The sequence below is a fragment of the Miniopterus schreibersii genome, assembly GCF_964146895.1.
Source record: "Miniopterus schreibersii genome assembly, chromosome: 1".
Classification (NCBI taxonomy): Eukaryota; Metazoa; Chordata; class Mammalia; order Chiroptera; family Miniopteridae; genus Miniopterus; species Miniopterus schreibersii.
Genome location: NC_138101.1, coordinates 69,838,502 through 70,082,294, shown reverse-complemented (window position 1 = coordinate 70,082,294; position 243,793 = coordinate 69,838,502). Strand labels below are relative to the sequence as shown.

At 38.6% G+C, this 243,793-nt stretch overlaps 2 protein-coding genes and 1 pseudogene across 15 annotated transcripts in view; all 3 read right to left on the bottom strand.

Annotated features, from left to right (window-relative positions):
• Positions 1 to 12,903: 12,903 nt before the first annotated feature.
• ZMYND11 (zinc finger MYND-type containing 11) lies at positions 12,904 to 136,673 on the bottom strand. 13 transcript variants are annotated; one of them, XM_081129611.1, is made up of 16 exons: positions 136,545 to 136,565; positions 85,758 to 85,892; positions 61,428 to 61,587; positions 54,870 to 54,914; positions 52,061 to 52,222; positions 37,051 to 37,128; positions 36,504 to 36,596; positions 33,987 to 34,074; positions 33,402 to 33,457; positions 32,227 to 32,304; positions 31,046 to 31,164; positions 26,491 to 26,698; positions 26,020 to 26,088; positions 24,929 to 25,201; positions 24,468 to 24,653; positions 12,904 to 15,166 (listed from the first exon to the last, which is right to left on the bottom strand). In XM_081129611.1, exons 2-16 carry the CDS (start codon positions 85,871 to 85,873, stop codon positions 15,044 to 15,046), a joined length of 1,854 nt encoding a protein of 617 aa, XP_080985737.1. In that variant the 5' UTR covers positions 85,874 to 85,892; positions 136,545 to 136,565; the 3' UTR covers positions 12,904 to 15,043. The 13 variants fall into 13 exon arrangements, with proteins under 13 accessions (XP_080985737.1, XP_080985736.1, XP_080985735.1 ...); XM_081129610.1 differs by lacking the exon at positions 136,545 to 136,565 and adding an exon at positions 136,244 to 136,411; XM_081129609.1 differs by lacking the exon at positions 136,545 to 136,565 and adding an exon at positions 136,001 to 136,220.
• Positions 136,674 to 176,276: 39,603 nt separating this feature from the next.
• FAM241A (family with sequence similarity 241 member A) lies at positions 176,277 to 195,146 on the bottom strand. The gene is made up of 2 exons (XM_081124110.1): positions 194,870 to 195,146; positions 176,277 to 178,503 (listed from the first exon to the last, which is right to left on the bottom strand). The coding sequence occupies exons 1-2, from the start codon at positions 195,044 to 195,046 to the stop codon at positions 178,258 to 178,260; spliced, it is 423 nt and encodes a 140-aa protein (XP_080980236.1). The 5' UTR covers positions 195,047 to 195,146; the 3' UTR covers positions 176,277 to 178,257.
• A 29,224-nt stretch (positions 195,147 to 224,370) lies between these two features.
• The window catches only part of LOC308566086 (proline-rich protein 11 pseudogene), a 24,927-nt pseudogene continuing 5,504 nt past the window's right edge, over positions 224,371 to 243,793 (bottom strand). The window contains exon 2 of the transcript in view: positions 224,371 to 225,207. The product of the transcript in view is annotated as a proline-rich protein 11 pseudogene (transcript). The remainder of the gene's footprint in view (positions 225,208 to 243,793) is intronic.

Below are 243,793 nucleotides of genomic sequence, written 5' to 3'. Positions count from 1 at the left end.
TGCATTAACTATCTCTTCACCCGTTAGCTTCCCTGCAGGAGAACAGGGTGTGTTTTTTGTGCCTACCTGGGCACCTGGCGCAGAGCAGGCATTCAGTAAACACTTGCTGAATGGGGGACCTCCTCACAGGTAAGTGGCACCAGGGCCACTGTGACCAGAGGGCTCACTGACCCCCCAAGATATGGATGAGAAAACAGGCAGATGCTAGGATTCTCCGGGAGTGTGATAAACATAACCCAGAAGACACCAGTGCATCCTGACAGCGACCCAGGCCTGTGACCAGAGGGGTTCATTTTAATAACCCACCTTGGGGCCCAAATATCCCTGCCATTGGACAGGTGACTGGAAACACCAGAGAGAGGGGAAAGGAGAAGGGGAGGGGTTAGAAGTAATGGATGTGGTTCGTGAGCAGAGAGCCGAGCCTGCCTGTGCGTCGCCCATCCTGTGCTCAGGACAGGGCAGGGGAGGGAACGTGATGGCCACCTGGAGTGATGGACCCAGGCACCTCTGCCGCAGCCGAACCTCAGGAGAACGGCATGGGAACCAGAACTTCAGCAGGTCCCGGTGACTGCCCTGGGCCTCACCTGGCTGCCCAGGGGCAGCTGAGCAGCTGAAGACTGAGAAGGAAGGAACACGTGATGCGGCGGCAACGATAGGCCAGAGCTGCACCCACTCACCTTGCTGAGCGATCATCGGTGAGTCCCTGACCCATGTCTCTGCTGCTTTTCCTCAGACCCCCTGCGCAATGGCCAATGACACCCACCCTGGCCTTTATCGGGCCAGCTTTTCTGCTGAGGACTCAGGTGTAGGTAGCATCAGGATGTTTCAAGACAGAACCCAAAGTGCCTGGCCTGTGGAGTCTCTGAGGAGTGCTAAAAAGCATGAATTCTCGAGGACAGGTTTCCTTGTCGTCAAGAGCAGCTCCCAGCTGCTGAGGGTGGATCAAGGGCCACAGGAGGTCAGCATAGCCTAGACCATCGTCCCCGGGCTCAGAGAACAGGTGAGAGTGTGCGGCCAGCCCCAGGGTTCCTGAAGGTAGGGCTGTGGAGAAACACTGAGAAGAAGCGATTTAAAGAGATGCTATGATCCTTTGTAACCTGAATAACTAAACCCTCCATTTGGTCTTACTAAAGTTCAAGTTGATATGCAGGTATTACCATGTTAAATATTTTGTTTAGTTGTGTAAAAGGGTGACCTGTGGGGTTAGTTTTCTCTCTTTTTTTTAATTTAATCCTCTCCCGAGGGTGTTTTTTCCATTGCTTTTTAGAGAGAGTGGAAGGGAGAGGGAGAGAAACACTGATGTGAGAGAGACACGCCGGCTGGCTGCCTCCCGCACACACCCCACCCAGGGCTGGGGGTCAAGCCTGCAACCAAGGCATGTGCCCTTGGCCAGAATCGAGCTTGAGGCCCTTCAGTCCGCAGGCCAACGCTCTAACCACTGAGCCAAACTGGCCAGGGCCTGTGGGGCTAATTTTCTTCAGCAAGCACCTCTCCATCACCACCTCTGTTGTATAAAATCCTACCCCAACCCAGCCATGGGCATGACACACCCACGGTCAGGTAAGAAGTCGGCCTCAGGGCATTTAGGACTTGTGTGTTTATAGCACTAACCTGGGGACCAGGAATGTGCCAGGAGGTACAGAATTGTGGGAGACGACGACCCAGGTAAGGAAATAAAGCCTGAAAGCAGGACATAGACTGGCGGTTATGTGTGAAGGCGTCTAGACCTCTCAGAAAAGTACCCCTGTGAGCTGCCTGGCCTGCTAGGAAAACCCAAATCGCCATTTCAGAAAAAGGTGTAGTGGTTTGAGTAGGTAATCCAATCCCATGGTCCAAATGTGGAAACTATATAAAGAGGTGTTCGTGGTAAAGTCAAGTTCCCAACCTTGTCCCTGTCCCCACTACCCCAGAGCCCTCAACAGGTAATAATCCATGCTAATTTCTTTACAGGAATACAAGCCAACTATGAATCTGTACTCCTGCCATCCCCTCATTCCAATCCAAAAGGTGGGATACTGTATACTCTATTCTGTACCTTGTTTTCTTTATGTTTACCTTAGAGATCTGTGTGTCTTTAAGGCCGCATGGCCCCACCTCTGGGTCCACTGCAGCTCCTGTCGTTGAACACTGAGTGTTTTCCAGTGTTTTGCTATTAACAGTCAATTTTTATTATGACAAATAACAGTTCATTTCATATGTGGGCCAGTGTTTCTGGTGGGTGGATTTCTGGCCATGGGGGTGTGGAATCTGGGTAGATGCCACTGTGATTTGGACAGATGCTGCCAGGAGGTTTCACTTTGCCGTTTCACTTCAAATAGCATTAACTTATCAACAGAAAGTATTCATATTAATTTGCATTTCTCTTATAAGTAAGGTTGAGTATTTAAAAAGTATTTTAGAAAGCCATTTGTATTTCTCTTTCTGTGAACTGTTCATGTCCCTTCAACTGCTGGGTGGTTCAGCTTGTCAGGAAATACTGTGAACGATTTTTTTTTTCAATCCTCACCCGAGGATACTTTTTCCATTGCTTTTCGGAGAGAGAAGAAGGGAGAGAGAGAAAGAGAGACATCGATGTGAAAGATATCAATTGGTTGCCTCCCATACGCACCCTGATCGGAGCCGGGGATCAAGCCTGCAACTGAGGTACGTGCCCCCTTGATTTGAATTGAAGCCGGGACCCTTCGATCTGCAGTCTGATGCTCTAACCACTGAGCAAAACCGCCTAGAATGTGAACGAATTTTAAATGGTCAAAAAAGATTATTGGATGTCCTGTCCAGCTCACCTATCCAGGTCCTCTCTGCCTTTTATTGTCTTTGAGCTACTGTACAGTTTTTAAATTGTAAAAAATGGATAATACTAATTATTTTTGTCCCATGAACACAACTGATTGCTGCCTTGTGGATAGACTTGTTTCACATCTTTTCATAAATCCGTTTCAGAATCCCATGTTTTCCGTATGTGTGGTGTTCCTGGAATCCTTCTTTGAACCGATTGTAGCATCTTACTTGCTTCCTCATTAGTGAGCTAAGTGAAATCTGTGATCGTGTGTATGTCGTATCTGTGAGGGTGTCGTGTTCATAGCTCTTTAACATTGTCCTTTTAAAAGTGTTTCTTCATTGCTGTGAGCTCTGTCCGTTAGGGAGATCAGCCTGTTATCTGTGATGAGTTGAAAATGTTTTCTTCCCACCCTGTCTGGTGTGGCTAAGTTGGTTGAGTGTCATCCTGCGCACCGAAGGGTCACAGGTTTGATTCCCTGTCAGGGCATGTGCCCAAGTTGCGGGTTTGATCCCTGGTCGGGGCACAAATGGGAGGCAGCCAGTCAATGTTTCTCTCTCACATCACTGTTTCTCTCTCTCTCCCTCTCCCTCCCTCTCTCCCTAAAATCAATTTTTTAAAAAAAATTCTGTTTGAGAGCATAATATGAGAGGTGACACGGTTGGAACATGGCTCCTGACCTGAAGGAACTAGCAAATTTCACCAAGTAAGAGTGTGTGTGCATCAAGACAGCACCCCATTGCTGCAGATAAAGGAACCTGTCGTAATTGCTACATCAGTCCAGGGGGAGAGGATGAATTTGCAATATGGGATCCGAGTTGGATGTTTTAAAAAAAAGCTGGTTTGGACAGATAGGGCTAGGAGACATCCATCACACCTAGAGCTGCACTTTGGATTTCAGATCAACTAGCTTCAGTTTCCGTTGTTTCAAGAGACAGGGATAACTGGTGCAAAGACAGACTTGAGGAAAAGATCACTTCTAAGCCCGGAAGCACCGAGGATACATTCTCACTGCAGGCACTTTTCCAGTGGGCTCAGCTGGCAGGAACAGCAGTGAGACTTACCTTACACATTGCACCTTCTTCCTTGAAATGCGGTGTTTCTGAAAGTTCAAATGAGATGGCGTCTGCCAAGTTTTTTTTAGTTTTTTGTTTTTAATGTATCTTTATTGTTGAAAGGATTACAAATGTCCCTTTCCCCCATTGATCCCCTCCACCTTGTACCCCTCCCCCTAGGCCTTCACCACACTATTGTCTATGCCCATGGGTTATGCATATAAGTTCTTAGGTTAATCTCTTCCCACCCACCCCTGCCTTCCCTCTGAGATTCGTCAGTCTGTCCTATGTTTCTGTGTCTCTGGATCTATTTTATCAGTTTATTTTGTTCCTTAGATTCCACATATGAGTAAGATCATGTGATACTTGTCTTTCTCTGACTGGCTTATTTCACTTAGCATAATACTCTCCAGGTCCCACCATGATGTCTCCTAGGGTAAGGGATCTTTCTTTTTTACAGCTGCATAGTATTCCATGGTGTAAATATCCAAGAAGATGCTTGATATGATTTCAGTCTTCTTGAGCTTGGAGAGACTTGTTTTGTGTCCTAACATGTGGTCTATCTTTAAGAATGTTCCATGTGCACTTGAGAATGCATATTCTGCAGCTTTGGGGTGAAATGTTCTATAAATGTCAATTAAATCTATCTGATCTAGTGTGTAATTTAGAGTCACCGCTTCCTTGTTGATTTTCTGTCTGGAAGATCTATCCAGTAAAGTCAGTGGGGTATTAAAGTCCCCTACTATGACTGCTGCTGTCGATCTCTCAAAGTCCTCCAGGAGTTTGTTTGTTTGTTTGTAGTTTGTTGTTTGTTTCCAGCTTGTGTGAGTCTTTTGTTCTGAGGGGGGGCTCTTGTAGACAGCATATATTTGGATCTTGTTTTCTTATCCATTCAGCTACCCCATCTCCTTTTATTGGGACATTTAATCCATTTATATTTAAGTTTCTTATTGAGAGGTATTCATCTATTGCCATTTTTTCTCTTTATGCCTATGTTTCTCATTCTATTTCAACTTCTTATTACAACAGTCCCTTTAACATTTCTTGCAGTGCTGGTTTGGTGGTGATAAATTCCCTTAGCCTTTTTTTGTCTGGGAAGCTCTTTATTTCACCATCTATTTTGAATGATAGCCTTGCTGGATATCGTAGTCTTGGTTTCAGATCCTTATTTTGCATTACCTTGAATACTTCATGCCATTGCCTTCTGGCCTGTAGTGTTTCTGATGAGAAATCAGCTGAGAGCCTTATGGGAGCTCCTTTGTAGGTAACGAATTGATTTTCTCTTGCTGCCTTTAAGATTCTCTCTCTTTGTCTTGAATTTTTGGCATTTTAATTGTGATGTGTCTGGGTGTGGGCCTCTTTGGGTTCTTCTTGCTTGGGACTCTCTGTGCCTCCTGAACTTGTGTGACTTTTTTTCTTGACCAAGTTAGGGAAGTTTTCTGCCATTATTCAGGTTCTCTACCCTTTGCTTACTTTCTAAATTTTCTGGCACTCCCATGATGCAAATATTGTTACATTTCATGTTGTCCCACAGCTCCCTTAATCTGTCCTCCTGTTTTTTAATTGTTTTTTTTTCTCTTCGGTCCTCTGATTTTTTTTTTCTACAGTCTTTTAATTTGCTGTTCCAATCCTCAGCTTCCACTAATCTGCTGTTTATTCCTTCCAACGTTTGTTTTGTTTTTAATTATTTCTACTATGTCATTCTTAATTTCCTTCATAGTTTCCTTTTCTTTTTTTTTCATGCTGTTGAGCATCCTCATGATCAGTATTCTGAAATCTACATCTGATACATTGCTTACCTCCATTTCATTTAGCTCTTTTTCTGGACAATTCTTTTGTTCTTTCATTGGGGGCTTGTTTTTTTGTCTCCCCATTTTGGCTGCCTATTTGGGCTTGTTTCTGTGTATTAAGTAGGTCTGCTAGGACACCCAGTCTTTTGGATGATCTCTGGTGTGGGCCAATGTCAGATGCTGTTTGTGACTGGCCTTGAGTACCCTGTTTGAAGTTTCTCAATCCACAGTTTGTGGTTCCCTCTGTGGGCTAGGTGTGTTTGGAAAGGAGCAAGATGCACACCAATGTCTGCTTTTCCAAGCCCTGGGTCCAGAAGCAAATCAGGCAAAGACTCAAAACACCCAGAGGCTATTAGTCAGTCTCTTAATGAGCTTTGGGCTGTAGAAACTCCACAGGGTGGGGGTGAGAGGTTTTCCAGCAGGGTGGGACAGTTGCTTCCCTCCCAGGCAAAAGCTTTTTGGAAAGTTAATGTCTGCCTGAGAAAGATGTCCTCTGAGGTATGGGGGAATGACTCAGCACAAGGATCCAGATGGCTGCCCTCTGAGCTCTGTTCCCCCAGCCAGCACCCCTAGATTCTCCTCACACAGCTCTAGTCCACTCTGCCTTCCCTCTGCCAGAGCCCAAGGTGAGTGGCTGCACACAAACCTTTGTGCATTGGCCCTTTAAGAGGGTGCCTGCATTTCCTGTGGTCTCTCTCTGGCTGACAGAAACCCCGCTGCTTTTCACAGACAGATGTTATGTGGGCTCCTTTCTCAGTTCTGGTGCTCTTGGCTGGGAAGCCCAGCTTGGGGCTTAGACCCCAGAGTCCTCAGTCGGAACCCCCCACAGCTGAGACCTTTCTCCAGACCTTCAGCTGCTGCCTGTGGGAGCCCAGCCAGCCCTCTCGGGCCTCCGCACTTCCTCCCAGCCTCTATGTGGTCTCCACTTTTCCTCCTTGGTCATGAGGGTGCCCCCCAGCTAGTCTTATGTTGCAGTTGATTATTCAGGATGGTTTTTCTATATTTTATTTATTTATTATTTTTTTTATCCTCACCCAAGGATATTTTTTCCATTGCTTTTCAGAGAGGGTGGAAGGGGGAAGAGAGATTGAGAGAGAGAGAGCAGTATAAATGTGAGAGAAGCACATCTATTGGTTGCTTCCCTCTCTTACGCTGACCAGAGCAGAGATTAAGTCTGCAGCCGAGTGTATGTGCACTTGGCCAGAATAGAACCTGGGACCCTTCAGTCCTTAGGCCAATGCTCTGACCACTGAGCAAAACCAGTGAGAGGTGGTTTTTCTATATTTTAGTTGTAATTCCAGTTCGGCTCTGGGAGAGTATCAGTGTAGCTGCCACTAAATCTGCTACCATCTTGGAATCCTCTTCTGCCAGGTTACTGCACGTCTCCCACCTCCCTACTCCTTCCCTCATCCTGTCTTTTGAACTCTTTTTAATTTTCTGTTTTACTATTCAGGTCCAGGCTCAGGGAAGCCAAGGATAAGGAGAGTGCGAACCCCTCCAGGCAGTTGTGGAGGTGTCACAGCCCCTCTCCAGGAAGGCACCTGTTGGGGGGCCCTTGGTTCAGTGCCTAAGACCATTTTTTGTGCCTCTGACCAACTTCCTGAAAACCCTTGTAAGATCCAAATTAAAATGCTTGGAAGTGATTTATTTGTAAGTAGAGCTCCCACTCATTGGGCTAAAGATCAACAACAGGAAGAAATTAAACACAAATCACAAGACTTATACTGGAGACAAATAAAAAACGTGAGTCCAGGGTCATATCTGTGTGACCCTCCTATTAGCAGATACTCAGTTTCCAGAATTACTAAAAGGTTATAAGAATTATAGCTTAATATTTCCTAGTCTTCATGATTCTATTTAAAATGAGCTAGAACAGACTGGCTTGCCATTCTTTTTTAAGCAGAGAAAATACAATTTATTTGTTTTGTCCAAATCTAATTTGCCTGCTACCTGGGACCCACTCACTGAACAGAGCTATTCTGAAGGAGAGCTTGGTCTGAACCCATTACTGAAACAGTCCCTTTAGGTCATGTGCAGTCTCTCAGGTAAGAATCCTGGGTCTTTGAGCTTGCCTCTCCCCTCCTACTCCCCTGAACAGTGTTTAGGTTGTGGGGGAGAAGGGTGTCTTCTGCCACTGGATCAGATAGATAAAGGTGAGGAGTCTTTAGCTCCATGCAGTGACCTTTGTTCTGTCCGCTGGTTTCTAAGCAATGGCCCTTGTCACCTGGTCTCTGGACATCCACCCAGCATCAAAGTTAAAGTTTTGAGCTACTGGAACCCAGAGTCTGTTCCTCGGGCATTGCTCCCTGTCTGACGTGACTGGTGCTGGGCTCAGCTGCAGTTCATAATGCTCACTCTTACAGGGATATCCACCTAATCTCTCTGCTCCTCCTGGCTGAAGGGAGTGCCTGTCACAATCAGCTTCCGCCCCTCTCCAGGCTGAGCCCTGCTGTGTGCTCCCGGGTGCAGGGCTGCATCCATGGCCCATCTGAGCCCTTCTCCCTACTTGCCTCCCCAGTTTGTTTCCCACTTGCCCATTTTTAGATGCTTCAATGCACAGATCTCTCAGGCATGTTTGTGTGTTGAGCAGGGAATCCTTTGTTGAGCTATAGCTGTTCAAATTGTTCAAACTTCCAGGGGAAAGAAGGGAATCTCTCATGCTACCGTTTCTCTGACGTCCTCTAAGTTTGGATGCTTTTGAAGAGTCGCAATAAAGTGATAGGTTTTCCCTTTTCCTGGTAGAGGTGGAAGGCAGAAGAAAGCAAAAAATCCTGGACAGCGTCCGTGCATTGACAAGACCATGGATTTTGCTGCTGTTGGATGGCATGCCTACAAATGTCTGTTAGGTCCATTTGGTCTAATGTATGGTTTAAGTCCAATGTTTCCTGGTTGATTTTCTGCCTGGGTGATCTATCAGTTGCTGCAAGGGAGGTATTGAATCCCCCTACTATTGTTGTATTTTCTGTTTTTCCCTTTAGATCTGTTACTATTTTCTTAATATATTCAGATGCTCTGATGTTGGGTGTATATATATTTACAGTTGTTTTATCTTCTTGATTAATTGACCCATTTATCATTACTTATTGACCTTCTTTGTCTCTTAACATTTTTGGCTTAAAGTCTATTTTGTCTGATACACAGTTGACACTTGAACAATGTGGGGGTTAGAGGGACTCACCTCCTGCATGGTTGAAAATCAAGTATAACTACAGTCAGCCCCCTGCATATAGGGCTTCCCAGCCATAAAGTTGACCCTCGAACAACACTGGCTCGAGCTGCACAGGTTGTATAAGTAGACCCACACAGTTCAAACCTGTGTTGTTCAAGAGTCAACCGTATAGTTATCCCTGCTCTCTTGATTTCCAGATACATGGAATATCTTCTCCATCCCTTCACTTTGAGCCTGTGAGTGTCTTTAAAGCTGAAGTGAGTCTCTTGGCAGCATGTGGTTGGGTCTTATTTTTTAATTCATCTAGGCATTGGGTACCTTTGGATTGATGAACTCATTTACCTTTAGAGTTATCATCGATATGTAAGAACTTATTGATGCTTATTGTTTGCTGGGTATTTCCATGGTTTCTTTTTCCCTCTATTTTTACCTACTATTATAAATTTGTCATTTTCCATGGTGGTATTCTCAGTTGGCTTTATCTTTGTGCATCTACTCTTGGTGTTTGTTTTGTGGTTACCATGAGGCTTGCATATGACACCTCATAGATAAAAGTTCCCTTACAGCCGTTAGCAACTTAACTTTGATCATCTATAAAAGCTTCACTTTTTTTACCCCCCCTTTTAAATTTTTTGTCATTATTTACCTCTTTTATAATTATTTTTGATACTCTTTTCCTTGATCTTTATAATATAGTTAAGAGGCTAATACACCATTCTATTACAGAATTAGTTTTCTAAGTCTGACTGTATATTTGCCTTTATTAGTGTGATGTGTATTTTCATATGTCTTCATGTCACTGATTGTCATCTTTTCATTTCAGCTTGAAGAATTACTTTCAGCCTTTTGGATAGATGATCGGCCCCATGTACTCTTTCCTTGGGGGAAGGGGGACTCAGAAAGTTCTTCTTACAATGTCTGCTACATCCATCTCTTTCCCCCCAGTGGCACGCCGGAATCTCCACCAGGGAAGGCTGGGTTTCTGCACCTTCTCTGTCTTCTGTGGGTATCCACCCGGGACAACTCTCTCCAGGTTTTTCCTGACTGGCGAGAGGGGTTGAGGCAGGCTCACTGCTCCACTGGTTCCACAGCCCATATCGAGGTGTCTGCCTATTGCCAAGTGCACAGGTGAGAGACGCCCCTTGGGTCCCATGGCATGTGGGGCTGGATCCCAGAGCAACCACCAAGGCACTTTGGCTTGTGAATGGATGTCTCATTCGCTGTTTGAAAAACAGGACGAGGAACATCTTTTGCCGCCATGCTGCTGATGCCACTCGTGTGTCCCACTTGTCCTAAACATAATTTCCCTTAGTCTGGTTTTTTGTCCCGTTCAGTAACAAACTTCTCCAGTTGTCTTCTCTGACCTTCGCTTCTGCATCATTTGCCTTCGGCAGTCACTTGTGCGTGCCTGTTATCCCCGTGGCATCACCCCCATCCCCTCTTCCCATCTGCTGGCTTCCTTAACCTTGTCAGATCTCATTACTTGCAAAAAATTTACTTTCCTATAACCCTTAGCCCTGTCGATTTCTCTCACCCGAGGATGTTTTTATTGGTTTTAGAGAGAGAGGGAGGGAGAGAGGGAGGGAGGGAAGCATCAATGTGAGAGAGAAACATTGATCGATTGCTTCCTGTATGCTCCCAGAGCGGGGATCGAACCTACAACCTAAGTATGTGCCCTGACCAGGAATCTAATCCATAACCTTTTTGGTGTATGGGGCGAAGCTCCAACCGAGCCACCTGTCCAGGGCAAGACTTATTTTTCTGTTTTTCTTTTTTTAAAAAATATATCTTTATTGACTTCAGAGAGAGGAAAGGAGAGGGAGAGATAGAAACATCAATGATGAGAGAGTCACTGATCGGCTGCCTCCTGCACGCCCTCGACTGGGAACCGAGCCCGGAGCCCGGGCATGTGCCCCGACCGGGAATCGAACCCCGATCGCCTGGATCCTAGGTCGAAGCTCAACCACTGAGCCACGCTCGGCCAAGAAAGACTTATTTTTCTAACTTTGTTTCCTGATTTTAAAAGTAATGTTCATAGTACAAATATGGAGAAAAGTGGGTCACCCCAGATCAATACTGGGCCCTCAGGTGCCATTCTCCTCCAGCTAACTCCTGCTCACCTTTCAAGGTTGGGTTTGCATGTAATTTTTTAAGCCTTCCCCAATTCCTTCCCCTTCTCGTGTTGTCCTTTCTCTGTCTCCTGTAGTTCTGTGTGTGTTCTTGCTTGCGCCTAGCTCTGGTTTGTGAGTAGAATGTTTTTATTTGATTGATGCCCTCACTCGGATGTGAGCTGCACAGGGACAGGCAGTGTCTGTTCTGCTGTCATGTAATCAGCGTCACACACAGATGCTCTCGGAGCTCGTGTGTGTTAAATGAGTGGTGTCTGCAGCCTCCTGGATTTCCTTAGCGTTCTACACCTTCAGCTACACTCTGCCCTATTTCTAGACAGTAGGAGGTTTTTCATCTTTGCATCTTGCAGCCTTCAAGTGGCTGTAGAAGAGACGTTAGGAACGTGGATGTTGACTCCGAGTGGCTCTGGGTCTCAGCTTTCTCTCCAGTGTGAGGTTAAGAAGTTGGACTAAAGGTTTTCAAACTGCCCTGTAGAGTCACAGGGAACCTTAGGATGCTTTTCCGGGGCTGCCTAATTGAAATGTCAACTTAGAACTTGTTGACTGGATTGCTAACTTCTCAGATCTGACTCTGAAACACCACTCATGAGCTGATCCCCGGAGCTTGGATCTTGATTTTTTTTTTTTTTTTTTTACCAGCTCCCAGGTATCAAGCAGGCCCTCTAATGCACATTTGCTGATTGAGTATTGACTACAAAGAAGGTGCTGATGAGGGCAGACACTCGGTAAGACAAAGCTGTTGTTTTCAGGTTGCACTGTCCAATACGGGGTGGCGACAGCCACAAATGGAAAATGGCTAGTCCAAATAGAGGTGCTGGGAGCCTAAGACACAATGGGTTTTGAAGACTTAGTGCAGAACAAGAATGTAAACTATTTCATTCATCGTTAATATTAAATAGTGAAATGGTTTTAGATTATTAAACTTTTCACCCTTCTCAGTTATTTAGAATTATACAGGTGTCCCATATTACATATTCTCATTTGACAACAGTTTCATGCAGTTTATAATTCAGGTTGACCTTTTGTGAAGGTACATACCCTTTAACACCTTGCCTCTCAAGTGTGATCTGCGGCCAGCAGAGTCACTGTCACTTGGAGGCTTGAGAAAGAGCAGAATCACCACCTCCACCAACCCCAGGCCTGCTCCGATTCTGTACTTTAACGAGAGGCTGTGACCTGGAGCACAGAAACAGGACTCCATGTGTTTCCCTAAACATAGGGGTCATGGATTAACCTGAGGGACCAGAGTGCTCCTGGGGGTGATGAGTCTACAGATGAGCCCTAGGAATCTGTAATGTACTAAATTTTGTGCAACATGTTTTGTGCACGTATGTGCACGTGCATGTGGATTTTTGACGAAATGGCCCATTGTTTTTATTTTCCTGAGTTACAGCAGTGTTATGAAAGGATGGTCCCCCATCAGCAACACTGGGAACTTGTTGGCAATGCAAATGCAGGGGTCAGGCCAGCAGTGTTTAACAAGCTCTCCTGTGGTCGGATGTCGGAAGTTTGAGAACCACTGAATTAGATACTGAAGGCAAAAAGAGGGCCAGGTCGCTCCTTGCATGAGCAGGAGGGCGATGCTGACCTGAACTGAGACTGGTTCACGTAAACTGGTTAGAGGAGTGGAGTGACACTGGGAGCGATGACAGGTTTGATTCTGGATGTACTAAGATTGATGATACTGACAAACTTCCATGGAATAATTTTCTATTTGTATGATCAGCCTAGTCTAGTGTAAGGGTTAAGAAAACAGGTTTTGAGGTCAAACAAACCTGACTTTTTTTTGAATTGGTAAAGGTATTTTGAGTCTTTTTGAAAGCTGGGAAAAGTACGTTCAATGTAAGTGTTTAAGTGAATAGTTTTTCACACAGTTTTTATATGAAGTTAAACAGTCACCAGCGGATAACCCACTGTGTGATCACCATGCGATATAGCTGTGTTTAGTTTGGGATAGTGGAACGGACTAAGTCAACAATGTATTAAAGCCAGTTTTTTTAAATACATTTATTAACCAATGTTAACACATTAAATGAATCTATATATTGCTAGTCAGAGCAGCTTACAAAATGCCAGAATGCATCATAGAACTGGACAGCCACAATGAGTAATTACAATGTGCATAGTGGCTAAGCTCAACATCTTGATATAGCTTTATGATTCGCAGAAATTTTTTAATAATGATTCCTAAAACAATCAATTGTAATTTTACCTAAAACTTTTACAAAACCAGGCCACAATCTTTTTTTAATTTTGTTTTTTTTTTTTTTAAACACACAGTTTTCACGCTGTAGTAACTTGGAAATGTGCAACCGTGTCAACGGAGACAAAAAAGCCAAAGTAACACGAATCTTACGTTCATGCAGCTATCAGTAAATAGTACACACTCTGGAATGATTTTACACTGAAAGTACTTCCACAGTAACTTGCTCTCATAGGGGTGGATCGAAGTTTTAAAACTTGAGAAACGATCAAGAGAAGGTAAGTGTTCTCGGTTACGATGCCTCAACCAGACCACAGCAACACTGATCACACAGCAACGAGGAGGGACCGAGATGGAGTCACTGCGCAATTCAGGGACAGTGGTGACGGCGCTACGCGCAGCTCCTGCAAGCCGCTGGGCACCGCTGGGCAGCAGCTTGTCGATTAACTCGTGTCACCGCCATCTGCAACAGCACCAGGACTGGGTAGATGATTATTTCACAGAAGACTTGGTTACATTTTTAACTTTAGAGTGACCCTGACAAACCTAGAGAAAACTTTTTAAAAGGTTTTTCTCCTGATTCTTTCACTTCCATTGTGTGTAATTGCTTTAATAAATATCAAAGGTCTAAATAAATATTTACAAATTATTTCTCTAACCTTAAAAAATAACTAAATGATAAATGGGAATTTGACTTGGTCTAAGATCATTCTTTGAAAAAAGATTTTTCTTTAAAAAAAAAGTAATTTCAGTTTTTCTGGCTGTATTTTATATATCTATGTATAAAAAACTCATTATTCAACTATCGATCCATTCCTATTGGTAATGCTTCTTCAGACATTCCGCAAAATACAGACTTTTTACAAACCACGGCATCTTTAATACAAGAAAATTAACATGCATTATTCTTCATTCTGTACAGCGATGGGGTCATTAGTAGGCAACGACCCCATTACCACAAACATAACGGCTTCTGTGAAACTTAAGTGCTTTCTTTCCTTTTAGCATTAACTTATAATATACGAGGTGACACCAGATAATAGGCAATCGATATTTGGGGAGGGAAGGGAAGCATTAAATAAATTTGTATGCCCCATCTATAATTTCATGTACGGATTAAGGTAGTTTTTGGCTTAGTTTATTTTTGTTGTTTATTTTGTTACAAGCACTCATGTTAGGACAAAGATGAAATGTGCAAACTTTAAAATTTAAATATTCATTTTCTCTAAGATCCAGCTCAGTAAAAGATTACCCCCCGTTCCCTGCAATTTTAAACTACAAGATCAAAGCTAATAATTTGTTATAAAAGTTATATATTGAAAAGAAATAATGAAAAACACAATTGGGAAATATTTAAGAAAAAATATGCAGGACTAGCACCTGCTGTGTCAACCCTGTTCCCTAAATTCAATCATATACCCACTGGCATAACCAATAGATAATGCCTTTAAACAGTAAATTAAGCTGAACAAAACCAGCTCAACAAGGTTAAGAAATAAATTTCACATCAAGGTAGTATGTTTTATTTCTGAAACAGTTCTGTAGTTCTTACATTCAGACCTATTTTAAATGTTTGTTAAACTCACTTGTGTACACCTGTTGTTTTTTAAAGATCTGTTGTTTAAAGGTTAAAATCTCTGTAAAACCTAAAAATGTTTTAAAATTTGCTGTAAATGCAACAAATTCTCAATTAAATTTTATTTAAAATAATACCCTCCACTGATGTTACTTTTACCCCCGAAAAACTCCAGAGGGACATTAACAAAAGATTTAAACTACTGTGCAAAATCTCTTCACGAAAAGTGTTTAAAGGCTGGTGCAAAATGGGAAGCAAATTCTAAACAATTTTGGCTTCTTGGAAACAAAAACCGTTGTGTCTGAGAAGAGCAATCATCGGTGACTCTCCAGCAAGAACCCGCCTTCATCTTTTCCGGCGACAGGTGCGCTTGTGCTCGGCGTGCCAGTGCTCCTGCTGGCACTTAATGGAGCAGTAGGACGTGTTCCAGCAGCAGTGGTACATGGCCTCCTCCTCACAGTTGTAGCACTAGAGGAGAAATCATGACCAGTGTTTAAACTTGGGGTTGAATGCGTAGGAAACTGGTTAATATTGTAGACCTCTGAAGTTGTGATTTTAAAGATCTTTTTGGCTCAACCATAAACATCATCATGAACATCATCAGAATATGTTGTGTGTACTGAGCGGAATGGCTGAGGCTGCAGCATGTAGTCAGGCATCAGCGAATTCAAGCTTACCCGGCACAACCTGTTTATGTTTGTGTGTTGATGGTAATGACCCAGTAGAAATAAAACACTTTCTATTTCCTTAAAAAGATCTTGAGAGGACTCTGGGCTGATGACAGAACAGGAGCCTGTCTGGAGTGACTATTTGGAACGCTGGAGTCTACTGAAGGCTCGCAACTTACCGGGGAGACGTGGACAGTAAGTTGTGGTTAATTTTGGTCAATTTCAGCAGAGTAGCAGCTGCCCACCACCAGGGAGGCAGCTTGCCCCTGTACCTGCATGTGCGAGCCAGGGTTGACCAAAAGTGCCCTGTCCTCCAGACAGGGGGGGTGGCCGGTGATGTTTTGTTGTCAAAAGCCCCTTCTCTCCAGCTGAAGTGATTTCCAAGTTAAAGGGCCAGAAATTTAAGACATTCAAAACCAACCACATATACAGGGAATATTAGTGAATGAGCATGCCCTGGGAAAGGCTCAGAAAAGGCCTAGAAGACATTGCGTTTACACCGCAGGCTAATTCTTGGCACAGCCAACAACAAACCCTGGGGGGAAGGGGGTTCTAGAGTTATCATATTGTTAGATTCAAATGTCCAGTGTTCAATAATAATTTAAAAATCACAGGGCATACAAAGAAACAGAAATGTATGACCATTCAAAGGGAAAAAAAGCAATAGAAACTGACCCTAAAAAGGCCCTAATGAGGTATATTAAACAAAGACTTTAAAACAACTACTGAAGATGCTCAAAGAACTAAAGGAAGTTATACAGAAAGTCAAGATGTGTGAACAAAATGGAGGTCAATAAAAACAAAATCTGGAGCTGAAAAGTCCATGAACTGAAGTGAAAAATTCACTAGAGGGATTCAAAAGCAGATCTGAGCAGGCACAAGACAGAACATGGAAATTAACAAGTATAAGGACCAAAGAGTGGAGGAAAGCAAAAAGAGCTGATGGGACCTGTGGGGCACAACTCAGGACACCAAGATGCATATATTTGGATTCCCAGAAAGAAAAGGGCAGGGAAAATATCTGAAGAAATAATGGCCGAGAACTTCTCAATCTGATGAAAAATACAAACATTCAAGCAGCTCAATGAACTCCAAGAGACCCCCATCAAGACACATTAGAGCCAAAGTTAAAAGAGAATCATGAAATAGCTGGCAGGGTAGCTCAATTGGTGAGAGCATCATCCCGATATGCCAAGGTTGCAGGCTTGATCCACAGTCAGGCATACACAAGAATCAACCAATGAATGCATAAACAAGTAGAACAACAATCGATGTTTCTCTCTCAAATAAAAAAATTTAAAAAAGGAATCATGAAAGCAGCAAGAGAGAAGCAAACTATCACATACAAAGGATCACCAATATATCATCAGATTTCTCATCGGAAACTTCGTAGGCCAGAAAATAGTGGACTGTAAAGTGCTAAAAGAAAAAACTATAAACAGAGAATCCTATATTCAGCGAAACAGTCCTTCAAAAGTAAAATAAATTTAAAAATTCCCATAAACAAAAGCTGAGGGAGTTCCAAAGATCTCTGTGAGGGTTAATCCTGGGCAAGTGTAAAAGTTGGTGCTATTGTAACTAATGGCTTATAACTACATTTTGTTTCCTAGGTGATTAAGAAACATACATTTTTTAAAATGTTTTTAGTATCAAAGCTATTATTACTGTAAAGTTTGTTTGTAACTCCAAATCTTGTTTCCTACGTAATTTGGAAGATTAATTTATGTTTTGGGGCACACAGTGTAGAGATATAATTCTGTGACATCAACAACCCAAAAGGAGTGGGAACAGGCATAAAGGAGTTTTTGTGTGTTACTGAAATTAAGCTGATATAAATTAATATTACAGAGTTATAACTTTAGGATGTTAAATGTAATCCCCACAGCAACCACAAAGAGCAATTGAATATACACAAAGGAAAGAAATTTAAACATTAAAAAATAAAAATCTAAACACAAGACAGGAATTCAGGAAATGAGGGACAAAAGGTATAGGGTGCATTGAAAACAAACACAATGACAGACACCCCCGTACCAGTAATCATTTTAAATTACATGGATTAACTCTCTAGTCAAAAGGCACAGATTGCCAGAATGGATAAAAACACATGATCCAACTCTGCTGTCTAAAGGAGTCTTGGTTGGACACAAACAGGCTGAAAGTGAAAGGATGGGAAAAGACGTTCCATGCAAACAGTAATGAAAAAGGTATGGAATACCAACAGACTTTAAATTTTAAAAAAGCTTATAAAACAGATAGATACTATATAATTGTTATATTTTCTTGCTGTATTGAACCTTTATTAATATAAATATTTATGTACCTAATGAAAGATCATCAAAATATATGAAGCAAAAACAGAACTGAAGGGAGAACACCAATGTATCAAAGAAGAAATCACAAGGGAAATTAGAAAACACAACATACCAAAATTTAAGAGACGCAGCAAGGCAGAGCTCAGAAGGCAATTATTAGTTGCAAACACCTACCATAAGAAAAGAAAGATCTGAAATAAGTAACCTAAAAGTCCACTTTAAGGAATTAGGAAAAACAAACTTAACCCAAAGCTAGCAGCAGGAAAGAAATCATGATTAGAGCAGAACCAAAGTAGGCAATAGAAAGAGAGAGGAAAAAAGTCAAACTGAAAGATGGTTCTTTAAAAAGGTCAACAAAACTGACAAACCTATAGCTAGATGGACTAATAAAGGAGGGCTCAAATTAAGAAAATCAGAAAATCAGAAATGAAAGTAGGGACCTTACTACTGAGGCCATCAAAAAGGATTATAATAATGCACTATTAACAATTATACACGCCAAATTGGATAACCTAGGTAAAATGGACAAATTCCGAAACAAAACCTACCAAGACCAAATCACAAAGAATCAGGAAATCTGAGGAAACTGTAACTAGTAAGGAGATTGAATTATTAATTAAAAATCTCCCAATAAAACAGAGCTCTATACCTGATTTCTTCTCTAGTAAATTCTACCAAATTCTTAGTTGAAGAAAAACTAATACCAATTCTTCTCAAACTTTTCCAAAAAAAAAATCACAAATGGTTCAAATGAAAATCAACTAATGTAATATACCACATCAACATAATTAAGGAAAAAAACAGCACGTAATCATCTCAATTGATGATCAAAAGAAAAAGCATCTGACAAAATTCAACACCTTTCGTGATAAAAACACTAGGCAAAACATGAATAGAAGGAAACTATTTACACGTAATAAATAAAAGCCACATATGAAAATCCACTGCAAGCATCATACTCCTCATCAATGGTGAGAGGCAAAGTTGTCCTCTAGATCAGGGACAAGACAAGGATGCCCGCTTTTCACCTCTATTCAACAGGGTACAGAACATTCTAACCAGAGCAATTCGGCAACCAAGAAATAAAAACTACACAAATTGAAAAGGAGAAGGTAAAATTATCTGTTTGCCTATGATATGCTCTAGGGTATAGAAAACCCTAAAGATTCCAGAACACAACCGTTAGATCTAATAAATGAATTCAGCAAAGTAGCAGGATACTAAGTGAATTCACTAAAATCGGTTACATTTCTATACAGGAACAATGAAAATCTCATAAGGAAAATTATGAAAACAATTCTATTTAAGATCCCTCAACGTAAGAATAAAATACTTAGAAATTAACTAAGGAGGTGAAAGACGTGTACAATGAAAACCAAAACATATTGCTGAAATGAAAGAAGACATTAATAAATGGAAACACATCCCATGTTCATAGATTAAAAGACTTAAAATGTTAAAATGTCAATACTATTGAGAGTCATCTATATAATTCAATGCCAATTCCTATCAAAATCCCATGACAGCCTGCTGGCTTGGCTCAGTGGTTGAGCATCGACCTATGAACCTGGAGGTCACAGTTCCATTCCTGGTCAGGGCACATGCCCCGGTTGCCGGCTCAATCCCCAGTAGGGGGGCGTGCCGGAGGCAGCTGATCAGTGACTCATCATTGATGTTTCTCTCACTCTCCCTTCATTTCTCTGGAGAGACAGAGAGAGAGAGAGAGAGAGAGTGTGTGTGTGTGTGTGTGTGTCTATATATATATATATATATATATATATTAAAAATTCCCAATGACATTTTTAGTAGAAACAGAAAAGCCCACCCTAATTTTCATGTGGAATCTCAAGGGACCTTGCATAGCCAAAACAATCATGAAAAAAGAACAACAAATCTGGAGGCTCCCACTTCCTGACTTCAATACTTATTACAAAGTTACTTGAATCAAAATTGTGTGGTACTGCCCTAGAGATAGACACAGACCAGTGGAATATAATTGAGAGCACAGAAATAAACCCTTGCATTTTTGGGCAAATGATTTTTGACAAGGGTGCCAAGACCATTTAATGGGGATCAATCTTTTAATAAATAGTGCTGGAAGGAAACTGAATCCTTATCTAATACCATAAAAAAAAAAAAATTAACTCAAAATGGATCAAGGAGCCTGGCCGGGCGTGGCTCAGAGGTTGAGTATCGACCTAGGATCCAGGCGATCAGGGTTCGATTCCCGTTCAGGGCACATGCCTGGGTTGTGGGCTCGATCAATGACTCTCTCATCATTGATGTTCCTGTCTCTCTCTCTTCCTCTCTCTGAAATCAATAAAGACATAAAAAAAATAAATAAATAAATAAATGGATCAAGGATATTATAAAAGTAAGACCTAAGATAATAAAACTCTTGGAAGAAAACATAGAACAGAAGCTTCACAATACTGGATTTGGCAATGATTTCTTGGATATGACACTAAAGGCACAGTTAACAAAAAGAGAAAACAGACAAATCAGATTTTATGAAAAAAACCCCACAGAATGGGAGGAAATATTTGAAAATCATATATCTGATAAGAAATATCTAGAATACATAGAGAACTCATAAAACTCAACAACAAAAACCTTGATTCAAAAATGGGCAAGGGACTTGAATAGACACTTACCAAAAAAGATACTAGAATGCCTATAAGCACATGAAAAGATGTTCAACATAACTAATCACCAGGGAAATGCAAATCAAAACTACAATGAGATAATACCTTCTACCCATTTGGATGGCTACCATCAAAGTTAAAAAACAAATGTTGGGAATGTAAAATGGTGCAGCTCCTGTGGAAACAGTATGGAGATCCCTCAGAAAATTAAAGACAGAATTACCATATGAACCAACAAATCCCACCTAAAAGAATTAGAAGCAGGATATCAAAGAGGTATTTGTATATCCACGTTTATAGCAGGATTGTTCGCAATAGTGAACGCTGACATGCGAATGAATATCCAAAGCATTACATATAAATGATATATTTTCAAGCCTTAAAAAGGAGGAAAATTCTGTAATATGCTACAACACGGATGTTCCTTAAGGACATTATGCTACATAAAAAAGGACAATTATGATAAGATTACACTTCACCACTGAATATGCTATTATCAAGATCATTTATGACCCAAAACCAGTGGTCAATTCTCAGCCCTCATCTTACTTGGCAACGTTGGGAGACTTTTTGATTGTCTCAACTTTGCAGGGCAAAGGGGAAGAGGTGCTACTGGCATCCAATGGGTAGGGGCCTAGGATGCAGTCAAACATCCTACAATGTACAGGAGAGCCCTCCCATGAATGTTATCAGTACTGAGGTTGAAAACAGGTCTGAACAAAGGGGAAGAATCTATGTAATTTAGACTGTTTGGACCTGGGAGAAGAAAATGGCGCGCAAGTAAAAACTAAGATTTCAAGTTGAGCTGGTAGAAGGATGGTGGCATCATTAATAGACACCCACAGGGAGACGAACAGGCAATGGGAAGATGAGGACGGGTTTTGGAAATAGATACTTGAAAGTGCATCCATACAGACATGTGAGCTCTTACAGAGACAGCCGGACCAACTATATACACACTGATATAGGCAGACCTACAAATATAGGTTTGACAGGTGACAGTAAGAGTCCTAAGGTAGGACCCAGGGAGAATAGCCTACATTTGGTACCTAAAATTGTACACTCTGATATTCTTCATTGCTTATTCTATGCTTTCTTATTATTAAAATTAATCTTTTGAGGTATTTTGTGATCTGATTATGTCAGCATTGCAACTTCAATATAGTTACCATTAGAAAAACGTGGAGAGCCCGTTCTAATTTTTGGAAACAGTTGTAATGAGTCAGATCTGTGTTTGAATCTTGGGACTGTGTTACTCATGTGAGTTTGGAACCAAGTTTATTTAACTTCTATCTTAGTTTCCCCAACTTTAAATAGTATTTTAAACAGCACCATCCTTTCTCCCAACTACCCTATTACCTTATTTACACATTCACTCATTTTATATCTCTCCCTTTCTTTGTGGATATATTTAAAAGATGTATCTTTCTAACTATATTTCTCTTTTTTATGTATCATTTTAACATCCATTTTTTGGAATCTGACATACCTACATAATTTTTGTCCTACAATATTATAGTATTTCTTACAATAATGTCATTTAATTATAATACAATAACAATTCTAAATATTTTACCAGTCTACCTGAAATGATATGATGAGCAGAAGCAGCTTAGAAGGGTGAGTTCCCGCTCTACCAACCAGGTTTTTACTGTTTAAGCTCATAAGCCTCAAATTCCTCACCTAAAAAAATGGGTATAAATCAAAGCAGTACGGTATTGGCATAACAGACACATAGATCAATGGGACAGAATCAAGAGCCCAGAAATAAACCCATACACACATGGTCAATTAATTTACAACAAAGAAGCCAAGAATATACAATGAGGAAAGGATAGCCTCTTCAATAAAAAGCATTAGGAAAACTGGGCAGCCACATGCAAAAAAATGAAATTGGACCACTATCTTATACCATATACAAAAATGAACTCAAAATGGGTTAAAGATTTGAATGTAAGACCTGAAACCATAAACTTCATAGAGGGAAAGAGGGTGTGTAGTTATCAGTCTTGATGATTTTTTTTAATTTGACACCAAAGCAAACAAAAGCAAAGATAAACAAGTTGGGCATATTAAAACCCTTCTGTACAGTGAACAAAATCATCAACAAAATGAAAAGGCAACCTGTGGAATGAAAAAAAATATTTGCAAATCATGTATCTGTTAAGGGATTAATATCCAAAAGAAAGAAAGAAATACAACTCAACAGGAAAAAAAAATAACCACAAACACACCAAATAACCCAATTTAAAAATGGGGAAAGGACTTGAATTAACATTTCTCCAAAGTAAAGACATACTGATGGCCAACAGGTACATGAAAACATGGTCCACATCTCTAATAGGGAAATCCTAATCAAAACCATAGAGATGATCACCTCACATCTCTTAGAATGGCTATTATCAAAAGAGGTAAGTGTGCCGAGAATGTGGAGAAAGGGAACACTTGGTGCACTGCTGGTGGGAATGTAAACTGGTGCAGCCACTGTGGAAAACAGTATGGAGGCTCCTCAAAAAGTTTCAAACAGAACTGCCATATGACCCAGCAATCCCACTTCTGGGTACTTATCCAAAAGGAAATGAAAACAGGATACAGAAAAGATATATGCACCCCACGTTCACTGCAACATACTCACTACAGACAAGATATTGACACAACCTAAGTGTCAATGGATGAATGAATAAAGAGGATGCTACACACACACACAATATGCAGGATTATTCAGCTGCAAGAAGGAAGGAAATCCTGCCATTTGGCACAGCATGGATGGACCTTAAGGGCATTATGCTAAGTAAAATGAGTCAGAAAGACAAATATTGCACGGAATTACTTATATGTGGAATCAAATACATACGTGTAACAGGATCAACTTCACAAATATAAGTGCTATAAAAGGCAGTATTATAATTCATTATTACAGCCGCCTCTTCCCATGTCCTTGATTGTTAAGTAAACTTATGGGGGTTTATTAAGTCTAGTGTCCCCTTTCTGGCTTTCTCTTGAATTTACATGATGGTAGAATTACAGACATGGTGTTAGGGTACTGTGCTTGTTTTATCTTGGGCGCACTTTAATTTCCATCTAGTGATATTTATTTCATTATTCATCTGTTTTTCCTACAACTTATTTACATAGATTCTTCTAAATTATATGCAACTTTCCCCTTCTTGCCCAATCTTTATGATGTTTACTTCCCTCATGAAACATTTACTTGACATGTATATTTAAAGACTTTTCAGAACATAGCCTGGATCAAATGAAGAATCACTAAACTGCCTACAATAATTCATTAAAATTAAAACCAAGTTATGAGCTTTTGGGAGCAAAACTTTCCCCCCAGCCAATTACCTGAGATCTGTGGAGAAATGTGTGTGCTCAGAAGCTTCTAATATAGGTAGGAAACAAGAGTCACAAACACTTTTCATTTAATGAAAAATGAACTATTTCTCAGATTCTAACTAGAGTTAGAGACTAGTGAGATATTACTATTATAAAGTAAAAGTAATCAATTTCTTTAATAGATCTAATGTATAAATGTAAGTCCAGTAAATTCTGAAAATCCTTAATTTGCTATTGTGATTCTTACTTTTATACTTTCATCACAATTTAGATATTACCTATCAGGATTGGCAAAAGGCCAGCCAATGTATCCAAATAAAATACTTGCATACATGGAGAAGTTATATAAATTAATTGTACTAAATGTGTTATGCATTAAAGTATCATAATCTCAATTTAACAAAATAATTCTAAGCAATACTCAGTACTGTGGGTTCTGGAGTTGAGAAATTATAGGACTTCTAATAAAATTTTAAAAGTTAATTAGCCCTGGCCAGGTGGCTCAGTTGACTGGAGCATCGTTCCATCGTTCCTACAAAAGGCTGCAGGTTTGATTCCCGGTCGGGGCGTATATGGGAGGCAACCAGTTGATGTTTATCTCTCTTTCTCTCTGTAAAAATCAATTTAAAAAAATCATATCCTTGGTGAGGCTTAAGAAATTAACTAAAGCTGACAGTTTCATACTTGATCTTATTTCATGGATAATATCTGCATATGCCACATGTATCTTTCTAAATTGATTTCCATCATACCTATGGTACATTTTCAACAATCGGATTCGTAAGAATATATTGATATTTACCCACTGCTTCTTCTTGGTCTGAGAAATTAGTTGTTTGTGCTGTGTTGCTAGCTTCTTGATTTCCTCTACAAACTCTTCTTTACACTTTTCCTTTACTTGTTTACATTTTCTGTCCATCTCACCCTGCATATTGGCGACAGCTTTATTTACAGCTTGTCTTTTTTCTTCTTCCATCTCAGAACGCAGCTGAAATGAAAAAGAAGTTAACCCACAATATGTCAGCTCACAATTTACAAAGACCTTAATACAGCTTCCCTTCATTTAAGAGCTGTGAATATTTAGGTGCGAAAAGTATTGTTGATTATAAAAGATACTTTATTACATTCCTAGTTTTAGTGTATTTCTAGTTTTAAAAAGCAGCTGCCTGGTTGATGCATGAGTGAAAGAAGCTAAACTGCTATAGGAAAGGAATCACCATGTCCAGAGGTGAGAGGGGAGCATATACTGTGGGGGCTCCTTACCTTTTCTAGAGCTTCTCGTACAACTCTTTCAGTTTCTCGCTTGTGATCAGACTTCATTCGATCTTTAAAGTCATTGAAAATTTTGGTGTATTTGTCGTGGCACATGCTTTGACACACTCCGTCACTGGTGGTCTGGGTGCTTCGATGCAGCATTCTTGGTGAAGAGGCACTTAACTTCTTTGTCTGAGTTGACACTGAAACTTTTTCAATTGGCTGAGGCATTGTGGGGATTTCCTGGCTGGAACTGACTGCTTCAGTTTCAGGCTCTGGTTCCTAAAGGGTAAGGAAAGTGCTTCAATGTAAAACAAAACCATTAACTCACTAGTTTAAGAATAAGCTCTATCAGGATAAAACAGTGATACACACAAAATAGTCATATAAGAAACTATTAAAAAACAACACACATGCAATTAAGATAGTAAATTCTATTAGGTATATTCTACCACAATTTAAAAAAAAAAAAAGAAAAAAGCCATGCAATTAATAGCTACAATGATTCTAAACAATAACTTCATCTACAACTTCATTACATGTTAATACTAGTGTTTTATTTTAAAAGACCAATCAAAAAAATTTTATCATATTAAATTATTATCAATTTATAGTCACTTTTGGGGCTAGATTCATTAACAAATTTCCTAAAATCCTAAACCATTTTTCACTGAATATGAGTTTGGCATACACCCAGATTTACACCTGGATTTAAAACATGCATGGATTATACACTTTAAAAGGCTGAGCTTAACTCTAATTTCCTTGTTTTAAAATGTTGGCCTAACTGATTTGCTACTAGCTGAACGCTTTGTGTTTAGTAATGCTGAGAACATATCACTTCCAGAAAATGCCACAAAGTACACTCCCACTTAGCCAGACTTGGTCAGTGGTTGCTTGACTGAGGGCACGTGTGCGTTTTCCCAGTGATAGCACATATTGACAGAAAGGTCAGAAGAGTGGGTTTAAACTTGGTTGATATTATCTGACTGATGGCAATGCATTTCACAAGTACACATCACGAGCAATCGTCTTGACCATAACTTTGAAAACATTTCCTGTGCCAATGCCACCTGGAAATTGCAAGGTGCACAACTTACTTCTTTTTTGGGTTCCACACTTTGATTACGTCGCCCTTTCTTTGCTCTTGGTTCCTGAGTGACCTTTAGCTGTGGGCATCATAAAAGTAACAGCATATTATTCCAGACACTGAAACACTTCTCTGCTGAAAATACTAGCTATGGACCCACAGGTAAGAAGTAACTTATTCCATTTCACAAAGTCACCTCTTACTCATTACTGCTCTGATGTGCACGGCATGAGCAAGCTACTGTGCCTTCGGAAGAGCAGCAGTGCACTTACTCTCTTCAAACAGGCAGAGGCAGGTCAGGGCTGTGGGTGGCTTAGCTGTTTGAATTGGATTCACTCTCTTTTGCAGAACACTTTACAAATGTTTACATGAAAGGAAGGAGGAATGTCAGAATCTGCTCTTTAGAGCAAGGAGTGTGCACTAACAATGTTCACATTTAAAATAACACCTGATGGGTGGTTTCGATGGGGATCCCGCTCACCTGCTCATTGCTGGTGGAGGAGATGCTGGACTCCGCCTCCTCCTCCCCACGGTCCTCGTTCTTAGACTTCCAAAACCTTCCTTCACGAAGGAAACGCTGGTGCAGTTCCAGCTCATCACAAGCCTTTTTCCAGCCCATACTGCGCTTAACGTGCAGCCGATGGACGTTGACTGTGATGTCCTGTATGTTTTCAGAAGGAATCCAAGCCCTAGCAACATTGAAAGGTATAGTTAGAAATTTCCAAAATGGTGGTGGACACCACCCACTGTAAAGAATGATTTGTGGAAATTCCAATTCACTGAGGCTATTAGTTATGGCTTGAATAAAAACTCTTACCAAGTAGAAAACAGGAGAGGTAACTGTTGTTTTTAGTCATCAAAGCAAAGTTCGGAACTGAAGTGATTCAAGTGTCTCAGAACTGTTCCCTGTTTTAACAGCTTAAGTTTGCCATGGTTTATATATATATTCTGCACAAGTCCTTTTAAAACTGTTACCTCTTGTTGATCTAAATACTGTAAGTTACTTAAAATCTAGCTATTTGCAGATGAGAACTACAGAATCACTTGAAATTGCCCAGAAATTTTCATGAGATTCATACATACACAATATGAGGATTCCAAAACTATTACCTAGTGAGTTATATTTATATCAAGTCCCTACTCATTAGATGAACCATGATTAATGAATAGAATAGTGTCTGAATCATTTGGCAACCAAGTTTACAGCTATGAAAACAATTTAAAGTGTCTCTGAATTATGTGTAATATTGATCTAAAACTACAGGATGAAAAACTGTATCTGACTGTATTGGGAAAAGTGCTGAAAATTCAAGAAAAATTTCCAGGGCACCAATGATTAGACTGGACTGAAATTAGTGCCTATTGAGAATGCTGTTTACTATGTGCCGCTGGAAGGCACTGCAAAGCATACAGCAGTGAGGCCTACCTGAGGCTGAATGTTACTGCCACCAATAAAGGTATTTTAGTTCACTTTTTAAAAGCAGTGGGTTTTTAAAGAGATTACTGTTACGAACAGTGCTACCTGGAACAAACTCCCGAACAATGAGAGTACTTTCCCCTTAAATTATCTATTTATCCCCTCGATATAAAATTGATTCATATCTATTCTTAATATGGGAATTAATTCTCAACATAGCTCAGGATACATTCCTATTCCCTTTAATCAACTCCATTATTGTAGGTAATCAGATTTCAGTTTTAAAGGTATCAGTGGGTATGCAATCTGATCTACAAAAAAATAACGAAAAAGGCAAACACTCCACAGTTTAAAGTGCTTAATAAACAGGTATAATCTAATTTGGCTATATCTATACACCTGTAAAACCTGAATGCTCTGAATATATGCAAAATAAAATGGCTCAGGGATCAGAAGGCAAATGAACTAAAACGGTCCTATTTCTTTCTTGCAGGACCTGATTTTCTGCCAGCTCCTCCTGCCTGTGCCATCCCACCCTCCAGCTACATGCAGCAGCAGGAGTTAGCCTTGACACAAATGCCTTATCAGCTACCTTTATTTCCTCTGGCAGGCAAAACCTTGCAAATCCTACAAAAACCCCACTTATGCTTTGAGGGATCAGTCACCTTTCTTCCTGGAACATTACAACTTGCTCTGGGTAAAGGGAAGAAGTAGCAAGTTCTCAGTGTACAGAAGGGACTGGTCTGAAACCAGTTATTTTTTTTTATTTTTTTTTCCTACCTACATGTAAAGATATGATGAACTGGCAGGTGAATATTTATTGGTGGTGATTGCTGCAATACAATGTGAATGTTTTTAATAACACTGAACTGAACACTTATAATGGTTACAACAGTAAAATTTATTTATTTATTTATTTAGTTAGTTAGTTATGAAAACTTGCCACTGGTGGCCCTTACTGGCTGTCTGGTCTTGCTGTATAATATGTTGCTTAATTAAAACTCATGATTATAATATTGATAAAGTTTGTTTTCCAATGAATCAAACATTCTAACATGACAGAGTATAATTTTTAAGGTACTCCCTTATCAATCCTTCACTCCAACTATCTTATTGGTCACACTGTAACCAGGAAAAGATAAAGATCAGATTGATAGTAAAACTGTAGGTCTTTTCTTTTTCTATAACTATGTCTTAGAACTTAAAATCATGTAGTTGTTTTTTTAAATGTGTTTTTTATTGATTTCAGAGAAAGGAAGGAAGAGGGGGAGAGAGACAAAAGCATCAGTAATGAAAGAATCATTCACCAGCTGCCTCCCGTATGCCCCTCACTGGGCACTGAGCCTGCAACCTGGGCATGTGCCCTCTCCGGAGACCGAACTGTGACCTCCTGTGGTTCACGGATCGATGCTCAACCGCTGAGCCACACCGGCTGGGCAAATCTTTTATTTTCTAAAATAAAAGCCTTTGAGTCCGATCTATCCAGAACTTCTAGATAAAATCTTACAGGAAATAAAGTTTTTTGGGGAAAACCTCTGGAAATATAATTTTGTTTTAATTCTCTCTTCAGACAACAAACTTACTCTAAGGACCCAAGTAGATTAGCTCAACTATTCTTTTTTTGCTCAACTACTCTTTTAAAATATTTTCTGCATCATAATACACCGAAAAACGTAAGACAAGTTAACTCATATTATTAATAAAATATCACTCATAGTTGATACTATAAAGCTGTTTGAAAATTGGTAAAAAAGAAAAAAATTACAGGTAAAAATTCTGATTGTCAATTATTCTAAGCTAGCAGTATGGTCTTAAAACATAACTGAATTCTTATTTTTTCTAAGTTAACTGTACTTAATGAAATTTTAAAAATTGAATCAAACTTTTCCTCTGTAGTCTGTCCATTTGTATTATAATGCTAACCTTCACTAAGTATTTGCTACATACCAGGCACTATGCTTTGGTCTTTATATATAAAAATTTCTTTAACCCTTACAAACTCTTTTAAGATAGGTAGTATTGAGGCCCCTATTTTACGAGTGAGGAAACAAGTCTGAGGGAGACTAAATAACCTGTCCAAAACTAGAGTAGAAAATGATGGCGCAAGGACACAAATCTAACCATTCCACCTTCCCTGGTATCAATCACAGACTTCTACAGATTAGTGTTTCTACAGAGAGACTGCCCTAACGCCCTTGTGACGTGTGCACTGTGATTCCTTGCCTGTTTCGATGGAAAACTGAAACCAAGTATGATGTACTGAGCACGTAACATTAAAAATTACTGTTTAATAATCATAAAATTAAAACATTAATTTTGTACTAAGTATGGTATCATTTAACTCATGTTTCTTGCCATGAAAGCAGTGTCAGCTAAAATCTATCTATGAAAGAACTAAATCACTTTTTTTTTGGAAATTTTACACTATTCACAGGTTTCTTAGAACTTCTATTTAAATTAAATGAAGACTAGGTAAAAATTCACTATGGGAGGAATAAGGTCTCTCATTCTGTAGCTTCTCTTACAGTAATAACAACTATACAGTACACCCTCAGGCAGGACAGGAGACAGGCACTACACGGATTATAAATTTAAGTCCTTACACAGTATGGCTTTTAGATCATGTAGCTGACTGTTGGCACTTTCCCCCCTTTAAATTTTTTTTTTTTTTTTATATCTTTATTGATTTCAGAGAGAGGAAAGGAGGGGGAGAGAGATAGAAACATCAATGATGAGTCATTGATTGGCTGTCTCAAGCCTGCAACCTGGGCATGTGCCCTGACTGGGAATCAAACCCCGATCTCCTGGATCCTAGGTTGATGCTCAAGCGCTGAGCCACGCCCGGCTGGGCTCCCCCTTTAATTTGTGTTAAATGAACCCCCCAACAAATTTGTGTGAACTGTTTTTCCTATCGTGGCTTGATTAGTTGGACTCATTAATCTCCAAGTCCTATCGTAGCTCACAATACTTGAATTCACTTTTAGAGTCAATGCTATTATGACACATTACTTAGGGCAATATCTTAAGACTTTCTAATTTCCAATGTGCAGTAAAATTTAAGGTCTTAATATCACAATAAAGGAGATAGCTATAATTTTACAGTAGAGTTTGGCATTTTTTTGGTGAAATACTTAACTAAGCAAAAATTTTATAGTAATGAAGTTTTTACCCTTGAGATACATATATTATGAAAATGTAAAGTTTTAAGCTTTGCTGTATACATATCCCTAGCAACAGAAACTTTAAAGATGCCTTGAAAGATAGCTGAAACAACCATAGTGTCATTATAATACTATGAAATGGACACATCCTGAGAGCACTTCCCCTCCACTGCCATTAGGAATTCAGTCTCAGCATTAACACGCATCTGAGTTCAACAGTGTCAGTTACTGAAACTGTCCTCCTTAGTAAACGGTATCTGAAATATACTTAGAAACACAATTTATAGAAATCACTGTTAGATGCCTAGTCAAGTTATATGCTGATTTGTTTCTTCAATTTAAAAGAAACTTCAAGCTGTTTCTGATGAAGAAGCCACCAGAACACTGATAACGGCCGGACTGGGTCTTGAGAACTCCTCAGAGCTCAGCCACGAATGCTACACATGGGTCGTGATTACCTCTGATGGTGGTGACCAAAGAAGCGGACGTCAACCTGATTGTCCTCCTTCTGCATGACCTTGGCTGGCCAGAATCCAAAACCTTTCATCTTAGCCCAAACCAGTTCATGATTAGGTATCTGGAAATAAAACGTTCTACCTTGTCATATTACTTTTAAAGTATTAAATACAAGTATATCATTAATATTGAACTAGTCAAGTATAATTCATTATTTTGAAAACATTTCTAACTCCTAACTAAACACACAGAACTTTTTCTTCTGGGATTGACTGACTTTGCCTGCAGAAAAACACCAAAAATTAAAATTTGCATCACAGTAGGAATATGGACCTTCACTTCTGAGGAGAGACAGGAAAAAATGCTCCTTTAATATCCTGCAGCACTATGGAATGGGAGTGGGGGCAAACCGAAGGCCCTCACTATCTTTCATGACCCCGTTAGAAATGGGAGGATTTTAGGCCCTGATTCGAGCCTATCTAATCAGAGGTTCAAATTTTAATAAAACTTTCAAGTAACTGAGCAGCACAGTCACTTCTCGAAGACAGGCCGCTCGCAGGTGGCCTTTCATCTGTGCCTCTGGGGCTCCAAGTACATGCACAGGCTTCTGTCATCATCCTTCATGTCATTTTAGGGGAAATATATAGTTATTAACATATATAAAGCCTTAGATTTCTTGTGGAATGAGAGGAAAAGCGAAAACCTATTACATATATTAAGGCTCAATGTTTACTACTTTTTTTAATCCTCACCCAAGGGGGATGTTTTTTCCATTGATTTTTAGAGTGGAAGGGAGGGCGGGGGAGAGAGAAACACTGATGTGACAGGCACATCTACTGGCTGCCTCCCACACCTGACCAGGGTGGGGATCAGACTGCAACCCCGGTACATGCCCTTGACTGGAATCGAGCCGCTGGCCCCGTGCACAGGCGACACCCTGACCACTGCGTCAGGCTGGCCAGGGCCCAATGATTATTCTCAAGTCCCTCATTGTCAAGTCAGAAGTGGATAACAATCCTGAGTTGTTTTTCCCGTGTCTCAGTTTTTAGACTCATTAAAACCATATGTACTATGATATAAAGAAACATTTAGGAAGGATTATAATCTTCAAGTAAATGAGAAACTTCCTTAGAGCATCATACACTTAAGAGGTAAAACACAAAAATCACAAAATGTCACATACACAAGGATAGCAGAACCAATTGTCAGGACGAGCATTTGACAAATAGAAGCAGTTCTTGCAAAGTTGCAGCTCATCCAGCTGAAAAAGAAAAGCAACTATTTTAGCCTACATAAAATATACATGTGCATTACACGATATAAAATTGATTTCGTGTAAATTAACATTCTTGTTCATGTACACAAACAGCCTTGAGTTCTGTTCCTAAGCTTAAAGTTTTCAATAATACAGGAAAAAGCCTGCTGCATTCCTTGTCAAACCAGCCTGTGATCCCAGATCGCATTTAAAAGAGAAGACAAATTCCTTACAAGGCCTGCATGTTTGACCTCTGCGTTGCAGCCTCGCTGGTGCCTTTGGCTATTTAGCACTTGGATTAATGCAATTTCCTCAGAAAGGTCTTCCTCATCTACCCACATAAAATATCCACCACCAATAACAGCAGCCCCTACACTTTGCCTCATTCTCCACTTTAGTCCTTGTTTTCTTTCATAACATTCTTTTACAACCTATAAAGAAACAATTTCATCTGTTTCTTTTTCTGAGTCTCCGTCTTCAGAATACAGCTCCATGAACTTCCAGGAAGCCAGTACCTTGGTCACCATTTCATTCTTCCCAACACACTGCACAGCAGGTAACAGACTCAATAAATATTTGTTGAATGAATTTTAAAAAGTCAAATTTGAAATGAATTTAAGAAACAAAACTTTTATGTAACTGAGACACTTTTGCAAAGACAATATGGTTACAGGTGAGTGTTTCAAATAAGAAAGACCACATACACAAAAACCTTCCCAAAATATGTATTTCATTTATTGTAGAAATATAAACTTGGTTTTTTGCCTGTGTAGTATCTTTCGTTCAGAGAGGGTAATATTTGTTGAGTGTCTCTGCCCCATACAAAACACGTACATGCATTAGGTAACTAACACCTTAAAGGTAATTAAAGAAGACCAAACAAAATTTCTTTCTAGTAGTAACTTAGTAACTAAATCTCCCAGGATGTCTCTGAGAATAGTCTGCCAGAAATTTTTCCCCAGTATTTGCATTATTTCCAGTGTATGCCAAACATGGAAATAAAATATTTAAAGGAAATATAAAATATATATAAGACGAGTGGAATTCTGAAATAAATTAATTTGGAATATAGTGAAAGTTTAATTACTAGGAATGGACAGTACCTCATGACAGGTGTCTTTATACAGCATCCTTGCTATGTCAGCTTGCTCACTGTCTGCTGTAATTAGAGACAGATATCCATTACCAGTAATCTGGAAACGAAAGACTATCAAAATTAATACACTCATTTAAATTTTCTTTCAATTTCACATAAGTGGACGTATACTTTTTAAAACAAAATGTGTATTTTTAAAAAGTTCAGGCAGAAAAATAAAATTCTGCAGGCAACTTTAATTTCACATCCAACGTAACATTAATTCTCTAAGTATAAAACGGCCTCTTTCTGTACCTTAAATGATAGAACATTAGTGGGGAAATGACCAGAATTAATCACAGTGCTTACAAAGAGCCTTTCAACTAAGTTTGTACATAGAACTATAAAAAGTAACACTTTCATCAGTTAGTGTACTAGTGTTTTGTTTTTGGACAGTCAATTCTATAAGCTATCACTATATTACCAAATATCTTAAAGATTAAACATTACTTGTAATTAAAATAATTTTTAATGTAATGTTTTATAAAAGGTATTTCTCAACATGGGATGTAAATTGTATGACAAAAAAATGAAAAAGAAAAAAATATTCAACCTCCATAGAAAATCACTGTGTTGTGGAGAAGCAGCTGAGCATCAGCTTTGAACTCCTCGTAACTTCGGTACTTTCCTTCATTCACTTTCTGCAGTGGGCAAAAAGAAAATGGTAAAGGAGTTACCAGTGATAATACTTGTCTGCATTATGCTGACATCGTTAGTGTGAGGGACATAGAATTTTCCAGAATGACATCATTGCTACTACTCCTGTGCCCCAGTGTTGACGGACCACATGTAAGAGAAACCCACAACTCCAGTGCAGTCAGAATGTGCAGCAGGGTGAAGTGTGGCAGAGCTCATGTCCTGCAGCCACCGCTGTCCTCTGCACTGACGAGAGTGAACTGGCAGCTTGAACACCTCATTCTGTAGCGATGACAAAAGCCACTGCTAAGCTTTTTAAGCAGTGAAAGCTTCGGCCAGGGTGGCTTGATGAAACCTTAAGCACATATTATAACACGGGAATAAAGATTGGAAAAAAGTGTTTTTTTCTGTCAGCCTCTTTGACAATTTAACACAACTAAAGAAGACACATAATTCTGAATTGGGACTAGGTACTAATTTATAAGTAATTAAAAAATAAAGGCCCAGATGTTTCTCTAGGCACCAAGGCAATATCAGGCTTTCTCCTACATCACAGTGGTGTGTGTCATGGATCTGCATCACTGAATTTTCTGTAGCTTTGCCTTTAGCTGACAAAGAGAAGGATTAGGGAGGAAACCTGACGGGGTTCTGGGGTAAGACAAAATTTTTAGAAGGGGATATGACAAAGTTAACTGGACAACAAGAAGGTATTTTCTTATCCTGGTGATATTTTTAGGAAAAAGGTTTGAAAATTGCTTGGCTTCTAAATGCTAAAATGCTAAGGCCTCTAAATAATAATTAAGATCTGCGCTGACTGGTGTGGCTCTGTTCGTTGGGTGTCTTCCCATGCACTGAAAGGCTGCAGGTTTGATTCTGGGACAAGGCACATGTCCTGGTTGCAGGCTCGATCCCCAGTAGGGGGTGTGTAGGAGGCAGCCGATAGATGTTTCGTTCTTACACTGATGTTTCTTTTTCTTTCTCCCCCTTTCCCTTTCTCTCGCCCTACAAATCAATTTTTAAAAAACTGAGATTATCAAAAAATAATAAAGAACCCATCTTTCTGTTGAAATCCTCCAAAACCCAATTCAGTTGCCCCTTTTCAAGAAGGCTTCCCCCCAGATTCCCCAAGCTGAAGGTACCTGCCTCCTGTCTGTCACATAGGGTCGCAGGGATTATTCATAAATACTGAATTTCTGATTGTATTGGGTTCCGGGATGCTCAGGTATTGACACTGTCTGGAGCTCCCCAGGTTGCCCAATACATACCCAGGTGGAGGACAACTGCATCTTTGTGATATGTGAGGTATACACCTCGTGGCTTGCATTTTAGTCTGGATTGTAAACTCCTAAAAGCATAAAAATCATGTCTTCCTCCACTTTCCTTAAGGTACTTTTTCTCATAACCGGCACTTGCCAAGCACAGGACAGAGACACCATCCACCCATCTAGTGTTCTCTATGGAGCCAACAGGATAAGACTGGGGATCTGGGAAGGTACCATGCAGGAAGGAGAAGCTCCAGGGGCAGGGGCAGGGGCAGGGGCAGGAAGGGTTACTGGGTTCATCATTCTTCAGAAACCTCAGAGTTTAGGAAAAGAGGCTATGTCTGAGGCTGTGAAATCTATCGGCAGTAGGTAAATTTTAAATTACTTGTTTTTACTGCAAGATTTGCGAGCCACTTTCAAAGAACAACCTTCATTTACCCTTTTCTTCCATTGAAATAATACTCCTTCAGTCTTTCTTAGCTGCTAAGGGATTAGGAAACTTGTAAGATAATTTCAAATAATTCCTATGGTCTTCCTATAAGCTATTATGGCCAACCATAAAATTTTAAAATTTCAAAATGACACATAAATTACAGAATTGGTAATTCAGCAACCCTAACTTAAAACATGTCTAAGTGGTCTAGGGAATTGTATTGCAATTAGTAAATGAATATTAACAAACCCAAGAATCCTCAGCTAGCATTGATAACACTGAGAACTTTAAGAATGAAATTGTTTTGTTCAAGTTCATTTCATTGTTTCCCAAGACTCTAGATTAGTTCTATGTTCTATTTTTTCCTTGAGAGAAACCCCCAAGTGCTACTGCTAAAACTAGGAACCCATGTCCAGACGTGAATTCTCTACACCTGAAATATTAAATTGACCAGGATATCATCCATTTGCTTTAACCAACAAGTATCAAGAATCTACAGGTTGCTTAAAACCAGGCCTTTTAAAAGATGACACCCAATGTGCACTAGAGCAAGTACATGAAATTTAAAACAGCAGCCATGTGCATGTGGTGGCCACACCTAGATGATTCTAGTAAAAGGCAGGGCAGGCACACCCTCCTCAAGAAGGAATGGCACCCAGAATCACACTCCGCTGCGAGTCTCTCAGTCACCTGGGAGCCTCGAGGTGAATCTGAAGCAGTATGGAAGGCCTGGCTTTACCTCTTGTATGGTGGGGACGTCGACCGCTGAGTGCACCAGCCTCCGGTACATCGGGTGTTTGCTGTCCTTCCCCTTTTTATTAAGGTCTATAGCCTGAAAGGTTGTTAGATACATCAGTTTTAAATGTGGCTAGAGAGAGACAGGTAAAACAATTTCTAAACAAGTACTTAACAACTTAATGGAAAAATGTACATGCGCTATATAGTTTAACATGGCATTCCTTAAGGTTTTGATAGAATGGTTATTTTGGAAAGCTCCAGTTTAAACACTAATTATCAATGAAAATGTTCTGATAAATTTTTAAAATGTTAATGTTTCTAATCTAATGCAGCTAAAGAAACGTCTGTTCTAAAACAAAGACAAAACAAAAAAATCTAAAAGCCTATCATACAACTATTTACTGAACAAATGAAATATGATGGCAGTGGTTCCCACTCTCCAAACTGCTTTACGCGTATTTGTTACTTGTCAGTCATTAACTTTTAAAGAGGGAACCAGACTGAAATCTAATTAGGAGACTCCGAAAGACCCCGGGGGCAGGACTCACCCTCTCCTTCATGCGGGAGACAATGAACCTCAGGTATGTGCTCATCTCCTGTTTGTTTGTATTTTTCTTCTTGATGCTCTGTTAAAAACAGAAAAGGCCAGATATAAAATCTGATCATTTATATGTCTATATTCATGCAAAAGACTTCTATATATAAAAGATTACAGTCTGCAAAGATTTTACTTAAAATACACCATTTACAACATGTTTGATACAGAGAAATCTTTGATATTTGCGTATCAAAAATAACATTTATTGTAACAAGAATTGGAAACTATCATGCTGTACTTGAAATACCTTAGAGAATTCTGCGTTTGTTTCTTGATATTTTGAAACTTAAACCAATTTTCAGATGAAAAGAAATGACAATAATAACATAATATAGAATCACTCATTTTAACGTACCAACCCCCCCCCCCCAAAATCAATGGCTAAAGTCCTTTAGGGTGCATTTTAAATTAGCAATAGTGAATGGTGACTTTCAATATAACATTATTTTTCATTAAAGCATTATTAAAAGTCTGTGTCACTTATGAAATATGTGCAGTGCAGTGGCACACACCTACATATTTATTATAAAGTGCTATTGATCTATTAGGTAGTAACTCCAATTTCTATTAGTCTGGCCTAAAAGCTAACTAGTTTCTTTAATTTATCTCTCAGAAAATCTAACTTTACAAGAAGAAAAAATCTACGATTCTACCTTTTATGTCCTTTCTAGACTCCAAAGAAATGAAGACAAACATTCCCATTTCTTTAGTCAAGGCTAAGAAACCACAGCAGACACTTGCTGTAAGTAGATGGCACGGCAGAGGACTGAGTAAGGTCTGGGTTACTCTTGCACAGATGCTTGAACTTTTTCAGGCCACGAGATTATTACTCCCAAAGAAACTTTATATGCAGAAGTCATCTTAATATGCTTGATACAGTGGAGGAACAAATATTTCTCATGTAACTGAGAGGTCTTAGCTAGAGTGTAAGCAATTTGGTTATACACATAATATTAAAATATTTGAATTATGTCCAGCTGGGCATGGCTCAGCTGTTGAGCATGGGCCTAGGATCCAGGCGATCAGGGTTGGATTCCTGGTCAGGGCACATGCCCCGGTTGGGGCTGCAGCAGATCAATGACTCTCTCATCATTGATGTTTCTCTCTCTCTCTCTCCCTCTCCCTTCCTCTCTCTGAAATCAATAAAGATATATTAAAAAAAAAAAAAAAGTTTAAAAATATATATATATTTGAATTAAAAAGTAGAAAAGCATTTTCTTAGCTAGAGACTGTTTCACATACTTCACATCTAAAGTGACTTGCTCCCACCACTTTTCGCCTGAATGCTTTGGCAATGCAGATACAGTCAATGGTTTTCTCCTCACCCATCTTTATGTTATGACCTGTATGTACACAGCTTCTAAATTTATGCCAATTGAAGTGCAGTTCTTCTCAACCCTGGCATACCAGGAGAAATTGGTGGAACTTCTTAAAATGCAGCTGGGCTTCACCTCTGAGCAACTGAGCTGGAGTTTCTGGGGGAAGGTCCTGTGCTCTGTATCTGCTTGTTCGCTCATCTATTTGCTAACTCCTTAGGTGGTTGTGACACATGGCCAAGACAACCAAGCACCAAGGGTGTAGATGTGGAGTTTAAAAGGCAATGTTTCTTGGACCCCAGGTTAATCATTTTGAGGGGAATGGGGTTTTGATGTAGCTTGTGAATTCTCATTTTTAACAAGATCCCAGTGATTCTCATGCACACAAACATATGAGAACTATTAATTAGCCCCCTCTGTAAGCCAGAGCACAAGAGAACCAAGTTCTGTTCTTGCATTCTGCAAACCACACAGGAGTGTAGAGGGGCTGTCAGTGGGTGTGAAGCATAATCAGATGTTAACACTTTTGGACAAATGTTTTTGCAACATGGACATCCTCCCAGAGGGCCAAGAAAGCTGCTTTTTCCTTTACCTCTTGGAAAACCAATATTCCCTTAAAAAGAATAAAAACAAATGCTTCAGCTACATGCTCTATCACTCCAAATATTTTGGGTACAGTACTAGAAACTGCTGATCCCAAATATCAATCTGATCATTAAATCATAAATTTGTATAAATGCAGATGTAATAGCAACGTACATCAGGTTAGAAGTCTTATAATATTTGTGGGGCTATGGTTCCTTTGATAGATAACATATCCTTTAGGGGAAATATACAACCACCACTTTATGTAGTGCTGACGTATAATGTTCCCAAAGTACTGTCAGTGTCAGTAGGGATGGGTTCCTCGCTGCATCTACCACCACACAGGCCTTGGACTGCTGTGCATTTCACATGTATGCAGGATCTGTGCTCTAAACATCAGCCTCAGATGGACTTCACTGTTAGTAGGAGTTTACTAAATAAAGGTCCATTTTCAGTTCCTACTTCCTTCCCACAGAGAATCGACACAAAACGTGAGCATCACGTCTGTCACAATGCTGTGGTTTCATCTGTTTTAAACATTCTTAAATAAACTGCTAAATGAGTGTAACCACGTGCAGCAACACTTCTTATTGGGAAGACTGCAAATGCAAAGTTCAGGCTGAGGGCCTTAATCTCACAGATCTAAATGAAAAATGTAGGATGACAATCTGATTTTACATCATGTTTAAATTTGCTTAGAGTCAAGTTGCTAGAGTATCTCTTTTCTACTTTATGCAACAAAAGTGGTGATATGAGCTTGGAAAAAGGACTATTTCAAGCAAAACGTAAAAGGAAACCCGAGGGGGACAGGTGACTCCCACGGCTGAACAGACGTGACTCACCCATCCTTCACACTCCAATTCCTTCAAAATAATACTTCAGGGGGCCTTCTACCCCATTTAATAGACTGCTACTCAGACTTAGTGATCCTACTGCAGTGTGGCTGTCTTAGAACCACCCGGGAAAGCCTTTAAAAAACACCAAACACCAGTATCTTGCACTGGCCGGTGTGGCTAAGCAGTTAAGTGCGTCACCCTGCACACCTCAGGGATCAGGGATCAGGGCCCAGGGCCCAGGGCCCATTCCCGGTCAGGGCGAGTGCGAGAGGCAACCAATCCATGTGTCTCTCTCACATCGATGTTCCTCTCTCACTCCCTCCCCTCCCCCTTCCCTGCCCTTCCACTCTCTCTGAAAAGCAATGGAAAAATGTCCTCAGGTGAAGATTAACAAACAAATAAAACCCCACCAACATCCACTTATAAAAAGTTCTAGAACAGGCACAACATACCTGTGGTGCAAAGTAATGAGAACAACGGTTGACTGGGAGGGTGGGGGAAAGGATTCAAGGATCATGTTCTCTGCCTTGGTGGGACCTGTGTGCACAGATGTGTGTGCATTTGTCTGTTCATCAAATGGTACATTCAAGACTTGTGCAAACTCCTGCAAAGTAAAGTTTACCTCAAAGAAAAAGCCTGCCAATGTAGAGGTGCCGCCCCAGAGAGTCTGCTAACGCTGCTTGGGGAGGGTCCTGGGGACTCGCCCTGCCAACACCCCAGGTGTTTCTAACATGCGACCCTGACTGAGAACCACTGCCTGGCATTATTAGAGGCTATGCATTTACACAAAGAGGTGCAGTGATTCCAACTGTAACCTTGGCTGCTATACTGGGAAGTGTCAAGTGGTAATCTTCAAAAGTTCTCTTCTAAAGTGATGTCAGATCTAGTCACTTTCTCTGTCTCCTTGCTCCAACAAACAGAAATGTGTCTCTCCTATATTTGTTCATTCTTTGCAGATACTGTATTAGAAACTTCAATGATTTGGGCTGTATAGAAGGATTCACTAAAAGGAGTTTCACAGCCAAAAAAATTATTTTGTTGAAAGCCTCTGCTACTTATTTTGTACTGCTGCCCAATCCACTTTTCCGGTGACAAACATGGGATTCTACTGTAGATGTAGGACAGGAACTGAAATGTATTCGAGCACTCAGGTTGGTAAGGGAACAGCTGCCCCGGGGCGCAGCCTCATGTGGTCAAGGCATGCCCAGGAGATGCAAAGGAGCCTGCTTCCTAGAGAGATGGAACCAGGAAGCTTCCTCAGCAAACTGAAGCAAACAAAAGAGAGGACCCTGAACAGATGCAAAACCTCTCCCAACAATGTGTAGGGACAAAACTATGATGCTTTCACATTTGCTGTATGATGCTTTCACATTTGCTAATTCTGTAGGCTTTCTTCCTAACAGTTTCCAGTTACAATTAGAGATTTAATTTCACACAAGAAATCAACAAAGCATTGTAGCGTCTTCCCCAGAGCTGCACAGTAAGAATTCTGGGGATTTCTTAGGTAACATGTTGTGAGCCACCTTACTTGACATTCACAGCAGTGTCCAGTTAGTGCCTGGTGGCCAAACCAAGGAACTTACAGTGGCTTGAGAAAAAGCCACTCTAATAGAAAGTAAAAGGTTAGCTTCTAAGGTAAATGCTATTCTCTCTGAAACATAACTAAGCAGACAGCTCTTGACAAGTTCAGAAAATATAAAAGTAATGCTGTATAATATCTGCAGATTTATTTCAGATCCAATCCTTTCTCAGGCCTTTAAGAACTGTACCTACTCTCTACTTGCAGACTTCAGGACTCCTTAGTAAAGGCCTCTCTGTAACACTGTGCAGCTCAGAACCCATCCTAGTAAAGCCCAATAAAGTTCTGGTAACTGTTCCTATCAGCCAGCAGCTTATAGGAGTGATTTGGGTCAATATCTGCAAATTATCAAGAGACAAACTTTCTATTCCATGGCTAAAGTTGTTGCAACCATTTTAAAATGACAATAATCACATAGCTGAAACTGTGTTACAAACATGCGTGAGAAACCACTAAGTGAGATGCTCTTAAGTACATTAAAGACAACTGAGGGGCTGCTTTCCTCTACTTGAAGGGCAAACATAACAAAAAATCTTGAGCACTTTCCTGAGTAAGGGCTTCTTAGGCAAGTTACGAACAATTGCTAGGATATAGCAAATCAGATGATATTAGTTAGATACCAGAGACAAAATATGAATAAAGTGTCACACTCAGTGATGTGTGGTGTTTCTGGCTGGAAGAAGGGATAAGCAACTTTGGATCCACATCTGATCATAGATTACAATGCCCAAGCATCATTATTCGAAGGGACACTCAGGATTAAATGGTCTGGATTTTTCAATGTTCTCTGGAGAACCTGCTTTAAACTGCAGAAACATATTTTAGCAGAGAATGAACTTATGGAAGTATCATTTCAGAACATCAAATATCCAAAAGAAAAAAAAAAGTGAAAAGTCAGAAATCATAGTATCTTCTCCTTAATGTATTTGTGCTGCTGGAGTTCAAATCCAAGTCCCCAAGTCTGTGATTGCAAAAAGACAATGGCCTCACACTTTTGGGGGTTTCCCAGTATCCAGAATGTTCTTTGGCAGCAGGCTCAACAGGGTTGGCAAACTTTCTCCATGGAGGGCCAGACAGAAAATATTTTACGCTTTGAGGACACACAGTTGGTGTCTGTCTCAATTACTGAACTGCCATGGTGAGAAGGAAGCAGTCATAAATAATGTAGGCATTCCATGAGTGTGGCTACATTCTAACAAAATTTGTGGAAACTAAAATGGGAATTTCTTACAATTTTCACATCACAAAATATTATTCCTCTTTTGATTTTTCTTCAACAACTTAAAAATGTAAACCCCATTCATAGCTTATGAGCAGTACAAAAACAGGTGAAGGGCTTGATTTGGCCCATGAGCTGTAGTTTCAACCCTTGACTGAACTCCTAAGTTCTGGAAAGCAAGGTCCATAATAGTCTAGTTCAATGTGCTGTTGCCAGAAGCTTGTACATAAGAGCTAGGTGAACTGACGATAGTCATTACTAACAAACTTCACTTCCTACTGGAAAAAACATTCCATTCAGTTGAACTGACAATACAAGATCCATCCAAAATGTGAAACAGTCAATCACAGACCCAAGCTGTGTTAGCATATTCTGGCCACTATAAACCATCTTATTTACTTCTGGTGTGTGAATCATTTCATTGCCAGACTCTAAATATCACTGTTGGCCTCTAATAACCAAAGGCTCATTTAAATGTTAATGAGCTCACAAATCTGGGGCACTTGCTAAAAGGCAGATTCCTGAGCCTCTGCGCAGAGGCTGCCTTCTAAACAAGCACACCAGGTGATTCTGGTACAGGTGGCCCTGGAAGTTGGTGAAAAAACACTAATCTACATCTAAATTGCCTACGTGAGGAATCAAGAAGCTCCAAGTTCTCCTCTATAACTATCTGTAATCACAGAAAAGAATCACAACAAATTTTATCTGCACATAAATTGCGTATGTTGTTATTGAAATCATTTGTAATGACTGAGTATAAAGGAATCAAAGTATTCATAAGAAACCCCAATGTTTCTTTTGTCCAGAGCTGGTCTGGTGGAAGTAGCCCCAAATCCTGCCATTTCTCCTCCTGTATCACTGGGACCCTAGTAGCTCCATCAATGACAATCATATTCTGGAACAATTTTCTAAAAATATAGCTACATTCAGTCTTTTTTACCCCCAGTACTGACACTGAAATTAACTCTCCAACGTAAGAGCAAAAGATCAAACCACCACACCTATTGCCAGTTTTAATGGTGGAAAATGTGGCTCACTCACTTCTGCATGTGGGGTGCACCACACATTTAACCACATGGACTCCCTCTAGCTCCATCCCTAATCTCCCACAACCAATCTAGCAACAGTCATTTGCAATTGAGTTTCTGGCAATAGTTCTTTTTTGTTTTGTTTTCAAATTTAAGTTAAAAGAATGTAAATTTAAATTTTTAAACCTCCCTTAAGCTGTCATAAATATGTCTTCTAACAGCTAAAATGAGAACTCTGAGGATAATGCAAACCACTAAGGGTGTCCTGAGGTGGGCCCCTGGAGCATGCTAGCAAATGCAGCTCCCCTCACAGCCCCCATCCCAAACCCCCATGGGGAAGTTGGTCTTGCAGAACCACTAATGCAGTGTTTCCAGACTTGTTTGTCCAGACTTACAAACAGCACTGAATGCTACTCCAGCTCTATATGTATTTATTAATTTTTACAAAGTCAGCTCTTTGCTCTGATTGAGTTCAGTAAGTTATGACTAAGTTCAGATGATATAATTAGCTTTGAGTTTTGTAGCAGCCAGTCTAGGGTGATTTGTAAACTATTAAAGCATTTCTAATTCTACAGGCCCCAAAACCAACTGGTACTGTAAAAATATGTAGTATTTCTAAACCTACTACATCCACATATTCACAGAAAAATTGCTAAAATATTATTAGCTACAGAGAGGGGAGTGTTATTATGCATGTCAAGAATAACGTTCATTATTAAATGCACTTTGGGGGGTAACTTTAAGCTCCTCTGTGGCGTATTACAGGGACTGAAGAATAGAAAAGGGACATTCAGAAAGACTTTATGGAACCAGGTTTTGTACCTACTTGTTTCTTCCCTTCTACACAAAACTAATCTTTAAAGAAAGGACAAGATTCAAACAGCAGAGGTAGAATGCATTCCTCAGTGGAGTAAGTGCCATCCTTTTCTGAAAACAAATTACCTGTCTGTTTTCATGTCAAGAAATGAGTATTATTTGTTCTCTGCTCAGAGAGGCTGAATACCAATCAACCGGAATACTACCTGCCCACCTGTCCACACCTTCCCATCCCACCTCCTGCATTTGCAGACAATAAAAGGAAACTGCACCCTTGGTACTATTTTCAGTTAATGAATACTGGAAACACTAAATGAACTTTCTATTTATATAGATTAAGTTGTAACCATCCTGATATAGAAACTGTTATCTCCTTAATCCCTTTGTGATACATGTATCAAAAAGACCAAGTACACCACCACCCAAAACATTCTGCACTCATATCCAAGCCTTTCTGGCCATAACATCATGGGAAAGCAATGTAGAAAACATGGACTTTTTTCCTTGCTTGCTTGGGTCCAGGTAGTTTTATAAAGGGATTAGATAACAATAGGTGAGATTTTAGTTTTATATCCCAGATCCAATTTTTAAAATCCTCTGGGTTTATCAATGTTCCCATTACTTTTTCCTCTAATCAAGCTAGTGATTAATAAACAGTAAAACTGCCTTGCTTTAGCTGGTTTGGCTCAGTGGTTAGAGCGTCGGCCCTCGGACTGAAGGGTCCCGGGTTTGAGTCCGATCAAAGGGACGTACCTCGGTTGCAGGCTCGACCCTGTTCGGGGCAGGGCACGTGTGGGAGGCCACCAACTGATGTGTCTCTCACATTTACATTTCTTTCTTTCTCTCTCTCTCCCTCTCCCCCCTCTTTCTCTCTCCCCGCACACCATTCCCTCCCCTCTCCCACTGTTTCTGAAAAGCAATGGAAAAAATAGCGAGGATTAAAAAAAAAAAGTTAAACTGCCTTATAAAGTACTTGATTTAGACAAAGATCTTAAAATTAACTTTCTACTTTGCTAGTACAAAGATGATATGATTCACTTGGCTGTAAAAATTGTAAAAATATTTAATGTTCATTCATATTCAATACTATGATTGTCAACCAGTTAAAAAAAGACACCTTCTTGCAAACACAGTTTCTACTTCTATTTTATTTAAATATCAAATCTCCATTCCTGATTTGTTAATATGTATCTTGAAAGTAAAGATCCTTACTTTCAGGGTGAAAATATTAGTAATTTTCCCACATTAACAAAGGAAGACTGACCAATGCTTAATAAGAAATTTATGTTTAAAATATTTTCATTTAGCACTTTGTCCAATTCTATTTTGAACATTAAATGCACACTCTTCACTTTTGGAATTAAAAAAAAAAAAGGTACTGCTTACATACCTAAAAGAATGAAAAATGGATTCAAAAGTAAATTTCTATCTCCGGTTTCAAGAAATAGCTTTCATCATGACTTTTTCTTTAGCTAGCTAAATCACCAAAAGTCACGGTGCAAATGACTCAAAATATAACTTTACACAGAACTAAGTTAACATCGATAAGTCATTAAGTACCCACTTGATAAAACTCTAGGTGGTTTCCCAATGGTGATTTATTCTTGGTTTGGTTTTAGTAGACAAGTTAAATTCCTTCATTTGCAGTATCTGCCTAATGAGTATAGTATAATCCATGTGAAAAAATCTATCTATAGTATCTGGAGTTTAACATCCAATTTAAAAGTTAATTTGAAATGCCTTCCATAGGCTTCTTTCTGCATAAGTTTTTAAGTTGTTGTTTCCTGTAAAATATATACATCGTCTTTTCAAATATTTTAAAGAGAAACTGCGGCAGTACAAAAATTTTGGAATGGTTCCAATTAATGTGGAAGTACCACTAAGGGGCGCTCTTCCTCAGATCTCTGAGATGTCTGATAGTCAAGAACAGGATTCAGATAATCAGGTACTACAAAATTGGGAGAGCTTTTTGGATTAGATGTAGGACCAACATATATTTTTAAAAATTATTCATAAAATTCTCCCACATAGATTCTCCATTTCCTTATTTACATTTTGTTTCCCTATTTTGTTAATGGGCTACGTCATACAATTTGTATATCAACACAATGTAAAATTTGTGATCCTTAAACAGAAAAATGCCATCTGAAACATCAGAGTGTGTGTGTGTGTGTGTGTTTTCTAGTTTTTACAGACACACTGGAATGATAACACCCCCATCCATTACAGTGCATATCTTTCTCTTTGTGACTTCTGATCCATTCATATAAAAGTCACTGTAAGTGTGTCATAAATGGGATATAAAGTGAACCAATGTTTGTCACAGGATATAAAGATTTATAATATAAAAATTTTATGTTATAATATAAAAGCCTTAGATAAAATCTGTGGATGGATTTCACTGGAGCAATATTCCATTTTAGAGGCCCAAACATGGAAAAGGAGACAAGTGCTGCAGGTCACTGTGGTCTTCCCCTTCTAGCACTTTCTATGTGCCCACAGGAAAGGCACATAATACACAAAATTCTGCTCCCTAATGACATATTTTAGTCCACACACAAAATTTTCATGTATCTGAACCTAAAGGAGCAGTAATATAAATCTGTAACTCCTCCAAGTTATAAAAACAAAGTTCGTTTATGTAGGAAGCATGAACATGTTAAAAGAAGACGGAGGAAACGGGCCCACACTTTCAAAATACATCTCAAAACTGCTAAGCAGGAAAGTGCCAACTATTTTGTTTGGCTATATATGCAGTTTATTTTCCCCTAAAGTTAACTTTCTGATTTTTATGAGGTATCAGATTCAGAGCAAATGCAGCACTATCAGATATTACAGCAATTAATCTGTGCACTACACTGTGTTTTACAGGCACAACGCAGTGTCTGCTGTGTACATGAGAGACAGGAGGGGCAGTGGGGAGCAAGCTGATCTATGGCCCTCCTTTAGAATTCTTCCAAATCGTAACTATGGCTTGAGGGGGAGAACAAATGCCAGGCCAATTATGAGGCAGAGATTTTGTACCAAAGGTGCTTCTCTGGGAGTACAGGAACTTAGAACATGCGATTTTAAAACTGCATGGTATGACACAGTAGGTAGCCATAGCCACATGTGGCAAACTGAATTCCAGTTCCTGGGTCTCACAATAGACACATAGCCAGTAGTTCCTACTGGACAATACACAGAGAGCATTTCCATCCCCACAGAAAGGTCTCCCAGAATGTGCTACTCTAAAAGGCAACATGTTGTGCCAGCCTCATCACTCAAACAGTATCATAACATTCACCACCAGGACTGGGAGGCCAGCAACTGTGCAGTACATGCACACACACCCACACACCCATATGAATACATGTACATACATGCACACATGCCCCTACCCTCCACACACACGCCCGTGCTTGTGCCAAGATGCTCCCATGCAGATACACACACACACCAGCCATGCATACATGCACGTGTGCTTACACATACACAACAGAGACAGACACGCACACACACACACAGGCTCGTGTACACACCCAAGCCTGCCTTCTATAACCACAGCATCAAAAGATAAAATGACTTGGTAATTTGGAAAATATATATATATGAAAATGAAGCAGCATTAAAATAAGACAGCCATTTGTACACTATCAAATTAGTAACAAAAAATTGAAAAATACTTTCATGTTGGCATAAACGGGTATAATCTTCTGCAGGACAATTAAGTGATTTTTATCACAAATTTACATGTGTCTTTCCTTTAAATTTAAGAATTCCATTTCAATGAATTTATCCTATGAAAGTGATCAGACAGAATTACATAGATATAAGTAAATTTATTTTGTCTCTTCTTGAAAAATACAGTTGACTATATTGTGTTTTAAAGATATATTCTTTAAGCAAATAAAACCTCAAAAGCAATTTTCACTTAAAAGTTACGGTTTTCTCTTTTTTCCCCTGGAAAATTCATGGCTACTTCAGGAGTATAAAATTCAAAGACTTTCCAATATAATGAGAAGACTGCTCTTCAGAATGGAGAGCAAGGCAAAACTCTGGACATAACATGAATGTCCCTGTGGACAGGTAAGTTTCAGTGCAATGTTACTGATCAGACAGGCCAGTAGAAACAATGCAATAAGCATCAGTGGGAAACTGGTTAAATAAATTATGGCATACTATACTTAGAAAAAAGCCTGGGAAACTGCTGAATAGAAACAAACTGGCTCCATCCCACAATGTACATAAAGTTACATAGATACAGATACAAATGGGTGAGCTCGGAGGGAGGCACAGGACCGTGTCTGTGAGAACATTTGCCTCTTATGCGACAGCTTTTCCAGAAATTTCTTTTTCCTTTTCTTTTCTTTTTTATAAATATATCTTTATTGGTTTCAGAGAGAGAGGAAGGGAGAGGGCGAGAGAGACAGCTGCATCAACGATAAGTCACTGATCAGCCCCCCGCACACCCCCTGCAGGGATGGCCAAGCCTGAGCGGGAACCACAGCCATTCTCCTGGGCCCTAAGTGTGCGCTCAGCCGCTGAGCCTCGCCCGCCAGGCTGCTTCTTTCCTTTACCCTCCTCTAACTTGTTTACATTTTTATAGCCAAGTTAAAATAATTCTTAATCCCCCTTTTTAACTGCTGAGGGTTTTCAGTAACAAGAGTGTGAAACAGGATGACTCAAATTATCTTCAAAGCAAAACGCTAACCTGGTTCACAGGCGACTGTTCAATAACAATCTACATCTATAAAGGAAGAGTTTTAATGTTCTTAGAAAGGCAAACATTCCAAAGAAATATCCTCAGAGTCATGAGATTCCTGAGATTATGAAAACTGATAAAATTATTTTAAACTGAGAAAAGTTCCTATCACTGCCCTCTTAAAATATTTCAGAGATAGTCAGATATTTGAGATAAAGCTGCTTGAGCTGAAGTAAACCTGGCAGCGACAGCTGAGAGCTGGGTGAGCGAGAACCTATTCTCAGTGACTTTAAAACGAATCCTCACATGTACTCTTATTTCTTTAAATTTATTTTTAATTAGAATTGACATCCTCAGTGACTTTTTCAATGCTGTAGGGGCAGAAATTATGTAAAAACCCAATAGCCTTCTGATCACTATAAGGTAATAGAAATGTTTTAAACTTGAAGTTTAGGTAGTAATGGCTGGGTTCCATCTACTGTTTGCTAAACCTTCACTGAAGTCTGGTTCTGGACATCTTCAAAATTCCTCATTAGTATATCTAATTAATCTATATTCTTTCCAAACATTAATTACAAAGAAAACCAGAAAAGACTGTTATTCTGGTTTGGTACCACAGTTGTTAAATTTCAGTCTTTCATTTCTCTTAGTCCACAAATATTTAAATCTGATCAGTTGTAAAAAAAAATGGCTTTACTTGAAGTTTTGACACTTCGTTTAAAAAAAGAAAAATCAAGCAAAAACTTTTAAAGATATTTAAAATTCCATTCAAATTTCAAGGTTATTTTTACCTCTTCTCCCAGGAAAGGAACTGTTAACATTAATCTTTTTTTTGAAAGTAACAAAACAGTAGAATAGTTCTAACATAGAAAAACAATACTTCTTTGGAGAGTTTAAAGCTGAAGATAATACACACCATCCCCAACCCAGACAAAGGCCTTTGGAGCCAAACCAAAAAGTAGCTCACAGTTTATGAAGCAAATGTGAGTAACAATTTTTTATTGCCTCACAGCATCATTCCAGTGAGTGTAATTATATCACAATGTGAGAATATTTAGACTTACAAGGACAAAAAGAAAACCAGAGGGAAGAAAACAAAACTAGAATGGGGTAAGCTAAGGTCCATTTTGGCTATCATGTTTCTGTGTGAGCCAATACAACTCTCTGAAATTAAAAAAATAAAACAAAATCATCTAATCAGTAAAGAGTAGAGCAAATACACATAGTGAATGGAATCTGACAACTTGATGGTGAATTCTAATGGAAGTAGTATTACACATTTGCTTCAGAGGTATAACCTTTCAATTTCCATTCTTCATGCAAGGAATATAAAATACCCACAATAAAGTTTAACCTGTCCTTAAAAATCCTAGTGTTACTGTTTAAATTCTTTACTATGAAAATAAGAACTAAATATTAAATATCGAAAAGCTATAGCTGTAAAGACACAGGTATGTCCAGAAGTGTATTTCCTAAGTTCCTGAGTCTGTATTATTTGGTCAGTGACCCCATCTCCTTTGTATTTTTACTACTGTAATGCTTTTTGTTTTTAAGATCTCATTTTTCTTTACTTACTTTAATGTAAACTGTTGCCAGGAAACAGGAAAATATTTGTTTTTAAAATGCGCAAATCAGAATAAAATATGAATATTAAATGCAGTTCCCACACCACCAATTACAATAATTTTTTTTAGACATATAAATTCTTGCAGACCTCAAAGAGAAGGTGGTCTACACCTTGAGGCTTGATGCTGATAGATTCTGATCTAGGGATTTATCACTACTTATCTAGCATTTAGGCACTGTATTATAAGTCATCATTACACATTATTTTTTAATGCTGTCCCAACAATGTTTTGCCTGCCTGTGGAATATGTACAGTATGCTGGTAGGGTGCAATACACTTAAGTAATACAAAACCACAGGTACTAAGGAAAGAATACAATGTACACTATATTTTGCTCATCATACAGGCAGAAAATGTTTGGCTGAAAACAAAGAGAGAAAAAATTATGAAGACAAAACTTTTTTTGGAAGAATAAATGAATATTTAAGTTACTCCAGTATTACAAAGCATATTCACAAACTGAACTCATTAGTAATCTGGGCAATCTGCATGGTTCCAAATAAGTATCTTAATAATTTTAAGTACAAATTAATGGAGACTACAATAAAATAATTCCTTGCTAATCACCATCACTGCCACATGTAAGGTGGTATTTAAGTATCACACATCACTCATATACACACACATGCCACATTCTGCAACCAACAAGCCATGTATACACAGCCATGTATACTTTTCAATGGGGAAATAATATGAATGAAAATAACTGTGGAAAGTACCTATTTTACCTACCAGCCTACTTCATTTTACTTTAAATGAGAATGCTTCATATACAACTGTCCCATCCCTCCACCCTCCAAACAAAATGTAAGAAAGGAGCTAACCCATGAGATGACAAAAAATTAAGGCAACATTACATGAATATAAATGGGAAGTAGATACAGAATGTGTCCAACAATGTGCCTTTTGTTGTGTTTACTGAGTAGCAGGACACGTTGAACAGACCTTGGTATGGAAGCATGTTTCTTGATTCCCAAAGGCTATTCATTGAAGGAGTCACACAATCCAGTGGCAAGTGTAAAGTAAGGGAAGAGAGTATATATTTATGTGATTACAACTTTCTAAAATCCATTCCCTGAATATGTCATGTGTTCTGTGATTTCCATTTCTGAGTGCTCTATGTTCATACACCATCATTTCAGCAGGTAACCCCCACCCTCCAGTACTTTATCCATCCACCTGGCACGACCACCTGGGGTATCTTTGTGCAGCTATTGTCAATGAACGCCAACCCTCTGACCAGCACATTAAAGCTCAGATAGGTACTCACCCTGCAAACTGGGCACTGCCAGTGACTACTGCTGTCTCTAAGCCTGTACTCATCAGACAAACACTTGGAATGATACACACGAAAACACAGGTCACATATCAACACCTCTCCAGGCAAATGGCATTCAAAACAATACCAGTCATGATTTTCTGTTTCCCAGTCCTACAAAAAATACAAAATAATTTCGTATGACATTTTGTCAGTATCTGCAATGACTAAGAACAAAATTGACACTAAAGTCCATCAGAAGTTAGGCATTATAAACAATTTTAGACATTTTAAAACAGGGAAAAAATATCTACAAATTTGCTTCTTTAAATTTTAAATTCTTCTAAACAGTATTAATATTCAAAATATCTTAAGGTGATTTGATAGCAAAACCAGTCCAAAATGAAATAAGTCCAAAGCCAATCCCAGTTCTAAGATTATCTTCAATTTTTAAAATATAATTTATGGAATAATTTTTTCAGTGAGCTTAGTACCCCAGACAGACATCTATACCTTAGTATTTCAAATAAACAAACCTCTATTTTGTTCTGCTTTAAAAAAAAAAAAAAAAAGTAAGTACTTAATTAGCACACTGTGGGACAGAGAAAAAGTAATAAATGGTGATGCTCACTATTCTTATCTTCTCATCCATGGTATTGGATGCTTTATTGAAAATAACCATTAATCAGAATGTCCATGTTCTGATAGGTTGTCAAATTTTCAGGGTCTGTTGAATTTGGAAAAATAAATTGAAAATGTGAAACTAAAGGTTTAATCACATTCTCCAAAGGACACTGCCATAAAAAACTAAAAAGGAAGTAGGCTCATTTTCTTATTGGGACTATTCCTGGAAATAAAAGAACGTAACTGCAGGTATACAGGTTTTCTTCAACATTTTCTTTTTTGTTACACTCTTTTTTGTATAGTCAATACCATTTAAATATAAACAGGAAGATGTTGTAAGTGCTCTTAATTTAGAATTCATTCTTCATAAATACACTCTTAGCTTCTGTCAAAAAATACCTGTTAAGAGTGATGGATTCATTCTCAGCTTTCTTTTGTAGATGTGGTAACTAAGTGAACAACGGTTTAACCCACATTTGGTGTAATCAAGGTCATTACCAATGAGGGTCCTAAAATTCCAAACTTGGGCTCTGCCACCATTTTTCTTTTTTATAAATTATTGCCTACACTCTGTTTCTGAAGTTGAGCAGTTTTCTTGTTTCCTCATATGTCAATTACTCCCCCAATAAATGGGCTTCAAATATAGCACTTGTTTAGCAGGCAGTGACTCCTTTGGCACCTGAGGTTGAAACGTATTAATTTCTGCCTGACTACATGACATGGCTACTACCCAATCCTTCAAAAAGAATGAGAGTCACTAATGTTCCAAAATTCACATTCAGAGTCATGGCTGGTGTGCATCAGTAAATTCAGCAAAAATGAAAACTTTTTAGTTTGCTTTTTGTTCAGAAATTGTCGTCTTTATTGACCAAAGTAATAAAGAAAACCATTTCTAGTTATTAGCTGCAGGTGTATATACTCTGTAAACTTACACTGGAGTAATTTCAGTCTGACTGCTAAAAAAACCTTAAGATACTGATAAGACATAAACCCCTAATGTGTGCGTGGTAGGAAAAAAACCTACCTCACCAAGTTTGCTGCAGTGGCACTACAGACACAGTATGTGTGTGTGATCAGCTTGGCTATACTAAACAGTCATTGTGTACCCATTTCACAAAGTTTATGTGTAAGGCTGCATTTTAGCTATTTTCATTTTTATATACAAAATCATTGATAAATTAGGTTTCAGTGGAGATAAGATACTTTGTTCTATTCGGATTTAACAGAACTCTTTCCAAGTTTAAAACGAAATATTTCAGAATATTTTTTTCATAGTTGTTCAGAAACATCTTAAAGGATATGGGGGGCTTATATTTGACCCATTATTAACAAAAGAAACTGCCAACCATCATTGGAAATTTTTTACATTAATTAATCTTCCTGTGATCCTTACAATGGTAGTTACTAGGTCAACTAAGAGAAGGGAGCAAGAGTGTAATTTTGGTGCATAGCTCCAGTCTCCCCACATTACCTCCTCCCCTTTTCTATCCCTTTTCTCTCCCATCCACCCATAAAACAAGATGAAAATGGATCTTCCCTCGCTGGGGTATTTAACAGCAGACCTAGTTTTCATAAAAATTATAGAAATAAGAATATAATTCAAGTGAAGTAAAAGTAGAGAAACGTGGATATATTACTTACATAATGGCATATAACTTAACTCTGTTATCTGATGTAAGAGAAAGTATAGGCTGGGGATGTACGTGCTGTTCATTCTTTTAATCATAGCAACAGCTGTTTAGAATATACAAAATGACAATCAAGTCCAACAGTTATAAAATTCTGAACCCAGGGCAGACTTTTCTGAGGTATAAATGATATAAGCATGTTTATCACAGGCAGAGTTGCCCACAATTTCTCTTTTGGAATTAATTTACATAGGGCTTTGACTAATACTCAATAATGTATGCCCTAAGCTAAGCCTACATTTTCCCTGGATTTCACCAGATGTCAGAAACTACTCTGATACAGCCTGATTAACAGCATAATATGTGAAATGCTACTTCAAGACTTCAAGAAAGTTTTTTAAAAGCAAACCTATTAGCAAAAAAATCCCAAACTAGAAGCAATATAAAGACAAGATGGTTTTAATCAACAATTCTAACAAGAGTTAACTAAGCTAATCTAAAGAAAGGCAGAAATGTAATATTTTTAAAAAGCAGATTTAAAGTAGAATAACAGTGCAAAATTAGTTCACCTTGTTTGGGGTTGCTGTCCTGGAGAAAGGCTGCATACTGTAGGCCTTTCAAAATAAAAACAAAATAATCTTGGTCTCTCTACTGTAACTTTGCTCAATATTAGGCAATACACAAAGCTAAAGGGATTTCATAAGAGGGTCAAACTGTTTATTATTTGCTACACGACTTACATTATTTTGCAGATGATATCAAGTGACAGTCTATGAATGTGCTCATCATGAGTAGACAGTAGCATGCAAACTCAAGTCACTACTAGTTTAAGAGGAAACTTTTGATACTAACACAAAAGCTACAAATGGACAGAGAAAACCTCTCTCTTTAGAAAGTTGTGTGCCATGAAACCTATCATGACATTAGAAAAACATTTTATTAACAAACTCAGAGCCACTATAAATTTCATTAAGACCACAAATATATATCTTTTTTATCTGAAATTGGTACAAGCTTGGTTTTTTTTCTTAATTGTAAGTGATGATTGTGAACATGGTAAACTCCACACTTCACCATGTGTGAAACATACACAGGCTATCTTCAGAAGCTACTAGAAAACATTCCATCATCTAGAAGCAGCCTGCTGCCCTACATCTCTGTCGCCATTTATAGCATTTGGTTAAGACTCTGGAGCCAGAGTGGCTCAAATCCTGGCTCCGGCACTCACAGACTGTGTCATCTAAGGCAGAATACTTAGCTTCTCTGCATATCATTTTCTATCTGTAAAATGCACAAAATAATAATGCCTAGTATATAGGTCTTTGTAAGGATCAACTGAGTTACTATGCTCAGTAAGTGTTAGCTGGCGTAAAGATGATCTGTTTGCTACACAAATCACAAAATAATGTGGTGCTTGTAATTACACATGTGCAAATTTTTTCAGGACTTTTAAGTTATGACAGCTCTCACAACATTTGTGTACGCTAGATGGAGCAAGAAATACTGTTAAGTCAATTTAGAGATAACACTAAAGCAAGAGAGTTCATGGGAGAACTGTATCTGTAACAAGGGCCCCCCCAAACTATAATCCACCCTCATCATATTTAAGAGATTCTACCTTTTAAAGTGATTCCCTACTTATATGCAATGAGCAGATAAATCTTACATTATCAAATATGTGTTTGATGTGGTATTTTAACATAAATAACAAAATGAATTCTCTACAATTCGAGGTTTAGTTTAATTCTGTTAATTCAGTTAATCACTGAGAGGTAAGAATTTAATGATTAAAATATTTACAGTAATTTTAGATATTAGTTTTTTAAATAAAAATATTACAACATTGCTTAGTTAAAAGAATTTAGACAGAAGGAAAAAAGCACTCTCTCTCTCTCTCTCTCTCTCTCACACACACACACACACACACACAAATAAATAAGCTGAAAAGAGTAAAACAGAACAGCATGACCCAAAATATTCTACTGAATAAAATGGACATTCTTTACCAAAGCAATAATAATTTCTAAGTATAAGCACATTAAAGTTTGAATATACACAGAACTATATTATAACTGGTTTGTAATTAATATCACCAAATACTTAATACTTTACTTAGTAAAAAAACAATTATTTTTATTTTTGTATCTGAGACAGGTGATGGACCTTTGGAAGATATGTGCAGTTCTGCACATAATTAACATAAATATAACAAAATATATTTCACTTAAAAAAATCAAAGGTATCCAAGGAACATCTAGTTCTTTACTTAGAGTATTGAAAACATGATTGATTAATTTATGACAACTATAATTTATAACAAGGAAAATGCAAAGATCTAATCTTTAAAATATATCAGTTCACTCTGCTATATTTATGAAGTGGGCTCAGAGAGACAAACTGTTTTGAATTCAGCAGACCTCTCAATATTTTTTCAAGAACAAAGCAAAGGGTAACACCTTGCCATGGCTGTTTAATGGTGTGATTTCTGAAGATATAAATCCATTCCTACCTCCTATCTAAAAAATGTTAGCTTAACTAAGTTTCAAGAGGTACATGAACCACGGTTTCTTTAGATAGGTCATTCTGAATCAGGATAAGCAGATGATCACAGAGGAAAAATGTCTATCTTACCCCTGAGTACTACTTTAAAAGTAGTATGAGGTCCTGCTTAATGGTGGGACAAGCTTAATTATATGAAAAGAAAGTACTCAAACTGAAGCAGGACATCATGGCCAAGACTGTTATGAGCTCATTTCTGTAGTTGCTCTTGCATCATAAGCAACAAAACTAGCAGAAGGCTTCTAACTGAAAATGCAAGCTGTGGTTCCTACACTGATAGATTATTTTTGAACTGGCATTAAGTATGAAAAAAGAAATGAGACCCTGAGTCAGGATTTGGCAGGTAAGTAAAGAGAGAAGTAATTTCACAGCAAACATCATTTTTTACACTTTTAAGTCATCCTCTACACTAGTGACCAAATTAATGTCAGATTAAAAGTATCTGTCAAATAATAGCGTCATAGCCTTGTGCCAGGAACCATAAATACAGTTGGAAGTCATCATATAATTTATTAACTGCCTCAAATTCAAAACACATATTTGACATGTTTTATCTGCAAATGATCCATAACTCAAGGTTACCTGTGAAACCACAAAACATTAGTTTTATAAGACCTTCCTATCTTTAGTGAGTCCTGTATGAGCTAAGAATTTAACTCATAAGAAAGTAACCTGTGTTTATTACAAAAGGAGTTACTAAATACCAAACTTAACTGAGTTCAGCAAATGGTAAAATTCTGCCCAAGAAATACATTTCTCAAGTTGTTAGAATAAAGGACATTCAATACTGTGATCAAATGTGGATTAAATGTAGCAATTCATGTATATTTATTTCTTTAGAGAAAGTAGATAATGAAGCAATCTATCAGAACATGTATAATTCTTTTTTTAAAAAATCAAAAGAAAAAGACCTTGATATAACAAAACATTAAATGGTCAGGCATCAAGTTTCACTGGTCTACTGGCCTTTTACCAATATAATTTCAAAAGCTATGCAAACAACCCCTGAAAGAATGATCTGGATCCTATTAGTGGATATTAATAACATACAAATCTGGAAGTTTAAGATGACCACAGAAAATTTACAAGAGAGTTCCCCAAGTTCAGCAAGCTTGTCATTTTAAACACTGGTTGGTACATATACTTTTGCTTGTTTATTGACTAACATTTAAATAAACTAAATTGAGAGTGGCTTCATTCTACTATCTCTAACAAACATATTCAAAATATCACCATAAAGATGCTTATCTATTGCCTAATTTTATCATGGTTTCTCCAAAAGAATGATCACTTCAATAGGGCTACAAACGATAGTTGAGACTAGCATCTCAAACTATCTAAAAATCATTCCAGTCGAAAAACCTCAGTACAATGAAGGCCACCATCTTTGGTGTCTTCCTCTTGAACAGATTATATATAACTATATCCTGACATGTTATTAGAGTATCACTGCTGGATTTAATTTTGCTCAAGATATGCATATTTTTCAATTGGATCAAATTTTTATAAATAAAATCATTGTGGGGGGGGTAGCAGAGGTGGAATAAAAGTGTGACACCAACACGGTCTTTGCTCAACTACAGTTGAGTAGCATTAAAAAATTGCACTCTTGCCTACCTTGTCTTTCTCACCATAACTGTGAAAGTCAAGGTAAGGAGAGTCCAGTCTCTTTGCTAATACAAAGTATCTCAGAGGATGTAACTCGTGGGACTTATCAAGAGAAATCAACATTTTCCACACCTCTGAGGTACCATCAACTACTTTTAGAGGCTATAGAAGGAAAAGAAGTGCTTTACTACCCATTTTTCAAATGGTAGAACTTCCCTAGATGAAGAATATTTGTAACTTTGAATTAAAGGTTTAAAAATGAATGACCAAAAAATCCTATACTGTTCCTTCCCAAGGCCAGATAGATAGATAGATAGATAGATAGATAGATAGATAGATAGATAATAGATATAGAAATATCTACTTGACTTTTTTCTTCTTTTGATACTGAGTCAGAAAGTTGACAAGATGAATAATAATGTGTATCTTTCCATATAAAAAGTCAAGTTTTAGAGGCAACATATCATATACAAGGTAGAGAAACTATAAAGGAGGGTCCCAGACTCAAATGCCAGCATGCTGGGCTGTAACTAGTCCACAGAGTTTCCTTTGTGCAAATCAAAAAAGGTGATCCTTCCCTAAGACTGATTTTGTTAGAAGACACTTTTACTACCATCAGCTAGAAAATAGCTGAATAAACATACAAGTATATGATGTCTGAGAACTGAGCAGTACTTCCTAAGTTGTGTAGTTCACAACTGGCCCCATACACAGTGGCCCGTGTGCATAGGCCACACAGTACCTAAACACAGAGTTGGCAAGTGTGAGATGATTGTGCTGTGCCAAGTGCAACACAGTTATGTGTCCTTCAAGTGTATTACTAGGGCATGACAATAGCAGCACATGACAGCCCCTGGATAGCCAGGTGGTATACCAGCCATGGCCATGAGATACAAATATAATTAATCTCATAATTTTATAAGTTACATCTTAAATATAGATCCAGTGACTATTATACATATAAGACCTTACCTCTTTCTGCTACACTATATTGCCTCTGAATTTTTAATATTTGCATATTTTATAACTGGGCACAACTTTTATATACTCACTTGTACTTACATCATACATGCATACGCAGTATAAAAATGTGAATAAAAACCAACATGAATTTTAAAAATCTGTACACTGGTTGTTTGATTTACATATAAGATTTCATCTAGAAAAAAAGAAAAGGGTGCTGCTATAAAGTATACGCAGGAAGTACATGTAAAAATAAAAATATATATATAACCTAATACAGTGGTAAATATAACTCATTAACTGCTCGTTGAATTAAAATGAACAAGGAAACTTCAAACTAAAGAGGAAAAACACATGTGGAAAAGCACAAATCTAAAAAGTAAGGAGAACTAAAATCGCTTTTATGAAAAAATGTACATGATCCACAAACCAAAATCCTGTAATTGTTGTACTATACTTGGTTAATGACTATATAAATCTCAGAAATTATCAGGACAGCCTTCTATACTAAATCTGTACATTTCCAAGTGTTTTGGGATTAGAAATTTTATATTATCTGGATTATTCTGAGTACATAAGAGACTATCAGTCATCAATGGCCCTCCTTTTAATGCCTGATGTAAACAAATATTATTACTATGGCTGCACATCCAGAGTTTCTTTATCGGCAACAAAGGTGTACTTTTCTGTATGGAAGTCAACAGAAAAATTATTCTGTTATAAACATTTTTTACTCAAATTTACAAGAACACTTCTAGTGTATAAATAAAATAATACCAGTGAAATTAAACATTTTTTCTTCTATGTTTTGTTTGTGGAAAATGTGAATTTTCTTTCCTGAAACTTTGAAGGCATAGATTTAACTGACAAAAACAATGTTAAAACTGAGCAAGCTCACTAAGTTTGTAACTTGTTGTAACTGCTTCTGCAGCTCAGCCTTCCACAGAGGATGCGCTATGAGCTTACTGTGCAGAACTGACCACTGACAGTATGTTACTGGTTCATCTGATGTAGAGCCAAAAGGAAAACGCAACCCAAAGGTTTTGGGAAATGTTTCCACAAAGAACCAATTTTAAGATCTTATGTGATTTTTTATAATTTCAGATTTCAGAGAATTCATGATAAGCACACTCTCGAAATACCTAATTACTAAATCCATTCCTTTCAGAAACTAAAAAAACTAACTCTATTAAATTTGAAACCTATCATCTTAAATGATGTTCCATTGCAAAAAGGAAGACTTTTTAAATCAAGATGCTAGAAATATCAAAAACAAATAAGGTAGGAGAAGACGGAAACTTTACACGAAAGCAGTCTTTACATAATAAAAAAATTATACTTCTCACAATGCCCCTGGATATAAAATTACATACTAAAAAGATTCAAATATAACTTAAAAGGGAAGTCAAAATTATAAGAACTAGGTAAAAATATAAAGACAATTAACTTTCTATCTTTCCTATGATTTCTTTCAAGTGCCACAAAAACCCACTATAGTCAACAAAACAAAGACACTAGGCCCAGGTGTGTCTAGCACCTGAAACCTTGTCACCTGCAAACCCTCCTGAAGCATCGCTCTGGGCTCTGACATCATCCAACCTGAGTATGGTATGTCCCTGAGAAGACAGTCTGTTCCTTCCAATCTGTCAAGACGGCATCAACATTATCCTGCACTGAAACATTTTTTACTAATATTTATTAAAGAAAACTTAGAAATATCATTGTGTGTATATTAAAGGGGTTTTACTTGTTTTGTTTGAATTTTTCAGATTCAAGGTAATCTACACAGAAAAAGTAGGCTCTCTTTAAAAGTGAGTTTTCTCCTACTAAAGAAACACAGAGGAAAGCATCCACCCCACCAATGTAGGTCCTTAATGTTAATAAGTAAAAGTGAAATGTTACTAAACTTCTGAAAATGAGTTTCTAAAAGTTGTATTTAAATAATGTTCAAAAAGTTAGGTCAGCTTCTCCAAATTTATCAAATGAAACATACTTACAATCTCATCTCCTGGCAACCAGTATCCTTCTTGTTCAATACCAGCTTTTGAACCTTTGCAGCCCACAGTGAGAGTTTCCACAATAAGACCATCTTTCACAGCCAAGCTCAGCTGACGGGTGGTCTCTTTTGGATGCATACCGTGGACTCGAGACATGTACCTGAACACAGAGAAAAAACAAACTTAAAAATCTTTTAGTACTAAAACATAAAAATGAGTAACAATAAGAAAATAGAGGTGATTTATTTCTCTTTTATTATGACTTGTACTTATGACCGCCCCGATGAAAGGAAGGACAGAAGGAGTTCTGAATACTTAACTCTTTCAGTTATCAGGGTATTTTAAACCTTACTCCTATTTTGTATAGTTAGAGGAATATCTGTTCAAAACAGTACCAAACCAGCAAACATAAATCACTTAACAGATTTTAGTCATACATCCCATTTAGTTTAAGTGTTGAGCAATTACCACTAACTTCCACTCTGCAGCCATTAGAGTTTTATAATCTCCAGCCATAGAATTTTAGAATATAAAATGCTTTTACTCAAAACTTAGGAAATGACAACAAAGAAAACATAAATATTACATGAGTAGTTCTCAGCATATTAAGAAAAAAACAATGCATGCTGTGATTAATAAAGTAAAAACTGATTTTCAATAAAGTATACTGCAGACTGGATCACTAACGCATACAAGCTCTCTCTGATTTACAGTTACATGGCATTTTTTAAAACATAAAAAAACGTAATATTTCAAACACTTCCTGGACCAGAGAAAATAATATTGGAGATTCCTCATGTAAACATTTTGACATATTTGCTTCATATCTTTTTTACTTTTAAGGAAATAAAATGTTACAGGTAATGGTGAAATTTATACAATTTTCCATTCCCCTCCAAACTAAACCCTCTACCAGTAAACTACTAGACATAAAAGAGTCTGTTGGATATCCAGAAACAACATGTCATGGCACAAATCAGGCCAGCCTTAGACTCGCCGGAGAAATACTCCATGCTGGAAGACTGGGAGCCAATGCCTACAGTCCTCGTGGAAATTAAGTAGGACAAGAATCTGTGTCAATTTGCCTGTCATTTAAGTATCAGCATTCAAAATAATCACTGAAGAACCTTGTAAACTCAGAGGACAAATTTCAACAACAAAAAAGTAGTAAACCCCATCCAATGGACTGATGATAAACTATCTGTGTTTATGGTTTGTAGAAGATAATAAAGTATCTGGTTTCTCTGCAAATGCAGTTAATTGAAGGGCTAAGAAGAAAGAGACAAGGGATTACGGTGAACCTAGCACTGGCCCTGACGATCGGACTCGCGGTAATAACAGATGGGGCAGAAGAGAATGAAGGTGAAGACAGTCCACATACACTGTCACAGTCTAAAGTGATAAATCACATACATATTTTGATATATAAAGAACACCACCAACAAAAATAACTGAAGTTTTGAACATGGGGAAGGAGGCTAAGCCAAAGTGAAAATGTACTAATATCCTCCCTGTTCGCTATAGGGAGCCAGTAGACATCATCTTAGGAATTGAGTATACTATTTAAACTTATAAAGGCAGCCCTTAAAAAAAAAATTCAAGCCTTCCAAATTATCTGAAGAAACCCATAAAAACACATTATGTAGTAAAATAAAAACAAGAAACAATAAAAACAAGTAGCATGTTAAATATAAGAGGACCAAAACCAAGTAAATTTGTCTTTAATAAATACAAATTAGCTAAACGCAGCAATTAAAAAGACAGACTGACTCACAAAACAAAAATTGTGCTGTCTACAAGAGGCACACTTAGAGTGACAGAAATAATGAAAGAGAACGGGCAAAGGCATATCGTAAGAACACAACCCAAGGGAAGCAGGCCTCAACACTGCAACTGGGCAAAAATTATTTTTTAAAAAGGCAAACAGGGCACAGGCAGTTTTAAAGCACAAACTATAATAATGAAGAGAATATTGACAGTAATACAGGACTGTAATACTTTAATTCACTTCTCTCAGTCCACAAAAACATCAAATGAACAAAATTAAGAATGGATACAGAAGACCTTTAATTAATTACATTTATTAATTAATAAAACAGATCTAGTTGAATTTACTTTAAAACCAAAAAATGCCTTTAATAAATCCAAGAAACAGTCATTAAAACTGAGCATAAAATCAGTCACAAAACAACCTTAATAGAATTCAAAAGTAAGTCATTTGCTAGTCACCATGAAATTAAACCAGATATTATTAACAAAACAAGAAAACTCTCATAAACCATTGAATCAAAACAATTTTCTAAAAATTACAAAAGCTAAAACAGTGCTAGTGAAAGAGGAAAAATTATGGAGCTAACAATATTAATCCAAGAGGTCCTTCTTAGGGAAAATTAAGAGATATCTTAGCTAATCTAATTAATAGTGAAGAAAAAAAGCACAAAAACATACAAACTAAAAAATGTCTACAGACGCCCGGGGTGGGGGATCAATGGGGCAAAAAAAGGGGGATATCTGTAATACTTTCAACAATAAGATAAATTTTTTAAAATGTCTACAGAGACAAAGCCATATGTAAAAAGGAAATTAAAATACTAGTCATAAGCAACTACTATGTTCATTTCCGTACAAAAATATAACACTATTGGTTTTCTAGGAAAATATAAATGACCAAAACTTGCCCAGAGAAAAAAAAAGAATACTTAAAAAGGACAATTTCCAAAGAAATAGAGGATGTTGACAAAGAGCTTCTCCAGAAAAACACAAGGTAGGAACATATTCACAAGGTAATTCTATCAAACTTTTAATGACCAGACAACTCCAATGTGATTCAAACTCTTCTAATACATAGTAAAGAAGGAAAGCAAGGGATCTAGCATAAAAGTGGTAACAAAACCCCACAAAAAAAGGCACTGAAAAAGAAAACTAGTGTCCCATAGGAATATGGGTATAAAAATACTAAGTAAAATATTTAAATATACAATCCAATGTTAAATACATTCAAATATCAAAAGAATATACCACAACCAAGTGTTCAGTTTCAGGATTCCTAGGAATACTTAATATTTAAAAATCTAGAAATATAACTCATCTCATTAATACATCAAAAGTGAGAAATCATGACGATTTCTATACACATTGAGAAGGTATTTCATAAAACTCAACATCCAGCCCATAAACAGCATTCCTTACCCCAATCAAAACATTCAAAAATGTCTTTAACACTCTGCCAAAGATAACCAACGTGGGTGAAACAGATAAAGAAATGGGGTGTAAGATTTGTTAAGAAGTTAAAATTACCATTATTTGCAGATCACATACAGAGAAAAACCAAGAAAATCAGCTAATGTGCTATTTTAAATAATCAAATAATTTAATCAATTATTTGCTTGGGTAAAAACTAATATACTAAAATTAACAGCATTCATCTATACAAACCAAAAAAAAGTTAGGAGGTTTAAAATAACACAAGACCCCAATCATTTATAAAAGCAATTAAGAAAAATAAGTATCAAGTAAAAAATAGAATAAGATCCGTATGAAGAAAAATCTGAAATTCTACTGACACAAAGAAGATAAACAAATGGAAAGACATACCTGTATCTGGATGAAAGACAACAAAATCCAAATTGCCTGTAAGATAATTTAAATAAAGACCACCACAAAATAGACAAGTTGATTCTAAAGTTCTATAAAGAATGCAACAAGAACTTCCCAAGACAATTCTTTAAGAGTAATGTCATATTTGAAAACATTATAATACCAAAGTAATTAAAATACTGTGGGAATAGTGCATGGAGAGCAGACCAATGGGAAAAAACATAAAGTTCACAAAGAGACCCAAATACAAATTTGGATTATAATTAAGGTGGCATTTCAAATTGGAGGTGAAAGACTAATCAACTTGTGGGCATTGGGATATCGAGCACGTGAACTTGGAAAAAAAACAGAGATGGAGCCCTACCCTAGTCTGTACCCACAAATAAATACCGGACAGAATCAGATTTAAATATTAAACACAAAACCCACATAATTATTAGAAGGAAAAGACTGAACAGTAATCATGATGTGGGAAAATCTTTCCAAGTTAAAACAGAAGCCAAAGCGATGTAAGAAAAGAACAAAAAATTTACACAAAATCAGCAATTTCCACATAACAAAAAAACACACACAGTAAGCAAAATTAAAATACAAATAAGCTGGGAAATATACTTTTAACACATATAACAAAAGATCTAACTTGAATCCTATATATTCCTAACATATAAACAACTTCTAATTAATAATAAAAACCACAAAATAACATTTTGTATCTGTCAGATTCATAAAGACAAAAAGTCTGACACACTGCACTGGTAGGTTGGGCTTGACTGGAACTACATCACTGGTGAGATGTAAATTAGTACTATTCCTGTGAAGATCAATGTGGTATCACAATTCCACTTCCAGATATTTATCCTACAGATATACTTAAGATACGTGTGAAATAATAGACGAGGTAGTAAATTCATTTTAACATTTGTTGCCAGCATAAAAAGATTAGAAACAATCTAAACATACATCTTAGGGGACTATTTATAATATAACCATACCAAGGATTTATATATAATCATTAAAGAAATGAAGCAGTATTTTTCCAAAGAAGACACACAGATAGATGGCCAATAGGTAACATGAAAAGATTTTCAACCTCAATAATCATCAGGGAAATGCAAATCAAAACCACAATAGCCCAGCTGGGCATGGCTCAGCGGGTGAGCGTCAACCTAGGATCCAGGCGATCGAGGTTCGATTCCTGGTCAGGCACATGCCTGGGTTGCAGGCCCGATCCCCAGTCTGGCCGATCAATGACTCTCTCATCATTGATGTTTCTATCTCTCTCCCTCTCCGTTCCTCTCTCTGAAATCAATAAAGATATATTTTTTTAAAAAAACAAAACAATAAGTTATCACCTCATACCTGTTCAAACATTATCATCAAAAAGGACACAAGTCTTGGCAAGGATGTGGAGAAAAGGGAACCCTTGTGCACTGTTAATGGGAACGTAAACTCATGCAGCCATTATGGAAAACAATGTGGAGGTTCCTCAAAAAATTAAAAATAGAACTACCATATGATCCAGCAATTCCACTTCCAGGTATTTATCTGAAAAAACCGGAAACACTAATTTGAAAAGATACATGCACCCCATGTTCAGTGGCATTATTTGTAATAGCCAAGATAAGGAAACAACGTAAGTGTCCACTGGGTGATAAATGGATAAAGAAAATGTGGTGTGTCCATAAAAATGAAGGAAATCTTGCCATTTGCAACAACGTGGATGACCTAGAGGGAATTATAATAAGTGAAATAAGTCAGACAGAGAAAGACAAATACCCTAGGTTCTCACTTATACATATGTGGAACCTTGAGGAAAGGAAGGAGAAAGTGAGGAAAGAAAGCAAGAAGGGGAGGAATAAAGAAACTGAAGCTCAAAAACATGAAGAACCGCCCTGGCCAGTGTAGCTCTATGGTTAGAGCATCAGTCCACGTAAGGAAGGGTCTTGGGTTCAATTCCTGGTCAAGAGCAGGTACCTGGGTTTCGGATTCACTCCCCACCCCAGGGGTGCATGCAGGAGGCAACCAATAGATGTGTCTCACATTAATATTTCTCTCTCTCTCCATCTCCTCCTCCTCCCTCCCCCTCCCTTCTACTCTCTCTGAAAATGCAATGGAAAAAATATTCTCTGGTGATCATTAACAACAACAACAAAAACAGAATAGATTGGTGGTTGCCAGAGGTACAGAGGGTAGAATAGTAAAACAAATGAAGAGTGTCAAAAGGTACAAACTTTCTGGATAAAATAAAGTCAGTCATGGGGATGTAATGTACAGTGTGGTGACTATAGCTAATAATAACCACATTGTATAATTCAAAGTTGTTAAGAGAGTATACCTTAAAATTCCTTATCACAAAAACTATGTATGGTGATGGATGTTAGACTTATTGTGGTGATCATTTTGCAATATGTACAAATACTGAATCATCATGTTGTGCACCTGAAACTAATATAAGGTTATTTGTCAATTATACCTCAATTAAAAAAAAGAAAATTAGTGAAAAATATCATTGTATAAAATAGTACAATTTATGGAAAGCATTATATAATTATCTCTGCATATGCACAAGAGTTATATTCCAGAAACTGTAAAAAGGTTACCCCCAAGGGGAACTTAGATCAGCAGATGAGTAGGAAGAAAACATTGTTTCACAGTATGCCTTTAAGGATTTTGTTTGCACACCTATTAGCTAAAGATTATTTTTACTTTTAAAAAGTAGCTACCTGGGGTGGAGGGTAGGGGCAGGGTTGAAGGGGTCAGTGGGTAAAAAAAGGGGACATCTGTAATACTTCAACAATAAAGATAAATTTAAAAAAAACAAAGTGGCTCCAGCAATGTATGGAAGTGCCTTTCTCCCACATAAGCTTGCCAATCTGGGTAATTCCCCTCCTTTTCAAACTCACCTTGGCTCTTCTTGGTCTTTTACTCATCCATAATTATTTTAGCATCAGTTTTCCAAGATCTATGAAAAACACTTGAAATTTTGATTAATATGCGAATAAATATCACTTAAGTCTTTTCACTGATGAACTTGGTATATTTGTTCATTTATCTGTATCTTCTATGACCTTAATAAAGTTTTATAACTTTTTCTCCATAAAAAGTTATATCTTTTGGGATTTTCTAGATAGTGCATATTTTTTATTCCTTTGAAAAGGGGATTTTATTTTATATAATATTTTCTGTTTGGTGGTTGCTGGTATATATTCAGAAACCTTGCTAAACTCTTATATTAGTTTTAAGTTTATCTAAATTAAGTCTATCGTCTGTTTAAGTGAGTCTATTAAATTTGTCCTTTTTAATTGTTATTTTTCTTTTTTTAAATCCTGGCCCAAGGATATGTTTAATTGGGGGAGGGGGAGAAGAAACATCGATGTGAGAGAGAAACATCAATCACTTGCCTCCTGTACATGCCCTGACAGGATATCAAACCAGCAGCGTAGGTGTGTGTCCTGACCAGGAATCAAACCGCAACCTGCTGGTGTCCAGGACGACACTCCAACTAACAGAGCCACCCCCAGGGCTAAACTTGTCCTTTCTTATTGCACTGAGGCGGCTTCCCAGTGCAATGTACACCCTTAGGTGGTAATACTGTGTAGCCTCATTTCAGATTTGGAAGCGATTCTTGTAACAGTTCAACCATTAAACATGACACTTGCCAAAGGTTATTGGTAGATACATTTTATCAGTAAACTGATAAATATAAGGGATTTTGTTTTCTGAAATGAAAAGTCTGAGTTTAGGAAAATTAGAATAAAGAGTAAATGCATTGCCCACAGACACAGACAATAGGGTGGTGAAGACCTGGGGCAGGGCAGGAACCCAGTGGAGGGGGTTGAGAGGAAAAAGAGGGAACATCTGTAATACTCTCAACAATAAAGTTTTTTTAAAAAAAGAGTAAGTGATCTAACATGCATTAAAAAGTGTCACCTAAAGGCTAAGAACATGTATACATTATTTAAAATAGTTGTTACATTTGCATTGAATTTTTTTCAAATACATACTATTTACTTCCCTTTAAGGGCTTCTAATCATAGGACCTATTTGCTGCCTACCTGCAGTTGCAGCCAGGAGAGGTGCCACCAGTGGGAGCAAATGACAAATTATATTAGACAGTGGCTCGCACAGTATTGGTACTCAATAAATGCTTGAATTTATTCATGAGCATCAAAAATTTCAATGCGATCTTGTAAAAGCTTTTATTTTAAATGAATTCTAGACTTTCAGAAGAGTTGCAAAAATAGTCAAGTTCCCATATACCCTTTATCCAGCTTCTCCTAATGTTAACCTTTTACATAAAATAGTACAATTATCAAAATTTCTTAATTTCTTTTTTTAACTTATTTTTTGTGATATAATTGACACATAACATTATACTAGTTTCAGGTGTACACAGCATGATTCAATATTTGTATATATTGCAAAATGATCACCACAGTCAGTCTAGTTAACATCCAAACATTCCTTAATTTATTAATTAACTCTGGTACACTGGCATACCTTGAAGATCTTGCATGTTCGGTTCCAGACTAAAAAAATCAAACAAAAGAACAATACAAAAGATCAGAATATCTAGAAATAGGTCCAAATACACAAGTATCTAAATGCAGAAGGTATGCATTACAAAAGAAGGGAAAACGTAAGTGTGGGCAGCTCCAGGGCAGGTGATAACATGGTGCATGTCAGGAAGCTTGGGGGCCATGGCTAGGATGCCATGGTAAGTAAGGGCTGACTGACCTCTGGGTGCCCTTCTGCCTCATTGGTCTGCTTAGGTCTGGGAGCCCAGCCAGTCCCAGGGAGGTTCCCAACTTTGCAAGAATTTTGTAAATGGGGAGGCCAGGAAAGAGTATGAAGTATATACAGAAACTTTCTTGAAAAAAAAAAAAGGAAGAAGAAAATATATACAATATTTAGCAAGTGATACTGAAATAACCAAATGGCAATCTGTATAAAAATAATCTGTATCTACATTATTTAAATTTTGAATGACTTAAATATTTAAATGTAATAGAAAATAAGAATTAGAACAAAGCATCAGCTTTGGGGGGCAAATTATAAATTATAACAATGGAAGAAACACAGTAAAAGATAGATTTAAACAAAAAATTAACATTACAAATTATAAGAGTAAGAAAACTAAAACAGGGAACAGTGAATTAGCAAAAGGACATATCAAGAATGACAAAAGGTTAAAAACATACCTATCCACACAGCTGATATGCCAGTGGTTTCTTTTTTATGTGTGTGGTCTATGCAATACATCCAAACCTTATATGAGCAATGTAACATGTTTGGTTTCATACTTATTGTGACAGAAATCACTAATAAAGTGTCAACAAACACAAGCTCATAAAGTAATGTCTAAACTTGAGGAATTCCTGTTTTTTCCCTACTCTTCTATTCTTTTAGAAAATATATTGATTCTCACCTATTTTTCTTAAAAAGTGGAATTGAGCCAGCATGCTATAGATGTTAATGAGGAGTAATGTCCTCTTACTGAGCACTGCAGGCTAAGTATATCCTTAATTCTGAAGGATTGAGTGATTTATGTGATAAACATTGAACACAACGAAAGATCCCAATCCATTATTCCTTTTCTTAGATCATCAAGTACTCAGGCAGGTTTACTTCAAGTGAAAATACTCTTCATGCTAATAAATCAGATTAAGGTCACTCCAGGTTTCTCATTTTTTTTACAGGCTGTTTGTCCATCATAGGGTCTTATCTTCTTCAAACAAAGAGGCAAAAACAACAATCTGGATTTGAGATGCATTTACAGTGGCCATCTAATCTATTTTAATTTCACTTAGGATAAATCATGAATAGTATGTAAATATCTAATACGGATATGTTATATTCAATGTCTCTGAACTTTTCAGTAACTTTTTAATTTTCTCCCATTCCATCCAGTTCCTTTCCTGTAATTCTCCTCCCCGTGTTTCCCCCAGGACACCACTTTCCAACTGCTGCGCACTGAAGTGTATCCAGGCAACAGCTTGCAAAACCCTAATTTGTTTCATTTCCCCTGAGATAACTCAGCATGTTCCAAGACAAAAAGTATATAGCTAATGGTAACAGCCACTGCAGGTTTAACATTTTACCAAAGTAAGAAATCTCTTGAGCCATAATTTCCTAAAAGTAATTACCTATCATTAACCCTTCTAATAATGATTCATTCTCAGAATTGTGTGTCACCATTGTTTGACATGAGTATTCTGGGAGGTGAGCACACCCAGACACTGTTAAATATGATCATATCCTGGGGCACAAGAAACTACCACAAAATGTACTGATATGTTTTCTACTAACTAGAAAACATAATGAACACCTGTACTGTCCTCTTGTCCCTACAAGCAGCTTCACACTATAATGGAGTCCAGAGGCCTTCATCGCTATGGATATACAACAAACTTAAGTGTGTGCTGAATGATTTGGATAAGATTAGTACTGCCCCATAATTTCAGAGCACATTGCAAGTTTCATGTTTCAATTTCCTTTGTAATTGGATAAAAAGAGCACAAGCAATGGGAGAGTAGCATTTTGACATACTTTTTTTTTTAATATAACAGTAACATTTTAATTAAAACTGCCTGAGATCTTAGCCTAACTACTTAGACACAGAAGTAGACGCTGCCATCTGACATGAGCTTTGTAACAAATATAAAATGGTTAACTTTATTAAAATCCTAGGAATCAATTTCTTTCTGGTTTCAGAACTATTAGAAATAGCTATGGTTCAACTTAGCAACTGATTCCTTTATGGTCGTTATTATAAGAGTAAGGTTCCCCATTTACCTAAGTAAATGGTTCTTGCACTGGCTGCTATTTTTGCCTCTTTATTTTCTAGTATTAGCTACTAGAAAACAGAAAGCCAGATCTGTAATATCCTTAAGCAAGTTGTGGGGCCTCACAGAACTTTTTCTATTAGTTTTATTCCTGACTCAATTTTATGTCCTAAACTTCTCTCTCTTTTCCCCTCCTCCTCACCCCTTCTAATATATATTACCTCACTCTGTATATATGCATTTGATAAGCTTATACAAATACAAGGGACACATACACACAATTAAAAACCACCCACCTTCCACCCTTTTTTCCTGAATTGTCTGTTTTACATGTTGTACCAGTATAACTACTAGTAGTGCCCTTTCACTCTTACCCCAGTTGTAGGTATTCTACTTTTAGGTATCTATCTGAATATACATCACCTACGTCTGTACATGAAAGCACAGTGCAGCTTTTGTAATAATAGTCCCCAAATGGAAACATTTCAAATGTCCCTCAGCAGATAAATGAATTTTAAGAATTGTGGTATAGCCCGGCCGGGCGTGGCTCAGCAGTTGAGCATCAACCTAAGATTCAGGCAATCGGGGTTCAAGTCCTGGTCAGGGCACATGCCCGGGTTGCGGGCTCGATCCCCAGTCGGGGGAGTGCAGGAGGCAGCCGATCAATGACTCTCTCATTGACGTTTCTATCTCTCTCTCTCCCTCTCCTTTCCTCTCTCTGAAATCAATAAATATATATTAAAAATAAAAAATAAAAAAAGAACTGTGGTATATCCATATAATGCAATACTACCTAGCAACGAAAAATAAACTACCAATATATGCAGCAAATGAATCTTAAAACATGTTGACCAAGAAAAGCTAATCATGAAAAAGAACATACTATATAATTCCACTTATATAAAATTCTAGAACACACAGAGCTAATCACTGTGACAGAAAGCAAATTAGTGATTTCCTGGGGCTAGGGGAAATCATAACAGACTAAGAATAAAGGACAGGGGAAACCAAATCTTTGTTCACTGCTAATGAACATGTAGAGTGAGATGTCCTCTCTTCAGAGCAAGTCAAATTAAGTGTATAAAATATTCTATAACCAATGAGGAATCTGTTCCTGGATATACACACTACTGAATTCCTCATATAGGTCAAAAAGGAAACTATTATTATGGTAGTAAAGAACTGGAGCAATGCACGGTTATTTGTGGTAGAGATAAACTGAAGACAACCTGAATACCCACTGTAGGAAGTAATTCAAAGCATAGGGAAAGGCTATAATGCAAGAAGATTATTAAACACAGTGGGGGGAAAAATGGAAACACACAAATTATCCAAGAATATAACAATGGTAGTAATGGTGATTAAAAAGAGAGGGTAATAGGGTTGTAATAAAAGCTAAACAAGGTGATAAATGTAAAGTGCTTAGCCCAATGCCCTTCACTTAATATGTTCTAAGTAAATCATTCCTGCACTGATTATCATTTATTCCTCTAAGCTTTTACCTCATTATTGGTATTACTAGATATTTGTATAATAAGAACACAGAGGTATTATAGGAATTCAATAACAATGGTGTGGAGAGGGACTGGGGAGGGCAGTGGGACGGGGTGGAATGGGTCATTGGGGAGAAAAATGGACACGTGTAATATTTTGGAAAAAAAATTTAATTAAAAAAAAAGGGGAAAAAAAGAATTCAATAGATAACATATGGACAATATGAAAGCACAGTGGAAAAAGCAAGGCCTTTGAAGTTACACAGATCTCAGTTCAAACACCAGCTCAACAACTTACTAGCTGCAAGACCCTGGACAAGTTACTTAACCTGTCTGCATTCCAACATGCATTTTTATAAAGTAAAATCCATAGTAGTATCAGCACGTGTGGCTGTTTTGAAGGTATAAAGATAATGTAACATAAACGTTATAATAAATGTTTATCTTGCATCTCATTCCTCTTCTCTCCCAAAGTATATTAATGAACAGTATCAACAGATGGACTACCATGCAGCCATTCATTACCAATGATAATTTATGGTGACTATATAACAGCATGGTAAAAGGCTAAATAACGCAAGAAAAAAACAACAAACAGCATGAAAAATGACCAGAAATAAATTAAAATGGGTCCTACTTGGGTTTGAGTAGAGAAATTAAAAGTGATTATCTTTCTGCTTTCTATTTTTCAAGTATCCTGCAATATGGTTATGTTACTTTTAGATATAAAGAAAAAATTTTTTAATCATAATGCTCTGCTACTAGATGCTTTATATATGCAAGGAACGTTCAACATATACAAATCAATAAATGTGATGCACCACATTAATAAAATGAGACATAAAAATCATGATCAATCTCAATAGATGAAAAAAAGCATTTGACAAGATTCAACACCCTTTCATGATAAAAACTCAATAAATTGGGCATAGAAGGAAACTACCTCACCATAATATAAGCCATATATGACAAACCCAACAACATACTCAAAGACAAAACTTTTCCTCTAAGCTCAGAAAAAAGGCAACTTTCACCACTTCTATTAAACACAATATTAGAAGTTCTAGCTAGAGCAATTAGGCAAGAAAGATATAAAAGGCATCCAAATTGGAGAGGAAGAAGTAAAATTGTCTCTGCAATGATATTATCTTATATGTAGAAGATTCTAAAGACTTCACAAAAAAGCTGTTGTAACTAATAAATGAATTCAGCAAAGCACTATGATACAAAGTCAATATACAAAAATCAGTTCCATTTTTATCAACAATCTGAAAAGCAAATTATGAAAATAATTTCATTTACAATAGCATCAAAAAGTTTAAAATACTTAGGAATTAATCAACAAGGTGAAAATGTGTACAATCAAAGCTATAAAACACTGCTAGAAGAAATTAAAGACATAAATAAATGGAAACACATCACATGTTCATGGATTAGAAAAATTAATATTGTTAAAATGTCAATTATTACCCAAAGCAATCTACAGATTCAATACAATCCCCATCAAAATCCCAATGACATTTGTTTCAGACATAGGAAAACCCAACTTAAAATTCATATGTAAATCTAAAGAGATCCTAACATTGTTTTCAAAACAATCTTGAAAAAACAAAACAAAACAAAAAAACTGGAGGATTCCCACTTCCCAATTTCAAAACTTACTTTAAAGCCACAGTAATCAAAACTAGGTAGTATTGGCATTAAGACAAACATAGAGCAATGGAATAAAGAGCCCAGAAATAAACCCTCACATATACATACATTCAAATTATTTTTTACAAGGGTGCCAAGACCATTCAATGGGGAACAGTCTTTTCAACAAATGGTGCTAGGAAAACCTGGATATATTCAAGCAATGGAACAGAATTGGACCCTTACCTAACACCATATACAAAAACTAACACAAAATGGATCAAAGACCTAAATGTAAGACCTAAAACTCTTAGAAGAAAACAGGACTAAAGCTTCACAACACTGAACTTGGTAATGATTTCTTAGATATGACACCAAAGGCACAGGCAAAAGAAAAATAAACAAATTGGACTTTGGAAATTAAAAAATTTTGCACAAGAGACATGCTGCCACATAATAAAAAGTCAGCCTCTAAGTGGGAGAAAATATTTGCAATCATATATTTGATAAGGGATTAACATCACCATATAGAGAACTCCCAAAACCCAACAATGAACAACCCAATTGTGCGAAGGACTTGTATAGACATTTCTCCAAAGAAGATACACAAAAGGCAAAAAAGCACATGAAAATATGTTCCGCATCACTAATTATTAGGGAAATGAAAATCAAAACTACAATGAGATACCACCTCTCACCCATTAGGATGGCTGCTATCAAAATAACAGAAAACAAGCGTTGATGAGGATAATCAGAAACTGAAACCTTTGGCCACTGCTAGTGAAAAGGTAAAACGGTAGAGACAGTGTGGAAAACAGTATGGTGGTTCCTCAACAAATTAAAAATAGAACTGCCATATGATCCAGCAATTCCACTTCTGGGGATAGAGCCAAAAGGACTGAAAGCAGGGTCTCAAAGAGAGATACTTGTACACCCCATGTTCATAGCAGCATTACCCATAATAGCTAAAACTGGGAAGCAACCCAAGTGCCCACTGACAGATAAATGGATAAGCAAAATGTGGTATATACATGCAAAACAAAGAAAATTCTGGAATATGCCACGATACGGATGAATCTTGAGGGCATTATGCTAAGTGAAATAAGCCAGTCACAAGAAGACTAATACTATATAATTCCACTTCTGTGCAGCACTTAGTCACAATTATAAAGACAGAAAGTAGAATGGTGGTTATGGTCGCCAGGCGCGGTGGGGAGTTATTGTTTAATAGGTAATGAGTTTCAGTTTTACAAGACTGACATAGTTCTGGAGATGAATGGTGGTGATGGCTGCCAACGTGAATGTACTTAACAACACTAAGCTGCGCGCTTAAACAGGGTTAAGATGGTAAATTTCATGTTGTGTGCATTTTACTACAGAAAATTTTAAAAATAATAATCTGCCACTAGGTGCTTTATAGATGAACAGGTATACAACAAATATTTCATTTTAAAATTGTGTTGAACAAAAATGAATAAACTTCAAAACCTAAACAGCATCCTGTGGACTCTTTATCAATGAATTTATTTAAAAGTTTAGAATGTACTCTGAAGACCGAGGTTCTTCCTAATTCTAATACTTAACCTGGGACAAATAATTTACTCACACAGCCTCATATTCTTCACCCATAAAGTGGTGGGAATTTGAATGTCAGAGAGTTGCTGTTAGGGTGAAATGAGATAATATGGAAGCACCATGTAGAAGACAGTGTTTCTAAAAGTTCAAAGTGCGGAAGGATACAAATATAAATTCATTAAATATCAAAAGAAAACATTTCATGGTTAAGAGCTTGGACTAAGACATCAGATAGATCTATATTCAAACTTCAGTTCTGCTGACAATATATTTGTGTGGCCTTAGACAATATATTTCACCTGCCCAGGCTTAATCATCTTGATCAGGAAAATGAGGATATTAACAAGAGAATAAACTTCACAGAGTTGTTGTGAAAATTAAATGAGATAAATCATATAAAGCACAGTTCTTGTCACAAAATAATGACTCAATGTTCTCAAACAACTCCTTCATTTACTGCAACTATTTATTAAGAAACTTTTTCTCCATGCCTAGCCCCAGTTACTATGCTTCATGCTAAGATCCAAAGATAGGAAAGATGTATGCCCTGCCCTCAAGAAGTTCATAACCAGTAAAGGAAGCAGAAATATTTTTCAAAGTTTAAAAGAGACTGTAATAAATATAAAAATTGAATTTTATACATATTAATATGTAAGCAAAGAATAAGGGTGCTAAGGTTGATTATAGTGAGAAATGAACTGGTATCTCAAAGGAGATATTTGAGTTGGATCTTAAAAGAGAAGGTATGTTTTTTTATGTCCATTAATGAAGGAAGAATACAAAATAATCAAAATAATAAGAGCACTCCAGTAACTGAGAATAGTCTCATCTTATGGAGCTCTAAGTGGGCACAGGCAGGGCACGAGAAGGAAGCAAATGTGAGGGTCTAATAGTGAAGGGCTCTGCACAATACCCTGTTCAGGTATGTATACTTTATGCTCAGTGAGGAAATCAAGAGGATTTTAAGAAGAACGCAATCAAACCTAAAATCTAGAAAAATAACTGATAGAACACGAGGCTTCAGTTGACTTAAAAGTGTCAAATCTTCCTAGGAGATTTGACTTGAAAGAGGAGTTTGCCTGATAGATGAGTCCAGGAGGACAGGCATCCCATCCCAGGCAGAGTGTGGAAACAGGAGAGCCCAGGGTGACCAGAGTGCAGCACCTTGAGTGGGAAGCAGCAGGAGAATGCAGAAGAGAAAGGCAAGGCATGAACATCTAAACAGGAATCTGGACTTCACAGGCAATAGAAAAAGGCTATCAACAGTGGAACAGTTAATAAGATGGTGTTTTGAAAAACATCTCTGACACCAATGATGGGAAGAAACAGACTAGCAAGACCAGGAGGCTGGAAGCCCAATTAGGAACCTGCTGCTACTGCACAAGCAGGAAATTACAAAGTAAAACCCAGGCCAAGAGAAGGAGGAGCAGGCAGACTCAAGAGACATTTATTTAACAGGACCCTTCAATATACCTGGGGAGGAAAAAATGAGTCTGTTTTACTTTTACCATTTCCATATTCCAAACTCATTCACTATTCCCTTCTAGCTACAGGATAAAAATCTCAAAGCTGATATAAAGGCCCTCCTAGTCTGGCCCTTGCCCTTTCATCCCCTTTCCCTTAAAACCCTATAATTCTTTGCTTGGACTCTGTCTCACCAAACCCCATCAACTTCCAAAGACTAATTCCCTACTTTCCACAAGGCCTTCCTGAGTCTCCTACGGTGGCTCCACTCAAATCTGTGCTTTGTATGTTTCCTTCACAGATCTGCAGAGAAATGTCAAACATAAAAACAGCTACACAACAATCCAAGCCAAGAGGAATGCCATAAGAATATGGCATACTGAAACAAACAAACAAAAAAACTCCATACTGTGTAATTATGTATTATGGTTAATCAGTTAGTTCTTTCATAAGGCTATTATATAAAATAAAATAATGGTAACAATGGTAGTGTACCTGCCAATCTGCAACCATAAGAAAATATGTCCGGAAGAATAAATCAATATAGACTGAAGTGAGAATATAGTTAGTAATGCTGTGAAAAATTCTTAGGACTACATAACTAGTACTTTTTAAAAACTAACTTATTTCCAAAGAAGTAATTTAGACAGTGGCTATTTTCCTTCTCTAGAGTATATCTAATTAGGGAACAGAAATTGACAGAGAGACAAAGCAAAATTATGACTTTAGTAAGCAGTTCCCAGAAATCATGGGTTTCATAAGATTAAATTGTAATAAATAAATAAATAAATAAATAAATAAAGTGTACCTGTTTGCAACCTACACACAAAGAAGACTTACAGTTTGGGCTTATGTCTGTCTGTAGCGACAGGTAGAACTCCAGGAGAACTCAGAAATCTCAATGCCAAACATGTCACAAGAGGTCAGAGGTCACATTTTCTAACTGGGGTTTGACCCTAAAGTAAGCAATACATGTAATTAATTGATGCCCTAATCTGAAACATAAACTTGAATGGGACTAGTCTACTGATCCATTGTTAGTCTAATCATGCTAGTCAAAAATGTGATCACCTCTAGAAACACAAAATCAAAGTTACTCAAAGTTCAATTGCTTTTTTTAACAGTTGACAAAAAAATAAAATGACCTCTCCCAATGACAAAAATGAGCCAATAATGCTGGTAGAGATAATATAAAATCCAAAATTATTTCAAAGTATGTCTTTAAATTACCTCATAACTAGCACTAATACTTATGAAACTCAAATACCATATTAAAATTAACCACATTTGTTTGGATTAAAGAGAAAAAGGAAATGACATGTAACTTATTTTTATTGTGTATTAAAATATAGGTGACATTTAGAAAAGTAACATGACAATGAGTTATAAATCATATTGTGAATCTTAGGGATTGAAAGTAAATTTCATTTCTGTTCCTGATTTTGCTGTTATATGATTCTTTATCTCTTGACTCCTTGATTTAAAAACTGTAAAACAAAAGCTAACATCATGATCCGAAGCATAAAAATGTGCTATAAATATTTGTTTTATATAAATGTTAAGTAATCAAGTATTTCAAAACTTTAATTTCATGACACCTATCCAAGTATCATAAAACTGATGAATTCCTATTGCTAATTATAATTTAGCATTTATAGACTCTTAAACTAAAAGGGAAACTACTCTAGATATAAGCCTATGCTTATCTTCATCTAAACTGACTACTGTACAGGGTCTTTTTTATGATAAAATGATTCATTTGTTTCCATTATGATAATTAAATATTACAAAACATTCTTCAGTTTCTGAGAATGTAAAATGTTTTTACTGAGGCCAAAATTTATTTTTGCTTATTAAGAGCCCAAATGAAGACATCTATGTAATTTTATACTATCACTAAATCAAACTTACAAAAATGAGCTTTTAGGCTCTGGCTGGGTGGCTCAGTTGGTTGGAGCATCGTCCTGTGCACCAAAAGGTTGTGGGTTTGATTCCCCGTGTTGGGGGATGTATGAGAGACAACTAATCAATGTTACTCTCTCTCCCTTCCTCTCTCTAAATCAACAAACATATCCTTGGGTGAGGATTAAGGAGGGGGAAAAAAAAAGGCTTTTAAATCAAATGGACAGCTTACACATTAACTAAAAGTCAAACTTAATCCCATATATGTATTTTGATTTCAAGTCAACTTTTTGTAAAAATACTTTCCATTCCCGAACAGAACTTGTTAAAGTTTCTCTTAGTTATAATTTTAAATCTCAACAGTGATTCTCTAACTTATAGTACTTTTTCTACTACTTTTTTGAACAAAATACTAGCAGTTTAAAAAAAAAAAAAGGAAAATAAAGTGGTAAAAAGGACTCTTTACTAAAGAGGTGTAGTGATGCCCAATAGGAGGCTACTGCTATAAACCCTAAAGTGAAATATCATCTGATTAAGTGGAAAAAACATTTGCAATATAGAAAAATTCTATTTTGTTACAAAAATAAGGAAATTATTATCAGTCCCTAATTGTTCAAGTAACTTTGAGGATCTGAGGCTTCTACTCATGGAATTTCTTTGTAAATTTCAACATGAATCTTAGTATTTTAACCACCCTGTGTTTGAAGATAATACTGCTATAGATTCTGAGGTGTCTAGTGTTATATACAAACATGAAGAATGTCCCTTAGATTTGCTTCTGCCAGAAGAAACTTTTATTGCGTTTAGCTCTACTTTTGGACTTCAGAAAATATCCAGTGCCTTTGGCAACTATCTTACTTTTTCGTTTAAGAAAAATCACAAGACTGATGTGAACTGGGAAGATAGTGAAGACAGCATGTTTTTAATCTCTCCCAAACCTGTAAACAGAGAAAAAACCCTACCCTTGGACCACATAAACAACAAAATTAAGTGATGAGAAATCCCCAGGAATCCCAAAATTTGAGCAGGTGAGGTTAAATCTCCAAGAGCTATAATCCCAATTTGGTATTAACACCTGCGCAGAAAAAGCAGAGGAGCATAACAGAATATCTAATGGAATAGAGCATAGAAGAATAAAATAAGCAACAGATAGTCACTGGAAAGTACAGTGGGCCAATTTGAGGACAGCAGTTGAAACCAGATAGGGTTTTACACACTCACATCTACAGATGAATAACAGTAATTCATGAACTCATGGTAAAGTCTAAGGGGCTGGAGCATAACGGACCCCATGAATATTCAAACTTGATCAGACAAAGCTGCCTTCCAGGATAGAGCACCATATTGTAGAGAAATCGCGAGCAGTAAAAATATCAAAAACTACTAAAGTCAGGTCAAAAAGATCTTCAATATAAAGACAATGAATACAAAAGAAAGGGTGTTTCCAGAAAAAAGCAGTGAGGAAGAAAGTGAAGAAAAAGCAGGAAATCATGGGAAATATGAGGCCATATTTTGAGTACTTCATAAAAATGACACTGAGAAGGAGCTTTAGAGCCATAAATCTAGAAAAACTGTTCTAACCATCTTTCCTTGATACACACACACACACACACACACACACACACACACACACAAAATGGAATCATTATTCAGCCATAAAAAATAAGATCATTTTGTGACAATGTAAATGGACCTTGAGGGCAGTATGCTAAGTGAAATAAATAAGAAAAAAAAGACAAATACTGTGTAATCTTACTTATATGTGCAATCTATAAAAACTAAACTCACAGATACAGAGAACAGGTTGGTGGTTGCCAGAAGCAGGGTTTGGGGGTGGGCAAAATGGATGAAGGCGTTCAACAGATACAAACTCCTAGCATAAGAAACTTCTGTGGAGTAATGCACAGCATAGTGATATAATTAATAACACTGTGTTGTACATCTGAAAGTTGCTATGGGAGTAAATCTGAAAAGTTCTTATCAAAAAGAAAAAAGGCATAACTATATGAGGTGATGCATGTTAACTAACTAAACTTATTGTGGTGGTGACTTTGCAATACATACATATATATATATATATATATAATCATTATGTTGCACAATTTAAACTAATACGATGTCAATTCTGTCTCAATAAAACGTGGGGAAAAGGACAAGAAAGAATCTCCCAGGATGGACGTTAGAGGCCAACACAGGGCTAGCGATGAGCACAGAACAGATACTCGCAGAAGGCGAAATGGTGGCTGCAAGGAATAAAGTAAAATATGTAACTCCTATATTCTGACAGTTTAGAATCAATATAATTGTTTAAAAACAATGGATAAAGCAATTCATATGGTTCCCATGAAGCATACTACTGGTTATAGTGTTGGCATTATTCTCAAATAGCTTGATGTATAATGTTGGATAAAACAACTGAGTGATTACAGGATATTCCAAAATGTTATCACTCCTGATGTCCTTGAGAACTATGACCCTTACACTGTGTAAGAAAGGACATAAAGATTTTAGATAAAAGAGTTAAGTAAAACCCAGTAGCCATAAATTCAAGTGGAAAAGAACTGTATGAATTTATGAGATGGTTTTTTTCTTTTACAATTATATTTACTTCCTAAACTCTATCCACTAAAGTCCTATAGAGATAGACCTAGCATCAATGAACACCATGAGGGCTCCTGAAATATAATTTCTAACTGAAAGAAACCAAAGGCCCCTGGAGAAATCTGGTGCAAGGTGTACATAAGATGAGCCTGAAAAATCCTGTTGTATCAGAAAGCAAAGTAACTTCAGGAGCCAGCATTAAGAGGCTCCAAATGGTCAAAGATAGGAAATTTTGAGCATCAATAAAGATTATGTCAGAAATGGATTGAAATATATCAAACATATTTAAATGCATAAATTCCAAATAACACTTTTTTTAAAAAACTAACTGGTTACCATTAGAGGATACTATTTTGAAAACTCGTTAATAAAGGAAAAGAATCAGCTGTTCTATTTTTCCAACATAAACCATACCACAAGGTAACCAAACAGTGAGTGATGGGAAGCTGATGTCCTCGTAGAAGTATCCAGTTAAAAAAGGAAGGATAAAGTTAGACTATCAACATTTTACAATATTTAATGAGCTGGTCTAGCTGCTTATCAAGGCTACTAACCCCACATATGAGAAACAACAGACATTATGGCCTCCTGAGAGCAAAGCACAGTCCCACCTATGAAAGGGTCTCACACCCCCCACCCCCAAGTCTGTAGATAAAATATCAATTTCCATGAAATGCAGAGTAATGAGCAAAACGTTAAAGTCCACCACAGGGATGTGATCAGCAAAAGTCAGACTATGGGAATCCATATCAAATGAACCAGTTTCTTCAATAAATAAATTGCAAAGGAAAATAACAACAAAAAAATAGATGAATAAGAAACCTATAGGTTAAAAGTGACTTAAAAGTCATACGAAACAGAAACAAAAACAAAACAAGCAGAACTAAAACATTATACATAAGTAAACTAGAGTGTTAAACTGTGCCAGGGCTTCCAAGTATTATAAAGAGCCATGACCCCAAAGCCTAAAACTTTTAATGCTTCACTAAAGCTATGAAGTTTTTATTTTTATAATGGAGTCACTCACTAGTCATAATGCAGAACGAAACGTAATGACTACATATGCATTCTTTACAATAACTCTACTACAGCCTTCAGTAACTTAAGATATTTGTAAAGATTAAAAGATACCTGTAAGTTCATAACTGGCTGTAACTAAGCAGAGCAACTTGATTTAAAATTAGTCTAACACTTGAAAAGTACCTAAAATTAGAATACGTAAGGGGAATATTAGGCTTTAAAGCAAAAGACTTGACTTCTTGTCATGGTCCAATGCTTCTTCCTAACTTACCTTGGCAAGTATAATGATAATAAGCCAGCCAAGGCAATGGGCTAGGCAACAGATAGCTCCTTCCTGGGGTTGATGGTCTGGCAGGGAAGTAATTACACATGTGACTAATGTTATCAAAAATGTACAGCATGCTGTGAAGCGTGTCCCCCTAACAGAAAGGAAAATGGCATACTCTCAGATGAGATGAAGCAGAAAAAACACTGGGAACCACTCTTAAACACTTACCCTCTGGTTTATTTAGGTTTTTTTCACCTCTGGATGAGACTGATAAAACAATGACTATTTGGTAGGTAAATTAATTTATTCATATTTATCTTAAGATCGACAAACCTTAAGACATAAAGAAAAATAAGCTTTGACATCCTTAAGGCTGTACTGATGAAGAAAGGAGCAAAGAAAATGCTTATCAACAATCCATAATGCAAATGAGAAGAGGTGTGCAATCCTGTTAACAACTTCTGTATCTTTTACTCTAATTTAACATGTATGTATGTATATACACACACATTATGATCACCCAAAGACACCTGCACCCACTTCTATGGATTATCTGAGTCCCAGATCAGCAGGTTGGTACAACCTAATAGCAATCTTGACAACCAAACTGTGTACCTCTCACACTGGGAGATTCCCACAGCTTCCTAGAGAGATTGTCCCTAAAGCTTTTAGAGAAAGATGCTATGGTTTAGAAAGAAGTAATAGCCTTAAAATTTGATATAGTTCAGTCAAGCTTAAATGACTTTAATTTAAAAAGTTAAAGCCAAAGAACAGTATCTCATTCCCACTTTCTTCTATAAATAATTTTATACACATAAACTATGGGTTTAAATAAAAAATTCCCAATCATGGGAAAATACTTTTGGCTTTTAATTCTTTAAGATGTTTTAAAAAATGTTTTTATACCAGTATCACTGCACTGTAACTTGTATTTACTTACAAAACCTGAAATTATTTGCTTTATTTTAAAAAACAATTATAATTAATTTAAATTTAATTATTATATACTATTTATTTTATTCTTATTTTTCACATAGGTGTTACCTATTTTGTTTTCTTCTATTAGCCTATAGGAGCTATGCTGCCATGTTGTACATGGGCAACTTTAAAATATTCAAAGAGTAAATACAGTGTTAGAACAACATACAACATCCCTTTCACCTTCTCTTTTCTCTCTTAACTAACCTTTATAATCTTCCCCACTAGAATATAGGTAAGGGACAAAAATATATGGTACTCACTTTTGTTACTTATTAATAAGGGCGAACATAAGTATTTAATTAAATGAGCTTTTGTAAGTCATCTGTTTTCCATTGTTACACATAACATCTAAAAAATGTGTGGGAGGAAGAAGTAAAAAGAAATTCTAACTTACCAAAAAATGTCATTCAAACATTTAAAAACAAATAAATTTAGCTTTATTCCTTTAAAAATACCCAGGAAAACAAAGATAACAAAATCAAGTTCTATTTGAAGACTCTCTTATAACTAATATTTAACGTGGGGGGGGGGAGAACTTTCTTTTTTTAACTAAGATTTACTTACTATATTTCTAAATTATAGAATAAAATTGTTAAACATTCTTGGTGAGAGGGCTATGAACTAAAAAGATGTTATCATGCTTATTCTGTATTAAAATGAATAATAAATAATAGTTTTTAGATAGTTTACATAAAAGTGATAAACTAAAATCCTTCTTAACAAAAGACATATAAAGACTTGCTTCAACAGTTAAATTTTTGATAACTAAAATACTATTACAAATAGCATATATTGATATTTTACTTATCTACCATTTATTTATAAAACCTCCAAACACAAGTTGCTTGTGTATGTTTCTGTATTTGTTTTTCTAACAACTACATACTCCTGCAAGGCAAAAAGACAACATTTTGTAATATATGTTATCATAATAAATAAGTTATTTTTGGACCTTTTTTCCCAAAGTATTATATGAAATTTTACAGAGATATTTTTGTTTAAATTTACTTACTTTGTAATACGGTCAATGTTGGCAATTTGCTTCTGGTTCCGTATAATCTCAATGGCTGCCCAAAGATGCTGGATAGCTTTTGTATCCGCCTGTCGTCTTTTTGTTAAACGTGCCATGACCTGTTAACTGCTTTAGCTGTAGGAATATACAAAAACATAAGGACAAAAAGCATGGATTACAAAATGAATTATTATTATATAAGTTACACTTTCAGCACCTCTTAATTACTGCTGAGTACACTAACATAGTAGGTAATAAGACCAACTTTTTATTTTATTTTCTACAATACATATCACCAATTACTTCATAAAAATTATCATTCGCTTCATTACTTCATAAAGAATGACATTTTAAGATCCAAAAGTTAAAAAATGTCTTCCTAAGGACAACTGGCTACCTTATTACAATATATCAAAAATATATACATTTAAATTTTATTCTAAAACAAAAATATCACAACATAAAATTTCATTTTTTGACATTACATTGTGTGTCACTTTACAAATTGATACAAAATGATATTTAAATGTCCTAATTCTTTGGTTCTTTAGTTTATTATACTCGTAGTTTAAAATTTTAATTTTATATAGGCTTATTGATAAAACAACATTTTCTTTTTTTAAAATAAAACCATAAACAGAGAATATAATATAGTTATTTCTGGCTGAGGTGCTAAAGGCTGGAGCAGATAAACCAGAGGAGCCACGTCATTTGAAATGTTCATGTGTTTCGATTAGAGCTGGTTGTTCATTACATAACTTGGAAACAACACTGCTATTTTATTTAAATTTTAATATTTGGAGAGGAACTGAGGAAAATGGCCACCAATGTATCCTGGCAATATGGGGGAAAAACGGGGTTGCAGCCTGGATGCCTGATGAGTGACAGTACAACAGGAAGAGGCACCCTGGAACTCTCAGCAGGGCATGGAGGGACCTATTAGGAATGTCCTAAGCCGCTGAGACACCTGCTCCCTAAAGCACACTGGTTATGCTCTGAGGCCTGCAGGCACGAGGTAAACATGAAACCCTCTGGAATGGCTGAAATCTCCTCGACCTGACCTTTTACATCTTTTGAGGGAAACTCATTCTTAGCACTTAATTGTGTTTTATGACTGGACAACAGAGCTTTACAAATCTCATTTTTCTCTGCCTCTACATTTCTTTTCACAGTCAAATCAGTTCTTCCTCTTTTAAGCCAGCAGTTGCCATCAGCTTATCTAGAGACTCACTTCTGGTGAATCTGGTTAAACTTAGGCTTCTGGAATAAGAAGGTGGTTTTCAGAATTACACTACTAACAGGAAAATTTAAAACACGTTTCAAGGTATTCCTGAATATCCTACTTCTTCTCACTACTACTTATAATAGTTCCAAACTTTGCTCCCCGAAGAGAATGACCAAAAAATAATGCCAGTATTCAAGTTTTAAAGAAAATTTAAGAAATTTGGTCAGTTCGGTATAGATTTAGACATGTGACCCTAAAATAACAAAAATCAATTGGGTATAGGCTTAAACAAATACCCCTAAAAGATAATAAAAATTAAAATTATAATTTATGAATGTGTCTGTTTGAGAAAGAAACCACTTTAAAATGGATGGAGACTTCTCAGTTTAAATACATTTATACAGGAATGCCAACTTTCCGAATCTAATAAACATTATAGTAAGGAATTTATTGGTAAGAATGTAAAATGTTACAAAGTGACATCTAATGGTGAACTGTAATAATACAACTTGCTGGATTATACAAATTGATAAAAACAAAATTTCAGTCATTCTTACATAGTTAAGTTGCCTATTTTGTGTAAGGCACTGTGCTAGACACAATGAAGTCTTTAAAAATGAATGTAGTCCTTGCCAGGAAATAACCTAAAACTGACAAAGGAAATTTAACGTTTCTGACATATATGACATTATATGATGTCATATGACATAAGTGGTCCAAAATATGTGCTGTGAGAATCCAGACAAGGGAGACACTACTTCTAGCTTAGGTAACTAAGCCACTGCAAAATGGTAACTATGTGAAAAAATAGAAAAGAATTAATTTCTTTAAGAGATGATTGGCTGTTCAAAGCAAAGATAAAAATAATTGTTAGGTATTATTAGGTTTATAACAGATGTAGACATAAAACAGATTACAATACCACCACAAACAGGGAAGAGGTAACAATAATTACATCATGTAAATTTCTCCACTGTATGTGAAGTGGAATTATAGTAATTCAAGGGAGACTATGGTAAATTGAAGATGCATATTATAATACTTAGAGCAAGCAGTGAAGAATACTAACGGAACAGTTAACATTAATTCAACTTATAAAATATTTTTTCAAAATACATGTAAAATTAAGAATAATTTATTCATAACTACAGAAAATATATAACAGCAAAGTTAACACCGAAAAATAGTACCTAAATAAATAACTTTATATAACATAATCTACCAGAAGAATACATGAGGGAAAGTAGCAGAACCCCTAAAAGTGATGTCAATGGTTAAAATCAAGATTAAAGAGTTAAGCAGTGCCACGCTTCAGGAAAACAGATGTAAAGTTAAAACCAAAGAATACTGAGATCTACCTGAACCAACTCACACAAGTGGATAGACGTGCCCTGCAATGAAGGTACACCATAAGGAAGATGCTCATAGTTATAGGAGCCCAACGAAAACAATGCAAAGAATGCAAACCCAAATGAGGTGAAAGCAATAAAGCCTGAACCATAGAACAATACCAAAAACAATCAGACCTATTAGGACAAGATCTCTTTAATGTACAACCCATGAAATTTTCCTTTCTTAATAAAATCTAAAATTGTTCATTCATTCAACTCTTCTATGCTCTGGGACTATAGCAACAGACAAAAATCTTTCCATCATCTAGTAAATATGATTTGAAATCTGGGTGTTCATCAATAAAAAGAAAAATCTCAGAAAATGAGTTTCTCATATTCTATGCATAGAGAGCTTGTCACTTTAAGTCTTCATTGATGTGGCCAAAGCAAAGTTTTCAGTCCATTCTTTCCTAAATGTATATTACATTACTACTAAACAGAACTGTTCAAAATTCCTAAATATGTCCAAAAACTTCATACCTCCATCCCTTTGCTTAATAGTTCTCTCTGCCTAGAATTTTCTCCCCTGCTCCTTTACTAATTATTAAAAATGTCTTTGTTCTTTTCACAACTTACCCTAATGCAGTTGTTCCTGACCAACAAACTGAATCAAACTCAATTCTCTTGTGTATTATAGTGTAATTTGTTTATGCATCTCAAATGTACTGCCTTGTACAAATAACTTTAAATTCTCCCCAAAAAATCCATTAATTCAAGTAAGAAATAATTTATCCTGTTTATTTTTTCATCTGTCTTTCAAGGTGCCTAGCACAGTGTAAACATGATAAACTTTTGATATGGAATTATAAAATTCAACTTTTCCAACTATGTTATATAAACAACAAAGTCTCCGAGTGCCCGGCAGGGTGTGGCTCAGTGGTTGAGCATTGACCTAGGATCCAGGAGGTGGAGGTTCGGTTCCTGGTCAGGGCACATGCCCGGGTTGTGGGCTCAATTCCCAGTTGGGGGTGTGCAGGAAGCAGCTGATCAATGATGACTCTCTCATCACTGATGTTTCTAACTCTCTCTGAAATCAATAAAGATATATTAAAAAAAAAAAAAAGTCTCACAGTAAGCATTTATTTATGTTAAAGATTAAGACACCAAAAAGAAAGATGAGAAGACTTGCAGGGGTACTTAATACAATCCTCAATCTTTTTTTTTTTTTTTTTTTTTTTTTGGCTCCAACACATTTTTGGAGACTATGATAGACTCCCCTCAGGAGTAGTAGCTCCTTCAGGCAGTAATTCTTAAGAGGCCTAGAGTTCAAAGAGTAAAAATACAAAACCGGAAACTTCCCAGTAAACTTTTTTCCACTTTCTTTTATTGTAATAAAATACACACAACAAACATAAAATTGCCATTGTAACCATTTTTTCTTAATCCTCACCGGAGGATATGTTTACCAATTTTAGAGAGAAAGGAAGGGACAGAGGGCGAGAGAAACATCAATGTGAGAAACATTTATTGGTTGCCTCCCCTATGTGCCCCAACTGGGAATTGAACCTGCAACCCTTTTGGTGCATGGGACAACACTTCAATCAACTGAGCCACCTGGCCTGAAAACCATCATAACCTATTTTTTTAAGAAATTGTTGCTTTTTTATTTATTTTTAACATATCTTTATTGATTTCAGAGAGAGGAAGAGAGAGAGAAACATCAATGATGGAGAGTCATTGATCAGCTGCCTCCTGCACACCCCACGACTGGGGATCGAGCCCACAACCCGGGCATGTGCCCTGACCGGGAATCGAACCACAATCTCCTGGATCCTAGGTCAATGCTCAACCACTGAGCCATGCCTGGCCGGGCCATCATAACCATTTTTAAGTGTACAGTTCAGTGGTATTAAATATATCCACAATTTTGTACCACCATGACCACTATCTATCCCCATATAATTAATTTCCTCTTATAAAATTCAAACTCTATACTGTTACACAATAAATAACTCTCAGTCCTGCCTTCCCCTCAGTCCCTGGAAACGACCATTCGTTCTGTCTCTATGATTTTTCTACCCTAAGTACTTCACAGAAGTGGAACCACACAGTATTTGACCTCTTGTGACATATTTCACTCAGCATTATATTCTCAAGGTTCATCCATACTGTAGCATATTGCAGAATTTTCTTCCTTTCTAAGGCTGAATAATATTCCTTTGCATGTACACAACAGAGCGCTGTTATCCGCTCATCTTTCAATGGACTTGGATTACTTTCACGTATTAGCTACTGTGAATAATGCTGCTATGAACATGGGTGTACAAATATCTCTTCAAGACCCTACTGTCAATCCTTTTGGATGTGCACCCATAAGTGGGAATGCTGGATCATATGGTTATTCTACATTTAATTTTTTGAGGAACCACCACATATTTTCCACAGCAGCTGCACCATACACATTCCCACCAATAGTGCACAAGGGTTCTAATTTCTCCACATTGTAATCAACACTTCTAATTGTCTGTTTTTTTTTATAGTAGCCATCCAAATGGGTGTGAGGTGATCCAAATAACTTTGGCAAGGCCCCAGGTGATATTGATATTCTCTATCCCTATCAATTCAGATTTAATGCAATCAATCCCTTCCATCTATTTAAGTATCTTGTTTTATATCACAAAAATGCTATAAAAAACAAAAAAGAGAATGAAAAAGCAGCTCAGCTAGCATGGCTCAGTGGTTGAGCATCAACCTATGAACCAGAAAGTCACGGTTTGATTCTCAGTCAGGGCACATGCCAGGGTTTCCGGCTCAATCCCAGCAGGAGGCAGGCAGGAGGTAGCCGATGAATAACTCTCATCACTGATGTTTCTATCTCTCTCTCCCTCTCCCTCTCTCTCTGAAATCAATAAACACGTTTAAAAAAAGAGAGAGCAAGCAAATAAGAAAAAATAAGCAAAATTAAACAATGCATTCATTACTTGATGATTAAATACATAGTGGGAAAACTTTATTGCAAGGAAATAATAAACAACAGGAGAATAAAAGAAACTACTTGAGGGCAGGGAAGAGACTGCATCAAGGAGAAACACTGGGAGGATACATAAAATCGAATATGTTCTGATTTTTACTTCTTGGTGGTAGGTGTGAGTTACTATACTGCCTAACATAAATAAATGTTGAAGTATTTATATCACATATTACATAAAATTTAAAAATAAACCTCACTGTATAATGCACATTTCTGTTACTGAGGTTAGGTTGAAATTTTCCCAATACCTATTAGCAATTTTAAATTACTTTTTATTGATAGTCTATTCATACCATTTTCCCATTTATACATTAATTTCTTTACATATTAAGGTTAGTCATAAAATATTTTACGGTTTGTCTTTTAGTAAACATTAAATTATACTGAAATCTAACTATGTGTCCTTTTATGATTTAAAGTCCTTCCACAATCAGATCAGAAAAGTACTGAATTGTATGTTCCTCTGATGTTTTTTAACTTTTAAAGAATATTGACATGGTAATCCATCTGGGAAAAACATTTTAAAAAGTATTAATATTAATAAACTTTATTTTTTAGAGCAGTTTTAGGTTCTCAGCAGAAAATACAAAGAGTCCCATGTCCACATGAACCCACAACCTCCCCCATTATCAACATCCAAAACCAGAGAACACATTTGTTAAAATCAACAAACCTACACAGACACATCATTACTACCCAAAGTCCATAGTATTCTACCGTTCATGTTATATACATTCTATGGATTTACACATATGTATAAAAACAAGTAAGCACCATTAAAGATTTACAGAAATAGTTTCCTTGGCCTAACAATCTTGTGCTCCACCTATTTGTTCCACCCTCCCACAAATTGGTGACAACCACTGATTTTTTTTACCATCTCCATCATTTTTCCTTTTCCAGAATGTCATTGAGTTGGAGTCATATAGGATGTATGTAGCCTTCTCAAATTGTCTTCTTTCACTTGATAATATGCATTTAAGGTTGCCCCATGCTTTTTTGTGGCTTGATAGAGCATTTCTTTTCAATGCTGAATAATATTGCATTTTCTGGATGAACCAGTTTATCCATTCACAACTAAAAGCTATCTTGTTTGCTCCCATATTTAGACAATTTTACATAAAGCTGTTTTAAACATCCTAGTACAGGTTTTTGTATGTAAAGTTTTCAGCTCCTTTGGGTAAATAAGGAGTGTGACTGCCATACTGTATAGTAAGAGTATATTTAGTTTTATAAGAAACTGTCAAGCTGTCTACCAGAGTGGCTGCACCATTATGCATTTCCAGCAGCAATGGGTTAGGGTTCCTGTTGCTCCATGTCCTTGCCAGCTGTTGCTGTTATCCGTGTTTGGATTTTAGGCATTCTAATAGATATTTAGTGGTAAAGGCAATTCTCTAATGATATGTGATGTTGAACAAATTTTCATATGCTTACTTTCCATCTGCATACTACCTTTGGTGAAGTATCAGATCAAGTCTTTTGCTCCTTTGTTTTAAGCAGGTTGCTAATTTTCTTAATGTTGATAAGAAAGCAGAAAACACCCAATCAGAACATTTTAAAAAAGAGGATTAAAGGGACCTCTGTAACAACTTCAAGCATACCAACATTCACATCATGAGGGTACCAGAAATAGAGAGAGAGCAAAAAATTAAAAACCTATATGAAGAAAAAATGACTGAAAACTTCCCTAATTTGGTGAAGGAAAAAGACATAAAATCCAGGAAACACAGAGAGTTCCCCCAAAAATGAACCCAAGACACATCATAATTAAAATGCCAAAGGTTAAAGACAAAGAGAAAAGCACTTAGTTACCTACAAGGGAGTGCCCATAAGACTGTCAGCTGATATCTCAATAGAAACTTTGCAGGCCTGAAGGGATTGGCAATAAATATTCAAAGTAAGGAAAAGCAAGGACCTACAACTAAGATTATTCTACCCATTAAGGCTATCATTTAGAATTGAAGGCAGATAAAGAGCTTCCCAGACAAGGAAAAGCTAAGGGAGTTCATCACCACCAAATCAGTACTACAAAAAATGTTTAAGGATGTTTTTGGTTTTTTAAAAATGTATTTTTATTGTTGTCAGAGAGAGGAAAGGAAAGGGAGAAAGACATAGAAACATCAATGAGATTGATCCCGAAACCCGGGCATGTGCCCTGACGGAGAATCAAACCTCAATCTCCTGGTTCATGAGCCGCCACTCAACCACTAAGCCACGCTGGCCAGGTTAAAGGGTGTTTTATAAGAAGGAAAAAAAGATCATAAATACGAGTAATAAAATGGCAATAAATACATATCTATCAACAATTACTTTATGTGCAAATGGATTAAATGCTCCAATCAAATCACACAGGGTGGCTGAATGGATAAGAAAACAAGACCCTTACATATGCTGTCTATAAGAGACTAACTTCAAATGAAAAGATACACACAGACTAAAAGGAAAGGTATAAAAAGATATTTCATGAAAATGGAAAACATTTTTTAATAAGCTGGGGTAGCAATACTTATGACAAAATAGACTTTCAAATAAAGGCTATACTAAGAGACAAAGAAGGACCCAGTAATTCCACCTCTGGGTATTTATCCAAAGAAATCCAAATCAATAAATCGAAAAGACATATGCATCCATATGTCCACTGCAGTATTATTTACAATAGCCAAAATATGGAAGCAATCTAAGTGTCCACCAATCAATGAATGGATAAAGAAGTGGTACGTATATATACAATGGAATATGACTGAGCCATTAAAAAAAACAATGAAATCTTGCCATCTGCAACAACATGGCTAGACTTGGAGTTTATTGTCCTGAGTGAAATAAGTCAGACAGAGAAAAACAAATGTCATCTAGTTTCACTTATACGTGGAATCTAAAAAACAGAATAAATGAACAAGCAGAATAGAAACAGACTCATAGATACAGAGACATTTTGATGGTTGCCAGATGGAAATGGGTTGGAGAGATGGGTGAAAAAGGTGAAGGGATTAAGAAGTACAAATGGGGCCCAGCTGGCATGGCTCAGTGGCTGAGCATCGACCTATGATCCAGAACGAGGTTCCCTTCCTGGTCAGGACACATACTTGGGCTGCGGGCTTGATCCCCAGCAAGGGGGGGCATGCAGGAGGCAGCCAAACAATGACTCTCATCATTGATGTTTCTACCTCTCTCTTCCCCCTTCTCCCTTTTTCTCTCTGAAATCAATAAAAATATATTTATATTTAAAAAAAAAAAAAAGAAGAAGAGCCCTAGCCGATTTGGCTCAGTGGTTAGAGCGTTGGCCTGTGCACTGAAGGGTCCTGGGTTCAATTCCACCCAAGGGCATGTACCTCGGTTGCAGGATCAATGCCCAGCCCCAGTCAGGGTGCATGTGGAAGGCAACCAATCGATATGTCTCTCACACATCGATGTGTGTCTCTCTCTCTTCCTTTCACTCTCTCTGAAAAGCAATGGAAAAAATATCCTCGGCTGAGGATTAAAAAAAAAGAAACACAAATTGGTAGTTACAGAATTGTCATGAGGATGTATAGTACAGTATAGGGAGTATAGTGAATAATACTGTAGTAAGTATCTAGGTGTCAGATGGGTACCAGATTTATCAGGGTCATCACTTTGTAAGTTACACAAATGTCTAATCACTGGGTTGTACACCTGAAACTAATATAATATTGTACATCAACTATAATTGAAAAATAAATTATTTTTTAAAAACCTGTTTGAAGACATCAAATAACAAAAATTAAAATAGGAGAAAACAAAACACAAAGAGGCAAACCTTGCATTTGTGGTTACATTTCTCTCATATAGGCATCTTGCAATTCTGGAAGAGGCAGGTAAGAGCATGAGCAAACCTTTCATAGACACAAGGCTAAGAGGATTTAAAAAACTGGAATTGAGTGCCTACTCTGGGAGGAGGGGGATATTATAATCCTTCTAAACTTTGAGTTTAAATACCAAAGGTCTACACCCTAGAAATATATAAATAAAAGATCAGATACAGATGAAAAGATAATTAGTGAACCTGAGCCTATTTTCTTTTTCTTTTTTTAAAAATACATCGTTATTAATTTCAGGGAGGGGGGAGGGAGAGATAGAAACATCAATGATGAAAGAGTCATCATTGATCTGCTGCCTCCTGCACGTCCTGGACTGGGGATCAAGCCTGCAACCCGGGCATATGCCCTGACTGGGAATTGAACCTCTATCTCCTGGATCCGAGGTCGATGCTCAACCACTGAGCCAGGCCCAGCTGGGTCTAAGGATTATTTTCAAAAGAAAATATCAAGAAGAAAGCATAGAGAAACAAGAGCATAAGAGATATATAAATGTGATAATAAGGTTTAACTTATATATCACTACAATCCTAAAACAGAGGGGAAAAAAGAACAGAGCATAATTAACTTTCAAATAGACAGCAGCAAATAATCTTCCATAACTGATGAAAAGACATCAAGCCAGAGATTCAAGAATCATTACTAGAAAGCAAAGCCAAATAAATACAAAGATAACTACACCTAAGCACACAACAGTAAACTGCTGAAAACCAGATATAAACAAAAAAAATTTAAGTAACGGAGGAAGTCATATTACCTTCAAAGCAGCAGTAATACAACTGCAAGCTGACTTAACCAAAAAATAAAAGTCAGAAGATAATAAAATGTCTTCAAAGAGCTCAAAGAAAATAACTGCCAATCAAAATTATATGCCTGTAAAAATAAAAGGTAAATAACATATAGTTTATATAAACCAAGAATTCATCACCAGCAGTCCTATGATATAAAAACTAAAGATGTTCCTCAGGACATAAGGGAAAAAAAAAACCTAAGATGAAAACTTAGAATATGAAAAATGTAATTAACATCAATGAAAAGGGTACATATGTGGGTAAATCTAAGTAAATGTTAATTATATGAAAAAAAAAATAATGTCTTCTATGTTTAAAATACGCTTGACCCTTGAACAACACAAGTTTGAACCTGCACAGCTGAAACTCACATTGTTCAAGGATCAACTGTATGCAGAGGGCCGACTAGTTATACAGGGATTTTCTAATGCCTGTTTGGTCAGCACCACAACAGCCTACAGTAAACAGTGGGGTAAGGAGAATTAAGTGTTTTAAGATCCTTGCATTACTTGGAAGAATAGAAGAATTTACATTAGACGTTGACACATCAAAAACACAATTTACTACCTCTAGAGCAATTTTCAACCAGTGTGCCACAAATTTTAAAACATGTAATACCTGACTATATTTAGTCAAGGGCACTGACCTCTTTTCCCTTAGACTGTCAAATAAAAAAATGACAACAGCCAACAATAGCCATCCAGTGTAAATGAATCAGAATTATACCTGGTTTTTGTGTTTTTTTGTTTTGGTCAGATAGGCCAAAAAAAAAATTTTGGTGTGCCGCAGAATTTTAGTACTTGGTTTATGTGTCCCATGAGATGAAAAAGGTTGAAAATAACTGCTCTAGGTAACCACTGAAAGGATAGCAAAAGACTGCATAACAACCAAGCTACTAGATGGAGGAAAAGAGGAATACAAAATTCTTTATCAACACCCCCATACCATCAAAAAAGAAGAAACTGGAGCAAGATTAATAAAAAACATGACGGCCTGGCCAGGCATGGCTCAGCAATTGAGCATCGACCTAGGATCCAGGCAATCGGGGTTCGATTCCCAGTCAGGGCATATGCCCAGGTTGCGGGCTCGATCCTCAGTCGGGGGCGTGCAGGAGGCAGCCGATCAATGACTCTCTCTCATCATTGATGTTTCTCTCTCTCTCCCCCCCTCTCCTTTTCTCTCTCTGAAATCAATAAAGATATGTTTTTTAAAAAATTAAAAATAAAAATAAAAAACATGATGATATATTGTGATAGATATAAGCCCAATTATACCAGTAATTACATTAAATCCAAACACAGTAGTTCCAATAAAAGTAATTTTGAGCCTGAATTATAAACAATAAAACAAAAAATACAGCTACATGCAGCTTGCAAAAGATGTATCTTAAAAAGGACAAAAAACATCTGTGAAGCCAGGCGGGGCTCAGTGGTTGAGTGTGGACCTATGAAGCAGGTGGTCACAGTTTGATTCCCGGTCAGGGCACATGCCCGGTTCTGGGCTCAGTCCCAGGGAGGCGGTGAGCAGGAGGCAGCTGATCAATGACTCTCTCATCATTAATGTTTCTATCTCTCTCTCTCTCTCTCTCCCCCACCCCTTCCTCTCTCTGAAATCAATAAAAACATTTTTTTTTAAATGTCTGTGAAGGTAAAAAACAGTGCCATGCAAAAATTACTAAAAAGAAAGCTGTCAAGAGTAAAATAATGATACACAACCCAAGGACATGGACAATGGTGGGGAGAGGGACTGGGGAGGAGGAAAGAACGGGGTGGAACGGGTCATTGGGGAGAAAAAGGGACATCTGTAATATTTTAAACAATAATAAAACTTAAAAAAAAAAAAAAAAGAGTAAAATAATGTAAAATTTTACTAAGGAAAAAGAGAGTCATTTCATAGTAATAAAAGATTCAACTTATTAGAAATATTCTAAAATTTATGTACTTCACATAATCTCAAAACATAAAAATTGACAAAATAGAAAGGAAAAAGACAAATCCACAGTCACAGTATGAGATTTAACATCTTCTTTAATAGCTGATAAGACAAAGAGAAAAATTACTAGCTATATAGAAATTTTACAAAAGCTTTTAATAACCCTGTCCTGATACATATAAATCTTTGTAGCCAATAACTGAAGAATGCACATTCTTTTCAAATGCACATGTAATGTTTACAAATTGATCACATAGCAAGTCTCAAATTTCAAAGGACTGAAATTATACTGTCTGCTCTCTATCTACAATGGAACTGAAGAAATCAGTAACAAAAGATAACCAAAAACAATCTCTGTGTTTTGGGGAGCTAAAAAGCATACTTCTAAATAATATATGGGTTGCCCGGCTGGGCGTGGCTCAGCAGTCTAGCGGTGGGCCTGGGATCTAGGCAATCAGGGTTCAATTTCGGGTCAGGGCACATGCCCGGGTTACGAGCTAGGCAGCTGATCAATGACTCTCTCATCATTGATGTTTCTATCTCTCTCTCTCTCCCCCTCCTTTCCTCTCTCTGAAATCAATAATGATGTGTTTAAAAAAATAAATAAATAAAAAATAAATAAATAAATAAATAATATATGGGTTGATGCAAAAGTCACAAGAAAAATAAGAAAAATAAAAGGAACGCAAATGGAAATAATAATTATCAAAAGTTCTGATACGTACTTAAAAGGAAATTTATAGCCTTAAATACATATATGGCTGACCTCTGAACAGTGGGGATTAGAAGCACTGACCCCTGTGCAGTGGAATATTCCAGTATAACTTCTGACTCCCTGGCTGTCCCTTGGTATCTGCAGGCGATTGGTTCCAGGACACCCAGGTTCCCAACCAAAATCCATAGATGTTCAAGTCCTTATATAAAATGGCATAGAACAATGCACACAGAGGGGCCTCTGCATCCATAAATTTTTTAAAAATACTGTTTTTGATTAGAAGTTAGTTAAATCCTTAGATACAAAACCCAGTGAGATAGAAGGCTGACTGTGTATTTATGGGGGGGGTAATCCATGTACAATGGGCCTGTGCAGTTCAAACCCATATTGTTCAAGGATCAACTCTGTAAGGAAAAGAGAAGAGGCTAAAAAGCAATAATCTAAACATCCATCTCAAGAAATTACTAAATAAATATTTAGCGAAAGAAGAAAGAAATTACATACATATATATATATATATATATATATATATATATATATATATATATATATATATATATATAAATAAACATATGAAGAGAGATCCAATAAAAGGAAAAGTTGATTCTTTCAAAAGACAGGCAAACAAAACTGGTAAAATACTAATGAAACTACCAAACAACTACCAAAACAGAAACAAGAACCAATAGATGATTTAAGAAGAATTGGATGATTTAAAAATTTTCCACAAAGAGAAACTCCAGAACCAGAGTTCTTCACCTGAGATGCTACCAAAACTTTCAAGGAAAAACACCAATCTTACAGAAACTCTTTCCATGAGAACAGAAAAAAAGGAAATATGTCCCAACTTGTTATATGAGATCAATGTAAGTAACCTTGATAGCAAAACCTAACAAAGGATACTGGAAAAAAGTAAAGTTATAAGCCTATCTCATTCATGATCATGAAAGTAAAAATCATCAACAAAGTATCAGCAAATCAAAACCAGCAATACATAAAGAAGGATACAGCATCACCAAGTTTATTACAATCCTAGCAACTCACTCCACTAAGGAAATAAAGGAAAATAATTATATAATCAGCTCAATAAATGCAAAAAACACTGGATAAAATTATTCATCCATTCAAAGGAAAACTCAAAGCAAAATAGTAATACATAGAGGGAAAACTCCTTAATGTGAGAAAAGATACCACATAAAAACAACAGCAGAAAATTCATACTCAATTAACCGTTAAAACCTTTCTCTCTGCAAATGGGAATGAGCTAAAATGGTCATACTCATGACTTCCATTAAACACTGTACTGAAGGACCTAGTCAGTGCAATAACGCAAGGAAAAAAAATTATATATACAATTGGAAAAGAAGAATTAAAACTCATTATTCAGAAATGAAGTGTCTATCCATAGAAAAATTTCAAAATCTAGAGGAATTATTAAAATTAATAAGTGATTTCAATATTAGTGTACACAAAGTCTATACAGAAAATTATTTCTATATATTAGTAACAAATAATGAGTAAATAAAAATTTTTAAGATATTATTTACAATGTCACCCAAAAAAAATCATCAAGGAATAAATATAACAAAAGATATACAAGATTTCTATCCAGAATGCCATAAAACTTTACTGAGAAAAAACTTAAATGACCTTAATAATGGAGGGATATATGCCATATTCATAGATAAGATAATGTTGTAAAAAATGCTAATTCCCCCAAATGATTTACAAATTCAGTGCAATTCCAACCAACATTCTAGTGGAATTTTTTAGAATAAATTAACAAACTGATTCTGAAATTTGTATGGAAATGTAAACAGCCAAGAACAGCCAGTAAACAAATAAGATATAATAACATATAAGTAACAAATCAAGACCATAAGAGATATAATTGGAAAATCTGATACTATACATCGACATATTATGAAGCTACAGTAATTAAGACAGTGTCAAGAGAACAAGAAAAGTCATATAAATTCAGGGAAAGACCAATCCAGAAACAGACTCATGTAGATATGGATACTTGATTTATCCATAAGTGACAAAGATGGCACTGCAGAGCAATGAATTTAACATAACTCCATAAATAGCGCTGAGTCAATTAGATATCTATATTGGGGGTGGGGATCAAACAACCTTTACCACACACAACAAAATGAATTACCTGTACATTATAAACATACAAGCTTCTAGACGAGAATATAGTACACTACTTTCATGATCTTCAAATAGGGAAAGATTTCCTATGCAGGATACATACAAACACTAAAATGCTAAATAGGATGGAATTAAAATTAAAAATTTGTTTATAAAGAGCTATCATTAGGACAGGAAAAATAAAGAGATAATACCAAGTACAAGCTAGATGTGAGCAAAGACAATTCTTATTCCCTGCTAATCAAAGTGTAAACTAGTACACTGCTTAGGAATACAGTTGTGATTATAAATTAAAGTTGAATGTTCTGCTCCTAGGTATATATACTGAACAGAAATGCATGCATATAGTCACCAAAAAATATGTTCCAAGAATTTCAAAGTAGGGGGAGAAACAAGATGGCGGCATAGGTAGCAGCTGTACCCACCGCCTCCCCCAGCCACATCAAAATTACCACTAAAATACAGAACCACGATCACTCAGAACCTCCTGAAATCTGGCTGAACAGAAGCCCCACAACCAGGGAACTAAAGTAGCAATGAGACTGGTAGGAGGGGGGAGATGCAGGCAGATCCGAGCTGAATCGCGGAGATGCGGCCGGGGGCCCACACCCGGTGCCAAACCCGGAAGGGATACCTCAGTGGCAGAGGATTTCCCGAGGAGTGAGGGGTCCGAGCCCCACACCAGGCCCCCAGCACAGGACTGGGAAGAGAAGTACCCAAGACTTCAGGCTGTTAAAACCAGCGGGTACTGTCACTGAGGGTCAAGGAGGGTGCAAGAGTCCCAGGCTCTCCTCTTAAAGGGCTGCCTCACGGACTCACTGGGACACGCTCCCTCTGAGCCCCAGCGCTGGGCAGCAGCTTGAAAGGACCTGGGACACTTGGGGAGGAACTAACCTGCCTGAAATCCAGGCGAGAGCTGGAGAACCAGCTTTCTCCCAGGCAGAAGAGCTGGCAGAGGCCATTGCTCCTTTGGCGAGTCCTCTCCACACACAGCCGGCAGGCAGGCAAAATATTTGAATCGCCAGCACCTGATTCACAACTTTGGCCCCGCCCCTCCCCACCTGCAAGCTCATCCAAGCCATTTTCCAGTGGCTTTTCTATGCAAGTGGCCTCTCAAGCCTCATGCTTAAGACTTGCCTAAAATCTCTCAAACAAGCAGCAGCGTGCCCCATTCGGCTTGATAAGTGGTCCAAGGCCAGGCACTAGTGGCAGCCTGCATTGGTTCATGGCTTGGCCTCTCCTGGACACCTCCAAGCCCAGCACAAGTAGCAGCCAACTACGGTTTGCTGAGTAGCTCATGCTGACTGGCCCTGAACAAGGCACTGACACAGGCTGACTTTGCACCTCCTGGGAGGCCCCAGAGACAGTGCACCTGGTGGTCAGACTCAACCACACTGGACTACAACCCTACCACATCCACAAGTGACATACTCAAGGGGCACACTTGGTGAACACCAAAGCCCCGCTGAAGTAAATCCTGATCCACAGAGGTGTCTCCAGCACAGCATCTCTTTGACTGTAGTTGCAGCTGGTCCTCACAGCTGATTGGCCTGGGGGTCAATTCCTCCCAGGGACACCAACAGCAACCAAGGCTCAACTACAACAGGACAGTGCACACAACCCACACAGGGGAGCACCTAGAAGGCCCAGCTCAGGTGACTGGGGAGGCTGAGCCACTGGACCCTACAGGACACCTACTACACAAAGCCACTCTACAAGTTCCAAGAGACATAGCAGCTCTACCTAATACACAGAAACAAACACCTGGAAGCAGCAAAAATGTGGAAGCAAAGAAACATGTCACAAAGGAAAGAACAGGAGAAATCTCTAGAAGAGGAACTAAATGAAATAGATCCAAGCAAGCTAAGAGATACAGAGTTCAGAATTTTGTTTATAAGGATGTTCAAGCGTACTATTAGGGAAATAACTGAGAAAATCGATAACATAATAAAGTACCAATTTGAAATGAAGGCTACATGAACTGAAATGAAGAATAATTTACAGGGGATCAACAGCAGAGCAGAGGACGCTGAGAATCAAAGCAGCAATTTGGAACATGAGGAAACAAAAAACACCCAACCAGAAGAGCAAAAGGAAAAAAGAATCCAGAAATATGAAGATAGTATAAGGAGCCTCTGGGACAACTTCAAGAGACCCAACATTCATATTATTGGGGTGCCAGGAGGGGAAGAAAGAGACCAAGAAATTGAAAACCTATTTGAAAAAATGATTACAGAAAAGTTCCCCTACCTGGGGAAAGAAACAGACTTACAAGTCCAGGAAGCACAGAGGGTCCCAAACAAGAGGAACCCAAAGAGGCCCACAGCCACACACATCATCATTAAAATGCTAAAGGTTAAAGACAAAGAGACAATCTTAAAAGCAGCAAGAGAAAAGCAATTAGTTACCTACAAGGGAGCACCCATACGACTGTCAGCTGATTTCTCAACAGAAACCTTGCAGGCCAGAAGGGAGTAGCAAGAAATATATAAAGTGATGAAAAACATGGAACTACAACCAAGATTGCTCTACCCAGCAAAACTCATTTGGAATTCAAGGTCAGATAAAAAGCTTCACGGATAAGAAAAAGTTAAAGGAGTTCATCACCACCAGACCAGCACTACAGGAAAAGTTGAAGGGTCTTCTTTAAGAAGCTAATGAACAAAAGAATCTGACGAACAGATCCAGAGACACTGATGCATGCAACAGACGATGATATCTCAGAGGAAAGAGGGAAGGGGGGAGTGAAGGAGGGGAAGAGATTAACCAAAGAAGTTATATGCATATATGCATAACCCATGGACACAGTCAATAATGGGGTGAAGGCCTGGGGAGGGGGTGGGAGCGAAGTAGAGGGGGTCAAATGGGGGGGGAAATGGGACACCTATAATACTTTCAACAATAAAGATAAATTTAAAAAAAAAAAAGAATTTCAATGTAGCAGTGTTTGTAATAACCCAAAACTGGAGGAACTCAATGTCCACAATCAGTACACTGGATTAGCACATTGTGGTTTAGCCATACCATGAAATACAATAAAAACCACCTAACAGTGAATCTTAAAGAACTAGCCAAATGTTGTAAAAATGATTTTCCCTAAAGCCACTCACAAAATAATATACCAAACATAGAAAGTTCAAAAGTACTAGAACATCAGAGAAGTTCTAAGACCACAGAAGTAAAGAGAGTGGTATAGATAATCTCCTGCTCTAGGGTGAAGGTACAGTCTGCTATGCTGTTAAACAGTCTATTTCTTGACCTGGACTGTGATTATATGGGGATATTTATTTAATGACAATCCATTAAGTCATTATTACAATAATGTTAACAGATTCCCTTTCCTATGAGTATTACTCTTCAATTTAAAAGTTTTTAAAAGAGGAAGAAATAACACACAATGTAAACAATATATTTTTTTAAATGTATCTTTATTGATTTCAGAGAGGAAAGGAGAGGGAGAGCTAGAAACATCAATGATGACAGAGTCACTGATCGGCTGTCTTGAGCCCACAACCCTGGCATGTGCCCTGACCAGGAATCGAACCCCGATCGCCTGGATCATAGGTCAACGCTCAACCACTGAGTCACGCCCGGCCAGGCTAAACAATATTCTTACCTATGTTTAATCCATTAAAACATTTGTCATTTAAATAGATCACAAATAGTTCTATACACCTATGTCATTTTATATATAACTCTGCAGGGAAGAAAACAACCCTTACAAATCTTTAATAGAGATTGGTAATTCTGTATTCCTTCCAAATTGCCTTAAAATTTTACATTAATAAACACCAACCCATTTCCATGTAGATTGTATGTTTGCTAATTAGAAGTCTATTTACAACATAGATGTTAAAATAAAGAGACACTGAATCAGACACAAATAAAAGTGTAAGTCTGTGAATTTTACTACCTTTAAGTTAAACCAGTCTGTCTGAGATTTTTACAAACAGAATGGATTGCTCTCTATATGACACATTCCAAAGAAATAAATGTTAATGGAAGAAGGGTAAGACAATCTACACAGAGATCTTCTGAAGGCAACCATGGAATGGTGGAGACAAATCAACTTGATTGTCCTCCACTGCGCTGTGTATCTATACTTCAACTGCAATGCAAAACTCTACTTTCAAGATATTTCTATATTAAAATAATAGCATATCCATATCTATCCCTTAAGTGGTGCTTCCCTTCCTCTACTCACTAATACAGAAATGCACACACAAAAAGAGATGTGGGCTCAGAGCAAGGTGGCTAGTGATGATGGCATGAACCTTCAGAAACTTTGATCTGCCCACCAAACAGCTCCAACTTGGAAAGCCTCAAACTCTGGGTTCATTTAATCTTTTGGCTTTATGTTCTAATACCTGAAATCCAAGCCTAAAAGGAAAATAAATCCTTTAAAATGTATACATTGCACTTAATTCCTGGCATATGATTGTTAGATCTGTAAATGAACCAGTTAATTTAAGAGATTATCAGACTTCCTGTCAAGATGGCAGAATCGGTAGTCGCTGTGCTCTCCTCCTCCCACGACCACATCAAAATTACAACTAAATTACGTGACAACCATCACTGAGAACCACCTGAAAACTGGCTGAAGAGAAGTCATATTAATTAAGGAGATGAAGAAACCACATCGAGACTGGTAGGAAAGGCGAAGATGCAGAACAAACAGGTCAAGCCCCACACCCAAGTGTGGTGGTTAAGAAACAGGAGAGGTATCTCCACTCCCGAAGTCCCCTCTGAGGAGCGAGGGGTCCCAGCCCCACACTGGGGTCTAGGCCCAGGACTCCAGTGCCAGGAAGAAAAGTCCCCACAAAAGCTGGTTGTGAAAGGCAGAGGGCTGGAGACCTAGGTCCTGTAGGTCTTTAAGGTTACACGCCCAGATTACTCACTCTGAGATCCAGCACAGGGGTGGTAGCTAAAAATCATCAGGGTTACAAGGGGAGATACTACATCAATCAGCTTCAGGGTGAGGGTTAGAGGGGCAGCTCTCTCCTGGGTTGGAAGGGAAGGCAGAAACCACTCTTCCTTTGTTGAGCCCGCCACTACCCAGTAGGCAAATGCAGGCAAACCCTAAGTCTGACCTCTCCATTAACATGGCTAATGACATTCACCCCACCCCTGACAAATCCCTGAGACCCTATTCCACCCAGCTCACATGCCAGACTGAACCTCTCCCAGTAGATTTTGCACACAAGTGGCCTTCCTCAGCTTGTGCTGGGAGCTTTCCTAATCTCTCTCAAAGCTCCACAAACCCTGAACAAGCAGCAGCTGGCCTGTGTGCCCCATACCCCTTTCTTGCTAAACTGCCCTAAGCCCAGCACAAGTTGCAGCCAGTCTTGGTAGAACAGCCTAGCCTTATCCCAGAGTCGTCTAAGCCCAGCACAAGCCAAAACCAACCACAGAGCACTTTGTAACTCCTAGAGGTGGCCCCAGGCCAGGTACAGGCAGTGGCAGAGCCTGGCCTGCAACCAGAGCTCTCCCAAAAGACACCAGAATCAACATAACTGGTAGCCAGCTTCAGACCACACCAGAGCACCACCCAACCAGCTTTACAAATGACATACCCAAAGGGCAAACTTGGCAAGCAACAAAGCCCCACTAAAGCAAATCCTGTTACAGGGTAAGTCCCAACAACAGTTTTCCACTGTAGTTACTGCTATTCCTCAAAACCAGTCAACGTGAGCATCAATCCCACCCACTAACCTGCCAACAGCAATCAAGGCTCAGCTACAAGAGGGCACACACAACAAACACAAGGAACACCCCTGGAGCACCTGGCTTAGGTGACCAGGGAGACTGCACCCCTGGGCCTCAGAGGACACCTACTGCATAAGGCCATTCTGCCAAAATTGGGATATGTAGAAGACAACACAAAGAAACAAACACAGGGAGTCAGCCAAACTAAAGAGACAAAGTAACATGTCCCAAAGCAACGAATAGGACAAAAGTCCAGAAAAAGAACTAAAATGAGATAAGCAACCTACTAGATAGAGCATTCAAAACACTGGTTATAAAGTGTTCGATAAACTTGGGAGAAGAGTGGATGAACTCAGGGAGAAGTCAACAAAGAAACAGAAAATGTAAAAAGGTAAAAAAAAGTCAGAAATGAATACAATAACCAAAATGAAGAATATATTAGAGGGAATCAACAGAAGATTAGATGAAGCACAGATCAAGTCAGCAATAAGGAAGACAAGGTAGGGAAAAATACCCCATCGCATACTCTGGACAGGCACGTAAAAATAATGAAGCTGGATCACTTTCTTACACCATATACAAGATTAAATTCAAAATGAATTAAAGATTTCAAATCTAAACCCCAAACCATAAAACTCCTAGAAATAAAACATAGTCAATAAACTCTCTGACATCCCTATCATAATACATTTTTCAATATCTCTTCAGGCAAGAGAAATTAAGGAAAGAATAAACCAATGGGACTACATCAAATTAAAGGCTTTTTGCACAGCCAAGGAAACCAGCAACAAAACAGAAACAACCTAATGAGTGAAAACATTAACCAATGATACATCTCAAGGAGTTAACACCCAAAACATTAACTCATACAACTTAACACCAAAAAAAACCAATCTGATTTAAAAATGGGCAGAGGACCTATATAGATATTTTTCCAAAGAGGGGAAATGACACAGGAAACACCATGTACAGCATCGCCATTACCCACGGCTTAAAGAAAAAGAAAGCAGACCAAATCAAAGAGTTTCTCAAGTTTCCAAAATAGAAGTGACATCAAGCCCTTTTACTTAGATTCCATGTGCCAGATCTAGTCACATGGCCAAACCTAATTTCAGGGCAGTGGGGGAAGTGCAGTCCCATCAGTGCCTGGGACAAGAACTAGAAATATTTGGTGAACAGCACTAATGACTGTCATAGCAACTTTGACCAGCCAGTGTACAGTAGCTGTATTAGTCAGGGTTCCTCAGAGAAACAGAACCAGTAGGGGACACACACACAGAGATTTATTGTGAAGAATTTGCTACATGGTTACAGAGGCTGAGAGGTCCTATAACCTGCAAGCCAGAGATTTAGGAGGGCTAGTGGTAAAGACTTGAAAGCCAGAGGAGCTGATGGTGTAAACCCCAGACTGAGTTTAGGAGAAGACGGGATGAGATGACCCAGCTCAACAGTGAGGCAAAAAAAAAAGGGGCAAGTTCCTCCTTCCATGTTTTGTTATATCAGGCCATGAGGGAAATCGGCTTTACTGAGTCAACTGATTCAAATATTAATCTCATCCAGAAACATCCCCACAGATATATATACCCAGAAACAATGTTTAATCAGCTATATGGGCACCCTCTGGCCAGTGAAATTGACACGACATTAGACATCAAAGTAGCCTTCCTCATTGCCTGTTATTTTATTATTTCTCTTTTTTCTTCATAGGACTTAATCACTATCTGAATGAATCTTGTTTTTGTTTATTGTCTGCCCCCACCCACCTCCCCAGCTATATAAGTACAAGAAGCTTTCTGAATTATTCACCACTCTATTCTAGTATTTAGGACATTGCTTAGCAAATAGTAGGTGTTCATAAACACTGGATACATGACAAGACTGATTTTTAAAATAAGTACATTTCGTAGCATTTTCCACTAAAGGGACTTTATACTTTCATAAACTGCTTTCTTTTTCTATTTTCTTAAATGTCCATTAAACAAAAATAGGTATGCTTTTAGTATTAATTGCTATAGACAACTGAGAGCAATTTCCTTTACTATCAATAGAGTTCATTTTTAGGTATTTGAAGCATTTTAGAAAAAGTAGTTAAGGAATCATTACCATTAATCAATATAAAACAAAAAGTTACAACAAAAATGCAATGTATTATGCTTGTAATTTCATAAACTTCCAACTGTAATGCTGATTTAGATTACTGGATTAAAAAAAAAAAACTTCTTGGCCCTAAAATATGAAAATGCACAATTAGGAGTGTTGTCTACAGGCAAGTAATTTCACCTCTTAGCAGTATAATATTCTTATGAGATACTTATTTACCTTTGCTCTATAAGGACAGAGCCATTTGTTATATTTAATCATAATTTTACATTAAAAGATGTAAAAAAATCCCAACCACCTTTTAATCTGCATGTTTCCAGTTTTATCCCTGCAGAAATGAACTTTTAAGGTTTATTCTTAGCAACTTTGAAACATACAGTGTTGTTAACTATAGTCACCATGCCATACATTACATGCCCAGGCTTATTTATAACTGGGATTTTGTACTTTTGAGCACCTTTACCATTTTGCCCACCCTATCTCCTCTACATCCCCCCTTCTCCCTTCTCCGTCTTTCTTCAACCACTCCCTTACTTTCCCCTCCTTTATCTTCTTTGTTTTCAACCTTTTGTGAAGTCACATTTGCTTTTCTTGGTTATAGACGGCCATTGCTCAAATTTACTTGCAGGGTATTTTCTTTTCTTTCCCGACTATTAGCAACTGGAAAAGGTTATTTTATTTTTTTAATCCTCATCCAAGGATATTTTTTCCATTGCTTTTTCAGGGTGTGGGAGGGAGGGAGAGAGAGAAACAGGAACATCGATGTAAAAGAGGCACATTGATTGGGCATGGGGACCGAGCCTGCAACCAAGGTACGTGCCCTTGACCGGAATTGAACCCAGGACCCTTCAGTCTACAGGCCGACACTCTAACCACTGAGCCAAACTGGCTAGGGCTGGGAAAGGTATTTTTATTTATATTACCAGGGATGTCTGGGTTCTGATGGTGGCCTGTGAAAATGGTGGTGAGGATTTATGATAGAGACACAGGAATGAGAAAACTATTCCAGAGAGCTATTTGTCATGCACATGACCACTAATTTTCATGCAAAGATGAGAGTAACCACAGAGGCACACAAGGTAATCGTGGCTGCTCCATTGATTCTGCAGATTCAGATAAAAATATTAATAACAGGTCTTGAATGTGTTTGGCTGAAGACAGAAGTTCTGCAAATACAGTGTTTATGACAGCTATTTTGAAACTTGATTGTTGTCGACATTTAAATGAAGCCAGCCCTTCTTTCTTCACTCTCCTCTCCCATGCAAGGTAAGTTGATCTCTGTGGCTCTCTTGAGTGGTGTCTCCTGATAGGTCTGTCCCCAGGACAGTCCTTAAGCACCGTGAGGGCTTGGCTGTGCCTGACACAAGCATCTTTATCTCCAGTGTCTAGCCTACTGCCTATACATGTGCAGTAAATGTTAGTGACCAAATGAATGTGTGAAATGAAAGTTAAAAGTAAAATAATAACAATGATTTTAAAGCCCTGGCTAATGGACTATTTCTGTCAAACTAAATTATAGCTAAATTTAGTATGACACACAAATTCTGACACCACCTGGGCACTGATGTAGTTTAGTGTTTGGTATATTTTTTAACAATATAAACATAATTTATATAGACTATATTAACTTCTCACCAAAATTTCTCATTACCTTTCAGAATCTTTTGTGAAGTTTAAATAAAAAATAAAAAAAAGCAGATATCCAGACCCCATCCCACCTTTGGCAAGGAGCCTTAGCGTCTGTGTTTAAGCTTATCTTTATGCTAAACATTCTTATTATTTCTCTTAAAAGTGGATCGTTAAGTATATAGAATTTAAAAGGCATAAAGTAAGAAAAAATACTTGACTTTCTGCTTCTTATATGATTTCTGCAATTATGTGATTCTTTTGAAAATTCTGGGCTAAAATGCACTGTGGTTAAATCACATTGTGGTTGTGCTGGTTTCTTATTGGCTGACACATCTGTCAGAACTTGGATCATGGTTTTGCTAGCAATGAAGACTAATTAAATTTCAAAAAAGTTTCAGTGGTTTAAAATAAGGTTTAAAAACTCAAATACAGCCCTGGCCAGGTGGCTCATTTGGCTGGAGCATCATCCCACACAACAAAAGGTTGTGGGTTCAATTCCTGGTCAGGGCATAAACCTAGGTTGCAGGTTCAATCCTCATTCAGGGCGCATACAGGAGGCAACTGATCAATGTTTCTCTCTCTCTTCCCCCTTCCTCTCTCTCTTCAAAATAAATACGTATCCTCCAATGTGAATTTTTAAAAAAACACAAAAAACCTCAAATATTATTATCTGTAATGATAACTTAATGGGGAAAAAGACCCAAGTCTGCTGGAAACAAACTATCACTGCAGAGACTACTGAGAAAGACATTTAAAAAACAATCTAAGACTCTTTTGACACTCAAATCCATTAAATATTTTATTAAGGTAAGAAACATGACATAAAATTTACCATCTTAACCATTTTAAAAGTTGGTTCAATGGTATTAAACACATTCACATCGTTGTGCAACCGTCACCACCGTCCATCCCCATATAACTCATTTTATGTTGTAGAACTGAATTTCTATACCCATTACACAATAACTCTCTTTCTCCCTTTCACTCCATTCCTGGCAACCACCATTCTATTTTCTGTCTCTAATTTTTACTACTCTATGTATTTCATATAAGTGGAATCATACAGTATATGTCTTTTTATGATTGATTTTTCTTAGCATAATGACCTCCAGGTTCATCCATGTTATAGCATGTGTCAGAATTTCCTTCCTTTTAAAAGGTAAAAAATATTCCATTGCATGTGTACACCATATTTTGCTTTATCCATTCATTGGACACTTGGGTTACTTCCATGTTTTAGCTATTGTAAATAATGCTATTAAGAACATGGGTGTACAAATATCTCTTTGAGACGCTGCTTTTAGTTCCTTTGGATATATACTCTGAGGTGGAATTGCCAGATCATTCAGGATTTCTATTTTTAATTTTTTGAGGCAACTCCAACACTGTTTCCACAGCAGCTGCACCATTTTTTATTCCCACCAGTGTACAAGATTCTCTTTTCTCCATATCATCTCTAACACTTACTTTTTGTTGTTTCTTTTTTCTTTAGCAGCCATCCTAATGGGTGTGAAATAGTATCCCACCGTAGTTTTGATCTGCATCTCTGTAATAACTTCAATACATTTTGAAGTGATAATCTTTTAAAAATTTTGTTAATTTTCAATTACACTTGGCTTACAATATTGTATCAGTTTTAGGTATACAACATAGTGGTCAGACATTTATATAACTTATGAAGTAAACACCCTGATAAGTCTAGTACCTACCTGATACCATACAGTTATTGCAATACAATTGACTACATTCCCTATGCTGTACTTTACATCCCTGTGACTTTTTCTAACTGGTAGTTTGTACATCTTAATCCTCTCCCCTTTTTTCACCCTCCCCCATTAACTCCCTCCCATGTGGCAATCATCAGTTTGGTCTCTGATTCTAAGTTTGTTTCTGTTTTGTTAGTTTATTTTGTTTCTTAGATTCCACATATAAATGAAATTATATAGTACGTGTCCTTCCCTCTCTGACTTATTTCACTTAGCCTCTAAGTCCACCCATGTTGTTGCAAGTGACAAGATTTCACTCTTTTTTATGGTTGAGTAATACTCTTTTGTATATACAGGGTATGGCAAAAGTAGGTTTACAGTTGTTTGTTTGGAATACAATAATAAATAATACAAGAATAAACTCTGTTTCATATATTCACAACTATAAACCTACTTTTGTCCCTCCCTGTACGTACCACATCTTTAGCCATTCGATGGACACAGGTTGTTTCCATATCTTGGCTACTGTAAATAACACTGCCATGAACTTAGGAATGCATATGCCTTTTGGAATTAGTATTTTGGATTTCTTCGGATAAATACCCAGAGGTGGAATTGCTGGGTCATATGGTAGTTCTAATTTTAATTTTTTGAGGAACCTCCATACTATTTTCCATAGTGGCTCCACCAACTTACTGTCTCTCCAACAGTGAACAAAGGTTCCTTTTATTCTGCATCCTTGCCAACTTGTTGTTCCTTGATTTATTGATGATAGCCATTCTGACAGGTGTGAGGTAATATTTCATTGTGGTTTTTGTCTTGAGATGCTATTTTTATTTTTATCTTTTATTGTTGAGATTATTACAGATGTCCACCCTTTTCCCTCACTGCCTCCCTCCACCTGGTTCTCACCCCACCCCAGGCCTTCACCATCCTATTGTCACTACCCTGATAATTAGTGATGCTGAGCATCTTGAGCATCTTTTCATGTGTATGTTAGCCAATATAAGAAGGGAAACAATAAAACAACAGGCAATGAGGAGGGCTACTGTGATGGCTAATGTCATACATCAATTTCACTGGCCACAGGGTGCCAAGATAGCTAGTTACTGTTTCCCGGTATATCTGTGGAGGTGTTTCTGGATGAGATTAGTAACTGAATCAGTGGACTCAGTAAAGCTGATTTCCCTCATGGCCTTAATATAACAAAACATGGAAGGAGGAATTTGCCTTTTCTTTTTTTCCTCACTACTCAGCTGGGGCATCTCATCCCATCTTCTCCTAGCCTCAGACTGGGGTTTACACCATCAGCTCCTCTGGCTTTCAAGTCTTCCGACTTGGATGGAAACTTCACCACTAGTCCTCCTGAGTCTCTAGCTTGCAAATTATGGGACCTCTCAGCCTCTGTAACCATGTAGCAAATTCTTCACAATAAATCTCTGTGTGTGTGTCCCTACTGGTTCTGTTTCTCTGAAGAACCCTAATACAGCTACTGTACACTGGCTAGACAAAGTTGCTATGACAGTCATTAGTGCTGTTCATCAAATATTTCTAGATCTTGTCCCAGGCACTGATGGGACTGCACTTCCCCCGCTGCCCTGAAATTAGGTTTGGCCATGTGACTAGATCTGGCACATGGAATCTAAGTAAAAGGGCTTGATGTCACGTCTGTTTGGGAAGCTTTAGAAACTATCTCTGATTTGGTCTGCTTTCTTTTTCTTTAAGCCATGGGTAATGGCAATGCTGTACATGGTGGCTCCTGTCATCCTAGGTCCCAGTCAATCCATGAGGGATATATCAACGAGCAAGAGTCATTTTTTTCTTTCAGCCACTTAGACATGGAGGCTGCATGTTATCCCAGAGTAAAACCTAACCAAGACTATCATAGAAAGGTAAGGAGACTCCATTTAAGACTTGAATGATGAAAAAGACCTAGCCACGCAAAAGGCCATAGTAAGAAAGAACTTGGGATGTTTGTAGGGCAGAAAGGACAGTGGTGGGAATGTAAAGAGTAAGGACAACTGTAGCGTGACAAAAGGCAGAGAGGTAAATTAAGATCAGGCCAGGTAGGATCAAAGGCCAGAGTAACTGGTTTAGATTTCCACGTAATTTCAACAGGCAACATGTGACAGAATTTTAAACTTTCAGTGCAGTAGGAGTAACAATCTGATTGAAGGTTATCCTTAGATTACAGATTTTAAGATGACAGAGTAAAAACCTTGCTACCCCCTTCTCTAAAAGTAACAAACAAAAACATCTACAAAAAAATGAAGACAACAGATGGATACAGGAATTTTAAATGCTTTAGCCAAACTACAGAAGATCAAATTTACATAGGGAACCGGTGATGAGAAGCAAGCCTCTTGCATAGAACTTGAGAAAGATTTGGAAACAGGATGCAGCAGACACAGGAGTAATTAGAGATGTTGAATAAAGGGTATCATTTAATAGCCTGGATAAGCAATTAGCATCCTGGAACTGCAGTGCAATCAGGTTTAGTCAGACAGCTACCCATCCTCAGCCCTGAGGGAACATGAGATAAAGGCTATGAAAAAACTGAACCAGAGTGACTGAACCCAGCAAAAGAGAAGGGTAGTGGTGAGATACAGACTGAAAACAGGGGGTTAGGGAAAGTTGTATCAAAAATTGTGAATAGCTGGCAATCTCTTTGTACTGCCAAATTCCAGGGGCATGACCTTAAGCTCAGGCAAGAGACCAAAAGAGACCTTTCTGAAGAAATTAAATTATCCCAGAGAAAGGACCTTTAGACGCTGACATTTGAGGGAACCTAAAGAAACAGTCATCTGGCCTCCTGACAATCCCTAGAGTAAAGCCCATCCACCAAATTTTCAATTAGTTTTTGATTGTCTCACCCTAAAAAATGGACATACAAGGTGCACCTACATTTCAGAACAGCTTCTCAAGAGAAGAGAGGAGGTCATATTAAGCAAACAAATTGGAAGTACTCAAACAAAATCGGAACAATAAAGATATTAAAATGTTAAAAAAAAAATTGCATCTCTGAAACCATAAATAGGATACTATGAACGGGAATACTCAGAAAAATTTTAAATATAATGAATAACAAATTCAGTTAAAGGGACAAAAAATAAACTTGTGGCAATCTCCCATAAAGAACAAAAAATACAAGAAACACACAATAGGAGACTGGAGGAGAAAACTTTGTGATACAGTATCTGAATAACAAAAGCTTCAGAAAATAATCTGGAGGGGAAACATTATCCAAGAAAATTTCAAGAAAACTACCTAGCACTGAAAATAGGCATTTGCAGATAGAAAGGGCCTGCTAAGGGCCGGGCTTGTGAATGGACGAAGGCACAAAGCACATCAACTTAGAAGGTCAAAACAGCAGTAGGAAAAAGAGATTCCAGGTTTCCACAGTGAAAAAAGGTCATAAACAGGATGTAATGAATTTCTCAATAGCAACATGGAAGCCAGTAAAAGATGAGTGAGTGTCCTGTAAATTATTTTCAACCTAAATTTTCGTATTCAAATGATCAACTAGTGAATGCTGAATAAAGAGATTTTTCAGTCATGCAGATAACCCCAAAATTTATGCCCTATGCACTCTTTCTCAGGAAGTTACTAATATGAGTAAATAAATTGTAAGATCCTGTGTGGTCCAGGAAACAGGACTGAACACAGGAAGAAGGCAAAGGGAATTCCTAGACCAACTATACAGCTGACTCAGACAGAATGGAGTATTGTTCCCTAAGAAAGACTCCCTAACCTCTAAAAAGTATCTGCTTTCGTTATTAACTTTTTAAAACTATTATGAAAAATGTCAAGCATACATAAGTAAGATTATATAAACTTTTTGTGCTTCAATAATTAAAATTTTGCAATATATTTTAAATCTAAATTATTTCCTTAAAAATCCCCAAGACCTAGGTATCAAATGTTCACTATTACAAACAGCAATTTATCCTTAACAGAAAAAGACTAAGTGTAAATTATAAAATCCAGTTAAAACACAAAAAATTCATTATTTTCTTAATCATTTTTTGTTTTTCAATTACAATTGACATACAATATTATATTAGTTTCACATCACATCAGGTGTACACATCAGTGATTAGACATTATACAACTTACTAAGTAATCATCCTGATATATCTCATATCCAACACCATACATAGTTATTAGAATATTATTGACTATATCCCCCATGCTCTACTTTACATCCCTAAGATTATTATGTAACAACTAATTTGTACTTCTTTATTGATTTTAGAGAGAGAGGAGGGAGGGGGGGAGAGGGAGACAGAGAGACAAACTGAAACATCCGTTTTTCCATTTGTTTATGCACTCTAGGGTTGCTTCTTTTATGTGCCCTGACTAGGGGCTGAACCCACAATTTTGGCATATGGAGACAACATTCTACCAATCACCAACTGAGCTATCCTGCCAGTTCACCACCTCAAAGCCAATTTGTACTCCTTAATCCCTTCACCTTTTTCACCCAACCCCCCCTACCTCCCTCCCATCTGGTAACTGTCAAATTTTCTGTGCATCTTCCGGTCATTTACTTTGCTTTTTAGATTCAGCTGTTGATAGGTATGTATTTATTGCCATTTTATTGTTCATACGATATTTTTCTTCCTTCTTAAAGAAGACCCTTTAAAAAAATTTTTTAACTGGCTTAGTGGTGGTAAACTCCTATAGCTTTTTCTTGTCTGGGAAGCTTTTATCTATTTTTTTTTTTTTAATATAGTTTTACTGATTTCAGAGAGAGGAAAGAAGAAGAGATAAAAACACCAATGATCAGTCACTGATCGGCTGCCTCCTGCATGCCCCCTGCTGGGGACTGAGCCCGCAACCTGGACATGTGCCCTAACCAGAAATCCAACCTCAATCTCCTGGATCATAGGTCGATGTTCAACAGCTGAGGCATGCTCGCTGGGCTATCCTTCAAGTCTAAACGATAGTTTTAATGGTTAGAGTAATCTTGGTTGTAGGTCCTTGCTTTTCATCACTTTGAATACTTCTAGCCAATCGCTTCTGGCCTGCAAAATTTCTGTTAAGAATTAAGCTAACAGTCTTATGGGAGCTCCCATGTAGGTAACTAAGTGCTTTTCTCCTGATGCTTTTAGGATTCTTTGCTTTAACCTTTGGCATTTTAATTATAATGTGTCTTGGGTGGGCCTTTTTGGGTTCATCTTATTTGGGACTCACTGCACTTCCTGGACTTGTATGTCTTTTCTTTCATCAGGTTAAGAAAGTTTTCTGTGATTTTTTCAAACAGGTTTTCAATTTTCAATTTGTTGCTCTCACTCTTCTCCTTCTGGTACCCCCATGCTGGTACACTTGAGTTATCTCAGAGGCTCCTTATACTATCCTCATTTTTTTGGATTCTTTCTTCTTTTTGCTGTTCTGATTGGGTGTTTTTTGCTTCCTTTTCTTCCAAATTGCTGATATGATTCTTGGCTTCATCTACTCTGTTGATTCCTTGTAAATTATTCTTCATTTCAGTTAATGTATCCATCCTTCATTTCTGACAGGTTCATTATGGTTTCCATGTCCTTTTTTATGCTGTTGAAGTTTTAAGTTCATTGAGTATCCTTATAAAGTGTTTTGAACTTTGCATCTGATAGATTTTGTCTCCATTTTGTTTTTCTAGAGGTTTGTTCTGTTCTGTCATTTGGGACATGTTTTGTCTCCTTATTTTGACAGCTTCCCTACGTTTGTTTCTATTAAATAGAGCTGCTATGTCTCCTGAGTGGCCTTATGTAGTAGGTGTTCTGTAGGGTCCAGTGGCACCACCTCCCCGATCACCTAAGCTGGGAAGTTCAGATGTGCTCCTCCACTCACCCTGCCCCCTGCCATGTGGGCTGTGTCCATCCTTCTGTTGTAGGTGAGCCTTAATTGCTGCTGGCATGTCAATGGGAGGGACTTATCCCCAGGCCGATTGGCTGCAAGGACTGGCTTCGACCACCAAGGACAATCAGCTGTGCAGAAACCCTCCCCACAGAGCAGAACTTACTTCAGGGGGGCTCTGGTGCCCGCAAAGTCTTCCCCTTCTGTGTGTCACTTGTTAAGGCAGTTGGGGGGTGCTTCAACATGGTTGTAGCTGTCTGCCAGGTGTGCTGGCTCTGGTGTCTCCTGGGAGATGCAGGCTAAGGTTAGTTGCCACCTGTGTTCTACCCAGGGCTACGCGGCATGAGCTACAAAGCGATTTGCAGGTGACTGCTACTTCTGCTGGGCTTGGAGGTGCCCGGGCAAGGCCAAGCTATGAACCAAGGCTGGCTGCTAGTGCCAGGTCTGGGGCAACTGAGCAAGAGGTACGGGGCATTAAGGGGCCAGATTCTGCTTAAGAGATTTTAGGCAAGTCTGAAGCATGAGCCAAGACAGGCCATTTGTAAGGAAAAGCCACTGGAAACAGGCTGGACGGGCCAGCAAGCTGGGTGAGGTGGGCTCTCAGGGAATCACCAGGGTGGGGTAAATATTGTGAGCCAGGTTGATGAAGACTCAGATATGGTGCCCACCTTCCGGCTCTGTGGAGGTAGAGTGGTTTCTCAGAAAAGGAACAATGGCCTCTGCCAGCACTTTTGCCTGGCAGAAAGCTGCCCCTCCAACTCTCACCCTGATGTCAGACAATTCAGTTCCTCCCCATACGTCCCTGGTGCCTTTTGAGCTGCTGCCACAGTGCTGGAGCTCAGAGGGAATGAGTCTGAGTAAGTCCATGTGTGGGCCCTTTAAGAGGAAGGCCTGGGACTCCAGCAGCCCTCCATCTCCCTCAGCCTGAATTCCCACTGGTTTTTACAGCCATAAATTTTGGGGACTTCTCTTCCTGGCACTGTAACCCTGGGCTGGGGGGGCCTATAACCCTCACTCCTTAAATGGGACCTCCAAAGTGGCTATCCCTCCCAATTTTTATCTGCCCCATGTAGGTTTGGGGCTATCCCATTCTGAATCTCCATCCCTCCTACCAGTCTCAATGTGGATTCTTTAATCCCTCATTGTAGGACTTCCATTCAGTTAGATTTCAGGTAGGTAGAATGATGGTTGTTCTATAATTTAGTAGTAATTTTGATGTGGTTGTCAGGATGCAAGTACCCCATTTACCTACGCCGCCATCTTGACTGGAAGCCTCAAATAACTTTATAATATCCTCCCCTCCCCTCTACCACCAAAAAAATTAAAGAAATGCTAGATTATATACAGCAAACTCTCAAATATCAATTCAAAAATCTGTGCCTACATAACTTAAAAAATATTAATTATTATAAAGGTATTTTTATTGTTGTTTGTTTGTTTTTAATCCTCACCCGAAGATGTGTTTTTCATTGATTCTACGGGGGGGAGAGAAACATCAATGTGAGAGAGAAACATCAATCAGTTGCCTCCCATAAGTGCCCCGACCAGGAATCAAACCAGCTACCTGGGTATGTTCCCTGACTGGGAATCAAACCCACAATCCTTTAGTACACAGGACACTCTAACCAAATGAGCCACGCCAGCCAGGGCTTTGTTTGTATTTTTAATTTGACTCTAATTATTTTGTGCTTTTACTAAATAAGTTATCATGTCCTGGATATTTATGAAAACTCAGACAAAATAATCACAAATCTCTCTCAAATGAATATAATCCACCAGTCTACTTCCAAATTTATGGTTTTCACATTACCTGAAAAATAGGGAACAAGTTGTTTTGTTTAACCTAAATAAGGGCCTTTATGCTAAAGTATGTATCATATTTGTGATCAGCATAAGAAATTTGTGGTTAGTGTTAAGAAATTAATCACATGAAAAGGGGAAAAGGTTCTCCAATAAGTTAGTTAAATGACTCATGTAAATAAAACACTACAATTCAGTAATGCCCAGATTATCATTTTCAAAAATAAGATGTATAAATCTTCCAAGTGCTGATTTCTTTAAGCATTAATCATTTCTTAAAATAATGTGACTGCAAATCTAACTTTTGTTAGGCACACCCATACCTGTTTAAAGGAAGTATATAGCAATCTTATTTTCTTATCTTAGTAACTCAGAGCCATCATCACACGCAGTAGTACATCAACACCTCAGTGAGTTACACAGAAGCTGCCTGTCCCTACTCCAGGACTCAACCTCAGGGCTCTCAAGGGCCAGGTAACTGTTGTGGGGTTCTCTTGTGAACTACAGGTTGTTAGCAGCATCCCTGGCTTCTGACCATCGGGTGCCAATAGTATTCCCCAAGGCATGACAATCAAAAATGTCTCCAGACATTGCCAAATGTCCCTTGGGAGGGAAGGGGGGTTGGCAAACTCACTGGCTGCAAACCTAATGGTCATGCTTTTTGCATGTATTTGATTTTTTAATTTTCTATCTCTTCCCACAGTGTTCACCTCCCAATGGCACAGCAATCTTTTTTAAGTATGCATCTTTCTCAAAGAATTCTTTTCCTTTTAAAATTATTTTAAGTGTGCTGTCCACCAAAATATCAGAACACCTCTTTGGTCATAGTTGAAGAGGGTGGAACTCTCCTCTAAATATAGGGTATGAGTTTTTAGATAATAACGATTATAGATATTAGCCTTTTAGATTATTTGTTCTTGCTTTCATTTTCACCAAAACCAAAAGTACAAAAATGGTATCCTGTTTTAATTTGCTTTTAAGATTGCTATTGAAGCCAAACATCTTTTCAAGTAATTTTTTTTTACATTAGTAGCTCTTCCTTAGGAAAGTGTTTGTGTTCTCTGGTATTGTGTCATTTGCCATTTTCTTAATAATTTTTCAAAATTCTTTAAAAACCTGAAGAATGGTACCCTTTGGGTCATCATTATGTTGCCAATATTGTCTCAGTTTCTGTCTTTGTTTATAATAGGTTTTTCAGTTTTAAATTGTTATGTAATCAAATTTGTCAATCTTTTCCTCTAAGATTTTTACTGTTGGCATCAATCACCTTTCTCAACTTAAAATTTAAAAAACACATACTAAAACAATGTACACTTTTCCTCTATAAAATCTTAATCTCTTTAAATCATATGAAATGCTTTCTGACAAAGAAATCCTGATCCTTTTTTTAAAGCCAAATTTACCAAAGGCCTAGAGTATATTAAGGTCTACGTAGGTTGGAAAAAGAGAGAAAATTTAGAGAGGAAAAAATGTCCAATTAATAGAACTCAAAATAAGACGAATTTTCTTATATTTCATTTATAGCCATGAAATTTCAGTACAAAACTTTTTATAAAATGAAATAATTAAGATATAAAATCACCATAAAAACCCTGACACAGAAAAACTTTAGCTTACTGTATCTAGTTGATTCTCGTTTTTCGCAGATTCCATATTTATGAATTCACCAACTTGCTAAAATTATGTGTAACCCCACATTCAACACCTGTGGCCTTCTGCAGTTATGTGCATGTTCCCAGCTAAGTCCGTGGAGCAGGTTGACGCTCTGCCTTCTCCTTCCAGCTCAGACTGCAAAAAGTGTCCTTTTTGCAATCTAGTGCCACATTTTTTGTTTCTGTTGCTTTTGCTGTTTAAAATGGCCCCAGGCATGATGCTGCCCAGTGTTCCTGAGCACAGGAATGCTGAGATATGTCAAATGAGTTTCATTTAGGTCCCAGTCATGAAGCTAACAGCTATCAGATACACCCAGAACAAGGAAGAGGAGTGTCCCATCAGTGCCTGAGGGCACTCTGGAAGAATGCTAAATAAATAACATTTAGAGTGTGTGAGGAAGCTACAAAGAAGATGGAATAGTGGCTAAATTCATGGATCCATAAGATGACAACCAACAAAAAGTGGAACAGAGGGTTGGAGGCTGAAAGCCAAAGAAATGTACAGTTTCATTATCCAGGTTCAGGAAAATACTAAACCCCCCTCAGCTAGAGCTGGGTGGCGTTTCAAAAGGTGGTAGACACTATGGGGGGGGGGGGGGACCTACAGACAAATGTTAATATAGGAAAATAGTAGAAGAACAGGTTTCCAACACTGAGTGTGGATTGTTTTACAAGGATGTTGGTAAACCAACCTATATATATGGAAACAGCATTCTGTTTTACAAAAATGTCATGACCAGAGGCTCACAGACCTAACCCTTTATTCCCCAAGAAGAAAAGGGTCAATAATGGCTAATTCAGTGTTCTTGGTGACTTTATAAAACATTACCATAGCAAATAACAAGAAATGACTAGCCCGGACGGGAGTGGCTCAGCCACTGAGCATCAACCTAGGATCCAGGAGATCGCGGTTCTATTGCCAGTCAGGGCATACACCTGGGTTGCAGGCTCGGTCCCCAATCAGGGGCATGCAGGAGGCAGCCGATTAATGACTCTCTCATCATTGATGTTCTCCCTCTCCCTTCTCTATGAAATCAATAGACTTTTTTTTTTTAAGTAGTTTTTTAAAAAAAGAATTGACTGATTATAACAAAATGTGATCTTTGCTTTTTAAATGTTTTGAACAGCCATTTTTATAACATTATAAAATAAAACTCCTGAAAACCATTTTAAGTAGGGAGATGGAAAAACTGAAGGTTTTACGATATTTCCAGTTAGAGATAACCAACTTTGATGTTCAATGTCCGCATGGTAGAAACAAGGATTACTGTGATCCTATAATTTGCTCATAATATTATCTCCTAACAAGTCAATTAAAATAACATAATCACTGCCTTCCAAGAACTTAAAAATCTACAAAATCAGGTATATGTTTATATTAAAATTATTTTTAATTAGCCATTCATTTATTACATAGCAATCATACTAAGTTAACCAGAATGCTTCATTTCTCAAATACTTTTTTTTCTTCAAATGGAGTTTGTCATATTTGTAGAATGATAAACTTCAAATCTGAAGAAAATGACAAATAGAAATTCTGGATTTCAGAACTGATAGAATAAGAAACACCTGAGAGTACACAACAGCACTATATTGAAGGTACTCAAGGGCAGAGAGACAAAAGGAAGTCAATTTTATCTGATGTTTACACTAGAAGTAACACATCTTGCTTATTAAATGTCTGAATGGATTTAAAAGGTAGACAACTCAAATAATGGTTTATACTTTCATGCACACTGTCACAACATACTTCTAAATAGAAGATCTAGGTAATATCTCAATTTGTACTGACCTCTTTTTTCCTAATACATTTACCTTTAAAATTATCACCTCTTTAAATTCATGAAATTAGACAAGTTTACAACTGATGTTTTCCACTACTTAGATTCTGATATGAAAATTAGCTACAATTTTTAAAAACCCTCAATTATTTAGCAGTCCATATAAAAGATAACAATGGAGCAAATCTTATTTTACTATATGAATTTTGCTATAATGAATAAGCAACGGGAGAAACAACTAAGAAATTACACCACCACATTCTAGATCAAAGATGGCAAGTCCATGCATGGGGTGAGAACAGCACATGGCACAAAAACTCCTGGTACGTGCTCTGCACCCATGCAAATGTCATCCAGAACAGCATGCATTTCGGCTGACATTCCACATCTGAGCATGATTCGGTTAAATGTCTTTTTCTATTGATTTTAGAGAGAGAAGAAAAGAGAGGAAGAGACAGAGAAATGTTGATTGGCTGCCTTCTGCATGCCCCTTGAGGATCGAGCCTGGAACCTGGGCATCAAGCCCACAACCTGGGCATGTACCCTAACAGGGAAGTGAAGGGTGACAACCAACCAACTGAGCCACATCAGCCAGGACAGAACTTAGTTATTTTCTTTTCCATACTATAGGATTGAATTGATATAACATACATCTCCAAGTTTATTATATCTTTGAAAAGGTATACACATTTTATTATTAAATATTCAAGAAAATCTGAAATCTTACAATTATTTTACACACTGTAAAGTGTACAGCAACTGTGGACACAAGCAACAGCAGACACTGATGATATCTGCCAGTAAATCTGGCACTCTCTCTAAGTTGCCAATTACCTGTTATTTTAATAAAATGTCTGTTTCTAGGTTTCAATTTAATTAAAATGTTTCCAATAATCTGGAATAAAGGTTTCAAAAAAGTTTAGTTTCATTTCACATTTCTAACTGGTTTGTAATGACTGCCTAGGGCACTGTGTAAGGAGTGTGAGGTCAAGGAGTAAACTTACAGGTTATTGGGAAGGAAGGGGAAGAGATTGAGTTTCAAGAAAACTAAAAAAAGTATATAATTATTAACTGTGGTTAACAAAGGCACTTTGTTTTTTAAAATAATCCCATCTCATCAGCATTTAAAATGGCCACAGCCTAAGTAAGACATGGCTCAATTCTGAAAATTGCCAGAATGGCACTGAGCGCGCTCACATTCATCATGCCTCCTTGGCTAACCTTGGTGCAGCTGGCAAACAACTTCCTTCACTTATGACTACATTCTCAACTTTCTCCCTCCGTTTCTGAAGGTGGGGTGGGTAGGCAGAGTAATAGGAGTCCCTCTCTAGTCTGAGAAGCAGGTATCCATAAAAAAGGAGAGAATAAAAGTGAAAATAATTTACTTTATTAGATTCTGCTTCAGCCTTTCTCCTCTCTCATAGAATAACTGCCCTCCTCCTAAGAAATATTAAAGTATAATACTTGATAAAGTATAAAATTCATCCCCAAATATACCAAACATCTAAATTTCATACAGAAATATTAACAATGGTAAGCTAACAATATATTGTTATACTTTACTACTGTGTTATTAAACTCTATAAATATGTTTAAAAAGTAGTATCCTAACAAGCTAATACAAATGCTATTTCAGCACATGCAACACTAGTTTTAACCATACTTAAGTGACAGTCAAGGGTATTTTATAGCTCCCTACCATCGACTCTTTTCATTATTCTGTTAGAATACCCAGGTCATTTAATCAGTCAGCATTTATTTACATTAAACAACAATTGTGGTTGTTATGAGTACAGATGCTGTGGGAGTACAGCACAGAATGGTACAGAGAAGGTTGTGTTCCTTTACCTCAACTTGTAGGATCGTTATAATTTCCCTCAAGAATTGACATTTAACCTAGGGCCACTAAGATATTTAGGACTGGCAAGGAAGGTAGCAGCAAAGACAGACTACATAAAGGAAGCATGGTACACAGGGGCCAGGTTATATGGAGTTTCATACACCACTATAAAGGACTTGAGACTTTAACCTAATGGCAATTGGAAGTCACTGAAGAATTCAGCAGGTCAGAAGGATTAGACTTTCAACAGCTATTTTAGCTTAGTTTAGTCTGTACCAACCATGGTAATTCCATCTTTCGTATCACCTGATACCAGGTTCAGCACCTGGTATATGATGACTCAATGAGGGAAAAGTGTGCTAGGGCTACTTTTAGGACAGATGTCTTAGCTCCTATGAAATGGTATCTTCTTTCTTTGACTATTGTTAGGTGTAGATATGATGCCCCAAACTGATGCAGCCATCTTGCAACCATGAGGGGAACTAGTGTAAAAATAAAGCTGAGGATGAGGGTGATGGACTGGACAAAGGAAAGTCGGTCCTCTGGCAGCCTGGAGGTCCCGAGGACCTCTCAGGAACAGCTCCAATTGTTCGATGGTGGTAGAAGCTGGGCTGAGAAAAGCAGCAAAACAAAAGGAAAGACAAAGCTTTTGATGAGGGTTCAGAAAGGACAAAGTTTATAAAGGGGAGAAAAGACAACCAGAGCAGTGGGTGTAGAGTTCAGAAAATGTTTTAGTTGTTTTCGTTGTGTTTATTTTGGAATGGTAAGAGATGTCTGAGTGTATTTCAATGCAAATGAAAGGGAGTGAGTCCAGAAGAGGATTACAATAAAATAGGTGAGTTCTGGAGTGAATCATCTACGGACACGTGAAGAGAAAGACAAAAGGAGATGGTGAGTGCAGGCTGGCAGGCCTGGAGTAAAATAAGTTGCTTCCCACATGATGCAGTCTCTTCTTGTCTGAAAGAAAGAGAGGCCAAAGTGGGCTAAAGTGAAGGAAAAGAACCTGAACAAAGCCTGTGGCCTCCTGAGTGGAGACTAAGATCAGGGACTAGTGGCCAGTTTTCAGTTTACCATTTCTATTGGTAGAATCCAAACTTTTAAGCCATTTACCTTCTATGACTCAAACTTCAGGTCCTCTTCCTTTCCTATTATTTATAACATTTGGGACTGAGAGCAAATACTGACTCGTAATAGCAAGCCCATTTAACATGCCCGCTGTATTACTCAAGGTAAAATTTTATAAAAAGATTCTATTTAAAATGCAATACTAACAGCAGCAATTAATATAATTCTTGGATGTATCTGGTAATCTAAAACTGAGAAAATGATATATATTTAAGAAAATCTGATTTAACACAGTTTAAAAACAGATAAAACTATCACCTGAGTAAAAAAAAAAAACAAGAAAAAAACAGTTAAAGGACACGAGTGGGAAATCCGCTGTGGATGGCCTGTGCGCTATGCTCAGAAGAGCAAATGAAACATGGCTCAGACCTTGTTGGAGACTCCAACAGTCAGCACCAGGCCATGAGACCTCCCTGGGCCACTCCCTCCTCCTTTAAATCCCACCTGGCTTCTGCAGAACTGATGGATACTGCAGCAGAGAGGAAGGAAGAGAAACCCGTGGACATTATCAGGCACTCCACAGGATCCCAAGGCCACTGTCACACCTCAGCATGCTCGAGTCAGAAATACAGTAACCAAGGAGAGGTGCAGATATTGGCCAGCAGTGGTCAAGTGACAGAGCTTCTTCTCTCGTATTCTTCTGGTACCCAGCTCAGACACCTGATCTGTTCCTGCAATGCCCAAGTCTCTGGGGAACAACCTATAAGTGAAAATGACACCCCCAATCTGGAGGAATACCAAGGATTGCCTGAAATCCAGACAAAGGCCAGGGTTAGCCAAATCACTAAGAGGCCGAAAAACCTTCTCTGTGATCTAAGTCCTGCCTACAGACACAACCCACCATGGTTGGCATGACTGTCTAGGAAAGACATCCAAGCTTTTCCGATACCTATTAGGGTCGAAAGCTTACTCCAGTACCCACAAGAACACTAGGCTGCTGCTCAAATTACGGAAAAGCCCAGAGACACTGAAACTGAGTGGCAGTTTATCTCCTGAATATCATTCATCTCAGACATGATGCAGAACTATCAGCAAACACCCATCAACCCTACCTTTGATATCCATCCACCTTCCATGACCAACAGTAGAGCAACAATACAAGAGCATTTTAGAGGAACCAGAAAAGAACTGAGGTTTTCTTCTAGGAAGAATTTATTTTTCAGGCTGTCAATCCTCTTTAAAAAACTTCATGAATATTATTCTTGTAAGAATTTCTAAGACATAGAGCTAAAGGTAACAGGGTACATCATTTTCTATAAGCCACTCAAAAAAAAAATATTTAAAAGGCATATATACCATAGCCTACTTAAAAAAATAAAATAAAAATTTGAAACTTGAAAAGTAAAAAAAAAAAAAATTGTGGAACTTTAAAAAAGAGCTCAGATCTACCTCCAGAGATTAATTTAATGTTTTTATTACGTGAAAAAAGTAATCCAGATGCTCAGTCATGATTGAGAACCAGTTGTATGGTATGTCAGGCCACTCTTGGCTTCAATGTGTCAGCTAGAATCCCCAAAGAATTTATATAAAAGAGTGAGATCCAAATACTACTGCAACTAAGGCTTAAAACAGTACATTTTTCATTAGCATTTGTTTAAAATATGCAAATGAATCAAGAGAAAGTCTAACTTTAAATTAGATTGGTAGTTGTTCAGCTTTTAATTCACCTGAAAAGTCACTTAAGTCTAAAACTAGTAATCCTAAGAAAATAAAGTTTAACTTTAAAATTATTCAAATGAAAGTTTCTTACCTGAAACAATCCAACATAAATATTGATCACAAGCAAGAGGCCTCTTAATATTATGTGTGTATAATATCTATGTTAAGAATAGTAAAATAACTAGATACAGTATTTCAAAATAAAACATACCAGGTATTTTGACATAATACTCAATGTGCTTATTTTTTAAACATAAAAAAATGTTAAACTGTAAGTACAGTAGGAAAATAAATCACCTTAAACTTTATGTCCTCTGTGATTTAAAAAGATAAAATCTCTACTGATTAATAAAATGCCCCAAAAATCTTTTAAATATGACATCAATGGAAATCCCCCCAAAAATTCATCTCACTTGTTTCTACCAAAAGAACTGGTCAATCTAGGTATATTTTATATTAATTCAAGAAGGGCTCCATGTCAAAAATCAAAATTAAAGACTTAATCTCCTAAACAGCATTTCTCAGATACAGTTTTGAGAGAAAATAAATCAACAGGCGGATAAATCCGTCTACTAAAAAAACTAAAAAGTTCATAATAGCGTTCAAGTTGAACTTCCCCATGCAACGCATTTCCCCATGCTGAGCCTTCATTAAAAGATTTCTTTTTTTAAAATCTTTAACTATTTAACAAGAAAGTCACATTTACTATGTAACATCTCCACTGATGAATATCAGGATGTGAATCTGTGAATGCTACAACTCAGTTGATCTCTCTCTTCACCATATGATTCTGGTATTTTAGTTGATGGTAAACACCTACAGAACTCTAAAGCCTTCACATTTAGAGCAACTTTCAAGAAATTAGTTATTTCAATACAAACTGAACTTATTCAGCATAGGGAATGCTAAAGGATTCCTCAAGACAATGACTCCCCTTCTCAGACAGCAAGAACACTTTGGTGTTGGAGTTAATTCTGAACATTTTCCAACATTTCTCTACTATACGTAAGTATTAAAGTTGTAGGTTCCTCCCCTCCCGCCCTATGCCAAATATCTTCATAATACAAGCTGCCAAAAGTGACAAGAAAGTAAACCAATTATAGATGCTCATTCTTAGATAACCAGTGAAACTGGAATTAATCAGAACTTTACGTATGGAACATTCTGATTACCAGGTTTCTAGTATTCCTTTTCTTTCCATCTCCTACTTTTGTATAGAGAACGAGCTTAGTTTTACATTCTTTTATTATCCCCCACTTTGGCACACAAGTAAATAAAAATACATTTGGGAGATGAGGGTGCATCAATACAAAGATTCAAGGACTTCAGCATTTTAGGAGATAGCAGCCTTAGGTTTTGGTCGTTTTACACTTGAATTCAAACACCCACTTGGTCATGTATTCCGTGTGACCTCAGGCACGGGTAACATCCTCCTCCTGAGTCTATTATACATTATAGAATACTTATAATTGTAGTATAATTTTGGGATTTGTCATATAATCATACTGTAATACTACTTCCCTCATGCTGCTGTGAGGAGAAATGGAGTAAGTAAATTGCCTAGCATAGTAGGTGCTCAACAAGTGACACCTTTTTTTAAAAAAAATGGTGCTGCCACAAGCAAAGTTTATGATGTAACACAGCTTCCTAAAACTGCTTAGAGATTTCTAAAGGGACATAATACATCTACACAGTCAAATTAAAATGTATTTAAGCCATTTTTAAAATAGCATTTTAGCCCGGCCGGGCATGGCTCAGCGGTTGAGCATTGACCTAGGATCCAGGAGACAGCAGTTCGATTCCCGGTTAGGGCACGTGCCCAGGTTGTGGGCTCGCAGACAATCAATGACTCTCTCATCACTGATGTTTCAACTCTCTCTCTCCCTCTCCCCTCCTCTCTCTGAAATCAATAAAGATATATTAAAAATATATATATACCATTTTAATCCTAATTGTAAGACCTCCCAATCTCAATACATATCCATTAAAAGATATTTGCAGATATCTTTTTTTAGTGTTTACATGATAAATGTTTGAACTAGGAAAAAAGAATCTTCCTTCTTCAAATTATATTTTAAATTTACTTAGCATACAAGTAGATCAAACTAGAAAAAACATCAGAAATTTTAAGTGGGCCCACCTTTCACTTAATGCTTAGAAAATATTTGGAGAACATAAAAATTCATAACAAAGTTGTTTTTAAAAATTCTCAGGTAATTAACAGTGAAATCACAAAATTAGAAATCATCATTAAGACTTCAAAGTAGCCCTAGCTGGTTTTGCTCAGTGGTTAGAGCGTCAGCCTGAGGACTGAAGGGTCCCAGGTTCGATTCTGACCAAGGGCATGTACCTTGGTTACAGGCTAGATTCCCAGCACCGGTCTGGGCGCGTGCAGGAGGCAACCAATCAATGTCTCTCTCTCACATCCATGTTTTTCTCTCCCTCTCTCCCTCCCTCCTTCTCTCCCTGAAAAGCAATGGAAAAAATATCCGTAGGTGAGGATAAAAAAGCACACACCCTCAAAAGTAATCTTTGCTGAAATACAATGTACCTTAACTCACATACATTGCTCCACAGAATATACACTTTCTTCTGTCACATTTCATTGCACTTGCTTCAATAATGATGCTACTTAGCAAGGGTCCAATACACAGTAGTTTCAATAAATAACAATGTTTAATGAATGAACAAGAGATTAAAACATTCTACCCATTGTAAAAAATACAATATATTATTTTAATGTGATCTTTTGAAATGGATTATGGAGTAACCTGAACCATAAAAGTATTTATTTAAAACAAAACTATTTTATCTACTATACTTAAATACTACTCAGTTTACAAAAAAGAAAAAAAAACAAGCCTGGCCAGGTGTGGCTCAGCGGTTGAGCATCCACATAGGATCCAGGAGATTGTGGTTCAATTCCTGGTCGGGGCACGTAACCGGGTTGCGGGCTCCATCTGATCCCCAGTCAGGGCATGCAGGAGGCAGCTGATCAATGACAACTCTCTCATCATTGATGTTTCTATCTCTCTCTCCCTCTCCCTTCCTCTCTCTGAAATCAATAAAGATATTTTTAAAAAAAAAACAAAAAAAAACACATCACACACACTGTATACAAGTTTTCAGGACCAGACATTTTCCAAATAATGTATACCAGGCACATAAATATATGAGTCAATGATTCCCTAAAAATGCTCATATAACAACATTCCATTACCTTTGTCATGTCTTTCTTTAATTTCACATAAAGGTAGGGAAACATTTAGCCATTTATTTATTGAACAGAAAATATACCCCAAAATAGAATGAAAGAGTAACTAAATATCTAATTAGTTATTAGTTCCACATAAATCATATTCTTCATAAAACTAAATTAAATATCTAACAATTTGCTAAATTTCCCTACTAAATAATGGGATATACAAATATTTTTTAATTTCCAAAAATTTTATTTTACAGACTATTTACTTGCATTTTTAAGTAATTTTGATATTAAATACTGTATAGTATTTTCACAATAGAAACTAATAGCGCACACACATGCAAAAAGATCTTCCCTTAAGGCAGTACATTCGTGTTTAAAACATTAGTTAAGACTTGATTATTCAAAGACTATACTACTGGATATTTAGATTTTGATTTTTATCTCCCATTATCTTCATTTTTATCACTTTACCTCTTATTACGGGGATTTTGTTATATGAATCACATTCTCTCACAAAACTCCTAGTTCACTCACTTCTCATTAGCGTGTGCGCGCTAGGATGGAGATGTTATAGGAGGTGGGGCCTTCCATAATTAAAAGGAAGACTGCTATGTTTTTAAGATAATCATGTGCAGTACTTCTAAAAGTGGGACAGTGTATGTAAAGAAATTTGCACAGTGGCTGAGACACGGTAAACATACAATATGTGATACAAATTATTATATTTTGTGTAATAAACTTATTGATACCAAAACATTTCTAAAATCAAAACCAAAGGAAGCTATATCACTGATGTGAAGAACCTTCAAATCACTAATAATCTTCACAGAATCACTGCACCAAAGAAGATTTAAACTGTTTTGAAAATTTGGCACCATCAGTGCAAGGAAGTAACTGAAAGTTATGCAAGAGATACAGGTAGAAATTAAACTCACATCAGTTATTTTTTACTTCTTGACAAAATTCCTAATAAAAATGTTTGAGGGATTAGTTCCACAATGATCAAATCAAGAGATGCTAAAAAAAAAAAAAAAAAAATTAGAGATGCTAAGCAGTGAGTGCTTCTTTATTTAGAAAGTCCATCTGCTTCAAGCAAATATAAAACATACAACCTGAAGCAGTTACAGACAGGGTGGCAGATGTAGGAGAAGAAAAAAATATTAATTTAAAACCAATGGTTAAAATAAGAACGCTCACACTATGTACTTCAATTACCTATATTCTCCATCAAATATTAAGAAGTAATGATAGGCAGCTGCCAGGGGCTGGGGAGATGGCAAGTTAAGTGTTTAATTGATATGGAGTGTGTTTTACAAGATGAAAAGAGCTATGGAGATGAATGATGGTAATGGCTGCACAACAGTGTTAATGTATTTAATATCACTGATCTGTACACTTGAACATGGTTAAGATAGCAAATTTTATGTTATGCATATTTTATCACAATTTAAAAAGTTTAAAAAAAGTAATGATAGAAAGGTCATTAAAATTGCTTCAAGTAAATGAGGCCCAAGGAATGTAACAAATGCTTATTTTCCAACCTTCTGAGAAAACTAAAGTGAAAGATTCAGAGGTATGCTACAACAGTCCAATTCAAATTAGTAAGACAAGGCATATGTGAGTATGCCATCCTATAATTTCAGAGCTTCACACCTTTCCACACTAGTTTAATTATTAGTTAACAGTGAATTTAACTCAAATGAATTAAATTAGTCTAATAGTCGTTTATGGGTAAATAACCCTATAGTACAATATAACCTAATATCACTTTTCAGATGAGGAAACTGAGACCAGCCATGATAAGTGTGTAATTTGCCCAAGATCACTTTGCTAGTAAATAAGAGAGGTGAGATTCAGACCCGAGCCATCTAACCTCCACTACGCTACCTCTCTAATTTAATGACAAAATTATCTAATTACCCTGTAAATATATTCAATGTTAAATCCAAGTTAAGGTTGCCAAACAGTGAAAAGTTTTTAACTATCATAAGTCTTACTGTCCATTTTCTCATTTTTTTTCTGGATATATTCTCTTTGCTTAAATGTTTTCCATGTGGAAATCAACTAAAGGATGCTAATGGCAAGTAAGGAAAATCTGACGCCAGAGGTTTAGGGCTCTAAGCAGTATTAGACTGCACTTGCTACTTCCATTACAAATGTTACATTTCTTAATTAGCTTCACTTAGTGTCTCAGTTAAGGTATGCCAAAGAGTATGAATGTTTCTATTATATACTATCTGAACAACCCTTAAAGGAAAGGGAGATAGGGTTACAAAAGGGTGAGAGTTCAAATCAACACATGTCAATTCACCAACACATGCAAGATGACATCCACTCAAAGTATCAACATAATGATATCCTAGTACTATTTAGTCTGAACAAAAGTGCTAAGTCTTAACATTTAAATTGATCTTTCTTTGTAAAGCTGGAAGCACTTACGTGCATTTTTTTAAAACACCTTGTAACAGGTAACTGCAAAAATAAATCGCCCAATTACAGGATGTAAAAGGGAGATTCAGTTTTCATATAAAAACATCTATGGCAAAAAAGTACATGTAAAAGATAGAAATCCTGTTAACCACGGGTAGTTAAGCGAGAAAAATATTTTATTGTCATAATCACATCCCATATCTTCTAATCCTTGATTCTCTAGCCTCGCCATCTTATAAAGAAGAGCCCAGCAAAATGATGACTGTAACCAGCACAGTCAAAAACAAGAAAATCACACGCCTGTACAAAACTCATACATATATTTTAAATATCTTTATTGATTTCAGAGAGAGGGAGGGAGGGAGGGAGGGAGGGAGGGATCAATGATGAGAGAGTTGTCATTGACCTGCTGCCTCCCGCACGCCCCCAACTGGGGACCGAGCAGGCTACCCAAGCATGTGCCCTGAGTGGAAATCAAACCGTGATTTCCTGGATCCTAGGTCGGTGTTCAACAGTTGAGCCATGCCTGGCCGGGCTATATATATATTTTTTTTTTAAATCCTCACCCGAGAATGTGTTTATTGATTTTTAAACAGAGAAGAAGGGGAAGAGAGAGAAAGCAATTGGTTGCCTCCCATATGCACCGTTGGACCAGAGATTGAACCTGCAACCTAGGTATGTGCCCTGACCAGGAATCCGAACGTGAAACCTTTTGGTGTATGGAGAGGACGCTCCAACCAACTGAGCCATGTGGTCAGGGCCAAAACTTGTATTTTATCTCATGCTTGTAGAAATTAGAATCCCGAAAAAATCAAAGGTGACCTTGTTAACCAGAAAACACTCAGATTTTCAAAGTACAACCAAGACTAACTCCCTAACCTCCAACCATTAATTACCACCGATGACCCCAAAACCTAAAAAGATTATGTATGCACCCCATAATTACTAAGCTACAACTACTACATTTCTCAGTTTAAAAGAAAATAAGTACTGTAAATGTACTTTCTGTCTTTCAACAAACAGATTAAATTATTTTTAAGCAAGCTCTTGGCTCCATGGACATGGCTTACTGTAGAATGCAGAACACCTGGGTGAAGCAGACCAGAGGACGCAGTACAAAACCTCTGAGGGTCAGGTGGGCCCCTCCAACCATCAGGCACCCATCCTTGAACAGGCTACCTGGACATCTGCTTCAAGTCCACAGACACACCATATATACACATATATGTGTGCAGACCGGGCACCATGGACACAACGTATGTAACACCGGGTATCCCATGCCCCCACCAGGTACTATTCAGACACCATACGTAACACAGGGCACCAAGGACACACCGAGTATCACAAGCACAGCGCGTATTAACACCAAGCACCACGCACCATGGGAGGGAGGCACCGAGTATCACGCCCACACCCATAAACAACACCGGGCACCAATGGACACACCGGGTATCATGAGCACACACTGGGTACCAGGCACATGCCCGGAACCATGCCCACACCGTAAAGCGCCTTCACAGCTGGCCCAGAAGAGAGGCGTGAGGGGGCAGTCCACGTGGAAGTTGGGTCCCCGGGACGCCCCAGGAACCCCGGTACGGCAGCGGCTCTCCGCACGCCCGTGCAGTGGTGAACCCCGCAGGCAGTCCCAGCGGCCTGGGGGACCTGCCGCGGCGGCGGAAGCCGCGCCACCGTGGGTTCCCAGCCCCGGGGGACACGGACCCAGGCTCGCTTGGGTCTCTGGGGACCGCCTGCCCAGCCTCGGCCATGGCTCCCAAAAAATGAACCGCGACTGCAAACGCCCGCTCCCGCCCTCCTCTCACACTCACGGGGCCGCCTTCCGCAAGATCTCGAATCTCGGCCGCCCGCCCCAGGGCCTGCCCGCGCGCGGAGGGCGGACCTGGCGTGCGACGCTCACGCGACACCCCGGCTTCTCCGCCCGAGCAGGCCCCTCACGGTCTCCCCCCTCCGGGCCTCCCCTGCCGGCCCACCGGAGGCGAGGGGGCGCCGACGGGACCCCCGCAGGCCCGGGTCCGCCGCACACAAAGCTCCGTGGGCAACTCAGGGCCGTTCGCGAGAGGGCGAGCGGCGGTCACACCCGCGCGAAGCCCCGGGAGGCTGCAGCCGGGCCGGGGCTCCACAAAGCTCGGCGGCAACGCCACGGACGCCCCAGCCACGACCGCCCCCGCCCGCGCCCGCGCCCCATGCCCGCCGCGGAGCCTCTGCCTACCATTATGCTCGGGTCCCAGCCGCTGCCGCGGTGCCCGCCCTCCTCCGCCGCGCCCGGCCCCTCCGCCGCGCCGCGCCGCCTCCTCCCGGGTCTGGGCCGCGGGCGCGGGGGGGCCGCCGGCCTCCGCCCCCGCCTCCGCCCCCGCGGGCTCGCTCTGCCCGGCCCTCCACCGCCCTCCTCTCCGGCTCCACGGACCCGGCCTCCCGCTCTCAGCGGCTCCGCGGGCCCAGCCTCCCGCTCTCCCCGCCGCCCTCCTCCCGGCCTCGGCCTTCCGCCCTCCACGGAGTCTCCTCGGCCCCGCCGGCCAGGCCTCCCTGGCGTCTCCCCGCCGCCCTCCTCCCCGGTTCCACAGGCTGGGCCTCGCGCTCTCCCCGGCGTCTCCCGGCCGCCCTCCGGCCACTCGGCGCTTCAGGGCGCCATGTTTACAGCCCGCACCTCAGCAGCGCGCGGGCGCCGGCGAGGGGAAGGCGCGGCGGCCGGCGGGCCGGCAGGGCCGCGGACGCGGAGGCCGCGCCGCCCGGACTTACGGGGTCTCCTGGCGGAGCGGCGGGCCCGGGCGGGGCGGGAAGTTGGGGCGCCGCCGCCGGGAAAGTTTCCGTCCTGCGAGGACGCGGCGCTGCTCACATGGCGGGGTGCGCGCGGGCGGCCGCTCGCGGGCCGCCTCCTCCACCTCCGCCCGCCCCCGGACTTTATTGTGCGGCGCCGGCCGCGCTGCGCTCTGGGGCTCGGGCTCCCTCCCGGCGGCCCGCGCCGTGCACGCCCACACCCACCTTCCCTCCGTCCTGTCCGCGGCGCCTCTACCCGAATTTGTTCCAGCATATTCTCACATCGCCGCACATGCACTTCACATCCCCACACGTGGAAGCTACGTAGGTGCCGGCGCGCGGGCGCGGAGCGGCGCACAAAGGTCCCGGCCCGCATTGTTCCGCGCGCGGCCCGCGGGCTCGGCGGCGCCAGCCCGGGGCCGGCTCCCGCCGCGGGACCTGTTTCCTCGCGAGCAGCCGAGCGGCCTGCAGGCTTCGCGAAGCATTCATTTTTACATGAACAAATCCGGGAGTCTGGTTTTAGTACCTTTTCAATCCTGTCGTCAAAAAGAAACGCAGGGCTTGGCTAATTCCTTATTCTGTACGGCACACAAATAGGACTTGGAGAAGAACAGGACCACCCGTTGTCAAATGGGCAAAAACACTACAAATGGGTGCAAAGAGAACGAGGTTATCTTAGTTTGTAATTCTACATCTAACCAGAGAAGACGCCAATATGTGGTTTAGGGAAGTCTCAAAGATAAGCATCCTTTACAGATTCCATATATTTTCCCTAATGACCTTACTCCACTAGGAGTTTTTGGATGGAAGACCTACGGGCCAAAATTTCTTGCTCTGATTCTTATTGGACATACGGACCTGCAAATAATTGGGAAGACGCTGTACAAGAAATTTTGGGATTCTAATCCAATTCATCAATCTTTTTTCATAGCTGGTCTCTAAGACAGATTTTAGAAATGGGTGATATTGAAGCAATTTTTCAGCCATCCATGGCCCTAGCTCTAACGCATCCCGGAGAGTTTCTGGTTATCTCAAGGGACATCACAAAATAATTTTAACTCGTTTTAATTTTTCAGATAAATAAAATTCAGCAGAGGGGTTAAAGGATTTCAGATAAAAATCAAGCCAGACCTAGCTGGAGTGCTGGACCAGGAATTCTAACAATAAACAGCTTTAAGTAAATCATGCTTTTTAAAAAAAAAAAAAAAAAAAGTCATCCATAAAACAGAGGACTGTATGGCTCCACATTATTTCACTGAGGCAACTCAAGTAAGACAACATCTTGTATGTATAGGAGGAAGCTTACCTTTCAGGAAAGAAGTGACTGCATAACTCCATCTCTGGAAGGCACCAAGTTTGTTTCCTCTTCCAGAACATACTTCCCCTAATTCATTCTTCAAGTTTCTGCTCAATTGTCACTTTTTTTCCAAAAAGAACCTTTCTGAGCCCCCAACCTAAATCGACCCTCTCTGTTTATCTCCGTAACACAAAATTATTTGTAATGATATGTTTATTTTTAGTGTTCAGATACTGACGAGAGGGTTTGTTCTTCATAGCACACCCAGGCCCCCAACAAATGTGGTTAAATGGAGAAATGCCACAGATACAATTGAAGGTCTCTTTGCACATGACAAAGCAATGTCTAGATATTAGTGTTTTGCTCTTAAATAACATAATAACTGTGGCTCTGTCACTCAAGTAGTGTAGTCCTTCTTAATGCATATTAATTAAAACTACATGTTAATTAGATGATGTTATACTTAGGCTAATAGCTTAAGGCTGTGGAGTAAAGGATCTTGTAAATGCAGTTCTCCCAAACCCTGAGAGGAGCCATGTAATGTTCTTCCTGCTTAGGGTGCATGTGCATGGGTGTGTTCATAAAACAGAAGAGGTATCTATACCTGGGGTGAGTTTTTTGAAGCACATTAATACACTTTTCTCCTTTACATACCCATGCAGGAGGTTTCTAGTTAGCCCAAGGCATTCATGTACCTTGGAGGGCATTAGGATTGTCACCGCAAGAATGTATATAGAAGGAAAGTTAATATTAAGCTGCTGACACCCCAAAGAGGAAATTGTAGTCTGCGGCAAGACAATAGGATTGCAAACATGGCTTTGTTGAGAGATAACACAATTCTCCAAATTATTATTTTTCCCGTTTTTAATATATTTAGAAGCGGGTCTTTTGTAGCAGACCCCTGAACTTCACTACCCAGGGTGGGGGCTGGGGATGAAATTAAGGGAGAGAGGAGGCAGAAAGCTGGTACTGTGTGTAACTACCCAGGGTGAGCCACTTTTTCTAAATATTTGGAACTTAGAAATATTTGGCATTCAGAACTAGCTGATGAATTAAAAATTACGCTCATCACAATTTTTGTAATATCAATAAAATCAAATGAAAATAAGATAAAAATCTAACTTTAGAGACTATCAATTGAACAGGAATATTAAATTACATATGCATATGATTTCCATTTTAAATATTAGAAGGAAGAAAATATTATCAGTGTATATTTCTTTGGGTTACAGGTATCTTCTTTGAAAAAAATCTTAGTTCATAATCCAGAGAAAAATTACTAGTAACTAGCCTCTGAGACTGGTTATTGCCTATGTATGGAATGGCACCATGTAGATATCCCTAACTTGAAGGAATATATAACTATAAAATTAAGTCATATAGAATCTTATTTTCCATTGATTTGTTTAGTATATAGAGAGATTTGTGGCTACAATCTATACATAGTTCACATCCCAAAATTTATATAAAAAGCCAAAAAATATAACTATCGGGCAATCAAAGCTAATAAAAATAAATGTAAACTATATGTGGATAGTTGTCATAGAAGCATCTCACCACACACAAAAAAAAGGTTTACAAATGTTACAAATGTGTTACTTATCAGTGAGAATAAACTACACTCACGTAAAGTGAGTTTAAGTAATTATAACCTTACATTTACTATATCGTCACAATAGTAAGGCAATGAAATCTTATCTGTATACTCATTGTAGAAAACAGATACGGATCAGAGGAGTGTCCTTCAGAGACAGCGCCTGTGATCTCTCTGAGGAACCCAGGGCTCTATAGCACCCATTCTGGAATTCGAGGTTCCAAGAAACGAAGAATCAAGAAGTAAAGATTTGTCTGTGTTCAATATTATAAAACTCATAGTTTTGCCATGTAGGATATTACCCAAGCAATTAGTTACTAGTGATTGTACTAAACTGTTGCAAGTAACTAGGTGAGTGTAAATCCAAGGGTGCCCCTGTGACCACATCCTCTGCGCTCATTTGCTTTTAGAGGTGCTTCCTGATGTGGGAGAGCAGGAGGGAGTCAAAACTCACATCCACGGGGATGTGTGGCCTACTGGGAATGTCATCTCTTACATATGCGACAGTCCCCCATACACACACACACACACACACACACACACACACACAAAGAGGATTAAAACCCCCATTTAATGAAAGAGAGGCTGACGTGAGTGGCAGTGGAGCTGGCCACTACAGAGTGCAGAGTGATAATACCTCAGGGGTCAATAAAATGTTTTCTAGGACTGTGCTTCCATTTTACAAATCTCCTTTGATTTTATTCTGTACCTTTCTGACTTCTGATTGGATTTTTCTGTAGTATTTTGTATTAGATACTGGTATTTTAGATATGAATACAGTTTTTCCCTACCTTCCCTAAAAATAAATTAGCCAGGCTAAAAACTCATGTTTTGCAGAAGGTTGTGGACCAAAACCTTGTAATAGCAATTACCATTCACCGAAGTTGTGATCCTTTGTGGCTAAGCCTGAAGCATGCACTGTACATATTTTAATTTAAAAAACCTTCCAGGATAAAATAACAGCTCTATTTTACGGGAAGAAAAGCCTGGGCCTGGGCAGGAGGAGCAGGCGTGTCTCCCACACTGCCTGTGTGGCTCCTTTGGACAGTGCTCATGAGGCCTGCTCCTCCTGCCCAGGCATTTCTTCGGCACTCCCTGCCTGTGGCTCCTTCAATTCATCTCCTGATTTTGTCTGTGCGTGTACAGTACCTATTGGAAGTAGGACCTACCACACCTGGTTAATATGCTTCAGAACATTTAAAGGAAACCAACTCATCACACAAGATGAAAACGGTGTTTGCGAATGTGTGTCTTTTCCCCTCCAAAATGGGATCCTACCCTTCTCCTTGTCTCTATTCTCTAGCACAGCACAGCAGAAAGAGCATGGCTTTGGCAGAAAGCACCTGAGTTCCAACTCCAACTCCCTGTGAGACCTTGAGGAAGTGATTTCACCTTATGAGCCTTGACTTCCCCATTTGTCAGGAGCATAGATTTTTGACATCAGATTACTTGGATTAAAATTTCCAACTTCAACATTCTCTCGCTGTTAACCTTGAACAAGTTATTTACCAGTTTGTGTCTTATTTCATCTTTAAAGTCGGAATACTATTCACCTATTTCATAAAGTTGTTGTGAGGATTAAATGAGAAAATGCATGTATAATTCTCATATTAGTGCCTGACCAAGTAACTGCTCAATAATTAATAGCTCTGGCTGCTATTATCATCTGTAAAATTGGGACAATAATACCCACTTTACAGGGTAAACACAGATATTAAATGAGCTGAAGATTGTAAAATATTCCCCCCTTTCACCACAACCTCGAGCCCAGCACACAGGACAGTAAAATCAGGAAACCTGAGGACGAAAGGGTGTGCAGGTGAGTCACTCACCTCCACATCCCTCTTCACCCCTTGGGGTCTATCAGCCAAGCCCCAGGACAGAACCAGGGGTAACCACTGTTTCTCATCCAACTCCGACCTAACTGCCAGAATCTGGACAGAAGACATTTAAATATCAGTTTGCGTGAACCCCAGCAGCCACTTTCCCAGACACTGCTTCTGACTAGTTACATAACTTTTGGCGAAAGGCAACCTCTCCAGGCACCAGTTTTCTCCCTTGTAGGTGAGAGAGGTTTACTGACTGCGCTTTAAGTTTCCACAAGCGCAAAAGCTGTAGGAACTCCAGGGCCGTTCTCACACCTGTTTCTGGAGTCCTGTTGTCTCTGCCTGTTCTGACCTCGCCTTTGGGAAGACTCTTATATCAGATATTCTTTCTGATTCATGCACCTTTATTTTTCTCTACCCCTAGTTTTTCTTCTTTGCCTTCCCCTTCCAGTGGTTGGTTTGTTTGGGTTTAAGTGACTCCCGGCCTCTGCAAAGGCAGAATCAGACTGATCGGCTCTTGGTAGAGTCCTTTAAATTTTAAACATTTAAAACACCAGAAAATGCACGCGTACCTTTTTATACACATCCCCTAACCTCTCCTCAAGGATACCTTTTCCGCATACTGTCACTTTTTAGGAAGGACAACATTTAGTCACATTTTACACACAGGACAGTCTTATGAAGAATTACATGTTGGGAGTTTATATTAAAATAGGGGACACCAGCATCGCCCACTGTTGCTAAGGTTTGCTCTCAGCGATGGCGATGAACATGACCGACTACATGCCGCTGTGAACCGAGGCCCTTCTCAATGCTCCGATTTACGGAAATTCTTTTCCCTCATTGCCACCTATTGTAGTCACAAATGAGAACCTGTGGGAAATACTCTGAGCTTTTTGAAAACCCGGTGCTGTGGAATACGGTATTTACGATCTTCTTTTCTGTTCCCTTCTTTCAGCTTCATGACAGTTGTGATTGGATAGTTATGTCCCTTCCCACACAAATTCATGTCTACGAAAACATCAGTGTTCTATCAGTCACTTGGAATTTAACCTTGTTCTGAAAGATCCTCTATTTTCTAATATTTGGAGAAGATCTCCTCCACATTCGGATAATTGACATAAAATTAAAAGTTACATTATCTTTATTCATGTTTCAGGTTTGTAATGCCAATGGAGTTGAGATACATTTTTAAAAGCCTTAGGGGCCCGGCCGGGAGTGGCTCAGCAGTTGAGCATCGACCTAGGATCCAGGAGATCGGGGTTCGATTCTCCGTCAGGGCATATGCCCGGGTTGTGGGCTCGCTCGATTCCCAATGACTCTCTCATCATAGGGGTTTCTATCTCCCTCTCCTTTCCTCTCTCTGAAATCAATAAAGATATATATATATATATAAAATTTAAGAAAAAAATAAAAATAAAAAGCCTTAGGGTACAGGAACATTACAGGTAACAATTCTAAATAAACGGTTCATGAGAAAATTACCTTCTAGAAGAAAATATAAAATAACCTTTTGTATTCTTACCTTCTCTCTGCTGTTTAAAGGAAATACCTGTATCTCACTGAATTGCCCAGTGAAAAGTCCCTTAAAGAGCTGAAGAAAAATATATAAAACATTTTAGATCTCTCAGGTGAAATGTGTAGAAAGTAAAAATCTAGGAAAACAGTGAAATGAAAAGGAAATAATCATAGTGCTAAATTACACTTTCTTAAAAATTACTACGGTCCAAAAGTATTTCCTGAATTACTTGGAAATTCATCTGCATCTACAGTTTGACGGTCTCTTTTGCTTGCGTGCAGTATTTAAAGTTAAAGAAATCTTAAAGACCATAACTTCCCTTTTCTTTTTATTTAAGTGTACTACAAATTTCAAGCAGGAAGTTCCGCTTCCTCGACAGCTGTGTGTAAAAACCAATGAATGCATTTTTCTGTTTCTGCCCCTGGCTGGTTTGCTGTCTCCTGCAGTCGAGGCTTGTTCTGTCTCCGTTCTCACTGGGGAAGCCAATTAACCTTCACACACAACGTCATTCAGGGTAGACTGTCCTTTCTTATTTGTATTCACTTATTTGTATTTTGAAAATTCCTGCAGAATATGGGCAAAGAAGGTAAAAGAAAAAGTGAAACTTAGAACACTTTTTTTTTTTTTATCGCTAATTGTTTTGTTTTGTGTTGTTTTTTTAAAGGACTGTTGCTGAAACGGAGAGTAATTGAATCCATAGATCACAAGATTTAGGAGTAAGTGTAGAATTTCTTTTATATTTACTAATATGCCAAATGCTAATTATAAAACTGTTTTAGTGTGTCCATTCTAGGTAAGTCCATAACTAAAATAAACTCCTGCTATTTATTTTAAGTGCATATGTATTTATATCTATTTAATATTTAACCAAGATTTTCTACTAGAGGTGCTTAGTTGTTATGGGTTAAACACATTTTGGAATCCTTTATATAAATTGCCCATTATGTCAGCAAGTTCTCACCGAGTCCCCACCCCACACACACAATAACAACACAGCTAAATAGTGACTTATTCATAGATAGGATTTATGTAAATTTAAAAAGTTGTTGATAAACTTTATTTTTCTATGTTAAGTGAAAAACTAGGATATACATTAGAGAAAATGATCACGTCATATAAAAATAAACATACATATTAAAAGAAAAAAGACAAGAAGGGGATATGATAAAATAATAAATATATTTATGTCTGGCAAATAAAACTATATGTGATTTATTTTTCCTTTATAATATTTTTATTTTATTGATTTTGTATCCATTTTATGATTATAAAAAATGTTATTCTGAAAATAAAATATTTGATGTTAAAAGACCTGTTATATAAATTTAAATGGTATTTAATAGTAATAAGACTACCCTCAAAAGCAATGTATAATACAGTTAACAGAAAATTTATTTTCAATTAAAATTTCTATTAATACATTTACTCTGTTAAATGAGGAACACCTCTACTGTTCAGAGCAGTATTTAATTAAAGCCAGTTGTTTAGGTCAAGAAATTAAATATTGACACTTTCATAGTGTTCAACTTATCAGCATTGGTCTTCAGATTCCATGATTGGGATTTTTTTGAAGAATAAAAGTAAAAGTGAAACCAGACATGTATGTTTGTTCTTTATGAAAACAGCAATCCAATAGAATAAGCTGGAATCCAAGTAGAAGAAAGTGCTCATAACATTTCATGTAAATTCTCCCTCAAACTCAAATTCTAGAAGTCAGTTCAATTGTTTGCATTGAAAATTTTAATGATATTGAACTCATACAGCTCATAAAGGTAAAAAACTCTCTGAATGATATAGTGAGGAGTTATAGTTAGAAAGTTCATTTCTTCTATAAATGTACTTTCAGTCATTAACACCTTTCATGATAAGGACCTTTATTCATAATAAAATATTTGGAGCTCCATGTGGTAGGGGGGGAGCTGCCCTTCACAACTGGAGCTCATTTCATCCTTAACAACTGAGAACTTCTTTACTCACATTTTAATCATGAGGAAATGGAGATTTCAAAAGGTGAAATATCTTACCTAGGTTCTGAGCTGGCAAGTGACTAAACTCAGACTTGAGTCCAAGATTATCAATTGACAGAATCTGAAGTCTGAGCTATTCTTTGTATAATTTGAAATGTATTCCTTTACAACTAGTGAAATTGAAGCATTAATTTAAAAAACTCCTAACAAACAAAAGCTCTGGACCAGATGGCTTTACAGGTGAATTTTACCAAACATTCAAAGAAGAACTAATACCTGGCCTTCTCGAACTATTCAAAAAAATTCAAGACAAGGGAAAACTCCCAAGCTCATTGTACAAGGCCAGCATTATACCAATTCCAAAAAAGACACGACAAAGAAAGAAAATTACAGGCCAATATCCACAATGAAGATAGATGCTAAAATCCTCAACAAAATATTAGCAAACCAAATCCAGCAATACATTAGAAAGATCATACACCAGGATCAAGTGGGATTTATTCCTAGGATGCAAGGTTGGTACAATATCCACAAAACAATAAATGTGCTACACCACATAAACAAATTGAAGGATAAAAACCACATGATCATATTGATAGATGCAGAAAACACATTTGATAAAATCCAGCACCCATATGTGATAAAAACTCTTAGTAAAGTGGGTACAGAGGGAATGTAACCTCAACATAATAAAGGCCATTTATGACAAACCCACAGCCAACATCATACTCAATGGGCAAAAACTATAATTGTTCCCTTTAAGATGGGGAACAAGACAAGGATGCTCACTTTCACCACTCTTATTTAACATAGTACTGGAAGTCCTAGCCACAGCAATCAGACAGGAAGAAGAAATAAAAAACACCCAAATTGGAAAGAAAGAAGTAAAAATGTCATTATTGGCGATGACATGATATTGTATATAGAGAACCCTAAAGATTCCACCAAAACACTACTAGAACTGAATAAATGAATTCAGTAAAGTAACAGGGTACAAAATAAATATCAGTTGCATTTTTAAACAACAATAATGAACTATCAGAAAGGGAAACTAAAAAATCAATCCCATTCACAATTGCTTCAAAAAGAATAAAATACCTAGGAATAAATTTAACCAAGGATATAAAAGACCTATTCTCAGAAAATTATAAGACACTGAAGAATGAAACTAAGGAAGATATGAATAAGTGGAAGCATATACCATGTTCATGGATTGGAAGAATTAACATCACTAAAATGTCTATACTACTCAAAGCAATCTACACATTCAATGCAATTCCTATCAAGATACCAATGGTGTATTTCGCAGAACTAGAACAAATGTTTCAAAAATTTATATGAAACCACAAAAGACCCCAAATAGCAACAGCAACATTGAGAAAGAAGAACAAAGTTGGAAGAATCACACTACCTGGTATCAAACTATACTACAAGGCCGTAGTCATTTAAAACAGCATGGTACTGGCATAGAAACAGACATATAGATCAATGGAACAGAATAGAAAGCCCAGAAATTAATCCATGTCTTTATAGCCAATTAATATTTGACAAAGGAGACAAAAACATAGAATTGACTAAAGATACTCTATTAAATCTATGGTGTTGGAAAAATTGGACAGATACGTGCAAAAAATGAAACTAGATCACCTTCTTACACTGCACACAAGAATAAACTTAAAATGGATTAAAGACTTAAATGTTAGACTTGAAACCATGAAAATCTGAGAAGGAAACATAAGCAGTAAAATCTTGGACATTTCTCATAGCAATATTTTTTCTGATATATCTTCTCGGGCAAGGGAAACAAATGAACAAAAAGAAAAAATAAACAAATGGGACTACATCAAACTAAAGAGTTTTTGCACAGCACAGGAAACCATCAACAAAATGAAAAGACAACCCACAGAATGAGAGAACATATTCCCCAATGACACATCTGATAAGAGATAAATATCCAAAATTTATAAAAAACTTATAAAACTCAACAAGAAAAACAAACAATCCAATTAAGAAATGGGTAAAAGATCTGAATAGGCACTTCTCCAAAGAAGACATACGGATGGCCAATAGACATATGAAAAGATGCTCAGTCACTAATCGTCAGAGAAATGCAAATTAAAACCACAATGAGATAGCACCTCACTCCTGCCAGAATGGCAGTCATCAATAAACCAACAAACAACAAGAATTGGCGAGGATGTGGAGAAAAAGGAACCCTTCTGCACTGTTGGTGGGAATGCAGAATGATGCAGCCACTGTGGAAAACAGAATGGAGTTACCTCAAAAAATCAAAAATGGAACTGCCTTAGGACCCAGAGATTCTACTTCTGGGAATTTATCCGAAGAAACCTGAAACACTAATTCAAAAGAATATATGCACCCCTATGTTCGTTGCAGCATTATTTACACTAGGCAAGATTTGGAAGCAGCCCAAGTGTCCGTCAGTAGATGAGCGGATAAAAAACTGTGGGACATTTATACAATGCAATACTCCTCCTCTGCCATAAAAAGAAAGAAAATTTTACCCTTTGTGACAACATGGATGGACCTGGAGAACATCATGCTGAGTGAAATAAGCCAGTCAGAGAAAGACAAGTACCATATGAGTTCACTCATATATGGAATTCAATGGACAAACTGAACGAAGAAGCAAAATAGAGATCGAGTCATAGATAGAGAGCAGGCAGGGGTGTGTGTGTGTGTGTGTGTGTGTGTGTGTGTGTGTGTGTGTGTGGTGGGTGGTGGGAGGGGGTGGTGTTGGGGGCGGGGGTGGAGGTATTGAGCAAAAAAGAAAAAAGAGAAAGAAATGGGCATGGACAAGAGTGTGAGGACTGCAAAGGGGTGACAGGGTGGGTGGAGGTGGAAGAGAGCACAGAGGGGATAAATGGTGATGGAGAACATAAAATGAAATAAAAATCAATTTTTTAAAAACGAAAAAATACAAAATGTACTCCTTAGTTAGGAACACATTTCTAAAAGACTTTACCTATAATGTCACACACAAAAAAAACCCTTCGTGCCTTGAACTAAAATTTCTATTATTTCAATCAGAACAAAATAATAAAAATTTTAAATAAAAGATACACATTCACTAAACAAAGGCTAGGTGAAAAACTCTAAAACAAGGCAAACGAAACCCAAAATACTGTATTTAAATGAGCCACCCAAAGTGAAAAAAAATCTTTCCCTTTGATCGTTTACTGTTTAGAACCATAGAATTTACAATTGGGTCCATCTTGGTTATTTCATTTACTTCCTTTAGGACGTTTAACATGCTTTGAGTCTCCTCAGGCAAGGTTAGGTTGATAATGACAGATAAAGAGAAGGAATTCCAAAGTTAAGATCAGGTGTGAGAATTATAACTATTATATTGTTTTAATAATAATCATGTTTTTATCAAAGCATTAAAAATTTAGCCTGGATGACAAGTTATTAAATTGCAATTTAAATTGAATTTTTTTATTATTTGTAGGTTTATAAAATCACATTCACCTTTGTGTGCGACTCTGTGGCATCCCATTTTCATGCTAGACAATTTGGTTCCTATCAAAGTCTACAGCTTGCCGATTGCTTTCATGATGTTACATGTAATGAAAAGATGTGTTAAATTTGAGAATAAAAACAATAAAAGAATCTAATTTTATTTATTTTTTTAAAATCCTCACCCAAGGATATTTTATTCGTTGCTTTTCAAAGAGAATGGAAAGTGGGGAGAGAGAGAGAAACATCGATGTGAGAGAGACACATCGATTGGTTGCCCCCTGTACTCACCCCAACGGGGCTGGGGATCGAGCCTGCGACCGAAGTACATTCCCTTGGCTGGAATCAAACCTGGGATCCTTCGTCCAAGGCCGACACTGCAACCACAGAGCAAAACTGGCCAGGGCAGAAGCTAATTTTAAAATGAAATGTGAAGTCAGAAACAACTCAGTACACATCATACATAACCTAACTGAGGAAATTCACTAACCTCACGTTTTCTTCATCTCCATTAAATCTTATGTACTAGATCTGTTCTTACAAGCTGGATACGCGAACTGCTCCTACTCACATAGCAACATACGAAAAGTACTTCCACTTGATATTTGGATTTTACAAAATATTCTAAAACTATAGATTTAGTTTACTAAACTCTCCCTCCTTTCTTCCCCTGCCTCCCTCCCTCTTCCTCCCTCCCTCCCTCCCTCCCTCTCTCTCTCTTCCTTCCTTTCTTTCTTCTTTTTACCTCATGTGAATATAGTCCTTCCTGTGTGTGGAGTTCATACTCCCTTTAAACTAGAGAAGTAGGCCACTGTAAGCTTCCCATAATAAGTATTCCTAAAATACAATAAAAAAATACAATCTAGCAATTAACATCATGCACAATAGAAGTAAGGGAGGCCTTCAACATCTGTTGGTCCAGAACTCTGTCCTTTGGTCCCTAAAAGGATGGAAGAAAATAGGGTCATTGGTAACATTACAGAGTCAAAAATATCCATCCCTGGACTTGCGTAGAAGCTGGAGCTGGACAGGAGTCAACAGTTTTGAAATATATTTAAGAGGCAGAACTGACAAGGTTTCTTATTGTCTTGAATTGAGGCAATGAGAGAAAAGAAAAATTAAGTATATTACCCAAATTTTTGGACAGAGTAACTAGAATGATATCATTGCCATTTTTTAAATTTTTTTTGAGGTGGAAAATGCATTGGGAGGAACAGTTTTTAGAACAGAATCAGGAATTCTATTTTTGATGTTTGGTTTGCTCAAGGCCTACAAGGAGAAATATCAGGTAAGCACATGGATATAGATATGAGTTAGGAGAGTAGGAGAATAGTAAGGACTGGAGATCATGAGCACGTAGATTTACTTAACATGGGGCTGGGTGAAACTGCCTTCAGAGAGCATATACAGGGAAAGAAAGATGCCCCAATAACAGCCCTGTTAGATCTACAGGAGGAGTAGGCAGAGGAAACCAAGAAGTTGGCTCCTGAAGGAGGAAACAGGTTCTATGTGGTGTCATAGAAGCAAAAGAAGAAAATGCTTTGATCATAGAGCCTGATGTCTTGTGCTACAAGTTGGTGAGAGGCAGATGGGACATTTGGAGCTTACTGGTGACTTTCACACAAGCATGCCCACTGTTGTTAATTTATTGTTACTTATTATTATTATTATTACTTTCCTTATTTCAGAAAAGAAATTTGAGAGAAAAAGGTCAATATATTTCAGAATAATCTATTGTCAAGAGGGATACTACATTACAGAGAAATGTTTTTGTAAAGGGGACTCAGGACTCTGTTCCTGAGTTGTTTCAAGTTCATATTTGATATTCTACAAATAAAACCATGGTTGAAAGAAAGTAACATCCCATTTATTTTTCCATTAATTCTAATATCCAATTTTGTTTTTTCATATATCTGTTCTCCTCCATTATTGGAACAATAGAAAATAATATCTCTTGTCATTCACTAAAGTACAATTGAGATAGCAATGATATAAAAATATATTTAATATAAATTTATATATAACATATATATCAGTAATATGTTTATAGAACAATAGATATTACTTCTTCACAGGAACTGTATATATAATACTTAAATATCAAAACTAACATAAAACTTGGGTTTTTGTATCATAAGTTTAGTTTCCTAAGGTAAAAACTTAGATGATTGATTTTAGAGCTATCTTCTTTTCTAATTTATGTAAACAACGCTATAAATTTCCCTCTAAGCTCTGCTTTTACTGCATCCCACAAATTTTGATAAGTCATCTTTTTATTCTCATCTATTTCAAAATATTTCCTGACATTTCTTTTTTGAAATGCCAATTTGAGCTTACACAGACTGAGAAAACAATATCTAAGTTTGACTTACTAACCCGGGGAATTGTCATTCAAATTATAATTCAATACATAGCATATGTCATGTCATTATTGTGTATCCTGGAGTAAAGTGCACACCCCTGGTATGACCTAACTGTACAGATAACTTGAACATATAATTTGTATGTAGTATATGTACTGACACAAATTAGGTACCCAATAAACAGAAACTTTTGGGATTACTGGGTAAATAATAAAGGCTTAATAAAGGTTTGTTTATTTAAAAGATGATAAACAGACATGACATTTCATTATTAACACCTGTAAGTTTCTGAAATAACTAAAGACTTTAGCTGGAGCCACTTTTACAAAACGTAGGAAAGATTGGGAGGAAAGGGGATTTCTTTGTATTAAATTCCATGTCAGCCCGGCTGGGTGTGGCTCAGCTGTTGAGCATCGACCTAGGATCCAGGAGGTCGGGGTTCGATTCCGGGTCAGGGCACATGCCCTGGGGGGCGTGCGGGAGACAGCCGATCAATGACTCTCATCACTGATGTTTCTCTCTCTCCCTCTCCTTTCCTCTCTCTGAGATTAATAAAGACATATTAAAAAAAAAAACAAAACAAAACTGAAGTCAGGTTAAACATTAGCATACCTGACACAGCAAAATGCAACTCTTACCTTGCTTAAATTAATTAAAAACACAACATAAGTGATTCTTTCCCCATCCTTGTTTTTCTCCTGTGCAAAGCGAGCGCTCAGCAGGGGTTGCTCATTCTCCGGCTTGTTGAAAACGAGAGAGCATTAGGAAGAGGTTTTCGGTGTTGAATGCTTCTTACCTTGAGAAGCATTATCCCCAAGGCGCTTTTGTCCTCATGTACAAAAAAGCCACAAAAGTGCTCCATAAAACACAGGAGGCACATTTCAGCTAAATTAAACAAAATGCCTGGGAGTGTAGTTTTCCAGCTGCTCTAACCCTGACATTTTCTTTCCCGATTTCTGATTAAAATTCTTAAGATAACTGGTAAATTCCTCCTAGGTCTCAATAAAACTAAAATACATATAAAATGGATGTGCCTAGTAGCACACGTGCAGAGAAATACTTGCCTAATACTTCAGTAACTCTAAGCTCACAACGACTTCATTCAAACCATGGGGTAGAATCTCATACATCTTAAGAGTTTCATTTCAGTGTGTTAAATGGACCTAAAAAATGATAACAATGGTTTTGGGAACTTAATCGGCGTAGAGGGTTGAATGCTGACTGTTCCATTCTCTAAGCACCCGGGGAAATGCTAGACATGTGCTCAGTCCTATCCGTTCAGTTCATTCCGAGGGCGGTGGCAGTGCACCGGGAGCGACGTCGGATGGATTGTTTTCTAGTGTCCCATTACTGCTGATATCTTGTCTTAGGGATTTTATTCCGAATCTAATGTTATGCCTAAGTAGAGCTAAATGTAACAAAAGATATTTGATAATGTAGCATTTCATTATTGCAATCAGCTAAGTCAGTAAGGGAATTCCTCTCCAACAGTTAGGGTTTATTTTCATATGGAGTTACTCTTTCACTCCTTTGCATTCCACATCGGTAACGTGTCATCTTTTAATGACTGATATCATGGAATTTTGTTGTCTCCAGACAATACTGCAGAAAGGGGAAACAAACACAATGTGTCTTCAATTTGTTCTTTTTAATTTATCTTTTTACCTGTGGGTGAAATAGATTCTTAAATTAACAAACCCAACTTGTATTTTTATTTTTTTCTAATTGCTGGAGGCTTTTTTTTTTTTTAATGGTGTTTATTCATCACCTTTAGGATAGCAATAGCAAGTGACTGAAAAGGTAGAAAACAACTTGAAATCATTGTGATTTTTGTTAATGGAGCGAGTTAGAAAAGTGATTTTGGTACACACCAAACACGACTTTAGTTCATATAATTTCATAGTAAGCAGAGACCTTTCATGAATAAAAGTGTTTGATGGATGATATGGGCAAGAGATTCTGTCCAACGCTCTACCTCTTAAATTTTTAACAGCCTATTATTCATTACGTCAAAAATTTCTACCACTTTGTGTGTCAACCTACAAAGTATGCTTTGCTCTCGGTGAGAACACCCACGAGGAAGCAGTAAGCCCTTCTAGAATTCATGTAGTACAGTTAGATTTTTGAAGTTTACAAAGATATTAAAATTTCTAAAGGATAAATTGTTTAGAATATGCATGTTATTAATTTATAATTTTGTAAAAACAAGAGTGCAGTTTAATAGACAGTTTATATTTTTTATTTCATTGTCTTCCACAGCTGCTCCTTCAGCATAAGACCTGGGATGCCGGGGAGAAGGGGGATCCGTGAAGGGCTCATCTAATGGGGACAAACAGGGTGTGTGAATGCCCAGGGAGATTTACTGGGTCACAAGAGATCCGCACATGATCCCGCGCCGTGCCCAGCACACCCCCGCGAGCAGGGTCTCTGGACACCACATCCAGGGAGGCTGGCTCAGAGTGCCCTGCTCTCTCACCAGGTTTCCTCAGCCTCAGCCTTAGGAAGCACACGAAACTGCCTATTAAAATCTAAGTAAGGGCTGGGTGTGGCTCAGCGGTTGAGCATCGACCTAGGATCCAGGCGATCGGGGTTCGATTCCCTGTCCGGGCACATGCAGGGTTGGGGGCTCAATCCCCAGTTGGGAGCATGCAGGAGGCAGCCTCTCAATGATTCTCATCATTGATGTTTCTCTCTCTCCCTCTCCTTTCCTCTCTCTAAAATCAATAAAGACTTTTTAAAAAAAAAAAAATTGAAATAAAATCTAAGTAAGAAAATCTATAGCATTCCACATTGCGTCCTTCGTGTAAAATGAGAGAGAGGAGAAAAGATTTTCTTCTTTAAACTGCCTTCCTGTTTATCTTCCCTTCACTGTCACTGAAACTGCTCTCACGGATAACCCCACCTTGGTAAAACATTGCACCTTCTCACAGGCCTCAACACCGTGCGGTAGATGTAAAAACTGCAGAATCTGGCGACGAGTGAGACGGTTCTCTGGTTCATGGTCATTACTATTCCCTCTGCATTTGTCCACGGAAGGACTGCGTTCTGTAAAATGATGGCCCTGCTTTCAGTCTTCCCTTCAGACTGAGTTTCCCAGAGAAGGAAGACTGATCCCCACATCCCCGTGGAGGAAGAGACAGGCCACTGAGAACAAAGCTGCCTCTCCCAGCTCCCGGCAAGGGAGGGCTTTCTTCACAGCGCCAGCAATCTTGTCCTCATTTGGATCGGGAGCTATCTCACAAAATAGAACCCATATTCAGACGTGAGGTTAATCTCTATTAATTTTTACCAAGGCAATTTATTGGTAATTTTTTTAAAAATTAAGTACCAAGTTTTAAATCTATATAATAGTGTCATAGGAAGTATTTAAAAAGTACTTTAAACACAGGACAACCCCTACTTTACATGATCACTAAAGTCAGTGAAATATTGTGGTGCTTGTTTCCTTCCCTGGACAATGGAGAATTTCAATCATTTTCATTGGGATAAGAATAGCAATTGGCCTTGGCAATCATTTAAAAAATGGTATTAGCAGACATCATTACAAATTTTTTTAAATGAAGATACATAACTCTATATAGGTTTAAAAATTAAATAACATTATTCTATAAACTAATAACTCTAATAACTGCACTTAGATGACTTAGAAACAGGTTAGCGTAGCATGCCTGATGAAGTATCAGAACGAACGTTAGGCTTATGCAGTATATTTTACTGATTTTAAGAAGGTAAAGCACTTTCCCCGCCCAACACCCACCCACAAACCTATTTCAGTCAAGGAACACTTCCCCTGTGCCATTTCTCTAGAAAAGCGCTTGTGCTCAAGTCCAGTGGTCATGAAACACAGAAATATCCTTCGTTCTAGTCTAGGGACTATTTTCTGAAATCTCGGCAATGTAATGACACGAAATAGAAATAAACTCCCATAGTTGGACTGACTCTGTTCTGATAAAGAAGGTTTCCTTATTCTTTTATCAGAAAAGATCAAATAAGAAGCTGCTTTTTCCAAAGTTATTCTTGATTGGCGATTGCCCGCTTACCTGGTCATTCTAATCAGATCTTTTCCCGCACGCCTCCGGTAAGATTTTGATAGATTACAGTCCTTTGATCGTCACATGGCTCAGATCCACTTCTTCAGGGCCGAGGAGCCCTGGCTGACCGCTGCTGGACTGGGGAGTGGCGATGACCTTCAGCTCCTGCCCGTGGCGGCCCTTTCCACAGAGTGCAAAGTATACCAAAGGGAACTGGGAAGCTCTTCTGTACTAAAGTGTATTCTTGTCAAATAATGCACTTTAGAAAGAAGTAAATGTGCTTATCATGTCTGTGGATACACTTGGGTAGAGTTAAATTTCAAGCCCTCATTAAAGGAGAGTTCAGCAGATCTGCTTAACCCTGGAAATGACCTCAGTGGTAAAATCCCTGCATATATTGACAGCACGTTAGGAGTTTCCTCTCCCAGAGGGCACTATCTCCACACGCTGTAAAGAATTCCCTCTTTTGATTCTCTGTGGGTCTTGGTTACGTGGGCTCCGACGGTAACCATTAAACAAACCTCCTTGTGTGCTCAGCCTGCACTTTTATGCCTGGCTGGAGGGAATGATGGCCCCGCAGTCGCCGAGGCCTGCTGTGTGGTTGCTGGGAGAGTGGATTAGCTATGCCTGTTTTGGTTTTGAATGAATATACCCCTTGGCAAGACATGTGGCCAAAATAGCTTCTTAGGTGTCACATGTACAGAACTGGTAGCTCGCCCTTACAAGGACCCCGTATTCCTATGGGGCCAGGCTTCAGTTATCACAAACACACAGGCACAGGGACAGCACTCAGCAGCTTTGCCTGCCCGCCTGTCTCACTTCCTTTCCTCCTCCTATCTTTCGAAAGAAGAAAAGACTATAGGAACGTGTCCGCAAGCCCTTACGTTGTTCCATTCCCATCACATTTCCAGGAAAGTCAAACCAGCTAGTTTACATGCGTGACCTACACCAGGAGGTTAAGAATCAGTGAGACCAGCTGGCCCTGAATTTTGTGCTGAAATATTACTCATGAGGAAAGTATTTACTGGAAGCCTCTCTGCACCCCCGGGCCCCCTTCCCTGCTTGCCATCGGCCCTCTCCAACAGAAATGAGCACATTGAGTAAAACCGGGGTGAGTGGACCTTCAGGGGTAAGGCCCAGGGGGAGGGCCCGTGGTTCTTCCCCTGGAGAGGGGATCCCGGCAACCAGGGTCCTGAGAAAGGGGTGGGGGTTGGGGGGGGTGGAGTCAGTCCCACTCGGCCTGGGCCCCCCTAACCTGTAGGGAATGAGTTTCCAACGTGGTCAGTAGTACAAACAGCAGTTAGGAAGGTGGCTGTCTCTTCACATTGAGGTTTGCATATCTAAAGATCCTCAGAGTCCTTGAAGAAGAAAACACGTTTGAAATAAACCTCTCTCAAGACAATACACCTCTGGCAAATTAGAGAGCAGGAATAATTAAAAATTAGTGAGGAAAATTAATAGCCGGAATCTTTAAAACGTGAACAGTACCAAATTCTAGTAATCCGTGCACCTGCTGCTGGGCTCCGATTTTTCAGAGATATTGGGGGTGCTGGGGGTAGATTTCTTTTCTTTAGCTAAAGGGGGATATATATTTAATTCAATACGAACTATACTGATTATTATACCAATATAACCAAGAAAATGAATGATATATTTATGTGCAAGGAACTATGGCAATTCCCAGAAGCCATTAAAAGGACCAGATCGTTTATTTATTTATTATTATTAAGGGGGGAAGGGGTGGACATTTAATTTCATCTTTATTTTTATTTTTCACCCAGAAATACAATTTTTCTTGCTTGCTTGCTTGCTCTATGCATCTGTGCTGTCCTTGACTTCACGTCAGGTTTATGCAGTTGCTTTCTGTCTTTTAAACTTTGTTATTTTGCTCTCTCGCCTCTGAAAGCCAGTCAGCGCTGTGGCTCTGTGATTTTTGCTTAGCTGTTGAATCTCTTCTAGGGATGAGGCGATGCGGGGTGGAGCATTTATTAACCGCAGACTCCCACTCGCCGTCGCCTTCTCTCAGCGTCGTCATTCACATGTAAAAATGTACCCATCCACCTATACAAGCCCAAGAGCTCAGGGGAATTCTCTACTTCAGTAAATTACTTGAGTACTTTTTAATTCAAGGAAAGTACTTTGTAATGAAAACACACACCCCTGTTTGTCTAGCAGCGGTAGGAAAATAAATGCAATCTTTTGGCCCAAGTACAAAAACCTTCTGCAAAAATCACTAAAGAGTCTACCTCAATTCCGCTGCAATACGTGTGCAGTTTTTTTTCTCTGTTCTGGCTATATTTTAGTGCAAATGCATTTGTCTCCTTTAAGTCCTAAAGTTTTCAACGGGAACATCTTTTTCCCTCTTCTCTTTTTCAAAATTATTTTGTCTATTTGAAATTGCAGGGCAACAGTTTAAAAACAGGCACATCTGTCAGGCGGAGGCCTTAGAAGGCCCATAGAGCTTATTGATTCTTTTTGCCAGAAGAGGCCATAGATATTTAAGAGACTGCTAACGTGTGAAATTAAACATCTCCCAGTTTGTCATGGGCATACTTTTCTCTTGTAACTAGATTCCTTATACCTTCATTAGTTGTTCATTTAAAATTAGTTATTTAAGAGAACTGAAAACTGTATCTGTTTGAGTCTTACGGGGACTACGTCTTGAATGGAAGGCATCATAATTCAGGTTTTCCAGATTGAGTTCAGCACAGGGCAAGCAACATGTCTTTCAAACACCGAAAGAGAGAAACCCATTCATCTATTTCTTCCCCAATAATGGGATAAAACTGGTTTTAAATCTACCTATTTTCCTCTGTGTTTGGAAGCTTCTCCTCACAGCAGCAATGGCCACAAGAACTCCTGCGATGATGGAAATGTTGTGTCCGTGCCACGTGGTGGGGTAGCCACAAGCCACATGTGACCAACTGCAATTGATGGACTGAATCTTTCATTTCATTTCATTTAAACGATTAGTGGCTGCCATTTAGATAATATACCCTTATAGTTGTTTATCTCTGGCTAGTTAAGGAAATATTGTTTTCCTCAGACACCATATTTTAGAAGATTATAATTCTTGTTCCCAAATGAAGAAGTGATCTAAGCAGTATTACAATGTACCAAATTTTACACTTAGTCCTTCTGTAGTTTAATAACTTGATGTAAACTTAAAAACTTTGTTATTCTTATGCCTAAGTAGGATCATAAGAAACAGAAAAGTTTCAAGTGGACATATGCTCCATAGAATATACCTTGAAATAGAAATGATTTAATCGTCATTATTATGTTACAATAACCAAACTGATGTATCTTGACCATCCTGATATTTATTATAAATAAAAAGGAATCTATCTAGCTAACCTGCTGTTATTTATTTTATATATGACTTTTAGAAGTTGCCAGCTCAGCAGTTGGGTAAGACATGCTTTTATTTCATAAGCTCTCAATTCTTCATGAGTTAACAGATTTTTCCTACTGTTGTTCTTATCTTTTCATGTCTTCCTTTTCTTTTAAAGACCTGTTAGGCATTGTCAATCTCACCAGTTATGTTCAGCCTTTGTCTTATAAAGAAATCATTTATTACACTGGGAAAGCTACCAGTCTTTCACCATTGAGTACAATGTTCACGTATGGTTTTACTACACGTAAGTAGTTTCCTTTATTCTTGTTTTGTTGAGTGTTTTTATCGTGAAAGGCTTTGAATTTTGTCAAAGTTTTTTCTGCATCAATTGAGATGATCATGCGGTTGCTTTTCATGTAATTTTGCTGATGTGGTGCATTATGTTGATCAATTTTGCATCAATATTTATAAGGGACGTTGGTCTATAGTTTTCTTTTTTCATTTAAAAATTTTCATTAAAGTATAATTGACATACAATGTTATATTAGTTTCAGCTGTAAAACAAAGTGGTTTAATGTTTCTATACCTTACAGGATGATCACCTCGATAACCTAGTTAACCATAACGGGTAAAAACTCCCAGTTATCAGATAAGCCTCAGGGATGCAGAGCACAGCACAGGGAATATGTATAGTCAATAACATGGTTTTCTTTTCTGGTCATGTCTTTTTCTGCCTTTGGTGTGAGGGTTTCACTGGTCTCACTGAATTGATTAAGAGGCATTTCCTCCCCTTCAATATTTTGGAAAAGTCTGAGAAGGTTGGGTAGTTCCTTCAATGTTGGGTAGAATCGCCCAGGGAGCCATAATGTCCGGGGCCTTTTGCTGTTGGGAGATTTCGATTACCAGTTCAGTCTCCTTACTAGTTATAGGTCGATTCAGATTTTCTGGGTTTTTTTCATGATTTCGTCTGGACAGATTTTGTGCTTCTAGGAATCTGTTCATCTCATCGAGGTTGCCCGGTATCCTGCCCACGACTGTCTCCTGTGCTCCCCTGTGGCCCTGCTTATTTCTGTAGAATCCACGGCAACGTCCCGACTCTCGGTTAAGATTTTAGTGGTTTGAGTCGTCTCTTCTTTTTCTTAGTTCATTGAGCCATGGTTCTGGCAATTTTGTTGAGATTTTCTGAGAACCAGCTTTTGGTTCCATTTATTTCCTCTATTGGTTTTTCTAGTCTCTATTTTGTCTTTCTTTGTTCTAATCTTTATTATTTCCTTCCTTTGCTTTGGGTTCAGTTTGTTCTTCTTTTTCTAGTTTCTCAAGTTATAAAGTGAGATGCTTTGAGATTTTTCTTGTTTTTAATGTAGCTATTTATAACTGTCAGTTTCCCCCAGCACCATTTCCTCTGTCTCATAAGTTGTTTTTATTTCCTTATTTTCTCAGTCTTTTCTAATTTCTCTTGTGATTTTTGTTTTTTAATCCATTAGTTGGTTAAAAGAGTATTGCATAATTTCCACAAAGTGTCGTTTTTTTAACTTTTGTTTTTGATTTCTACTTCATCCCTTTGTGGACAGAAAAGATACTTTGCATCATATCCATATTTTTAAATCTGTCGAGACTTATTTTGTGGACTAATGTATGGTCTATACCTCCAAAGATAGCATGAAATATTCATGTGTTATAATACTGCTTTGTAAACTGCTCATTAAGAATTCTCTGAGCCATCGAAAGCATTTTGAATCTATGTTTCTCCCTGGATAAAAGAGCTCTGATTCCTCAGACGGGTATATTTTTTGCAAATATAGCAAGATGACAACAGAGTAGCACTGAGAAATCCAATGTTGTCTCTTGTTTTTCTTAGTTATAGGACACCTGGAAGAAATGAAAATGATGTAACTGGCCTGTCCTTGGAGCATTTTGTCCAGCGTTCGTTATTAGAAGTCTATGGCGCTATAATCAATATTATCCGAAATTCTCTAACCCAAGGAACTTGTCATAAGATGCCATCTAACATGTTCACTGAATTAATCTGTGAATTAATTGATCCTTTCTGTAATACAACACAATGGAATTAGACATTTGAGAACAGTGGGTGGCAAGGGACACCTGTGAAACTACAAAACAGCCGGCTGATGCAATGGGTTCAGGAAGAAGACGCATTTTATGCGCCCCCGACACTTTAATTATTGCGTTCAGGTTATTGGTTTATGCGCCTGTCTCTAGGTTGAGTCTATAATCTCCTCAAGGACACAGACCTTATCCTACTCACCTCTGTTTGTGTCTGGCAAAACAGTAAATAACACTTATGTCTCAGCGAATAGAGGAGTGAAAAGATGGATGTTTGGCGGATAGTGTGCACACAAGGAATTTCTTATTTGGGTAGAGCACCTAGACGTAGCAACCATATTTTGAGTACGACCATTAGGCCATAGAGCAGTGATGGTCTTTGTCAACGACGCTGGGGCCTAAACCCCGAGGGAAGCAGTTGTTGATATACTTTCTGTAAAGTGCCACAGGTCAGCACCGATACTTGCCGCGTGAGGTGCTCACAATACAAAGAGCAGCGGGATGGAAGGACCACCGACTTGTGCATTGCACACACAGAGCCACCACTTTGAGGTATCTGTCACTTCAAATGAAGCCACTGTCACTGTTTATATCTTCATGTGAGCCTTAGTTTAAAACTGTCCCTCTCCCCTAAATGTGTAGTCCCAGATAAAGTGCTTCTTCAGATTCAATGTTTCAAGGCATAAGGAGGAACACATTTCCACAGACAAAATAAGAAATTAATTACCCACTTGTTGAAGTTTTATGGAGACGATGTTTGCCAAGTTTAGGAAGGAGAGCAAAGACCAGAGATAAGATTTCATCTGGTACCATGTGTCCAGAAGGGCCGTTCTCGAAAACTGGGAGTGCGCGGAATGAGAGAGTCACAGGGTCGTGTGGCCCTGGGTGCCTAGAAATACTGTGTGAATAGAAAACATATTTGCGCTATAAGGAATTAACCTCAATAGCAGCCTTTTTAAAGCTATGCTTTTATTGATTTTTTTTAGAGAGAGGGGAAGGGAGAGTGAGAGAGAGAGAAACACCGATGAGAAAGAAACATCGATCGGCTGCCCCCTGCATGCACCCTCCTGGGGACCGAGCCTGCAACCCGGGCACGTGCCCTGCCTGGGAATCAAACTGGTGACTTCTTGGTTCATGGGTGGACACTCAACCACTGAGCCAACGGGCTGGGCAAAAGCAACCTTTTAAAAAGTAACATTTTTCTGGAAGTTTGGAAAATTAGGTAGTTTAGATAATTAATGATAACCGTAAAAGTTAGGTAGCTTTGAAAATATTCTACAACATTAAATATACTTAGAACAACTCTCTCTCCTTTTTAGCTCTTTTAATTCCCTGGAGTTGTGTGCAAATAATTTCTTTTCCATACTCCTGTGTTCCCACCTCCCAGGGACACTAATGAGGTCTGTGTGCCTTCCCAGGGATGTGAGGACCCCGATGCCCAAGGCAGGAGCCTTGAGTTTATTACAAGTAGGAGGGTTATTTTTTCAGCGAGTGGAATTGCTTCTTGCCATGTGGGACGAGAGCAAGAGCACTGGATGGGTGGCTGCAGCCCCTCACCCGAGGAGAAACCCTTCCTTCCCTGGGCTTCAGAGTCCCCAGCTGCGCAGTGGGCCCTCAGTGGCGCGGAGTCTGCTGCTTTCCCCCACCCGGCATCTGCTCTCCTGCCCAAGTCCAGCGCCTCAGCTTTCCTCGGGAACGCATCCTACCTGCTTCCGGTCCAAACAGCTCCTGAGGGCTGACCCCACGTCTAACCAATTCCATGTCCCATCTTCTGGATGCTCTGATGGGCTCAGGCATGAGAATGTGACTTAATCCAAGTCAAAGGCATTTAAAACTTTGACTTTTAATGGAACCCAAGGGAAGGAGAAACCCTTCCCATTAGAATGGATGGTGAGGGGGCGTCAGAGGGCTTTGCAGGAGGCACCTCACAAAGTGAGAGACCGTGCCTGTGACTGGGACACCCAAAGGCACTTAGCAGGGCAAAGGGTTGGAGAGGGACCAGGTCCCACTGCAAGAGTGAGAACCTGGACCCGCCTGGTCCAAACCCACCCTTTAGTTTGCCTCTTACAAGTATTAATTTATCTCTACCATTTAAACAATTTGTTTGACTTTAGCGTGTCCAGTTTCACAATCAAAAAAGTCCTGGCCGACATATCAGAATCAATAAACCCCAAGACTCCTGCATGGTGTCCTTACTGGGCAGGGCCTGGCGCGGGGAGATGAAGACACTGGGTGGGGTCAGATCTTAGGGCAGCTGCCAGTCAGCTCTGACCCTGTTCCTTGTCTGAACTGGGAGAGAGAAACCCCAGAACAACGACAGGAGAGCCCCAGGGGGAAGAGGTCCCTGGATAGGTAATTTATCTGTTTGTATTTCCCTTATTTTTAGGGTCTGTTTTATTAATGTTCATTTGTACTAGGAGATCACCGATTTCCTCTAGGTTTCCATTCTGATGCAGTAGGTTTCTGTTATTTTACTCTAAAATTTCCTCTCTTTTTTAGTTTTTTTTTACAGAATTGTTGCAATTAATGAATAAATATTGATAATTATTATTAAGTAAAGTCTGTATTTTATTCAGGTTCCCATATTCAAGGTTCAGTCTCAGGGCTGGTGCCTCGATCTGTTACAGGCCTCACCGATCGCCTGACCGGAGAGGTTAAGGCTGCCGGCTGGGGTGCCTGGCACCTGGGTTGGGGGGCAAGAGAGGAAGTGAGACCAGGAGAAGGAACCGGGGCGTGATAAAGCCTGAGGCTTGCGGTGCAGATGGCGGGAGGCATAGCCTGGCCAGAGTGGCCAGCTGGCTGAGCCTCGTCCTGTGCAGAAGAAGGTGGCTGGTTCAATTCTCAGTCACGGCATATGCCTGGTTTGCAGGTTTTGATCCCTGGTCAGGGCGCGTACAGCAGGCAACCAATCGATGTTTCTCTCCCTCCCTCCCTCCCTCCCTCCCTCCCTCCCTCCCTCCCTCCCTCCCTCCCTCCCTCCCTCCCTCCCTCCCTCCCTCTAAGCATGTCCTCAGTGAGGGTTAACAAACAAAAAGATGGTGGAGTAGAGATTCTGGAGTTTATAACTAAACTGCTGAACAACCATCGTTGAGAATGACCCACGGTCTAGCTGAACAGAAGCCCTATAACTAAGGATACACAGAAGCCACATCAAGGCTGGTAGGAGGGGCAGGGATGGAACAAGCCGGCCCCATCCCCACGTGTGGTGGGTAAAAACTGGGAGGAATATCTCGGCTGCAGAGGTGGCCCCTGGAGGAGTGAGGGATCCCAGCTCTATATCAAGCTCTCCAGTCCAGGGTTCCAGTGCAAGGGAGAGGGGTCCTCATAACTTCTGGCTGTGAAAACCAGCAGGGATTTCTGCTGAGTGAGATGAAGGGCTACTGGGGTCCCAGGCATTCCTCTTAAAGGGCTCACACGGGGACTTACTTGGACTCACTTGCTCTGAGCTCCAGCCCTGGGGCAGCTCATTGATTTATCTGGCCCATGGAAAGTAAAGAAAAGACTAAGAGGGAAAGAGGGCGGGGGAATGAGTGCTGATCACCCGCTGGGCAGGAGCTAACCTGCACCTTCACTGAATTCCCGCAGGCTCCCTGAGAGGGAGTGGTTGTCCCCATCTGGGAAATGAGGATGCTGAATTGTCATTTCTTTGCCTGAAGTCACACAGCTAGTAGGTGGTGGGGCCAGAAGTGAGCTCTCTGCCTGTCTGAGGCTCAGGCAGTCCCCCCAAAAGGAAACTGCTACCCTAGACTTCATTCTGGGCAGTCAGTAGGCTCTTGTCAGTTGAGGCCTCAGAGGAAGGAAACATGGGCAGAAGCACACTGGTGCTCTGGACTGAAGAACAGATTTTAAAAGGCCAGAGGACAGGCAGGGTGTAGAAGCAAGGAAGTCATTGTCATAGGGATCCGGTACTACGAAGGGCCAGCCCACCTCCTGCCACCCCACCTGGTCTCGTTCCCAGGGGCTTTCTCAAGTCCCACTCCCAAGCTCAACCATCAGGTTATGTGCAGATTTTCCTAAAATAGAATGACTAAGATCTCACCCAAAGCTGCAAGGAGTATTTGGATTACCCTGTTTGTCCAGGACCCTGTGTGTTCACGCTCTTCTGGCCCATCTTGGCCCATTTAGGCCGGTGTTCTGCCCCGAGAACATCAGTCTTCAATAGAAATACCTGTGCATTGGAGATCGTAATTACCCCTGCTTTATCTGGCAAATGGGAGCAGTAGGTGAGATGAAGCATATGAAGGGCCTAAAACGGGATTTGTCTCAAAGTGAGTTTAGCATCAGGGATCTGTATTCTCATTTTAATGCAGGGCCTGCAGAGCACCCCTCAGGCAGGGAAATGCTCTTCTCTGCTGCCATCTTGCGGGCACCTCGGGAATAACACTGGAGTGGAAATCACCGGGAAAAGATCTTCTCTGTTGCCGTCTAGTGGTCATTTGGGGAATAACATCAAAGGAGAGGTCACTCTGCCGCCCTCTAGTGTGCATCTCATGAATAACAACGGGGTGGAGGTCCCCGGGAAAAGCTCTGTTCTTTCCAAAGGCTTCTGAGCCAAGGAAGAATGTATCTGACCTAGGGCCGCGCCACAGATGTGATCAGCTGTGCCCTGGAAGCTGCCCACTGGGATGTGGAGTTCTCAAGGTGAAACCTGATGTGGAGCTTGGCGCGCCATTAAGGGCCTTCTGGCCCGGCTCTTACCTCTGCACGCCTGTGCCACCCTCCCCTCTTGGCAGAGGTGGTCCTGGGGAAAAGGCCAGGAGAGCCCTGGAGGCGACTTCTCCATTCTGGCTCCAGCCAGCTTGTGAGGGGCACAGGGGGTTCCCGAGGAAGGAGGGAGTAGAGACCTGGAATGAAATCTCCATCCCTGATTCATCCCATCTTGTGATGGGCAGCTTGGGAGCCTGGGAAAGTGCTCAAGGAGAGACCTGGAGGTGAATTTTCCACCCCGGCTCCTGCCAGTCTGAGAGGCAGAGGGAGTCCTGGGTTCATGGACAAGGAGAGTCCTGGAGGAGATTTCTGCATCTCAACTGCAGGCAGGGCGTGAGCGTGGGGAGGCCTGGGGTAAGGCGCCAGGAGACAGCTGGAGGCAAATTCTGCATTCCAGCGACAGGCAGCCTGTGAGGAGCAGAGGGGATGCCCAGACCTGTGTCCCGGTCTCCCGGGCCCAATTAAAGTGAGCACCTCCTGTGGGACCACTTTTCGGGAGTCCAACCTCCAGGCCGGGTTGGGAGTGCACTACTTCCAGCCTCAGTATAGTCAAGAATATTTTTCATTCCATTAAGGTAAAAAACATCCAAACCTGTGAGAATTTTTATGAGTTTATCTGAGCCAAACTGAGGACAAAAGGCTCCAGAGAATGGCAGTTTTGCGCCTTAATTTATACATTACAATCCGAGGAGGAGGCATAAGGGGGTTACATGAAAATCACCTGTAATAGATTAGGGAGGCAGGAGAAGGCAAATGGGGGGGTGGGAATCTCTGGAATAGCTGACAGTTAATAATTAACAAGATAATAACAATGAGGGGATTTGTGGTCTCTGCTCTGGTGCGGTGGTTGTGCTTTGAGGGGTCTCGAGAAAAGGAAATTACTTTTTGACATTCCAAATGTATGTTATCTTAGATGCAAAAAGACAACAGACAGGCTCAGTTATGGTGAATATTGGCCTTTGTTAGATAAAAATACTGCCTTAGGACATGATTACCCACCATGAACCACTTTAGTTAGAAAGTTTTATGTTCAGCCCATCCTGTGTGGTTACTTTTGGTCTCTGAGTTTGTAAGGCCGCAAAGCAGGCCTCCCCTGAGCGTGTCAGGTTGAGCGTGTGGGCCCTTTTCCATCCACACCATGTATTATAATATAGCGCCATACAATTTTTGGATGCTCAAGTTGTTTCAAATTGGCACAGAGACATCCCTTTCATGCTGGCCTGAGGATTTTGAAAATCCAAGGGTTTTTCAAGAAATAAGAAATACTGTGCCACCCCCCTTTTTTTTAATCAGTAAGATTCTCTAGATGCACTTGGTACTTTCCAAAGAGCCTGGTTCCTTCAGGTGGGGGACGGTGGATAGAAATAAGACCTCGAACCAGCACCTGCAGTTCCCATTGAGTGCCTAGAATTGCCTCTTTCCTCTGACATCTCATATTTTTATTTTTATTCTCCCACATAAAAATCACGTCTCTTCCAAAGACATCAATGTATGTTGTCGTTTGCTCAGTTCCACATGCAAAATGATTGCACCACAGAGAGATTTTCCTTTGGATAGGATCTGATTCACTGACCTCTCCTGTGTGTCGTAATGAGGCATTTCTTAATGCTAACATTGTAATTAACTAGTTATTAATAATAGGAAAGGAGCAATGGGAAGGCCGGACATTATAAACATGTTCCCTGCAAATCGCTAGGGGAGGAAACCACGTAGGGAAGATAGACCCATGCCCAGTAAAGTTGGGGTGACATAGGGAAGATACTTGCCTGTCGGTCACACCTGGGGACAGAGATGGCTGGCCAGAATGGGTGTGGCTACTCAAGCGTGTGAAGATTTGGAATACATCACCTGCTGAACAAAGAAGCTTGAGTTGATGTGCTTTCAGGACCCTTGGGACTCCTGTTGCTCAGGGCATGCTCTCTTGCATCCACCCGTCTGGCCACGGCCACGCAGACCCCACATGCAGTGGGCTAATGGACTGCAGCGAGCCTGATGCTGAGCTGGACGCAGCTCCAACGTGGAACAGAAACTCTGGACACTGGCTCTGATTTGACCTCTACTGACACCCCAGCTACACTTCTTCTACGACTGCACTAAGGGAGGCGGGACTCTGGAAACCCAGGGATAAAACTCCATGGAAATAAAGCTTTCTACTGTATCTCATCCCGTGGGGCCTCTGGAAATGCTTACTCAGTGGTACCCTAGGAACCCCACTCCCAGCAGCAACGGGGAGAGATGAGGCACACTCCCCTCCGATAACATTACCACCATTTAAGCGCTTTTTATTTTAAAATAATATTTGTGCTGTTTTCCCTTTGACATCATTCTAATCCAGAGTGACTAATGACTTTAAGAATGCTGTGATGTTGAGATGCAGGCGTTTTTCTTTAAATTAGTTGCCAGTTGGCCAATGACATTTTTCCACATTGCATCTCTCCCTCTGATCTGAAACTTTGTCTTCATCACACGGTAAATGCACAATTACAAAACCCTCACATTGTATACTTTCACACCCGCTCTTATGTCTCCGCACTTTTCAGATGGTCCTTCACCTACTCTTTTAACCAAAAATAGGATGTACCCCGCCCCCCAAATGTATACACATTTTAACAGCCAATAGCTCAATTTTGAAAATGAAATGTATTTTAATAAACACTGCCTTTCTAATTATTCAAAGTGTGTGTGTGTACATGGGAGACACCCCATGTACATTTATGTTATGATTTGATTTGATTAGCATTGTGAGAAAATATTGGTTATTTTACTAATTTTATCTTTTCTGTCTGTAGAACTGAGGATACTTTTTGAGAACACTCTTTTACAAAATATTCTGAATCTTACTCAGAAACTTTATAAAAATCGGTTTGTATGACATGGATACACACACACACACACCAAACAGAGACTGTAATATTTACAAAATATTTTTCTTTTAACCAGGAACTTTGACAAAGTTAGTCAAAACATCTTAACTGTGTAATGCTATGTGGCATTTTATATAAAGAAAATGAAATATTTTTGTGTCTGTATTAGAGGCGTGAAACTCTGCGAAGCACTTAGTACATTTGCAAGCCCACTCTGCACCCATGAACACAAGTAATTTCATCGCGAAGTCAAGGGAGAGGAGGCTGGAGCTCATGGGCGACGCAAACCACGAACATCTGGGCCGAGAGCACCAGTGCATGGAGACCCGAATGAAGAAGTTTCTAACGAGAGCCACTTGCAAACTGTGCTCCCCAGGGACCCTTCAGTAAGTGAAGTCACACCCATTCTGTCATCCAACTAGCGGAGTGTCTCCCAAGGCCTGTAATGAGGAAACTTTTCATAAGCTACTTGAAGGCTAAGCGTAGCCGTGTCCTGTCAGCGCATAAAACTCACCCATTCTGTAAAGTGTGTAGAGGGGTGTTTTTGACAAGACTTGGAATAAACATACATCTAACATCTCTTTCAAGCTGCATTTTGCAGTGTTCTTTCATTGACTAAATGTCGTCTCTGTCTTCAATGAGGGTAGTGAGGTTTTTGACAAGACTTGTAATAAAGATGTTTCCAGCAAGACCCTTGAAGCTGCAGTCCACACGGTTCTTTCCTCCAATGGAAGTGATGCCCGCCCTGGAATCGGTGCGGTGAGGTGGTTTATAAGGTCTGTAATAACAATATTTCTTTATCACAGTATACTTTCAGTATGCTTTCACAGATCAAAAGATAAGACTTTATGAATGCATTAATACTACTCTTTACACATTAAACACTATGAATTAACAATCTCTATTGGCCTATGCATTTGCCTATTTACAGAATGGATCCAAAGTATTGGCATGTGTTGAATTTTTTTTTTAATCTTCACCTGAGGATATCTCCTCCATTGCTTTTCAGAGAGAGTGGAAGAGAGAGAGAGAAAAAAACATTGATGTGAGAGAGACACACTGAATGGTTGCCTCCTGCACCCGCCCCGACCTGGGGCAGGATCGAGCCTGCAGCTGAGGTCTGTGCCGTTGGCTGGAGTAGAACCTGGGACCCTTCAGTCCGCAGGCCGATGCTCTAACCGCGGAGAACCCGGCCAGGGCCTGTATTGTTTTTCGTGTGTGAGCGTACTAGTGTACTATTATATTTATCTTGGTGAAACATTTTTAGCGTGTACTAAAAACAGAACATACATAGGCCAACAGATTAGTCTGAAATTTCACTTTGGAATAAAAGCCAGAGGCTGTTAGCAATTCTATAAATATAACATAATACTCTTGGCCTATTCAATGGGTTAAAACTTAGAAAATTATTTTCATTGTTTATTTTGTAAATTGTTCAAATCCATAGGAGAATTTTGTATCCATTGGTGATTATAACTGTCAACTTAAGAAACAGTCCAACCTGTGAAACATTTTTGTGAGTTTGAGCCAAACTGTGGACAATTGCCAGGAAGCAAAACCTCAGTGGACTGAGAGAATGCTCCGGAGAAGGGCAGTTTTGCACTTTCTTTTATACATTACAATGAAAAGAGGAGACGTAAGTGGGGGACATGAAATCCATTGGTGATAGATGAGGGAGGTGGGAGAGAGCAAAGAGGGGAACACTTTGGGATTAGATAGAAAGTGAAATGACAGACACACACTTCTTTTACTTAGGTGGGTGCAGGACAGTTAACAGTCGACAGTTAACTCAGGAACGACGAGGGGATTGTGGTCTCCGCAGAGCAGTGCCTGTGCTGCGAGGGGTCGGGATAAAGGAAAATTACCTGGACATTCCAATATGTTGTGTAGATGGAAAAAGACGACAGACAGGCTCGTTTTAGGTGTTGACCTTTGTCAGGGAAGATACTGGCCTAGGACACAAACCCACCACAAACTGCTTTTAGTTAAAAAGTTTTAATTTCGGACCACCCTCTGGTTGCTGTAGGCCTCCAGGTTTGCGCGGCTGCCCCCAGGCCTCCCCCGAGCTTGTCAGGCTTAGCACGTGGCCCCCTGTCCGCGTAATTCTGGGCCAAGTTTACTGAGCCAAAGGAGCATCAGCACACGCGTGAAGTGGTGCTGGCGGGCATTAAAAGCAGGAACGCGGGTCACTGAAAAGCTGTGGCTGCAGAAAGCACACGGAACGTCTGTTGCACCCTAGCCTCCTCCTTCCTTATTTGTATGATCCTTTTGATGCCATTGCAATCACCTGGCTATTATTGAACTGGAAAGGAGCGAAGGGGGAGACCCAGTAATGATTAGTGGGGGACGGGGCTAGACAGGGGCGGCTCAGGTGCACGCCCGGCCGGATCTGAGTGACCGGGGAGACGTCCAAGGGCTGCCCGCCCATCGCACCCGAAGCCGAGGCAGTGGCCGGGATGGGCGTGGCCACTGCAGGCACGGGGAACCCCAATATAAACTTCTAGGCAACGGAGCCACCCCTCTTGGCTCCAGGGCCCCTGTGAGTCCTGTTGCAGGGCACACTCCCCTCTGCCCACATGGCTCACGGCCGCCTTGGGCTCCACACGTGGACATTATTTATCATTATTTGTTTTATCTTTATTGTTGGAAGTATGACAAATGTCCCCCTTTTGACCCCATTGACCCCCTCCACCCTGCCCCCTCAGGCCTTCACCACACTATCCTCTGTGTCCATGGGTCCTGCATATATGCGTGTAAGTTCTTAGGTTAATCACTCCCCCTCCAGCCCCACCTTCCCGCTGAGATTCGTTAGTCTGTTCCATGCTTCTATGTCTGTGGATCTATGTCTGTTCATCAGTTTATTTTGTTCGTTAGATCCCACATATGAGTGAGATCATGTTGTTACTGGGAAACCCTGGTGGGTTTGGGCTGCCTGTCGCTGGGTCCAATTCAATGGAGGCAGGATTGAATCATAGAAGGCGTTTGTTGAGAAGGCCGGCCAACCAAGAAGACAGGGAGCATGCGAGCAACCAAAACTGTCCTAAGGAATGGCCTTGAGGAATAGGGTTATATACGGAAATGGGGTAAACTGAGGCAGGGAACGGAATGCAGCTATGTGCAGTCCTGGAAGTTCGCAGACGCCATCCTTTTGCTCTTGGTTGTGTGGCGACGTCTTGATAAGATGATACCTTTTTTAAAAAAAATCATATATCTTTGTTTTCAGAGAGAGCAAGGGAGAGCGAGAGAGAGAGAGAGAAACATCAATGATGAGAGAGTCATTGATCTGCTGCGTCCTGCACGCCCCCGACTGGGGATCGAGTCCGCAACCCGGGCATGTGCTCTGACCGGGAATCAAACCACGATCTCCTGGATCCCAGGTCAACAGCTGAGCCACACCAGCCAGGTGATAAGCTGATATTTTGACTCCTGGTTGGGTCGGCCTGACCATGCCTGTTCAATGACACATTGTTCACAGCTGCGTCACCTCCTTAATTGCTTCATCCTGGATCAAGGGGAGTGTACAGGCGCAAAGGCCTAGGAGAAAGAAACTTAAACCCCTTCTCATGTAAGTATGGGTTCTACAATTTATACGTAATATGATTATATTCCAGATTAATTCAGGTGCTCAATCTATGGAAATTATAAGTGCCCCTATCAATGTGATACTTGTTTTTCTCTGACTGGCTTATCTCCCTTATCAAAATACTCTCCAGGTCCCTCTGGACTAATGGGCTTTAATCTGGCCCGAGCATTGAGCTTCACCCGGATGCAACCTGGAACAGCAGCTCTGGACACTGGCCTACGTCTGACCCTGATGAACTCCCAGCTGCAGCTTTTCCAGGACAGGCTTAAGGGGCAGGGGACTTTGGAACCCAAGAAATGTAATTCCACACAAATAAAATCTTTTTCCACATACCATCCTCCCATGCAAGTCTTAGAAAATTCATTTTCTAAAAATATTACAAGAGCCTCATTTCCACTGGTGTCTGGGAAATCTGGCCATTAATTCCTCTGGCATCAATTTGATTCATGAAGCACTAATGGTTGAAATTAATAATTCACAAAGATTTTTTATCATGAGGATTTGGGAACAGGATTATGATAAACTTTCCTTGAATTTATCTATATTTTGGCATCAATAAAACAATTAGAATGTTCATGGCTTTCGATGTTTGACCTTTCCATGGATAGTGAAAGATATTTTCTTTCATGTGTGTTTTCATTTAACAATGGCCAGCATTTATTGAAAGCTTGCTGTGTGTGAGCCACTATGGTAAGACGGGCAACAATGTAACCAGGATAACAACGACCTCGTTTGCTGGGTGAAGGTATCGGAGTTTAAAGAAATGTGGTGTTAACGTAAGAAATCATTCAAACCTGTGGAGAATTTAATTTTTGTGAGTTTGAGCCAAACTGTGGACAATTGCCAGGAAGCCAAAGCCTCAACAGACTGAGACAATGCTCCGGGGAACGGCAGTTTTGCACCTTGTTTTATGCATCACAATCAGAGGGGGAGACGTAAGTGGGCGACATGAAATCCACTGGTGACAGATGAGGGAGGTGGGAGAAAGCAAAGCGGGGAAACCTCTGGGACTGGATAGAGTAAAATGATAAACACATACTTTTTTTACATTAGGTGGGTGCAGGATAGTTACCAGTCAACAGTTCACAAGGTATCGATAACAATGAGAAGGTTCCTGGTCTCTGCCCTGGTGCAGGGAGGGCCCGGAAAAAGGGGAAATTACTTTGTTTTGCAAAGGCGTGTGTTAATCAGGTATGTTATCTCAGATACCATACAGGTTTAGTTAAGGGGAAAATTAACCTTTGTGAAGGAAAAATACTGCCTTAGGGTGTGGCTACCCACCATAGACTGCTTTTAAGTTAAAAAGTTTTCATTTCAGACCATCCTTTGTGGTTATTTTCGGTCTCTGAGTTTGCAAGGCTGCCACGCAGGCCTGCCCTGAGCTTTTCAGGTTTAGTTATGTGGCCCCTTTTCACCCACAGTGGGTGTGATTTGTACAAATACTACAGTTACTAAGTAGCAGAACCAAGTCAGACATTTAGGTGTGACATAAAGTGATCTTTCTTTTTATTTATTTATTTTTAAAAATATATCTTTATTGATTTCAGAGAGAGGAAAGGAGAGGGGGAGAGAGAGAGAAACATCAATGATGAGAGTCACTCATCGGCTGCCTCCTGCACGTCCCCGAGTGGGGACCGAGCCCGCAACCCGGGCATGTGCCCTGACCGGGAATCGAACCCCGATCTCCTGGATCCTAGGTTGAGGCTCAACCGCTGAGCCACACCCGGCAGGGCTGTATGTAGAATTTTCATTCCTCTATTTAAAAAAAAATTCTCACATTAAAAATATAGCATCAAGTAACTAGCCTCTTGTAATACAGGGGTAAACCAATAGCAGAAAGGTTAATGGTCTTATGATAAAAGTGACTGTATTCCGTGGTGCACTGGAAAACTAGCAAGGAAATTTCCAACTAATTAAGTTGCTGAAAGGTTAAATGATAAAATTCAGCTGCTGAAAAGATAACTCAGGTTTAATAAGCATATGAATGACTAAGTTCTGGATTTTGGCAGGTGCCTGCAGAGCTCTCTCAGTACTTCTAATTTACACAATAGTCAAGGAGAAATCGCTTGGATGCAGAGGTTGATTTTAATTTGGGTTTTCCTACTACTCTATTGCCTGGGAAGCTAGCCACACTTCAGGCCTTGGCGTTCGGCTCCAGCAATAAGGATGGGGAAAAGAAATGAGCTCTGTTCACTCTGAAGGTATACTGATGCTTTGGCAATTTCCAAATTTGATGTGGCAGCAATGACCTCATAAGAATATGATATAGGCAGTCAGAAGAGAAACTCAGAATGCAGAGTTCTAAAAGAATATTATTTATTAGAGAGAATAACAAAGTACTTTATGTACATGTCATTTAACATATATTACCTGGGCTCCCAACACATTCTAGTAGTGAGTTTATTCTGGAGCCTAAAATAGCAAACTTAGATACTTGAGAATTCCTGCTCACAACATCTAAGTTTTTTAAAAGATTAAAATTTAGTAGATAAAGGTCTATTGAAAAATACTTGGAAAATGTGAAATTTATGTGGTATCAGTGACCATAAGCATTCTAAAATATCCCCTCTGGAGAAATAGTGATTCCATCCAGTACAACACTGAAAATACATTTTATAAAGGGGAAGGGATTAAGAAGCACACATTGCCAGTTACAAAAACAGTCATAGGGATGTAAAGTACAGCACAGAGGATGCAGTCAGTAATATTGTAATAACTCTGTATGGTGATAAATGGGTGCCGGATTATCAGGGTGATCACTTCATAAGTATGTAAATATCTAATCACTATTTTGAACACCTGAAACGAACACCGTATTGTATGTCAAGTGTAACTGGAAAATTAAAACAATTTTTCAAAAGAGAATACATTTTTTCCTAAAAAGTGTAAGTGTATAGTAGCAATACTGTATAACAGCAACATTCTGCCATCAAAAGCGGTAAACTTTAGAAATGATAACTTATACATTCATCCACTTTCTTTATGCACAATATGTATTTTTTGGAGTCAAAGAACTCTACAGTCCAACCAACTCTAGATCTTCTTTGTTAATGCACTATAGGGAGAGCGAGAATACGTGAAGTCAATTTATTCACTTGACATTTTGAGCACGTATTACGTGCCAGGCATTGTGTTTGGCACTGCAGTTATGAACAAGACAGACGTATTTTCTCCCTTGTGAAGCCTATTGTCTAATAGAAGAAGCTGACACATAAGCTATTGCAACATAGGATGACACATGCTGGTAGGGGAAGTACAGGGCTCTCTGACAGTACACAAGAGTGGATCTAAAAGAGTCAGATAAATTTTCCTGGAGGACACAGTGTCTAGGTTGAGGCATTAGAGCTGTGGACCTGTTTCGAGGGGGAGCTGGTGTTTCAAAAAGAAGGTGAAGCATGTATAGAGTTCTGAAAGTGAGAAAGCAGTTCTCTCTCATGCAACTGAAAAATAAATTCAGTACAGCTGAGTCTTGAACAGGGCGGGTAGGAGATGAAGTATGCAAGAGCCAGTTCACAAAGGGCCTTGTATAACGTACGAAGGACTTACCAATGGCGACAGGGAGCCATTGAAAAGATTTAGGCCAAGGAGATCAGTTATCTTTTTTAAAAAAATGTTTTTATTGATTTTAGAGAGAGGAAGGGAGAGGGAGAGAGAAAGAAACATTGATGTGAGAAGAAACATCTATCGGCTGTCTCCTGCACGCCCCCTCATGGGAATCCAGCCTGCAACCCAGGCATGTGCCCTGACCGGGAATTGAACCTGCAACCTCCTGGTGCATGGGACAACACTCAACCAACTGAGCCACGCTGGCCAGGGCTCCGAGTTATCTTTGAAAAAGATTATTCTGACTATAAAGTAAAAAAATGAAGGCAGAAAGACCAATTAGATTTCTGAGACAGCAATCTGGGTGAGATGATGATAATGGTATTAACTAAGTAATACGGGGAATGGAGAGAAGTGGAAAGATGACCATTTTAGGAAGTAAAATAGGCTGGACTGGGTGATTGGTTACATATGTGGACAGGGTAGGAGGGGATTCTGTCATTTGCTGAGATTGGAAACAGAGAGAAGAAAGGGTTTAGGAGACGGATACTAAGTTACTTTTTTGAACATACTGAATTTGCGGTACTAAGCGATAAGCGAGTACAAATGTTGGGCAAGCAATCGAGTGTTCAGAGCTGATATTCTGTGCAGCGCTCTGAACTGGAGATGAGACTGGGGAATTGTTGGTGTGAAATGGTAACTAAAGCCATGGCACTGGTGATATTGTCCAGGGCAATGTGTGGCGATGAGAGAACAGGCTGTTGGAAGAAACCCTAAGAAATACCAAAACTAAGGAGAGGCATAGGAGCGCTAAGTCCAGCTGTAATTCTGAAGCCATGATTTGTACATTAGTTTAAGTTCTTCTTGGCCAAGTTTGTTACAAGAAGTACTAACAGGGATAAAAGTCTTATTTTATTTTTTTTCTCTTCTTTTATCTTGCAAAGCCACAAACTGGCAATGAAAACATTTAAAAAAACCTGAAATCAATACGCATTTAAAAAATAACTGTTAAAATATAATCTATACAAGCCAAACAAACAGCCCTTGGTTGCCTAATACCCAGCTTTGGCTATGCTGAGCTTTCTACTTGACAACAAACCTGGACTCATGCCGTAATCTGTCCCCATCAGTTCTGTAACTCTTTATTTCCTACATTGTCTTTAATGGTTTTGCAGCTCAGTTGTCAGCCCAGAGAGATTTTCTTGGATCAAACCATAGTGAGTAAACAGAGATGACCATGGTCCATAATTCCCACATGGAAAAGATCCAAATACAGTTTTGGCCGGGTCCATGGGGATTTGCCTCAATAGACTCCCTTTTACATCTGTAGGAATACAAATGGGAATGTGGCCTCTGGAGTGGCTAATCATTGGTGTGCAGATACACGTTTAACAACTGGCCTGCCGGGGGAAAAAAGAGCTCTGATTTGTTGTGTTTGCCAATTTTTTATAGTGTAATCCCCCCCCCCCCCAACAGTGGCAAGCTGCCAACTCCATGTCACTGTAGGCAGAGTGGGGGGAAATGTGCACACTGGGTCCTGCAAGCCGGCGTGAGCTAGGTTGGCACACTCCCGGAGCAAGAGGGATCTGACTGGCGGCCAGGAAGGGGGAATTACCTTGTACATGACAGCGTAAGATATAGGGGAGTAAATTCTAAAAACACTGAGTTTTTACTCTAATGAAAATTAATTTATTCTCCTATATTCAGTTCATTGGAGACCTTAACCTTTTGCCTTTGGATTGAAGGCTGGTGGCAGGAGTAATGTATCATTAATCTAATAACTTAGCATTTGTTAACTTATATATCTTTTTTATAAGCAATACGTTTCTAAAACTGGTATCTGAAATTGAAATGATTGAGAATCATTTTCAATCTAATTCTTTATACCACAAACCAAAGAAATGAGCAGTTTCTTTTCACTTCAGGATATCGGTATACTTGGCATTGTAATATATCTCATAAAAGAAAATACTTTATTTCCATCAAATAAGCAAAGTTTTTCCCCCCTTCTATCCAAGCAAACAATTTGATGGCATACTGCTCTAATCAATAATATAGGCAGAAAAAATAACAGCAAAATATCTCATTTCTTTATATAATTTAATATATACACTATTAACACAGTGTGCAGAAACATAGTATTGTTACTATACTAAATAATCACTATTAAAACTTACTTTTAAAATATTTTCAACATCAGGTACTGGTGGAACCAGAGCTGCTATTATGCAAACTATGTCTTTTTCACATTCCAAAGGGAAATTAAAATTCCAGGTAGCATAGAAAAGAATGTACTTTTTAATATTTAATGCAGATATAAAAAAATCTCATGGCTTCTATTAAAAAGTCACAATTCTACTGTGCACAAATGAAGACAACTTTTCAAATACTTATGCCGAGTTTATAAAGGTGACCATAAAAATACTGCGAGCCCAATAAAAACACAATGATATAGTACAAAGTCTTTTTTTTGGTCAGGCTTTAAAAGGTCTGTATTTATACAAATGCACAATACATCTTCGTTCCCTATGATTGGTATTTTCAATTCCAGGATTATCTGATTATAGAAATCTTACTTGAACATTTTCGCTACTTTTCTGCTTCAGAATGGAAGACACTGAGAACTTACAGAATACATTTTAAAAACAGGATTGGGTAAAAACTTCACAAAGTGGAACAGTAAACACTTTACATGCTATAGTTATTGCCCTGCCAAAGATAAAAACGCCCCAATGTTCCATTTTCCTCTTATTTCACTTGAGTTTTTAGATAATTATCTTAACTACCACTCCTTTGTATATATATATAAACTCTTTAAGACAAAAGTGTAAAAATTTTAGGATCTCTAACAAAAATCCAAAATGTCACTAAGCCATTTTCCGTTTTCAAAGTGTATTTAAAGAAATGCTTATTTCAATATAAAACCCCAAAGTGCTGAATGAAGACACATTAATAACTTCACTTTAGCTTTAGAGGAACATTATTACAATTGGCTGTTAAACATTGGTTTTTAATTTAACTTAAGCATTTGGTTTTTATTCTGTTATACTGTACTTTCAAATACGTATATCAAAGAAATGAGCTGATTCCCTCCCCCCCAAAAGAACAGTTAAGTATTTCAGCTATAATACGAATCAGTTTTTTGAGGAATAAAGAAATTCATGTAAGCTAAATTGATTTTTAAAGTCTTAGCATAATTGCTATAAAAGAACTATAAAATATAAATTTTTGAAAAAAACAACAACACTGAAAATGTTTCTCTAGGAAAAAATATGCAACTTGTTAGATAAATGAAAATATAGCATTCCCACGGGGTATAGACAACTATAGATCTGGCTTATGAAACTTTAAAAACTCACAAAAAGTAATTAGCACCGAAATTATCTAAAACTTCAAATGATATACTGAAGTGATTGCAGGCCCAAGTGTTTCATTATAAAAAGTTATATTTAACTTGGGAAGTTTCCCAAGCAATAATAAATGTATTATTTTCAATCTTTAGAAGAGGTGTTAGCTGTACTGATTTTCACCAAAATATTCAGGTAGTATATAGTAATTATTATTTACATTGGTTTGGGCAGAGCAGGGACAACAGAAGTCCGAATTATTTTCCAAATAATATGGGGTTATTTGGTGGGGTGGGTGGGGAGAAATTCCCCAAGTACAACTGATTTTTAGCTTATTGTTTCATCATTTTTCTTTTAAAATATTTTACTGGAGCTCTTTATAACACCTATGTTGCCCAATTTGAACTCCTGTTATTTTCCATGCTCACTTGGTGGTGGTATTTAAGACTAGGCATGGGAATAGGGGTATCTAAAAATGGGCACAGGTTATAGCATTATAGCACGAGTTTTGAATATGTTACAAGATGCATATTGAACCCTGTTATAATCAAGAGTTGAGTTTTATTTTAAACAACATCCACTTATAATTGTATTATAAAACAGCACACAATTTGAAACAAGGCAAACGTTTTGGCTTTCATGTAGTGAAATACATAACTTCACTAATTATGTATATATGGCTACCAAATGTCAACCAACAGCTCATTCGGCCGTATTTTAATGTTGTACATAAATAATGACAAGGCAAAGAACAGCAACTAGTCCAAAGGCTTGTAGGCCAAGGAACCACAGCATCACCCAAAAGAAAATGATGACCACTGGTTCCACAATCCGCTCTCCCAAGTACATCCTCGTAAAGCCCATGTTGATGAGGCTTTTGTTCAGCTCACCAAAAAGTGTTCCCATCTTTCTGTAGTCATCTCCAGCAGAATCGCCAGCATGGTTCTGTGATTCTTCACAGTCCTTTAAAGACAAACAGACAAAACAAAACATAAAACATAAAATAAGAAATAGGTGAAGGTCTTTAAGAATAAAGGCCATCTCATAATGCTTCTTTATCTTCCAAAGTACTGGACATACTTCTGATATTCAATAAATACTTGGGAATGTTCCTTTTGATTGACATACAGAACAACTGTGTCTGTGTTCACCTTTCAAGAATATGGACAGCAATGATTTATTGTCTGTGGAAATCGGCATTGACTGGACCTTCAGCTCCCAGAACAACGATTTACAAGATGAAGGAAGGAGCTGATTGATTTCCATTCGTTTTCTAGTTTCCTGGAATCGCACACAGACAGCTGGCTGCTTACATGAAGAACCATGTTTGTGTTGCTCTTATCAGTGGCCATGACTTCAGAACAACCGTTTCCCACCAATCTCTTTTGAGGTAGGGCCTTGAATTTTGTAAGCAAGCTTCTTTTTCGCACATTCCTTTGACACCAAGACCTTAAGGAACCAGCCTCAGCTGACTGGATCAGTCTTGCGGCTACTATTGAGCAATCCTGTCATTACCGCCACAATCTCTCAGCCTCAGCTAAGGGGACTTGAGTGTAGGCCCTCGCATAGTTTTCCTGTCTAAATTCTACAAATGTCTTAAATGCCTCTTATTAATCTCAGAGAGAGAAATACACAGCTTACAAACAGAAATAATTTTGTACAATAAACCCAAAAGTTCACCTGTAAGTCAGTTCTCCAGAAAATGTCCTTGTGTACCCAATTATACATGACAAGGGAAAAATTCTGAGACACCCCAAAATTATCCAGCTGCCTTCAGATCAACACTTGCAGACTCGCCACTTACTTCCATATCATGTAATGAGTAATGACTCTTGAACTGTTTAGGAACCATGACGAACAAAAAACATGGTATTATATCAAACCCAAGAGAAAACAATGCAAGCAGGAGACACAGTAAACACAAGATGCGTGAGGCTGCTTTCGGTGTAACACAGCAGACTATTTTTTTTTTTTAATAAGTAAAAAGAATACACTCTAAATGATAAAAAGTACAGTATAGCAAATACATAAATCTGTAATATAGTCTTTTATCATCATCGAGTATTACGTACTATGCATAATTTTATGTGCTATACTTTTATACAACTGGTGGCTCAGTAAGTGTGTTTACACCATCACCACACACGTGGCTCAGGCACTGCCTCACATTATGACGGCTCCGACGTGAGTATGCAGCAGGAATTTTTCAGCTCCACTATAATCTTATGGCACCACTGTTGTATATTTGTCCGTCACTGACCCAGGTGTTGGTATGTGGTGTATGACTGGAGAACGTGCTCCAATGATCATAGAAAGGTTGCCTTTACAAATAACAATTTTTGATTGAATTAAATCATGGAGAGACAGATATTGAGGAGGAAGAACCATGAGAGGAACAAATTTCAGTCAGTTTCAGAGAGCTTTTAGACTGAAAAGTCTTCTCCCCCACGCCCCAAAATACTGGAACTCAATCTACTCCACCATCTCACCCAATCTCTCAAAAGAAAGACATTTCTGGAAGATCTTGTTACTTCCATTTAAAAGGGCAGGAGTCTCACATTTGCAAAATATCAACAAGATGCGGTTTCATTCTGTGATAAACAAATACATGAAATAGATATTAAGAAGTAGTTATAAATTTTAAAAACCTCGGATTAGTTATATAGTTAGCCCTTCGGGCTTTTATTTTCTCCTTGCAGTTTAGGATCCACAGTCTACCATTTCCACTATGAGTTCACAGCCACGTGTTCTCCCCCACTCCCTGACTTGCGGTAGCTTCCAATTTCCCCGTTTCTTCTTCTGGGCTCAGAGGTATTACCTTGGTGTTCTTGGTACTCCTTCCATATTCTCAAGTTCTTTCAGTCACCTCTTGATAACTGTTCATCCAATTCCTGATACTTATTGTTCCAAATCTTTCCCACTCTTCTATCTTCTCCCTCCTAGAGGTGTTGCTATTTGTTTTAAGTCATAATCCCAAAAGCTCCCACCCATACGTTGAAGTACAAAAATGGATTTTATACGGTAACACACCTTTTCATTCCTAAAGCAAAAGCAGCAAAATAGAAATCCTGACTAGAACTGGAACACTTGTCTATTAGGCAAGTCACACTTACTCTTAGGACAAAGAAAGGCAATGTCATTACCAAATCAGAGGCACCAGCCAGACTCTGAAGCACTAACCAGATGAAGACTGACTCTTAAAAGCATTGGGTCTATCACTGATGCTGCTGTTACGGTGTCTGACCACAATCTACTGAAAGAATCACCAACACTTATGACTTTGTGAATATCTTTAAGTCAAATTTTAGAACAAAAGTGTTAAGTATGTATCTAGACCAGTGATTTTCAACCGCTGTGCCACAGAATTTCTGAAACATGCAATACCACACTTGTTGAAAATCTCCAATCTCGACTAAGGAAGTATATAGCTTTATGAAAGTCTGAAAATTCTACGTGCTTATGCTATTTATTTCTTTTTCATATTATACTTGAAGAGTTAAAGAGGAACACAACTGGTATGTTGAACAGAACTCTGCAAATACATGAGCCATCCTTGTTAGAATTATGTGGCCTTTAAAATTAATTTTGGACATTAACTTCTAAGATCTATAATGGAATTTTGTCTCAGAGAAAAGTTAGCAGTACTTATGAATCTGACAAATTTTCAAACGGCTATCAAAATGCCATTCATATAACAACGTCTGGGAGTTGTTTGTTGCGTTCTACACAATAACAGCCTCTTGTTTTGTGTTCTGTACTTTTTGTCAAATCCAGTGACTTGGCTATTTTCTTCTTTGCAGTTCTGAAATAACCACTGTGGTGCCATTCTTATTAAATAAAATGCCTATTAAATTGTCAATCAACTGTTTGGACAAAGTGGGGGAAAGTTTAATTGGTTTTCATTATGGCACTAAAGAATCTGTAGGAATCTAGTCTCGCAGATAAAAACAAGTATGTGGGTTTATGATAGTTCTTATGGAAAAAATTCTTTGAAAACCAGTATATCTACATAAAGCCATTTTATTTTATAATGAAGTTATATTAGTTGTTTTAATTTTAGGTGAATGGTGACTACAGTTTTTGCCTATTGTAACAGTCTGCAGTTACACTCTAGAGTTACAATTCTCTCCTCTGCACGTTTGCACCTGCATGTTATCTAACGTGTGTGGCACTCCCTGTGGCAAGCCTGCACAGTCCTGGCTGGTTTGCCATAGTGACAGCTGCTTACTTCCCGGAAACCACACTCTGGTTTTTAGTGTGTGTCGCGTCCTCTCAGAGAACCACAGATCTTTGATTACTGCAAACTCCAACTCGGATAACTCACAGCTCTTGACTCACAGAACAGTCTGGCTTGCAAAATGAACCCTTCAGTTAATTTAGTTCAATTCAATAGCCCGAAGTTGAATGCCTACCATGAGCAAAGTAAGTGCTGTGGGTACACAAAATAAACCATTTATACTCCCTGACATAAAGCTGCTTAATATAGGAAAAGATACATACTCAAATCACTATATTAAAATATGGCTGCACACTCCCTTCCTAGTTAAAGTGATGTGTACTTTTACAGAAGATTCATTGATTTATCTCTCTGAGCAGTACTTCTCAGCTCAGGAAGCTTTTCAGGTTTCTAGATTTGAATGCTCAACTGTCTACTCAGAATTTCCACGGAGATATCTTGCAGGAATCTCACACTCAACATGCCTGTACCAAGCTTATAAGCATCCGCCCTAAATGTGCTCTTCCTTCAGCGTCCCCTACCGCAGTGGATGGCAGCACCCAGGGGTGCAAGCGAGAGGCCTGCTAGTCACTCTGGCTAGCTCTGCCTCCTTTGTCCTTTTGGTCACCTTTTGCTGGCTCAATCCTCAGGGACGTATCTGTAGGCCAGCTTCTCTTCTTACTCTAGAGCCTCTCCTGATGGAGATTTTATTAGTGTTGTTTTGGTTTATAGGTTGAAGGCTTTCATTTTTTAAATCACACTCGGGCCAAGAAAAAATTATTAGTGAAATATTTTTAATCTCTTCAGAAAAAAATCCCTATAGTTTTAATTTGATTTCCCACCCCGTTTTTAAATGAAATCCCCCAGGATTTTTATTTGCTAATTCCATTTATTCAAATAAATGTATTAACACACATATTCCAAGCATTTGCCTCTCACAGAAACGCCATAAGGCAGATGTTATTAAATTCTAGGGGTCAAGCGACTTCCCCAGGATCAGTCATCCAGTCAGGATTTGAACTCAGGAGCCTTCTGACTATAAATTCTGAGCTCTTTCCAATAAACTGCTCTTCAAACCCCTAAATCCTTTAGTGCCAAGGAGCTGAACCAGGTATTAAAAAGAAAGCAATATATTTAAACAAATTCCGTATGAGGTGTGATTACATGACACTCCTTAAGAAATGTAAACTATGAAATTTGCTAACTGAATAAGTCCATAATTAATTTACTTTTTTCCTCTCATCTTTCCACAAAGGATTTGAATTTCCTTTAGATAAACAAATAGATAAAACAGTAATAAAAAATAGAGAACTGAAACAGGGGATGGGCGAGAAAGAACCGAGAATCTAGGTTGGGGAAAGATGTTACCACAGTTACTAAGACCGAGCCTCGCACTGGGCTCTCCCTTCCTAGGGAGACGAAGCCAAAGGAGGGCCACAGGTGGGTGAGTACTTCTCACTCCCTTTAGGTCTGTGCTCAGACATCCCCTCGGCGAGCCCTTCCAGGACCGCCTTATTTAGAACGGCAACCCTACCCCGTACCCATCCTTGCTTCCCACCTTCCCTGCTTTTATTTTTTTCTCCAAAGCACTTATAACCCACAGATGTACTGCTCACTGATTCACTGTTTCTCTCTCCTGCTACAATGCAAGATTAACGAGGGGAGATATCTGAGCCTGTTTCTGTTTGTTTCTTTGTAACCTGGGTGCCTAGAGCAGTGCCTGGAAAACAGTAGCAGCTCAATAAATTCTTTTAAAAATTAGATTTCCCGGGATGGCATTGGTTAATAACATTATATGTTTCAAGTGTACAATTCTCTAATACTCATCTGTATATTGCATTCTGGGCTCGCCACCCAAAGTCTGGTCTCCCTCTGTCACCGATATATTTGACCCCCTTTACCCTCTTCATTCTCCCCCAGCTCCCCTTTCCCTCAATAAAATTTTTAAATGCATGAGTGAGAAGCTATCAAGAAAGTATATGCCATCCAGAAAAATAAGGAATAATACATACAGAAAACATCTATAATACAATGACTATAATTAGTTGTTAAAGCAAGCGATGTTCAATATAATACAAAAGAAGAAAGAAAATATCTTCAGTATATGACCAAGTGATTAGCACAACTGAATTCTACAATTAGCAGCCAAGAATAGGGTGCTCAGACACTGACTTCCAAATGGTTAATAATTTAAACTCCAAAGGAAAAACAGTAGCATCCAAAAATGGCAGAATCTTTATAGCCTTTCCATTATATTACTTACTGTTAAATAAACTATATGTATGCATATATACTGAATAGTGAAGCAATAAATTTGGCATTTAAAAATTTTTTTTTCTTTCTATATTTATTATCAAGTGTTTTGCACCATGTATCTTTTTATACCAAGGATGGCCATGCTAACTGGGCAATTCTCTATGAAGAAATCACTTCATTCTTGCCCTTCTTTAAATTTAAAGCTTAAACTAAACGTGCTTCTACACTCCCGTGAAACTCTTGAGTGGAGAAAGTTGTCTCTGAAGCCAATAACCATTCAACATATGGATAAAATATGCAGGATGATATAAACAAGAAACTGGGATTTGTGTGCTAAATAAAAAGTAGACATACATGGAATCCTTGGAGCAGCAGTATTATTTTCATCTGAATTTGTCTTTCAGTAGTTATCTTAGTATCAAGTTATATAACTCTTCAGAAAGAACTTCAAATATAAACCAGTCCCTGCTTCTCACACGCATATGAACCACATGCACATTGAATGTATGTATATGATGTTACCATAGAAGGAGATTACAATTACTATTTTCTAGAAGCATGCGACATTGTAAAGGGAGAAATCAAGTACCCTCGCTATCCACAATTAATCTACTCTGTGTGGCTATTTTTAGAAATTATTTTATTATTATAAGGAAATTAAGAATAAGCAAAAAAAATAAAAAAATTAAAAACTGGGGTGCCTACATGGAAAACTATGCACTGTTTAGAATAGTCTATAGCCTTCATGGCTTTTGAGCTGTTTTACAGGTCCATAGATAACTGAGAGCAATGCAAAATAATTCCTATCTAACATGCCAACAAATTCTGTGGCAGTGAAGGTTCAATTGTCTTCCCTCCCCCGCCTATGGAGTCAGTAAGTTTCATGTCCATGTGTAAATTAATTTCAACATATCTTTTCTCCATACACATTTTTGTTTCTTTGATTTTTCCTTGGAATTAATTGTAACATTTGCCTGGTTCCCCCATTAATGATGAGTTAAATAAAATCCCTAATATGCATTCATTTTACATGTAACAAGAGCTATGACATTACCTCTTTTTGTAAATTACCTTTTATAACTGCCATTATTAAAATGGCTAATCTGAATTTTAACTTATGTTGGCTCTGGGTTTCATTTACTGTCTTTCCTATGTTCACGTCAAGAAAATTTAAAAACAAAATTGCAGCCCTAGCCTGTTTGGCTCAGTGGTTAGAGTGTCGGCCTTTGAACTGAAGGGTCCGGGGTTCGATTCTGGCCAAGGGGCACGTACCTCGGTTGCAGGCTCAATTCCCAGCCCCGGTCGGGGTGTGTGCGGGAGACAACCAATCGATGTGTCTCTCTCACATCGATGTTTCTCTCTCCCCCCCCCCCTTCCTTCCACTCTCTCTGAAAAGCAATGGAAAAAATATCCTTGGGTGAGGATTTAAAATAAATAAATAAAAAATAAATAAAAACAAAATAGCAAATTTAGAGTAATTACATAGATTAACACCAGTATTTCAAGATCCTATATTCATTAGCATTTCACCTTCTTGATATTGTGGTGATTTTTATTTTTTAAAATATATCTTTATTGATATCAGAGAAAGGAAAGGAGAGGAAGAGAGAGAGAGAGAGAAACATCAATGATGACAGTCATTGATCAGCTGCCTCCTGCACGCTCCCGACTGGGGATTGAGCCCGCAACCCCGGCCTGTGCCCTGACTGGGAATCGAACCCCGATCACCTGGATCCTAGGTCGATCCACGCCCGGCCGGGCTGTGGTGGTTTTTCAATACTGCATATCGAGGAACACAATCCTCGCCTAAATTCATACAAATGTCTCACAGGGAATCATTAGTTCAAAGGCAACTAAAACCACTTGTTTCTTCGCTGTTGATTCTGATGACAGAACATGTTTCTATTACACACGTCTTCTCTCTTCAAAACTAATTTTTGCCGTGACAGTTTTTCCTGGGAAACCACGCTCCTTCAGCAAAAGCTTAAAACTGAGTTTTTACCGACAGTGGCATTTTGGAGAGAAGTTCCTACAGACTCTGTACTATCTCAGAGATGCCAAACTAACTGCCTAAAGCATCTGCCATATATAACGGGATCTCCACTTTCCTGGAGATTCTGGTGTAGTGCAAGCCTGTGAAGGGGTGAATGAGAAGTGGCAGAAAGTAAACACACTCACAGATAAATAAGATGACTTCAAATAGTGGGGGAGCTATAAGGAAAGGCAAACGGAGCCGTGGGAGAGAGGGAGGCGGCCAGGGGGGTTCCCCCAGAGGGGAGGCGGAGCGGGGTCTGGGCCAGCTGACGGCTCCGCACAGGGACCGGGGAGCAGCCCGAGGCAGGGCTGAGCTGGCCCGCCGGTGCAGAGCTTGTGACCGAGACCCACAATGAGATCTATTTTATCTCCTGACCCAGCACATACAAACGAAAGTTCCATGGAACGACACTTGTGCCGCCTGTGATACACCCCAAGCATTTCTGCCCTCGCCTATCCTATTCACAATCTATTAAACTGATTTCACGGCCCAGCACCAGCTTGGCGGTTGAGAAGCAGGCTTTAAACATGGGGTTAAATCTCAGCTCCGCAATTTACTCGCTGTGATCCTTTCAGTATGTTACATAACCTCCCTGTGCTACGGTGTTTACAGCTTTGAAGTGGGAGCAATAACAGTATCTACTCATGAGGTCTGGTACCAGATTTCCCTTCAGAAAGACTAAACCAATTTATACTCCCAGCTTTGGTGTATTCCTATTTCATATACTGTTTCTCTAAACCCACACTGTTCATCTTTTTAATCTTTAACAACTTGATAGGTGAAAAATCATTCCTAACAGTTTTGATTTGCATTTCTTTTATTTCTAGTGAGGCTGAAATGTTTTCCTGCTCATTGGATACTAAATGTATTTGCAGTTTCATTTCCTGCACAATGTACAAAAATAATACATTAAATATAAAAATTTATAACTATGTAAATCTTCACCTAGCCACAGCATTATATACAGTAATTTATAACATGTTTATTATTACATTTATAACTTGTTTGTCATTTACAATTAAATGCAAAGTTACAGCATTCATTTACACTTATTTCCCACTAAACTACATAGAACCAACAAAGGGAAAAAAAAAACTTTTTGAGGAGATGAATAAAAAACAATGAGAATATCAAGTAGTTCTTGAATTATAGTCTTTGAAATTAGTATAAACTAAGAAATACTAAACTTTGGATTTATTTTCATTTTAACCAATAGGATTCAGTATTTCGAATCATAGCTGCAAACACAGACAAATGAAACCACCAAGTATTCAAAAAGACATACAATTTCGGCCGTATTGATCAAACATATTAAAAGAGTTGCCTATGGTGGTGGAAAAGAATGGTTATGTAATGAAAAAAAAAATAACTTCATTAAATAAGAGAAAGACTGTGTGTGAACTAGTCATAGACAACAGTAGGCCATGACGTGAAGAACACGATTAATTTAAGCTGTAGGCTAAAATTTTCTACATTTTGTCCTCTTCCTAAAATCAACTTTTTTTAAATAAAAGAAATGAAGCCTCTGGTGACATTACTGAGTGCCTTGCATCTGCAGGGCAGTACAGCCGTCCCCCCTTATCCGAGGGTGTGTTACGTCCCAAGACCCCCAGTGGATGCCTGAAACCAGGGATAGAACCAAACCCTATGTTTTTTCCTAGACATACACACCTCTGATAAAGTCTAATTTATAAATTAGGCACAGTAAGAGACGAGGAACAGTAACTAATAATAAAATAGAATGGTCGTAACCATATACCGTAATAAAAGGTATGTGGATGTGTTCTGCCTCTCCGAGTAGCTTACGGCACTACACTCACTCTTCCGCTTTTGTTGTGAGGTGTCACAGTGCCTGTGTGATGAGATCAACCGAGGTGAATGACCTAGGCATTGTGACAAAGTGTTAAGACGACGACGGAAGGGAAACTTGGACACAAGCACTGCGATATCCTGACAGCTGATCTGATATCTCAGATAACTAACGGGCGGGTAGTAAGTACAGTGCGGAGACGCTGGACAAAGGGATGACTCCCGTCCTGGGCGGGAAGGAGGGGGACCGTCGAGAGATTTCATACCACTCACAGCAGCGTGCGATTTAAAACTTAAAAACTGTTTATTTCTGGAATTGTCCATGTAGTAGTTTTGGGCTGCGGTTGACTGAAGACAACTGAAACCATCAGTTAAGGGGCTGAGGGGAACTACTGTACGCTTCCACAAGATGGAATAGCTTATCTATTGAAAGTAGTCCAAATCAAACATCTTTCCTGAAAAGTAACTTTCCTTCCCAATTCTCAACTTCAGGCAGGGACAAAAGCTTCTTTTATATGTAATTACCTCTGAAAATCATGGAACAAGGAACTCTGATCACAATCAGCCTGATGGAATTTGCCAGTCATGAAGAAGCAAACTTAAATGCCCTGCCTCTGCAGACGATCTGCATATATCCAAGTAAAATTTTGATCAAGAGGATAAAAAACAAAAAGCATGGTTTTTCCGATTAATTTTAAGAGGGAATAAAAAATCCGAAACACAGATGTTAGAAAAAAATTCTATCAAAGGTAGTAAAGATCACAAATGAAATTTAATTTTTTGATCCAAAAAGTTCAAAACATTTTCACCATGATTTCTCCTTGCTCAGAATTCTCATAAGCTATAGTTGTTCCATAAGAAAACAGCAACAAATAAAGCCAATCACTTCTTCCTATGCCAAGATGAGGCATAACTGCCAATGAGGTTAAATGGAAAAAAACACTGGATATGGGAAAGTATTAGATCAGAGGACAGAAAGTATCTTTTGCATCACGTTAATTAGAAATTCAGTTTCTCTGCTCAAATAAAACTACTCTTTGTCTTATCAATTCCCTTAAACACACGCACCCCCCACGCTTAATGAACCAAAACATGACTAGTAGGGGCTCTTAAGGTTTTTGAAGATATGTGGCTGTTACTGCAAGATAAGACCGTAACTAGAAAACAGAAACTGAAGATACTGTGTGGCAAAGGCTTAAAGAAGCCTCGAATAAAGATATAGAGTTTCTACTTAGGCCTCTTAGGGCAAAGCTAGTGTAGTGGTACATTTAGTTTTCCCTTTAACATTGCTTTCACACTTCTCTTGAATAAGAAATTGAGAATAACTTGTATAGAGGGCGAGCATTCTTTTTCCTAGCAAGGATTGGTGACCTACAACAGCAAAAAAAAAAAAAAAAAAAAATCAACTGAAAATCTACACGGAAAGCAAGCAAAGTAATGTAGGTTGGCAGGTTAACTTTTATTTTATTTTTTAATCCCTACCTAAGGATATATTTTTATTTATTTTTTTATTGATTTTTAGAGAGGAAGGGAGAGAGAGAGAAACATCTATGTGAGAGAGAAACATCGATCGGTTGCCTTCTGCACGAGCCCTGTCCAGGATCGAACCTGTAATCTAGGTATGTGCCTGAGTGCCTGACTGGGAATTGAACCTGCAACCTTTTGGTGTATGGGGCGATGCTCCAGCCAACTGAGCCACCTGGCCAGGGCAGGTTAAATTTTTTTAGATAAATATGAAATATCATATAATTTTTAGATTAGGAAATCTTAATACTTTTTTTCAGTAAAGATTTATTCTTGAAATCTGAAAATTACAAATATTAAATTTGTAGACAAAAAAGGGGTTCTATGGAAAGCAACCCCACAGGGCATTTGATCATAAATTCCTTACTGGGAAGGTCCTAGTGGGCAGTCATGCCCCAGTCACATTAACTTCTTTAGTAAAAGACTTACTTTGCCTTAAGCAAGCCCTGCCCACTGTTTCTGTGCATCTGGGTTAACACACTTTTGGAATGCCTACTTTCAGATCCCTCCTTCTAGTGCCCAACCGCCCTCTTAGACCCCTCTTTCTAAAGCATGACCACCCAAAGAGAGAACCTGTAATCCAACCCAGGTGTGAACACACTCCAAAGAGTTTAACTATCCTGTCATCGGATCCCTGCCTTTTCCCACCTTCATGGTTTTCACATTTCCTTCTTAATCTCAGATGCATAAAAGAAACTGCACACTTTTTCTCAGGTGTTTTTTTTCTCAGTCTGCTGAGATCTTGCTTCTAGGTATATTCTCTGTTTGGGCAAATAAGTTATAAAAATTCTCTCTTGGTTTGGATAGTCTTACATCTATAAAATTCAGTACTATCATGTGGCTGGTTGATAAGAGCAAGAAGGGAACCAGGGAAAAAGACAAGAGGGTAAAACAGGTCCCTGATATTTGTTGAGGGCCTACCACAGGCTGGCATCCTGTATGCAAGATGCCGCCGAATCCTTCTAAGAACTTTAAGAAGTGGGTCGCAGTACACCCATGACAATGAGAACATGGAGTCGCAAAGGCAGAGATTTTCAACCGTTGCACTGCAAGAATGTTTAAAACATGCAATCAGTACCCTACTGTTTAGTCAGGGGCGCTGACCTCGTTTCCCTTAGACTGTCAAATAACAAAAATGAGAACAGCCAACCCAACAACAGCTGTCTGCTGAGAATGAGTCAAAATCATACCTATTTTCTTTCTTTTTTTTGGGTCAGATGGGCAAAAAAACATTTTTTGGTGTGCCGCAGAATTTCAGTAATTGGTCTGCGTGTGCCGTGAGACGGAGAGGGTGGAAAATCGCTGCTCTGAGGGATTAAGTCATCAGGGTGACCACTGTCATAACGCAGTGCAGCCAGGGCTCAGGCTTGGACCTGAGTAATTCTCTGCTTCTTCAGAGGAGAGGATGTGGTGGGGACCGGGACGTGTGTGGAGAAAAAGAGAAAGTGGCTGAGAAGAATAAAAGACAGAGTGAGACAATGGAGAGAGAGAGAAAAAGGAGATGAGTAGTAGGAAAGGGGCAGAAAAAGAGAGAGAAAAACAGAGAAAGCTGCGTGTGAGCAGGTGCTAGAAGCAGCCATACGAGCAAAGACCAACTGGGAATGCAGGCTTCAAGCAAAGAAACAATTTTTACATATACACCGAAATACCTTATTAGCAGGACAATCATCCTTGACGAGTGGAAGCACTCTAACCCGAATACATTTTGAGCAGGGTTTCTCAACTCGGGCACTGTTGACATTTTGAGCCAGATAATGCTTTGTTGAAGGGGGTGCTGTGTGCATGGTGGGATGTTTAGCGGTATCCCTCCCTCTTCCTGTTAGATGCCAATCTTAACAATCAAAAACCTCTTCAGGCATCGCCAGAGTCCCCTGTGAGCAAAACTGCTCCCAGTGAAGAGCCACTGGTTTAGAGGTTAGACTGAATGATGATAAAAAGTGAACAAAAAAACCCCGGCTACATATGCAACATTATTCCCTGAGTTACTCTAGTGACTGGATGCACTTGGAAACATGAGATTAAGTTCAGAGCTGAATTCATCTCAACTCATAGCCCTTGTTACAGTGTTGCTTGCAAACTGCATTTAAAAGGAAGTAGGTATAAATGAGTATCTAGTTTTGAACTATGCAACCTAGAGGGAGGGCAGCAGTTTTGCCAGTGAGGACTTACAAGCAAAGACTTCTATGATAGCATTATTTATAAAAGAAAATTAAGAGCAACTTAAATGTGCAGTATTGGAGGAATGGACTATGAGGCAGCCCTAAAAATAACTTTTAAAAAGAAATTTTTGGTAACATGGGAAAATGAAAAAAACATGCGAAGTAGATAAAACAAGATACCAAATTCAAATACTGCATTAAAACATGTTAAAAATATATCTGTATATATACATATATGAACATATTGAGAGATATTAATGTAGTAATACAAAATTTTTGATATTTTATAACAAAATATTCCTCAATGTGGGATTTCAAATGCTTTGTTTTCTTCTTTAGATCCTTCTATACTTCCACATTTACATATTACTTTTATAATCATAAAGACCTTGAAGCTAAAGATAATGACTCCAAAGTCAATCTAAGGGTAACCGGACCTCTCTATGCTCCAGGTAAGCAAGGCCGTCTTAGGTTGTTCAGGCTGTGAACTGCTGCATCTAAGTGGATGCCGCTCACATTGCAGACGTGTAACAAGTGGACTGGAGATGTTGAGTCTTCCAGCTATGCAGGAGGGCAGAGACTTTTATACATAAAGTTACACGGCCTTCACAGTCATAAACATACCTGGATCATCTCTCATGCACACAATTACCAACACACATGTAAGGTAACTGTGCCTGGCACCTTCCTTGGGCATTTGCCTCTCTCCCTTGCTTCTCTCTCTGGGAGGCCTGACTCCTACTTCAAACTTGACATGGCTCCTTCATCTAGAGGACTTGGTCCATTCTGTAAAGTCTACCTTTCCTAGGACACTTGATTTTAAGCAGGCCTCCTCTGTCAATCATTCCACCTGGACAGACTCAGGCCAGGACAGAGGAGCCTTAATTTTCTCTCAGAGGGAGTGGCATCTAAGGACAAATTGTAAAAAAAAAAAAAAAATGAGGCTGACAATATCTCAGTTATTAAAACACTCTACATTAATACTAGTATTTCAGTATTACATGAAGTAAACACCAAAATACAGATAAGTTTTGATCTAGTATCATAATAACAATGAGCCAAAGACAGACTTTGTATAGTTAAATCTGATGCAAGACCCTTCCAGGTTGAGGGAAGGGTATGAGCCTTTCAGAAAGAGAAAAGAAAACTCAGTGAAGGAGAGAAAGGATGTATGTAGAGGAGCTTTTAGTGTGGGGGAAGAAATCCACTTTGTCATATTATCAGGTAAGAGGAAAACTCTGTGAAGGAAATCGACATAGAAAGGGATTTCATACAGAAAATTAGGGGCTGACAAAAATCACCGAAAAGAGCTGAGGAGCAAAAGTCAGGTGCCCTCTGGGGCTCCTGTAAAGAGAACCCCACCACAGCCCTGACCCAGAGATAAAGGAGCTCCCACCCCCACCCACTGCAGCCAGTTCTCTCCCAATGTCCACGAGGCTACAAAGGCTCTGGGACACCACTGATCGTGCTAAGCAGAAAGGACGTCTCTGCTTCATTTCCAGTTAATTAGATGTGGCTCTGTTCCTGTTTATGCAGTTTCTATGGAAAAGTTCCCTTTAAACTCTAAATAACTAGTTTACAAACCAAGTTTTCAAAAATATTCCATTTGTGATTTAGAGTCCGTGTGTCCTTAAAACGGAAAAACACACACTATGTCCCCGAAGGAAAGCTAAACAAAACAACTCCCTAGGACATGTTTTACAGTTGTTCATTTCATTTCTCTCTCCCTCAAACATCTTTCTATCTGTAGTTACCCCTACCACGAATGCAAGGCGGTGCATACAAAATTAAGCTTGCTTCTTATACCAATGGGTTGGGTTGTACCAATTTTTTTTTTTTTTGGGTTATTTTTGGCTTCTTGATAAACAAAGTCTTCCTTGGTGCTGATATAGGAGGAAATCCATATCCCAGCTAGTATTTTTGTTTATCGTGTTATGTAGGCTTAGAGTACACAAATCAGTCCTGTGATAAAAATAACATTTTCAAAGGAGTACATGAAAATGAATTTCCATGACACGCAACGAAACAAGGTCTGCAAAGCGATACGTTTTCTACAATATGTTTCATTTTTGCTTTTGTGTGTCTGTTTTTCCCTTTTTCTTTTACCATAAGCAGTTATGGGAAGACCAGAGCAAATGATGATGTGAAATCCACAAGAGCTTAAGTGAAGTATTCTACACTCTCTCTTTAAGGCCATTTGAAAATTTAGTTTGGGAACCTCAGCTCAGAGGCACCAGGCACCCCTATACCTACCCCCCCTTTGCCAAGTGAGTTCCGGTTGCTTTTTTCTTCACTTTTCCAGTTGAACAACCAAGGTAAGAGGAAACTGAGCCCTTCAGCTCCTGCGCTATGGTACAACGAGTGGGGAAAGCCACCAGCAGCTCTCCTAGCTGCCAATGATTTGCTTCCCTCACCATGTCTTACGCTGTTATAATGATGAAAAGCTGCACTTCCACGTGCTGAGCAAGCCTAACGCTCAGGCATACCTTGCGTGTGCCACACACTTGTTTTCTGCTTTCTGAGTAAAACACTGACATACTAGAAGTTACTTAATCTCATTGCATTTAGTGCTGACACTGGAGTTTGTGAAACGCGACAAAAAGAACAAACGGAGGAGGGAGAGAGGAGACAGACGCCCCTGTCCCCGGGGCAGCACAGGGCGAGGGACAGACAGACGATCATCTGAACTCCTCCCCGCTCCCTGAGGTGCTTCTGAAGGCGGGCTCCTCGGGCACTGCTGAGCTCTAACTGTATTTGCTGGCGAAAATTCATCCCACATGTAATCCAACTTCTCCTATTAAATTCCTTGCCTGATCTTGAGCACATTTGATGTGTTACAATTTCCTTGATTTTTTTTTTTTTTTTTTTACAATGAAGTTCAGCTCTCCTGTGCTCCCGGGAAGAACTTGCCCTGGGGGAGCCCCTGTCAAGGCGCGTATTGCCAGCCTCGCTCCCACCCACGCGGGGCACTGGCTGACCGTGCGAGAAACCGCCCCCGCGTTACGGGGTCACTAGGGTGCGCTCGGAAAGGCCAGGATGGGGGAAGGAGGGCGGGGGGCCGGCGGCAGCTGTCCCCACAACGCAGCACGGGGCACGCGCTGGAATCGAGGTGAGCGAGAAGCGCTCCCGTGGAAGGGTCGGGACCGTGACCACCGGGAAGGGCGCTCCCACGGAGCCCGGCGCGGGGGGAAGGGCCGCGCCGTCCCCGCCCCGCGCCAGGCCCCGCGCCGGCCGCAGCGCCGCGGTCCAACCGCCCTTCCGGGCGCAGGTGGGCGCGGGCCACGCCCGCCGCCGGCGGCCTCGGGCACCCGCCGCCCCGCCCCCACTCACCTGCCCGCGCCGCTCCTGCGGCCGCCGCCCGCCCCGCCGCGGGCTCGCCCCGGGCTCCCTCTCGGGCCCCGCCGCCGCCGCCTGTTCCGCCGGCGCGTCCCCGTCCTCGCCGCGCGCCCCGCCGCCGCGGTCGTCGCCGCCGCCCCCGCCTCCAAGGGGCTCCCGCGCCGAGCACATCCCGCCGCCGGGGACGGCCGCCCGAGGGGCCAGGCGCGGAGCGCGAGGCGGCGCCACCCCTGGAGGAAGCCGGTCCCGGAGCTGCCGAGCCCGCTGCAGGCGGCAGACTCCCCCCAGCGGCCGCCGGCCGGGAGCGCGGGGCTGCGGCTCCGCCCCGCCGCGGTCCCCGCGCGCCCCGCCCCTGGCGCCCCTGGCGGGCGGGCCCGGCGGGCGGGCGGGCGAGCGGAGGGCGGGCGGCGCGGGCGGCGCGGGCGGCGCGGGCGGCGCGCGCGGGCGCGGCCTCGCGCGGCGGCGGTGCCCATTAGCGGGCTGTTTGCGAGACAGACACCCGCGCACAGACTCTCTCCCCGCCCCCCCCCAGTCACTCTCCCGGGGAGTCCCCGTCCTCGCCGGGCGCTGGGAGCGCGGGTGTGCTGCGGGCCGCCGGGAGCGGGCCGTCCCTCCCGAGGAACACTCTCCTCCCGTTCTCGTCCCGCCTGTCCCCTCTCCCGCATCCCTCTGCAGGCCCGCGTCTCCGTTTCTCTCTTTTCAGTGCTTCCCTGGTCTGGGGTGGCGGTTGGAGCCTTGGGGGCATTTGGTGGCCTAGCTCTCTGCCTTTGTATTTCTACAAATGGTTAAGAGTCTCTCTCTCAGCGGGTGGTAAGGGGGGACACACAATTTATAATTCCTTTTCTTAGCACCTGTGGCACTGTGATTTATACTAGATATATATTTGGCCTTTGTCCCCATTTCTGGCACAGAGCCCTTAAAACCTTGGCATTTCCTAAGTGAGGAGAGTGATAGAGGTGCTTCTTGTTACATTAATGAGCTGGCTTTTGGAATTCCCCTTAGGCCGCGTAAGGATGGGAGGACGAACCAGTCACTGGAGGGTTGGGGTTTTCAGTCCCACCCCCTGACCTCTGGGGAGGGGGGAGAGGGGCTGGAGGTGGGATCAATCACCTGTAGGCAATGATTCAGTCAATCATGTCTGTCATGAAGCCTCGGTAGAAAGCCAGAAGGGCTGGGGTTTGCAGGACTCATGGGCTGGTGAACACATGGGGATGTGGGGAGAGGGGCACTCCCAGGGAGACCCAAGAAGCTCTGCGCCCCTTTCCACATACTTCATTCTCTACCTCTTCATCTGGTCGTTCATCTGTATTGTTTATCATAGTCTTTATAATAAACTGGTAAACATAAGTAAATATTTCTCTGAGTTTATTACTGCCCCAGAAGTCCCTGTGCCTGATGCTTCAAAAGGCCAAAACTCAAAACATTTGAGCTTGGGCCAAGGAAGGTTTATTGACTGAGAATTCACCATTCAAGAAGATGGGGGCCCTAGTAGTTCCTCAAATCCATCTTAAGAAAGTATAGAGTTCAGGCTTCTTTTATATCAAGGGAAGGGAAAATGGGAGGGGCAAGAGGTGATTGATGACCGAAGACATCTGGGCACCAGGAGGGGTCCGAGGAAGACTGAGAAGTCTCTCTGTTCACAGTTTGTTGACCCCAGCTGATCTGAATCCAGTGTTGAGGCTCCCAAAAGTCTTTGATAAGGTATCATTATTTTTGTACAAAGTTCCCCCACCACCTTGGGAGAGGCACCTTTTGGCTTGAGGCTGTTCGTTTAAAATCTTGAGCTGCAATCAGAATTCCTCCAATGATTAGCATGTCTGTTATGTCCGAGAATCAGATCCCCTATGCGGCGTGTAAAGCAATCACTCCAGAGCTGATAATGTAACAGCAAAAGGGACTTTTATTCCAGCTAGCTGGGGTTCGGTCGTATCCAACGCAGTGGAATTCTCACTCGAACCCCGATCTAAATTTCCCACAAGCTTATATAGAGCTACAGTGAGCAAGCAATCATTGTCAGTTACAAAGTTACATGGGTTATAAATTCTTTAGGAAGGGTGGGCTCAGGATGTTTCTCAACCACAGGTGCCCGAAGCTGGAGTGCACCTGGTATTCGTCAAACCCACCAATTTAAGTTAATTCCTGGAACTGTCTCCACCCTCTGCAGTTTACTGAGTCACTCATATATGCCTTTTGTCCTGCCTCGGGGCCTAGGGGCCTGCCTCTGTCTTGGTGGGTCCTCACAGTCTATAGAAGGAGCTACTAGCCTGAAGGGTGGGAACAATGCAGGCCTAAGTCAGACTGAGCATTTCACTCTGTTCCAAGTTGTGTTAGCCACTCTAGCAAATTAATCAAACCTGAGGAGGGTGTCTGGAAACTTTCAATTTATCGCCGGTTGGTCAGAAGCACAGGTAACAACCTGGACTTGTGATTGGTATCTAAAGTTGGGTGTAGGGGACAGGGGAGTCTTGTGGGACTGAGCCCTCAACATGTGAGACCTGTGACCTATCTCTGGCCAGATAGTGTCGGAATCAAGTTAATTGCTTGGTGGTGTTGGAAAACATACATCAGACTACAATATCCATTATGTTAAAGGAAAGCTGAGGGGCACTTAAATAAAATATCAAATTTTGTATATCTCTTATTTGTACTTTGAGAAAATAATAGACTCTCGTATAGATAAATTAGGCTACTTGACAATGGGAAGTGAGTATGCCTATGTATGAAGAAGTGTAAGACTTATTTGGGATCTTCTAATAAAATGTGTTGAGGCCCAGAGGAGGAATTAAAGTAGGCAGGAACTTAAAGTCTTATTTTAAATACCTGTTTCTAGTTTTTGGTAATTAAGAATGTAGAAGCTAGAACATATGCCTTTGGATACCACAAATTAGAGAGAAAATAAATCTGGTTTATTTTCTTTTTTAAAAGCCTTTAAAAACCTAGACCAAAGTATTTAATATTACAGTTGACCCTTGAACAGCTTGGGTTTGAACTGCGTGGGTCCACTTGTATGCACATATTTTTTCCCCCAGCAAATATACAGTCAGCCTTCCATATACCCAGGTTTTGTATCGCAGGATTCAACCAACCTTTGACTGAAAACAGTATTTTGATCCATGGTTGGGCATCTGTGTATGCAGGGGGCTGACTTAAATTACAAATGGATTTTCAACTTTGCAGGTGGTTGGCTCCCCTCACTCCTCCATGTTGGTCAAGGGTCAACTGTATATATATATATATATATATATATATATATATATATATATATATAATCTATCTATCATCTATCTATCTATCTATCTATCTATCTATCTATCTATCTATCTATCTATCTATCTATCATCTATCTATCTATCATCATCTATCTATCATCTATCTATCATCATCTATATCTATCTATCTATATATATCTATATATATATAATCAAAAATAAATGTCATCATGGGAATCCCAAAACATTCCCTGATGGGCCTCATTGCTTTCCTCTAATGACAGCATTAAAAAAATATTTTGATTGACTTTTTAGAGTGAGAGGAAGGAAGAAGGAGAGAGAGAAACGTCGATGTGAGAGCATAACATTGATCAGCTGCCTCCTGCATGCCCCCGACCGGGGCATTGAGCCAGCAACCTGGGCATGTGCCCTGGTCAGGAATCGAACCAGCAACCTTTCTGTGCATGGATAACACCCAATGAACTGAGCCACACCAGCTAGGGCTAATGACAGCGTTTTTATTTTTGAAATTTTGCTTTAGCTCTTATAAAAAGTGGCCTTATATTTTTTTAAAATAAAACTTTAGGATTATATATATATTAGCACAGAGAATATCAGCCTTTTACTGTCAGCTCTAGAGCATATGACACATTTTTAAAAATTTTATTTTTCAATTACAGTTTACTGTCAATATTATTTTGTATTGGTTTGAGGTGTATAGCATAGTGATTAGACAATCATACTTTACAAAGTGTTCCCTCGATATTTCCAGTACCCACCTGGCACCATACATAGTTACTGCAATATTATTGACTCTATTCCCTATGCCCTACTTTATTTATATCTCTGTGACTATTTTGTAACTACCAATTTGTTCTTGTTAATCTGTGCACCTCTTTCACCCAGTCCCCCAAACCCACTACCTTTTGGCAACCACCAGTCTGTTCTCTGTGTCTAGGGGTCTGTTTCAATTTTGCTTGTTTGTTTACTCTGTTCTTTAGATTCCTCATATAAGTGAAATTGTATATTTGTCTTTCTCTGACTGACTTATTTCACTGAGTATAATACCCTCTAGGTCCATCCATGCTGTTGCAAATGGTAAAATTTTATTTTTATTTTATTTGATTGATTTCAAAGAGATGAAAGGAAAGGAAAGGGAGAGAGAGAGATAGAAACATCAGTAATGAGAGAGAATCATCCATTGGCTGCCTCCCACACCCCCCCCCCTACTTTTTATGGCAGAGTAATAGTCCATTGTATATATGAACCACCTCTTTTCTATGCAATTTCCTATCAATGGACACTTCTGTTGCTTCTATACCTTTGATAAGGGCACTTATAATGTCGAAAGATTGAGCACCTGAATTAATCTGAAATATAATTATATTACTTATAAAAGTGTAAAACACATATGTGAGCAGGGATTTAAGTTTCTTTTTACTTAAGTTTCTTTAAGTTTCTTTTTCCTAGGGCTTTATGCCCATACACTCCCCTTGACTCCGGACAAAGCAATTCAGGAGGTGGCGCAGCTGTGGACAGTGTGTCCTTGAACAGCATGGTGAGGCCGACCCACCAGGAGTCAAGCTATCATCTTATGGAGACATTGCTGATGACCAAGAACAATAGCTGATGCTTGAGGACCTCCAGGGCTGCACAACAGCTGCATTCTATTCCCAGACTCAGTTTACCCCATTTTCCTACATAAGCCTATCCCTCAGGCCATTCTGGTAGACAGGTTTTGGATGCTCATATGCTCCCTGTCTTCTTGGTTCGCAGGCCTTCTCAATAAACACCTTATGTGATTCAACCCTGCCTCCGCTGAATTGGACACAGCAACAGGCAGCCAGAACCCCACTGGGGTTTCCCAGCAACACCTTGACTATTGTAAATAATACTGCAAAGAACATAAGGGTGCATATATTCTTTCGAATTAGTGTTTTGGGTTGCTTTGGATAAGTACCCAGAAGTAGAATCGCTGAGTCATAAGGCAGTTCCAGTTTTAGTTTTTAGAGGAACTTCTATACTGCTTTCCATAGTGGCTGCACCAATCTGCTTGCCCACCAACAGTGCATGAGGGTTCCCTTTTCTCCACATCATTGCCAACACTCGTTGTGGATTTTTTGATGACAGCCATTCTGACAGATGTGAGGTGATATCTTAATGTGCATTTCTCAGATGATTAGTGACACTGAGCATCTTTTCATATGTCTCTTGGTCATCCGTATGTTCCCTTTGGAGAAGTGTCTATTCAGATCCTCTGCCCATTTTTTAATTGAAAAATTTTTTTTTTTTTGGTGTTAAGATGTGTGTGTTCTTTATAAATTTTGAATATTAACCCATTGTAGAACCCATTGTAGGATATATCATTGGTGAATATCTTCTTCCATTTAGTAGGTTGTCTTTTTGTTCTGTTGATGATTTCCTTTGTTGTGCAAAAACTTTTAAGTTTGATATAGTCCCATTTATTTTTGTTTTGTTTTTTAAGGCACATTTTGAAGTTCTCCCTCTTTTGGCTTGTGTGTGATAACTTGATAATGAAGAAGCTATGCACTCTTTAATCATGCTACAGAGTGAACCGAAACCTCTTGCGTACATGAAGACTCAGAAGGCACGGAATATATATGAGGCAGCGGGTAGGAAGAATTATACAGAGCTTAGCTTTCTTCAGCTTAGGAGACAAGTCTTACAGAAGTCCTTTATACTGTCTGGCCTTTTGGCGATTCAAGCTTCTCCCTGATAGTTTGAGAAATATATTTATTCAGTTATTTATCAGGTATTTATTGAACAGCACTATGCATTAGACTTAAGTCTAGGTCCCTGTTCTCATGAAGCTTCCATTTTATTCTCTTTTGAATTCTATTTTGCTTCTCCTGGCAAAAACCAAAAAACTTTCACCAAAGGGTGGCCAGAATCCTCTGATCCTGTCCTAGGGCTAATGTCAGAGCCTTTTCTTTTTCTTAGGATTATCTACCTTTTATTTAGATAATGTTGTTATTCTTTTGTTCACAGAAGCTTTGGTCTTTCCTGGAGATTTAGGGAATCACCTCTTTAAAAAAATCTAATAGCACTTTACACACAAAAAACATTATTTGAGTCCATGACAGATAACACAATTTCAAGCACATCTTAAGGGAGGGGAGGGCTGTTTTCACTCTGCTGCACAATATGAATAATATACACATAAAGCTATTACTACTAGTTTTCTGTGGGAAATACAGGATTGTTATTACCTAGGCAACTATAACATGTTGGTATTGCACTGTGTGTAGTTTAGTTGTAATTTTATTAATGTATTTACCTTGTGTTTTCTCAGGAATAATAAGTGGCCTGTGTAATGCAAATGCGTCACATGCAGTAGCTGTGAGAACAATGACTTTTGATCTTTTAATTTTACAGCTTTAAAATCTTATTTTAAATCTTCTTCCACTTGTACATCATATCAGAGGGAAAAATGAACAAATCAGAGTGATCTGTACTTATTTAGTAATATAATCTTAGAAAAACAAATGCAGTTATTTGTGGAAACTATGCAAACTTCATTTTTCCGTTTGCTTTTTGACATACTTTGATGTTATTTTATTATATGATTCCTGTGCTTTAATTTTTGCTCCTTAATGTGTGTGTGTTTTAATCTTCCTTGTCTTTTCTGTTTAGCAGAGCTGTTGGTATGGAATATTATTTTTTGAGATACTTAGAATCTTAATAAAAATCCTAGGGAAAAGTATGGTTTCTGAACAATGTATGCGATTTTAAAGGAAAGGGAACTTATTGGAGCACCCTTACTTCCTTTAGCCTTCCTTCAGCCTCAGGAAGCTGTGCCAGAGGGATGCTGAACCAATACTCGCTCCTTGTACTCCAGCCTCCCCAGAGTCCGTTCCGATGGGGAGGAGAAATCTGCCCATCTTCTTGGAATTAACTTCTATGCTCTCTGTTGTTAAAGAATACAACCCAACCGAGTAAATTTTGAGGGTCTTCTTGGCTTTATTCAGAGATTCATGAAGTGAGAAGCATCCAGGCTAACAGAAAGGAGCTCCAGAGAATTGTATAAGAAAGTGTTTTATAGGCCAAAGTGAGAAGCAACAGGGAAGTTTTCCTGGGCCTTTGCCGACTGGCTAAAGCAGGGTTACACCCCTTAAATGGAGCAAAGGGGAGTCTTGGAGCTGGGTAACTCGTGTGCAGTGGGTAGGCGCTGATTGGTTGACTCAGGCTGTTCTTTTTTGGGAGAGCTGAGCATAGAGATGTAAACAATTTATAAAGTACCACTTAATATATGTCGGCAATTTTAAAAATGTTGAATAAAACCTGATGTGGACAATGCCCTAGGGAAATGGTTAAGCTCAGTTATTGCTGGTAGTGCTGCAAACTGATGACATTCTTTTGTCAGTACATATTCAGAAATTCATACCCAAAATAGTCCTACCCTTTGGCCCACTAACCCCAGACCTAGAAGGAAAAGCTGTTCGTATAAAAATGTTCATGGCAAAACGATTGTGAAAAGTTGAAAGAAGCCCAAGTGCCCTCTAGAAGGAGATGGCTGAGTAAACTACGGTATACCAATGCAATGAAATGGTAATGATGAAGATTATGAATGAATGTGATAAACATATTTAATTTTAAGTGAAAAAGTGCAGCTTGATAGTAGCAGAGCCACTTAGTTACCTTGTATCCCAGGAGCTGGGAAGGTAAAAAGAGTAAAACAGATTTAGCTTAAGGTATAAGTGTGACAAAAGTAAAATTGTATGAACATATTAAATTTGGAGGATACATTTAAAAAATTGTTTTGGGTGGTGGATTTCCTTGTAAAATTAATTTTAATGTTATAGCTTAAAAATAAACATTTTAAACATTTGTATCTGTTTTCCTTGTAAAAATTAGATGGCTGGCACCCTAAGTCTGGCTGATTCAACTGCACAGATGAAAGTTCTATTACCTTTCATGGAAATAATTTAGTTCTTGAAAGGATTTGGATCTTTTATCTGTGCTGTTCACAATAATTTATAATCTAAGAGTCAGTTTAAAGCAACCTCCCACCCACTGTAGGGATCCTTTTTATGACATTCCTGACAAATGGTCACCCTCTTTCTGCTCGAAGGCTTCCAACTATGGGAAACTCATTACTTCATGATGCCACCTGCTATGGTTAGAAAGTTCTTTACATCTACTGAATTGAATCTGTACCCTTATCTCCTAGGCCTATTGGTCCTAATTCTTTTCTGAAGTACAAGAAAACAGATTAATCTTTTTTTCCCTCAAGGCAGTCTTTGGGATAATTTTTTACAAGGCAATTTTTGTCTTCTCTTAGCTTTTATTCTTTTAACTGTTATTTATGGATAGATGTAGAATTTGTGGATTTTGCCATTTGTTATCTGTACCAACTTTTTATATTAACAGTATCCCAGCTATTTGTTATTGATTCAACTCTCTCCCACTTGCAGTCTGTGATTGCCGTCAGTGAAGATAACTCCATTCCTGAGTCCAGGAACAAAAGATATGACCTTTACTAAGTAAGTCAAATGCATTTTATCTTCCCTACCTCCCACAGTGGGCCACAGCGGCTAGTTCAAGGATGGACACATGACTCATGTCAGGCCAATCACGGCCAATAAAATGCAATTTTTTACTTTTGTTTGGATGCTAGGAAAAGCAAAGTCTTGTCTACAGGATCGATGTGTGATGAACTGAGCAAAAGGCCTTCTGAAAAACTGCGAAAGCTGCTGAACCTTATAGCTCCTCTACTCAGAAAAAAAAAAATGCTGCTCAGGTCTCCACTCAGAGTCTGTTTGTTCATACTCTATTCACAATTCTAACAATCTTGGTGTGTGCAAGATGATTGTGCATGGGGTGATTAATGTTGAAGGACACAAAGAATATCAAGACCCTTCTTATCCTCAGGCGCTTCAGTCTTATTAAGGCTCCGTCAAGCCTCCATACAGCTCAGAGTAAAGCGGGTTAGAATGAAGAAATTGTAGGGAATTGCAGAGGAAGTGCTATGTGTTCGGAAGAAGAGATTACATAGTTATCTAACTACCATACCTACGGAATTCATCTGAATATGGCTTTAGAAGAGGGAAGAACTCCTGCAAGCAGGCATGCTGTCCACAGCTACTACAACAGCCGGTAAGTTAACATCAAGAGAGAATTGAGCCATATTTTAGAAAGCAGGTATGTGGACTTAGAATGTTCAGGAGTGACTTAGAGTAAGGTCAACGTTAAGAGGCTCTGAGGACATCACTGAATAATACAATAATCAGTATTATAATGACTCATAGACCTGTAGAGTTAGAAGTTCTCTTAAATGTCATCTAGGCTCCGTGTTTTATTAATGACATTTGGAAAGGGCAAGTCACTTGCTTCGGACAGTCTGGGGGTGGAGGGTGGGGGTGGGGCCTCTTTGACTCTGTTTTTCTCTTTTCTTTATCTGTTCTGGGGTGACCCGCGACGGACGACCACCGGAGTTTGTGTTTGATTTTGGAGCCTTTATTAGCCGGCCAGCGGCTACAGTTGCGGCGTCTCCCCACGTAAGAGCCGAACTGCAGCCCCGACCCTCAGTTCTTCCCTCACTTTATGCTCAGTAACTACAAAGGCCCTGCGGTAAAGGGGTTCCCAAGAATTTGTTAGGTTCTCAGCTTTTGTTACAGGAAACAAGGGGGGACCTTTAGCAACATAAAAGGGATGATTTAAACACAGTGTTTTACAATGAGTAATGGGGTTATGCTTGGCCGGGGCGTGACTGGTTTGTTCTTTCTATAGGAACTCAGGGGGAGCGGTAATTATTGGGCTGGCTTGTTGGGCCTTGTCCTGTACAGTAGGGATCTTGTTCTACCTTTACTGTTAGTTCATTAGGTATATTCTTCTGGCCATGGTGGCCAGAACAACCCAGGAAGGTTTTAAAATGCACACGTTTCTGGGCTTCGCTTCTGCTTTAGTAAATCAAAATCTTTTCTCTGTTTTTGAGAGATTTCCCAGGTGATTCTTACGTGTCAACCTAGCACCTGATCTCAGGATAGGGTTTGTAAATCATTGCACAATTTCCTTATCATGAGCCTTAAAGAATAATCACATTTAAGAATCAAAGTAAAAAAAAAGGGAATCAAAGTAATATATAACAGATTTTAGAGAGATTTGCATTCAAGAAGGTTCAATTTGTTTTAAATGTGTATTTGTTAAAGGATATACTTCCAGCTTTCCAGAAAACTCTGCATACCACAGTTCATTCACGAATGATTCTAGAGAGACAAGGTTTTTTTCCTTTTTAAAAATTATTTTAAAAAATTTATCTTTATTGTTGAAAGTATTACAGATGTCCCTCTTTTCCCCCCATTAACCCTTTTCCCCCCGTCTCCGTCCCCCGACCCAGGTCTTCATCACACTATTCTCTGCATCCATGGGTTATGCATATATGCATATAAGTTCTTTGGTTAATATGTTCCCACTCACCCACCCACCCCTGCCTTCCCCCTCTGAGATCCCTCAGTCTGTTCCATGCTTCTTTGTTTCTGGATCTATTTTGTTCATCAGTTTATTTTGTTCTTTAGATTCCACATATGAGTGAGATCATGTGATACTTGTCTTTCTCTGACTGACTTATTTCACTTAGCATAATACTCCCTGAGACCCTCCATGCTGTCCCAAAGGGTAAGAGATCCTTCTTTTTCATAGGGGCATAGTATTCCATGGTGTAAATGTCCCACAGCTTTTTTATCCACTCATCTACTGATGGACACTTGGGCTATTCCCAGATCTAACGGAACCCTAGTGCACTGCTGGTGGGAATGCAGACTGGGGCAGCCACTATGGAAAACAGCATGGAGTTTCCTCAAAAACTTAATATGGAACTGCCATTTGACCCAGTGATCCCACTTTTAGGAATATATTCTAAGAAACCTGAAACACCAATCAGAAAGAATGTATGTACCCTATGTTCATAGCAGCACCATTTACAATACTGTTTCTAAGATCTGGAGAAACAGGTTTTAACTTTTATTTACATCAAGCAAGTTATTTTCTTCCTTTCCTAACTCCTTTGAAATGGATTTAATTTCTCATATTAGTTTTCTTTGTGTGACTGCTTTTTAATATATTTTGCTCCTTTCTCCAGGAGAGGAACTGATGTGGGTGGTAATTTGTCTGGTTCCAGTTTTCCATATGAACAGAGTGCTGGAGCAGGAAGCTGGTCTTCATGGGCAGGCCTGGGAGCAGAAAAACAGCCACTATGTGGGTGGTTTTGAAGAAACCTCCCTCTGTTTTCATTGTACCCAGCTGGTTTTAAGTTCCTGGATAACAGCTAAAACAACCTTCAAGTATTGCCTTTGACTTAATAGGATTTCTGGTCTGTGTTTAAAGATTGCCCTTAGTTTTGGACCTATTTTTTTTTAAATTTCTTTTTATTGATTTCAGAGAGAGGTAGAGAGAGGGGGAGAGAGACAGAAACATCAATGATGAGGGAGTCATTGACCAGCTGCCTCCTGCACGCCCCCTACTGGGGATCAAGCCAGCAATGCGAGCATGTGTCCTCCTGACTGGGAACTGAACCTCCATCTCCTGGATCCTAGTCGATGCTCAACCACTGAGCCACACCAGCCAGGCGTGGACCTATTTTTTGATGTATTTCACAAGACAATTTATCTCCAGTTTTGGTTTTCTATTTTGTATTTTGTATTTGGTATTTTGTACAAATGTTTATTATTTTTAGTTTTAATTATGTAATTGATGGAACTATATGCAAAATGGTGTGTATGTGTGTGTGTGTGTGTGTGTGTGTGTACACACATACACATGCACATTTTTTTCTGGGAGGTATGTCTATATTTTCTGTCAGATTCTCAAGTTGCTATAATACCTCAAAAGAATAAGAGCCATTACTCCACCTTTTATCCCACTCATAAGTTACTGGGCCTTGATGCCCTGTTACACTTCTGAAATATCAAATCCGTAACAGACAGGAGGAAATTAATTTCAGATAGTGCCTGTATAATTAACACACTTCCATAAGTTTAAAACTCATTAGTGAAAATTATTAAATTGAACCCTATGAGATGTTGACAAAATCACTTGAATGTGAAGTGCCTGATAAGAGAGCCCATTTAGTGGGAGGGAAGAAGCTGACGCTGAATCCCCGGTTTCTGAAATTCATTTGGGCTGAGGTGTTAGAATTCTTACCCATATTTGACCTGAGAAAATGGTCATTTCATATGTTTTAACTAAGTGATATCACAAGCAGATTTAATTCAATGAACTGTATTAAGAACTTACTTTATAAAATTATTGTACATGGAAGTATTCAAGGAATATAAATATCAATTAGACATTCTGCTCCATTTTAGGGGAATTTGGAGAGCCTTAGATTGGGAAATGACTAGGTTTTTATTCAGTGTGACTTAGTGGTATTCTGACACAACACTCAAAAAATACGCTCGATTCTGATGGGGGAGACAGATATTTAATATAATGCACAGGATATAGTAATGCACAGAATAAAGTAAGCATTAAGTAGTCTCAAGTAACACCCTGTGGCTACACAGAGGCAAGGCAGGGATAGTTGTGACTGCGGTCATCAGAAAGAGCTCGGTCCGCAGGCAGTGATCGCTTCTGGGTGGACAGCCTCGAGGAATTTGGTTTGCCCTAGTTTTTTTCTTCCCTTCCGGCTCTTGATCAAATTATTATTTTTTCCCAGCCTCATACTTTTTTTTTCTTCTCATACTTTTTTTTGAAGTGGGAAGGGAAAAATTGGTTTGTCAAGATGAGCACATGCTTTCAGAGTGCAAAGCACTCAGGCCCCTAGGATAAAGGGTATAAATATATATTTAAATCCAGCTCTAGAGAAGAGTATCTGCTGTGTTTCAAGGGAGCACACTCACTAGCTGAAGAAGGTTGGCTTTATTCTTTGTTGTTGTTTTTCAAGTGCCATGATTTTTAAAAAATGATAACCATTAGAGAAACAGTAGAATTGCTCAGTTTTAGATAACTGCCTAACTTAGGAACAGAGTCCCAGGAGAGGGCTGGCAGAAATAGCTCATGCTTCTGATTGGATGCCTGAATTTTAACTTTGCACAGAGAAAAATGAAATCTTTGTAATCACAGCATGCACAAGTATGTTTAGAATTGGAAGGTCTAAGTTGTTAAGTAAATAAAGACTCCTTCCAAGAATACATAAAAATTCAAATAATATTTTACACACACACACACACATATATACACATATATTTATGTATGTATATATATATACACAGAGACACACACAGATGGTTAGGATGATATAGTTTAGCCTGGTGGTAAAAAGACCCAGGCTCCATCAAGAGAAAAAGAAAAGCATAATATATACTTCTACCCACATTTAATAAGTATTTTTGTCAGAAAACAATTCTTATTACTATTTAATTTATAAACATAAAAGGCCTTTGAAAATTTGATTCTAAAGCTAATTGTTTAGGGCAAATGATGAAAGCATGCAGATGCTGGAGGGCATCTACCCCAGCTTTCCTGTTTTGCCATTGAGGAACTGACGTCCCAAGAGAGACCAGGTGCCTTGCATAAGTCTTCTCTTCCATTGGTTATTTAGCCCCATAGCCTTTCCAGGATCTCATTGGTTTTCATGAGTTTTCAAAATTCATGGAAACCAATAATTGTAATTAGACATTTTTATAAGAATGAATGAAACTTGAAGTCACTGATGATTACATTCCAATTTTCCATACATTTCAATTATCTCAAGAAAAGAAGGAAACATTTCATTTTTTCAATACAGGTTCTTTGGATGTATCTCTCTGTATATGGAAAGGAAAGAAAAAAATGGAAGTAAATATTAAAATCTTAGTTTTCAAAATAAATAAAGCTTTATTGAGATATAGTTTACATACTATAAAGTTCACTCTAAAGTATACAGTTTAATGCTTTTCATTATGTGCACTCTACTGAGCATATATCACCACTGTCTTATTCTAGAACACTTGCATCTCTCCCCACCAAAATCTCACACCCATTAGCAGTCATTCCCCATTTTCCCTTCCCCCCAGCCCCTGACAACCACTAATCTTTCTATCACTATGGAGTTTCCATTTGATATAAATGGAATTGCATATAACCTTTTGTTTGCAGCTTCTTAGAATAATATTTTCAAGGTTTGTCCAGATTTTAGCCTGTGTCAATATTTTATTCCTTTTAATGGCAGCATAAGTATTATATTGTATAGATATAGCATATGTTCTTTTTAGCTAGTCATCAGTTAAGGGACATTTGAGTTTTTTCCATTTCCTGGCTATTGTGAACAATGCTGCAATAAACATTGTACAGTTTTTGTGTTTTGATACATGTTTTCACTTTTCTTGTAGGAATGGAATTGATGGTCATATGGTAACTCTACGTATGACATTTTGAGAAACTATCAGACCATTTTCCAAGGTGACTGCCCCATTTTATACTCCTCTCAGCATCGCAATAGGGTTCCAATTTCTTCACGTCTTCCCCAGCACTTATTGTTGTCTTTTTCATTATTACCATCCTAGCAGGTGTGAGGCGGTAGGTCATTGGTGTTGTGATATGCATTTCTTTAATGACTAATGATATTGAACCTTTTTAAAATGCTTATCGGACATTTGTATATCTTCTTTGGAGAAATGGCTATTTGGGTCCTTTGCCTGGTTTTAATATTGCATTATTTTGTTGTTGATTTGTGAAAGTTCTTTATGTAATCTGGGTACAAGTCCCCTATTGTATATGTGATTTGCCAAATTTTCTCCCATTTCATAGGCTGTCGTTTACTTTCTTGATGATGTCCATCGAAGCACAAAGATTTTGGATTTTGATGAGATACAATTTATCTATTTTTTATTTTTTCACTTGTGCTTTTGTTATTATCTCTAAGAAATCATTGCTTAATCCAAAGTCATGAAGATTTACTCCTATTTTTTCTTCTAAGAGTTTTGTAGTTTTAGTTAGACCTATGATCTATGTAGAGCGATTTTTTAAATAATGTAGGATTTCAAATTTATTCTTTTTCCTGTGAATATTCAGTTGCTCTCATATAATTTGTTGAAAAGATATTCTTTCCCATTGAATGGTCTTGATACCTATATAAAAAAATCAATTGACCCTAAATTTAATGGTTTATTTCTTAATTCTTGTCCATTAGTTTATATTTTTACTCTTATGGTAATACCACATTGTCTTTATTACTATAGCTTTGTAGTAAATTTTGAAATCAGGAAGTGTGAGTCCTCCAATTCCCCCCCCCCCCCCCCAAGAGTATTTGGGCTATTCTGGGTCCCTTAGTTTCCATATGAATTTTAAGATCAGCTTGTCAACTTCTGAATAAAAAAGAAAAATAAAAAAAAGACAGCTGGGAAGTCTCAATATTTACTGAAGCATAATTTGTTATAAAAATTAGACATCTACAAAGATGAAACCCAGTCCTTAATCTTAAAAGAACCAACAGCCTGGGAATGACACAAGTGTGTTAATTATCAACTTACTACCTCTCAGCTCCAAATTTGATCTTCAAGTATGCTCTTTGATAATGGACAGAATTCTTTTAAGTACCTTTTCTTTACAGTGAGCATGATGCCAAACTTTCTCAGTAGAGGCTGTTGGAGGGGTGCCTCCTGCTATTTCCAGCTGGTGGAGTGGGTGTTAGAACATTTGCTGGAGCTCTGCTTCATATGCATGCTCGAAACATGTGGTCACTAGGTGACCTTGCAGCCTCAGCTGAGTCTGGCAAGAAGCTTCCCACAGCAACCCCCTCCTGGACATAGAAACTTGTATCCTCCAGGTTTCCTGCCCACATCAGTGCCCTAATTCCCTGTGCAGGCCCGCATGTAGATTGCAAGAAGCCTGGAGGGTTTTCAAGAGCCATTATTTCCTCTTTCAGCCTCTGGGGCCTGCCTGCTCCCAGGACCCCCAATACCTAGGCACACCCGGGCCTCTGGTTGCTGATCAGTTATCCTTGCCCTACATTCTAGAGGGAAGGCCCCTGCTCTCCCAGCAATTTGAATCAGCTCTCACAACAACAAACCAGTGAACTGTTTTGTTTTCCAGTGAGCTGAACTGTACTTTCTCCTGAGGTCTGAACCCCAGCCTTGGGGAAGGACCCCCTTGTAACTTTGTTCTCCCTTGGCTACTCTCCCTCATTCTTAGGGTACCACATAGTTTCCTTACACTTGTTTCTACACACTCATTTATCAGAACGTAATAATTCTTTATATTACATGCCCTCTGGTTAACCCACTTGTGATTGGGCCTACACTAACACAACGGATAATATTTATAAGTCAGAATATAGCAAGTATGGAGTGTCTTAAGAGATTTGAACATGAGGTAAGGATTTGGAACTCACAGTCTGTTAATGGGATCTGGAAAGACTTAATGGGGGAGTGTAATTTTAGGTGATCTTTGAAGAATGGATAAGGATTTCCTTTGAATTTGCTATTGGAGAGCTTGTAATTTTATTTTATTTATTATTTATTTATTTATTTTTAAATATATCTTTATTGATTTCAGAGAGAGGAAAGGAGAGGGAGAGAGAGATATGGAAACATCAATGATGAGAGAGTCATTGATTGGCTGCCTCCTGCATGGCCCCCACTGGGGGTGGAGCCCGCAACCTGGGCATGTGCCCTGACCGGGAATCAAACCCCGATCGCCTGGATCCTAGGTCGTTGCTCAACCACTGAGCCATGCCCGGCCGGGAGAGCTTGTAATTTTAAAATGATTACTTCAGATCTCCATTTCAAGGGTAAATACATTTACAAACTAAATTGTACTATTTGTCCCAAACAGTTGTTCTTTACTTTTAACTGACAAACTCACCCCTAGTTTTATTACTGGTCTGGGTGGAGTCGCTAATGGTATTAGAGATGAGAAGAAGACATGCCTGGGCCTGAGTGGGTTCCTGACCCCAAATGGGAGGTTATTAAATGGCATCATTTCATTAGAATTACTTAACCAAATGTTTAAAAGAAAGGCTTTGATGGAATGTTTAGTATTGTTAGAAAGGAACACCCACAGCCATATGTACCAATTAATTTCCTCTCCAAATGTTTTTATACTTTTGGGTAGATATGGCCTATGTTTTGGAAGGATTCTTTTCTTTGAAGCAGTCATTATACTGTTTTATTTCCTATATAAATTCTAAGTACATATTTCTTTTTATTTCCCTTTTTGCTTATTAAAGCCTTTTACTTTTCTTTCATCTCCTAATAAATATCTAATAAAAATTATGATTTGCAGAGCTATTCAAAGCATGGTTTGTGGACCAGAAGTACCAGAATGATTTGGGAGCTTATCAGAAAAGCAAACTCTTGGGTCTTGTCTCAGTCATACTGAATCAGAACCTCGGGGGAGTGTGTGTGTGTGTGGGGGGGATGGGGGTGGTGGTGGTGGGGGGAGGGTGCCCTGGTATATGTTTTAAGCTTTCAGATCCTTTTAAAATTTTATAATGTGTCTCAATCAAAATAGAATCAGAATAATTTTAATATGTGCTCTGCAAACTTTAATATGTTTTTTTAACCATGGATATATTGGCTGAAGGTTTGTCATATGTGGCCTTTATTATGCTGAGGTACTTTCCTTCTATACCCAAAATTAATGGGACACAGCAAAAGCAGTCCTCAGAGGGAAATTTACAGCAATACAGGTCTACCTCAAGAAACAAAAAACATCTCAAATAACCAACATTACCTTACACCTAAAGGAATTAAAGAGAGAAAAACAAATAAACCCCAAAGTGAGTAGAAGAATGGAAATTATGAAGATCAGAATGGAAATAAACAAAATAGAGTCTAAAAATAAAACAATAGAAATGTTCAATGAAATCAAGACCTGGTTCTTTGAAAAGATAAACAAACAAGATGGACAAATCTTTAACCAGATTCATCAAAAAACCAAACCAAACCAAAACAAAAAATAGGAAAAAAAGAAGATCAAATAAATAAAATCAGAAATGAAAGAGGAAAAATAACTGACACCACAGAAATACAAAGGATTGTAAGAAAATATTATGAACAACTATATGCCAAGAAATTGGACAACCTGGATAAAATGGATAAATTCCTAGAAGCATACAATCTTTCAAGACTAAATCAAGAAGAAACAGAAAATCTGAACAGATCAATTATAATCAACAAAAATGAAAGCAATAATAAACACTCCCAACAAACAAAAGCCCTGGACCAGATGGCTTCACAGGTGAATTTTCTCGAACATTCAGAGAAAAACTAACACCTATTCTTGTCAAACTATTCCAAAAAATTTAAGAGAAGGGAAATACCCAACCTCATTTTACCAGGCCAGCATTATCCTAATTCCAAAACCAGATAAGACACTATTAAGAAAGACAATTAGAAGCCAATATCCCTGATGTGCATAGATGTTAAAATCTTCAACAAAATATTAGCAAAGTGAAATCATCAATACATTAAAAAGATCATACACCATGATTAAGTGAGGTTTATTCCTGGGGTGCAAGGTTGGTATGATATCTGAAAATCAAATAATGTGATACACTTATAAACAAAATAAAGGATACAAATCATACGATCATATCAATAGATGTAGGAAAAGAATCTGACCAAAGCCAGCACCCATTTATGACAGAAACTCTCAATAATAATAGTAATAGAGGGAACACACTTCAAAATAATAAGGGCCATATGTGCCAAACCCACAGCCAACATCATACTCAATAGGGAAAAGCTAAAATCTTTTCCTTTAAGGTCAAAACAGGACAGGGATGTCCACTTTCACCACTCTCACTCAAAATAGTACTGGAAATCCTAGCCACAGCAATCAGACAAGAAGAAATAAAAGATCCAAATTGGAGAGGAAGAAATAAATCTGTCATTATTTGCAGACAGCATGATATTGTATATAGAGAACCTTCAAGGTTTCACCAAAAAAACTACTAGAACTGAAAAATAAATTCAGTAAAGTAGCAGGATACAAACGAAATATTTGAAAATTGATTGTGTTTTTATACACCAATAATGAACAATCATAAAGGGAAACTTTTTGAAAGGCAAACAGTAAATCTATTTTTCAAAAAAGAAAACAATCCCTTTTACAGGTACATCAAAAAAACTCCTAGGAATAAATTTAACCAGGGAGGTAAAAGACCTGAATTTGGAATATAAGACACTAAAGAAAGAATTTGCAGAAGATGCAAATAAGTAGAAGCATATATCATGTTCGTGAATAGGAAGAATTAACTCATTAAATGTCCATACCACCCAAAGCAATCTATAGATTCAACACAATTCCTATGTAAATACCAATGGCGTTTTTTTTTTTACAGATCTAGAACAAAAATCCAAAAATTTATATGAAGCCACAAAAGACCCTGGATGGCCACAGCAATTTTGACAAAGAACAAAGTCAGAGGTATCATGCTATTTGATAACAAACTACACTACAAGGCTTTAGTAATCAAAACAGCATGGTACTGAAATAAAATCAGACATACAGATCAATGGAACAGAATAGAGAGCTCAGATATAAACCCATACTTCTATGGTCAATTAAAATATAACAAAGGAGGCAAGAACATAGAATGGGGTAAAGATAGCTTAGTCAATAAATGGTGTTGGGAAAATTGGACAGTTACATGCAAAAAATAAACAAAACTAGACTACCTTTGTACACCATATAAAAGAATAAATTCAAAATTACATATAAGTCTTAAAACCATAAAACTTCTAGAAAAAATGTAGGCAGTAAAAAATCAATCATTTCTCTTAGCAATATTATTTCTGATATACCTCCCTGGCAAAGGAAACAAAAAAAAAAATTAACAAATGGATAGCACTTGTGTTTTTGTTTTTGTTTAATTTGTGGACAAAGACTACATACAGGTGCAAAAAATAAAGCCTCTTTTGCAACCCAGAACTCATTGTTCGGTATGAGTTTTGATACATATAAGAAGGGACATGATACCTAAAACAAACGTTGGTTCCAGGACTGTAGAATTAATCATTTAGAAACTATAGGAAATGAGGGAAATGTCAACCATACTGATTTAGTATTTAATTTTAATGTTGATAATAAAGAAAAAAAAATTAACAAATGGGACTACATCAAACTAAAAAGTTTTGCACAGCAAAGGAAACCATCAACAAACTAAAGGAAAACCTATTGAATGGAAGAAGATATTCACCAATGATACATCCAATAAGAGGTTAGTGTCCAAAATATATAAAGAACTTGTATTACTCAATACCAAAAAGACAAACGATCCAATTAAAAAATGGGCAGAGGACCTAAATAGACACTTCTCCAAAGAGGACATACAAATAACAAATAGGCCTATGAAAAGATGCTCAGTGTCACTAATCATCAGAGTAATATAAATTAAAACCATAATAAGATACTACTTCACACCTGTCAGAATGGCTATCATCAATAAATCAAAAAACAAGTATTAGGGTGTGGAGAAAAGGGAACCCTGGTGCATTATTGGTGGGATTACAGTTTGGTGCAACCACTATGGAAAACAATATAGAGGCTCCTCAAAAAACTAAAAATGGAACTGATTTATGACCCAATGATTCCATTAATTTGATAGAATATGTGCACCCCTGTGTTTATTGCAGCATTATTTATAATAACCAAGATGTGGAAACAACCCGAGTGTCCATCAATAGATGAGTGGATAAAAAAGTGGTGGTACATATATACAATGGGATATTACTCGGCCATAAAAAAGAATGAAATCTTATCATTTGGGACAACATGGATGGATATTATGCTAAGTGAAATATGTCAGACAGAGAAAGGGAAATACCATATGATTTCATGTATATGAGGAATCCTAAGAACAAAATAAACGAACAAACAAAAAAGAAATAGACTCATATATACAGATATCAGATTGATATTTGCCAGAGGGGAGGGGGTTTGGGAGGTTGGGTAAAAAGTTGAAGGGATTAAGAAGTAAAAATTGAAAAAAAAAAATAGTAAAAGTTGGTATGCACAAAATAGTCATGGGGATGTAAAATATAGTACAGGGAATATAGTCAATAATATTGTAACTATATATGGTGTCAGGTAGGTACTTGAAATATCAGGGGGACCACTTTGTAAAGTAGATGGTTGTCTAACTACTATGCTGTACACCTGAAACCAATACAAAATAATACTGAATGTAAAATGTAATTGAAAAAATAAAATAATATAACCAAATTCAATAATTCAAAAAACTGAGTGTGTATCTCCAACATTCTTCATGGATTGGCATCTAATTTCTGCTTGAAATTTTTTACTGATGGGATCCTACCACCTGACAAGGTAACTGCATTTGGGAAAAATTTTAATTATTGGAAATTTCTCTTATTATGCATCTAACCCAGTTTGACTTAACTTTATTATTCGTAATCTTCCTCATAAGGAGCAAGAAATATAGGGTATCCTCCAAAACTGTATACACACACTTTGAATAATTATAAAGGCAGTGTTTATGAAAATACATTTCATTTTCAAAATTGAGCTATCAGCCATTACAGTGTGTATACATTTTGTTTGGACACACTGTACATCTCATTTTACATAGCTTGGATGTTTAGATATTTGAGATGACTGTCTGCTCTCTCCTAAGAATTTTCTTCCCAAGAGAGAACATTCTTAGTTTTTAAAATTTTCCTCATCTGATAATGCCTTTCAGATCCTTTCCTCTTATATATCAGTAATCTGCTTACAGTGTCACCTCCATAATCAAATATAAAGTACTCCGTGGAGCTTTTTCCTATGAAGGTTATTATAAGACTGTTTATCTGCTGTAGAAAGTAAACCAAATACTCTCCTGGGTCTTCGAAGGTTAAATTCCAAGCCTGATTTTGTCACGACGAATTTGGACAGATCACTCATTTCTGGGGATTTAGTTTTATTTAACTATAAAAATTGGGATTATTATTTGGCACTTGAATTTGGTGAGATGCTAATGGTTAGGGGGTAGGCCCTGAACAGCGGAGCTATTGAAAATAGTAGAAGTTGTCAAAAAGGCAGAAAGGGAATCAGGAGAAAGTGTTGACACAGATATCTGGGTCCCTATGGGCTCAGCCTGGACAAGTCGCAGGAGCCTGGGCTGGTTCCAAGGCAGGATGTTTCTTGCCTAAAGGACAGCGAGACAGCAGGTAACTAGCAGATGCAGTGTTCTGACAACGTGCAGGGTCCGAGGAGGACCCAGTCCCAAACGGGTCACATAAGCCTGCCTTACAAAGAAGAGATGACCCCGGATCGAGAGCGATGCGCTGGGCTCTTCGTGTCTTTTGGTGCTTGTTTCCGTGGATATGCTGGATGGTTTTAAAGAGCAGAAGAGGAGTGAAGGGTTGAAGCTGTGAAAAACTGACATAAGTGGAGTCCTTTTAAAATAAAGCTAGGGCAGCCATTCTAGAGGAACTGCCTTGCATAGTTTATTACTCAAACCCTTGGAACGTTTGAACTGGGCAAAATAACCTTTGGGCTGAGTCAAACTAACATTGCATTTCAAGCAAAGGTTTGTAAACCTAACAGGAAAGCCGACCTCCTGACCGCAGGACTAATGATTATGAACATTGTTTAGCATTAGCACCACCGTGTATAGCTAAAGAATAACTTAGCTTATTTGCACCTATAGAAACTCCTTCCTTGGCTTATTAGCACCAATAGAAGTTTCTTGCCTTCGCTCCAATTGGAACTGTATTTGGGCTGCCCCAATAGCTATTATTTGATCTCATGTAATTGCTTGTTGCCTTTCACTTTGACCTTTTATTTTCAGGCTGCTAAAGCCCAGGACGACAGAGTTCTAAAGCGATTGGTTGTGTCAAATAATACAGAGACATTTAACAAAACCAAACCCAGGGAAGAAAGGTGTGGAATGCTTTTGTTGCAAGAAGCAGAACATTGAATGCAAACTGGCTAAAAAAAATCTATATGTTCACACACCATCTTCATGAATGGCTTTTCAGGGCTCAGTATCTTTCTCAGAGATTCTCCAGGCTTTCCCCTTCTCCTTGCGCTAGGTTTATCCTCAGACTGATTTTTCTCTTGACTACTAAAGGCTACTGGGCCACTCCCCAGTAAAGAGAACATTTAGCTTCCCTAACCAATGACTGAAAGTCCTGACCTTTGCCTCGTTAGATCACTTCTAGACCAGCTCTGTAACGAGGGGGAATACCTTGAATTGTAGGAAGAGAGATTGTAGGAAGAGAGATAGAAGAATTGATTTGTAAAGATGCCTCCCAAATCCCATGACTAAATGGTAGGAGAAGAGTTGTTCACCATTTGAGAAAACTACAACTCCAGGCTTCCATTGTCTTCATGCTCAGTGACCCACCCCAGCAAAAAAATAGAAAATAAAAAAAAAATTAAAAAAAATCTCTTTCTTGTTCCTCCTAGTGAAAATTCCAAGGAGGGCTCTGGATTGGCTCAACTGCATTTCCTGAGCCAGTCTCAGAGGATAAGGGGACAAAGTACTCGGATTGGAAGGCCAGGGTTGTGCGTTTGCAGCTATAGGGAGATGGAAAGGGTCAGCACCACCCAAAGCATGTGGAATGAATTCTCTATAGCTACCATAGTTCATTCCAACTGGCTTGCCTGATTAATGGTAGTGGGGCCACTGTTATCAAATATTCTCCATTTTCTGCTCCAGAGAATACTTTTATCTTCATTTTTTGTAGAACTTATTTATATATTTTTATAATCTGTAGGCTTGGATTTTTTTAAAAAAACGATCTTCCTTTCATTCTTATATGAAGGATCAGTGAGTAACTTCTTTCTTGGTAATCTGCAAATTCCTCCAAAGCAATTGCCATACACACACACACACACACACACACACACACATACACACACACATATATATATAAAGGAGTTTCTCTAAGACCTCTTATTATCAGTGCAATCACGAATTTTCAGTAGTGTGCTAGGTCTAGATCCTTCTGGCTCTCTAGAGTCAATAGTTAAATAATCAGGAATTTGTGAGCTGGCTGTTAAACCATTAGTACCTTGATGTATTTACACCATGGAAATTGGGGATGTTACAAACCAGAATCCATACCCCCATCCAACCACCCTTCCCCCAAGCCAGTTAGCTGTAAACCACTAGTCTGATAGCAAAACACATTATTCTAAAAAGATTTTCTTGTGTTATAGTTCATCCTCTAGGGGGGAAACTTTCAACTTTCCAGTTTGCAAATTCAGTCTGCATCACTACCCAGAAGTTCTAAAGTTTGTGTTTCAGGATTTAAAAGAATAAAATTATTAGGAGATTATCTTTCTCGCATAATGTTGATTCCATTCCATTTCCCCCCTCATTTCAAAACATGAAAGTCTTAATAAAAAAACAAGTCATAGATTGGGAGAGCATGTTTGCAAATAATACGTTTGGTAAAGGATTTGCAGTCAGACTATACAAAGAACACTTTTAACTCTGTAACAGTAAGATAAACTACTCATTTAAAAAATGGGCAAAAGATATGAATAGACATTTTACAAAGAAGATATATAAACGGTTAATAAGCTCTTGAAGAGATGCCTATCATCATCAGACATTAGAGAAATGCAATATAAAAGCATTGTGAGATATTACTACATACCCACTAAAATAGCTGTAATAAGAAAGACTAACAATATTAAGGTTTTGTGAAGATGTGTGTAGCAGTTGGAACTCATATGCATTGCTGGTGGGAATACAGAAACCGTGTGGCTGCTTTGAAGAGAGCTCGGCAATTCTTAAATAAGTTAAATACAGGGTTACTGCATGACCCAGCAATTAGAGAATTGGAAACTTGTATCCATATAAAAACTTGCATGTGACTGTTTATAGGAGCATTATTTATAACAGTCAAAAAAGTGGAAAAAAACCTACAAGTTTATCAGCTGTTGAATGGATAAACAAAATGTGGTATATCTATTTATACAATAAAATATTGTTCAGCATTAAAAAGGCATAGTCAATGATACATGCTATAATATGGATGAACATTAAAATATTATGTTAAGTGAAAGAAGCCAAACACAGAAGACTACATATTATGTCATTTTATTTATAGAAAATCTATGGAAAAGTAAGTTTACAGAGATAGAAAATAAATCAGTTATTGCCTGGGGCTGAGAATAGGAATGGGAGTGATAGCAAACAGGCACCAGGGAACTTTTTGGGGCAACAAAAATGTTTTAAAATTGGATTGTGATGGTTGTTGCACATATATAAATTTACTAAAAATTATTATATACTTAGACAATGGGTGAATTTTATGATATGTAAGTTGTAACTCAATTAAGCTGTTTTAAAAATAAAAAAATTCACATCTATATTCTTATCGAGGTTCGATTCCTGGTCAGGGCACCTGCTCGGGTTGCGGGCTCGATCCCCAGTCGGCGGTGTGCAGGAGGCAGCCGATCAGTGACTCTCTCTCATCATTGATGTTTCTCTCTCTCTCCCCCTCTCCTTTCCTCTCTCTGAAATCAATAAAGATACATTTAAAAAACAAACAAATAAAAAAACCTAATCAAACAAACAAACAAAAACCTCCTAAAAAAAGTTGTAAATGAATATTCAGGGGATTTAACCTTTCAGTTTTCAGCTTCTTTCACCTACCTGTTGGTTTCAATCTTTAATGAGGAAAATGGACCCAGAAACCTTGATCAACTGCACTTTTCTAAAGAAAAATATATTTACTGCTCTGCAGTTTCAGAAACTAGGTTTCTGAATGAAAATGTCTTCAAGTTATGTTACAAGCCAATGACTACTTATATGGAAATTAAATATCACAAAGAAAATGGAGAGATATTGATAATGATATATTTGCCAAAGCAGAAAAAGTTTTAGTGATATAAAGACATGATTAAATTAAAACACACACACACACACACACACACACACACACACACACATACAGGAATTTATTTTCAAGGATAACTTTGGGAGTCTTTACCTAATCATATTCTATGTACTCTTGAGAGAGGCAATGAATGTTTACCACACAATGGCAAAAGGATAATTAAAAACTGACATAAACCGTTTAGGAGAGATTACTACTTATCTTTTCATAATATTTTCAGATATGGCACACATAATTTCCTTTAAGCATTTCAATAATTATTTTATTGTTCTAATAATCAGAAAGTCATTCTTAATGCAATTTGAATTAAAACTTCTCTTCCTATAACCTACCTTGGGACCAAAAATGGGGGCAACTTTGGCTCTCTTCTGAAAATACGCCGTGGTTGCCCTAACAGTCTTAATTTCAGTTTCTGGTGATTCCTAGACTGTGTAATGAGAAGCTGAGATGAGTTTGAAGGAGAGAGTGGAGTTATTCAAGTTTTCCATATAGGAATATATGGCATTTTCCCCCCTATGAGGGTGGGACCTTGGCAGAGAAGAACCAGAAGCCTGAGCAGCATGGCAGGAGAGAGTTGTAGAAATGATCATCAGGGCTTTATAGGAATAAGAATTTCAAACTTTATTTTGTAGATGTTTATATTTCTTCAAAGTAAATTTCCTCTATGTTCTCCGAACCTCAACAGTTGGCTCCTCTCAAAAGCATGTGTGAAAGTATGTGCATAAGTGTTTTTCTACCAGGGACTGGGAAGGGAGTTGAAGCAGGAGGTTGGAGAAAAGCAGGAAAAGGAGCTCAGACCCTCCTGGGAACCCATTGAGGCTGACAAGAACTAGCAAAAGCAAAATTGTGATTCAGTGGAAGCAGAACCAAAAACGATTACGGAAACATGGCTTCCTGAAAATTCTTAGATATTTAGGGGAGAGTAAGACTTCTTGTTATATGGGTTAAAAAAAAAGTATCAAAACATTCTGTTTGTGTTAACACATACTGATTCTTTTTTTTGTTTTCAGAGATCGGTGAAGGGATGTATGGTGAGACATATTGTAAAATGCTATTTCTTCCTTTGGCTGTATGAATACTATAAACTTGGCACAAGAAAAACTTCAAGAGAAGAAAACTGGCGTATGTGTAGGTGTTTAAAATTACTTTACAGCAACACTATCTTTAATCTTAGAACAACAGTATTAGATGAATGGGGCCAGTTTATGCTTTTAGGAAACCTGAGTATAATTTAGAAATTATATTCACTTCTATGTATCCCCAGGCTTGCTCTCCAAGGCTACTCACTCCTGCTCTGGTATGATTTTCATGGTAAGACATTTTAGATTTCTAAATAATGTGCTCATATTGCTGTCTCTCAATTTGTCATTTGGGACTTGGTTTCCTCCAGGCGTTCAGTTCAGGAACGGGTAACCATTCCAGGGATTCAGAGCAGGGAACTGGGTGATTACCAAATTGTTATGGGCGTGAAGCAGGCAACACAGAGTGAGAGGCAAAGGCCACTGCAGGACTGTGGATTCTATGACATACCATGCAGTGACCGGCACACCCCTGGAGTCCTGGATAGACAGTGTGAAATCTACCCACTGCAAACACTCTTATCTGCCCAACCTGTTCATCAGCAGCCACAGCCACAGCCACAGCCACAAGGAAATGGCCTTTGTCTCACTTCTGTCTTTCAAATCATAAGCAAATGCATCTTATGACATAACTTAAAGTGTGTCCAGAACTTTAGCTTCAAGACCATTTGGAAAATGTGGCCATTTTAAGTTTCCCAGCTGTTGCTGGTTCCTCAGGACCTTGGAGGAGGGGTCCCTTGAGGAACCTGGATGGTGCTGATATCTCTGAGGGGGAGGAGGCTGTTTCTGGGAGTGTGAATTTTTATTCCTAATTGTGCTACAAACATAAGTGTGGGTCTCATAGACACAGTGTCCCCAGGTCTGCTTTCCAGTCTGGTGACTCACAGCACAATTTGTCATCTCAAAGCAATATTTATCTGTGGAAATATAGGCATTTCTGGGAAATTGCTAAAATATCTTTTTTAGCCTAAGCTAACCAGGGGGTATTTCAAGGATATCATCTATGTAGCTGCTTCATCTCAGCCTAAAAAGTGCAGTGAAGAGTCTGAAACCCCTTGGTTCCTATCCATGAAGAACTGCTCTCCTTATTTCTGGAACTGCAGTGGAGGTTACCAGCATCAAAGCTAATCCTGCACCTTCAGTCACCCTCACCCTAATGAGAGTTCCCCTTCCTCCATGATATTTAGAACATTAGTGATGGGGGGCCTTGTTGAAGCTCTAGTAGTGTCCACTGCTAAGTACACATGTCTGACAAACTGGGGGCTCCTAGAAACACTTGGCAGCTTTGTAGGGGACTGACTGATAAGGCTGCCAAATAAAATATAGGATGCCCAGTTAAATTTGAACTCTAGGCAAACATGTATTTTTCTTTTTTGTATAAATATGTCCCATGAAATATTTGGTACATGGTTATACTAAAAAAAATTACTCACTGTTTAACGGAACATATTTATATTCAAATAAAAATAAAAAAATAAAAAACCCCAAAAACTTAAGAAAAGTTTTTGTTGTTTATCTGAAATTCAAAGCCTATCGGGAATCACTTACTTATATTTGCCAAATCTGGCAACCCTGGACTGGCAGGAAAGAACAGAGTCCAGTCAGGTGTGCATTATTGCTGCTGCTGAACCGACAGGCTGTTGAGGATGAGTCAGGTCTTAGGGTGACCCTGCTAAGGACCTCAGAGAATCCTTCGCAGGGCGCTGCGGAAAACAGAAGGCTCATGTTGAAGTCTTCATGGAATTTATATTTAGCTGTATGAATATGGACAGCAGACATCAAAGAATGAATATATCAGACTTCAGAGAGCCAGATATAACTATCTACGTACCTAAGCGCTAGAAATAATACATTCTTGTTTTTAAGGTTACATTGGATATTTTGCTTCCAATCCTTTTGGATAATGGTTGGGCTTGGAAGGAGGATGCGCTTCGCTCTTAACTGTTTATAGTGAACAGAAATCAAATCGAGAGGGTCTTTTTTATCTACCAAGTTTGTAGCGCTTAATGAATGAGTTTTTTAAGCTGAAAGACTTTTCTTTTCAATTACCTGAGAATACCCACGATGAATGGGAACTAGTTTATTATCTTAATGTCATAACTGCATCTACAGAGTACAAATTAGAGTTATCTAGTTAAATTTGAAAAACCCCTCCACCCCAACTAAATTGGGTAATTCCAGAATAAACATTGTCCTGGGGATTGCGTTTTCTGTCTGTTCTCTTATTGACCATGCAAACTAGGAGATATCCAAATACTCACTTTATACCACAGTATTTATGGGCTCCATTTATACTTGAATTCTTTAAATAAAATTACATATTAGAATAATTACTTAGGCATACCCTACTACATTTTTTAAAAAAGGATTGAGGTGGTTTTATCTGTATATTTTATGAATCATCACTAGAGGCAGGCAGAGCTGGCATCAGTCTTGATCATCAAAGCTGTCTGCAGAGAGTGGCAGAGTTTCAGCTGGGCTTCTAGGGTGAGCCAGCTGAAACTTTCTCTTGAAGACCTGGCTCATTACTGTGGCCAGTCCAATTTCTGTTTGCATATTTTCTTTATCGGTAAGTGGGGTCCCACCTGGGCTCTTTTCTACATCGACTTTTCTAAGTAGTTTCTGCAGATCTATCTGACTCTTACCAGGAGTATGAAAACATTTGCAACTCTAGTTGGTAAGACTTTGGGCTTGGGTTTCAGGGTAACATGCTGCAGGCCAGAAATCTAACTAGTGAATTCTGGGCCTTTGTTGATGGAGCAAGCAAGCTTCATCCTTTCACCAAAACTCTGTTGTTGTTTTTTTTTTTTTTAATTTTACAGTAAGTAGATCTTTAACTGTTATTAACATAGGTTCATCTTTTTTTTTTTTTTTTTAAATGGTCCCACTTTAAGTGCTTTGGGTGAGGTTGGATTTCCTGAGCAGCAAAGGTGCCATGGGTGCAGGGGGTGGAGGCCAGGTGGGGGGGCCCGTGGCCACGGCTGTGGCGGTGCGGGCCGGAGCACAGCCGGGATGCTCCAGGGTGGTTAGAGCACAGGAAGGCACATTTGTAAGTTCAACAGCCATGTAACGGGTTTGCCCAGCGGTTGTACAGGAAGAACCTTCTGAGAAGGTACTCAGTGCTTCCTGGAGCTTGCATAATTCACTTTCCAAAATGCAAAACCCTTTTTGCAGACTATTAAGTTTTCGGTGGCAGAAATGGGATGGACAGAAAATGTCTTTCAATATTCCTAAACTCTGAGCTATGCAGTTTTGGCACCAGTTTGTCCAAAGTTTTATTGGATTTTTTTTTTTTTTTTTTTAATTTTTCAAATTAAAAGAGAAAGTTCAGGAAGTTACAGAGGTAGTAGAAGCGAGCCAGCAGGGCCGCCTAGGCTCAGGAAACACGTTACAGAGGCAGAAGGGCCCTGGGAGCTCAGGAGAGGGAGAGGCAAAGGGAATGTGCCTGGGGGGAAGGAAAGGGGAGGAAAAGTGGTGGGCATGCTCCGGAGAGGGAGAGCTTACAGCATGTTTGATGCTGGGAAATTTGAAGTTCCAGGGTGATCTTAGCTGGCTTTTGCCAAGTGATGTATCTGTTGAAATAACCACTGTTTCTGGTGAGGGTGGCACAGGGGGAGGTGTAATGAGCTTAGACTGCAAGTGAGAGGTTTCTTTCTTTTTTTTTTTTTTTTTAAAGTGAGAGGCCTGGTTTTTTTTTTTTTTTGAAAAATCTTTTTGCTTTTAGCTTTCTTCTTCGTCGTTTGAACTTGGGCATGATTTTAGTCTAACAGTCTGCATATTAAATGGAGTCCAGGCAGTCGCCTCACTCTCGCCATGAAGAAAAATTCAAATTAAATCCAACCTAGCCATGGTCTCTCCATAATTGCCCCTCAAAAATTTTGTGCCCTGGCCTAGTAGCTCATTTGGTAAAACGTCATTCAGTTGCACCAAAATTGTGGGTTCAATCCCCAGGCAGGGCTCATACAAGAATCAACCAATGAATGCATAAATAAGTGGAGCAGAAAATTGATGTTTTTCTTTCTCTCTCTCCCTTTCTCTTTAAAAAGTCAATGAAAAAATTTGCAGCAATTTACTCTTTCATTTACAGTGTACGAGGTGGCCTATTTCCTTCCATCCACACTGGGTTTTATTTTTAAAAGGAATGCTAATCTGGTAGGTAAAATATGCAGTTTCCTCACTTTGATTTCCATTTTTAAAAAAATTTTATTTTTATTTAAAATATTACAAATGTCCCTTTATCTCCCCAATGACCTGTTTCACTCAGTCCCACCCCTGTCCCCAGGCCCTTCCCACCATTGTCCGTGTCCTTGGGTTGTGCATAGACATATATAAATTCTTTGGTTACTCTCTCCGCCTTCACCCACCCGCCCTCCTCCATCCCTCTGACATTCGTCAGTCTGATCCATGCTTCCATGTCATTGAATCTATTCTGTTCATCAGTTTATTAAGTTCTTTAGATTCCACATATAAGTGAGATCATGTGATGTTTGTGTTTCTCTGCCTGGCTTATTTCACTTAGCATAATTTTCTCCAGGTCCATCCATACTGTTCCAAAGGGTACAAGAATATTCTTCTTTACAGCTGCGTAGTATTCCATGGTGTAAATGTCCCACAGCTTTTTTATGCACTCATTTACTGATGGGCACTTGGGCTGTTTCCAGATCTTAGCTATTGCAAATTGTGCTGCTATGAACATAGGGGTGCATATATTCTTTCTTGATTTCCATTTTTAAAATTATGAAGGAAATTAAGAATTTTTCATGTTTGTTGTTCATATTTATTTCTGTGAATGGTCTATTCTTATCCTGTTGTCAGTGGTTTTATTTTGTTTGTTTGTTTACTGCCATTAAGAGAGTTTAAACATTTATGAAGTTGAACTTTACTTTTATGGCTTTTGTGTTTGAGGCTATGCTTATAATGCCTATTCTCCTTTCAAGATTAAAAATAATCCATTTTTTTCTGGATATTTTTTGGTTTCTGGTTTGTTTGTTTCATTTAAATCTTTGGCCTTAAACCTAAATTTATTGGAGGGTAAAGGGTGAAGCCACTTTTGGGGGGAATTCAACAAAAGTGCCAAAGGCCCCTTCACTACTTTAGGCAACCCTGCTCTTCACTGTAATACTTCAAAGAGTAAAGATCTTATAAATTAGAAAGTGCCCCTGTCTCCAGAGTAAGGATAAGACTATGACTGAAATATTGGTCTCCTGAGGGTGTAATATTCTGTATTTGCTGTTTTATCAAAACTGTCGTAGTTGAAGCTCATTTAACTCTATGAGTAGAATAAGAGCTTGAATGAAAGCACAGACATCTTAGGAATTTTCAGTCTGTAAACAAGTTCTCTTGGTCAGCATCTTTGTTAAGGAAATTAACAGGAAGCTGGACAGCTTAGAAATGCAACCTCACTATGTGTTGGGCCAGGCTCAGAAAACTTCCTTTTAACCTTTTAATTATTTACTCAAAGATGAAAGTTTGGTCCAAATATGTTTTACTAAAAGGAACCATATTTCAGAGATTGATCTGTAGATAAGTTTGTATGAAAATGCCACAGGGCTAACCACGTGAAAGAAATCTTCCTCCTAGTTTTTTTTATTTCAATGCAGATTTAAAAAATCAAGCAATTAGATCTAATTCCATAAGACTTGTTTTTGTAAAAATGTTCTCATGAGCATCTGTGGTAGAAGGATTAAACAAAGACCTAGTTTATCTAGAGGGGAGGTAAATGAGATACTATGACAAACTAGCTTGTTGTTTATTATTTAAAATGCTCTCATTTCTTTTTTTTTCTTTTTGCAGTTTTCTCCCTTTGTGAAAAGTATACTATTATCAAAATTTTTATTATGTGTCCCTTCCATACTTCATTTATTACTCAGTTCATGAAAGAATATAAACAGAATATCAGGTCTTAAACATGTTGTAAAATCTGAAATCTAAAATCTGAAAGTTTCTTTGAGGACAGACATTCTAGTATCTTCTCTTATTACTGGTCCAAAGTCCATGTTCCTGATGCTTTGAAAGGCTAAAACTCAAAACATCAGAGTTTGGAGTAAGGAAAGGTCTATTGATGGAGAAGGCACCAATTGGGAAGATGGGAGCATTGTGGTACTTCAAATCCATCTTAAGAAAGTACAGAGTCCAGGCTTCTTTTATACCAAGGGAAGGGAAAATGGGAGGGGCTGTTTCTGTAAAACTCAAGACAAATTCCTCTAATGATTAGCATATCTATATGCAAGACTCAGTGATTAGCCTGAAGGCCATGGGAACAAAGCAGGCTTGAACAAATTTGAGTCAGAGAGACTGTGCATTTCATCCTGAGCACTCTGATTTAGTAATATCTCTACAACATCCCTGAGTGAGTCTTCAAAGCTATTCTTTCAGTGATAGTAATCTCACTGCCTTATAAGGTTGTCTGTGGCATTACTGGGTAGGTTTTCTTTTTTTTTGGGTAGCTTTTATTATAGGAAGTTTCTTGTTTGGGTATAAATTGACTCATTCATGGGAGAATAATCATGGTGGTGAAGGGACATGGAATCATATCTGTGATATTGTTATTTGTAAGAAATATATATTTAGCCATTCAGATGACTAAAACATATATCTCATATATATTTCTTCTTCATCTACAATTCCTGGCTCACAGCTCTCAGTCTCTTGAAATTTCCTAAACAATGAGAGTGAAAATGGTGTCTTTTGTTATATTAATGAGGTGACTTTTAGAAAGCACCTAAGGATGGGGACTGATTGCCAGGAGACCCAACCATGTGACTAGAGGGTTGGAATTTTCAGTCCCACCCCAAAACTTTCACCTCCCAGGGAGGGGAGGGGGTTTGGAGATTGAAATAAATTGTCAATGTCCAGTGATTTAATCAATCATACCTATGTAATGAAGTTTCCATAAACACCCAAGAGGATGGGGTTCAGAGAGCTTCTGGGTTGGAGAATACATGGAGGTACCGGGAGAGTGGCTTGCCTGGAGAGGGCATAGGCGTGTCATGCCCCTTTCCACATACCTCACCCTGTGCATCTCTTCCATCTGGCTGTTCCTGAGTACAACAAATAAATAAAGCTTTCACAATAAATCAGTGAACTAGTAAGTAACATGTTTCTCTGTGTTCCGTGAGCCATTCTAGCAAATTAATTGAACCAAGGAGTGGGTTGTAATATAGGTAACAACGATGGCATTCTGAGTTGGAGGGGCTTGTTGGAAACTTCAGTCTGTAGTCAGTTGATCAGAAGCACAGATAGCCTGGGTTTCCGGCTGGCATTTGAAGAGTGTATGCGTTGGCAGAGGGCAGTGATGTAGGGCTGAACTCTTAACCTGTGGAATCTGATGTTATCTGTGCAACATATTCCTCCCAAATTAGTGCTTTAAAGCAAGCATTTTATTATGCTCAAAGATTCTGTGGACTAGGAATTTGGATGAGGCATAGTTTAAATGACTTTTCTCTGCTCATAGTCTGGGTCCTCAGTTGGGAAAACATGATGGCTGTGTTGACTCAAGGGCTAGAGGCTCATATCATTTGCAGGTGTCTTCCCTCATTTGTCAGTTAAGTCAATAGCAGGGTCAATGGAACACTTCCACATGGCTTCTCTCCATTGCCTGGGCTTCCTCAAAGTATGGCAGCCTCAGGGTAATCCCCTCATGTGACATCTGGGGGTCCCAAGGTTAGTGTCTTAGCAAACTAAGTGGTAGATGCACTACCTTTTCTGACCTAGCCTTGAAAGTCATGCAATGTCACTTCTTCCATGTTCTATGGGTTAAAAATGGGCCATATTTCCACCCAGATTTTGGGGAGGAGATATAGATCTAGGCTCTACATCTCTCTTGACACAAAAATTTCTGATCATTAAAAACCCCCACACATATCTATTTAAAGGAAATTTAAATTATAAGACATATTGTAAAAACCTCCTCAAAGAAAAACAGCCAGTCAAGGGCAGGGGACAAAGCTAAGTGTGTCAAAGTTGACAGATATACAATTATTGGCTCTTTTTTTTCTGAGGGGGCTTTTTTCTCCCGGAAAACCCTTCTGCAAAAGGAGCTATGACTGCATTAAACAAGTAATGTTCCCACATTGGGCTGCTTTTGAGTCCCCCTTTAGCCATAAATTTCTGGCAATATGCCTCCCACTGTGGGCCTTTGGCTTCTCCAGGATGACCTCTCATGTACTAAGCTGCCTTTCTTCCCAGGGATCCACATCTGGGTCCTGGGAGACAAACACCTTTGTACACTGTCACCGGAAGTGTAGATCTTGTCCAATGCAGCCCTCTTTGCTATTTACAGTCAGGCTAATCTAGTCACATCTTTGTATCTTTAGACTTCATACAGCAGAGGCAGAGATTCCAGCCTCTGGCCTCCCAATCTTCAGAGGCTGTAGGTCAAGCTCTTTGAGAGTTTCATAGAAGCCCTTCTTTCCTGGATTAAGGTGAGGGAAAATTATTTTTCTTTCCTTCCTATATTCCATCCCTTCTATAGTTCGCAGAACTCTTTCCAAAGACATTCTCTCTATAGGTTTCCTCAGTTTCAACCATCATGGAAATGGAGGTGGGAGATTGAGCGATGTTGATAGAATCAGTTTCACAGTCCATAGGATGTATTGCTCCAGTGGTCTAGCAACTCAATTTAGACATTGTCCTTAGTCTTTGGGGTCACTGGTGAAACTCTAAATCAAAAAGTACTATTTTGATATCTTGCTACCCTTCAGCCAAGATTAATCAAGCAGAAATGTCACTTCCCCCATAGCAGTGTTTAATAAGTCCTAAGAATGATAGGTCAGGCTTACCCAAGTTTAGAGGAAGGATTTTCCAGGAGCATTTCAAAGCCAATGGAGGTTGCATGACATTTTGAGAGAAATTTGTAAGAAGAAACTTGAGAGAGGAGTGGTGGGTGATCTTTGTAATCCAAATGCTTGCCTCATCTGCTCTAATTTACTCTTTACAGTGTGGTGAAGGGGCCATTCTAAAATGAAAACCTATACGTATAGTGCTTTCTATATCTTTTTTAAAAGATAAAGCCCAAATTCTCAAGAGAAGTAATTTAAAACAACTTTTTGCAATATTTGAATATAATTTGAAGATAATGCATGTAGCTTCCAAGGAATTTTGGTTTTGCCATGGACAACGTGGGCTACATTCTCCCTCATCCTCATTCTCTCTCTCGTTTTACTTTCTATTTATATTCCATTTCTTAGGATAAGTTAAAGTAGCCAGGATGGGCTTGTCTATTAGGCATAATAGGTACAGTGTTTAGGGCCCATGATACTTTAAGGGGACCACAAAAATATTTTCACTTTAAGAGGAAAAACTGAATATAACAATAATATTTAACAATCCAGCCTGGAGTATATTTGTCTTTATACCAAAGCAGTGATAAAAAAATTTTTTTATACATATATCTATTTTATGGAGGAAGGGGCCCATGAAAATAAAAGTGCCTAAAGCTCACAAAAGTTATAACACAGTGAAAGTAGCTAGCTTTATAGCAAATAAACATTTCTTAACCAACATCCATATTCAAAATTCTTCAGAGTTTTTCTGTTTGTGGGTTTGGTGATCCGTGTCATTCCTGGCTGAGTTATGCAATTTATTGGTCATAAGTTAAAACTAATGTAGAACATAAAATTCCGAGTAATATTTATTTGGGCCCGGCCGGGCATGGCTCAGCAGTTGAGCATCGACCTAGGATCCAGGAGATCATGGTTCAATTCCTCATCAGGGCACATGCCCGGGTTGCAGGCTCCATCCCCAGTAGAGAGCGTGCAGGAGGCAGCCGATCAATGACTCTCTCTCATCATTGATGTTTCCAGCTCTCTCTCTCCCTCTCCCTTCCTCTCTCTGAAATCAATAAAGATATATTTAAAAAAAATTTATGTGGTCACTGACTAAGCCTTCAGATATGGATTTAGTATCTTAATTTGGTTTAGACTTTCCTTAACACAAGTTTTTCTTTTCTTTCTTAAACAAGTTATTAAATTTACTATCATTGGCTTTACCTTTATTTTTTACCAAAATCATGGCACTCTCTACTGGCAGTTTAAAGAACACTTCTGCATGCTTAGATAGGAAGCACGAAGGAAACTATGAGTTGAATCCTACCGAGAATGTAATTTACAACGCGAAGAGAGACATCTCATACTACCCTCTTCTCTTGATAATTCGATGTCTGTTTTCTCCACTTGGTCCCTTAAAAGTCAGGTTCCTATTGAACCATAATTTCCAAACTCCAATCCTGATTTTTCTTAGATTTGTCTTTTCAACTCCAGGTGAAAATCATCAGCTAGACTAAGGATGCTGTTGAGCTATCTCCTTGGATAGTACCTTGCAGAGTTCAGGAAATTCACCTCTCCCTGATCTCTTATAGAATGTTTTTCTGTCTCACTTTGTCTTTATTTCTACAAACTGCCTTCCGTGGACACATCTTAGGCTCTTTCTAGTCCAACTCATTTGCCTAATTCTCATTTTTGTATCTATCACTTTCTCTATGGAATTTTCCGACTGACCTGTTTCTGGCTTTGGACCTTCTCCTTGACTATATTTTACTCCTCTGGTTGGATATGTCATGCCATCAACTCCCAGATGCTGTATCCTCTTAAGGATCTAGACTGCTGGTAGCTCTTGGTCTACCAGCTGTTCCCATACTGGCTGCTTATCAGAACCACTGGGACTCTTTGTTAATTAAGAGTCTAGATATCCAGGTCTCTCCCCAATGGGATTTCATTCAGTCAGTGTTCTGGAGGCCCTGGGAATCTACATTTTAATAAGTAGCTCAGGAGATTTCTGGTGTAGCTCTTGTGTTTGGAAACAACCAAGCCACAGGATAAACTATGCTCCTCTGAGGGCACAAAGCTCTGCATAAGGTAGCCCAGGCCTATCCTTTGTCATCTCTACCTGCCATTCTTCTGCACACACTTTCCTTCCTGCAAGTCCTTTCTCTTGTTCTCTTTTCCTAGCTGGAAAATTCCTTCTCATCTGCTAAATCCCAGATTAAATATTTGTAATGCCAACGATCAAGGCTGGGGTTATTCACACTAGATCCGGGCAGTCCGAAGGAAAACTGTGGCGCTGAAGGAAGATGAGACATTTTTTTATTTGGCTGTGGCAGGCTGAACGTACACAAGAGATAAACCCGCATTCTTCCCTGTGGCAGCTGGCGGGCCAGGCATACACAGGAGACAAACTGCATCCCGGGGGACAAACTGTACCCCAGAAAGTCCCGGGCCAGTCTTATAGGACCCAGATCAATGGTGGTTCTCAGCCAAGAATGAGTCAGACATTAGTCAGCTAACATGGCATCTGTTATGACTATGCTATAACATGTTTACATAACTGGGGCCTTCTGCCAAGAGAAGGTGGTGATAAAGTCTAAGGGTTTTCACTTTCCCCACAATATCCCTATTCTTGAGGATCTGTCTCACTCTCTTCCTGCTTTGCCTTTTCATTGAGAAAATGAGTTTCTCATCTGTGCCACTACACATCAGTAAGAGCCCATTATCACATTGTTAGATTCACAGCCTAAATCCAGACATTAATGACATAGGAAGCTTAGCTAGCAAGCGATATTCAAAACATGGTCCCTGGAGCTCCTGCCTAGAATCATCTTTAATGTGTGATCAATGAAAGATTTCTTTCCCAGATCTATTGAATCAGAAACTCAGCATACAGTTCACAATTGGTAAAACAAATAGTGCAAGTGAGTCTTTTATGTCCATTAAAGTTTGAGAACCACTCCTCTATCAACAGCAGAGATTCAAGACATCAGCTCAAGTGGCAATCCCTCCATGAACTACCTTAATCAACAAGACATATGCCAGGAGGTCAGAGCATTCACAACTTTATCAGCACCAAGACCTAGGGGTTGGCTTCAGTTATGTGTTGCAATTAATAGTAGTGACACTAGTGTGTACCCACCACTCCTTTTTTAACAGCAATTTGCTCTTAAGTCCCCCAATAAAAAAAAATCTACATAAAATAAAATATGCTTACAAGCAGCATCTTTATTAAACCACAGGTCTCCTTAAAAAACCTGAAAATTCCCCAGCCTTAGGAAATGCCAGAATCCTAAGTTTAAGAAAATGATCTTTTTATAAAACTCCCCAAAGAAAGCATAGACAGTAAACTCTCTGATGTTGCTCTTAGTAGTATTTTTTCTAATATATCTTCTTTCGCAAGAGAAACAAAAGAAAAAATAAACAAATGGGACTACATCAAAATAAAAAGTTTTTTCACAGCAAAGGAAACCATCAACAAAACTAAAAGACAATCTATTGAATGGGAGGAGATATTCACCAATGATATATTCCATAAGATGTTAATATTCAAAATTTTTTACAGACCTCACACATCTGAGCACCAACCCTCCACCCCTAAACAATCCAATTAAAAAATGAACAGAGGATCTTGATAGGCATTTCTCCAAAGAGAACATACAAATGGCCAACAGATGTATGAAAAGATGCTCAACGTTACTAATCATCTGAGAAATGCAAATTAAAACCACAATGAGATATCACCTCACACCTGTCAGAATGGCTATCATCAATAAATCAACAAACAACAAACATTGGTGAGGATGTGGGGAGCCCTTGTGCACTTGATGAAAATGCAGATTGGTCAAAAAATTTCAGATAGAACTGCCTTATGACCCAGCGATTCCACTTCTGGGTATTTATCCAAAGAAACCCAAAACACTAATGCTAAAGAATATACAGAGTGGGGCAAAAGTAGGTTTATAGGTGTTTGTATGGAAAATAATACAATAATTAATAAATAACAAAAGAATAAATTCTGTGTTTCTTCTATTCACAACTGTAAATCTAATTTTGTCCCACCCTGTATGATCCCTATGTTCATTGCAGCATTATTTATCATAGCCAAGATATGGAAGCAACTTAAGTGTCTATTAATAGAGAAATGGATAAATAAGATGTTGTACATATACATGACAGAATATTACTCAGTCACAAAAAGGAATAAAATATCGCCATTTGAGACAGCATGGATGCACCTAGAGGGTATTACGCTAAGTGAAAATATGTCAGCGAAAAACAAGTGCCATGTGATTTTACATATATGTAGAATCTGAAAAAGACAAAATAAACAAGTGAAACAGAAACAAATTCATAGATACAGAGAAGAAATTGATGATCACCAGATGGGAAGGGGGACTGAGGGATGGGAGGAAATGGTGAAAGGGATTAAGAAGTACAAATTGTTAGTTATAAAAATAGTCATGGGGTTGTAAAGTACAACAAAGGGAATATATTCAATAATGTTGTAATAGTTATCTTTGGAATCAGATGGGTACTAGAATTATTAAGGTGACCCTTTTGTAAGGTATATACATGTCTAATCACTATGTTGTACAGTTGAAACTAATATAATATTGTGTGTCAAATGTAATTAGAAACTAAATTAATTTAAAAATTAGAAACAACTTACATTTCAGTCTTTTATCCATTTTGAGCTTATTCTTGTGTATGGTGTAAGTTGTCAGTCTAATTTCATTTTTTTTTTGCATGTACCTGTCCAATTTTCCCAATACCATTTATTGAAGAGACTGTCTTTACTCCATTGTATGCTTTTGCCTCCATTGTTAAATATTAATTGAGCATAATGGCTTGCATCATTTTCTGGGTTCCATTAATCTATATACCTGTTCTTGTGCCAGTACTAGGCTTTTTTGATTATAGTGGCCTTGTAGTATAACTTGATATCCGGTATTGTGATGCCTCCAACTTTGTTTTCCTTTCTCAAGGTTGCTCCAGCTATTCAGGGTCTTTTTTGGTTCCATATAGATTTTGGGAGTGTTTGTTCTAGATCTGTGAAATATGTCATTGGTATTTTAATAGGAATTGCATTGAATCTATAGATTACTTTTGGTAGTATATATCCCAAGAAGCCTGAAACACCAATCAGAAAGAATATATGCACCCCTATGTTCATAGCAGCATTATTTACAATAGCCAAGATCTAGAAACAGTCCAAGTGCCCATCAGTAGGCGAATGGATAAAAAAATGTGGTACACTTACACAATGGAATACTATGCAGCTGTAAAAAAGAAGGATCTCTTACCCTTTGAGATAGCGTAGAGAGAGTTGGAGAGTATTATGCTAAGTGAAACAAGCCAGTCAGAGAAAGACAAGTATATGTGATCTCACTCATATGTGGAATCTAATGAACAAAATAAACTGACAAACAAAATAGACCCAGACATTGAAGCATGCAACAGACTGATGTATTACAGAGGGAAGGGGGTGGGACAGGAAGAGATTAACCAAAGAACTTATATGAATATATGTATAACCCATTGACACAGACAATAGTGCGGTGAAATCCTGGGGAGGGGGTGGGAATGATGCAGAGGGAGTCAATGCGGGGGGAAAAAGAGATATCTGTAATACTTTCAACAATAAAGATAAATTTAAAAAAACAACGTAGAAACAACAGCAGAAATAAATGCCATAAGCATTCTAAAAATTGTATACTGTACTCAGATATTGATAGAATTGATTATAAATACTGGATTAGGCAAAAAAAAAAAATTTCACATCAAGTTGGATTTCCAGGGGCCGTATTCTAGATCAAGTGGATTATTTCCTCTTATTGTAGTGAGCCCACATGAAGTAATAAGAGCAACAGTTCCTGTTCTCAATGTTTTAATCAATTTTCCTTCCCACATTAGAGATTAACTTTCAGACTTTAGAGAAACCATATGATGAGTAATCTAAATGTATGAAAAAAAAGCAAAAACCAGATGAAAACACAAAGCAGTAATAATAATGTTTGACTCAAATGTACATCATTTCTGGTACTTGTATACATAATAGAAGCTTTGCTGTCATCTAAATTAATACTCTCCACCTCCTTCCTATCTGCTAATTAAAAGGCTATAGCTTTGTGCTATTTATATCTATGTAATAAGGCTTTAAATGTGAAACACATTGGCTACCATGGATAGACTTAATTTGTTTAAGACTTAATTAGTTTTTTTCTAGGTAGGATAAAATATTTGTTGAATGGATATTTTGTGTTGATGAGCCTTAGCTGAGAGTCAATATATATTTTGAGTTCTGTAAAGTTGGGAGAAATTCCTTAAGCCTTCTGGAACTCTTTTTTTTTACTGTGTAAAAAATATGAATTTCAACATTTCTTTCAACTTGGTTTTGCTTAAACTGTTCAACTTTTTGTGTGTCGGGAGTGTGAATAGTCATGTCACATTCAGCATAATCATTGGTATTAGGTATTCTACCCCCCTCCCTAATGCTAACAGTAGTTATACGATGTTTGTAAAATTATGAGAACTTTTTTGCTTAACTGAGTTTTCTAAATTTTTTATGGCTAACATCTATTTCTTTTATAAGATTTTTAAAAATTGTAAAATATACATAACAAAATTAACCATATTAATTATTTTATGTATACAGTTCAGTGACATCAAGTACATTCATGTTGCTGTGCAACTATCACCACCATCTGTCTCCAGAACTTTTTCATCTTGCCAAAATGAAACTCTGCACCCATCAAGCAACACCTCCCTAATTCCCTCTCTCCCATTTGTGGAAACTACCATTCCACTGTACAAATATCCATTTAAATTCTTGTTTTCAGTTCTATTGGGTATATATTCAGAATTGAAATTACTATGGAATTAAGTGGAATAAACAGGGTAATTCTATGCTTAATTTTTTGAGAAACCACCATTCTCAATATTAGTTTTGAGCATCAGCTGAATGTTGCCTGGTTTAATCTGCAAAGAAAACCCTGGTTTGGCATCAGAGTTTATTATTTTTGATGGGCATTTCATTTTGGTAAACTCAAAATAAAATATATTTTAAGTGTTAGTTTTAAAATTTTTTATCTTCGATTTTAGACAAATCCAAGGCAGACAGTTTGATGGACGATGTATTCTAGGAATAGAAGAGTATTGAAAGAGACAAATATTTAAACTTTGTGGGAAAAAAACCCTAAAACCATATCTTCTGGGAAAAAGACAAATGAAAAATGCATGGAAAATTGATTATTAATAGATTGTTAAAATTTCCCACTAGAAATGGACCCTATCATCATATTTTTACACCACATTTATCATCTTTTTATCAGAGAAATGAAATGGTATCAAAGTCCTCGTTTTAATGTGTAGTTGAAGTTGGGCTGGCCAAGCTTTCTGGTAAAGAAAACTTTTTCTGTGGCATAGTAAAGCACTTATATTCAGGAATGAAGGTCACTATGGATATATGATATATCTATTACATAGTATACAGTGTAATGTACATAAATGGAAAGAGAAAGGAGGCCAAGGAAACAAAATAATGCTTTCTGCTCCTTACCAAGCTGTATTTAATTGAGAAGGAAAGACTGAGCCTCCTCATTAATGTACAGACTGAATGCTTTAATATTTGTTACTTGGTGGTCTTCACAAGACTTTGGCTAGTATGATTTGATAAATTCTCATAATAAAACATGCTATGTAACAGTTCTGGCCCCCCAATTATAATGTGTGGCAGGAGTTTTCCCCAAACCACTGTGCAATTCTCTGACATCAGCCAAGTGCCATCCAACTCAACTCAACACTATCTACCCAGAGATAACATCAGATTCCACAGGCTAAGGGTTTAGTCCTACAAGACTGTCCTCCACCTCAGATGCCAGTGAAAATCCCAGGTTGTTACCTGCACTTCTGACCAACTGGCTATAAATAAGAGGTTGCCACTATTTTATTAAATAGTAAATAAAAATCATTATGGCACATTTAGAGAGAGGGACCATAAAAAAGGAAAAGTTTTATATTGCAGTACCTTCACTGACACTTTTTTTGCTTTTTGAATAAGAGATCCCACGTTTTCATTTTGTACTGGGACTTGCAAATTAGGTAGTTGGCCTTGTCTGTAGACCTTGTTACTGGATGGTTGGGGGGGTCAATGAGTCTTCTGGGTAGAGAGGTCCCAGAGACCTCTCTGATGGACAAAGGGACCTTGGTTGATGTTTCAGGTCCACATAGGAAAGTTTGTGAAAAAAGCGCAACTCTGGATTGTTGACCTTGTATAACCATTAGGGCCTAGAATGAACATACATTCACCTGCCTACAGGCAGGTAACAGCCAACATTAGGGAATGCGGAGTGGAAGAAGATGGTAGAGAAGTGTTTGCCTTATGTAATCTGACATGTAGGAGACAGAAGGAAGTACCTGCAACTCAGCTCCTGAAGGTTGTTGCTGCGTCAGATTTAAGTCAGTGTTGCAACATTATTCAAGAGAAACTGGAAATTCAGCTCTTTTCTGTGAAAAACTTTAGGTGACTTTTCAGAGCGTGGACAAACAAAACATATCAAAGAGAAATATTTGAACCAGGGGCCCCTGGCTTGCAAGTTCTGGCATAGTATGAAGCAGGCTGTAAACTCCTGTAGGCTCAGCCACTCTGGCCTAATTGTCATGCGTTGGAAAAAAAAAGACTGAGCATCTGTGTAGAAAATTAAAGAGCTATAAAAGTAAAGAGCTTATAAACACCCAAGGGTGTTTTGCAGGGACTGGGATTAGAAAGGATTTTGTTGCAGGTTAGAGAAGACATGTATGTGTCCATTAGATTGTGGTTTTCAGCAGTGACATCTTGTGACAGTGAAAGAAACAATAGCTGTGCTAGGCAAGGAAACCTTTCTGCTTTTCACCAGCAGCCAGACATTTTGAATGAATAAGCCTTTGGGCTCAGAAAAGGAAAGGGTAGGTCAGAAGAAAGAGATCACTGATTTTCTATTAATAAAGCCAGGTAGGGGGAAAGAGATGTACAGTGGAAAAATACAACATGAGGCCAAACATATATTCCAAGCCAGTAATACGGGCTATACAGGCTTATACTCTGATTAAATGCCATAGCTATTAAAATAGAGAACTTACATTTAAGTTTTCCTTTTATTTGTGGAAATTCAATAAGAATATTTCAGGAGAGATTAAGAATACTATCAATTTATAGTAAATGTGTGACTTTATGGACTAGTACTGACTCATAATAATGTTGCTTAATATTTATTAAACAATGAATTTTAGTGGAGCTTGGCACTGTCCTAGGCTAAGTATGTCTATCAAGTGTCTTATTTGGCATTTAAATTCATCATACATTTTTTGAATTTTAACTTGAGGGAATTCAAGTGAATGAAAATATACAATTATTATTTACTTATTTATTTATTACCATGTACCAGGTTAGATAGCTGGGATACAATAGCAACTTAGATATTTACGCTTGCTATTTTCATGGAGCATGCGTCTAGTAGGTGTAAGAAGTATGAAGCAAACACTTGAACAAATAATTAGCTTCAATTGTGGAGACTGTGAGGCAATAATTTTAGGATGTTTCAGCTGAGACTTGAAGGACGCTTGAAGGCATACAAGAGTCGGTATAGACTTGAGGAGGGAGAAAGAATGCTTTTGTTACCATGTAGGAGTAAAAGGAGTAATTTCCTCCTATTTCTTTTGCAGTTCCATTAATGTCAGTAGCTGACAGATAAAATATGATGTTCCGCAAGGACAAAGCCTGCCACAGTTATAACTTCCAATGTGTTGGTACATCAAAACCTAAGCAAATGGGTTTGGATTGAAATGACACTTTTTTCTTGGTTTGCTTTTCTTGTTGGTAGGAGGATCTTAGGTAGACAAGATTAATTTTTTTTTAGACATGTGTAGAAATAGTAGATTCCTAGAGAAAAATTTATAATAGATCAACGAATAGATGTTATTACTACTACTACTGAGCACGTGCTGAAATTTTGTTATGTAAAACTCTCTCTGCAGAGAGGGAGATACACTATTTTAAAATATATCTTTATGTGGTTACTCTTCCAGAATATTTATATTTAAAGTTATTTGATTTACAAGAATCTTTTATGAATTGTGCTCATTACTTTAATGTTGTGAAACAATGAAATTGAGTGAATTTCCCCCCCTTGAAATTCTTTATTCTTTTTTCCTTTTTTTTAAAGAAAGAGTTTTGTTTTGTTTTTTAAAAATATATCTTTATTGATTTCAGAAAGAGGAAGGGAGAGGAAGAGAGAGAGGTAGAAACATCAAGGATGAGAGAGTCATTGACGGGCTTCCTCCTGCTCGCCCCCTGCTGGGGATGGAGCCCGAAACCCAGGCATGTGCCCTGCCCCGGAATTGAACCGCTGAGCCACGCGCGGCTGGGCTCTTCTTTTTTTCTTTATTCAACTTTATTCTGCTTCCCTTTTTATACCCATTTAGTATGAAACGGTGAAAGAAAAAGGAGGAAGAGAAGAAAATAAGTGTGAATGGGCAAAGAACACAAGTTGCATAGATTACAGATAATTTTTACAGGTTTATTTTTCAAACAAAACTATCTAGATCTCTGAATTTTTCACCACCCACAAAACCTGTTTTAGTTACAAATTAATTTGTCATTGTTTTTACTGTTTATGGAAAAATATAATCACTCTTTATCTTTGTGAATTTTTTTTCTTTTTTGTTAATCTTTACCTGAGGATATTTTTTCCATTGATTTTTTTTTTTAGAGAGAGTGGAAGGGAGAGGGAAAGACACACAGAGAGAAACATGGATGTGAGAGACACACCGACTGGTCCAGAATAGAACCCTCGACCCTTCAGTCCACGGGCTGATGCTCTAACCACTGAGCAAAACTGCAAGAGCTCATTTGTAAATGTTTAAGGAAGGTCAGTGTTTCCTATTTGTGTATGATCTTTATTCTTCTGATTTTGCTTCAGTTTTGAATAATTTCGCCCCCCCAAATGCATGTCTTTTAAGATACCTATTTGAGACATAAGAATATGTAATGAGACCAATACATATAATATGTAAAAAATTTATTGCCTTAAATATATATTCATTTATCTCATTTCCAAAAAAGTGAGATTCCTTGTTAATTTTGTCACTTTAGTTCCTTTTTGGAAATAATGCCTTATAGATATCAATGTACTATCTCACACTTTCTTTCTCTTAGAAAGTTTCTATTGTGAAATATAACATACATTCAGAATTGTGTATAAAATACAAATATATGGCTTGATAAGTTATTTTAAAGCAAACACTGATGTAACAAGAGCAGCAATAGCTTTTCCAGGTTCTGTAGTCATCTAAACAAAATTATAGAGACATCCAGAACACTCCATTAAAAGAAAAAAGGTAAAAAACATATCCCCAGAACACAGTGAAGTTCTGTTACTGTTGTGGTACCTGGCACCATTTTTTTAATGAGCTTCTCCATCATCAACTGGAAAGAAAACATTCTAGAATAACGTCATTAAAAACAGCTCTGATAAAGCACGGTCACTACCACGTATCATAAAGCAGGAACAAGATATTTTACATCCACAGAGGTATGATACAGTCCTGCCCTACATCTATAATACTAGAGATACAATTAAAGAGGCATGGTTTGAGACTTGATTCTGTTTTCCCAGCAGAGGGCCCCCAGGGTGGAATGACAGCTCTGGGCAGAAACACACCTTCTCAGACAGGCCTTCCTTTCATTAGTGGCATGGTTCTAGGTACTGACTGCTCTTCATGAATATCATCTAAAAACCATTTAAGAAAGACCAAAACAAACAAATGAAAACAACAACCGTCCACCCCCCACCCCATTGGACTTACGCAAAGATGACCAAGTGGAGGCAGCCAAGACTCGCCCTAATGCCTCTTTCTTTAGTATCTCCCTGCCCTCCACAAATGGGGGCCAGTGTCATATTTCACCTAAGGAACTCCTGAGGTTGCAAACCAGCGCCAGAAATGGTTTTGGAGAGAACAACTGAAAAATTCCTATGTTCTGCAAAGATGCAAGTAAGGAAAGGTTATGAAACCCAAGACACAGGAAAGGGAGGTTGTACAACTATTGGTGCAACAAGGATTTCAGAGCCCAGAGCTAGGACACTGTTTTAGTGTGAAATTCATTTTGAGCAATAGACTTATTGTTTTATGCGGAAACTTCTGGACATTGACTTGGCCCTTCTTGCAGGATGGGGGTACAATCCCAGGAGTGCCTTCTTTAGGGCACTGGGACCTGCTGAATCTCATAATTATGATCTCTCTGGGCACATCCCTGTGAAGAACAGAAGGGGAACAATAGTAGACTGAATGTCTGGTGTTCTCAGATTAATCTTTTTTTCCCTGGTGTTCTTCTCATATATATTTTTTGGTATTTGGTATGATTTTCAAATAGAACTAACTTTTTTCCTATTAGTTTTAATTTTACCATCAATATAACCAATTCTTCTGAGACAATAATAGATGAAGCGAGGCAGACAAAAATAATGTATGCAATTCATCATCTCAATTTTCCAATTATGAAGTGGTCTTAATGTTCTTTTTAGAACAGCACTTCTTACCTTGTCCATAAGCATGAGTGATAGAGTCCAAGGGAAACTGTATTCATAATTATATACGCATATCTTGGGAGAAAGAATTTATTGCTTTTTTTTCAGATTCTCAAAGGTCTTTGAGAATAAAAGACTGCATATCTAAAGTACTGTAGGAGGAATCAGATTTCTTCATTAAATCAATAAATATGTATTGAGAACATAATATGGGACAGGCATTGTTTTAAGCTTGGGCTACAGCTGTGAGCCAGACATTCTTCTATTGAATTGACATACATTTCACAAGAAATGTCATGGAAATTAGAGAAAACAACGAAGGCAAAATGCTCAGATTCTAATCTCAGATTCTACAAATGTTACCTAAGAACATACAGTGGAAAAGTCTGTCCAAGGGTTATTATTTATGTAGAGTCAAATATCTGGAAAATTGACCAAAATTTTCACTTTCCATTGGATTATTTTCACATTGTAGACATAACTGTGGTGTTGAATGATTTAGT

Excerpts from the sequence above, each read along its gene's own strand:
- FAM241A (XM_081124110.1), bottom strand. The coding sequence starts at position 195,046 with ATGTGCTCGGCGCGGGAGCCCCTTGGAGGCGGGGGCGGCGGCGACGAC. Across the intron at positions 178,504-194,869 it reads CGCAGGAGCGGCGCGGGCAG|GACTGTGAAGAATCACAGAA; the intron begins GTGAGTGGGGGC and ends TTGTCTTTAAAG.
- ZMYND11 (XM_081129611.1), bottom strand. The coding sequence starts at position 85,873 with ATGGCACGTTTAACAAAAAGACGACAGGCGGATACAAAAGCTATCCAG. Across the intron at positions 37,129-52,060 it reads GGCAGTGCCCAGTTTGCAGG|AGCATCAAGAAGAAAAATAC; the intron begins GTGAGTACCTAT and ends TGTTTTTAACAG. Across the intron at positions 15,167-24,467 it reads AGACCAAGAAGAAGCAGTGG|TGCTACAACTGTGAGGAGGA; the intron begins GTAAATATCAAT and ends TTTCTCCTCTAG.